Source organism: Parasteatoda tepidariorum, chromosome 11, assembly GCF_982258835.1.
Source record: "Parasteatoda tepidariorum strain Cologne lab strain chromosome 11, Ptep-v5.0, whole genome shotgun sequence".
Classification (NCBI taxonomy): Eukaryota; Metazoa; Arthropoda; class Arachnida; order Araneae; family Theridiidae; genus Parasteatoda; species Parasteatoda tepidariorum.
The window spans coordinates 29,889,887-30,124,095 of record NC_141765.1 but is presented as its reverse complement, the minus strand read 5'-3'; the positions used below and the strand labels follow the sequence as shown (position 1 = coordinate 30,124,095).

The 234,209-nt window shown below is 27.1% G+C and overlaps 1 protein-coding gene across 2 annotated transcripts; it reads right to left on the bottom strand.

Moving 5' to 3' along the window:
* Positions 1-50,240: 50,240 nt before the first annotated feature.
* On the bottom strand, positions 50,241-203,239 carry LOC107457482 (toll-like receptor 6). Of its 2 annotated transcripts, XM_016075648.4 has the most exons (4): positions 202,999-203,238; positions 110,476-110,521; positions 77,264-77,476; positions 50,241-54,519 (listed from the first exon to the last, which is right to left on the bottom strand). In XM_016075648.4, exon 4 carries the CDS (start codon positions 54,317-54,319, stop codon positions 50,711-50,713), a length of 3,609 nt encoding a protein of 1,202 aa, XP_015931134.2. In that variant the 5' UTR covers positions 54,320-54,519; positions 77,264-77,476; positions 110,476-110,521; positions 202,999-203,238; the 3' UTR covers positions 50,241-50,710. The 2 variants fall into 2 exon arrangements, with proteins under 2 accessions (XP_015931134.2, XP_015931135.2); XM_016075649.4 differs by lacking the exon at positions 77,264-77,476 and having other exon boundaries at positions 202,999-203,239.
* Between the last annotated feature and the right edge of the window lie 30,970 nt (positions 203,240-234,209).

Here is a 234,209-nt window from a genome sequence, read left to right as displayed (position 1 = left end):
GATCAGAATTATGATGGCATGTCTTCGGATCATCCTCCGGGATGTTTCCCAGACCGTCGCCAATAGCCCATTGTGCAGTTCTAGTGCGACGTATATTAACAACAACAATAAACAAAAATTTATTCGTTTCTTATGAAAATACATTTACAAAAAGTAATTTAGTTATGTTAGGAAGATAAAAATCATTGTATGTATGAGTTACAACAGTTATGAATGTATTATGAATGATAACATTCTTAACAAGCAACGTCCAGAAAATTTTTTTAAGTGGTATTAAAGAATTTTTTTCATTAAGGCCCCAAAATCGTAAAGTTTGAGTCTTCTGGCTTGTAGAATAAATGCACTATCACGATTCACATTTTTTGCACAAATAAGCTAAGAGCGGAACTAAACCCTCTTTTTTTAATTCTTTTTTTTTCTTTTGTATATAGCCAGGAGTCTTTTAAAAACCAGTGATAAAACTGGATAGATCTTAGCCGTAACAATTCCCATAGTAACCAAATTGCACTTCCGCTTACTTATTCTAATCAGTTCTATTGTTGTTTTTGTTCATTTACGTCGCACTAGAGCTGCACAATGGGCTATTGGCGACGGTCCGGGAAACATCCCTGAGGATGATCCGAGGACATGCCATCGCAATTTTGATCCTCGGCAGAGGGGATGGCACCCCGCTTCGGTAGCCCGACGACCTGCACACGATGTCGAGCACTTTACGGTAGAACAGTTTAAGGAGGACCAATACCGCACACCTTCGGTCCCTACGCAGGCTGATCCTAGTGGTCACCCACCCGCATACTGAGCGCAACCAGTGATGCTTGACTTCGGTGATCTGCTGGGAACCGTGTCTTAACGATCAGTCCACTGCAGGACTAATTAGTTCTATAGAAGGTTGTAATAGAATGTGTGGTAAATACTCACTTAGCAATCAAGGTAAAGTTTGCTGTAAATCAATTATAACTATCAATAAGTAATACATTTTATTTTTCTTCATACTAAAATAAAAATGCTACTAAAGTTTTAAATTGTTTAGTAAGCTTTTAATTATTTGAAGATATTCGATTAAGACGATTAGCGACAATCTGGATCCCTAAGAATGATCCGAAGACATGCCATCACAATTTTGTTCTTCTGTAGAAGTGATAGCTCTCCTGTTTTAGTAGCCCGACGACCTGCTCGCGAAGTCTAGCACTTCACGGTCGAAAAATTTAACGAGGGCCGATACCGCCCAATCTCGGTCCCTTTGCAGACTGATCAAAGTTGTCATCCACCGCCTAACTAACCGCAGCCAGTGAAGCTTGATTTCGGTGTTCTACTGGGAACCGTGTCTTTACGATCAGTCAGTCCACTGCGGCACATAATAAAAGGGATAACGCATGCTTTTTGAATTACCAATGTTGGTTTCACCCATGCTCTCAATATTGTGTTTGATTTTAATTAAATTTTTTTACAAAGCTTTTTGATAGCATTTGTATACGTATGCATATTTGCAGAATATCTAATGTTCTTCTTTTTTTTTTCAAATTAATCAAAATTGGTAAAGTGTACAGTGTGCAAAATAAAGTGAAACACTTAATAACTTTTGATCTAATGATTGGATCTTAAGCTCTCTGGAACTCATTCATAATGGTTCAAGTGTCTAATAAATAATGCTAATTAATTAGAGCAGATTATATTTTAAGGTACGAAATCAGGCATAAAAACGTACTTACTCAAAAAAAAAAAAAAGCCTTTTTCTCGAGAGTTTGGAATCTTGACCCTTAAAATATGAATGGGATATAGCCGCAATCTGGAATGTGCTGTTCCAATAGTTTATGCTGGAGAGGAATCAAAAGTTTGGACCCCTTATCGAGGGCATCGTTGGTTGGAGGGGGACGATGGGTATATATTTTCTCAATAATTCGAAATCTCTAAAAGTCGCCCTTCGATATTTCTGACAAATAAACAAAATTTTCATGAATCATTATTCATTTATATTCAACTAAGCTAAAAACAAGAATGAGATAAAAGTAATTTATCTTTTCCAGATATAAGAAATTGTTTCTTATGTTAGAGAACTATTGTGACTGTGTATTTTAATTTTGTCTTCCTCAAAAATTTTACCCCTACGACACTTATGTCCTTTAGTGTTAACTTCGCATTTCATTGCATCTCTAAAATTTTCCTAGCGAATCGAAATATTTTTGCACTCAATTCAAATTCTTTTATCGGAAGATAAAAGAATTTTTAATTGAACACTGGAAAAAAAATAATATATAAATTTCATTGTGAGTTGAGTCCATGTAAAAAATTTTTTTAATAACTACTTATTCTATAATTTATTCAACAATAGTAAAGAAATTTTAAATTGAAAATTGATATGTTTATTCAGAGAATGTTTCTTTATTTAAAAATATCTTCTGATCTAGTTAATTAGAATATTAAAGTTAACTTTCGATTCATAAGGATTAAGATTTAGTACTTGAAAATCCAATAATTATACAAAAGTTATTCAAGATATTCACTTCTTTATTTTGCTCGCTATTTGGCACGTGGAGAAGGTGAGAGCAACCATTGTTGTTTTTTAATGTCTCAATGTTTTGAACTGAATCAAACTTTTGACTGGTTCTGCCATCTGGTGATTATTTAAAGAAATAAAAATTATTTACAAAACGCTGTAATTTTTAAACTTTTGTTGTTTTTTTTACACCTAGCACTTTGTTAAAATCTTTTAATGTTTTCTTCCTTCTGGAAATGAAAACTATAAGGAAAAGAATTTCATATTTTTTCTAAAAATTTATAGTTTAAAAATAAATTATTTAAGTTGACAAAATGTACTTGCTGATGAGTTACTAAACCATTTCCCGAAGTATAACAGCATTAAAGAAAAAGAAAAACTTTTTAATTTAAACCAGATCTTTTACTTTTTTAAAATAAATATTTGAAATTAATGAACATAATTTGTTAGCTTCTTCTTTTGTATGTATCAATGTGCATAGTGAAAAAAAAATTACGTCTTAAAGCATTAATTATTCATTAAAATAATTTAAAATGTAAAAAAAATACTTGATTTTTAATTTAAAAAAGTGACAAGCCAATAAATAAATGATTAAAACTCCGAGTTATGAAAATCATATTTTTCCCCTTATATTGAAAATTTCCTTAATTTAAAAGTTTTTAAGTTAAACACAACTACTTCTGGCTTTTTTTTTTAAAAAAACATAAATGTTTTTTATCTTTCAAATTATATGCAATGATAGAAAATCTTAAAATGAATTTTGCTCTCATTTTATAAAAATATACCTATTTATGCAAACCACATTAAACTAATAAAATTACACGCAAAATTAAAAGTTTTCATTGGTACTAAAAATTTAAATTATAATAACACATTAAAAATATTATGTAAAAAAAAAAAAGGTTTTTATAATTTTCTTAAAATTTTAAATAAGGAATAAAATTATTAACAATATGAATTTGAAATGTAAAAAAATACTGATAAATAAATTCGTAACATATTTGATTTATAAAATTAAAATATATTTGATTTATAAAGTTAAAATATATTTGATTTAAAAATTTAAAATATATTTAATTAAAATTTGAGAAATAAATATTTGCGAAACACAGCCTGGGAACGAACTCCATAGCACTACGTCAGTAAACATGAACATTTAATAAGTTAAATTTAATTTTCTTTCTTTCTGTCTCCTTCATTTTTATTTATTTTATTGAAAAGAAACTAAGTTTTATTCTGCATTTTGAAAAATATCTCTCTCAATTGAGTGTCAGGCCACCAAAGTTTATGTTTTTGTTGCTTTTCGTTAAATTAAAAATATAAAAAATCTGTCCTATTATATAAACATTTTTAAACTTATATTAGTATTTTCGGAAAATATGGCACTCAATCTTTATTATATGAAGTCAGATTGAAATAAATAAAATTATTACAAAAATTTGGCAAAATATTTATCAGATTACAATTATACAACAGACGCCATTAACAGCAAAATTAACAGTAACTCGCAAAATTTTAGTTTTGTAATATAAAAAAGAAAGGGAACATTCACATAGCACGCAATCGCATAGACCCTTGCGCAACCGCGAATCGCATGCCGAGAGTATGCTTCATAAGTCATATACATAGATGCTTTAGAAGAGCGTTCTCCATGCTCTTCTAAAAATATTTTTCTATTTAACAATAAACTAGCACCACCTATGTGTTTGGGTTTGATAATTGTGTCAAATTACATAAAATACCGATAATGGCGTCACATATGCTATTGACTTTGTGTTTTTGTTTATTAGACAAAAGAATACGAATAAGAAATTTAGTTCTGTGAATATTTCTAATTAAGGGAGTTTTTGAAAAACTGACCCCGAATTTTTCATATAAAACCAACTTGTGATGAATTTTGCTGTGCAAAAAATCATAAATATCATGCTAAAATATGCATAGCATATTTCCTAACATTTAAAAACTAAATTATTATCTTATTTAATTCTTTTTCAATAAACAAAAGCATTAATATATATGATTTCTGAAATAAAATATCATATGGAGTCATTTTCTAAATTTATTAATTTATATGTACACAAAAATGAATCCTTTTTTTACTTCAGAGCTCCATATGATTCCATATTTCTGAAATTAAATACCATATGGAACTCCAAAGTAAAAAAATGATTCATTTTTTGTGTACGTATAAATTAATAAATGATTCCATATTTCTGCAATGAAATACCATATGCAGCTCCAAAGTAAAAGAAAAAATGATTCATTTCTGTGTATATATAAATTAATAAATTTAGAAAATGGCCTGGAGAATGTGGCTGCGGGATTAAGCCCCACAGGACACCTCCGTCGATCAAGAAAGTGAGTATTATGTGTACTTTAGCAAAGTTTTCGCCAAAGGAAGTTAAGGAATCCGTGTATTGGCCATTAGTTGCTGAAACTTAATGCAAAGGCTCTTTTTCTTAGCTTTATGCATTCAAATCAGTTGGCGGGGAAAAAAAAAGCGTGAGAAATGATAACGAATTTTAATGAATCCAAAACATTACCAACCATATAACGGTTTTCGAATTCTATGTTAATGTGTTAGGCAGATGCAGAGGAAATCTCTAAAAATCGATTTTATTCTGCACTCAATTCAAGGTTGTGATATAAAAAGATTACAGATTATATTAATGACTTTATCTGTTAAAAAGGATTAAATTGGATAATAATTTGGTTTTTAAATGTTATGAAATATGGTATGCATATTTCAGCATGACAATAAATAATCCCATAAATCACATCAAGTATTCAGATGCTGTTGACAAAAACGAACAAACTTAGCAAAGGAATGCAAATAAATAATAAAAAAGAGAGACAGAGAGAGAGATAAAAATGAAATTAAGAAAAAATTACGTATAAGCCTAAGAAAGGCTGAAACGGGTAAGTTACATAGTATTTTTAAACTATATTTTTAAATCGGAAAAGTTGGTGCTACCAATGTTATGCTTTTGATTTTGCGTTAAATGAATTAATTAAATTATTTTACGATTTTTTAACATGCATGATTATTTTTCGAAAATTCGACACCCATTCTTTATTCTAAGAATCTCTCTATGCACGAAATAATAAGCAAGTGACCACCACCAACAACAAATAAACTGGCATCATTTGGCAATTATCGAAATGAATTTCAAAATTGGAATTTTGATGAAACGCTGAAAATTGCATCGTATTTCTTACCCATTTCATCATATATTTTAATGTTCTGTGTTGTTGGAACCACTCATTTCAATTTTGGTCAAATTCACTTCAAAGCGAATAGTATATAAGCTTATTTTAGGTAAGACAACCTCAACCGACCTTTTTTCTCCTCTAGATATTTATGAGTATGATATCAACCTGTGTTAAAAGTTTTCTTACTTTTGAAATATATAAATATTTTTTATTGTGTCTTCAAAGAATGGGAAAAAAATGGAAATGTGGATGAGACAATTAATTAAAAAAAAATCTGAATTGTGAAGTAAGGTTAAACAAAAATGCTCGGAACTCATATACGAATAAGTGAATCAAACTGGTTTTAAAGATTTTAAATAATACATATTAAAGAATGTTTATGTTCTTTCTGATTGAATTCTTCATAATTACTTCAATTCGGATTAATAGAACATGTCATTGCTTGATACCTCCTATTTAAACAAGTTTATAAACAGCATTAATGCGAACTATTATATAGTAGTCAACATTAGACATCATACTATATACAATGTTTAAAAGAAATGTTTGTCGCTTTTACAGAAACTTAATTTTCGTGAAATAGACTCCAGAGTGTTGGCAGTTTTACTAAGTAGATAGAAAACACTTTAAGATTCTTCAAAGATTGTAAACGTTAAATTTAATGTTTACCTTAACTTAAATAAAAATTTAAGAGTATTTCCCTTAAGCTACGCTAATTTGTTAGACATAATTAAAAGAAATATAAAATTAAGCACGTTTTTCATTAGTCATCTATGAGCCGAATAATTAGTTAAGGCGTAAAACTGATTTAAGTTTAATTAGCTAAGGTTAAAACTTATTTACTCAAAGACACAAAAATGTCACTCAAAATCTTTGTTCATCAAATCTTCAAATATGAAAGATAACTTGCAAATATTTACATCTTTTTGATTAAAAATATAAAAGAATATACTAATTAAGAGGAATAGCTTCTTTTAGAAAATGTATTGCGTTAAAGCTTTTACCAGTAAATAATTATGCCTGAAAAGAGTAAATTCTAACAATAAATTTGGGTAATCTTAAAATCAATTCCAGGGAACTTCGAGCTTAAATGAAGGAATGGGTAACTATGAGATGAACTCCCGATCTTATCTTGGAGGATTAAAATAATTGCCTTTGTAACTTACTCATGAGATAAAATGTCTCGTTTGAAAGCTGTTATCTAAATACCACCTTCAAATCAGCTTTTGATATCCTCAAGAGTTTGCCCCGTTTTATGACTCTATTGCACTTATATGAAAACCCTTTATTTTATAAAATAGAGAAGGTTGCTTCATTTGCTGGATGAATATGTAGTTCCCATATTATTTTGATCTCTGATTTATTTTGTTAATTTTCAAGAAAGCTTCTTATAGCCTGTGAATATGTAGTTCCCATATTATTTTGATCTCTGATTTATTTTGTTAATTTTCAAGAAAGCTTCTTATATCCCGCTATGTAAATTTGACTAGACTTATACGTTGCGGAATCGATAGTAAAGCTGCTCTTTTGGACATTTACTACCTAAATCAACAAAATGTCTACAATTAAAGCACCGTGATTTCTATCCTGCAGCATAAATTTGCTGCGATAACAACAACATTACAATCTAGAAACGTTACTGTTTGTAACGTAAGAAAAAGGCTCTAACTTTTTGTGTATCAGTATTAACTGGGGAAATAGTGCGATATGTCCATTTTATATATGCATCATTTCTTTTCCCAATCTGTCTTAAAAGGATGAATTATAGAAAGTCTTAGCATTTCTATTTATTTTTGTAAATCATAATGAATCCTTTAAAAATGAAGGTACTTGTATCTACGCAAAAGTTAAGGCTTGAATTGAATTTCTCTTTCAGTAACAATTATTTCCTACGCTTTCATTTTTCAATGCAAATAAGCATATTTTTAAATAAATAATTATCGTGAACAAATTTTATTTATATTTTATTTTATCCGTCGTTGAACAGTCGACCCAATTTTGGGTTTACGACTTTTAATGTTCAACTCCGTAGCATTGTAATTTTTAAAGCCAATACAGAAGACAAGGAAACTCCTGGATCAGTACCCCCAGAGGTATTGATTTGTTATGTGAACATGAAGGACTTTGCGACTTGACAGATTTAACGTGCATCAGTCGCCATTTACTACACGGGGAGTCTTCGGCCGACAGAGATCGAACCCATGAACATGGACCCATTGCCCGGCTTATATATTTATTAGAAAATTTTAGCCTCGCCTGAAATCACTTACTATCTGTATAACCGAAGAACTCTTGCTACCATAGTGTCTAAGCTGTTTTTCGTTATGGAGACAAAAAAAACAAAAAAATGCATTTCAAAACGGGAAGTGGTTAGTAATCTTTGGTCGACTTGAGTCAAAACCTGTCTTAAATATTTCACCACTGCTTGAAATAGATTAATCTCGTAGCAATAGTCTCTGACAGTGCTCCAGATAACTGGTGAGAAGAATTTAGTTAGACAATCAGTAAGAAACCGGTGTAGTTTAGAACTTTTGCTGATTAAATTTCGGTTGCTGATTAAGTTACACTGTTTTGAGTTCTATTGTTACTTTTCCTGCTACAAAATCCTTGTCTCTGTGGAAATTTCGGATCGCATATTTTATAATGTAAATGTTTCAAAAACAAGTTCATAAACCTTTACTCATACTTAAGATAATTTTATCATAAATTTATGAGTTTCATAACTTTTATCATCTAACTCGGAATTTAATGTTGTACTCCATGTTAAGAATTTTAAACATAATTTATAACGATTGTTTCATGGTCGATTTACTTCAGTTGATTACCTCACCATTTTGATTTTTCTTAATATATTATTAACGCCATTATGTTGTTACCAGTACTGAGTAACAAAAGTCTCTAAAATTTTTTCAAAGGCAAATGTTTCAAATGTTAGTTCATAAATCTTTACTCATATTTAAGATAATTTTATAATAAATTTATACATTTCATAACTTTAATCACCTTACTGATAATTATATGCTGTACTCCTTATTACGAATTTTAAACATTATCTATAATTATTCTTTTATGGATGATTTACCTTTGTGATTATCTTTCCATTTTAATTTTTTTCTTTACTTTTAAAGTTATTATTGTTTCCTGTACTGGGTAACAAAGGTTGCTAAACTTTCTTCATTAAACTGGTTTTTGTTGCTCCCTTCCGATTTCAATATATACTAACGCTTCACTTGCTAAATCAACTGATTCCTTAAAATAGATATAAATAACAATCTAAAATAAATAAATTAATTTCTTAGAGATAATTTTTGCTTTATTATTCATTGGCACTAAAAAACTTTCATTTAGTGACATTAATACTTAAAATTAGAGAAATTTGTTTTAATTATATTTAGTTAATAGTCAATCAAATGATATGAAATAATAATTTAAAGAAACAAAATGTTAATTCAGTTAATTGCTTTGACAAGTGAGACATTAATGTACAAAGATCTAAAAAGAAACCTACAACAAAGTATATTTTTAATTATTTTCAGTAGTTTAGTACTGAAAAAAAATTAAAGTTTAAGTAATCCAAATTAACGTAATAAATAAGTCATTAATTATTTAATACAGAAGCATAAAATGAATAAATAAAATATAATTTCCTCCTCTTTACATCAATCATTTTTGCTCTTAAATATAATGTCACGTTCTTTCTTATTTTCCTGGAAAAGTCTTCTTTCTGTTACTTCCTTTTTCTAACATATGTCGAGAAAGCGATGCATAAAAGCTTGAGCTATAATTTATAGAAAGGGAGCCAGAATTGACGATCATAAAACTGACGATAAAGAAAAATGCTTAGTATCTTTCTGTGTTACTTAACAAATGATTCGGGCTCAGAGGTTTTTAATGGCTCCCTATTTGGCGGACGTGTATTTGAAATGATTTGCTGGGTATTTTAGCGGAATGTTTTCCCGACCAATGCTTTTCCCAATTCTACGGCGAATCTAGAAAAGTTCTTCTGTGAAAAATGGTTATTGGACGAAATAAGTTATTCAGTGTTATAAATACAATATAGAGTAATTTCTTGAGCGATGTTTATTTTTTGTAAAGAAGGAAAGAATGGACGATCTTTAATAGCATTTGAGGCAGGAAAACAAAATATTATCCTCATACGTTAAAATATCGAAGATTTTGCATTCATTACAAAGGTTACAATGAAACCATCTTTTATTTATTTACTTTTGCGTCAAACTGAAATGGCAGTAACACTGAGTATAGGATTTTGTTATGCAGTAATAAGTAAAATACTGCAAACAATTTATTCATTAATAAGGACATTAATGAGCATGTTGCTACTCATTTTTTATGCATATTAAGCAATAAAATTGTGTTAAGAATTGCATTAATAAGTAAAATACTGTAATAATTCAATTATAATAAGGACATTAATGAAAATGTTGCTACTCAGTTTTAATGACCCACTTTTGTACTTAGCATTTTTGCAGTGTTACTTTGATTTTTGATTATTTTTTCTCTAAATTTTTTCAAAAACTAGGTATTGAATATTTTTTGAGAAATTTTAAAAACAATTGTGTGCAGTTGATAACAAGATGGTTTATTATGTGCTAAAGCCACGTTTTTGTAAAATTTCGATGGCATAAGGTCATTATACATAAGGCGGTATCTTTGTTTCAACGAAAATATACTTTTAAAAGCATTTTCTAATCTTTATATTGCATGTTCACATTCACACTAATAAAACTCAGTACTTTTGTAAAACTCAGAATATTTTGTAATTCAGAACTCAACATTGCGATTTTAAAGAGATATCAAAAACAAATCCCAAAAAGTAGCACTAACAATTCTACTTTACGGTAACTATTTTATTTTGTAAACGGCGTTTAACAGCCGGCCCAATTTTGAGTTAACGTCTATCAATGTTGAACTCCTTGTAATTTTGAACCCAACCCAGAAGACAAGGGAACTCCTAGATTAGGAATTGGAACAAATTAGCCTTCGTGGAGGACTTTTTAGATGAAGTTAAGCCGCATTTGCGTAATACGAGAGGAAAATCACGAAAACCACCCCCGGTTTTCGTGATGATGTCTAAAACACTGGTCAGTTTCTAAACACCAAATGAAAGAATAAAAGTAACAAGAGAAACATGTGCAAAGTGGCATAAAACATGTGCATAAAATATTGATGCATCCGTAAATGACGCAATCAGTCACTCATTTCATTAGTTTTTGCCAAATTATTTATTCTTACACTAAAAACTAACTGAAATGCACAAGAAGCTGTTAAAAAGAATTAGATTAATAAAAACTTGCAAAATTTTTAATTCGGTAAATTATGTAAGAAAGAGAATTTTTAATGTAATTTGTAACTTTAAAATAGTGCTATAAATGCATTGTTCTTAAAAATTTTCACGTTCCTCTTAAAAGTATGAAAATTTAGTCATTTTTATTTAAAGTTGAGAAAATGAAACTTTTGTCGAAATTTATTTAAAGCTAGAATGAGTTCCAAAAAATAAGAAGAAAAAACATTAAATTACTCAAAAATATTCTTGCTTGCTCAAAAATTGTATCAAATTATGTAAACTGAAGAAATAAATATGTTGATATTGAGGGTGATAAACATGAATTAGCATTTTATGCATCATCGCGTGTAAAAATTTAACATCACATAGCTTTATTAATCAGCATATGAAGTGTTCTTTAAAAAATCGTCTGCCATTTTTAGTTATCTGCCATAATGTTAGAGAAAGTTTTTAATCAAAATACTTTAAATCGTCTGCCAATTATTAAATGGAATTTATTCACTAATATGCATGTAATTATCGTTTGCATAATGAAATGATGGGAAAAATTTTATTTCAAATATCGTTTGACAAACTTGAGTTAGACAGCTTACAACAAGTTTACTTTAACATATAATTGTTTAACATTCTAAACAGAGTACAATTTAACGGAGGAGTGCAAGTAGAAAGAGTTTCTTAGTTTCATTTGTTTGTAAAAATATTGATATTTGTTTTAAACTAAATTACTGCAATGCGTTTCTGAAATTCGAATTAATATCAATTAAAATTTTAAACTAGTTCAAATTATTTAAATAAAAAATTTTTGACGCTTGATTAGAAGCTAGTATTTGTTTTAGTAATTATAGTTTCTTTTACGTTTATAATGTTATTGTTTGATTTTTATCATAAAGGATTAATTGAAAGAACATTTTGAAATTTCTTATTACATCCGTTTAAAAATGACAAAACCAGTGCTACATTTAATTCGGTAGGTAGGCAAAGACTTTAAATCAGTGTCTGGTTCAAGTTTGTTAATTAAATAATATTAAGCAGTCCAGTAAAAATAACTACTTCAAGATATTGTAAACTTTACAGCTATGTTTCTTTTTAACCATGAAAGTATTTTTTAAATAATATTTCCTAGATATAACACGTATTTCTTAATAGTGTAAATACTATGAATTCTTAATTCCAAAATGAAGTTTTAATCATCTTGTATTGACTTCCTTTGTTTGCCCATCAATCATTATATTTTATTTTATAAATGGCGGTGAACAGCTGATCCATTTTTGAGTTTGCGGCTATCAGTGTTCAACTCAACAATTTTATAACTTCGAACACAACTCAGAAGACAAGAGAACTTCCGAAACAAGCATTGAGCAAACTAGTCATCGCGGAGAACATTTTGAAGAAAATGGCTATCCTTTACGTTATATGGAAATGGAAACCGTGAAAATCACTATTGATTAGGTAGACGAGAAAGGGATTCTAACCCGTACTACCGATTTAGGATATTTTGCATCAGCACTGTGATCGGTAGGAGCATGGAGTGAAATTCGTATCTATCAGCCATCATTGGGATTCGAGCCTGGGGTCAATTCACAGGAAGAAGAACACTCTGTCCCTTGAGCCACCGCGGCTTTTACTCAACAATTTTATTTTATTTTATAACCGACGTTGAACAGCCAACTGAATTTTGAATTTACAACTATCATTGCTTAATCCAATAGCTTTGTAATTTTGTACCCTACCCAGAAGACAAGGGGACTCTTGTATCGATCAACGGGATTAACTATCCTCCATGGAGGATTTTTTGATTACTCTACTCGACATAGAGAGGAAAGGATTTGCGTTACATGGAGAGGAAAACCATGCAAACCTCTCACGGTCCTCTGTAATCTGACTAAGGTGTTACGTTCATTTGACCATGTTTTCATTCAGGCTGAGTTATAATATCGTCATGTAATCAAGCTTAGGAAAAACGATTAAATGGTTAAACTGGTCATGATAAAGTCACTGCAAATTTGAAAGATGCAATGGTTCAACCAACTCAAAATTTAGAACATTCTAAGAGATTATATTATTATTTTGCCAACTGTACCTGCTTTATGAATAGTTAGGATTTTGAAATAATTTCAAAAAAAATTTGAAACATTACTTAACATCATTTAATTCCTTTTAACGAGATTCAAATTCTAATTTTGTTCTAAAATAATGGTTAATTGCAATACATGCATAAACTTTCTACCGAAGCTCTTTTTATCTCTTATTCTATACTAAACTGTTAAAAAGAATAATTTGTATGTCTTAACACTGTCTTTTTGCTGTAAGAATTTTTTCCATATTGCCTAAAAAAACTTATTCTTTCGCTCTATTGCTTTCTTGTTTGGACACGTAAGCTTATTTTAATGATTTTTCTTGAGTGGTAGTGTTTCAAGAAAGTATTTCTAAAGAATGAATTTATGCATCAGCTATTCTAAATAAGTTAGAACAGCATGATTCTCTATTGTTTCTTTTCTCTTCATTGAAGTTGATTTCCTAATGACTTCAATAGTATCTTAGTGTTCCTTACTCTGTTATTCCCTGATGCATTTGAGATAGTAAGTAACCAAATTTGATTGAAATGAAACTAAATGCGCGAGAGGGGTAAGATGAAACTTAATGGCTAGGAAAAAAGTTTATTCCCATTGAAGATTTAAATTAAAACTTATCGATTTCTTGAGCAAAATAATTTCAAGTTAGATATTCTATCAGTTGTACTGTTTAAATACTTAATGTTTAAATTTAAAAAAAACTAATTTAAATAAGTCTGTATATTTTTCTTATTATTTTTTACTCGTGCATTATGAGTCATACTATGCAGTGTACAATACTGTGAAAATATTTACACTTTTAAAGAAAAAAGCTTTTGATTGATTGTTCAAATTTTATTAACACAATTGCTTAAATTTTAAGACACTGAATTGAGAATTTTTTATTACTTTAGAAATTTTTACTTGCGCTTAAACATAGTTACTTATGCACTGTAAAAAATTTCGGATCACTTTACGATAAAAAGTACTGGTATCCTTTGTGCGTCATTTGTTAAATCCATTTTACCGTAAAATCCATTTTTATTGTAAAATTTTATACCGTAACTTTTCAGTAATTTTATTTAATTACAGTGATTTTATTGTAAATACTACTACAAAAACTACTGTATCATTTCCTGCATCGATAAGATGCTTGGTATGATTTAAACATTTTTTATTTGAAAAGTAATTGTACAAATTATGCCAAGCAAAGTCATACACTAAAATGTTTGTTCTAAAGATTATTATTTAAATTGGAATTATTATTTAAAATTATTAACCTTGGTTTTCTTACAATTGTAACCTATCACATTTCTAATTTGTTTATTATATCTGTTTTCTATATTTAGCAAATTAAAATAATTAATTTGATCATTTTAATTTTGAGGCGTTTTAATTATAATTATCAAACAAAATACCGAGTATTAGTATTTATGAAAGTTTTGAATCTATGTAACTGCCCAAATGTAACAGTGCAACCTGTCAACAAATGTAACTGTGCAACCAGCCAACAAAAGTAACTGTGCATTAAATAAACTGTAAAAATTTTCATGTATATGGTTGCCCCAATTTTTGATGTTGAGGTAAATTAAAATGTTTTACCATGAGAGCAGTCCCAATTTTTAATTTTTTTCACTGTTATAGTTTTCTTTTGTTTGTTTGCTGACAACACATATTTCATGCTCATAAGAATCAATTTAATGGCACCATCGCAATAACATTTCGTTTAAAAAAAACACATTTTAAGCAATAAATTTACACTAATTCTTTTAAATAATTGTTATTTTTCGAATTTTATATATAATTTTTTGCACAATAACTACAGTTTCCTGTTTAAAAATATATTTAGCTTACCTCAGCACCAAACCATGCTGGCAACTGTACACCGACATTCTTTACAGTATATAGCTCAAGAACTACTACCTCATAAGGTACGTAATATTATTAATCCAAACTTTTAAGTCATTACATCTTTGAAAACACTAATTTCTGATTGATTTGGCAATTTGCATGGCTTGTTACGGATTTTATCAAACTCAAGTTTTAGAAAAATTAATTTTCAAGCGTTTTATACCATTTTATAGTATAGTGGACTTAATAAAGTTTATTGTCATAATTACATCTGACTTCCCCACTTTCAAGTGAAAAAAACGCATAATAAATCTCACAGAGCTACTAACTTCATGCTAATCTGTGTAACCAATGTAATAAAAACCATGATAGTATCACTATCCAGTTGAAATACTAATGTCTAAAAAATAATTTGGAAAAGTTTTTTGATCAACATAGTCGCTTTTTGCGATATTTTTATAAATACAAATATGTTTTTTCCATTTTGTAATAATATCGTTGGGAGAAAATTTCAATCAAACTGCTATATTAAGAAACCAATAAATCCTTATTAGACTGAGGCTACACTTTGTAATAGGCGAAGTAAGTAGGAGAAATGATATGTAATCTGTGGTTTTCTTTAAGATAGATGCCTGCCATTGAGAAAGAACCCTTACACACGTCATGCCCCCTCTTCTCATAGGGTGCCGTATCTTTCGAGGCGATTAAGAAGCTTAAGGTTATTCCAAGGGGAAAATTAGATTGAACTACGCGTGATTGAGGTTTAGTATTACTATAGATTTAGAGTTGGATAAATGTAACTCCTGTCTGAGTTTCGATTTTAGACAGCTATGTAGTATTTCAAATTTGCTATCCATAAATTGATGTAATAACCTTGCTCTCACTCATAATAGGAAATATAATGGGTTATCACATGGTTCGAGGGTAAATTGAAGCAGTAAAAAGTTGGAAAGTAATTGAAAATTTATTCTTTAATTTATGTTAAAAATAAGGGATATTTGATAGTATGCATCTTAAAAAATCAATTTCTTTCTAAGAGCTTTTATTTCACTATTTTAATTTGGCTATGCTTTTCAAGTGATTTGTTGAGTAGATTTCTCGGTGTAATGCATTTATATCTGTTACAGTGTAACTGTTATTGAAATTAGACGTTCACGTATTAAGTATAGAAGTCGGAAGGGGGAAAATATATCTTCATAGCTTTTGGAGTAAAATTGATACAATTTTATAACTCATACTCTTGGAATGTCGTGGCATATAATGCTGGTTACTTGTTTAAAGAGACTGTAAACTTTACTTTAAAGCAAGATAGACATAATTACTTAATTTAGTATTTTTAATTTAAATATAGCCCTTGAGAAATCAAATTTTAAATATATGACTTTTTTTAAAATTTGATGACTCTGAAACTATTTGATCGAATGCGCTCAAATTTTGCATTTTGCCATTTAAAATTCCATTATTTAAATTAATTGCAAAAATTTGTATACTTTGCAATTTAAGATATTTTCAACCATCATTAAGTTGAAAAATAAAAAATCATAAATAATTAAGAAAAAGGAATTTTTAGGGTAAAAGAATTTTATAATTGTGTGTAGTGCAGTAGTTTTTCGATTCGTTTAAGAAGTTCTCCAGATATGGAGAAATAGGCAAGAAGTAAAATTAACATTAGGGAGTCAACGTTTTCGACAGCTCTCCTAACTAAACTATTAGGACCGAATTTTCCAGATTACGAATACCCCCCCCCCCCGTATTTTTAGGAACAAGGATTCAAATCTGTGGAAAAAAAGGTTTGCTTATTCAGAGAATATACGTTTTTGTGTCTGATTTAGTGTTCTAAAAATTTTTTTGCTTTAGTTATTTGCCAATTTATGATTAAGCCCTCGAACTATTAAGATTGAGTACTAGCACGGTAAAATGCGATCCTAAACAAAACTTATACAGGGTATTGTTGTTTTTTTCGCTCTCAATACATTTTTATGAAGAAAATACTTTACACAGTAGTATATACCTTATAAACAATACATATCTTGAAAGAAGTACATTCAGTTGAAAGTATTTACTTTCCAAGTTAACTGTCTTTTAACATCAAGAACATAACTCTCAAAACATCAAGTTTAAATTTATGTTTTGAGTGAACTTGTGAAATCGGAAAAAGATTATTCCTTTTTTTTTCCTGAAATAAAAGATATATCATATCTGCTTTTCTCTAAAGCGAGCGTGGTAAGAAAATCATTTCCTAGTTTATGAAAAGTTTTGGAAAGAAGAAATCGTTTTTCACCCCTACTTTAATTTTTCTTTCACATTTCCTTGATGATGCAATTCGATTTGTAGTTTTTTTTTCCATTCTACATTGGAATATATTTTATTTTTCCTTATAAATTCAGAAAACGTGAAGCATATTTATAATAAGCTGAAGGAAAATCTTGGAAGCATATATATTGTAAGAACCAAATATCAAATACAAAAAAATATAATTGAAAATAAAAGCCAACTTAAAAACTGATGCATGAGAAAGAAATTTAAAATTTATGAATGAGACACGTCTGATCACTTTGTATACATTTTTTGTGATATTTGTAGATTTTAAAATTTTTCATTATACATTGATGGTCTTCCCTATTTTCGCAAAAAGAAACAAACAAAAAAAATCCCACTATAACTAAAAAATATCTATTCCATTGCAACTCAAAAACTTACGATCAAATTCTTAGAATATTCGCCTCTGCAATTATAATAAATATATGAATTGAAATTTTCTACTCCATATTTTGGACTATTAAGGTTATGGAAGAAGTTATTTTTTACAATATTAGACACTTTGCAATTTTATCAAACTGTAGTTATGAATTTTTTAATATATGAAACTGCTTTTTTTTTCAAAGAAATTTTATTCAGAATCTCAAGTAACTTCTCTCAACTATAAAGAATCTTTTTAAAGTTAAGAATGTATTGTTATTGTATACTTAATTTTATAAGAATAACATGGAGTTATTGATATATAGATGAAATGAAATCACTTGAATTATGCTTTCAAAACTTTTTAATTTTATAATAATAATTTTTAGCACGTAATACGAAAAATAAATGTATACGTGTTTTATAAATATAGTTGACAAACTATATTTAAAGTAATAAAACATTAGTACTATAAGAAAATATTTATGAGAAGAAATTGTATATTCAAAGAACAAATTCAAAAATAATTCTTGCGATTCGTGAGAGCAAGCTAGAGTAAAACTTATTGTGTATTGAATTATTTATAGGTTTCAGTGCAAAAACAAAAAATTAAAGAAAAATAAATTTACAAAAATTACAAGTCATTTATTTTATTTTTGATATTTATTTATAGAGCCCTGAAATTGGTGAGCCTTTACTTTTTGTATCAATTTGAGAAAATAACTTCACGATTAATCTCTAGATGGCGCTAAGAGCATAATTTTCAAATTTTGTTCAAGTTACTCTTCGAATCAACTTGGTTTCCTTGCAACGTATCTTAGGTTCAATTTATAACTAATTCAAATCACCCAAATACTTGTTTTCATATCATAAGCTATTTATGATGAAATGCATCATTACATTGCTAATAAATTAAAACATAAACCGAATAAAAGTAAATACGAGATAGCTAAATAAAACTAACTGGTTATATTAAAATTATTAATGTTTTAAGTGGCTTTGAAGGAAAAAACTGTACATTTCTTCTGATGAAAAAAACAAACAAACCAAAAAGTATTTGTAAAGTGGGCCACAAACTCTCACTTCTAAGCATCCTTACTTCATTTTTCTCTTAAAAGTCAATGTTTTTGCTTTGGTCAGTGTAAATTATTCGAAAATTACATATCTGTGTAAAGTTGGGATATATAAAAGGATAATTTGTGCATAAATAGCTGAGATGTTGGTGAAAAGAAGTGATAAAAAACTAGGGATGGCAGCTTTTTTCTTTTAGAGGGATGAAAAATATAGAAAAAATAGATTTTTTCTAGAAATAGATTTCTTCTAACCTAACTATAAAAAAAGAGGAAAAAAAACGAAGTATTAAATATAAAATTTTTTGAACCAGATTATAATTGCAATCTTAATCTAGTTTAATAGAACATTAATTTCCAATTTGTTTATTTTATTATACTATGCTTATTTTAATATATGAAATATTTTTGACTACGTATTGTGTGTTGCTTTTTAAAAGTAGAAATTTACTAGAAATTAGTCAGAATTAAGCCTGCAGAGATCAATAACTTTGTGCAATTATTAACTATGCATTCATTTTTTTAAAAATGGAATCTACAATAAACTTAAAATAATATTCAGTGGTGTGCAAAAGTCTCAGTTCAGTTTAAATTAATAACTTCTTTCAGCTTTGGGTTGTTTCTAAATGTAGCTCAAAAAAGAAACATACAACTTTTAAAATATGCGATTATAAACTGAGTTCCATTAAAAAATAAACAATTTTCCTCTTATTTTTTATTGTAATCAAATTAAAATAACAATATATTGGCCAGAGAATTTGCACTTCGTATTGATTTCCAACTTATTTATTTAGAAAAATATTCTTAGGTTTGCTTATTTATTTATTTTGGCCTAAGTTCTTATTTATGAAAAATAAGGATAATGTAAATCCATTTTAAAAATAAATTTTTAAAATAGTGGTAACAAAAATTTAAAAAAAATTCTGTATAACATTGTAATAAATAATAGGAAAATAGTTATTTTTTAAAAAGTAAGTATGAAATTTTTTTTTAAATTTCTTGTGCCATTTAGAATTTAATTTGCTTAAACTTAAAATATGTTTATAACAATTGTATGGGTCAAATTAAATTTCTTTAAATTTCATCATGTTTCTTCCATTTCCTCAGATTTTTTTTAGTACTTTTCAATGCCTTGGAAGAAATAGGTATCTTCGCGAAGAAACCTCAAGGCTGTAATAAATTCGTGATGGGGAAAAAAGTATGGTCAAAACTACTAGAATATGGTAAAATTTTCTGTGTTTCTGGCTTTACGGGAGCACCAAAAAGCTCGGTTATTTTTCCTGAAGCATTTTGGTGAAATTAACAATGAAATATGGTTTTATAATAAGTAATAAAATTTGGTAGATGTGGTAAAATTTAGTAATTTTATCACGATACCTTACAGCATTACGAAATATGTATTGTTAGGAACTATAATTTTAGAAATCAGAATTTCCGGTAAACCATTTCCATATGAACGGAAATAATATCAAATGAATGGTTTATTTTGGTGTTAATAAACATAATTGTGTTTTTTTTTATTAGAATTTTTTTCTCCATGTGGTTTAATATCTGTTTGATTAAAATTTAAACATAACGAATTCACCATTAAGAAGGCAGAAAGTTGTTTCCCTGAAATAAGTAGGTAAGTATTATCAGTGCCGGTGCATAGAAGTAATTTTGTGTCCCAGCACTAATTCAATACCTCAAAACTAATTCTGTTTCAATTATGAAATAAGATATTTGAAAGCAGTTTATTACGATGATATATAATTAATTTTAAATATCATATTTCGTTTGCAAATGCACTTAAAATCAAAGATTCAATTATAGACTTGTCTCATAGTCAAATACACCATCCTTGCACTTATAACCAACAAAATCCACTATCAGTTTCCCAAAATGAATTTTCAAAATATCTTTGCTTTAATCAGGAGTCTCCTGGGTTTTCACAATATTCTATGGTAGACTCAAATACAATTGATGCATATTTAGAAAGCTTAGTTAGAAGCCATAGAATGGAAAGCCACGCTACGAATTTGCATTCAGCGCTGACATATTATTTATGCCAAAACAACTTGAATGTGTCAGTTACCTTCTCCTCTTTGTAATTTCAGTATTATGGAGTCTATTTAACGCTTGTTTTATACACTACATTCAGAATACTAACATCTTGAATTTGGAAATGCACTATTGGCAGCAAAGCATTTTATATAAATATTCTTAAATTTATTAAATATTTTTGATTAAGTTTGGATTATCAACAATTGGCTTTTTAGGATTATCAAAAATTTTATTTTGGGATTTAGTATAATGGAAAAATATAAATCATCGTCTTTTTGCTATTTTTAAAGTGCGAGATTTTGCCTTCATTTTAAATAAATAACGAATACCAATTCGGTTTGCAAATGTATTATATATGTTACGGTGAAACACCGAAATCTGGAGAATGTCGACATTCACCGGTGAGTGTCAACATTCACGTAGTCGCTTGGTGTATGTCCGAAATATTTGCTAAATACTCTTATTTCTGACTCTCACCGGTGAATGTCAACAATCACATAGTCACTTTGGTGAATGTCCGAAATATTTGTTATATCCAATTTTATATTAATTTATTCGTTAATATTATTATATTTATTTGATATATTTATATTTATTCTATAGTTCAATACTTACTGACGATAGTTTAGAAGAAACATCAGTGTTTGGAGTATCGGGCAAATATATACCGGGCAAAGGCACTTGACCTTAAAAAAATATCAGTGTAAGGTATACCGAGCAGTGGCACTTAACCTTAAAAAACATCAGTGTAGGGTAAAAATATCGAATAAATGTAATTATATCCGCGAATAAATTCATATCAAATCGAATGTAATAAATATTTCGGACATTCACCAAAGCATATCTGTGATTGTCGACATACACCGGTGAGGGTCCGAATGTACAAGAATATAATGAAATATTCGATCTTTCACCGACGTATTTGGTGTTTGTCGACATTCACCGGTAAAAGTCAACCACCGATTTCGGTCTTTCGCCGTGACATATATGTAAAATAAAATATATAAGAAGTAGCATTTTTATGAGAGTTAATTAGTTTTGAAAAAAATTACATTAATTTTTTTAAAATTCTGAATCCATTACTCGGATTTCTTTATAATTTTGTATTTCCTCATTTAAAATAGCATAGCTTAAAATGATGCTTGTGCATTTAACGATTTGAAAGTTTTTTTGACGATTAAAATAATTTGAAATAATAAATAATAACAAAAACACATTTATTATGTGAAATTATTTTTGGGTATCTAAATTTTGTTATTGTTTTCTGAAAGTGTTAAATTTTCCGTGGGAGATAAGGAGACACATGCAAATAAGCAAAACTTCTTATAAGAGACTCAAACTTTTGACAGTTCTTCATAATAAACTATTTGGTCCATATTTTCCAGATTTCGGCTTCCTTTTATATATTGATGGTCAAGAATTCCAATTCATCAAATAAAAGCTATGTTTAATCAAGGAAAGTATTCTTTTGTGTCTGATTCCGTAACTTAATTAATACTTAGCACAAATTAGCTTGTAAACTTAAGGTCAGTCTTCTGAACCACTGAGCTTGACATTTAATACGTAAAAAATCTGACCATCAGAATAAAAGCTATTCAGAGACATTATTTTTGGTAACTGTAGGAGGTCGTTGGCATCAAAACTAGTTTAGATTCACATTTGTTTATAAAACGTTTAACATTATTTATTAAAAGTGTAATCTTTATAATTTTAAATCATAACCTCCGTAATGACTTCCCGTAAAATAATTTCCTTGATTGATAAATAATTATATGCTTCAATGTATTAACATTTTTCCAAAATCTCTCATTTGTTTTCTGAAAGATGCAAATTATTATTAATGATAAAATAAATAAATAAAAATAGTTTAATATGAAGCTAATAAACGTTGTTTTTAGATATTTATTATTTTTTAATGTTTGATTTAATGGAAACTTTTTTTACTTTTATGGATTAAGGCCTTTGATGTTTAGAAGGTACTCTTTAAGTCACAGGGGGTGCTCTAAAGAAATTTCATCAGACTTACATTTTATTTCTTCAAAGTTAACAGGAAACTTTATTAGCCTTTTTTGGATGAATGCAACTTTTTTGAAAGCATAGTTTCTGAAAAGGGAAAAAAATAAATGATTATCTGATAGTTAAGGGAAAAGGATTAGAAAGTGTTACCACATCTCTTTTGTTATAAAATCTAAAGCTTTGAGAAAGATAATTCTAAAAGTTCGCATTATATATATATATATATATATATATATATATATATATATATATATATATATATATATATATATATATATATATATATATATATATATATATATATATATATATATATATATATATATATATATAATGACAGGTCTACATCCCTGTTATCATTGTTGTATTCCTCTTTAATAATGCAGTCTAAAGCCATAATAAATTATCAAAAGATTTATTTAAAGGTTGGCATGCGGTTATAACAGTTCACATCCCCACTCCACAAGGGCGGGGGTGTGGATAAGACTCCGGATGGTTCCGGCAGATGTTTATTGGAACACGTTATTCAGCAAGAGGCATGCGAAAACCTTCGGTCTCGCTTTAAATACTTGCAGATTTTGATGTAAACAGGTTCCAGCCGTACATACCTTTGTAACTCTACGCATTACGGAAAATGTTCCTAATATGGAAGTGAAAGAGCAACAAGATTCTAAAAATAACTCCTCCTTTGACATATAAATCTAATTATTATTCAATGGTATGTTTTCAGCCTTGAATTCCCAAAATAGAATATCTCTACGCTTAATCTTTAACAAAGACATTTTATGAAACCGAAAGAGTTTTAATTCTTTTATTAATACAAAAGTATTTATTGTTTTTGTATTGCATATATATATATATATATATATATATATAATATATATATATATATATATATATATATATATATATATATATATATATATATATATATATATATATATATATATATATATATATATATATATATATATATATATATATATATATATAATTTTACTAACCAATAAATTTATATTTACAGGCAGATAACGCGGCTGAATTCTAACGTCAGATACATATAACTCAACTGAACAAAATACATATGAGTCATTTTCACAATTCGGTGTCATAAAAATTTGCAAAAAAACAATATCTAATTTTTAATAATTTTTAAACTCGTTCAATTCTTACACGGTGAAAAAATTTCTGCAAAAATTTAATTAATGGTAATGGAATTTCTAGAATAAAAACTGAAATTAAAATTATTTCTAGTTAATTTTGGTTAATATAACCAGAATAAACGGTATTTAAACTATTCATTTGGTAATTATTCCGCCCATATGGTAACGGTCGGAAATTCTGATATCTGAAATTATAGTTCTTATCACATATTTAGTGAAGAAATACAAAACTGAACAGTAAATTTAACTGAGCAATTTTTTTTGATATACTCTTAGATATCATAAACAGAGATATCATAAACAAAAATATAAACAAGTCTATAGTACTCTAAGATAAAACTATTGTCAAAACTGCCAGAATATGGTAATATTGACCGACCGTGTTTCTGGCTCTATGGGAACACCAAAAAGCTCGGTAATTTTTACTGAAGCCCTTTGGTAATGATTTTGGTACAATTAACAGTTAAATATAGTTTTATTATGTATAATAAAATTTGGTATGTGTGGTAAAATGTGGTAATTTTAACCTGATATTTCAAGGCGTAGAAACCATTTATTCGGTTAAATTTTCAGTTTCGTATTTTTTACTAAATGTGTGGTAATACGAACTGTAATTTAGAAAACCATCATTTATTGTTACCGTATGAATGGAAAAATTACTAAATGAATGGTTTAAATAACATATATTTTGGTTTTTTTATAACCAAAATTTTTCATATTTTGTTATTTATTTACTTTTTATTTTATTTATGTATAAATTTCTTTTTTTACTGGAAATGTGATTACCAGAATTTAACCCGATTTTTTTTCTGCGCGTAACAGAGATGTCTTAAATTTTGGGACAGCAGTTTTCAGTTTTGCTATTCATCATCAATCACTTGTTTTTACAACTTTTCTAACATGCAATTTAGAGTTTTTAACGCAATTATTAAATATGGCAGCAAAAATTTACGATTCTAGGAAGTAATGTTTTGAAATATTAAATAATGCTTTAAGAATTTAAATTTTTTTGCTCCTGAAAATTGCTTATTAACACTCAAGAAGGTTCGTGTAAAGTTTCTAAGTCATTAATTTTTTCTCCAAGCGGACAACAAATGGCACCAAATTATGAAAACAACCCATATACATATGAAATTTTCAGATATAAGTGCAACAATTTTAATAATTGACAGCCTTTCAAACAACATTCGAAATAAATGATTGGCGATCATTTTTGCGGATAATAAATGATGCGTGACTCTGATATAAAGACTGAGAAGTGAAACAATTCACTCGAAGGGAAGGAAGACATTTTTACTTCTATCTAAATCTAAAGCAAGAGAGACATTCTGACAAATAGCGTGCTTGGCAAGCAATTCTAGAACTTCTTTTTTTAACGATATTAAGAGTTTCGTGTTGTTTCGTAAAACGATTTAACTAGTTCCTTTTTAAATCCAATAACGGAAAGTTATTTTCGTTAATTGTTCCTGTTCGGTTGCAGCCAAAATAAATAGACTAATAACTTAACTGGAGTACGTTTTACCAGTATGATTTAATAATAAAACTTTATATTTAGATTAAAAATAAACACTTAGAAAAATATATTAACAAGTTAATTGCTCTATTGTTTATTTTTCTTCGAAATTAAACTTCTAAATTTCGAAATTTAGTAAAAAAACTTTTTCTTCAGATTCCGGAGGAAAAATATGGTAATAAAGCAGCCTTTTTTTAATTTTGCAAATTGTGGCTATAGAAATTGCTAAGGAACTTTAAATTTTCTGATAATATAAAAACATAATGTTAAAACATTATTCTTTGATTTTTAGGAATTGTTTTCTCTTAATCATTTTTTCAGAAAACTCGCTTTTTAGTCTGTTTTTATGAGTACTTAAAATAGGGTGAGTGATAAGGCGTTATGGTGAAAAAAAGGTTCACAATAGTTGTTATTTATTAACAAAATATTTTTTTAATCAAAAATATTTAACAATGATTTGTTTCCGAAGTTTCCTTTGAAAATCAACAAGTTCACACTGTCAAAACTAATTAGGGCAATACATTTTTTAATACAATATTTCATCATTAAATATCAATTTCTAAGATTGGTTTTAACATTTATTTAATCTTAACATTAAGCCATTCAAAATTATTTAACTTAAGCCATTGATTAATTCAATATTATTTAATATTATTTAGCTTAATCTATTAAATAAATAAGTTTAACTTAAAATTAATTTTTGACTCAACAAAATACAATCTTCTTACATATGATAAACGTTATTAAAGTGTTTTAAATTTAAATGAAGTAAATGTACCCATTTTTTTAACAAATTCTTCTTTAATTCTTCCTAAAATATTTAAAAATAATTTTCTAAAAATAATTTTTTATTCTTTCTAAAATCTTTAAAAATATTCAAATGTGTTTTTTATAAAAAAAAAAAAAAAAAAATGAACACCCTGATTTTCAAGTTCTAGGACTCAATCTTAATGACTCAAGGGGATGACCTCAGATATAATGATTAATAAGTGCAGACGATATTTTAAGTTACGAAGTCAGACGCACAAACGTACTTTCTCAAAACAAACATAGAATTATTTTGACGGATTCGTATTTCTGGCAGCCAAATTATAGGGGGTAGCCGCAATCTGAGAAATATGGTCCCAATAGGTGCGTCTGGAAATCACTCCAATGTTTGAACCCTTTAATGTCAATTTTACCTCTTTTCGTATTCCGCTATATCTCAAGAACTTTTTAAGCGAATTAAAAGTCTTTTACTAACAATTATCATAATTACTCTTAATAAACATTCGTTTATCTAAAGATAATTCCACGCAAAAAGTAACTTTTAGCTATTAAATGGGAAAACCGATCATCCGTTCGAAAACCATTACGGGTGGTCCGATTTTTTCGGGCCCTGTGCGTACATGCTAAAGGAAATGGTATAATGATAAATTTCTAATAAAAATACATGAAGCCATGTTTTGTTGTTCTTAAGAAACGTTGTCCAAATTTAGTTTAAAGGCATTTGTTTATTAGATTTAAAATAGCTCAAAGGAACGTTTAAAATATAAGTACAAAATGAACTAACATATACAACATTCTGGTTAGGGAAAATTTGCTTGTCTCAAAGAAATGTGCACTTTAAAAAATTATAGTATAAAGTACCGGTAAAATTAATTTTACTGTAAAATCGTATTATCGTAACTTTTGCAGCAATATTTATTTAATTAAAGTGATACAGTGATTTTACGGTAATTATTACTGTAAAAATTACGATATATAAGATTTGTTTCTTCATTATATGTTCCAGTAAAAATGGATTTTGCTGTGAAAATTACCTCACAGTGAGTGACGGTACTTTTCAACGTAATTTTTTACAGTGTATATGAATAAAAATACTCTGTGTTAAAATAGTTGGAAAATAATGAAACTTTCTTTATGTGGAGTATTTAGCTTATAAAGACTTTCAGCTTTTAGGAGTATTTAGCTTTTTTTATTCACAAAAATGAGTTAAAACAACATAATTGAATTGATGAGCTCATACATTTTGAATGCAAAATGAAACGAAATAGTAAAAATAAATAAATAAAATATTAGTATTAAACTATCTTAATTAAAAAACCTAATTTTAATAATCAGTCAGTGAAGACGTATTTTTATCTTATGTAATGAGAGTAACTCATACATTGCTTAAATATGAGATTCATGTAATGATATAGTGTTATTCAAATTTCATACAAACATGAATTTTCACAGAAAAATTCTTATTTTCTTCATTAAAAAATCGCATACTAAAACTGATCTTTAGCGTTACTTTTTTACCATACTAGACTTAGAGTCATTGTTTTTAACGATTTTATGCGATCTTAGGTTTGATTAGCTATGTATACCCAAGGAAGTTTAAGTGACTGACCATTTTTTCTCCTTTTAGTTCAAGTAAGAAAAAACATTGAAAGCCATTCCAATAAATTTCTCTGAAGTGTAAAATTCTACGCGATAAGAATAAAAAAGGTAAAAGTCAATTTTATCCCTTTTCAATGGATAAAATAAAGATAGACTAACTTTCAAAACTTAAATAAGAAGACTTAACCATTACAATCACAGTAAGTACTTTTTTGCCAATTGAAAAAAATATTATTTTAGGAAAAAATAATTTTTGCAGTTTCTCTACTTAAAAAATGTATTTATAGCATTATGAAGCGTGATTTACCAGCAAATCTCAAGAGTTAAGATTTCGAGAATAAGACTTATGAGTTCAAAAGGAAAAATACAGAGTTTCTTTATTTGCATTAGAAAATTCCTAAAATATGCTTTTCTCAAAATCTAACGCATTAAATGCTTAGGCAATTGTTGAGCATTTATTACACATTCAGAGAAATAAAACTGTATAAAATCGTAGACTTAGCGTTGAGGATGTAACTTGTTTTGGTAGAGGTCAACAAATGGCATCCTAAAAACATGGTACTGATAGTCATAGGTGACTGAATAAGTAACGTATTTTTATTTTATTAATCAAATGTCCGCTTGTTGCTCAGAGCCGGCTTTCTAGATCTCAATTGAAATGAGATACTACGGAGCATTCGTCAATCTCAGTAGCAATTAGATTTTGTTTAGTAATTTTTTGTTGAGTTTGCTATTTTGCTAAGTAAAAACGATATAAACAAGTACGGAGGCGGTTGTGTCGTATGTAAGCAGCCATCTGAATTGGGTTTAAAGCCAAATAGTATACGAAGAAAAAATTACCGCATTGTATGGTAATGATATTTCCGATTAGAAAAAACCATAATTCTGGTTAATATAACTGAAATATGGGCATTCAAACCATTCATTTGCTAATATTTCCGTTCATATGTTAACGGTTTACCGGAAATTCTGGTTTTAGAAATTATGGTGCTTATTACCACGCATTTAGTAAAAATACAAAACTGAAAAGTTAACCGAATAAAGGGTTTTTATCCCATGCTCTAAGGTATCATGATTAAATTACAGAATTTCACCACATTTACCAAACTTTCTCACAAATTATAAAAGTATATTTTATTGTTAATTTTATTAAACTCATTACCAAAGCACTCTGATAAAAATTACTGAAATTTTTGGTGTTTCCATAGAGCTGGAAACACGATAAAATTTACTATATTTTGGTGGTGTTGACTATACTTTTTCTTCTCAGTGTAATATAATCTATATGCATTATAGCGTGAAATGTAGGCTTCATGCACGGGCAGTTCAAAATCTACTGCAGTTTCCACCAGGCTTTTAAATTTTTTAAGCAGCATATATCTAAAATGTATCAAAAATGAAATGGCGTATTTTTATTTCAATTTGCATATTATGAGATCTCTCTGGCCAACTAACTTAAATTTTCGTCAATCTTTAAACACCTTAAGAAATAGATTTAAAGGATTTTACTGCCTTAACATTTTAGAAATAAAGACATTTCATTCTGCTTAGCTTGTGCAGCATTGTATTCATCAAACTGATAAAGAAACTCATCTTACTTTACGATTACTTCCTCTTTCTTGTCATGAAAGTGGGAACTAAGCTACTTTTTAAACAACATTGTTTAGAATTATAAATATTGCAACATCTACACAGTTTAAATTTTATAAGAGCTGGGCAACATTTTCTAAAATATTGAAATACCTCACTGTTTACCATTAAGAAAGTGTTTCATTTAGGACTTGATATGATGCCCAGTTTTTCAACAACATGTAGCAAAAGGATCCATAAAAATTGTCCAGAAGTATTAGTAGAGATGCATTCACTTAAAATACTTGAAAAAGAACCTGAAAAGTTTAATCCTCTCTAATTTAAAACATCTTCTAAAATGGATTGAAACGAATCTTTAATTTCTTGACCATTTTAGATTAAATGACATTGTTTCTAACAATATCTAAGTCTGTCAATGTTTAATAACTAGACAACATTTTTCTAAAATATTGAAATATCTTAATGTTTACCATTAAGAAAGTGTTTCATTTAGGACTTGATATGATGCCCAGTTTTTCAACAACATGTAGCAAAAGGATCCATAAAAATTGTCCAGAAGTATTAGTAGAGATGCATTCACTTAAAATACTTGAAAAAGAACCTGACAAGTTTAATCCTCTCTAATTTAAAACATCTTCTAAAATGGATTGAAACGAATCTTTAATTTCTTGACCATTTTAGATTAAATGACATTGTTTCTAACAATATCTAAGTCTGTCAATGTTTAATAACTAGACAACATTTTCTAAAATATTGAAATATCTTAATGTTTACCATTAAGAAAGTGTTTCATTTAGGACTTGATATGATGCCCAGTTTTTCAACAACATGTAGCAAAAGGATCCATAAAAATTGTCCAGAAGTATTAGTAGAGATGCATTCACTTAAAATACTTGAAAAAGAACCTGACAAGTTTAATCCTCTCTAATTTAAAACATCTTCTAAAATGGATTGAAACGAATCTTTAATTTCTTGACCATTTTAGATTAAATGACATTGTTTCTAACAATATCTAAGTCTGTCAATGTTTAATAACTAGACAACATTTTCTAAAATATTGAAATATCTTAATGTTTACCATTAAGAAAGTGTTTCATTTAGGACTTGATATGATGCCCAGTTTTTCAACAACATGTAGCAAAAGGATCCATAAAAATTGTCTAGAACTATTAGTAGAGATGCATTCACTTAAAATACTTGAAAAAGAACTAAAACCTGACAAGTTTAATCCTCTCTAATTTAAAACATCTTCTAAAATGGATTGAAACGAATCTTTAATTTCTTGACCATTTTAGATTAAATGACATTGTTTCTAACGACTTCACGAGACGCTTCGATAAGAATTTCGAGCAATGTATCCTTCAAGATTTTTAACCGACTGACAATTTTCTTTTAGTTTGAGTGAAAAGAAACATTAAAAGCTATTACAGTAACTTTTCCTGTACTATAAAATTCTGTCCGATAAGAATAAACAAGATTAAAGAGAATTTTATCCCTTGTCGACGGGGAAAATGAGGAAAATAGACTAATTCCCAAAACTACTTTTGACATTTCTTCTGTCTTTTTTTTTCTTTTTTTTGTATCGTTGCTCTTTAAGTTTTTTACAATTACTTTTCTCATTAGGTAATAGGAAAAAAAAATATCTTCTTTGTTACAGAGATAAAAGAAATTACAAATAGCTATTATTCCAAGCAAAATAATGTTCATTGAAATATTTTCTTATTAACAGTGATACTTTATGTTATAAAAAATAAAATTTCTTGTAGTTTTATTCTTAAAATAAAATTATTTAAACATTTTTTTTTTTTTATAAATTTTGGCAAAAAATACAAGTCTCCGTTACAAGACAGGGAAATATAAAAAGCTCAGCTGCACACATTAAGATATCTTTTTCTTTTCAACATAATGTAATTGGGAAATTTTTTCTAGATTTTAACTGTCTGGAATTAATTTAAAAATAACTACAGCTTATCGTAATTCCTCAATACTTAAATATAATGGGGCTGGGATAGCCAGGTTGACAGGGCGCTGGACTCAAGATCAGGAGAATTGAAGTTAGTATCCAACTTGCCCGTGTACTAAAGTGACTGATGCACGTTAAATCTGTAGGGTCACAAAGTTCTCCATGATCCCATAACAAATTATACCTCTGGGGGGTACTGAATTGGAGATTAATCGTTTTCTGGCTCAAGGCAAAATTACGATCTGTGAACGAATGAATGAATGGATGTATGAATGGGTCCACCTTATAAACAACTTAAATATAATTTTTTTTTATTTGTCTGCAATGGAGAATCGATGATTAGAAAGGCTGAGATCCTGCTGATATTGATAATAGGAATCATGTTTCTCCCTATAATAATTTCTAGCTTTTTCCACCATTATTATTTAATTGCTACGTAGGTTTTTTTAAACTTTCTGGAGCTGATTAGTTTTTTTTAAAGAAATACCGAATGTTATAATGAATTGTATTAGTATCTTGAGATTTTAATCTAATTATTTCAAGAAAAAAAACGTAAATCATGACGTTAGGTAAAGTAAAAGGTAATAAAAAATTTATTTTTAATTGATATTTAATCTTTTCTACTTGTACTTTCTTATATCTTTTCTACTTTTAGCTTCAGAGCAGGGCTCGAAAAACCACCCGTCCGCCCGTCCTTGGCGGTCAAAAATTCCCCGCGGACAACGAATTTCTCGAATCCGACCTCCGCGTGGACGGCCATTTTCCCGTTAATGTTCGTGATACATTTTCAATTTTTGTTATCTTACAAGAGTCTAGATCCTCACTTCTAAAATGATCCTGAAATGGAATTGATGTTTTCTCTGTTTGGGAGTACTGCAGCGGTTGAAAGGGGCTTTTCAACAATGAACTTACAAAAAAACACCTTACGTACTGGTCTTAAACAAGACGCGTTAAACACAATTATGAACATCTACCTAGATGGAAAACCCTTTTCAGATTTCTGTGCAGAAACCTCTGCAAATCACTGGCTTGATTGTGGAACTGGCAAACGTCATATTTAATTCATTTAAAAGACGCAGTACCCTCGAATAAATTGACATTCCAGATAACTTGACCTTTGTCATTTAAATTATTTCATAAAAGAAATACTAGGTTACTATCAGTAACCTAGTATTTCGTTTTTTACTGTATAATGCAATCCTAGTAACTACTAATTCATTGTGCAATTTATATAAATGTTTGTAATAAATAAGAGAAAATTATATTTTTTATTTATTTCGAAGCTACGGGTTAGTTTCAATGGAGGACGAGTACATTGTTGGACAAGCCGTCCACGGGGACGAGTAAAATTTCTGAGTTTTTTCAAGTCCTGCTACTGAGTTATCCAATTTCTAAATATCATATTTTAAAAATTTGTTTTTTATAGGACTCTTTAACTGATTTCGTTTACATTTTGGGTTTTGTCTTCTAAAATTACACACTTTAAAATGGGGAAATATTTGTATACCTTTCATTAAAATTTTTTCCACTATTATTTAATAGAGTAAGGAAAATAATAATTAATTATTAAAAATTATTTTGACGAATTTCATAGTTATATGCAAAACATTTTTGATTCGTTTAAAAAGTTCTTGAGATTTGGTGAAATATTCAAAAAGTAAAATTACCGTTAGACCGCTACCCTGCCACAACTATTGGGATCATGTTTTCCAGATTGCAATTACTCGCCATATTTTGAGGGTCAGGAATCCAAGTTAATCGAAAAAAACATGTTTATTCAGAGAAAGTACGATTTTGTTTCTAATTTCGAGACTTAAAATATCGTCTATACTCTAATTAATCGGCATATTTTAAGATATGTCATCATAACAAGGTCTCAATCATATCATTATGATTGAGGCATATGTAGTACTGGAAAATTCAATCACTAGATGAAAAGTTATTCAAGGTGTTTTTGCTCTCTGTGCAGGTATTAGAATATCAGAATCGCTGTCATATTGAGCCACGTTTGCAAATAAAAATAAAAACAGATTCTTATTAATAAAAAAAGCCATTTAGTATTTCAGAGTAAGCAAACATGTATTTATTTTACATATTGAAGCACAGAAATTTCTCTATATAGACAACTTTTAATACTTCATTTTAAAAAGTGAAACCACATAGTTTTTGGTTAATTTATCGAACAAATTATCATGAAATGTTACTACACAAAATATTATTAAAAAATCAGGACTTTGGCATTAATGGGTTAAAATCTCATTCATTAAACAGACCGAAGATATGAATTTTTGTCAAATTCTGCATTTAAAAAGGGGTGATAATTTTGTTATAAGAGTCATTATAAATAATAATAATATTCCAGAGCATTGAATTTTAGAATCCTTTCGAAAGAAAGAAAAAAGAAGCATGCATATTAGACGGCGCTAATTAATATTCAAATGACGAAATATAACAAATCTTTTTTTTTAGCACTTGAATATTTCTACAACCACTAATATATACATTGTTTTCACATAATACATTGTTTTAGCGATGATATATATTAATGACGGTATTTATAATTATCTAAGAATCAAAATAATATTTTCGTTAACTTTAAAAAGAACAATTATCTTAAAACGAGAAAACTAACATTTGCCACTTTATTTTAGGTATCACTTTCTTTAGCACTTTTTAAGCATTACCTTAACTTTAAATTATTACTTACTTCGCTTATGCTATAATTTACAGCAAAATATAGCATATCTATGACGCATCGATTCTGCTTAAATTTTAAATAGAAAGTTCGGATATTTTTTTTACCAATCCAATTATAAACAGTAGAGTAAAAATAGAACGAGTGCAAACATTACTGTATTAAGAGGAACATAGAAATTCGGTATGTTTTAAAATCCTCTTATCTTCTAGGCGAAGCTTAAAATTACAAGAAAACAATGGTGGACATATGGTGGTGCAATCTATTTACGGGGATCGGCTGCTTAACGATAAATTAACACAAAAATGGTGCATAATTCAATAATTCGAAATATGGAGTTTTACTAATGAAAGTTTTAGAAAAAAGTTCAAATGATGAGGATGTAGCATAGGGTAAAGATAAAAAAAAAAACTTGTTCTTCTCGCTCCAGGTGCATAGATTAATTAAAAAGTTCCCTACTTTTCGTATTTAGCTTTTAAAATTTATTTTTGTTGCTCAGTCATTGAGAAAGTCGGTAGAATTTTAAATTTACTCCAAGAATATTTTTTTTAATTGTAAGTTAAATTATAATATGCAATCTGATCGCCTAATGAGCTAACCTAAAAAAATATAAACAAAACTTTTCTTTAATGTTAATTATCATCTCGTAACTTTTAAGTAGTTGATTTTGCTAATGACGTTAACTTATTTGTGCAATTTGTTTTTTTCCTGTAGCTTTCGAGACGAGAAAAAATAATTGAATTGGAATAATAATTGGTAAACTTTTAATCATTCTTAAGCAGGAATTTGCAATAAGGAGAGTTTTAAGAAATAATTTCAATTTCAAGAAATTAATTGCACTTTGGAGCTTTAATTGAGAGTGAAATTCAAAAAGGAATTAATATTATTTTATTAAATAGTTTTACATTTAGAGTGCACTGAGAAAAAAAGTGTGATCAAGAACTACCATAATATAGTTAAATTTATCATGTTTCTGGCTCTATGGGAACACCAAAATGGTTACCGAAGCTCATTGATGAAGGTTATGGTAATTGTTTAATTAACAATTCTTGTTTAAAATCTACCTTGATTTTTAACATGCAATTAAAATTTCCTTCTTGGAAGAGAAGGAATTTCTTTTTTTAAGAGTTTCCTCTTGGAACTCTTAAAAAAAGATATTTTACGTAGATGGTAGCTAACCTAGCAATTAAAGCTTATTAGATGAATAACAGTTTTTATTGAAGGAAATTACCAAGGAAATGTGACGAAATTTATCATAGCCATATGCATTGATTGATCAATGATATATCATTTGATTTATCGAAATCTATAACTCCAAGCCAATTTTTTAAAAGGAATGCTGTTGCGAAGCGGTTATACTTTCAGATGATGTCTATTCTTGCTGCTCTTCTTTTCAACAAAACTAGTTTCTTTGACAGGGTAGCGACTCAGAAGACCAGAGTAAAAATGTCGTTGCTTAAAAGTAAAAAAGCTAACAAAAATATTTTTATGTTCCCTGATTTTTCAGGTGACATGAACAATATTCTTTAAATGGCCTCGCAGAAGAGGGTTTTTTTTTCAGATACTCTGCCTACTAAGTTTTGTATCACATTGTGATCCAAAAAGATAAAAAAAATATCTAACATATATGGTAATTGAATATCTTGAATGACTTGAATAGTTAGTTCTTTCACATAAGGAAATTTCAGAATGATGAGGCATTATTTATATTTAAGTGAAAGTAAAAACGCTAACAAAAATATTTTTATATTCCCTGATTTTTCAGGTGATTTGAACAATATTCTTTAAATGGCCTTGCAGAAGAGGGTTTTTTTTTCAGATACTCTCCCTACTAAGTTTTGTATCACATTGTGATCCAAAGAGATAAAAAAAATATCTAACATATATGGTAATTGAATATCTTGAATGACTTGAATAGTTAGTTCTTACACATAAAGAAAGTTTAGAATGATGAGGCATTATTTATATTTAAGTGAAAGTAAAAACGCTAACAAAAATATTTTTATGTTCCCTGATTTTTCAGGTGACATGAACAATATTCCTTAAATGGCCTCGCAGAAGAGGGTTTTTTTTCAGATACTCTGCCTACTAAGTTTTGTATCACATTGTGATCCAAAAAGATAAAAAAAAAATATCTAACATATGTGGTAACTGAATACCTTGAATGACTTGAATAGTTAGTTCTCACACATAAAGAAATTTTAGAATGATGAGGCATTATTTATATTTTTATCTTGAAAATAATTTTAAACGTATCAATAAAAACTTGCTAGAATTGGGGAATAAATCGATATATCATAAAACATACATATTTTTTAAGCATCGCTGTAATCAAATTTTAATAATATTTCTCCCACGTATTTCATGAATATCATGTCTTTGTGATTAATTATCATTCAAAGGTAAATATTAAAACGATAATATCGAGAGTATTACGGAATGAGGTAATATCACGAGTATAATCGAACTTGATATTAATCGTTAATCTTGATGAATTTCATTTTGGTAGCAAAAATATTTATCAATGTAATAATAATGTAATTAGTTAAATTGGAAAAATATATTTCAATATATCGTGAATCCGTAACATTAAAAAGACGCATAAATTCCCCCCTTTAAAGTTTTATATTTAATTTTAGTTAGTGAATGTTCGTAAAACTATGTATTGTAAAACTTGTATGATTGTTTGTCATCAGGAAATTTTTGGAACGTAGAATTATTTCATAAATATTTTTAGCGAAATTTGATTTTCAAGTATAAAATTTAAATTTCACGCTACTTTGGGGAGTTTTAACTGTAACATTTAATTTTAACTTCAAGCTGTAAGCTTAATTTAAAATTTTTTAAGGTTTTGAATGCTACTTTTTTCTATATAATTATATAAAATATTCCCGCTAACACTTTTTTACTTTCGATTCCTTTATTGCAAATATATATGTTCAAACATATCATACATTATTTTTTTTCAGCTTTCTTAGCTTTTTCGCATATTTTTAAATTAATTCTTAAGTGCTCTTGCTAAAATTTCATTATTTTTTCTTCTACAAATTTATAATTTTTTACTTACGTATTCTAGAATGCTTAGAATTAATTTTCTCCAAAAATATAAGCTTTTAATGTCATTCTTAAGTGTCCTAAAAAAGAAAAATTCTCTTTAAAAGATGTGAGAGTACATTTACTTTACATTCTTAATGTGAAGTAAGAGAGTTCCCCTTCAATTTAATAATTGTGTTCATTATTTCGCAAAAATAGGAGTAAAGGGCAATTTTAAAAGAAGGTTACTTTTTCGAACAAAAAATTGAGTTCTATATCTTAACTTTCCTTTTTTACTTTCCTATATAGTTTATGTCATTTCAATATGCAGTTTTTTTGGCGATGAAAAACTTCAACAAACAGTTTTCAAAATCCCTTGAGATGCGTCTTTTTCCCTATTAAAACTCTACTTGTAATTCATTGTTCTACATTGTGGAAGCCATTGTGCTTTCGTAGATCTTAGCCAAAAAGTCACGCAATTATATTATCTTTAAAGAAAGACAAGGAAATAGCTTCTTTTCTTCTTGCCTTATGTCACCTTTCTTACTTAATGCGATAAAAGTGACAAAAACCCTAAGCTCATGATGTCTGATAAACACTAGTAATAAGATTTTTTGGTCTCTATTTCATATGATATATTCCAATTATTTGCTGCTTTTATTCATTTTCTATACACATAAGTCACAAAAATCTTCTCATGAAGTAAAGTAATTGCTTTTTACAGTAACTTAAAGAATTTTTATTAAAAAAAAGGCCATTAATTGAGTCTTCTCAACACAAAACTGTAAAACTAACTGTAGTTTATATAATACGCCATTAGTAATATAAGTAATGAATGCATATTTCATTGATAAATAGTGTATGATTCTTACTGATTATGCTTTCTATACAATTATTGCAAATATATATTTTCGAATGTATTACACATTATTTTTAAAGCTACTTTTAGTTTTTTTTATATATTTGAAAATTAATTCTTAAGTGCCCTAGCTAAAATTTCCATAATTTTTCAACTACAAGTTTATAATTTTGTACTTACGAATTCTAGAATGCTTAGAATTATTTTTCTCTAAAAAGTAAATGCTTTTAATGTCATTCTTAAGTATTCTAAAAAAGAAAAATTCTCTTAAAGAGACGTGAAAGTACATTTACTTTGCATTCTTAATATGAAGTAAGAGAGTTCCACTTCAATTTAATAATTGTGTTCATTATTTCTCAAAAATCGGAGTAAGGAGACAGTGTTTTAAAAGAAGGTTACCTTTTCAAACAAAAAATCGAGCACTTAATCTTAACTTTTTGTTTCTTCCTTCCTATATGGTTTATGTCATTTGAATATGCAGTTTTTTTTCAGCGATAAAAACTTCAACAAACAGTTTTTAAAATCCTTAGAGATGTATAATTTTCTCTATTAAAACTTTGCTCATAATTCATTGTTCTACATTGTGAAGACCGTTGTGCTCTCGTAGATCTTTGACAAGAAGTCACGCAATTACATTATCTTTAAAGAAAGACAAGGAAACAGCTTCTTTTCTTCGTGTCTTATGTCACTTTTCTTACTTAATGCGATAAAAGTGGCAAAACTGTTAGCTCATGATGTCTGATAAACACTAGTAATAAGAATTTTTGGTCTCTATTTCATATAATAACTTTCAATTATTTGTTTCTTTTATTCATTTTCTTATACACATAATTTCTATATAGTACAGTAATTTTACAAGAATTTCTTTGTTCGCGTAACTTTCAAATTTTAACAAATTTAAAATGCTGTTATAAAATAGTTTATTTTTCAAACATTATCTAGATGAATTTTCTTTGATTCAGTATCAGCAAATTCTGAGTGATATATGTATGTATATATATATATATATATATATATATATATATATATATATATATATATGTTCAAAATGAAGAAAAAAACAAAGAAAAATAATAGACAAATGAAAAAAAAAGGGGGGGGGAAATAATTATAATTAAAAAAAAAAAAGCTTAAATTTTATTTAAAAAACCGGAAAAAAAAGTTTCTTCGTGTTTTCTTGTATTTATTTATTTATTATATATATATATATATATATGGTTGCAACTCAACAAGAAGTAAGCAACTAGCAAGAGGAAATTTCAGAACAAAACATTCTGTAATTACTTTTTTACTTTTTTTAATTTTTCTGAGTGAAGAAAAAAATAATAAAATAAATAATATACCTACTTGCATACCAAAACTACAACAATAACACACATTCTATTCAATTATTAGGTAAATGGGATAAAAACCGTTAATAGTTATTGGGCGTGTCATTCGCATTTGAAACTGGAGTGTGGATATTAAGAAGAAATAAAAATTTATTCTAAAATTAATATAACTTTTTTCCCCTCATAAATTTGGCTCATCTTTAATGCTACAAAAAGAGATATATGCTCTTTCTCTCACTGCTAGCTATGTCACTAAATACTAGTAAAGGGTATATTAGGTAATATTGTCTGCTTTGAAACATCAAATATAATATATTGTAAGAACTGTACAAAAGGATTATTTAATTTTATGCAGGCAATAAATAAAGCTATTATTCTTCCAGTGCTATCTTTTTTTAACCAGAAAAAATTGTTATAGGCTAATAATACAGTTAAAAAATTTTTTTCTCTCCTTATAATGTACAGTGAGATTTTTTTCAACAAATTTTTTTATTGTATATAAAAATAATGCTACTTTTTGGCATTTTTTTCATATTTCTTTATTTAAAAAAAAAAAAAATTCAGTCACCGTTTTTTTATTTCAGAATTTTTTAAATTATTAAATTTAAGGAAATATTGCTTAAATATGAGTTTTAATTACATTGTTGTTAATATACGTTGCAAATTAAAATTAAAATTAGTGATTTTTCTACTAGCTTTCACAAGATGGAAAATGTTAAAAAACACGTTGATCCATCCATTCCAACAGGATTCCAACAGGAAAGCAATTTAATATTTTTAGGGGGGAGGGGATCACTGTATTTGCTACTTGGTACATTTTGTTTACAAAAACTACAAAACTTACACTTTGAAACATTTTTTATTCATTAAAAGTAATATATTCTACAAGCTAAGCATATTATTTTCTTCACATCTATTCAAGAAGATACATTAAAAGAATAACGTTTTAAATAAAATACTTTATGATATTGACACATTTCTTATACCCACCTGTATTTTATGAGAAAATAAAACACTCTAACCTGGACATTTTAAGATTGCTACTGGAAAACCTGAAAAAATCAGGGAAATTTGAAACCAGATTTGAGAGGCTACCCTGATTAAGTGTGTGCAAAATGTATCACTTGTATCCAAATCTTTAAATATTTATTCCCTTATTAAAGATTTTTTTTGTTATGAGACTTGTATTTCAGTAAGTAAAAGTTCGAATACCTTATTTTTTATGAAATCATACTCTGGTTCTTGGTCTATATTTTTCATTAATATAACTTGTCTGAAATATCAAGAGTAAATTTATAATTCCGTCAAGTAACGAGAATGGATATAATGTATTGCAAAAGTTTTTTAGAAATATCTTGACAAACTAATTTTTTCTAGCCAAAAGTGCCAATTTTGGAGATTAGTGATATTAATTGAGCCAATTAATTGAGCAATTTTTCTTACAATCGTGTCTAGATATTTATGAATAAAAAGTAAAAGGATAAAGTTTTTGTTGGAAAATTACTTGATGCTATCCTTAACAAATGCCAGCAATAGATTAAATTTATTTTACAGTGAAAAAAAAATATTTTATTTTATTTTATTTATTTTTTATTTATTTATTTATTTTATTTTATATATTCATCTTATTTTATTTATTTACTTATTTTTTTTTGAAAAAGATTTTTTTTTATGCATTTCCAAACGTAATGATCGAAATAACGCATTTTTTTTAACTAAAAATTAACTAAAGCAATAACTTTAAACTTATTTTTCCATCCTAAAATAATATTAAAATTATTTTGAAGTGTTTTTTTAATGTTTTTATTAAATATTTTTGCAATAAAATGCCCTCTTCTTTCCCATGAAAAATAGGGTAGTCCAAATCACGTAACTATGGCAACGCCGATATAAGACATAATTTACCGATATAATTCATTTTTTAAGTTAATTTGATGTCTTAGGTATGATCAGTGAATATTTAATGCATGCCGCATAAGTATCAACAGAATTCAAAATTATTCGCAGTAAATATTGAGTTTTCACATTTTTGAAAAGTGCCTTTTTACTAGTTGTCCTTACTGCCTTTTTTTCTAAATATTATTCGATTTTTAAGATCATTTTACTAATTTATCATCAATGATCTTTTTAAAAGCTTTTTTTTAAAAAAGAAACATAATGAATTTAGCAACCCTATACAAGTTTAGCAGAATATTATTTTTCAACATTTTGTCATGTCAGTTCCTATCACTACTGTTCCCTTAAAGTATGTTTCAAATATTTTGTTCTGATTTACATAATAATTAATTTATTCATCACACTTATTTCAGAATGCAGCGAAATCATGTTTCTTGATACCGAATAGATTAATTTTAATAAAAAAATTATTTTCTGAAAATGTATTTTATAAATCATGTTTTGCACTCTGAATGTCACATTTTCTGAATAATTACATCATCTCAAAATTAAGATTTTTTGTTCGGTTCTTAAAGTGATATCATAATGTGATATTTCAATCATGTATTTTTTTATTTATTCATTTTTTATCAACAAGTAGAAATCGCTTATTGCAATAAGTAAACAAATTGTCTTCAGAATAATGTTGAACAGTTAATCTTTTTACTCCTTCTTCTTCTACACTACAGCATGTCACAAGCCAAAGCTGCCTCCATGAGCCCGACTCCATATGACTCTGTTTAGAGAAATAGATTGCCATCGATTGACTTAAGATCTTTCTGAACAGAATTAACCCTCCTGGTGAGAACCCTCTTTTTTGTGTACCTTTTATTTTTGAAAAACTCACAAATTAAGTTGTGTTTGAGTCATTTTGTCTAAAAAGGTGTCCTCACCAAATCTTTTCTCTATTGAATAATATTTAGTTACGTTACCATAGAAGTCTGAAGTTCAGTAATTATCGAATTCCTTCTGTGAATGTCCAAATAGTCATTTAGGTGAATGTCCGAAATTAGTTACATCGAAAAAAGTGGATGCTTAAAAAAGTTAGTTAACGTTATTCACCCCTTACAATGTAGGCTAAATATCACCTCAGTGTAGGCTAAATATCACTATTTGCCAGTGTAAGTAATAAATAATGATAATTAACAGAAATATTTTGTTCAATATTTGCCCTCCGTGCATGCTGAATTTCAACGTTTGCTGTTGTAAGAGAGCATCAATGACGATTTATCAATATTATTCGAACTTCAAAGTGGTTACGTGAACATCATTATTAAAATAAAGGTATTGATTTTCACTAATTTTGGTCTAAACGTATTGTTGTATTGTTAAAAATATTGAAGCACGCTTAACTTTAATATAGTACACATTTTCTTTAGCCTCTATTAGTTGCCAAATATAACAGTATCACTATGTAAATTAGTAAAAAAATTTGATTACACGCTAACATAGTTCATTCTGAATGGAAAAATGTTTTAACTTTAAGCATTCAGGTTGCATCAAATAAGTATAATATTGTGGTTCAATATTGAACTGATTTTTCTGATCGTGTAGCACAATCTTTAAGCCTTTACAAAAGAACTACGATATCTGATATATCAAGATAAATTTTACATTGCTGTCGAGTAAATTCTTATAATTAGGGTTGTAAGTTTGTGGTGCGAAAAAAGGACCAAAATTCACGGAAGATTCATGAGAAAGTTTAAAAATTCTGCAGAAGGACAAATGCAAATAATAAAATATTCAATATCTGCTCTGAAAGCCGTGGCCATCATATAAACAATAAAATTAAAGCATATAAAAGAGCTGAAAAATTGTTTCTTATAGCTTTATGCAATATTAATATTTTTATTAAGAAATAGAAATATTAAATTATTTTCGGTATCGTAAGTCGTTCATCAAACAGTTATTTGACAGCAATGTTACGTGTTTTTAAATGCAAAGGATTTAGAAATTTTATTGTCCAATGCCATAGCATGTGTTACCTGCCTGCGGCATTTCAGTAAATTGTTTCAGTATTTCAGTTTAAGAAAGCGACTAACGTAACTTTTTTTTTACTTTTGTATTCTTAATGCTCTTTATAGAGGCATGGTGTTCCTTTTAATTTGTCATTTAATGGACAAAAGCACCACCTTACTCGACAGAAGTTGGATTATCTCTGAGCTATTTTCGTATCATTTTGTTATTTATCTTTTCTCTTAAATGTATCAATAAATATATCAGTTATACGCTTTCAATTTTGAAATTTCTAAAAAAAAAACTATTTTTTGCTGTTAGTAGTATATAATATTGTGCAATAAGTAAAAAATTTAAAAAAATAAATCATCCTTTTTGAAAATCATAAAAATTAAGATTTTGAACACAAGTTCTGACTTATAACAAGCATTGTTCATCAGAAATAACAAATTTAAGATACAATTTAAAAAAATTGATGAGTAATTATTAGTAGTTAAGTAATTTTTTGTAATTTTTGACTAGTAGTTTGTAAATCATGATTAGTAATTTTAAAATTTCAACTTCTCCAAAAGATCCACTATTTAATTTTCAAATTAACTTCCACAATAGATTCATTATTAAATCGTTCCCAAATTCTATATTTTGTTTTATTCAGTTAATATAGAAAATAAATTAAACAACAGATTGTTTTAAGCGTTTAATAAATATATAACTACATACATTTCAAAACGTCATGGACAGGTAAAATCTAGTATACCATTAAAAAAATACAATTTTTGTGAATATTTTACTGTTTTGTGTTTTTTCTAACTATATTGAAAGAAAAATCACATACATAGGTGGTAACTATTATTTTAAAACCGAACTTACATAAAGTATTGATTTGTGCACATTAGGAAAAGATATTGATTTCTGGAAAAAATCACATACAGTAAAATCATATTAAGATAATTTATAAATGCAATATACATTTATCATACATGCTATTAAGTTACCATCATATTTTGGAAGCACCATTAGATAAGAGGTTCATTAAAGAAAGGAAGACATAACGTAGCCGTATTTAAATAAAAAAATATAGTATTTTTTTACAGAGCAAAGTTATTAAAATATATTAAACAAATAGGTACTCCTTAAGGCTCATTACAAAAATTATTTAGTCAAAAATAACTACTAATATTTTGTTTAAAGCAAATCACATGTATGGTTTAAAAACAATAATCATGAGAAAAATATTATTTTAATATAACACCAGCTGAAATCTATTAAAAATTTATATTTTCTCAAAAAATCTTTAATCTATAATTGAGTACGCAAAAAATATCAAATTATATTTTTGTAAAGAGGTACCTTCACTTAAAAGTTAATCAGTATGTTAGATAGTGTTAGTTAATCAACATTTAAATTGAAAAATTAAAATAATTTGCGTTTAAATATTTTTAAATAAACTGCTTAGGTATTTAGTGAATTTATTACTGTGGCGATTTTTTAAAGCGATTGGAAGAATTAATTAACAAAACATGCTTCAAGCAACATTAAAAATTTTCTCCTCTAGAATTTAAAAGTTCTGATGGATAGATAAAATATTAAATGGCATACGATTTGAATTGAAATAATTATAATCATAAAAAAAGTGCATGCGTATCGAGTCTTAACACTTTTCAGTATCGATCATGGGATATAAAAAAAGACAGAAAACCTAAACCGAGGAGAGTTCATCTTCTAAATATATTGCTAAACACTTGAAAATATTTTTAGAATTGAGATAATTACCAATGATAATTTTATTCCTAAATACTTGTGTCTTTTCGAGCGTGTAGTAAGTAAAGTACAAAAAGTTTCTTTTTTTAATGAAAGGAAAAAAAACGAATATAACATTGAAGCATATATTTGCTTGTAAGCTTCTTTTAAGACAACTTGACTACTCTATTACAAGAAAGAAAATAGAAGATTGATGATCTTCAAAAAAATCTTTTTTTTTTCTACTTCTAAGTTTATTTTTACATAAAAAAAAAAAAAAACGTTTTTCAATTGAGTTTTTGCATTTTAGTTAATAGCTTTACCACACTGGCGCTTCTTTCTGAAAAGGTTTTAAATAAAATCATTTTTTAATGAGAAAGAAAAGGTTAATGCTTGAGTTGTCATACTACTCGAGAAATTTTTAACGGGGTGGTCGTCAAATTTAAAAACAAAAAATTTAAATTTCCGAAGATTTATAAAACTAAATTGTTTTTATGAATAGTTATGAATGTGCACTGAGAGAAAAAATATGGTCAAACAACCAGAATATGGTAAAATTTAGCATTTTTTTCTCAATTGAACGGAATCTTTTATCAAAGCTCTTTGGTAATGATTTTGGTAAAATAACGAAAAAGTAATGTTTTATACTATGCGTTAAAATTTTGTTTGGTAATTTTATCATGATATCTTTGAGAATGGCGTAAAAATCATTTATTTGTTTAAATTTTATTTCAGTTTTGTATTTTTGATAAATGTGGGGTAATAAGAAATATAAATTTGAAAAACTGAATTTCTCGTGAACCGTTATCATATGAACGGAAACTGTTAATATATGAATGGTTTAAATATCATATGTTTTGACTTTATCACCAAACTTGGGTTTTTACTTTCCTTTTAGTTTACCAGAAATGTCTTTACGATACAATGCGTTATTTTTATTCGAATCCTTTTCTCTGTGTAGAATTAAAACCTAATACCAGGGAAATAATAGTTTTAAAAGGAAAAAAATTTAAATTATTTTATAAATTTGGTTTCATTCACAACAATTAGGATCAAACAACAATTAAATACATGAATTTACACAAACTTGACAATACTTGACAACAAAGTTTTACACAACTTGATGTATTTCAAGCAACGAATAATGATTGCATGTAAAAGTTTTTATTTGTTTCACATGTTACAAGTTGGATAAAAAAAATGGCATAATATAGGTTGCATTTTGACAGATTAACAGAAAAAATATACACAATAGGAAAATTTGTGCAGATGGTTTTGTGACTAGTCTTTGAAAATGTAATTTCATAATAATAGTAAAAAAGTAAATTTTTAAGACAATGCCTAACATTTATAAATGATATATTTTTTTCAGATACGTTTTGTTTTTTAACTCATATAAACTTTCTATTCATTTTTCTATAGCAAAACTTTATAAATAATAAAGAAATTGAAAGAAAATATCAAAAACTGGGAGCAAGTTAAAATTATAGATAAATATATTCTCCTAAATTATGTATAACGATTTAAAACATTATAATAGTGTTTTATAATTATTTTAATAGTATTAAAACTGAAGTATTGTAACAGTCCTTATTATGTCATAATGCAATTCTTAGTAAAAGGGATTTCAGATACTTTCAAAATCCATTTAGAGTTTTGTTGAAGTTTCGATAAGCGAGTGCATAGAATTTAAAAATTTTAGTAGCATAAGAAACTTTAATGGTGTAATATTAAAATGGAATACCCACGCTTTTCCCTTGAATGATTTTGCAATAAATAAAATTTAATCCATTGAATTTTTAACATTAATGTATTTATAACTGGAGTCATTTGCTGTCCATATAACCAGGGATTCCAATAATGAAATTTGTTACAAAAGTGTCTTGCCTGACATACAAAACTAAGCTATGCAATGTTTCATATCGAAAAATTAAAAATTTTAGCAGTTAGAAAACCCAAATAGCTTAAAAGAATGCCACACTTTATATAGAATGCCACACTTTTTTTCTCATTATTTTGACCTCCTCAACTTTGTCACAAAATTTAACACTTTCCTATACACTAGCCCCTTGCTCACATATCACAATGTATAACATAAAAATATACATGCAATTCAGATAAAAAAAATACAAGTAGTAGATACTTAATTCTTTTTAAACTTTTAAAAAATGATTTATGGAATTTTTTTTTAACTAAAATGTGTACTGTCACACCCTTCCTCTCCCTTGTCCCTAACTGTGCCAATTTCATAATGCCCCATCTCCCCCTCTAGCATGACATCATTTATTGACGGCCTCATAGTGCGTAAGAAATTTATATGCATATATATTTCCTGTTAACTTAGCCCAAGTAAGAAATCTCCCTTAATTACAGTTCTACTCTTTAATGCAATTTCTTTAAAAAGAAACATGGAAGGCTTCTAGCAAGTGTTAACAGTAACTATCTGCACATGAACTTAACAGCAATCACTCAAAAAAATGTAATTATGCTCTTGTTCCCAAGTCACTCAATCTCATAATAATTTTCACCGTTTTGCTGATTTATATTAAGACGGTACTTAATATAAATTACAAAATAATATATTGCATTAAAATTGTTATTATCTTTACTAAAATTCATAAAAAATGAAAATAGCGAGATTAAAATAACTGGTTAAGTTGACGTGAAATGACTCCCTTTATAAATTAAGCTAAAATCTCTAATGATTTTTTGAAACTTCACCTTAAATTTTCTTTCTTAAATATGCTTTAATAAGAAAACAGCATAAATAATAGTGATTTGATGATAAGCAAAAAAAATTTCAATAGTCGTTATTGTTAAATATCTTATCGAACTTTAAGTTGACAAAGCATACACTTAAAATTTATTAAACGAAAAAATTGTAATATTATATGAAAAGGTTTTTGAAATTTAAAGTATCATTTTGCATTCATTATATATCTCTGTTATAATTAAATAATTTTAACAAAATTATTTATTTAAGGCTTTTTAATGGGAAAAAATTGCAACTAAATGAAAATGGAAAGCGATAGTGCAAATAAATACGCAATACATGTCATTAAACATTATTAGGAATATTTCAAAGATCTATATTTAAAATAAATTTGTGTCCATTTGCAACTACATAAATAATTACATTATTTTAACATCATGACACACTGAAGATATTAGAATTTTACAAGCTGAATTTAAGTTTTCTCTAAGAAAGAAAACTATTTGCAGAAACTCATGACCATTTTAAAATTATCACTTATCATTTAATGTGATGAAAATCATTTTAAAATTTAGGATTTATAGGAATAAAAGTTAGAATTCAGTTTTGAATTTAGCCAGAAATAGGAGGAGATGCATAGGTATACATTTAAATTGAAATAAAATAATTTTTTTAACTCATTGGTGAAATTGACGTATTGATAATTTTTTATGTAAATATTTGTAATTAACATCTTAAATACATGATAAACAGATATTACAAAGCTACGCGTAAGTAAGAAAAAGTAATATTTAATGAACTCCGGCAAGAGCCAGATATCGGTGGAAGGGTCATGGAAGTAAAGCTCCACAAATTTAGGACCAATAGCAATATCATAAGAATTGCGCATCGGCTGCCTTTACATTTTATGACTGACTGGCATTCATTATATTAAAACTGGAAGAACTTCAAGCTGTTAACAGGGTTACATCACAATGAAACACCAGTCACTTAAGAGAGCACTATACCACGGGCAAAACTTTGAATGGCGAATTCTCTTTTAAACACATAAATAGTTTGACACTGAGACTTCATGTCAATTCAGCTAAAATGTGAGACACTAGGTTCACATGAATTCACTTTTTCTATACTTTCAAACTCTGAAAAATGCTTTTAAATATAAAGCGCCAGTAAATTATTGTAAGATTATTTCCCGACTGAGTAATCATGCTTAAACTTGATTTCATTTTGATATTTTGATATTAGAACTTGAGACATCATGATTTACTTAACTAAGTTTACTTAAACTCAATTTTTCCGTAGATTTAATTGTAAATTACTTATGTAGATAAAATAATAATGCAATAATATAAAAGAGACTTTACCATTCATGGTTTCGCTCACGGTATAGCGTTTCCCTAACCTCTGTGCTATAGCAGTAGTGGGCGTTTTGGGACTTGAAAGAAAGAGGAAAAATAAATACAGAAACAAAATAAGGAAGTATCATAAAAGATGAAGTAATAGAGAAATAGATCAAAATTAGAAAGAAAGAGAAGAGAAAAATATTATTTTAAAATCGTTTAAGAAGCTATTCTGAGCAGTTGATAAAAATACTTCATACTTTTTAATTTACTGCTTGATAATCAAAGGCATGTTCCATCTGAAACGTGTAGCTCTGTAATATTTAGTTACAGTGCATTTAAGAAATTGACAAAAATATTTATATATGTACCATATGCCTATTTCTTCCAGAATGAACTGTGTATCTAATATTAGTTAAATAGTTTATTAGTTATTTATAGAATAGTTATTATTAATGAAAGTGTGAATATACAGAATAATAATTCAGCTTGGTGTGAAATAAAATAAACAGATATAGATACACCGAATTTAGATGACAAATACATGTAATCATAGGACACCATGTATTTCTTATCTGAAATACAAACATACTGGCATATGCACAAGTATATATATGGCGAATTTATTGATACACAACACCAAATAAAAAAGAAATCAAGATATTTTCTTGTTTATTTTTTACAAAATTAGTTCAAAAATATTAGTTTTTTAAATAAAATATCAATTTAGTCAAAAGTTCCGTTTGGTATTTCAGTAACTGCAATAGTTTAAAAAAGCTTTTTAAACTATGCATATTTAAAACTGTAGCTAAAATAATGTCAAATGTTTTATTTTTTATAAAAATTTAGTATAAAATATTAATTATAAAATTAATTATGAAACAATTAAAAAAATAGTTATAGAAAATGATTATAAAAATTAATTATAAAAAATTATAAAAATTAAAATGAAATTATTAGAAAGATTTTTATAAATAAATATGTTATTGAATCCTTAGTTACGATGTAGGAGGAAATTTTAATGTAAAAAAAAAACATTTACGTAATTCTAGGTGCTGAGTCTTTTTACTCAATGAAATTTGCCTTGTAATTTACAATTGCATTCAATTAGAAATATGTTTTTTCTAGTGTTTTCCTTACGTTGTAAAGTAAACTTTACTTTTTCACTAATTTACATTTTCTTTGGCATTTTCAACATACTTTATTTATGGAAGAAACTTTTGTCTCAGCTTAATACTTTAATTATTAATTAAACATTAATCTATATTTTATATTAAGCAATCACCGCTTATATATCATTGATAATAATTATTATTTTTATTCTTTGATCAGTCTTCTGCCAAAGATGCATTGAGTGGATACATTTTACAACTGTCGCATGCATTGAAAGAAATATATCAGGAACTTTATAACGTTTGCTTAATTAAAACCAAACCAACACTTAATAATAACAATAACAAAAATACAAACAAAATGACCTCAACCCTCGTGCACAGAAAAATCACATTAATGTATAAAAATTGCAATTAATATCACATATCTTTTCAAATAAAATTGAAGATAAGATCACAAAGCATAATATATACACACCAAGAGCAATTTATGAATGGAAAGTTTCTCCTTCAAAGCACATATTACAAAACACACAAATAAAAATAAACACTTTATATACAATTTATTTGGAACTTTTGCACCAATTCTGCATTGGCTTAACTTTCGCTAATGTGCAAGTATAAAACTTGAAAGATTTTGATCACAATGAAAAGTGTATTTACATGCAAAATACACTTTTATATATGCACTGAAATAGAATTTTCTATAGAGTGGCATCTATCATATTTCCTGTTCCGAATATCCGGCAAAGCGAATCGAAGCTTTTCCCAAAACTTTTTGTCATCCCAGTGTAAAAATGTGCTTGACTTTAACCATAATCTCAAATCTGGGTCTAAATCTTCTTGAGATAAACAACCAACAAAAATCACAATAAGCTTTTGTTTGCAGGTTCTGACCATTTCGTAATGTGCAGACTTAAATTCATAACGAAACCATTCACTTCGAACAAAGTTCTCTGATAGTATTAAAATTGTTCGACGAGAGCTTTCTATAGCTTCAATTATGGCCTCCGATAGATATCCGCCAATGGGAAGATCTCTGTAATGAAGGCACAATCGAAAATGGGGACTGCCATATTCTAGCTCATTGGCAAGTACTTGAACTACAAAAGCTTCATCTTTTTTGCAATAGGAAATAAAGGCATCGTAGATTTTGTCATCATCTGGAACTCTACGCTCAGAGTCGAAGATACGTACTCCAAATTTCGAAAAAAGCCAAACTTTTACAGGTTTACGAAATACAACAAAGAGTACTATTGCTATAATCACTAGAACGAAAATAGATGAGACCAATATTAACAATGGTAAAATGTCATTTACTTCAAGAGATTTTCTATAACTAGGTGCACCATCAGTAATATTTGTACAAGTTGTAACATTATATTCGATTAACGATAAAGAATGTGTGTCGTTAAAAATACAATTAACATTGTATACATCGTGTACCAGATCTGTTCTTAATTGCAACCAATTCGTGAAGTCCCCAACAAATTGGCATTCACATGCCCAAGGGTTATGAGAGAGCTGGATATCAGCTAGCTTGAGATTTTGATTCAGGTTCCATACTTGAAACTGTGTAATAAAGTTGTGGTCTAAATGTAATACTTCAAGATCTTTTAAATGCATAAAAGTTGCATTTGCTACAAAGGAAATACGATTATAAGACAAGTAAAGGTGTCGTAAGTTTACTAGGCGTTCAAACTCGTAGCCATGAAGGGTAGAAATGAGGTTATTTTGTAAGTATAGTGATTGAAGTGACTTCAGACCATTGAATGTTCGATTATTTATCACATGCACGTTGCTATTATTCATGTATAAAACTCGCATATTTTTCCTTCCTATAAATGTATGACTTGATAATGATGGGATAACATTACCATCTAAAAATAATTCAGTTACGTCCATTGGTATACGTCGGGGAACAGTTAGATGGTTTTGGGAGTTACAATCCACAATGTTTGTATTCCAGCTTTGATCATAAAAACATGTGCAGTTTTCAGGACACACCATTTCACAATCACAGGCATCAAATTCACAACAGTGACAAAGTGCGAAACAATGATTTTTGTATTGACAAAGAAACTGGGAAGATTGTGCTTTAACTAGAAGTACTGGTGATTTTTGACGATTAAATGTTAAGTGACAAGAGACATAATCAATATCCACAATGCGAGGGTAATGTCGAGATTCGTCTTGATAAGTAACACGTTGAATCCATTCCATATTACAATCACAGATAAAAGAATTTTCTGATATAAAAAATTTAGGTAACGGCTTACGATTTCTAACTTCGGTCAATCTAAAAATATTGACCTCTATGTTTCCTAGAAGATTTCTTCTCAAATCTACTCTTGTGAGATTAGGTTTACCCATAAAAGTAAAGGGTTGAATTAACTTTATGTGATTATGGTTTAAGTATACAATTTCAATTCCATTAGGTAACGAAGAGGCATCTATTTCAGTTATATGGTTGAAAGATGCATCCAATGTTCTCAGTTTTAGAACTGCTTCTAACTCAAAGTAATTTCCCAGCAATTCTATTTGATTGTCATGCAAATCAAGCCATTGCAATCCAATTGGAACTAGAGCATAATCAAACCATTCTATTTGATTTGCTGATATGTTTAACATCATAAGATCATGTAAATTTGTAAATAAACCATTGACCTCAGGAAGAAAATTGGAGTCTAAACGCAAAGCATGTAAAAAAGGAACATCCTCAAAAGTGTTTTGCTCTATTGATGCAATTTTGTTATGGTCTAAATTTAAAACTCTTAAATTTGGTAAGTGTCCAAATACACCTCGAGTTAAATTTCCGATCCTATTTCCACTCAGAACTAAACTATATAAATTCTCGAGACCTCGATGACTTGCACTGTGAATGTAAGAAATTTCATTATTAGATAAATCTAAGCTACGAAGAAGCATAAGTGATTGGACGGCAGATGGTACTGTTGATAGCTTATTATCAGATAAATTGATCTCTATAATAGCACTGTTGTTACTAAAGGCATCAATATGTATGTTTTCGATAAAGTTGTTATTGAGGGATAACATATCAATGACGAATAAACCGCTAAATGTGGAAGCAGTAATAAAAGTTAATCTGTTATTATGCAAATGCAGAGTGTGTAGTTTATATAGTACAGAAAAGGCATCATCTGAAATAGCTTCAATTTCATTATTATCTATGAAAAGTTTCTGTAAACTATATTGGGTTCGAAATATTTTGCTATCAATTTGCGTTAGACGATTATGACTTAAATTCATTAACTCAAGACGAATTAAATCCGAAAAAGTATCTGAACCTAACCAATGATTTGTTATCTCATTATGAGATAAATCAAGTATTCGTAGTCTCTGAAGCCCTGTCAGTAATCCTGGTGGTAAAACACTGATAGAATTATTTTGAAGGTATAGCTCAATTAGATCTTCACAATGTCTTAAAACTAAAGGTGGCAAGGCTACGATTTGATTGCTGGAGAGGTCAAGGATTTCTAATTCATTCAGGCCAAAAAGTGCCAACTCTTCAGCTCTTGAAATGGAATTATGATCTAAAAAGAGTTCTTTAAGTTGACTTGCAGCAGCAAATCCTTTATTTGTTAGCACCTTGATACGATTATACGATAACCATACTTTTTGAACATCAACCAAGCACAAAACGTTCTCTCGAGTTCCAGTTGATAAACCCACATTAGATATATCAGCAAAGTCATTATCAGTAATGTTCAAAGACTGAAGATTTCGAAGTGGGCATAAGAGAGTTTGAGGTAAAATATTCATATTATTTTCACTTAAATCAATATTCTCTAACAACTGAAGCTGAGAAAATGTCTCAGCAGATAATTTGAAAGAGGACAAAGGATTTTGAATATTTCTTGATCTTAAAGCTAAGTTCTTTAATTGAGATACTCCGTTAAATGCCATCGGTGTGATGGTAAGGAGCTTACAGTTTTCAATAACAAGATCATGTAAATTCTTTAGAAAGCCAAAAGTATTGTTAACTAAGTTGTCAAAGTCACTTTTTAAACGATGGTTATTGCTGGTATGATCATTTCGGGTATCACAGTTGATATTCAATTTACCAATCAAGTCTGGGTCAATTGAAGAAAAATTGTAGAATACATCGTTTAAGGTTTGCACGGAGCATTTCACAGACATTAGAGAAGAACCTTTGATTTCATCATTCTTGCAGTAATCCTCACTTATACAGGGCTCAAAAGCGCATAAAAGAAAGGAAACAAGAAACAGGATAAGATGTTGTGATGAATTGAGACAATTGCCCATATTTTCTTGTGCACTGAAGCTGAAACTATTGAAGAAAACAGACTTCAAACAATATTTTTTTACATGCTGTCTATAACTACTGCCATCACTCGTCCTGTTTTCAATTTGAAGATCCACTATCTCTCCTTTTATCAAAGCTACTCAACCAATGATTTAAAATTTCTGACTTGAAAACTTCCAGCATACAGACAATTGTCCACCTAAAAAATAAAAAGACATAAAATTAGATTTTAAATATAGCGCTAGCTCATGTTGTTGAGATAATAATTAAATATTACTTTCAGTAAAAATATTTCCATGTTTTAAAGACAATATTCTTTAAGGACAAAATTTGCATTCATTTTTCATTGACCCGATATCCTAAATTTTTGCTATTTACACATTTTTGTACAATTTGAATATTCCTTTAATCTGTAATAAGTAGAATATGTAGATGTAGATATTTATATGCTTACACTGTAAACAATATGTTAGAAATTAAAGAATAGTTCCAAGAAACTGAAGATCCAAGAATTGAATACTCCAATAAACTGTTGTTGTTGTTGATTTACGCCGCACTGGAGCTGCACAATGGGCTATTGGCGACGGTCTGGGAAACATCCCGGAGGATGATCCGAAGACATGCCATCACAATTTTGATCCTCTGCGGAGGGGATGGCACCCCCGCTTCGGTAGCCCGACGACCTGCGCGCGAAGTCGAGCACTTTACGGTAGCACAGTTTAACGAGGACCAATACCGCACACCCTCGGTCCCTACGCAAACTGATCCAAGTGGTCACCCACCCGCACACTGACCGTCCAATAAACTGAAAAAAATCTAAGAAAGGAAAGATATACGTAATTATTTCGTAAAATGTAATGAAGCACAAAAACAATTCAAAAACTATATATATTCTATTTCTTTTGTTTTTCACCTTTACTTATTTTTTATTTTTTGAAAGAAACTTTTAGTTCACTGTTTAAAATCTCTTTTGCTTTCCTCATTCACATCTAATGGAGTTTAACAAATGAGAGCCTATTTTTCAGAGTTCAAAACATTCGACTTTTTCAACCTTTATAATTTCTGAAGCAATACAAGTTTTTGCATTATCAAGTATCTCAGGAATGTTTCCAAAGTACAAAAGCAATATGCTCAAATGACGCAATTATCAGATTGTTAACAAAATGACTCGGGCGTTGAACAGTTGATCCATGCAAAAAATGCACAGCTACTAATATTGAACTTCGTAATCTTGTAAATATCAGAAAACAATTGAACATACGAATAAAGGATCAGGACGTATATAATAATGTCAAAAGCAGCTTATTAGACATCTTCTGGGAAAAATTAAGACCTAAAAATATAAATGACCTCAAGAAATTTTCTGAATAACAATAGTAAGAATTCAGCTTGACAGCCTATATTAATTCAACTCACAACTAGAATATCTTAAGAAACTGGCTAGTTTTCAAGAACTTATATTTATAGTAACCGTATCCCATTAGCTCGCACAAAGTACTTGGATTTCTTCTAATATGCATAAATGCATAGATAACTGCTTAGCGTTATTTGAAAATAGTTCTACAGATGTATTTTTAAACTAAGCCCACTTTTAGCTAAATCAATGCTACATTAAAATCTGCTGTAAAAATTAGAAAATAATGCCAAAAGAAAAAGTTGTAACTGTAACATTATCTAATTTGTGAACAATCAGATAAGAGAAACTAAAAAGAAAAAAAATTGAAGAAACTCTTTTAGTATCAAACTTAGTAACACTTTGTTGACTTAATGAAGAGAAGGAAATTTGTAACATTTTGTGAAAAAACTCAAAACCTAGAGTGTAGTTACTAAAATGAGAAAAAAATGAATGTCGAAATGTAACATGAAACATTCTTCAGCAGAAGTACCGAGGGGGGATAAAAAAATAATAAAATAAAATATTGATCGCATCTTTTCAGACTCCTAACACAGTTGGAATAGATTTTTTTTCGCTTTAGCTCTCACACTATTTTACAACGGAGCCATTTGTCAGAAGAAGCAACTAAAAACACGGAAAATGCTGCGCATGAATACATGCATGAGGTGTCTGACACTTCACTCCGATCCGGCCAATATCAATCATTCCATCGCTCGTTTCTTCGCGGAAAGAAAAAGGGCAAAAAAAAAAGAAGAAAAAAAATTTTGAACAGAGAAGGAACCGGAAACCAGACAACTTGGATTAGGAAACAAAACAGTTTCTAAGTATTTGAAGTTCTGTTGATTTTTAAAACTGAGATTTTTTTACGCGTCGAATGAAACTGGGTGACATTTTTCTTTGTTTCTTTTCGTAGACTTTTTTTTTTATTTCTTAAAACCATTCATTCTAAATTTTGCATGTGTCATGGTGTTCACTTTTTCACTTAGATACTGAAATGTTTTCTAAAGAACTGAAAAATGTTACGGAAAGCAAAGTAGTTCCGACGAAACAAAAAATAAATAAATAAAAAAGTTCCCTAACAACTAACTTTTTTAAAATGAATGATTCAATAAAACTTGACATATATCTTAATTTTAGTGAGAAGGGTGAAGTCATGGTATCTTTGTTAGAACGAGTAATTGAAATTTCGTCTAGTATTTCCTACCATGAAAAGTAATATCACATAGCTTGAAAGTTCTTAATTTTATTGTAGAAATAAAAAATTCTTAAATTTTTTTCGCATTTTTACTATTTTTTTAAAAAAAGTAAGCAAAAATAAACAGTTTTTATATTTTTTGACCCTTAATTCGATTCTTTGAGTCTCTAGCCTGAAAATCCAATTAATTGGTTTTTTTTTTTTGTTTTTTTGTATATCGGGAATATTAGACACTGTTATAAATTTCTCAGAAAAATGGTTAAATAACAATTTATTTAAATGTTATTTTACCACATTCCAACAAAACAGTCAAATAACCATAAATAAAATAGAAATCAAACTGTTAACTGTGAGAAAAACCGCTTATGAACTACCTTCAGTATTATGATCGACTGAACTAGGGTTCGAGCCCCAGCGTTGACAACACAATATTTCCTACATTCCCTTCAACGCTTGAAGAGTTTCCAATGTCCTGCACTCTCCAATGCCCATTACTTTAAGAAAAATCTAGCTCCTATGTCCAGTTAATTTTCCTTTTTGGGATTTGAAAAACATGATAATTCTAAATGGTTGAAAAACCGTACAGTTTCGCATTCATGGTTTTATAACCATACCAGTTGTAAACGTTTTCAAATCCGTAAAGGTAAAAAGTGTTCTTTACCTTAAACTTTACGGTTAATTAGTTGAACACACTACTGACTGTTATTTTACCATTATTTTAGTATTATTCTTTTTCATTTATTTTTATTAATTTTTTATTTTATTTTGGCTTTATTAGATGTATTTTTATTAATATCATAAATATGTTTTGTAACACTCGTTAACATTGCCACCATTTATTTCTATGACTTTTTTTCAAAACAGCAAATTTCAACACAAAAAGAACAGAATAAAATTACTGCTCAAATAAACCTGGATTTTGGTATACATAATCGTTAGATACTTTTACATGGATACATGGTATGTTTACTTCGTATATACTTATTTGCATAAAATTTTTCTCAAATATTTTTGTGAATGTAATTATGTTTTTTTTATCTTCAGAGTCTTCGTGCACTGTGAAACAAATATTATAATAAAGAAAAATTTTAAAATATATCCGAGTCAAACTTTTTGTAAAGATTATTATATGAATCGAAAGGTTATTACTTGTTTCTAGAAACGAAGTATTGATCTTGTATGTTTTGTTACTTTTTGGAAAATGTCCCTTAAAAATGAAGTTTTATTAGCGGTACGGTTATTGATAAATTCAGTTGCAATATGGTTATTGATAGAGTCAGTCAGTTCACATCGCAAAAGAGCGAGAAAAAAATTTATTAACTACTTAAAAAAATTAAAATATTTAAATGTTTTTATTTTAAAAAATTCCAATTTTTTTAATCTAAATATTTTTAAGCAACTTTCTTCATTATACTAAGAAAATATTTTTGTATGATGTAAAGATGTCATGCTTTTAACTTAGTTTGCCACTTGAGAATAAATTCTTCAAACATTTATGTACAGTGGGATTGAATAGCCACGAACAATTTCTGATGTATACATAATGAGCTTGCATAGATAGTAACCAATAACATCTCTTTAGAAAACATAAAAAATTTTAAAATAAAAAATATTATATTTATTGTAATATTTAATATAAATTTACAATAATTTCTAGGTTACTGTGAATTAAATAATAAATAATTATTGCATTGATAAATGCATTGTTCATGCAAAACAGAAATAATTTTTAAGACTTAACTTAATTTTTTAAAATTGTTTTAGGTTATTAGTGGTTGCAGAAGATTCACGTGAACCAGAATTGAAAATTTTACATGTAGACAAATTATAATGCTCGAGAAAACCAATTTAAAATTTATAAAACGCAACGAAATATACAAATAGCTGAATTAGATGTAACCATAGATAAATAACCTATCATCGGTGCACTTTCAATCTTATTTAATGGCATTGACTTTCAAATTGATCTATATTTAAATTTCTTTTTTATTCCAGTCTATCATTCGTATAGAGATCTTGTTAATTCGGACATGATGTTAAAATATAAAAGAAGTTTTGGATCTAAATTGGCTTAAACTGAAACCTAACGTAGAAATCCTATGCTGTAAATTTGGGTACCATAAGTCCTTGACTACTGTCAACACGAAGCACAAAATGGAGTTGAGTTTCCGTGACGATGCTTGTTTATAGTGCCGGAGCATTTGTCGGTCTCTTAATTTTCATTTTTATTCCTGCTTTTAACTTCGTTCTTTATGTATTCAGGTTGGAATCTCTAAGTAAACACATGTTTAAATTTTTGCAAGCATTGTTGATGATGAAAAGATTAGTAAAAGAAGAAGTGAAAGGATTAAAAAGGAAAAATATAGAAAAGAATATGAAAAGAATATAATGAAAGGAATAGTAAAAGAAGGTATCTGAAGTAATCTGAAAGTTTGGATGATCCGAAGTTATGAAATCTAATTAATGCTTAATAAAGTATTATTTCTTTATTATAAATGAAAAATCTAATTAAATTGAAGATTAATAGCTCGGATAAAAAATAGTGCCAATGGCATTTTAAAACAATCTTTGTATTTACAAAGAAACCCATATATGTACGCAAATAAATAAATAAGTCCCACTGCCTCATAAAAAATGGATAAAGCACTCACCATAGTATGATATATCTGAGTGTAGTATCTTTAAAACAGTTTAATTAAGTATTTAAAGCCATCATTCTTGTCCCTTTAATCCTTGTTATAATTGGTAAATTATAATAGAATAGGAAATAATTAAGAGTCATCTCACTACTGTCAAAGATTTAAATAAACTACCATTTTAAATAAACTGCAGAAGTGCGAACAGATTATTACCCTTCTATTTGGTAAGAAGCAAAAGCTCAAAATTACCAAATTTATGGTAAAATGATTCATAGTTCTGGAGATCATTTTGGTTATTTCATCGTAATACTTTACAGCATGGCATAAAAGCCAATTATTTCCTTACATTTACTTTTGAGATTTGTATTTGTTACACAATATATCATAATAAAAACTATAATTTTGAAAATCAGAATTTCCGCTTTTTCGTAGCAACAGTGAACGGTAAAATTACTAGATGAATGGTTTAAATACCATATATTTTGGTTTAGTTTTTAGAATTGGGGTTTCTTTCACTGGAAATGTTTTCATCATACAAGTATAGTGATTTTGTCAAAAAAATTTTCTCCTTGTAAGGTTTTCTGTATGATGTTTGTAATATGAAAGAAAAATTATACATGTAAAGCACAAATAATTAAGTTCGAAAGATAGGCACTATAAACATGCATCCATCATAATCAGTAAAACACGAGGGCACTTATTTAAAATGTAATAGAGCAACAAAGTTCTAGTCTAAAATTAATTTTATGAAATAATACAAATAGATAGAATGACTTCTTTTTTTTTAATTCTTTATTAAAAAATGGAGATGAAATGTTGTAACATAAATTAGGTTATTATTCATAAAAAATGAATGAGCAGTTTCAGCTCCAAGCACAGTCTAACATGTTTCTAATTTATCTTACCAAAATAATAAAATCTTAAATCTCTTAATGGCATTTTTGGTATGGTATGACGCGCGCATTTAATTTACTACAAAAAGGGGAAAACAAGTTGCGGGGATTTTAGAGTGAACCAGAATGGGCGTAACAGGAAGCTTCCTATTGATGAGGTATTTTCCCCTACACAGTCACAAAAAAGTTCCCTAAAGAACAGGGAAAAAAGAGAAAGGGGCTGATGTATCTCGCCATACTATTATTGAAATTACAACCCCTCTTAACAAAAAAATTCTTTCAAAGTCACAAAATTAGAAATTCTTCCTCTTATACAGCTTCAATTCAAAGGCAAAAGCAAAATGAGGTTCGTTGTAAGATAGCTGCTTATAATTAAATGACTTTTTTAAAAATATATAATACATCTTCGTTAATATTCACAAGTATTTGTTATTTATTTTAAAAACTGGACGTATAAAATTAAAATGAGGAATTACTTTGCTTATTATAAGAATGTAAATTTATTTTATGACGAAAAATTGAATAAATAAAAGTAGCACAAAAATGATATTAGGTTATACTAAGAGGTGTTATTATTTGCCAGTTCCTATCAAAACCCTTTATAAAAGCTGTTTTGCTAATTACTGTTATGATGAAGTTTCAAGTGCACCATAATAAAAAAAAATTATTTTATGGAAATAAAAAGTTTTGTGTGAAAAGTTTTCACTAATTATTGGAAGTTTTACGGTTTAAGTGTTTTTTTTTATTTTTATTTTATTTATTTAAGAGTTCATATTTGCTTAAAAAAATAAGCTAGCAAATAAATTAAGTGCCTTGTTGCGTATTGAAATTTTTTAATATAAATAGTTATAGTGGACAATTTAATTATTACTTAGTAAGTTCACTCTTTTCGAATCCAATTTTTTTTTCTTTCACCAAATACTTTAGCTGTAACTTGCTTGTTTACTGTTCTGGGAACTAAATTGTTCTAGGAACTAAAGTGTGAAAAGTAATTTAGAAGTAATGTTAGAATTTATGTTATTATAATTTTTGCACAAATTCGTAAAAATTACAATATACAGTTGCATATTGTAAGTTTTATGAATTTGTGCAAAATACACAATATACTTTTGCTACTGAAGATGGGATTTTTACGTACTGGGACTGAATCTTAATGGTAAGAGAGGATGACCACTGATCAGTTAGTGCAATTAGTGATTAGTCCAGTGCAGTTAGTGATTAGTATGCTGATTAGTTAGAGCATTAGTTAGTTAAAATTAATGATTTCAGATTGAACTTTATTGATGCTATATTAGTCCAGTGCAGTTAGTGATTAGTATGATGATTAGTTAGCGCATTAGTTAGTTAAAATTAATGATTTCAGATTAAACTTTATTGATGCTATATTTAAATGTTCTTATTTTGCGTATTCAAGTTCCTGTTGGTAGTTTACGGTCCAGCCAATAACAACATGGTCTACAGCTCTTGCTGTTTCCTACGTTGTTATAACGAAATCCAGCACTTCCTCCAAAATGTATATGGTGTTAGTTGCTGACGAGTTACGATACTTTTTTATATAACTTTTATATTAACGTTACTATACTAACGACACTTTTATATTAGCGTTATAAATTAGTAGTGTGGCCAGTGCTTATTGAAAATAAATGTAGGAACAAGGAGAAATAATAGAATTTAGGCCCAAAAATGAGAACATTACATGCTGGTGGATAGATAAAGAAGAGACAGCTTGCCTTGGAAAGAGGGTTTGCATATCTTTCTGGACAATATATTTAAATATTAATAGGTCTTAGTACGAGTAACGTGGGACTAATCAATTTCTCAAGCTACTAAACACACATCATCACATTTACTCAGATAATTAGATCAAAATTATTACTTTCTCTATGTGGGAAAGATTTTAATTGATTGCGCGTTAGATACTAGTTATATATAAATATATATATATATATATATATATATATATATATATATATATATATATATATATGTATATATATATATATATATATATATATATATATATATATATATAAGAGAGATCTCAAAAAAATAAAAAAATGGTTAATTAAAAATAAAAATAACGAGCTAATCATGAAAAGATATGTCTTTTCCAACCCCCATAGTTATATCAGAGAAAATGTTCTCTTTCGGATGTTGTATATATTTTATATTTGAATTAATTAATAATTTCTTTCCAAATTTTCTTACTATCTTTTTTGTTTTTAGTATCTTTTGTTGTTTTGTTTAGAGATTCTTACACATATATTATTATGAAATGGCAAAAAATGTTATTTACATAACAATGTAGCAGAATAAAATTATTGACATACATAGTAAGATTCACTGAAAATTAACTGAGTACTACATAGAATGTTTTCTCGCAGTGGAACGATAATTGTCTCTCAAAGGATGTAATGGCCACTAGAGATTTAAATGACAAATAATGAATACAACTCCTTAGTAAAGTTGAAAGGTTTAATGACTGTTTCAGAAATGTTCATGCGGAATTTCTATGTTAAAAGCTATCTTGAGTCTATTCTAATAAACAGATTTAAGTAAAACATGGCATAATGTTAAAGTACTTTAAGAACCACTATTTACCACAATTAATTTATATAAAATATCGGCATACATATTTATATTAGTAATTACGTATAAGAGTTCTTGATGTGCGTTAGTAAAATAGAGAATTAATACTTTTACCTAAAAGTTAAGAGATGTGACTGTTATTTACGTTAACTATGAAATGCGTAGTTTTTGTTTGGTTGTAGTAATTGGAATAAAAATGTTTTCATGTTCGAGGTAATTAAAAGATTGCGGGCTTAAAAGAATACTTATGTAATGCACATTTAATAATCTTATGAAACACAAAGATTTTTAAAGAAAAATTTTAGCTTTCCTTTAATTATGCTACAAAAATCTATCTGAAATTTAATTAAAAAAAAAACAAATTTATTCATTTAAAATTGAAATACACTGTAAAAATGGATTCTCAAATATCACGAAGCTTTCTTCGTTTTTGATGAAACCATTTCCTGGTATATGCTCCGAGCAAACGCTTCTTCGAGGAAACGAGTTTCGTCAAAAGTAAAGAAATACTTCACCATTCCGTTTTTTTTCTTGTGTCTAAAGAAAACCCTTGTGCCTAATGGATCTAGCTTTCCTAATAATAACTTTATTGCAGGCACCATATAGGTGGCATAACGTAACAAGTCAGATAGAACAGAGACATAAATTATATACATATACTATATGTTTCATACTATACAAACTATAAATGAACTATATGTTAAGATATGTTAGACATGACTAAATATGTTAGACATAAACTATTTGTTTCATATTTTTTTTTGCAAAGAAAATTATGCTTACTATTTTTCATGCCGATTAAAGTTTTAAAGGAAATCAATGTTTTGCACGGTTAAGGTACAAAAACGTTCTCTAAAACCATCTGCTTTTTTTTATATAATTAAAAAAATTGCAAATAACATTTCCGAAGTATATTTCAAATGCATTTAGTAAAAATAATCCTTTTATGTTTAATAAAAACCTTAAGAGAGTGTCAATTTTAAAAGTGTTTTTTTCAGCAGTTTTTTTTTTTAATAACGAAAAATTTTTGAACAAAAATATCAGAAAGCTAATTTGTTGTAGAAAAGGTAAATTTTATGAGAAAATTATATCTTACTTAATTTATCTTTTTATTTATTATCAGAAATGTAGTATACAATAACAAATAGACCTTATGAAATAAAAAATACCACTAAAGCGCTTATGTTAAGCACGGTCAGAAAACCAGAAGCTTGAAAACTGGCCAAATGTTTTGGCAAAGACGTAAGCATTGTTTTTTGAAAGAAATGGAATTAATTAAATGGAAAAAATACTCGAATTTAAAGGAGGAAACGATGTCATTTCAATAAAATTATTGCCATTTGAGAAATCAACAATAAGTCAAAATTCATATTCAAACATAGGTAGTTAAACAAACTAGAGTATAAGTCAATGTAGGTCTGGGACTTTCTATATTAAAATTTACACCACTTACTCGTTATAATACCATAAAACAAATTATTTTTGATTTATGGTCTCTTGCGTAAAACCTAGTTTGTTTGTTATTTATTTTCTTTCTTTCCATTTTATTTATTTATTTACTTAAAGTATTTTGTTGCTGCAAATATCGTGTATTTAAAAAAAAGACATTTTTTGGAATAATAGCACGATTTATCTTAATTTTCTCTCCTCATATAGGTACGTCGTAAGTGACTAGAGCAGTGATTCTCAACCTTTTTTTTATTGCGGCACACTTTTAACGATTTCGAAATTTGACGTCACACAATGAAAAAAATTAGATTAAAAGTTGTTTAATTACCCATTTTACACTGTGTTAAATAGTTTGTGATAATAATTTCGAATGTGAAATAAAATAACATGTACTGCAAAAGCACGTTTATTAAGGGATTAATTATTTCTTTCGACCCATTTTTTATTAGTTAGTAACAGTTATTTATTTTTTTGCTAGTTATTAATTGTTAGCTTTCTTTCTGTAATTATTAACTGTTATTTTTTTGTGATTTCTTGTTAACTAGTTTTTTTGCTAATTATTAATTGATAGCTTAATTTTTGTTAGTTATCCTCTGTTAATTTGTTTATTTATATATATTCGTTTTTTTTAGTTATCCTTTGTTAATTTGTTTATTAATTGCACAGCTCACTTTAATGATTAGCTCTTACAACATTTTTTAAAATTGTGTGTCATATACAATTTAAACACTTCCATCTTATTTTAGGATTGTCAGAGACAATACAATCGCCAACAAAGATGTTCACGCGGTTAAAGCAGGGAAAAATTATAAAAAGTATATATATTACATGGGCGAATCTCAGAAATCATTAATCGAATTTAACATAATAAGGGCATCAGAATTTTCGATGTTCACGATTATTTTCTGATGTTTTATACATTTTCAAACAATTCTGGAGGTGTAAAAGTAGTGTGGCTATTATTTTTATTATCAAAAGTATATATATATATATATATATATATATATATATATATATATATATATATATATATATATATATATATATATATATATATATATATATATATATATATATATATATATATATATATATATAATATATATATATATATATATATATATATATATATATATATATATATATATATATATATATATATATATATATATATATATATATATATATACTTTTCTTTAATTTAAACTATGCTCATAATAAAAAAATGTCTTATAATTTTTATTGTATCATTTCTAATATTTGAAGCACATTTTGAGAATTTGGCGGCGCACAAAAGTGCCGCGGCACAGTGGTTGAGGATCACTGGACTAGATCATAAAATACGTGATCATAAAATTTGGGGAATCGAAAGACCTGTGGTCAGTCGCGGAGCAGTACCATAAGTACAGGGATCTGGAGAAAATTTCCCTCCCCTTCAGATCTATGTCTAAATTGAGGAAGTTAGGAACTTTCACCCTTGCAGTGCTCTCGTCAAACGAAAGGCACTCGTTTCTAACTTAATTCTCAAAAGTACTAATGACTGGCGAGTTTGGCATGTCCAGGTAAATGAGAAGTTATTAGAAACAACAACTCCTTATCTATATTGTTGTGACGTCTAAGGTAATAACTTTTTTTAATGAAGCGTTCACATTATTGGATTGCAGTGTGAAAAATGAGTTTTTGCGATGATATATATATATATATATATATATATATATATATATATATACATATATAAACAAAACAGCATCAAAACTATTTCCTTCCTGTATGGTCATGAAATAATAATTTTTGCGAATGTTTAAAATTAAAAAAAAATCTTAAGATTAAAATACAAAATTTTCAAAGAGTTGCACCATACATGAATATAATAAAAATAATTTACAATTAGAATACAAACATAATTACAGAAATAATTACAACGGAATAGATTTTATGAAATGGCTCATATTATATGGAGTGTTACAAAATACGGTGCGACGAAAAGCGATTTTCGCGGTAAAAAATTTGAACTTTCAATTCAATTTTTCAAGAATTACTTTTAAAACGTTTTCAAGGAATATGATAATGAATTTTATTTTGATCTTAAATAAATAATACGCGCATTAAAATTTAATGAAAGTTAACCGAAAAAAATATTGGATTAATTTTTATTTGATGGATTTGATTTAAATATTTTATTAATTGATAATTTAGAGCAAAATTGACTAATATTAACAGCTATTTTTTTTTTGCTCTTCAATTATATGTGTCAAAGATATGTAAAGTACTTTCAGTTGACCTTGACGGGGGAAATGCAGGACTTTTTTTGTAACCCTTCCAAAAAAATATATGGTTTAACTCTATAATTTAAGCATGCAAATGACTACATAATTAATAAAATTTATTAAAAACCCTTTTTCATTTTTATATTTAAAGATTCTTATTATAAAATATATATTTAATTTTCATATAAATAATCATTGTTAAGGTTTATTTTTTTGAATAAATATTGCTCAATTTCCAATTTTTTTGGGGATAACTTTATTAGAATTTCATTACACTTATTATTTATTATATATTAAATTTCACGGTCACATTTCTTGGACATTTTGCTACAAAAAAAATTAAAATTAATTCCTTAAAATTCTTTATTTCTTTCATTTTCGACAGAGAAAGTCGTCCCACGTATACAAATTCAGTTAATAGCCATATTAGGTAAATAAGCTTTATTGCATTCGTACTTGAAATACATATCTACAGGAAAACATTGAAAGCTACAAGTGCGATTCTCAAAATACTTTCATATTTTAATTAATACTAAGAGAATAGTGTGAAAATAGAATACATGCAATCGAAAAAATAATTAGAATAATATTCTGAGTAGGGTTATGTATTTCTGTAAGGTTTATGTTACAAGCAGCGTTACCCTGTACATTATACGCTAAAATTCATTAAAATTAAGTTCTTTGTGAATGTCAGTATTATTTTGTATATTTTTTCGGATCCTGATACTTCTTCCTCATTTTAGTGTACACATCCTCTTAACTTTCATGAAAAATTAAAAATTAAGGTTAATTATTTTTGAAATATTTTCCTTTTTATTTTGCGAATAAAAACTCCATTTTTAATTTAAATAAAATTTGATTAAAATAACTTTATATGGTGCAAACTAAAACACTCGATTATTTGTTTTTGCCTGATTATTTTATAGTAATGGAGTTTAAATTAAAATAATGGTTAACACTGTGCCCTATGCAGTGAAGTAAAAATACGTATTCTGAATAAAAGTTAACAGATAATATACACAGTTAACAAATTATATTGTAGTAAAAGTACTAGCACTCAGGGTGTCAGTACTTTAAACTGTAAAATACATTGTTTCTGGAGTATGTTACGAAAAAAAATGTGATATGCTGTATTTTTATTGTGAAAATTATCGCGAGATCATTGAATCACTCTAAATAGATCACTTTAAATAGATAATCTTAAATAGATATTACTGTAAAAATTACTTTATAATATTTTACAGTGAAAACATATTTTATGGTAAAATGGATTTTACGAATGATGCATTTAAATGCATCATATTTATATATAAAGTATCGATATTTTATACTGTAATTTGATCCGGAATTTTTTACAATGTAATCTAAATAAAATTACCGATTAAATTTTTGTAAAAATTAGTCGGTGGTATTTTAGAAAATATGATGTTTCTTTTCAAGTGTGCCTTTATAAGACATAGGTTATAAAAACAAATAAAAATATTTTTTTTTTATTTCTGAAAGAATGCGTTTTTAAACTTTCGAAGGAATGTTTTATTGATTTTGAATTTTTCCTTCAACTTAAAATTGGATGTCACTATGCCTTTTTGAATAAAAGTACACGTGGTCCTACATTATTCTTGTAGATTTAATAATGTATAATTGATTGCCTCTTTCGAATTTCCGTTCATAATGACAAAATATTAATGTCAAAAATGACATTTCCGTTTTATCATTATAAATTGCGTGATCGATATTGCTGCTATTCTTAAATGTCATATTAATATTTTGGGGATAAATACCAATTCATCTATCCAGATCTTACAATATACAGATATGCTTCGGGAAATATTAAGGACGTAAAAAGCAGCGTAAAATAGAGGCTTGCTAATACTATAACTATTCTTATTTTTAAATATTTCAGAGAATATGCGTGGCTATTTGATAGATTAAAAGAATATTTAATGTGTAAGAGTTTAGGAATCAATATATATTATTCTTAACTTTTAGCCAATTATGTGGTACATAAAAGGAACACTTAAGATATGCCAAAAAAGTGGTAGTAAGAATAATTTTACGAATTCGCAATTATTCAGGAGAATCAAAACATTCCTTAATAAGATATATAATTCATAATTTAAAAAAAAAATCTATGAAACATTTTACTCATCGAGTTTAGCACACACACACATATATATATATATATATATATATATATATATATATATATATATATATATATATATATATATATATATATATATATATATATATATATATATATATATATATATATATTATATATATATATATATATATATATATATATATATATATATATATATATATATATATATATATAGAAAGTATGAAGATAATTAAATAATTAACAAGTAATTTTAAACCTTAAAATTAATTATTAAGAGTTTAACGTTTCCTTTTAATTTAAATTTTTTATTCCTAAATTTATAATAAAACAATAATGTGCTTTGAGTTTATTTAGGCAGTAGATAAAGAGGTGTAATGCTAATAAAGTTTTGCTTAAACTCGGGTATACAGCCTAAGATTTTACTTATGTAATTTAAATTGTTTAAGTTAGTAAATATTTTTAAAAATATTGTTCCCATCTATTTATAACAAAACGTGCTTTCATAATAGTGTTTATTTCAGTCATGTTTTTATTTACTTTATTATAATTATATTTAGAATAAGAAAATAATTAAAACTTAAAAATAGTACAGTTGCGAAAATAGATACAAATATTAAATTATTTAGTTAATCAAAAAATTATTCAAATAATAAAATTGTCAAAAGAGTTTAAAAATTTAAGCCATGATCGATAGATGGCGCTACAGATATTTTCTTTTAAATCTAGACTCGTATGATGAAAAGAAACTAATTCCGGTTGGCCAGAGTCCACGTCTAAAAAACCTTCCCTACGTTACCCTCCCATGATTATTAATTTTCGTCGTAATAACACCGTGAGAACGAAATATGTTTTTAAATGCAAATAATTTTATAACCAGTTATTTGAGAAATATTTTTCTCACATCCAAAACTCAAAAGCGCATTTTTTTTCCTATTTCAAGAGTTTCCAATCTTAATGTCAGATCTTTAATACGCATTGCGTAGAAAGCATATCTACCTAATTTAATTTTATTTTAAGTATAAAATTACATAAAATCAAGTATGAATTATCAGCTATTTTCGTTTTCTACACTTGAGTGATTTTGATGTTTGAATATTTCTTCTCTACTAAAAGATTTTTTTTTTATATAATTAAATTGGTTTTTAAAAGTGGGTTTAAAGAGATTTATATTTGACAAGTTGTAGGGTGCAAAGATGTTTAAATGACTTGGGCTAGCCTCCTTAAGTAGATGTTCCTGAAAAGAGTGGTATAATCATAGGAAAGAGCAAATAAAAATGTGTTTAAAAAATCCCACACACGTTGGAAGGAACTAAATTTATAAAAAATTTAATCCCAATCTTAATTCATTTTTCAGTGTAAACTCAAGCGGAAAATAATCTATGGTATGAGAAAAAGTATTTCACTTTCTGATCCTCCTCTTCGGCTTTTTAATACCCTTAATTTATTTGAATATCATCATAAAAAAATTTTCATGAGTGAAATATTTATAAAATGCTTGATTGCAATGGAGAAGGAATATTTTTAAATTAATAATTTTAGTGGAAAATTAATAGCTTAGGAGCGGCGAGCATCCTGATATGTATGTAAGACAACATTTATTTCTGTAAGAAAAGTTTTTTTTTATTTCGTAAATCACTACCTATCCATTACTACTGGAAATTAAAGGGGACGGTTGCACCCACTAAGCGTTGAACCCCTGAGAAATATTGTACAGAAATGTCCTTGATATCTAAAAGATGTAAGATGGAAAAACTGGTATTTTGATTCAACAAAGCTTGCACGAGAGTTAAGGGGGCGTTATAACGCTGGTGTAAGTTTAAAAAGCAAATTTTTTTTCACAAAAATTAATAATTTAAGACTTAAAGTTCAAAGAAACTTGAATTCAGAAGCATTCCCAGAGTAAATTATGAGGTTATATATGCTGAAGAAAAGTTTGCGAAAAATGCAAAAATAATTATGGCGAGATTGCGTGCCCATTGAGTAATCTGACTTATTTTCTTTGCATTCTGATATATTGAAAAAACATATTTTCAATATTCGAAACTTCATGGTTTACCTGCACTCCTTTTTTTCTCTATTTAAGATTTTAACTTACCAGTGTTAGTGAAGCATGATTTGTCATGAAAATTTTTTCTGCAATATATCATTCTCGTATAAATCAATCTCAATTCATTCATTGCTTAACAATTGTTTTAAAATTTTCAATGAATCATAAGATGACCACTTTACATTTCTTACATTTAATTTGAAGTATTTGCTTAAGTATTTATTTAATTATTTTTTTTACAGCTTTGTTATTTGAAGAAAATAAAGAAAATATTACAAGTTTATATAAAGATAAAATATAATAGTTTTTGAAATGTAATTTTACCTTCGTCTCCCCCTTTTGCCGGGTGCCTGGAACCGTTGCCCCTTTCCCCCTTATCTCTACTGAATGCTAAACTAGATCGAAGGGAACATTTTAACTGAAATGTAATTATTTCAGATTTCATAATGGACAATATGATGATAAATACATTTCGTAAGTAATAGTGATAAAATAGAATTTTTAATGAAAATTAAAAAAAAATTAATATATATATATATATATATATATATATATATACATGAAAATAAATTGTACATTAAAAATTTTACAATATAAATTTTAACCTTTCGTTTTGGTATAAAATGCTCTCTCTTGCACTAAGTAGAAAACATTTAATAAGCGCAAATAGCTGAATTTATTTAAGCATGTAATATAAAAAATTATATTTAATTTAGAAAAGATGTGTTAAAATCAGCTAACAAATTTTGCACATTTCATAAAAACAATTATTTTAAAACAAAATATGTTACTAACAATGCATTTTTCGTGTAATATTTCTAGAACCAAATATATCACATAGTGGGATTCATCTTCTAATTTTAAACTCTAAGCTCCTGTTGCTAAATAAATACAACATATCAAGACACAATTTCAGTAAAACTTTTACATATTTGAAACTGATTTTTTACATAATCTTTAAGAAAACAGTAAAATTATGGCTTTTCTTTACTTTAAAATGAAAAAAAACGGTTGCGTAAGTCACAAATTGCTGTTATTGTTATAATTAAACTCCAATAGCAGAGTACTCGCATTATTTTCCCATCCCTTGACTACATTTTACGATAAACAAACGAGAAACGTGGGAGAAAATTTTAGTTATTGCTGTAAATAAAAAATCATCGTCGATCGCTTTTTTTATGCAGTCATAGGAAAAAATTTGTTGCGTCTATCCATAGAAAAAAATTGTAATGAACTGTTTTGAGAAGTAATATTTCTGAAAACTGAAATAGAGTATCTCATGATTTTGTCCTCCCCTTACATACAGTTAATAATTAAGAAATGCGAAAAATGCGAATAGGTAATTTTAGATATTGCTGCACGGAGAAAAAAAATTCTTTTAAAATTAACTATTTGTATAACATTTCTTGTTAAAAAAAATGGTAATTCTGGTTAATAACAAAGAAAAATATAAGGTATTTAAAACATTCATTTGGCAATTTTTCCAGTCATATGGTAAAGGTTGACCATAAATTCTGGCTTCCAAAACTATAGTTTTTATTCACATTTAATAAACAAATACAAACTGAAAGGTAAATTTCACCGAACAAATGTTTTGAGGCCATACTCTAAATTATAGTGATAAAATTACCAAATTTTTCCACATTTACCAAATTGGATCACATGTTATAAAACTATATTTTATAGTTAATTATTCAAAAATCATAACCAAACCGTTTCGGTAAAAACTACCGACCTATTTAGCGTTCCAATAGAGCCAGAAGCAAGGTAAATTTTACCAAAATCTGCTAATTTTGACCATATTTTATTTTTCTTAGAGTGCAAATAAAAAAAAATCATTTTCCATTGCTTTTTTTAGACTGTCAATGAAAAAAATTCTAATTATGATGAACTAATTTTTTATTAGAATGCATACAAAGCGATTTTTAATCTGTTTCTAAAACGATTATTTAATAGTTTTTCCATAATTAATAATAAACAATCATAATAAACGATTATTAAAATGGATGTTGCTTTTAAAACTACTGTTAAAAGATTTAAAATTAAAAGTTTATTTAATTATTGTTGTAAATAAAAAACCATCTTCCCCCGCTTTTTTTTCGTATAATTACAGAAAATTATTCCAATTGTGATGAACTGATCCATTCAAATTCTCACAATAATTATTTACGTAGAAGTGTAATTTTTTATTAGAATTTAAGAAAACGATTATTTAATCGGTTTTTAAAACGATTATTAAATTGTTTTTCCCATAATTAATGATAAATTATCATAATAAACAATTATTAAAATGGATGTTTAAAAACTATTGTTAAATGATTATTTTAAAAATAAAAGTTAATTTTAATTATTGCTGTAAATTAAAAAAACATCTTCCACCGCTTTTTTTAGATGATTACAGAAAAATATTCCAATTGTGATGAAAATTTCCGTTCAAACTCTCTCAATAATTATTTACGTAGAAGTGTAGTTCTATTAGAATTGTAAAAAAAAAAACGATTATTTAATTGTTTTTCGCATAATTAATGATAAATTATCATAATAAACAATTATTAAAATGGATGCTTAAAAACTATTGTTAAATGATTATTTTAAAAGTGAAAGTTTATTTTAATTATTGCTGTAAATAAAAAATGATCTTCCGTCGCTTTTTTTATACAATCACAGAAAAAAATTCCAATTGTGATGAACTGATCCATTCAGATTCTTTCAAGCGGTAAAAACTTTAAAGTAAAATTCTTTTATTAGAATGCGAAAAATAAAACGATTATTTAAACTTAACAGGTGGAGTATGAGGAACGTGCATCGATTTCGAACCAACCCTTGACAAACGAAAAGAAAGAAAGTGTATAATGGAAAACTCTTTTCAACAGAAGGAACAGAATAAGTTTATCCACAGATGTGTGTCTATTCAGACAAAAATGTTGAGAGCAACAGTGAAAACTATCATTTAAATGGCTTTTGAGAAAAACCATTTTGATGTTTTAGAGGAAGAAACGATACAAAGGGAAAAAAGAAGAAGACGTCAGCAAAAAAATAAACATAATGTATTTATTCCCAGTTGTATTGTAAGAAGACACTATTTCATTATGTTTTTTATGTTTGAATACAAAGTTTTTACGCATATAATACCCGAAAATAACGTAGCATACTTAAGGTTTAATATTTACTGCTCTAGTAGAGAAATATATGAGTTTTTTTTTTTAAATATTCTTATTGGAAATAGTATTTCTAGAAGCATAGCCTTAGATACATGATAGATTTAGAAAGTAATAAATGTGATGTTCTGAATAATGCCGCACAATTTTGGAAAATAATGATTCATTAAACCTTTAATGATGATTAGAGAACTAAACATTTCTTACAAGGAGAAAATAATTCTAGTAATATTACCATACTATGTGATAATGACATTTCTAGCAAATAAAAGCAGTAATTCTGGCTAATAAACCGTTTAAACCCTTCATTTGGTAATTTTTATGTTCTTATGGTAACTATTTACCGCAAATTCTGGTTTTCAAAATTACTACTCTTATTACCCCATATTTAGTAAAAATACAAAACTGAAAAGTAACTTTAACCGAATAAATATAGATTTTATACCATGCTCTAAGATATCCTGGTGAAACTACCAAATTTAACCACTTTTACCAAATTTTATCGCATATTATAAAATTATGTTTTATTATTAATTTCACCGAAATTATTACCAAATCGCTTCGGTAAAAATTACCGAACTGTTTGGTCTTCACAGAGAACCAGAAACACGGGGTAATTTTGACCATTATTTCTTTCTCAGAGTAGACTAGCTACGCTGAATTTGGATGAACTTATTTAATTTTAAATTCTGATTTTTTCAAAAAAAAATTATATTTTATTGGCAAAAGTACACAGAATTTACCTAAGGTTATCTCTGTTATTTTGGAAATAGATTAAAATGTCTTTTAAACTTAAATACCTCGTTCTATTAGTGCAATGGTTAGAAAAAATAACGGTCATGACCACAGGGGCCAGAACCTCATGTTTGAGGTCCAAACATGAGTTTGGGGTCTTCTGACGCACCATAGAAACGTTATCTGCAACATAAACGATTAAAACTGTTTTTTTAATCATGTGATAATTTTTAAAAAATCAATGACTATTGGAAATCAATGACTATATCGCAGCAAATCTAATTTTTAGGAATAGTATTTAGTACTATGCAATATTCCGACACAGCGGGAATCGTTTGCATTAATATTGTTTACATCCTTGTTAAAAGAAAAGGCAACAAATAGACATGCATTTTGATGAGAATAGGAATTATACAAACAAATTATCATGAAAAGCATGAAAGACCTTTAAATTTATATCATGACAAAAACTAAAAATGACCGTTCTTGAAAAAGAAGAAAGAAACACTCCCCCCCCCGCACAAATAGGTTCACTTTTTGGCATATGTAGAATTTATGTTTTAGCCATTTTGATATAAACTTTCATAATTCAGATTTTTTTAATTTTCCCAATCCACATTTTTTTATCCGTTTAAGATACAAAAAAATTATTTATATCTTTGAAAACAACGGAAAATTTCATCAAAGTTTCATCTCACTTATAAATATGCGACAATAATTTTTACGAATTGAAATATTTTATTATGCTATTTCCAAAAAGCAGACAATAAACAAGTACTGAGTTTTATTAATATTTTTGTTTCATACATTGTGTATGTTGGAGCGGTATTAAAGTGGTTGAGTTTATAAGTTATTCAGAAACATTTTCTTACTTGCAATTTAAAACTTAGCTTACTTTTTCCATTTCAGATTTAGTAATTTCCAGAAAAACTACTGAATCATAATGCTATATTTTTATTCTTTTATAATGGATGGTTATTATACGAATTGATATGGATATAATAGATGGTTATAATACAAACAGTATTTGTAGTTTAGGATCTTAATATTTATAAATCCTTAAAAATATAATATTTATTTGTAAAATGTGTTCTAGCCATTTTGTTATAAACCTTCCTAATTCAGACTTTTTTTATTCGTCCAATCCACATTTTTTTCCATCCGTTTAGGCTACAGAACAATTATTTATATCCTTCAAAACAACAATGGAAAGGCTTCAGAGCTCACTTTTAAATATGCGACAATAATTTTTACAAATTTAGATATTTTGGTTTTTTTTTCCGCAAATGTCTTGTAGCAGACAATAAACAAATATAATTTTTTTAATATTCTTATTTAGTACATTGAACTTGTTGGATTAGTTTTAGAGTGGTTGAATTCATAAGTTATTCAGAAAAATTTGCGCTCTTTCGATTCAAAACATAGCAAATTTTTCCCATTTCCGATTTAATAATTTCTAGAAAAAACTACGAGTCATATTGCTACATTTTTATTATTTTATAATGGATGGTTATAATACGAAAAGTATTTGCAATTTAGGGTTTTAATCTACTTGTAAACACAATCTTTATTTGCAAAATCTATGAAAAATGTAGCTTTTAGTCAATAGGAATGGATGTAAGCAGTGAATATGGATTTATATTTAACAATAATTTAATAAGAGTTTTATATTCTAATCAAGTATGTTTAATATAATTTAACGATATTTTAAGTTACGAAATCAGACACAAAAACATACATCATGATTTATGACCCCAAAAATATAAATGTAGTTGCAGTCTGTGAAATAAGGTCCTAATAGTTTGGTCAGGAAGGAGGTCGTTGGTTCGAACCCCATAGTGTAAATTTTACTTTTCGCGTGTTTTGCCATATCTCAAGAATTTGTTTAGTAACTTCAAAAAGATTTTGGCACACGATTATAAAATTCGTTTATCCAAAGATAATTCCTCACGAAAATAATTTTCATTAATCTTTTATAATTTTTTATTAATTAACTTAACAATAAGTGTAAGATAAAAGAAAACTTTTTAGATGATTTCAAATAATGTAATTTTATATGGCAAAATACAAAATTTGGATGAAATCGGTCGTATAGTTCTTGAGAAATTGGATTTTAAATATCTAATTTTTTTTAATTAAAAGAGATAAAACTCATTTTTTGTTCGTTTTTTTGAAATTTTCATTTACTTGGTGGTTTAAATTAATAATACTTTGTACTGACTACTAATGAAGCTTTATAAAATCTGAAAATAGAAGCTTAATTACTCAAAATCTAAATTTTACTTAGAAGAGTTACAAAATGGATCACTATTATGATTATTTAGATAAGTTTAACTATGTATAAACCCTCTTTGCAAATAAAGATGTTAGAGCATTTAATTTAATCGCATTTAATTAAATGTGCTCATACTATTAACACAGGATTATTTAAAAGGAAGGATAAATACCATGAATTCTCTAACTTCCACTGAAAATTGTACCCAATTTATTATAATATATCCTCTTATATGCAATATCACCATTTATTCCAGTAAAACTGAAATATATCGTAAAATTATACACAGTTTTCATCATTTTCAAACTCAATTCTTCAAATTCATAGAAAAGGAAATATCCAAATGACTTCATATAAAATTGCCTTTCCGTAAGGTTTTTTGAACCTAAAAAGAAAAAAAATATACTTAAGTATGACTTGAACATAGTTATAACAAGATCTAAGTCTTAATAACAATAAATAAACTACTTGAATTTACACCTAAGATATAAGTATAAGTATAGATTCCTTAAGCCTTTGAGTAAATAAATTTTTTATGCATGCTATTAAAAAACAGGAAATGCTATTACACTAAAAAAACAATGGATAATTAAAATTATGGGGACAGATTTGGGTAGGACGTTTTATTTTAAAATTAAAAATTTAATGGATTCACATAAAATCGCCCTGACCTCAATTAGATTTCTCGATGTAGCAAATTTTATCCAACCTAGAAATTTTCTATCTCTGTTTTATGGAAATTCCTTATTAATCACGGATACTTATATTAACGCCGTGGGGCATACAGAATTAATTTTTTGAATTTCTTTACAGTGTTTTAAACTTTCTAATATCTACTAAGCAGCTATCTAGTGTTACCCCATCCGTAGAGGCATGGAAAGCAACAAAACAATTTCCTTGAAAAAATTGTATATTTACAAAAAAAAAAAATGTTTTTAGATGATTTGAATGTAACATTGACACAAAAATGTTATTTATAACTTGTTAACTATGTATAATATATCCTCATAAAAGTGTGACTAATGACAGTTGAATTAAATTTGCTCCATATTACCTCCCTTTGAACTATATATGAAGTTTTTTAATGGGATTTTTCAAGTTATATGCAGAGCAGGCACATTTTATTTTCTATGTGAAGGAATCTGCCTCTATTATATACGTCTATTAGATGAATGTCTGTTATATGTGACATATTTTTTAAATCTGGTATATTTTTGATCATTAGTATATTCATTTTCGTTTGTTGGCATTTATCGTCTTCTCTCATTTACTAGCTTAGTTTACCTCTTGTAATACATTATAATGACTTAGAATCTCACTAACTCATTCCAGAATTTTTTTAAAGAAAGAAATACTATCTTCAATTTAATAATTTTAAAATAGTATGTTAAAATATTTAACTAATATAATGCTCTTAGCCAATAAAAAAATTTTAAATTTTCATTGATTTTAATAATTTCCTTCAAAAAGAAGAAAAAAAATATTGATTTTTAATAAAAAATTCTAAGTTTTTTTTAAAAAAAATACTTAAGATATCTGTCTGTTGTATTAGAAAAAACTATTTTCAAAAAGGTAGTATTTAAAACCAGCGCTTTGTTTAGAGTTAAAGGCCCTTAAACTGTAGCTTTCATATTTTCCTTGGTGAAATAGCTTCTAAGATCTCCTTATACAACCACACCTCAAATTACGTAAAGAAAATTAGTGGCATCAAATATAAGTTAAATAGAACGTAGAAACTCTACAAAAGCAAGTACTTGAAGCAATCTTTAAACAGCGATCATTCAAACTCATGTGCTACAGGCATCATTCATAAATATTCCGCAGTCATTAATGCGGAATTCTTTGTTCCCCATCTGAAAAGATGGGACATCTGTTACTTTCAGTTAAATGTCCATAAGGCCGTTCTTCGTTGTCGTCGTATGAAATAACGCTTTTTACCGGATAATGTTCTATTTTCATATCTGTTGAGTGTATGTAATAGTTATTCAATAGTTAGTCAAATATGAATAACTATTCATAACTCATGAATAATTCGTCTATTCAAAATAAAAGACTAATTCTTGAGTTTGCTGGATCAGTTTAAAATAGTTAAAATAAAACTTTCGTCAGTAATGAACGTAAAAAAATTAAACTAGAGATTTTATGTGGATTCTAATAAAAGAGCTATACTTTCTACGAAAACTTTTGTTTTTAGGGATATGTCTGTATCCTTTGAATTTGTTTGAAAGCAATATCATTAAGCTATTAAGAATGTTTAAGTAATTTTAAGAATTTATGTACCATACAAATAGTTCAGGGAAAAGAGGATTTTTTTATTAATTCTGTCTTTTTTAATAATGTCCTTATTTTCGAATTATTAATTATCTTATTTTTGAATAAATTATTAACTCAAATGTTACAAAATATTACCATACAAATAAGAAAAAAATCAACTACGACCGACTTCTCAATATTTTACCGATTCGTAAATTATTATTCTACAAACTGCATGGAGAAAGAAAATTTGAAATTTAGAAAAAAAAGAAAAAACAATTCTGATAAATAAAATCAAAATGTATGGTATTTAAACTATTCATTTGGTAATTTTTCCGTTCATATGGTAACTGTTTGCCGGAAATCCTAATTTTCAAAATTATAGTTTTTACTACCGCTCTTATTTAAAAAAAATACAAAACTGAAAACTAAATTTAACCAAATAAAGCATTTTTATGCTACGTTCTACATTATTATGAAAAAAGTTCCCACTTCTCCCACATTTACTAAGCTATATTACATATTATAAAAAAACATATTTTACTGTTAATTTTACCAAAACTATTACCAAAGCACTTTGATTAAAAATATTCAGGCTTTTGCTTCCCATAGAGTCTGAAACAAGGTAAATTTTACCATATTCTTGAAGTTTTGAAAATACTTTTTTTCTCCGTGTATTCCTACTATATTTTGTAAACCATAACGATTTTCAGCATAAAAAGCTATTATTAGTAGCTTAAAGGCTAACTATCTTAAAAGGACCTAGATACCAAGCCTAATAGGAATATTTTTCTTTAAAAGTTTCTTTTGTTATCCCCCAAATTCATAAAACTACTCCCTCATAAAATTCAAAGCATGAAAAATGTAAATATTTTCAAAACTATCTTAAAAACTTAACTTTTTTGAGTACTTAAGATCAAAAATATTCTTTGTCATTTGTAAAACATTCGTTAACATTATTCGTTGTATGTAATGTGGCAGTTATTATGTCCGCATTAATTGGCTGAGAATTTTACATTGTTCGAGATCTGACCCTCCTGAATGCTGTCTGTAAATTTTGTACGCATGCATTTTGTTTAATTTTTATTTGTATATTTTTTCTGTACCTGGTTTTAGAATAACATACATACAATTCTAAAATTACTCACACCTACCTAGAGATCCAAAAGGCAGTCATTTACTTTATTTCTACTGTATTTGTTTTTCTATATTAATTTGCTTTTTTTTTCTTTATAAATAGTATTATTATCAGAAAATATTTATTAAGTGATTAGTATTATAATTTGAAGGATTTAAAATAATTATAGTCATCCTTCTGATTCTTGTTTCTAAAACAAAGGAAAAGTAAAAATTTTAAGCTACGGGATAGACGCATTGCACACTGTGCTGATTTTTTTTAGCAGCAAAGAGGGTAGGGAAATTTTGTCACTTACTTTATTCGCACGTATGCAGTGAAATATGTAAACGAATGCTTTTAAATGTCTTTCTAAATAAATCACCCAAACAAAATTTTTTGTAACGCGAAAAAGTGAAGGAATTACGGGGCACAAATAAGCATATAAATATTTTTAATTTAAAGTTGATGGAAGTCATTACAACTATACTAACTCATACAACTAAAATTAAGCTATATTTAAACAAAAATGCATAAAAAATAATTAAAACCATCAAAAATATTCATATTGAATACTTAATTATGAATTTACCTAACTAAAAATGCATTATTATATAAAAAATAATTATATATATTTTTAAGAATAAAATAATTATTAATTTACATAATTATATAATAATAGTTATACAATAATAATTATATAATAATGATTATATAATAATAATTATATAATAATAATTATATAATAATAATTCATTGTATAATTTCTTAACTTAAAATATATAATTATACATTAAATAATTGTTGAAGGAAATTACACATACCTTTTATGCTGCCTTTCTCAAGATTGAAGATGTTGACGATTCTTGTTTCTAAAACAAAAGAATTTAACTTACCTAGACTAAAATCTTTCTCCAATAAATTTTGACGACAGACTTACTTACGATTGGAAAGATGACGCTTAGGAAAACGTTGATAATTGGCAAAGAATATAAAATTGAGATAAATCCTTGTAAAATAATAAATAAAAGCAATTTTATTTGAGGAAAAATACGCAAAAAACAACCAAAATAGTTTTGTTGTTTATTATACACTGATTATTCAGAACAAATAATTGATTTCAATACACTTTATTCTCGATTTTTTGTTTCTGGTTTTGGAACAGTTGTAAAAAATAGAACAGTATCTTTAATAGTATAATTTTTATAAATTTCAATATTTTGGCCCCGTTTCTAATTAAAATTTTATGCGAATTAAATCAAGAAATTAAGACAAAATTAAACAGACTTCCTTTCATTGAGAGAAGACATAAATTATTGAAAATGAAAGTTGCTGATGCTTTGCAAAAGGAAACTGAATATATGAAACTGAAAGAAATTTCGGTAACTAAATTTATTTTATCTTAACTTATTTCCGCTGCAATTACACACCGGTATGCTTTTAAAAAAGTTTTCTCATTTTGAATAGTGTATATTCTATACGTGAAACATTTAAAACACACTTTATTGCTCTGTGTCTTTCGGATAGACAAAAAAATTAATTTGTTGACAAAAAATTTATTTTACTACAGAATTTAAATCATTTTTCAGAAAATATTTCGAAAAATAAGCCACATCTAGTGTATGATTTTATATTTTTAAACGAGATATCTTTAAAAAAACTAGATCATAGAACTTCATATAATATAAACTACGTCATTTTCAAAATTCATTTTATTGCTATTTTTTACTTTTTTAATAATGAATCCAAAATTGCATGACATATTTAAGTTGTGCTAAGTTAAAGAAAAGCTATCGAAATAAAATGTCCTATTTATGCTTTTTACAATAAAGCAAAGTGTCAGTGGACTTAGCTAATTTTTCTGAAATGAAGGAAAAATTTCAAATCCAGACACGACGGAGAGTTCTATTTATTTAAACAATACTTGAATGCAATATTCAATGCTTGATTGACATTAATTTTCTAACAGGGTGATTTTGATAACTAAAATCTTGTCAAAGATGTCTAACATTTAACCTTTTTTATTGTAAGGATAACAGTCAAATTTTAATCTAAATATATGTCAGCAGTTTATTCAGAATTGCTTTATAACGCTTTTTTTCCTTTGAAATATTTAATCCTATCAATGTTTTCCGGGCAAATCAATTCCATAAAAATTATAGATTGTGTTGTAAAATATTACTTCAGCGATATACAGAATGTATAATAATGTTGGATTGGTAGAAATGTGTCAGGCTATATAAGAATAGTTGGGTAATGCAAAGTATTTTATGACCACTTAGTTGTAAGCCTCAGGTGTCTCGTGCTGTCGCGTGACGATTATATGTCACTTTATATTGCAATAATAATAATGGTCCGACATCAAACCTTATAATAACTTATTTGTATTTGACGTCAGGCAGTTAAATACTATTTAATGTTCCCTAAAAAAACCTTGCACACACGTCTCAAATATTTATGCAGAATAAGGTGTACAACATTTTTTCTGATAGGGGCAGCAGAAAAAATGGCTTCTGAATCCAACAATGAATTCATTTTTTTATATTAATTAATAATAACTCAATTTTCGCTTAATGCATTGCTGCCGAAACTACAGATTGTCCGTATTATTTCATTTTTATTTTTAAAGTGATAAATATAAGAATGAAATAATATAATTATAAATTTCTCTCTAATTCGTGAATTTATAAACTCAATATTTAATACTCTTTTATCCACCACTAAATGCTAATAAATAAATCTAATAAATAAATCTAATATAATAGAAGTTATAGAAACGCAGTGTAAGTCATAGCAATTGCAAAAAGTTAATTTTATGTGAAATTGCATTCCAGTTAGTCTTTTATTACCACTTAGGGAATACTTTCTCAGAAAGCAGGAAAGTTGGCTGATCTGCTTGAGGTAAAAAGAATAATCTAAGTTTTTCTTAAATATTAAATATTTTTCTAATTAAAAAATACCTAAAGGTTTAAAATTTTTCTGTGAAAAAGATTTTATCTTCTTTCTATATATCTACACTTATATCTTTAGTTTTTCGATAAATTGAACTCATTTGTATTAGACAAACGGACCACCCTGAAATATTTTTGATCTAATGATTCTATTTGATCTTCACGTTCTAGGACTCAAACTTAATGGTTCGAGAGGGTGCCTTCTAATTATATTATTAGTTATCTGTAATTATAATTTTTTCATCAATGACAAACAGATTTGAAGTGAAATGATGTATGCTCAATGATTGCAAGAAAGATTACAGATTTGATAACAATGTGGTGTCAGAACCATTATTGCGGTTCTTAATGTTGTTACCATTGCAACAAGCAGAACCATTATTGCAGTTCTTCTTATTACCGTTGCAAAAAGCAAAACCAATATTGCGGTTCTCCTTATTGTTACCGTTGTAACAAGTAGAAGCATTATTGGAGTTCTCCTTGCTATTACCGTTGTAACAGGCAGAACAATTATTGCGATTCTCCTTGTTGTTACCGTTCCAGCAAGCAGAACCTTATTGCGGTTCTCCTTGTTGTTACCGTTGTAACAACATTGTAGACTTAAAAGATAGCATTTCATTGCTAAAGTTGGAAGCATTTGGCTTATTGCACGACACTTCTTTTTATATTCACTATTGAAAAGAACTATCGTTTTCATTTACCGGCTTCTTTTAAAAAAAGTTTAAGAAGGTTAATAGTTTGTTTTTGCAACTAATGATTTTTACTAGCCAAAAAGAAGAATTTCAAATAATTGACGTACCCTTAAGCTTTCCTTTTCCTTTTTAATATATTCTGAAAATTGTTTTTATCCCTTAAATTCAATTAAATAAATTATTTTCGTTAATTTTAACAGTTTTTAACATTTAAACTTTTTTCCACTCAAGAAAATTCTTTAGATTATGATTATAATTATCCCAGAAAACTAGAAAACCCCGTATTTTAAAGTTAAAAAAAATATCAGACTGAACTAATAATCTTTAATGAATGGCCTATACGCAATAATTTATTATTTCTCAGCGTGGAGATGATAAACTAAAAAATACAATTCCACAGTGTAACACATTTTTATCCCAAGCAGATTACTTATTACAAGTTATTAATTTTAGATTGCCTAGCGAGATGAAGCGTAACAACACTTCCTAATAAACGTGGCAAATTTGAGACCTTTGGGAGGGCATTTATTGTTTGACTCTCAATATGATTAGTGGAGTCATAGTGGAAAATAAAAATCATGTATAGTGTTTACAATTCACATTAGTCATAAAACTGCGACACTCTACTGTTATTAGTTTTTAAAAGTGTGACTTGTAATGTTTTAAATCTGACAGTCGGTAAAGACTAAAACAATCATTTAGCTATCTAAACAGTCATTTGTGCTTATAAGTATGCAACAAATGTGTATTTCTGGACCATAAATAGATGCGATTTCGTTTTTTTGTCGGTAGAAAAAGATACTATCTCTCCTAAATGCGTCAGAAAACACAAAAACACAATTCCATAGTGTGACACATTTTCATTTCAAAATGATCACTTATTTCAAGTTCACTTTTCTTTTAGATTGCTAACCGATATGAATCAAAATAACACTTCTCAATAAATCTATGCAATTTTGAACCCTTCTTGAGTGTATTGTTTGACACTTTTTATGATTGCTTTCTTATGGAAGGAAAAAATCATGCACAGTGTTCAGAATTCACATCAGTTTAAAGATTGCGACTGGCAACGTTTTAAATCAGACAATCTGTAAATATTGAAGCCATCGTTTAGTCACATAATCAGTCATTTATACCTATGCTCAAAATGTATCTTTCTGCCCCATAAATAGATGCAATTTCGTCAAGGGAAGAAAAAGATACTATCTTCCCTAAATACATCAAAAATACAAAAACACAATTCCACAGTGTAACACATTTTCATTCCAAGCAGATCACTTATTTCAAGTTCACTTTTTTTTAGATTGCCTTCCGATATGAATCGTAATAACATTTCGTAATTAGATAAAAGTAATATCACACTCGTAATAAATACTCGCCTTTGAAAATAGACAGGAAAAGTGACAACGTGAATGAAAGATTCTTTATGCGACACGATGGCTTGCCACTTAGGGGGAGACAGGTGTTGAATGTTCGAGAAAGTCATAAATAAAATCTTCATTTACTCCATCAGAGTCTTATTATTTTGTAAGTATCTGTTGAGGTAATGACAGGTTGTGAGCACGACTTGTCAAACAAGCAGAAAAGAGCCATTCTTGTTTTATTTTTTTCCCCTCTAACAAGACCGCCGTAAGCCGCGTTCTTGTTACAAAACAAGAACGCAGCTTACGGCATTCTTCTCACAAACCAACTGAATTTTTTAAATGATAGAAACGATTTTGTTACGATATAGAACATGTGATGAAACTTTATTAAACAAGAAATAAATCAATGACATTTTAAACAGCCTTGAACCACTTAAAAGAAATTTATTAATTGTGTTACTGTTAAAGCAGTAATTAATTTTCAGGTAATAGACAAATATGACCTAAAAAAAGTTTTAAAAATTTTTTTTCTTTTTTTATAAGATTAAGTATAAAACTTAAAAAAAAAAAGGGATTATTGATATACTGGATACATGATTTGAATATTTCCTATTCAAAGTTTTCTTTAAAAAAAATTAAATAATTTAATATGACTTTTATAAAAATGCTAAAATTTATTGCATTGCCAATTTTTGAAGGAAAAAAAATCACGTAAAAATATTAAGCATAAAATATTTTCAAAAGTGGCTAATTTTGAAGTAAATCATAAAATGCTAACAGAAGAATTAATACATGTAAAACACATTTCTCTGAGAATAACCTCACAATTAATTATTACACAAATTTGGATTTTGGTCTATTGAGTTCTGTAACTCTGAAAAATATCAAATCAACTCTGTAAAAAGTACCGTTGCCTAAAGTGCCGGCCTTTTTTCCATTTCTAATGTTAAATTTTACGGAACAAAGAATCTGAAATACCATAATTTTTACTGTAGTACTTTCTATAAAATCGCTGAGTCACTGTAATTACATAAATATTACTGTAAAAATCATAGTATGCAATTTTACGATAAAATTTTATTTTGTGAATGATACACCTAAAGTGCCGGTACTTTTTACCATAAATTGTACCTGAAATTTCTTACTGCGTGTGCAAAATAAATGATTTAATTCGTAAGCAATAAATGTAAATATGGCACTAATACAACTTGCTAAACTAATTAATATTCTGTTTTTTATAATATTAATGTAATTTTATAATATTAATTTAATTTTAAATAATATTAATGTTTAAAAAAACATATATAATTTTCACGGAATTCGCTAAGTCAGCACGTCTTATTTTAGAAAATATAAAGTAAAGTAAAGAAACAGCAAAGTAAAGTAAAGAAAAATATTATGGGTTAGCAAATCCTTTAATTCTTTATTTGAAATTTTTTTAAGCCTAGCAGCGACAATTTACAAATTACATTTACTTAATAAATCCCAAAGTAACTTTTAAGAAACAATGAATTAAAACAAATTTATTCTCACTGTCGAAAATCATGAAAAAGGATTAAAGATTATTTTTAAAAGGAAGAAAATAACAACAGTAACAAAATTAAAATGCATAATTAGGACTTTTATTAAGATAATTTAAAACTAAGCTAGATAATTGTTCTTGATTTATACCATATAAATTTTTCAGATGATTTATGAGTTTCATTTTTTATTTTTAAATTTTCTTACACAAATAAATGGCTTTTCTAAATTAGATAATTTAAAACTAAATACATTATCATTTTTGTTATTTAAAGAATAATGTAGTTGTAGTTTTAAAAAAATATTTCGATTTGATTACTCTTATATCATTACTTTAAAGTATTTAATATATGTAAATAAAAGAAATACAAATACTTGTTTATGCATTTGTTTGATTTTAGTGAATAAACATTTCCGGTGATTTTAACCCTTCAAATTTTTAAGGTTAAATTCTAGAGTTCAAAAAACTTATTACGTATAGTTTGGGAAATTCGGAGAACTATTTATTGTAGTATCTGCAAAGTATTAAAATAATAACGAATAAATGTTTAATACAGTTATGCAGCTTTGCTTAAATTCTCCACTTCAAATTCACGTTTAAAAATACGCTTAATAGTTTTATTTCTATATATGTATTAATCTTGTGTACTTCAAAACTTGGTTTTAAACTAGCAACAACATTCACTTATTTGTATCACATAAAACAGATGATCATGCAATTTTCGAATATTTTAATAGAATTGAACTTTCTGTTTTATCCCGTTATGATATTTTGTAAATGCAATATTATTCTCTAGGCAAAATAAATATTTTAAAAAACTAAACTTTACTTTTAATACTTTAAAATAAATGAATTTAACCACTAAATTTCATTTAGTATTTTTTGTTCAGGAATTACAAAATATCTGTTTCTGTTAAACCGCGAAGAAAAACATATAGTTTAAAAGAAAACTATCTTTAAACTTTTAAAATTAATTCTTAGGAACGAAAACCAGTTTAAAACTTAACAACATATTTTTGAAGTAAAGAACTCCCCATTTCTTTTTAGAATTATTACCATATTATTAACCATACAATTATTAACCATAGGTTCTATATTTTTATGTCGTTTATGAAATTTTTCTGAAAATTAATTTCTTATCTATTATGCACTAAAAAATCGAAATTGTCTTAAATATCTTCATGAGATTACAATCATATAATTACATATTTAGTTAAATTGATATTAATATACATACTGTATATTAATATCAATTTAACTGAATAGTATTCAAGAAAATATTATTGTTCTTCGGAGTAGAAATTTATTTGTGTGAAATTTATTGTGTCTTTTATCAGCATTCCTTTCATTTGGACAAAAATATTTTGTATCTAATTTTTATTAAAACATTTTTCAATTAGAATTTTAAATAGCTTGAATAAATAGAAAAATTAAAAAATATGAAATATTGTAATGTTTTCACGTTTTATCATAGTAAATTTTATCATAACCGCAATATTTGTTGTCCAAATTTCGAAATGATTTTTAAATAAATATTTTTTTAAATAATTTAAAATAAGAAGCTGAAACATAAAATAAACTCCATAAAGTATTTCTGAATTTTATGATGACTAATTAATTATAAATAAATCTATAAATTCTCTTTAAAGCAATTTTTTTAAATTCAAGAGCAATTAGCAATAGTGCGCAATATGTATGAAATATATTATACTATGCATATAAGTGAAAATACTAAGATAATTGCATTTAATGCAGAGGTAATTCAATTTTAAAAAAATTGTGAATAAAAAAGTAGAAAAAGGAAATTTATTAGTGTATAGCTGAAAAGCGCTTAATTCAATATTTCAATTTTAAATTTGAATTCAGCTATTTTTTATTGCCACGATTTATGTTTCGTAAAAGCTTATATTTTGTTTCATTATTTAGTTTTTTTCTTTACATAACTTTTACTACCAAATATACAAGAAGCCTAAAATTTTTAGTTCCTTTTTTAGCATCTAAAAAAAGTTTGTTAATGGGTCTTATTAACAGAAACTATATCAATAAATGATCCCAGGTAGGAAAAGGGCATGACTTATGATTAGCACTTATTTTTACAACGTCCGCTTTAATTCATTTGCACATTTTTTATTTCATTTCTGTAGAGCTCATTTTTCAAAAAACATGTTTTCTGAAAACTGCGTGACAACGCAGCCTTTTGAAATAAATGAGATAATAGAATAGTTGAAAAATCATAAAAGAGCTAATAAATAGAAATATATTAACCATATATAGTAATGATGTTGTCAAAAGAAATTAAAAAGTTTAAATTGCTTGTCAAAGGATTACGTTTAAGAGCGTTATAAATTACTTCTTGTTAAAAGAAATCATCAGTTATAGTTGATTTTAAAATATCCGTTTAAATTCAATTGCAATTTTTTCAGTGCTCAATTTCTTTAAAAAGCATGTATGAATATCAGTGAGATAAATCCTTTGAAAATATATCAAATTATACAATAGTTTAGAAATCATATCAAAAGGATAATAAATATAAAAGAACGGAAAATACTTAGTTATGATATATTCAAAAAATAAAATAATAAAGTCTGAATTGTAATTCCTACTTCAAAAGGTAAAATGCAAAGAAAAGTAGCCCCTGAATGATTTTAGAATCGCCAAAAAGGAATTTTTCTTCACGATGCCATTAAAATTCCATCTATTTCCCATGAATTTCGCGATAACACGTATCTCAACTACCTTTTACTACAGCCATAAACTATATTCCATTTGGTGAAAAAGCTTACAAATGACAAAGTTTAAAAGTTTTCTTTTTATACTTCAATTTAGAAAGCAATAGTCTATTTAAGGATTTTGAATTGAAGTTTGTCGTGGACTTTAACAAAAGTCAGGTGCTATTTAAAATATTCTGTCTTATTTTATAACTGGAGGAAAGAAAAAATGCTGTCAGATATCAAGAGATAACTAAACGTTTTCTTTCTATTTTATCAAAGGGAATAGATATTTTCACTTGCTAAGTTGCAGGGTGTGTTTCCTAAAACGGTTAAGGTTTTTTTTTTACTCTTATGGAAGTCATCTTTTTAGAATATATGAAGAATTTCTCGTTTTTTCCCTTTCAGATCTTTTTATTTTTTGGTGTGTTAAACAGATAAAAATGATATAATGTGAAATTATTTAGACGTGTATCATTGTTAGAATAGAGGCTTAGGATGTATTTTAAATTTATTTGACTTTTCATATTTATTTATTAACTTATTTTTTTTCAGCGTTTAGTTGGTTTAGAAATCGAAAATTCTTGATTCACTGTTAGAAATAGGAATGCATGTTAAACCATACAAAATAAACCAAATGAAACTTTAATATGATACTAATTTGAACCATATTGTACGCCGAGAAAAATAATTCTTATAAAACGTTCGCACTGTGTGGTAATAACATTTCAGGTAAAAAAAACAACAACATGATTTTGGTAGATGAAACCAAAATATACGATATTTAAATCATTAATATGGTAACTTTTACACTCATATGGTAAAAACTTACCAGAAATTCTGATTTTCTAACTTATAATCCTTATTACCACATATTCAGTGAATTTAAAAAAAAAATAATAAGTCTAAAAGTAAATTTAACTGTATAAATGGTTTTTATGTCATACTTCAAGTTATCATGATAAAATTACCAAATTTTTCGACATTTGCCAAATTTTATCACATATTATAAAACCATTTTGTATTTTTAATTTACATGAATCATTTCCGAATCGCTTCAGTAAAAATAACCAAACTTTTTGGTGGTCTTATAAATGCGCAAACTTTATTTACTAATTTAAAAGGAAATCTGGTGTTTAGACGGTTAATTTCTGAATGAAATTAATATCTATACAATATCAACACAATCTTTTATTGTAAAAGATTTTATGATAACAGCAGTAATAATTTTTGTATCTCTATAAATAGTACTATCTGGAAGTTTTTTTAATAATCTTTTAAAATATGGTAACTGTATTGTGAGAAATTATTATTACTAACCTTCACTAAGCTAACCTGAGTTGCTATGAAGTTGGTGATGACTTATGTTTAGAAATCATATTGAGGCAAATTTAGCTTTTTCAAATTGCATAACAAAGCGCCGTTATGACTGATTTCTTAAATAGATCAAAAGTAATTTAATCTATAATATAATAATGATCTATTTAACTCCTTTCAGACAGTGTGCAGTGACAAAAAAATAAATAAATGAACGAAATAACCTGAATAATTGGGATAGTGGATTGTGATCCCTAGTAATCGGATCTTCACATACTAGAATTCAATTTTAATAGTTCAAAAGGGTGACCTCAATTATAATAAATAATTATAGTTCGAAGGACATTTTAGGCTTTTAAAATTGTTAAGCTTTTCTGAAACTATTTCGACAAATTTCTTTCAAATTTCGTATTTTGCCGTCTAAATTTACATTCTTTAAAATGATGTACAATAATTCAAAATTTTCCGTCTATCATTACATAAAATAACAAATAATTATTAAAAATTATCTTTTGTGTAGAATTATCTTTGGATAAACAAATTTTATAATTGTGTGCAAAATTTTTTCATTCGCTTATAAATTTCTTGAGGTAAAGCGAAATACGCAAAAAGTAAAATTAACATTAAGGATTTCAAATTTTGGAGAGCTCTCTAGACCAAATTATTGGGTTCATATTTCCCAGATTGCGTCTACCCCCTATATTTTGGGGATCAGAAATCCGAATCAGTCGAAAAAATTTTATGTTTATTTAGAGATATTGCATTTTTGTGTCTGATTTCGTAACTTCAAATATTGTTTGTTATAATTAGCTTATCTGAGGTCATCCCCTTAAGCTATTATGATTGAGTCCTAGAACATTAAAATCAGATCAATAAATCAAAAGTTATTCAAGTTGGCCCATTTTTTCTGCGTACTGCACAGTGCGCAAAAAAGGAACGGAGAAGAATTTTGATCTAATAATCGGATCTTCACGTTCTAGGACTCAATCTTAAAGGTTTGAGGGGGAGTCCTCAAATATGCTAATTAATTAGTGCAGACGATACTTTATCTAAATACTACTTTCGCTAAATTAATATACCTTTCATCAGACCCCAAAATATAGAGGGTAGCCGCAATCTAAGAAATATGGTCCCAATAGTTTGGTCAGGAGAGTGTTCCAAAATTTGGACCCCTTAATGTTAATTTTACTTTTTGCGTATTTTACTATATCTTTAGAACTGTTTAAGAAAATTGAAAAAAATTTGCACACAATTACTAAATTCGTTTATCCAAAGGTGAAAAAAATTAATAAAATTAAAAATAAAAATACAAATATGCAAAAAATTATTTTTAGTAAATACTTATTATTTTCGATTATTTTATTTAAAAATGGTCGAAAAAAGTTTGAATTGTAAGGTATAAAATTTCTTGCATCATCTTAAAGAATATAATTTTACATGGCAAAATACAAGATTTGAGCAAAATCGCTTGAATAGTTCCTGAGAAATTAAATTTCAAAAAAGTCAGATATTTCAAATTCGATATCGTAGTTACTGTATTTTTGGTGTATTTCCGGTGTAATTTATTGTATTTTCGGTAATCTGTTTCTTTCAAATCAGTGCTTTACATTTACATATCAGACTCATAAAAATTTATTGCTAAAACTACTAAAATATGTTAAAATTTACTGCGTTTTTGAGAACACCAGGAAACTCGGTAATTCTTACTTAAGTGATTTGGTAATGATTTTGGTAAAATTAAAAATAAAATAGGTTTTTATAATGTGTGATTAGTAAGTGTGGTAAAGTTTTATAATGATACCAAATAGCATGGCACAAAAACAAATAATTTTCAGTTTTCAAATTTTCAAAACATGTGTGATAATAAGAGCTATAATTTTGAAAACTAAAATTTCCAGTAAACCCTTACTATATGAACTTAAAATTTATCAAATTAATACACTGTAAAGAATTTGGTGTAAAGTTTCCACCATTTTTGGTGTTGAGGTAAATTAAAACTTTTTGCAGTGCATATAGTTGCATTTTTATTCACTTTTCTTGTTACAGTTCTATTTATTTATTTATTTGTTCATTTAATGACAGCACATATTTTCATGCACACTAGAATCAATTAATGGCTACATTTTAAAATTAAAATTATAAGAGTGATAAGATAAATAAATACAAAATGTGACTACATGCAAATTTTGCATACTATTTATTAAAGTTTCGGATATGCCCAAATTTCCATCTAAAGTGCTCCTTAATTTAATGATTTAATACATTATAATTTTTAAAAAGACAATCATCTACCTTTAAGGCAATGGTTTCGTTTAAAATTAAAAATGAAATATTTTCGAACCAACCTTAGGAATGAAGTAGGTTAGTAGACTAACGTTTTTTTAAAAAATTAATTAATACTATACACATCTTGAAATATGCTTCGATATGTTTTTAAAATTAATTATATAATTTCACATTCTTAGTGTAAAATTAAATTGTTTGAGCAAATTAATTTTCAAAATTTATTTTATTACTCTATCTTTATTCTATTTTTTTTGTTTGAATAACAAGCACGAAGAACTGCATTGGTTAAGATCTCGCTGAAAAAGAAAAAGAGTTTTAAATGGTATTCAACAGATCCTTTCAACACATCACGCATGAGTTACTTGCGGAAACATGCGAATTTCATATTATTTGTTTCAAGTGCGTAAATTCGATAAGTGCCCAAGCGTATCGCCTGGTAATAAAACATGTCTTGATGAAATATGTGATATGCTCCTTTCGAAGGAATGAGCTATAGAACAAAGATTCTTGACCGACTGAAATATATTGTCAATCCGGGAATCTTTTGATATTCGATTTTAATGTTTTCGTTAACGAAGTTTACGTGATCAAGTGTCTTTTAATTCAGATTTTGTTAGATTAATGAGCACTATAAAAATGGCACAAGCTATCTTGATCACTAAAAACATTTTAAATTTTGTGGCGGAGGCATTTACGCAGCTGAATGTTCGAAAACTTGTTTTTGAAACTTTCATTATTCCGAGAAAAGGTTTTTCTAAATGTATAAGGTTTTTCTCATATTTTAATATGCAACATTTAGTAAAACTCTTTCATTTATAATAATGAAAATTTTAAAGTATTTCCTAAAATATCACAAAAACGTTTCAAATATAAAAACATAAAATATTGTGCCGCCATCTATTTATTGAAAAGCAAATTAATACATTAGAAAGTAAAAGCACATTCACAATTACACGAGGTAGTTAATCAAATCTGTTGATTGAAAACTTCTATATATACTTTGCTTCGAGATAAATAGGTTTTTTTGGATTATTTATCTTAAGCTATTTCCTTTTTCTACCGGAAATGAAAATAAATAATAAGTAATGCTCCAACCATAAAAAGTGTGCTACCATTCATAATTTTTTTTAATGGAGTTTTAAAAAATATATCAGTGAAACAAAAATTAAAATCACAATAATAGCTAGTTTTATCAACAAAAAATATATTTAAATATAATCCCAAGATGAAAAAAATAGTGATGCATCTCACAGACTTAGCAACTTAGCAAATAATTAAACAACAAAAAAAAATAGAAAGGAAATAAACAGGTGTACGATAAGCTTTTACTTAAAGTCTAATAAAACGATTAATAAATCAAAGTTTGACTCGAAATTTGCGATTATGTTAGCTGTTACATGAAACAGGTATAATTATAACCCGTATACGGGTTAAATATTTTGTTTTTAATCTATGTTGTCACTACAAGCAAAAAGTTATCAAGGTGTTAAAATATTATAACGCAACCATCTAACGGTTAGATTCAAATCTAAAAATGTCATTTGAAATGGTGGTTCAATGTCAATGTTGTTTAATGATTAAACTAAATTGTTGAAGTCCTCAATTGTTTGTTAAAACGGCTTAACACATTTTGCATTTCTCAGGAAAATATAATTGACTGTTTTGATGTTTTCAGACCATCAACATGATTAAAAATATCTGCATATGTAAAATTAACTTATTTGAAATCGAAAACAAATGTGTAATGCAAGGTTTCTTTAGGTGAACATAATTCAATTAATCCACTTAAGATGACATAAATAACATGGGAGAATTTTTTTAAATTTCCTATTGCATAAATAAGTTGTTTCTCTCTCCAAGCTACAGTTTTTTTAAAATGGCACTTTCAGTCTATTTTAGTCAAAAACTACAAGTTTAAACTTGTTATATAAAATGGGGGATTAGGGTTAATCATCAGCATTAAAACTGACTAAGAACCCAAGTCTCTATATGTCGTCATACGTCACAAGGGGCGCTCCCCTAATATGAACTGTTTCTTCATGTACTTTTGAACATCTCATAGTAGTGAAACGCACCTTGTCACGTACAATGGCACTTTCGGGCATGAGTTCCTATGCAGTTTTAATTCTGATTATGTGCCTTAACTTCCCTAGAAGTTTGCTGCAGCATTTATGCAGTACCCTGTTATATATAACGTTTTTAAACTTGTTCATTTCGACAAGAAATTGACTAAAATGTCATTTAAAGAGACATCTAATGCTTTAGAACCAAAAATAATTGCAGATTTTAAATCCCTATACCCGAATTAGGCAACATCAATTATTTGTATAAATGCAACAAAAAGTTTTTTTTCCCGGTGTACTATTTCTGTTTGTAATATACGGTTTACACAACCCCTTTGTAACCAAGTGTCATTTTTATTTTACTTTTCCTCCCTTTTCTTATACCAGATACAATATGCAACACCGATTGATTTCTTTTTTTTTATTTTAAATGCAGAAGCTGGTAAGTTTTTTTTACCGTGAGTTTGAAATAGAATTCATAACTTCTTTCATTAAAATAAATAACAACTTTAATCAAATTTAAGATTTGATACAGAAATATAGAAACAGTAAATGAAAACAAATGGTATTGAATTATCAACATTTGCAGTACTATAAAAAATAGTCAATTGTATTTATTTGAAACCTAAGTATAGTTTTGCATCAATATATATGTCAAACTAAAAACAATATTTAATTTTTTAGTAAGAAGAAATTTATATTTTCTCCAATGATCCAATTCAATTTAAACGGATGTTCATATACTTGTTTTTTTCTAAATAAAATTAAACAGGACAAAAACATTTGGAAAAAAAACAGTTTGTATTTATTTCAGTTAGAATGTCATATAATATCACATTTCTTATTTACGAATTACATTATAAACATAATTAAAATTTACAAGCCTTAGAATAAATTTCCTGAATAAATTTTCTAAACTTTATAAAAATTTATCTTATTACCTATCTTTTTATTATTTTATCCATTTAAATATTTCTGCGCCCAGTTCTAACTTAATTATAAGTGGTGTAACAATGCATCAAAATTAAATTATTTGCGCAGAACAAGCTGGAAAATAACTAAAAGTATAATATAATTTCATAATATAATTTCAAATTCTTTTATAAACAAGTTTAAAATATTTACTCTATATAACAATTCAATTCAAAGAGGAATATATTCGAGATGCGTATCATAAAAATCCTCCTTGTTTAGTTTCAAAAGTTTTCTTTTGTCAAAAATTTAAGAAGAAGTAATAAGTACCACCTATGCATTTGAAAGCTTACTTTGCTTATAATTATAACCAGAGGGAAAAGTAAAAGAATCAGAAATGATAAAAAATTCAATTAGACTTCCAAGAGAAAATTCTTAATTTTTTTTTACATATCTGCTTATTTGTGGCAGTGTTCTCCTGAGGCGATTTTCGAATGATCTTAGAGAAGGGGAGAAGTCTCTTTCTTTAATTAGTGTTTTTCAGTTTTCAAAAACACCTGAAAAGAGCTTGGAAAAAAAAAAGTGAAATTAAGCACTGCATAATGTAAAAAGAGATTATTTTCCGCCATTAGTGTAAGGCATTAGTACTTTTAAGTTAAAGCAGCATTTCTCATAAATAATAAAAAAGACTTCTTGGTGCATGCTTTACAACAATTTTCTTTTAAATTTTCAGAGATGTTTAAATTTGCATCTAAATATAGTTTCAAACTGCTTTTTTTGAAAATAAAAATATATATAATTGAATAGTGTCCTTTGCATCAGATATGACAAAAGATATTGTTCTTAAGATATTTCCGTTTATAAAGATATAATATTTGCTCTTTTAAAATTTATTTGAATACAACTAAATAAGGTGATCACATTTTAAAATTGAATATTTCTCATAAATAATAAAAAGGACTTCTTGGTTCATGCTTTATCACAATTCTTCACAACAATTTTCTTTTAAATTTTCAGTAATGTTTAAATTTGCATCTAAATATAGTTTCAACCTGTTTTTTTAAAGAATAAAAAAATATATATGAAATTGTAATTGAATAGTAATGTGCTTTGCATCAGGTATGACAAAAAATATTCTTCTGCAGATATTTCCATTTATAAAGATATTATAATACTTATTCTTTTAAAATTTATTTGAGTACAAATAAATTAGATGATCACATTTTAAAATTGAATATTTCTCATAAATAATGAAAAGGACTTCTTTGTGCACGTTTTGCAAAAATTTTCTTTAAAATGTTCAGTGATGTTTAAATTTGCATCTAAATATAGTTTCAACCTGTTTTTTAAAAAATAAAATTTTTTTTATCTAATTGAATAGTAAACCTGCTTTTTTTTAAAAAAATTAAGCAAGTATATGTAATTGAATAGTAGTGTGCTTTGCATGAGGTATGACAAAAGAATATGCTTATCAGAATATTTAATTTTGATAACGATATCATAACAGTTGTTCTTTTCAAATTTATTTGAATGCAAATAAATGAGATAGTCACATTCTGAAATTGGAAATAAGATAGAAAGAAGATGAAAGACAAAATAAAAGTAGATAAAAGAAAATTTTTGCAATCATTAAATTTAATAAATGGTGTATTACGTATGAAACAATGTCAAGTCAAAACGCTACAAAGTTGGAAAATTTATTTCTACATCAATATAATAATTTGCATTTTTAAGTTGCGATTAAAGAGTTTTTTCTATGGAAATAGTTTTTACTTCACGACTCAGCTAAATATAACCACAACTCACTATATTAATAATAATATTTATCAAATATGAAATGTAAAGAGTGACTTAAATATTTTAGAGTAATTTTTTATTGATACCATTGACGCTGATAAGAAATCCAGCAAAATTTACGGTTTTAAACCGGGAGTTGTACAAAACTGTAGTATTTGTGAAATAAATCTGTAGCCTCAATGGTTTTTACCATAAAAGAACAAGTTCTTTTTTAAAAAATTACCAAGAAAACCAGTAGTCAGACTTGTTTTTGACTATTAAAGCAAGTTTTAATGACAAATGAAAATAAAACTATTGTCTCAACAGACTTAAGCTATATGGAGACAAGCTTTTGCTGTGAAAGTTACGAAGTAAATCTGCACCCGCACCATATGTGAGCAGCACTTGCTGGCATTCGAACCTGGGTCACTTCAACGGAAGGCGCAAGTTCTGTCCTCTGAGCCCTTGCTGCTCAAGTGTTTTATTATGAAGAAATATTATTAGTGAGGATATTGGTATAATATTGTATCAATTTGTCAATAAATTCGAATCGCAGTTTGGTTATTACGATGTTCAAAACTGCTAAAATTATAAACAAAATTGCTAAAATTGCTGAAATTAAGAACAAGTATAGAAAACCAAAGTAAAATGATTAAGGAATAGGTTATTTTATAAATAAAAAGGAGAAAAGCCATTATGTTAACGATATAGCTATAAACGGTTAAATATACGGCGAAATTCCAAAAAAAAAAAAAAAAAACAAGTATTTCTTACAGTACATTTATAGATGGGAAGGAAATATTACTATTCATTTCCCCATTTATTAAATTTTAATGAACTCACTAAAACGTATATATTAACAAGTCCTAATATTATTTTTTACCTAAAAATTTTTTAACGCATGATGTCTGTACTTTTTAAATTGGCTTTTAATTATCTCCTAAAAAAATTTGCCTGGGTAGAGGGGAATAAGGTATTATTACTGATCTTATTCATTAAATATCAATTAATTTTTAAAAACTAATTAAATCATTAATTCGAATATAAAAAAAAATATCATTGATGAAATGCTTATGATAAAGAAACTTATAATAAAAACGATAATGAATCGTTAATAAATGATGTAAAAGATAATGGAAAATAATAACAATTCGAAGAAAGCAGTTGTTATGAAACTATTTAGTAATATTATTTTTTCTTTAAACACGTCTATTGTAGTCATTATTCATTTCAAAATTTGACGTTTCAATTATGACTATCTATTTACAATCAGAAAATCACGATTTTTTTTGTTGTATACAGTTCTAGTAAAGAATATCGGATGAAAATAAAAACTTTATATGCGGATTTGAAATAAAAATACATCAAAGAAACATAATTCATATTTTGATGTAAGTGACTTTTCAGATGTTAATATAATTTGTTTCGAAGTTTATATAAAAAATAAAACTCTTTGAATCCATGGAAATAGGAATTTCAGTAAAATCATATTAAAATTTTGTAGGACGCGAAACAAAATCAACTTCGTTTGAAATATTTTTAACCAATGAGGGGTATTTTGTACGAGCTGCATAAAATTGTATGTCAGAGAAAAATAAAATGGAATGAAATGTATGGAAATGTTTGTTTCAGTAATTTATGATGATTATGATATCGATTGTTGAAACCCAAAAGTACTTAAAAATGTTACCTATATTAAACCAAATAAGTAAATTAACAGTGAGCAATATTTAAAAAAAATTAGGACACTATGAATTACTTTTGATGCAATGATCAAATTTTAACAAGCTATAACTCAATCTTAATAGTTCGATGGTCTGCAAATTAAGTAGTACAAACGATATTTAAGTTATGAATTCCGACATAAAAACGTATTTTCCTTGAATAAACATACATTTTTTAGACTGATTCATGTCGAAATATAGCCACAATCAGAAATATGGTCCCATTAGTTCGGTAAGGACAGCGGTTGAATGTTTGGACCCCTAACTGTTAATTTTACTTTTGCGTATATGGCCCTATCTCGAAACTTTTTAAAGGGAATACTTTTCAAAAATTTTTTTTTTGTTTTTGGGAAGTTACTTTTCAAAATCCAATTTTTACTTGATAAAGTAAAAATTTGATTTCTCGATAACTATTCGACCAATTTTGCTCAAATTTCCATTTTGTCCCTTAAAAGAGCATTCTTTAAAGTAATTTATAAAATTGTGTACCTCACTATTCAAACTTTTTCAATCATTATTAAGGAAATTTATTAAAAAATAATAGATACTTATTAAAAATTTACTTTATGCTTAGAACTAACTTAGGATACAGAAAATTCATAATTGTTTGCAAAAAGTTTTTGATTTGCTTGAAAAGTTTTCCAGTCATTTTTTGCTTTGCGAACAAAAGTCTCATGATTTTGAAGAAGTAATTAAAATTAACATATTTATTAATATAACGTATTTTTAAAATTATCCTATATATCCTGCATTTGTTTAGGAAAAGATGCAATTTGCAAATGTCATACTGAAAAGTTTGCAAATGTCATACTCATAACACTTTATAGTAAATACAAAATATAGTACTTTCAAAACTTTCAATAATTACAAGAAATTTTTCATGCTTATTTTAGAGTGTAACCTTTTCTTAGAACTTTTTTGTTTTTTAATTTCAGCGTTAATAGAACGTAAATATCATAGAGTTCATAAAACAGTTACTGGTATTTAAATTTAGATAACCAGCACTTAACACAAGAAAGTTAATCAATATTTCAGTTTAAAAAATATTTTATAAAAATATTTTTGAGCCCGAAATATCTTTGTGACATATGTAAAGAAACTTTATTCTAATATTTGTAAAAAAAAATTACGTTTTAATATAAATTTTAGGAAGAATTATTCGGTCTGATTGTATTGCACATGATATTTATAGATGATTTTTTACTTCTTTTATTATTCAACTTTTTAATTAATAACTGCGATTTCATATTACAAATTTTTTTGATGATTAAGCGAAATGATGCATTTCACTTTGATTCCTTTTGCATAATTCACGAAAAAATAATGATATCCTTTTCATTTAATATCATGCTTATTTTACAATTTAATTTTAAATTAATAAACTACAATACTGTATTCATCCAGTAAAATTATGTATTTCAGTTAAGTTTCTTTACATATATTTTGCATAACTCACGTAGAAGAAATACCTTCAATTTGTTATCATGCTCAATTTTTTACAATATATAGTCAATGAGCTGCTTAAACTATTCAGAAACAAAAAGAGGTGGAATCACTAAATTTCAAATAAGCAGCTACAAATGAAAGCAGCAAAATGGGAATATCGTGTCACAAGTTATACGAGAAAAATCGGTTAATATTCGGAGTATGATAGTGTTGACGAATGAGATAAGTTGAAACACGAAGAAATCCACACGAAAAACACTATTATTATCTTCTCAAATATATAAAAAACTTTTTTTCACTGGACGTCCTAGTGGTTACCCCGAATCGGTTCCGGCACGTTTTACAAACATCTGCCGCCTATTTAGTTTTTTTCTTAATGATCTTCATAGATATGGGTAGAGATTTGACTTCCTTTTTTTTTTATTTTTATATATCACCAATTTTGTAAGGATATTTGTTAAGATTTTTTATTTCATATTGTTTGAATTGCTTTTATCTAGAAGTTTTATTAGTGCTTTATTTATTTTCGCAAAATTGAACTTTTTTGCTTTGATATATTTAGTCATTATAAATGAATTATAACTTTATTCGTAAAATTTTTCGTATTTTCTTTGCTTTGTTTTATTGAGTCTATTACTGAGAGTAAAAAATTAAAAAAAATTTGCGTCTATATCTTTTCGCTTTAAAATTTCCTCAAGTTTCTTATTACCAACAATTTATCGATTAACTTAAATCTATTACTTATTTTAAAATAAATTATTGCGGAAAATATCACTAAGTATACTACTATAAATCTGAATTTTATTAACTTGTTACTTAAAATTAAGTTTCACTTCAGTTCCATTTTTCTCCTATATATATATATATATATATATATATATATATATATATATATATATATATATATATATATATATAAAGGGATAAAAATATAGTTCAATAACTATTCAACATTTGTAATAATTTATTTAATGAAAAGATTAGTTTAAACTGATTCTAAACATTACGCTCAAACTGATAGGGCGTCGTCAGGTGTGAACTCAACTCAGTGTACATAAAAGTATCGATATAAACTGAAGATAAGACGATGAAAGAAGTTCGATGGCTTATTTTTAATTTGAGTGAAACGTTTTTAATCAGATAAAGCTATTCTGTTTGAAAAATTAATAATTACAAATAATAAATAGTTATTTAACTATGTTTTTTTAGCCAATATCCAGACAAATACTTGAAAATTTAAGATTACCGATTTACATCTTTTATTGAAAATTTTTTAATTGTATTATGCTGCAATTTTAATTAGTTGCAATTAAATATGTATTTTAATAAATATCTCCTTTCTTTGTCAAGAATATTTTTAAGTTTTACAAATAAAAAATAATATTTCTAAAACCAAAAAAAATTTTTTTTTCAGTTCACTGCCCTTTAATGCATAAAAAATGTCATCAAATTAGGGGATGAATAGGTTATAAAGTACATAAAAAAGGAATAAACACAACGGAGATAAAATAACTGTAAGCATTAAAATACTGAGGCACATTATTAACCGTTTATTTAAATAGTATATGTAAAAAAAATAATTTCTGAATGATTCAGTATATTTTATTTAATATTTCTGAAATTAAGCTGTTTACTTTATAATGTACTTGATATCATTATTAGTTTAATTTAAATCAATAAATAGTCATTTACGAGTCGGGTGTATGTAGGATTTAATTAGCTACAAAATCTTTAATAATAAAAGCTCAAGTTAATGCTCTGTACCTATAGTTCATTACACACAGAAGCTTCAACACATTGAAAAGGAAGATGAAAAAAATAGGCGGATCCCCAAAATTGAAAGTTCCTGTAAGAGCCTCGTGGGCACACCTGGCTTCCTAAAATGCCTCCCGCCTATTTTCACACTTGGTTAAGCACAATCATCACGCCTCCTTCCCAAAGCTTAAGAATTATTAGCATTATCCCATAAAAAGGTAAGTTTAAATCATAAAAATGCTAATGATATTAGGCTCGCAATATCATTTTTTATAATTTAAAAAGGTTTTAGACATTAGCCATTTTTATACTATCATTTTTTCATGAAAATACTATAGTTTTTGCAATTCGAATGTGACATTTCCGGTGACATGTGCTGAATTTTGATACTGAGAAAAATATAAAGAGAGTAATTTGTAAAAATTAAATATCTTTCACAAAAGTAAAATGTAAAACGTTTAAAAAAAAAAGCAAAAAGAGTTCATTTGGATACTATATTCATTTGTAGATGACATTTTTTTAGTCGTTATTATTCTTATAATTCAATTTGTAATGAATAAAAACAAAATATAAGTTTTAAAATTCAGTTTTTCAGTTAAAAGAATTTAGACACTCGCTGTTTTTATACTTTTAATTTTCTTATAAAAAATGCAATTCGAATGAGATATTTCCGATGTACTGAATTTTCATACTGAGAAACATCCATAGAGAGTATTTTCTAACATTGCAATCTGTTTCAAAGTATTAGAAATAAGAGCCCATTTGGATAGTGCATCCACTTTTGGTGACATTTTGCAATTCGTTATTTTTTTTTACAAAAAAATTAAAATGAATTAAAAATATAAAATTGAAAACTTTTTTATAACCGTCGTTGAACAGCAGACCCAATTTCGGGTCTACGACTACTTGTGTTCAACTTCGTAGCCTTGTAATTTTGAACCCAATGTAAAAGACAACTCTTGGATCAAGTATTGGGAGAAATTTGCTTTCGTGGAGGACTTCTTGAGAGAATTAACCCGCATTTGCGTTACATGGAGAGGGAAACCACTAAAACCTCCCTAGTTTATCCTGTGTACACAAAGAACTCTAACCCATGATCCATCTATCCCTGAGTATATTTTACGTCAGCAATGTGGTCGGTGCGTTCAAGCTATAATAAGCGGAAGTTTTCCTTCTAACGCCTTTGACTCTTCTACAGAATCTCTTTTTTTCTATCATTAGATATAAACCGTGATGGCTCAGGGGATAGAGCGTTCGCCTTTCAATGATGCGACCGGGTTCAAATCCCAGCGATAGCTTTTCGATACGAATTCCGCATCAGGTTAGCATCGATCACAGTGCTGCGGGAAAATATCCTCAGTTGTTGACGAATCATGGATTAGAGTCCTCTTAACGTTAGGCTAATTGTAGGAGATTTTTGTTGTATTCCTCTCCATGTAATGCAAATACTGGTTAGTTCCATCAAAAAAAGTCTTTCCCGAAGGCAAATTTCCCTCAATACTTAATCCAGGAGTCTCCTAGATTGGGTTAAAAATTAAAAGGCTATGGGGTTGTACACTAGTATTCGTAAACCATCCAACAATTAAGTCGGCTGCTCATTAGACATGTGGCGTGGTGAATCAAGGAATAGAGAGTTCGTCTCCCAATGAGGTGGCTAAAGTTCGAGTCCCAGCGGTGGTTGTTTGATACAAATTCCACTCCTAGCTCGCACAAAACACAATGCTGACGTAAAATATCCTCAGTAGTAGACAGATAATGGGTTAGAGTCCCCTTGCCGTCAGATTAACGGTGGAAGATTTTTGTAGTTTTCCTTTCCATGTAACGCGAATGCTGGTTAGTTCCATTAAATAGTTTTCCACAAACGCAAATTTATCCCAATACTAGATCCAGAAGATCTCTTTTTTTCCGGTTTGGGTTTAATATTAGAAGACTACGGAGTAGAACATTAGTAGTTGTAAACTCAAAATTGAATCGGTTGTTCAAATACGGTTGTAATATCATTAGACATGCAGATCTCGGCAGAAATAAATTATTAAAAAATTTTACTTTAGATAGAGTAGTTTAAAGTATAAATGAACTTACTAATTTGATTTATATAGACTTATTATATTTTTTTCAAGTCTTAATTTCGTGAAATGCGAGTAAGAGCATTCTTATGCAAGTTTATTTTGCATTTCAGGCACCACAAGTGGCCATTGAAAAAAAAACTCTTTTCTTCTAACTGTTTCTAATCATTTCATATAATTGATATATATATATATATATATATATATATATATATATATATATATATATATATATATATATATATATATATATATATATATATATATATATATATATATATATATATATATATATATATATATATATATATATATATATATCTGCATATACCTATAAAAAGTGATTTAGCATATTGTGCAAAAGATATGCTCTCTCTGCATCTAATCTGCTTCCGAGGTATGATAAATATGTCTTGAAAGTAATAATAAATAAAAAAATAAATAAAAAAACATAGTTAACTATATCAAAGAAAATTTCAAAGCAACTGAACGAAGACCACTTACTCTGCATTTCCACAATTTTTAATACATAAGAGAAAAGGAATCTATTCCATTTGATTGTCAAGGGGTGGAAGGACTGGATGAGTATTTGACTATACCTTAAGACACTGCCCTCTTTACGGGAACATTCATTAAAAAACTTCTTAAGTTCTCGCAATAGATATTTTGCATTAGCTATTGACTGGTATTGAAAATGACTTTCTAAGATTTTCCGCAGTTATTGTGACAATTATTTTTACATATCAAAAAAAAAAACTCACACATTTGTCAAATTATGCTTATTTTCATCTTGATATTTGAAACTTTTGAAGACAGTTTTCATTCTCATAAATATTATAATAAGGTTATAATTATAAATCTATCACAGTCAATATTTTATAATGCATATATATTCTGCAAAATTCAAGCAGAAAAAAATAAATAACCATTGTTCCAGTAACTGGAGCTTTAACGCCTTATAGATCAAAAAGTTGGAAATCATCAGTAGTTGAGAACTGATTTTTAAACGACTAATAAATTCAAATTCGGCTTCATAAAGACCTCTTTTTTTTCTTCAGAACTCTTAACTTTTTTGACAATATTCTTTTTAAAAAGAATTCTGTCGTCATCTAAAAAGGAAAAACTGATTAGCGATGTGAATTACTTTGCCACTATAATTTTGATCTAAATAAAGAAGTTGTACGAATAAGAATTAAAATATAAATCTAAAATTTGGTTGATAAGTTCAAAATCCTCAGCAGTGAATTTCAATAAAAATAAATAAAATGATCCAGATCATGCCATCTTTGAAACTGTTTATTGAAATGCGTCCTTAGCTTTATTTAGTTTTTAATGTTTATCGTAAAAACAATTTTCTTAATAATACTACCTCATTAAGGGTAAGTCCTCTTAACATAAACCGTACTTCTTTTACAAAATCACAAATCCGTTTCACGGAAAAAATTAATAAATCACGTATCATGTTTTGAAACTTGCTTTCGTAAACCAAGAAGATGCTGAAAATTATTTATCTAAACTTTACAAGAGTAATGCACAAACATACAATAATGCAAATAAAATAATAATATAGTATTAAGTATTAACAAATAAATAGTAGGGGGACAACACTTGGGAGACTTTCTTAATAGTTCGCTTGGAAATAATTAATAATTTTAAAACATCATATTTTCGTATAATATTCTTTAAAATTTTCATTGTTTTCTCTCTCGTTATTTTCATAACAAAAATATGATTGTATTAGTTATGAAAATATCTACAAAAATATAAGAGAAACACTTAAAATTTTAAATCCTCTTACTATTAAAACTGCTTTAAGCAATTTCTTTGTTTTACACAAATGTCCCATTCAATACAATAACAAATATTATTTAATAATATTTTATGATAGGATTTTTTATAAAATCATTTTATATCAGATTTGAATAATTTTAATACACAATATAAAATCTTTTGTACTCACAGAAAATATATAACAGCATTTCTTCAGCGATATATCTAAAAACTATAAGAATGTTTTGATATCTTACCTTTTGCGAATAATATTTTAGGACACAATATTAGTAGCTACAAAACTTTGACAACTTTTCCGATTGAGGATCACATTCAAAATGATATAACTTAAGATATACAAAAAATTTTGTCAAAATCATTTAAATCTGGTTACTGACTCATTTTTGCGAAATGTTTGCTCTATAGAAGGATTTATAGTTCCGTTTAAAGAATCACTTCCTTTACAGAAAAGAGCCGGCAGACTAATTGCAAAAATATGGAAATAAAGGGAATGTTTTCTTTTAAGGCGAATACTTCAGGAAATATGAAATAATGCAGAAAAACTACCCATCCCAAAATGAATGTTTGCTAAACCAACAGACATTGTGAGTCCTTTCCTCAGTCTGGGAATATAATATTCTTAGGCAACAAGTTTTTTTTTACTTATCTGTGTACAGAAAGTGCGTGAACGTCTGTGTGTGCCTTTTATTTTTAACCGAAAAGTGCAATAAATAAGATAGTATAACAAGACTAGCCCTAAAGAAATGCAAGTGTAGAAATTAAGCTGTTTGTGAAACTCATGTGTGCAGAACTTTATTACCTGATTATTTAAATGTTTATTGCGCATAAAAATCTAAAATCGCGTTCATATTTAATAATGTTATGTTGTTTTTACTTCTTTATAAAGTGTTTGAAGCTGTGTAGAGGCCAGGTATATGAGGTCATACACACTTACCTACAATAATGGAAGAGACACTTTCAGTTTTTGATAATTTATTTTTATCATTTATCAAGAAATACTTAGAAGATTATTTTGTAACTTTAAAGATGTTTAGATCATACGTTTTTTCTTACTAAGCAATAAAATTTAAAGCTTTCAAATTTGAAGGACCAACAATAAATTCCGAAGGAAAAAGTATATTTGAACACCGTCTGCAGAAAAACAAGCGATTCACTTGTAACTTGTAGCGATTACTTTGGTTGTTGTTCGCAATAGCTGCATAAAATTTCGCAAATTTAGCTTAAATATTTATGGAGATTTGGACATTTTAATAAACAACGAATTTTCTTTATCTTGCATTTTTTTGCTTGAACTTTAAAAATATTTTAAAAAAATTTTACCGAATTTTTGGAGAATTTTAAAATTTGTGACAAAATTATTGTTTTAAAATTTGAAAAAAATTGGTTAAAAACTACAAATACAAGATATAAGTATTTTAAGTAGTTCTTTTATACTGCACTGCACGGAAAAAAAAACATTTTTTTCTTAATAATTTTGTAAGGAATTGCGTTTGACAACTAATGAAAAAAGTCTGACATTTTTCCTAAGTAGTTTATGTACTTTTTAAAAGAAAGCTCAAAGTGATAAGCGGTTTTAAACGATTTTCATTTTGTGTCATAAAGCAAAATTTAATAACAAATGATAGTACCTAACAATGATCGTCCGGACACAGAAATGTGATGGTATAAAGGAAGAAAACATGCAAAAAAAACATTCCCCATGATCTCCACAATGCCGGTGTCATTTTAAAAAAAAAGTTGGTTAATAGCGAAAATATAATTTGTGTTAGACCCCTTATCCTTTTGAGCTTTCTCTGTAAGAAAAGTACAAAATTATTTTGAAAATTGCTTAAATCTTTAAGATTTTCAAATCAGCTTTTCTTTCAGTAGTCGCCCAATACGATTCACTTCAAAATTATTTCAAAAAAAAAAAAAAAAAAAAAAAAATTATTTTTCCGCGCATGCTCAGTATAAAATAACTACTTTAAATATATTATATCTTACGCTTTCTTAGGAGACTTTTGCGACCGACCCTTTGCTTGTCCTGGATTTCTTGAGAGTGTATGGATTCATTGATAATGTCTAGCTGCCGCTAGACAGTTAGGGGATTAGTCACACATATCTTACGCAGTTTTAAACGATTTTTTTTTTCAAATTTTAAAGCAATAATTTTGTAATTAATTTTAAATTGCTCCGAAAAATTCGTTTAGTTTTATTGTATATTTTTTATGTTATAGCATAAAAACGTAAGACAAAAAAAATCATTTTTTAAAAAAAATGTCCATATTTCCATATTGTCCATATTGTTGTATTTAAGCTAGATTCATAAAATTATATGCAGTTATTGCAAATAACTACTAAAGTAATTGCTAAAAGTAAGCAGTTTACTGCTTATTTCTCTGACAGAAGTTGTTCAAAAACACTTGCTTTTTTTCGTAATCTATTGCCATCCCCTCAAACCTCTGATTTGATGAAATTTGTATGAACTAAACGCATCTAAAGTTACAAGACAATTCTTTAAGTATTTCTTGAGAAGTTTAAAAAAATGTCAAAAATTTAACGTCTCTCTTCCGTTATTGTAGGGTACATGAGGTTATCAAGGAAGAGAAATTAACGTAAATATTTTTTTATTTTGAAAAATAATAGATAAGTTTTAACTTTTGTGTAAGAAATGTTCTAGAATAAATTTCGAGAGAATAGTAACTGCAAGACTAAAAGAAATGCATTCATCATTTAGAAAAGTAATTTCAATGCAGTATACATGTTTTCTAATACCCGACTAAATTGGAAAGAGTTTACCTCTTGAATTGGTATCATCTTTATGTGAATAAAACGTGATCGTTTTGAATTTGATATGGTTTACAAATTGGAAACGTGATAATTTTTAACGTGATGAATTTTCGCACGTTAATTATATCTTATAATAAGTTTATGTTGATTATTCTGTTTAATGAAGCATGGCTCAAAATTGTAAGTATTAAAATCAAGAAAAATATGAATATGATTTCAAATGATAATTTAATTCCTGATTATTCTGTAAAAATATTACGGTTGAATTGATCTTCTTTTCAATTTTTGATCAATTCTTGATCAATTTTTGAAATTAGATTAAGTATCTTATTTGAACTTGCGTTTAAATGTACTTAATGTAGTGTGATAAAATTTAAGAAAGAAAAGACCTTTTGTGGTTATGGTTCTGTGATTTGAAAACTTTTAAATTTTTAAAAAGTGTTTTTCTTACTCAATCAAACTATAACTGTCCGGAATTCAATAGATATGGAGAAATATTAAATGTGGTTAAATATTAAATAAAAGAAAGAATGAAGAACGATGAAATATAGTGTCTTTTTTATATAATTTAATGTTCAGATCCTTACTTATTCGAGCGTTTAATTAAAAGTTTTCTTTTTTTCTGCAAAACAAGCAATTTCAATTATAATTAAATAAAAAATATTCATAAAATATTTATTCTAGTTTTTCTTATTCATTTGGTTAAAGAAAGTTTACTCTTTTCTTATGGAAAACACAAACAACACCGCAAAAAGAATCCAAACATTTACTAGAAATGAATTACAAATATATGTATATTGATTAAAGTGTATTTAAGTAAGTACCAATAGTTTTTATAGATGTATTTAATATAAAAAATTCTGCAAAATGATTACCTGTCTATATGGCTTTAGACGCCTTCCACTTTCTTTGGTATAAAAACTGAAAAATAAAAAGGATGAGGTTACATTTTATAAAAAAAATATCCTAAGCCTAAAGACAAAAAAAGTAGAAAAAATATATCGTTTTTTTCCCTCTGACGCCAAAGTATTTTTAATTCATTTGCATTTGTGATACGTCAGGTTATTTTTTTAAGAGATTAACTTTCCCATTTCTGTCCCTCCAGTATTCTTCACTAACTGTCCTACCTCGTTTTACATTTTATTCTTGTTTTTCAGTTTTTTAATTTTCAGTCATCCAAAAAATATATTCGCTCCGATCGCAAGGTAGTTTTTAATAAATTAAAATAATTTAGCGAAATATATCATGAAGACATAGTTTGAAGAATTAACAAAACACAAAAAGTATAGTTATAATTTCTTTTTTTAAAACATTTTTTTTTCTGATTGATATTAAATGCGCTGAAAACATTTACAATTAAAAAACTACGAAATTTAAATAACAATTGCTTGATTTCAAATGCCTAAAAATGCCATTGCTATTCTAATATAATAATGAAAAGCTTTAACGTTAAAACTTGATTATTCTGTTATAGAGTGAGACTTATAGACGTTTCATAGAGATAGTTTCATAAAAGATGCTTCACAGGCATAATAGACACGTTTCATATAGAGGCGTAATAGATGTTTCATAGGGAGACATAATACTCGTTTCATATAGACATAATAGATGTTTCATAGGGAGATATAACAGACGTTTCATAGGGAGACATAATAGACGTTTCATAGGGAGACATAATAGATGTTTTATGGTGAGGCAATATTGGCACGTTTCATAGTGAGACATAATAGACGTCTCATAGGGAGGCATGATATAAACCATTTCATTATATTAAATTTTTTAAGGGAAGTTAAAGAATACTAAGGAGAAAATATTACTTAATTTGCTTCACTTATTCAACCCTTTTATCAACAATAAGACTTTCTACATTATGAGTAATAATTAATAGATTTATGAGTAGTAATTAAAAAGAAAGATACGGTGTGAATAAAAACAGAACAAAATTAAACATAGTTTCGCATTATTTTAAACTAATTTCTAAATTAAAAAACTCGGACTTAAATTTTGACGAATTCGGTTAAATTGTTCTCGTAAAATATAAATTTGAAAATGAGATTTTTTTCTGAACCATTGCAGTTCAAAAATTTTTAAATTGATTTTTTTTTCAAATTTCAGGAAAATTATGTTAGGAGACAAGTCAACAGAGCATTGAAAAACATACTTTCTCTAGATAAGAATTTCTTTTATTGGCTTCATGACGAGTCTAGGTTATGTCCCTCACGTGACGTAGGAAATTAATAATTATATTTATCAAAACATATTTTGTAAACATGTATTTATGCCTTAAACGACTTAGAAAAATGTGAATTTATAAAAATGATTTTATTATTCTTTATTAAAAACTGGTGAAAATTTTAAATTGTAACTGTCTTTTAATTATTGAATTGTTCTATAACTTTGATACGAATTACGTTGATCTAAAACAATTTACTCAAAATTTTAAAATATTTCTCCCCCAATAAGGGATCTTTACTAAAATGTTGGCAATTAATTTTTATTATTTAAATTAATAACAACTGAACTATTTTGAGTTTCGAACTATATTAGTTTTAGGTAACGTTAAGTTCTGAAGTTTTTATTTTAAAATAAATTTTTTTTAATAAATTTGATTGAATATATCTCAAAAAATAACATTTTCATATTATTGCTATTTTCAAAAAAGAAGAAAAAAACGATTTCTTGAGAAAACAAGAGTATTTATTTCAGAGCATAGAGCAATAAATTACTTGCATGAAAGAACAACGGTAACATCAATACCTTTTATACAATAAATATCTATTTTGTTTAAATATGATTTTTGTTATGGCGCAATAACTAATCCTGACTTGATTTTGCCCCACAGCGAATAATCAATAGATTTTTAATTCTAAACATCCATTATTCTAATATAGGCTCGTAAGTATGCGTATACGTATATGCATCTGTATTAAAAATAAATTCATGCTTAAAAATTTTGAATTTTTAGTAGAGAAAAATATTGATAAGAAATAATATATTGTTTAAATGACCAATAATTTACAAATGAGCAAAAACTTCCGTTTAAAATTTTCAATAATGATAATCATTATTTAGATATGATGATTATCAATATATATGATTTTTAATAATGATGCAAACAGAACATAAGAAACAAGCTGGTGCCTTAAAATTTTTTTTAACAATTTTTAATATTGGATAATGATATAAATAATAATTTAGCAAAAGTGTATAAAAATAAAATTATTTTCTTATACATACATAAAGTATAAATGTTTGTTAATATAAATAATTATCATTTTCAACGAAAGAACTGCATTAAATTTTCTTTCACTGACTGGGAAAATTAATATTCCAAATTGAAATAAAAAACAGCCACATAAATTGGTTTAAAATGCATTGTGCAAAGAACTTTCTTCTCAGTAGTCGGGTTTAATCTTCGTTTCGGCATCCTTTAACAATCGGAAATTTCCAGCAATTTTTTCTATGTTAGTCTTTCCTCTTTTAAACGTTATTAGAAACCAAACTTACGGGGAAATTTTTTTTTCTCGCGAAACATCATTGCGATTTTAGAGCTACCTTTAAGCAAATTAAAGATACGAGAGCTTTGGGTTCTGAAAAAGACACAAAAGCTAGGAGAGCCAAACACCATTTAAATTTGAGTTCTTGGGAAGCTTTACTGTTGTATTGCCCAGAAAGAAAAGAGGAAAAAAAAATTGGAAAAGTGAAAATCTCCCCATTGAGTCACCCGTTTCGTTAACGATGGAGACCTCATTTATCGCAGCGCTTATCGACAGTGGATAATTTAATCGCTAATGACACCTCCAATGTCATTAGCCACATTAGAAAAGACGCGGGAAACTTTTGCCTCACTTCTATGGAACCTTTCACTGCAGAATTCTTTTAGAATCCTAATCAGGAGACAATTAATGCTGCTCGGAGGACTTTCTGCTAATGGTGCCCTCCTTTTATTTTAATGTTACCCTTTTAACCGACTTCTACAGTAGAATTTGTTTAATGGGAAAGTCTACATTAGGTTAGTTCAGCAACTATCCTCCATCTATATCAAATAAGAATGATTAGTTAATATCATTTGAACGCAACCATAAGGAAGACTATCTTGAAGACAAAGGTACCTTGAATTTGAGAACCTCGTGTTACAAATAGTAAAAACAATTGATTTCGTTTACACTAAGCTTATAAAAGGTAAAACCAAAAGAAGCATTGACAAATTGACTATATGTAAGAAAATATACGTATTGAAGGACTAAATTTATGACAAATTGATAACAAATAATGAGCTATTTTAATCACCAAAAGTGATTAGTTAATATCATACCGTGAGAAGGACTCTCTTAAAGATGAAGGTACCTTGAATATGAGAACCTCCTGTTACTAATAGTAAAAAAAAAAAAAAGATTTTTTTACACTATTCATAATAAAGCTTATGAGATAAAACCAAAAGCTGCATTGACAATTTGACTACGTATAGACAAATTTGAATATTGACAAACTATACGTTAAAATATTGACTACAAGTAATGAAATATTTGAATCCTCAATTTTGATATTGCAAATTTATTTTGATAGAAATGATACTTCACATGGTAAAAAATTTTGAATCAAATTGAATCCTAGTATCGTTCAAATTTATAAGACCGTAATACGGTCCTAATTTAAACCATATTATAGTTTTTATAAAACTTGATTGCTAGATAAAATTATTCAACTTGAATGGAAAGCATGACTCAATAAAATATTATAATGATTAGAGCAAATATACAATGGGCAAAAAATATTTGGATCTTTACATTCTAGAAATCAATCTTAATGGTTCGAGAGAATGATCTCAAGTTGGTCAATTAATTAGTGCAGACGATAGTTTAAGTTACAAAATCTGACACAAATACGTATTTTTTTTTAATAAACATCATTCTTTTTCAACAGATTCGGATTTCTGACCTCCAAGGTATTAGAGGTAGCCGCAATCTGGAAAATATAGTTCCCATTGCTGAGTCGGGATAGAGATTCGAGATTTGGACAACTTAATGTGATAACATTTTAAGCAAATTGAAAAATTTTTTGCAATCAATTATGAAATTCCTTTTTCTAAAGATTATTCCATGCACTAAATTACGTTAATAAGTAGCTATTCTTTTATTATTTTATTTAATAATAGTCGAAAAATTTTGAATTGTAAGGTAGACAAATTGCTACATAATTTTAAAAAATGTAATTTTGCATACCAAAAAGCAAAATGTCAGCAAGATCGGACAATTAGTTCCTGATTCAAAAAATTTTGAATTGTAAGGTAGACAATTTGCTACATAATTTTAAAAAATGTAATTTTGCATACCAAAAAGCAAAATGTCAGCAAGATCGGATAATTAGTTCCTGATTCGAAAAATTTTGAATTGTAAGGTAGACAATTTGCTACATAATTTTAAAAAATGTAATTTTGCATACCAAAAAGCAAAATGTCAGCAAGATCGGACAATTAGTTCCTGATTCAAAAAATTTTGAATTGTTAGGTAGACAATTTGCTACATAATTTTAAAAAATGTAATTTTGCATACCAAAAAGCAAAATGTCAGCAAGATCGGACAATTAGTTCCTGATTCGAAAAATTTTGAATTGTGAGGTAGGCAATTTGCTACATAATTTTAAAAAATGTAATTTTGCATACCAAAAAGCAAAATGTCAGCAAGATCGGACAATTAGTTCCTGATTTGAAAAATTTTGAATTGTAAGGTAGATAATTTGCTTCATAATTTCAAAAAATGTAATTTTGCATACCAAAAAGCAAAATGTCAGCAAGATCGGACAATTAGTTCCTGAAAAAACCGAATTTTCAAAAGGTCGTATTTTTAAATTTCGATTTCTCAAGATTTTTCGGACCGATTTAATTCAAGTTTTGTATTTTGCTATAGAAAATTACATTCTATAAAATGATGTAAAAAAGTATATACCTTTCAGTTCGAAATTTTTTCGACCATTATTAAAGAAAATAAAAAATATTATAAATATTTTTTTACATAATTAATTTGTGCTTAAATTTTGTGCTTTCTCCTTTAACATTATATTCTTCAAACTAATTTAAAAACGTTTATGCTTTACAATTAAAAAATTTTCGAATGTTAATTAATAAAATAATAAAAATAAAAATTCTATATTTAAAATTATATTTTTGCATGGGATTAACTTTGAATAAACGAATTTTATAATTTCGTTCAAAAATTCGTCGGTTCGTTTAAAAAGTTCTTGAGCTATGACGGAATAAGCAAAAATTAAAATTAACCTTAAGGGGTTCAAACTTTGGACTGCTCTCTTGACCAAAGTATTGAGACCATATTTCCCGATTGCAGCTACTCCCTCCATTTGGGGGTGTAAAATCCGAATCTGTCAAAAGAGAATGTTTATTCAGAGAAGATACGTTTTTGTGTCTGATTTCGTAACTTGAACAATCGTCTGTACTAATTAGTAAGTATATTTAAGGTTACCCTCTCAAACCATTAAGATTGAGTCATAAAGCCTGAAGATGCGATCATAAGATCAAAAGTTATTCATGGTGTTTCGTTTTTGTTTTTGTTTTTAGTATTGTGCAAATTTTTTTCAATCTGCCGTTACCATGGTTCTAAGTCCTTCCGATTATTCAGAAAATATAACTTAGTAACTGATTGCTGATATTATTTCATACTTTGGTTATCTTAAATCCAGTAAAATCAAATTCAACCGTCTAAACGTGAATACTATTTATAACTAATCTACGTGCACAGTGAAAGCTCTTGCTTTGGACCAAATCGAGGAATCTAAGTTCCACTATCAGTTTTAGCACTGGTTGTAGCTTGACGATGCTTATATGTGTTAAAAATATGTAGTCAAGTTTATGAACAAACAAAGTTTTTTTTTAAAAAAAAATTAACATTCAAGATACATGTGAGAAACAAAACCCATAAAAACCTGCCCAATTATCTCGGTAACAAGCACATTATTTTTAATTTGTAAGGAATTAACTCTTAAGGAAATTCATTGCAAATAAAAAATTTTGGAATTTAGAAATAAGGTTTTTTTGAATATGTTATCAGTCATATATTTTTTTCAATTAAAAATCATGCAATACATTGAAAAAATTAACTTTTGATAATTTTAAATTTTGAGCAAACAGTTATAAAAGTTCAAGTTCCCACAGAATAAGTTTTACTTATAGTTTTTACACTACTTTCAGAAAGTGTATGAACATGTTTTAAGAATAATATAATTGAAAATTATACTATAGGAAAAATAAATATAAGAAATTGAAAAATGAAATAATCAAAAGCCCAAAATAATTTCACAAAAAAAGAAGAAAAAGCTGAGAATGTCGAATCTAATGTCAAAATCAAAAACTATTGAGATATGACTTATAATGGGTTATATGGTGAGGATAATTAATAATGATCCAAACATTTATGATGATTACATTTGTAATGGTGTTATAATATTCTTAATTCTTAACAAAATAATTTAACAGTGTTTGCTGCTATTTTGCTAACATCAACATATGAATAGATTTTTCCTTTTTCAGGATCCTTCAAATAATTTCAAACAAGACAGGAATAAATTACACTTTCTAAGTTTATTCTAAAAACAATCGATCTTAAGGAAAAGGATGAAAGTTATTTATATTTGAATGAATTATCTCATCAATGAATTATCTTTTGCAGGAGTTCTGTTTAACATTTAATAAGAAAAGTTTTAAACATAGATTACATGGAACATTTTATCCTTTCACTCCAATTTACGTCTTTTTGAACTTAATATTTTAGTAAAAAAGCAGAGAACACCACACTAAATATCTAATATAGTGTGTTTTATTAGTTATTTGCTGTTTTTGTTATCAAATATCTTTGCCATTAAAATTAAACGAAAATTAATTTTACATAATGCATATTCAAAATAATATTACAGTGAGTCTTAAATAAAAATAATGTCATTTTTATAATATTTTTAGAACACTTTTACGTGCTTTCGTTTAGTACATCATCAAAAATGGCAAAAAGAAAAAAAAAATTTGCTTGAATCAATAATATTTTTTAATTTCTGCGTAATAAACGGTCTCTATACAATGTAAAAATTTTCGGATCAAATTGCGGTAAAAAGTACTGGTGCATCATCCGTAAAATCCATTTTTTACCGTAAAATTTTATGGAGTAATATTTACTTAATTACAGTGATTCAATGATTTTACAGTAAATATTACCGTATAGGAATTATGATAAATATTTTTTTTCCTTCAAATTTTACGGTAAAAATTGATTTTACGGTTTAATGCACCGGCACACTGAGTGCCAGTACTTTTTACGGTAATTTGTTCCAGATTTTTTTGCAGTGTATATCCAATAACTAAGCGACCCCTAATTCAAATATCAATTATATATATTGTTTTTATAAAATTATGTATTCTTTGAAGGATATTTTTATAACAAATATGCAGAAGAGAAACAATCTATTGAAAATACATATAAACCCAAAATCCAATTTATTGTGGTTTGCAAGTTATATTTCAAAAACATTTCTCAATCTCTCAAGAAATAACAAAATATGCTTTAAAAAATTTTTCTGTAACGTTTCCTATAAATATAACTTTTTTTGATTGAATATAATACATTTTTGGGAAAACTTTTGATTGTAAATGAAACTTTTATGAAACTTAAACATATGTATTAAAAATTTCAGTGATATTACTTATACCAAGTGTGCGCGACAGAGGGATACGAGGAGAACCACAAAATCTCCATGACTGAATAGTAATCTGTCTCTAAAATTTATAGACGTTTGTATATAATATTAAATATAAATTTTTGTCCTAAGTGAAAAACCTATGAGGCTGCAACTGAACGCATCTTCAGTATTTATGGACGAAAACATACTCCAAATAGAAATCGGTTATCTAAAGAAAGAAAAGAAAAAGTGACACTTGTTGGCAATAATATTAGTCATAAAATCAGATAGTCAAAGCAACCTGGCTGAGTTTTAAGGTGATATCGATATCGAGTCGGATAAAGATGACAAACACTGTGCTGAAGAAAATAAAAGCTCATTTTCAGAGCATTAAATTTATATTTTGTGATTTCTAACTTTTAAAAAGCTTTGTTTTTTGTTAAAAAATTTATGTTAAAATTTACGGTAATTTTTTGTTAAAATTTTTAATCAACATAGCTTGAATTTCATTCCCATTATTTAATGATGTTTTTTTTTCTATAAAAACAAATATAATATATTAAAGTGTGGATATATACGTTTTTTTGTTTCATGTATAAGAGAAAATAATATTCCCGATTATTCTCTAAATTTCAGCAGTCTTATATTATTCTAAGAATATATTTGTTCTTTAAGAATAATATATTTTATTTTATATTTTATTAGCGTCGTTGAAGAACCGACCCAATTTTTGGGTTTGTGACTACTATTGTTCAACTTCATAACCTTGTAATTTTGAACTCAATCCAGAAGATAAGGGAACTCCTGGATCAAGTATTGGGAAAAATTCGCCTTCGTGGAGGACTTTTCGATGGAACTATCCCACATTTGCGTTTCATGGAGCGGAAAACCACGAGAACCTCCCACGGTTAGCCTCGGTGTCATAGCTCTGATATATTCTGTATAGCGGATAGAATAAAACATCATTAATTTTCGAAAACAGGATTTAATTTTAAGCGAAACTATATAATTTGAAACATTATTAATTTTCTAATATAAATTTGTTGTGCTTTCCTATATGTTTGTTTGATATCCAATAAATAGTTCTCTATTTGTTTTGTGCCAGAGCACTTAAAAACATTTGAAATGGTTTTACATTAATCATAAGTAATTTATGTAATTTAAATGATTAGATTTAATCGAAGTTTGAAAATACTGGATATTTTTATAATTTTAAGGAATATGTAAAAATATTTTTGTCACCCTTTGAAAAATATTTAAACCAAGTACATATATTATATGAATGTATATTTTGACATTTCTTCATGATCAATTGTATTGTATGAAGAATTTGAACAAAACTTAATAGAGTGAAATAAAACAATTTGTGTTTAGTTCATTTAGAATACTGTTTATACTTTTAGTGATTACTGTTATTGATTTGCAGAAATTACCCCTTACTTCAGAAAAACGATATAAAAGATAAATTCTTCCGAATAAATGGCCCTATTTCAAAAAGTTCCTTTCTTTGATACAAAATAAATTACAAATCTAAGAAATGAAATGAGAAATTCTTTATTTTAAACAATAAGTTAAGGATGAAATAAGAGCAATTCTAAGAGTTCGGCCGTTTTTTGAAACATTTTAGATGGTATCTAAGATGTCTTGTATTCTACTATTACTTTTCCTATATTTCCGGAGTCACCGTTAATCTCGTAATGTTTCTGAAAAAATAAATCCTTCTAACTTTAGTAAAGTAAGTTCTGTTGTCAAAGATATGGATGTAGCAGAAATAACAGAACAACAAATTCGAGAACTTTTTTTTTCTTTCCTGAAAGATACAGAAAAAGCTTAAAAAAGAAAAAGCTTACATATCAACAACTATTAGCTTTGCTTCTGTATTCTTTTACCATGGATAAAGAATGTTTATAATATACAAACTTTGCTTATTTATTGAGTAATTTGATTTTAGATATATTTTTAATTCAAACTATATAAATGCAAATTTGCTTAGATCTGAAATATAATATGTTTTTAATATATTGGCAATATATATAAATGTAAATAAACTGTTAGAAGTTTCACTCTAAAATTAAGGTAAAATAATCGGCAGAAGTCTGTCCCTTCAATTAACCGTATAACCGTAAATTTTGTGGTTAGAAATATTTCCTCACCCTTACTGCGTTGTAACCATTTACAACTAGTGTAATTTCAAAACCGAATAAATTATATTGAAATGGTAATTGAAATTAGGTTGTGGTTGGGTTGTGTTTTGTCTAATGAATCGTAGAATGAGGATAAATTAAATTATCTCTATCGTAAGAGATAGGAAATACTGGACATTTTTCGTGTTAAGCAGCTTTGTGGTGCTAGCAACTAACAATTAAGCGTGAATGAGAGTGTCATCATCTAATTATCTAGAGTCACCCATAATGGAGTACAGGACACTAGGATTATCTTCATGAGTTGAAGGAGTGGAATAAATATTGTCGGGTTAACACTGGGAGTCAAACTCCCGTTTAGCCGGTCATAAATCGACATATTAGCCAGTTCGACTATAGTATGAACCCAAATGCAGAATATAAGTGACTTCATAGTGTGGGCCTTGCTTTCTGGAATATGGTAAAATACTTAGATGAATGGTTATTTAACCCTCTTTTCAGAGTAATTTCTAACAGTGTTTAGTTACACACGTTAGAAAATCGTAGCTTTTTGTTAAAATTTGTCATGGTTGTTAGAAAGATTAATAGCCATTTAATAAAGTAATAATAACAACTACCATTTTTGGGTTAAAAATATTTTTTTCACTTTTAAATTTTATCTTAATCTAATTCAGTAATGTAAAGTTTATTAACATGGGCAGTTATGCTTTTACATCATAACAAAAATATAAAAATAATAAAGTATTAGTACTTTAATTGTCTCGAAAATTTCTAAACAAAATTAAATTACAAATACTATAAATATATACAAGTACTGTGCGTTATAATATACAAACGGCAGCATTTAAAAAAAAATCATTTCAAAGTCTTATCATATAGTTAAAAAGTGGATGCTATAAAGAAAAAAGCAAAAATTTTGTTTGTGTATTTATTTATTTTTCTGAAATTTTTTTAGTGGCAGATGTGATAGTACACATATTTTATAATATGCATTTATCTAAATGAAGCAAAACATTTGTATAAATCAAAGTGCATTAATTATATTAATTATATAAATATCTATACATGGATCTGAAATCATATTATTGTTATTTTTTACGAAGCCAAAGTGGCAGCTAACGCATATCAAGTTGATTTAAATGAAAAAATATAATGATTATTGCATTGTTTCAAAATATATAGCTAAGCAATCCTGGGTCATTTGAATACTTAAACATGGTACACTGTTAGAAATGTCTCGGAAAAATGGTTAAATAAGTATTTATTTTAGAGTTATTTTACCATATTCAATCAAAGCAGTCAAATAACCGTAAAAGAAGATAGTATTTAAGCAGTTAACTGAGAGAAAAATCATTTATTGACCGTTCTCATCTATTACGGCTGAGCAACCAAAATCTTATTCGCGCCGATTAAGCCCATCTTATGAAGTTATTTAGATCATTGCAGCTGGGTACGTAGTGTTGTCGAGAGGTATTATCTTCCTATCTCATAACCAGCTTAACGGTGGCTCTTATTCCATCATCGTCACCACAATATTTCTTTCTTTCTTTTAACACTTGAAGAGCTTCCAGTATCTTGCATTCCCTTATTGGTGACCATGGACTATCCACCACACAGTGATGGCGCCACCACAGAGCTGCTTATCGGAAAGAAGTCTATTATTTTCCATCTTTCATGATAGTCACCACCATGTAAACTATTTAAGTCATATTCCAAGGAAGATTTGACAAAACTAACTCCTATTACCTAACATAAAGTTTCACTCTAATGTCTGGTTACTTTTCATTTTAACTGTTTTGAAACCCTGATAGTTGTAAATGGCTGCAAAACCATAAAAGTTTTAAAAAAATTTTCCCAACCATAAACTTTATGGTTAGTTGGATGAGCGAACCTGCTGCTGGTTATTATGCCGCAATTTTAGAATGAAAATTCTTACAGTATACACATTTCCCTGAGATTAATTAAAACTGAACATTAAATCAGAAAATTTGAAAATAGTAAAATTATTCCGTTCAAGAGACTTTCTTAAATTAACAGCCATTCTTTGATAATCAAGAATAAAACAATTGATACATAAGACTTTAGAGAATTTTAATTACTTTATTGACCTTTATTATAGGAAAATAAGTGATGCAAATCTGATTAAAATGAATAATTCATTTATAACTCAAACGCCAAAGATATTATTTATTACTTTCTTCAGTTTTACATCTTACTTCATTAATGCACATTTTTTCTCATGGTTTAGTTTTTTTTAAAAAAGAAATTTATAATTGGAACTTTTTTACAGACATCAGTATTTCATAAATTTACTAAGCTTCGTACATAAACCCAAAATAATTCTAATAATTTTGAAATACGGGATAAAACAAAACAATTTAGAACGAAATATTTCACAACCTTCACTTTCAATACGCTTTTGAATGCATAATTAATCAAAATATGTCTACTTATTTTTCTAAAATTTGTTGAAGAGGAAAATAAAATTTAATTTAAATTTTGCCATAGCATTAAAAAATCAATATTAACGCATTATAACTGTAGTTATTTTTTAGGTAAAGAAAAAAAATATTATGCAAGGGCACTAGAGAAAGAAAAAATAGACTCATCCTCGTTAAAAGGGTTTCGATGTTCGGAAAAACAACAAGGGAGAAATATAAGCAGGCACAAAATTTCAGAAAGCCTTTTTGTTTATACGCTATATCCGTTACGCTTAATTCACTCAATAGAAAGTCTAGCTCATTAGTATTATGTTGAAATATTCAGAATATTGTCTGCAATAATCCTTGGAATTTCTCGCATTCTTAAAAGTATCTATTTTTGTCTAACGGTGAAACATCTTCCGGTATTTAAGCATAAATATTTATAAAAAACTTTTTTTTGTTTAATCATAAAATATAGATTCTTTTATCTATTATTTTGAAAATCATTTAAATTCAGAGTGTGGTCTTGAATGTTTCTTTTTTGGCAATTCTACTATTATTTGTTTTGTTAAACTGAATCTTATATAATTTGTAATTTGAATTAAAAAGAAAAAGATTTGAAGATGGATTTTTGCTGTTTACTACAAAGTAAAAAAAGAAAATGGTGTATAGTTGCCACCATTTTTGGTACTAAGGTTTAACTGTGATTTTATTTTATTTTTCACTGTTTTAGTTTATTTTATTTATTAATTAATTTTTTGTTTGTTTGTTTATTGTCTGTACATATTTTCATACGCATTTGAATCAATTTATGGCTTCATTAAGTAAACATTTATATGCCACATAATATATTACATTATATATTGCATAATACATTACATAATATATTTACACTAATTCTTTTAAAGAATTGTTATTGTTCTAATTTTGTATATTTTTTTGCACGGTAACCAAAGTTCTCGAATTAAAAATATATTTAGTTTACCTCAAGATCAAAAATATTAATGACTATACACCAAAATATTTTACAGTATTGATGGACGCTAAAGACTTCATTGTAAAAATTTCTGGATCAAGTGCCGACACTCAGATTGTATCATCCGTAAAATACATTTTATCGTGAAATACATTTTTGTCGTGAAATTTATTTTTACTGTAAAATCCATTTTCACTGCAAAACCCATTGTAAAATCCATTTTTACTGTGAAATCTGTTTTCACTGTAAAATTCATTTTTTTCCGTAACACATTATACAACAATTTTTCTGGTGTTACATGTTTAAAAACAGTGATTCAGTTATTTTTCGGCAATTATTACTGTAAAAATTATGATATGTCAGATTTCTTTGCTCCTTGACACGTTCCAGTAAAAATGAATTATACGGTGAAAAGTACCGGCACCTTCCTCTAACTAGCTAATTCATTAGAATCTCGTAGTAATCCAACAAGCAACAACGTGGACACGAGTAAGGTGTCCACGTTTTTCTGTTCCATATAGCGTGTATGCAGCATGGGTTTCAAATTACCACTTATTTAAAAACATTTCTAAGAATAAATCTGTGAAACATGAATAAAGCCCAAATAATAGCATAATATTTGCTCAGTTACTTGATTTATTCACGTTTTATAGCTCAATTCCCAAAGTATACTTTATCTTCATTTGGTTTATGTTTCTACTTTAAAATAATCTTACAAATTTTAAAATAATTTTCTCAGAGTAGGAAAATTATCAGTAGAGAAGAAAGCATGACTAAAAGAACTTGAATATCTACACAAAGACGTAATTTAAAAGATCTTTAAGTTAAAAAATAACTTAAAATTTATCATCTGTTTGTTGTACAGTACGTTAAAGTATTAATTGATGATGAAGAATATTCTGCTGAAGGTTTAACTATTTTTATCGATATTTGATACATCAGCAAAGGATAATTTGATTGTCTTTTATATAGGTAAACATAATCCCGCGAACATAATGTATATCTGTATTCAGTACCCACTGTCAAATGTAGTTTCAAAAATTTGCATGTACACTAGTGTGGAAAAGTCTATAGTTAAACTCAATATTACAGATGGTTGACTGCAAATGTAATAAATAATGTATAATTTTATTCCTAAACACTCTTAATACGTTTATCAACCAGAAAGCAAAGTTATCTCGTTGAAAGTCACTTTAAATCAAATGCAATTTTATATTTTATTTTGTATTTGTTTTTCGTGAAGAGATTTTCCTATATCTAAGAATTAGATGAAGATACAATTAAAAGATACAATTTTAACAAATAAGCATAAGTTTTGCATATTTATTTACGGAAATCATGATTTTAACTATAATTAATTATTGACATTTATTTTTGAAGAATTAGTTCTTACGAGACTCGAATTGTATAAAAATATAAATATTCAACTGAAGGGAGTGCAAAGATTTAAATTTAATCCAATGAAGATTACAATTTCCATTAAATTGCAAGACAAGTAAAAGTGTAATGTACACGATGGCTTGACTAAATAAAACGCAAATCATCTCTGCAAAAAAAAACCCGCACGGAAGGATTAAGATGCCTTTCACGCGTTGACCAAAAACTTTTGCACGCTAGTTTATAGATAAAATTTATGACAGGCGTATGGATTAACTATTTTTACCGATATTTGATACCGCAGCACTGGATAATTTCGATTGTCTTTTATATTTTCTATAAATCCTATAAACATAATGCATATCTGCATTCCGTACGCACTGTCAAAAGGTTTTTCAAAAACCAGCATGAATATATACTTTTTATGACTTCTAGAATGATATTGATGTACAAATTTTATATATCATGAATATATAAATTTTATGTTTTTAATACTTCTAGAATGTTAATATTTTCCTATAAAAATTAAATACCCAGTTAACTAATGAATTTTCGAACGTCATAATTTGCAGTATTTTATATTCACAATTAAAAGCTTTTAACAGGCAAAAATATGTTGATTTTAAACAATTATAGCTAGAAATTTTAATTGACTATTCATGAGCAAATTTTTAACAAGATCGAATATTTCAAAGGATAAAAACGTCAGCGGCCAGTAGGATAAAATCTAAATCGCTACAAAACTTTTTTTTTTATCTACAATATATATTCGAAAAAATATGAGGCCGTCACGAATTGTTCGCGGTCAGGGAAAAAAAATTCTCAAAGTGTATCATCAGCTGCTAGCCGATGTTTGAAAAATGATGCATTGCCGACATCATTAATCTAACTCGTAAAACTGGTTACAGTAGAGAGAAGCGAACTACAAAATAATGCAGATTGCGTCAAAATTGCCTATCAATGTAAGTGTGAAACTCATCTTCGTGACAAATAATCAGTATATCATTTCGTTATTATTTTAAAAGTTAAGATAAGATATGTTTGACTTAGGTTTATCAGTGGAAATCTATCATAAAAAGACAAATAAATCATTATCTTTTAGATAAATGTTTAGAAAACTCCTTGAATATAATATATGGATGGGAAGAGGGTAATTTTATATTTTAGTTCATTAAATAAAAAAATTAATCATTTTGTTTTTATGCATAAATGTTTTGATCAAGCTTATCTTTCTTGTTGAAATCAACCAGGGCTGAAAGACCATATATATCGAGACGGAAAAGAGCAAAAACTGGTAACAAATAAATTTCATTTTTTAGTTTTTTCCACAGAATAATAGAAATCCATAACTACCAATAGTTTTTACGGATGCAATTTTTTATTGAATTGCTTCTTCGCCGTGAAAAATTTCCTTACAGTGAACTGTTATTGTTGAGAATAGATTAACTCCTCCCGAATATTATCTAATATGGAAATTGTTCTTCTACCAGTATTTTCTCTTTTCCGTCCCACTTTCAGGCCTGAAATCAACGTTGCTTTTTCAATTTTCGATGAGAAAAAAGTTAAAATTTTTTTAACACTTTTTATGTGATAGAAAGTATTAATACGTGTAGTAGTTTAAGAAATAAGAGTTAGTAAACTTTTTTATGAGATAGTAATTAGTGAATGAGTGAGAACTTTCATGAGTTTTATGCGAAGTATCTTCATAATTTTTTTCCCATTTCTTTTAGTCGCTCTCTTAAAAATTTCTTACTTTTGCAGATATTTATAAAGTGTTGCTTTTTCTTTCATTTTCATAAGAAATATTTCTGAAAAACTTTTAAATTAGTCTTCACATTGTAGTTTCGATGAAGTTTAAAAGCATCTTTAATCTTAAAAAATAATACCAAGGAACTGAAGGGTTAGATATTACTTGATTAAAAAACTTCATTCGTTTTAAAAATGTGCTAATTGGAAATAACAGTCGACTTGTTTTAAGCGCTCAAAAATAAGCGCTCGCTTTTAAGACGTGCCAGACATGAATGACCAGAAGCAAAAGTGATTTGAAATATAAAATGTAAAATTATCAACGAAACGTGGTAAAATAATGGTGAGAAACAAAACTGGGAGCTAGTAGCTGAAAAACTAGAAGATGAAAAACATAAAAGGAAGAATCACAGGAGCCGATGGAGGCAAATCAAGGTAAAATGCTTTTCCACGTGCTATGTAGAGTTGGTGAGGAACTAACATCGTTAACATGGAAAACGACATTCATATGAATGAAACAATATTCCAGGGTCACAAGATGGGCTGAGGTGGCTTTGGTGAAAATTATTTCGGCATAGTCAAAATTGCATTTATGCCCAATATTTCAGCAAAGTGCAGAAATTGAGGATTTCTCGTATTCTCTCTAGGCTACAGGGGTTTTTCTAGTTTTCTTCCTCAACATTATTTTTCAATTTTTCGTTAGAAACTTTGCCTTATACATTTCAAATCACTTTATTTCTTCTCACTCACGTCAAATTGGGTACCTATTTTTGAGCACTTGAAACATGTCGACTGCTATTTCCAATTTCTATATTTTTAAAGATAATGAAAATTTTATCAAGAGATATCTTTAATCTTATCTTCAATACATTTGCATAAAGTAGCTTCTTTTTTTTTTAGAAATGTGTCAAAAGTATTTTTATTTTTTGCTTTTTACAAGTTACAAAAAAATAAATGAATAAAATAATGCTGCGCAACAATTTCCCACATTAAACTAAAACATAACTTCATAACTTTATGATTTCGTTCTGAAGTTTAAAGTATACCCCAAGTTAAAAATAAAAGTCTTGTTTGTTGTCCAAAACGTTTCCTCAAAATCTATTAAACAACATTTTATTGACGTTTCTGATAAGTCTTTAACTTTTAAAACTTTAGAATAATGCTTCGTTTAAAATGCCATATTTCCTAAATTACAACTCAGAAGCTGAAAGCCTACTTAAACCATGATGTAGTTCTGAAACGTAAGTAAGAAATTTTGCGCTTTTTATCAGCATTCCTTTAATTTATTTAACTGAAAAATAAAATCTGTTTTTGCATAAAACAATAGTTTTAACTATTTGTTTGCTTTGTTCTGCCAGTTTTATGAAATTTTTTTTCAGGCGCGCAATAAGATAACAGAAGACGTTTAAGCTTCAAAAATGTTTCTTTTACTTTTTAAATGGTGGATTTAACTATATGCAAGTGAATGACTTAGTATTGATTCAAATAGAAAAAATAGTTTGAAACAAAGATTTTTAAACAAAGCCAGTATTAGAAAGAGCTCGTCTTGAAAAACCTATAAACCAAAATAAATTCCCTACCTTTTAAAGGAAATTTATGATGTATTTTGCATTTATAATATATAAAATCAAATAAGTCACATTTCACTTAATATTTTTTTTAAAAAAAATATACCAAGTTTGAGCATTTTTTACTTAGAAAATGTGTTTAGTGAATTAAAGTATGAAACGTTTAATTCAAACACTTTTATTCAAAATTAGAAATAGTGAGGTATTTCTTAAAATAAATCAACTGTTATAAAAGTAATAAATCAATAGGTAATAAAGTCAAGGGGTGCGATTGTTCTCGTTTTCCAGTGGCCACATCTATGACCGAGAATTTGACTTCTGCCACATCCACACGTCAAACCAGTTTATAAGGCGAACCTATTCATATATTAAATAATTCATCCACAGATCGTAATTTTGACCTGAACCAGAGAACAATCACTCTCCGAATCAGTACCTTGAGAGGTATAATTTGTTATGGGTACATGGAGAAATTTGTGACCCAACAGATTTATCGCGCACCAGTAACCACTTACTACTACACGGGGAGTCTTCGGTCAGCAGGATTCGAACTCCTGTTCTCATGAAGGCGAGTGCAGCACCTTGTCAACCACTCTATGCCGGGCAATCAATTGTTTGCTGAGTTTAATAGGTTATACTGCGTTAATAGCTTGTAATTAAAATGTGTTTTAAATCAAAGATCCTCCAATTCCAATGGAAAAAAGAACATTAGCACAAAAAATCAATTTACATATGATGCTAAAATTTCATTATTTCACCGGGTTTAATTAGCAAACTGTCCAAAAATATAAAATTTGGTTTTATTTTTTACTTTTGTTTTATTTTAAAACGAATGTTAAATTTCATATTTTAATGAATGTTCACAATTGTTCAACTCATTTAAGAACAAGAAAGAAAGACGTAGATACTAAGTTTTCATTCTTTACGACAAAAATATTTATTATAATTTAAAAAAATCTGCAGAATTTTTTTTTTTTTTTGGGGGGGGCTGAAAAAACACAATCTTCACCCAACGCTTGTGCTCTATGTTTTACTGCTCAAAAAGTTTCATATATTTTACAGTTACTTTCTTTACTTTATTTGAGCTACTCGTATTGATATTGAAAACATTTATTAACAATATTTAAGCAAAAAAATGATTAATATATAAGTTGAACAAATATTTCAAGTATTGGAATGCATCAATGCATATTTAATATAAATTTACAGGTAAATATTTAATACTCAAGGGAGGTATTTTAAAGCAAATATAATCATAGTTGGAATCATTTTTATGTTTATGCTTAATAAATGCTATTGTACAAGTTTTTTAAAAAGAATTTTCGTAACTAATTCAAGAAAAGCTTAATAAAAAATTTGAAATGATAAAACCATATAAAACTTACGATACAAAATATTACTCACTAGATAGCTGGTAAAAGAGAATAACAATCAAGTTTTAAGCATTTGATTGAGCCACATTAATAATACGTACCTGAAAACAAAAATATAAAATTAGTAAAACATAAGACTAAATTTCAAAGCTTCAACTTAAGGGAAAATTTTACTTTTAGGAAAGAAATACGATCAATATTTTGAAAAGAAAAGCAAATAATTTTAAACGTTTATTTTGGTGAGGATTATAATTTTGTCTATACAATAAAATACTAGAAATATCTAGAAAAATATTAATTCATTTCTTACACTATCATAGATTTCTCTTTATAACAACAAAACTTAAAATGCAATTTTTTAAGGTGTAAACTAGCAATGAGCAAAATTTAAATAGGTTTCTGAAGACAGTTTTTTGAATTAAAAAATTTTCGATCTTTGCAACTTTTTTTATTTTCATTTCGTTTGCAGTAACTCATATATATATATATATATATATATATATATATATATATATATATATATATATATATATATATATATATATATATATATATATATATATATATATATATATATATATATATATATGAGTTACTGCAAACGCAATGTAGTTAAATCTATTTTGTATTTTTTATTAATCACCTATATTTTAATTGTATTATCACTGTTTTTGTTGCAACATTTAATGCAATATTTCTGTTTTTAACAGTTAAAATGGAAATTAAATAACTATTCAAAATTATTTGTAGAATAGGACAACCTTTAGTAAGTTTCATAACCTTTTCATATACTGTTTTATTCACTTAAATAGCTTTAAATATGTTTCATCCTCTTTAAAAGCATGAAACGTAAATGATTGTTAAAATATATGGACTATTTTTAATAAAGTTTTTTTAAAAATATATTATTCTGCTTGTTTTTTTCCTAGCAATGCATTTCTTTATTACTGTTTAGTGAACTTAAGCTTTTTATTCCAAGTGTATTATTTAATACTTTCCATTCTGTTTAAAAATATGAACAATAATTTTTTAAAGATTTATACGCTTGAAATCATGGATTTTGCTATTTTCACAATATTACTTAAAAAAAAAATTTTTTCTAATGTAAATTTTATTTATTATTTCTTTACGTTTCTTAGTGAGCTGTTTTCTGAACCTAAACATATTTATTTTTATCAGAAATTTCTATACATTTTCGTCTTTTTAAAAGCATGAACAGGGAAATGCCGGTAATTTTAATGGATTTAAATTAAAATTTTCACTAACTTCCATAGATTTTTTTAAAGCAACAAATATAGTATTTTGTGCATTTTTAATTAAAGTTTCATTCATTATAATTATTTCAATACTTTTCTGAAATACTGTTTTCGGAAAGTCAACGCTTTTACTTCTGAAAGAATCATTTAATGCAATCATTTTCTTTAAAAGAATGGACAGGCAATAATTTCCAAATTTCTTTTTAATTGATTGACGTATCATTAAAAATGAACATACCATTTATTTGCTTTCCAATTCAGATTTTATTTCTTTTTCTTCATTACCTTACTCAGTTACTGTTTTCTGAGCTTGAACGTATTTACTTCAGAGAAAAACTCGTTCACAGCGTTCCATCCTTTTTTAATGAATAAACAAGCAAATGGCAGTAATTTTTTAAATATATCTTTAAGATAACGTTTTCACAGCGTCAAGTTTTTTTAAAATGTAATACTTTATTTTTACTCCACTTACAATTTCCTGATTAAAGTTTTATTTGTTATAGTTATTTCAATGCTTTTTTCGAATACTGTTTTTTGAAAACTAACGCTTTTACATCTGACGGAATCATTCAATACGTTGCCTATTTTTCAAGAGAATAAACAGGCAAAGGTTCAATTTTATATTTTATTTATAGACGTATCATTATTATAAATAATTTATTTTAAAAATAATACAATATTTTGCTTATTTTCTATTTAAGATTTTATTTCTTTTTTATAACCTTACTTAAATACTGCTTTCGGAACTTAACTGATTTATTTCTGAACGAGGTGAATTTTATTCACCCCGTTCCATCCTCTTTGAATAAATGAACAGACAAATGCCCGCAATTTTTTAAATATATGCTTACTTTAAATAACGCATTCCCATTTTTTAATTGTATTTTTTTCTTAAATTTGCGTTTTTTTTTATTAATCTTCCAATTAAAAACAATATTCATTCAACTGAAATTTCTCAAAAATGTTTTGGAGAATAATTTTCTGGCCAAATATTTTCCTATCGACTTATAGAACATATATATTATATTTAAGTCCCATCGTTATATTTAAAATACATTTTACATTAAGCCCTGCGTTATATTTAAAAAAAAAAACTATTTGAGTATTCGAATTTAAAATGATTTTAGCATATTAGTCTCGATTGAATCGTAAAAAGTAAAAATATTTGATAAAAAAAAAATGTCTAAAATCTGGTTGTTTGAAAATGCACAAAACGTGTAAACAAAGAATTTCATTTATCAAAAAAAGGACTATTGTAGTACGGAAAATAATTCCAAAAGAAAAGAAAGTGAATATTTCTTCACCCACTTTTTAGAATTTCAACTCACGTTTTCTTGAAGTAAAAGTGTGTGGGAAATAAATAAATAAAAATGAATGACGAAGGGCGTTATGTTTGACAGCCATAAATTGCCCACGATGCTCTTATGGGTAAGGGAATTCATAGCGAGAAAACATCTCAAGAATTCTTTTTAGTTACTACTAACATTTCTTAAAATTAAATAAAATTTTAAAACGGTATATTTGAATTTAGTTTTTTTTGTTTAAACTCCTTTTATGTAAAAAACTACATTGAACTATGATTTCAATTGCGTATCACAATGTTTCATTTATTGAATGTATACAGGATGCTAATTAAAATTCATTTTATATCCGTGTTGAACAACCGACCCTGTTATGAGTTTACAACTATCAATGTTTAACTCTATAGCTTTGTAATTCTGAACCCAACCCAGGAGACAAAAGAACTTCTGGATTAAGAATTGAAACAAACTAGCCTTTGTGGAGGACGCTTTGATGGAAAATATTTGCATTTGAGTTACATGGAGAGAAAAACCACGAAAACTCCCCACGGTTGGGGCTTCTAACCCATGATCCGTCTACCACTGAGGATATTTTTAAATCAGCACTGTGGTCAGTATGAGCTGGGAGCAGAACTCGAATCGACTTACCGACGCTGTGGTCGAACTTGGGTAGGGTCAACTCTCTGATCTAATAAAAAAGTTTTTTTTAAAATCCTAATTAAAAGTTAGGTAAAAGGAAAAAAAATATTGATTGTCATAAATAAATTTTAAATTAATCTAAATACACGAGCCTAGTGTCATGTCTTTGAGTGTACTAGTTTAGTATACTCATCTACTGTCGCGTCCATAGGCAAGTTTGTGCGGAATTTTTGTCTCAATATAATACGTTTTCATTAAAAATCCTGGTTGTAAGCCTGAAAAGAAGTGGGTTTTACCCTACAAATTTCGTGAAATAAAAACATATAAGTATTATCAATATCTAACGAATTATTATCAGCATCATTCTTAGTGGAGGTGGTATTAAGGATGTGAGTATTAAGGCGTAAAATGAGATTATTTTTAACGACTGTTCAATTTTCATCTGAAAATTGAATTGATTTTGATGTTTAACACCGTGCTTTCACGCAAATTGTTTAAAGTTATTTTTAAAATATTTGTGTTTATATAATTTTCTTTGGTTGAAATAGATTGATATGTGTAAAAAAGCAATGCATTAATACGTTTTAAAATTTCATTTGTAATTTCACCAGCAATTTTTTTTTATTAGAATTTAATTTATCTGAGAGTAAAAAGATTCCTTAAAAGATTATAAGTTTCTTCAATCAAACTGTTCGGAAAAATGTGAAGCCCATAACTTTTTTATTTTTCAAAGCAAGAGAAAAGGAAATAAATCATTTAAACTAGTCTTTTTTTTTTAAGTTTTAAATTAGATTTTGAATAATGTTTTACATAAATGTTCTTAATAACATTCTGTCATTTTTTCAAGTAAGTTTCCTTAAATTTATAGTATTTCCTTTCCTGCTATCTATCATGCCTATTATTAGATTCTAAGCAAGAAAATACAGATTTCTTATTATAAAAAAAAACAATTATAATTTAAAAATGTTATTAAAATAAATCAAATTTTACTTGAAAAATATGAGAAAAAGGAAAAATACGCACTATTTATTAAAAATCAAGTGGCTAATTTATATGACTTGCAAATATTCAAAGCAATTATGCTTTTATCTTAAATATAATTTATATATTAATTAATTGATTTCACATAATTGATTTCACATAATTTATTTTGATCAAAATCAAAAATAATAATCGAGTATTAATCAATACTTTTGTACTATGAATGTATCAAGATTACTAACATAGTTAAAACTCAGTACTTTTGATGAAAATTTCTGAACTTTTCTGTGAAAATTGAATTTTTTTTCAACATCTATAAGGGAAATATTTTTCATTAACTTTCTAAATCTTTTTGAATTGAGAATGAGTGTTATAATTTCTAATTATTTATTTCAAATAAAATTATTTCTTTTAACTGAAACCTAAGACCTAAGTTAAAATTTAATGCAATTTAATTATTAGAATTTAATAATGTTTTGAAATTTTCTTTAAAAATAATATTGAACTATATATTTATTTCTATTTCATTGTATACTTTAAACTATTTGAAGATTTAATTTTAAAACACAGGTAATCATATTCATTGAAATAAAATTATTTTGAGATTTGTGTCTAACAATTTGTTATAAATCTGTTAACGTGGCATAAAAAAATGTAGTTTTTATGCTCTTATTTGAGCTTGTATTTTGAAAAAAAAAATGTTTCATAAATTTTTAATGTTTACTTCTTATTTATCATTTTACGACTCCTAATTACCAAAAATGAAATTAAAATTTTAATTAAGGCTGTTTAAAAAATTTATCAAACCCAGGTGGATACCTTAATGCATGAAGTCTGATTAATTGTTCTTATGATCTTACAATGACTTTCAAATTTGTAATACCAATCGATATAGATTACGATACAGCTTTTTCAATTGTATAACATGATACTACATGATATATGCGAATTAAGTTCTATGGGCAAATGTAATTCCCTTAGATTATATTTAACATGTGATATTCCATCTGGTATTATTTATTCTGGTATTCTGTCGAGAATATTTCATATTATAAAATCTAGTAATCTATAATTTCAATATACATTATTCATAAAGAAGCTCGATGCTTCTAATATTGCGAATAAGAACATAAAGTAAATTGAATAATGCCGATTGTTTTATTTAAATAGGCCGGCAGATTTCCTACAACATGAAATATGCTTTATACGCAATCATATATAATCTCATATTTCGTACAAGGTATTTAATTGAATTAATACCCCTTCCAATCTGATAATGTCTGGAACAAATAATTAGTTTCTGTATAATATTGTACTGGAAAGTGAACAATAATGGAGAACATTGCCTACTACATCCAATCAATACATTGTTAACCCTATTTATTACTCAAAGACAACCACATTATTCAGTGTATCGCAATACGCGTTTGTGAACAGGAGTCAATCTCACAGGAATCTCTTGCAAACATGGGCATCATGGAATGTTGATTAGCTGTATTATAATATACATGAATGGTGAAGAAATTAACTATTTGTTTGCTGCGGTAAATATTAGTCTATACAAAAACAGACTAATATTTCCTAGAATAAATTATAACAAATCGGTGAAACATGTTTTCAGAGTACATATCTCAGTGCCATTAAAATTGAGTTTATTATCGAATTCGAGTTGTTGTTACTAATTTTCCCAACATACAGCAGCGTGCAAAAGTGACCGGCCAATATATTTTTTTAACTTCATTCAGTTTTTGACTGCATATACATATAACTTTAAAATATACGTAAATCATTTATAAGATGCATGTAAAAACTGTACTGTATTGAAAACATAAGTTTGTTTTAAAAAACAGATAATTTTTGGTCAATTTTTTATTTCTATCAAATATTAAATAATAATAAACCGGCGGGAGATTTTTGCATGCAACTATATGTACTTTGACCACATGTTTCAATTCAGCAATATAAAATTTTTTTAATTAAACAAAGTGAAATTTCTCATTAATTTAATACTCTGTACTGTACTTACATTTTAAAGGGTACATTTTGAAAGAATGTTTACATATGATTCAAAAGTATAAGTCATCGAGTAAAGCAAAGAGTTTGACGTTCTTTTCAATTCCGTCTTAAAATGGACTATTTGAAATCACTTTTTTCATAAATTACTGAATCACTTTTCTTTTTTTTCATCTTCTCATGTTGTTGTTGTACATATTTCAACATGTATTCTTTAATAATATCTGTTGATTTATTCACTTTTAACGTCGATTATTCGACAATGCAAATTTCTTTAATGTGAATTTCAATTTCAAAAGAAAAACAAATCACTATAACAAAAGGAGTAATTTCACATGGGTAGAGCCATTGAAGTTGATTATTTTAATATCAGTTGAGGTAGAATAGCTAAATTTCCTTATGTTTCAAATGTCAGCTGCTTATAAAAGAATTTAAAATTAACTGGTCCGAATGACATTAGCAAATACCTTAAAAACATAGAAATTATATCTAAATATCAGATATTATTCATTCTTTTTCAGTATAAGATGAGTTTTGTTACAAGTTTGCCCTTTTTTGTCTTCGATTCATTATTGTTACTTTTCGGCTTAAGATAGTTTGTAGTCATTCTTTTTGACTAGGAAGACTTTTGAATTTTTAGATATATTAAGACGCGTCTATATACCTGTATAACACCATAAGGCATAAATGTTTAGTAAAACTTTAATACTTATTGACAACTCTGGGAGTTTAAAAGTAAGATATAATAAATAAGAAATCTGTTACAAAGTATTAAGACATTGTATTATATTAACGGTAGTGTTCTTATATTTACGGGCTGTTCTCTAAATAAATAGCAAATGAATAGCTCTCTTAATAAATAGCTCACTTTAAAATGGATTTATATTGTTAACAATAGACTGAGAAATAAAGTATGGAATAGGGTAACATTTACAGTGTTACTGGCTCTATGGGAACACCAAAAATTTCAGTAATTTTTACCTAAGCACTTTGGTATTTTGGTATGTCATTCGGTGAAATTAGCAATAAAATAGGGTTTTAAAATAGGTTGCAAAATTTGGTAAATGTGAAATTCGTTAATTTTATCATGATACTTTAGAGCATGGCAAAAAAAAAAATTATGAATTAAAGTTACTTTCTAGTTTTGAATTTTTTACTAAATGCGTGGCAATAAGAACTATAATTTTGAATACCAGAATTTATTTAGGCAGTAGCATATAAATGCAAAATCAAATACTAATTGAATGGTTTAAAAACTGTATATTTTGGACTTTTTTTTTCAAGAACTTTCATTATTATACCAGAATTTTAACAACATTTTTTTTTCTCCATGATTTAGTTCCAATCTAAGTTTTATTCTTACTTATTCAAGAAGCATATTATAATTGCATTTTATTTATTTATCTAGTTATAATTTTTTTGTAGAAAGGTAATACTTTGTACTTGGTTCATTTACCAGAAAGTCATTTTTTATTAATTTATTTGAAAACTAATCATAATTGCAATTCGCTTCTTCTTAAAAACATAACGTCTCGTTGATAATTGGCTCATTAAAAATTAAACAAAAAACTTAAATTAATTTTTCCGTGTTGAATAAGGATAATTCAGCATTTTAAATTTGAAAGTAAGCTAAATAACAAGCTATAATCTCCGTTATTACACAAAACAATAGACTTCAGTGAATGTCTACTGAGTAGACATTTAGAACCAAGAGTTGATTTCAAGCAATAGAGTCATTCGGTTATTTACCGAGGAAGGAATTGAGGTCATGAGAGATATACCACTTTGAAGCTTTATTATGGCAATATATTGATAACTCCAAGTGTTAATCTCATAATAATATTTGTAGTGTAGATAAATGTGAATTAAGATTTTGGCAGCCAATTCTCATAATGATACTATCACTAGAAAATTGCTTTAAAAGTTTTGATTTTAATTTAAAGCACAACATATGGATCTACATGCCCGCAATGTTACACAAATAAATAATAACTATTTCTCATCTCTTATATCAAAATACTCTCTCTTAGAGGGAAGAGGATTACTACCGATCAAAAATTTCGTTTTAAACAGTTTTCCGTATTAGGCAACTCATATTTTTAAGAAATGTAAAGAACAAGATTCCATCATATTAAAATAGTTCAATTTCCTTATTAGGAAAATCCATTCTTAACATAATAGCTTATTTCTAATCAATACCATTTGAAATGCATTTTATTATTGTATTACACTGAGAATTTATGAGAATTATTATTTTCTGAGAATTATAATTTAATTAGGGAGAAATATTCCTTTATCGATGTTTGCCTTTGTTCTTCATTTTAATCATGTTTTAGTATGATTCCGTAACTTAAAATATCATCAACATTAATTAATTAGTATATTATAATTAGTATATTATAATTAGTATATAATAATTATTTATTAGGTCACTAATTAATTTGGTGATCCTTTCAAACCATTAAGATTGAGTCTTATTGCGTGAAAATTCAAACATTAGATAAAAAATTATTCAGGGTATTTCGTTTATTTTTTCTCTCTAAAAATATTTCTATAATTTAATCATCGAAAATTAAATTTTTGACAGTTTTTGCTATGATTTTTGGAAATATTTTAATTTGGTTGGAAATGAACTATTTTTGAGATTTGCTAATAAGTTGCATAAAAAATACAGTGAAAGTAATCTTTAAATTAAATATTGAATTATATCATTTTGTTTACAGATGATAATATTTCATTTTTGTTCAAACTCTTGTTCAAATATTAATCTTAAAGTGTTTAATTAAGAAAAAGATTAAAAAGGTAATTTTTTTTAATATGTCATTAAAAATACTATCAGCAAAATTTTACTTATGCATAACGTTTCTTTATATATAAATGAAGACCTGTTCGACAGTGATAAGCCACAAAATAAGAATAAAAAAATCAAACAAAATATTGCAAATTTCTGTTGGAGTGATTTAGATAGTTTCTTGTTCTAGCTATCACTTCATTTTTTATTATTCATATAAAAAATATCAAACCTTAGTAATATACTTATTCATTTTTAATACTCGTATTTTTATTATAATGCGTCCCCAGAATCACCCCACATCACCAGAATCTAAATTCTAACAAAAAAAATTTGACATCAGTTTTTTTTTTATTTTTCCTGCTGCATAAAACTCCGAAAATACGGATTTTTACTATCTCGCAATAAGCACTTCATATAAATATTTAATAATTCTACTATGTTAATTCTCTTCCTAATTTATTCAAAAAAATACATAATATTTTCTCTCATGTCATATTTTAGATGTTTAAAACATATATCTTATGGAAATAATATTTTTTTTGCCGGCGGAAAAATGGCGTTAGGAATGAAGAGGTTAAGTAAACAACTTTCTTTCTTTTTCTGGATTTTCAAAAGAAAAAACTCAAACATGGATTTAAGTAATAAAAGAAACGCATATATCTTATAAATATTTATTGCTTTGCGAGATGCTTTTTCAGGGTCACGAACACTTTCACTTTTTTCTTCGTTTTATAACTATATATGTGTGTGTGTATGAATTTTGTCTGAAAGAAATCGTCTTCTTTTTGATACATAGGGCTTTTGTGACAGTATCAACGACAACCGATACTCTAAATGATAAGTTTTATCCTAATATCGAGAAATATTCAGTTTAAGTCGAAACTATATTTTTCAGAACTCCCGCAATGGTTCTAAAAATCTAAATTTGATAATATGAACTATCAAAAAGTATAGCGTATGAAATCTTCAAAAGGTTACTTCTTAAATAACCATTGACCTATGAATTAGATAATTTATAATTTTGATGTCCGGTGGATAGGGGGGGGGCGATGATTGTTTATATTTCTGATTGTTTTGATTTAATAATTTTAATTTAACTGTTATTTAAGGATACCTTCAATACAAAATACAGTTACATGGGTGGGTATTAGTAAGGTTAAAGGTGACCTCTCTCAGTTCCCGGTTAACCTCTCATCCGTTGAAAGCCCCACAAACCCGAGTAAAATACATCACAGTAAATAAAAGGGAAAATTATTTAATGTTTCTGGAGCGAATTTATCTGGTATCATAAGAACGTTTCTGGTATCATTTGATCCACTGACCGATACTGGTCCGGGTATTTCAGACCATTTAATTGAGATGATTGAAGAACTGCGTAGAAAAGAGTGTTAATTGACTATGTGACGAATTTAAAAACATGAGTTTTAGAAATTGACCTAAAGCAGAAAGCTGTTTACAAAAGTTTCCTATTACTTAAATCCCATACAATAATTCGCCGATGAAAAATTACGCTCTTTAGATACATCTGACTATTATGCTTTTAAGATTGAAATTTAGCACTTTTTACTGACCTGATAGAAATTTATGGAAAACTTTATTCAAAAAATATTTAAAGACATAATATTTCTTCAATATAACTTAAGTAGCACTCTTCGTTCAGAAATAAAATTTGGAAATGAAAAATTGCTTTGTAAAAATTGCAAGAAAAAAAACATTGACAAAGAGCGAATGTTTGAATGAAATTGCAAAAGAAAAGAACGTAAATATCTTGTGAAATATATTTTGACCTCCAAAAATTTTTAAATTAGTACATATTTTTTCAGAAGCCCCTAATCTTACGTAATTTTAAAAAATAATTAAAACAAAAACACCATTTTAATTATATAAAGATTAGCAAGAAAATTATGATTGTTATGCTTTCACAAGCATATCATAGATAAATGCTTCCTTAATTATATATTTAAAAATGAAAACAAAAATTAGCATATAAACGATAACAAGAACTCTTAAATATAAGCGGATAAAAACACTTTCGCATTCGAATGCCTTGAAGAAAAGAAAAAAAATACAAAATTTTACATTATTAAAATAGTTTTAGAACAAAATAGCGAAGAAATGAAACTAGAATTCGAAAGAAAAATTATAGAAAATTGCTTGGGGGTAGTTTTGCTTGAATGTTTTAAGAATTAAAGCTTTTTCCAACCACAACAAATATCAAAAATGGCGAAGAGTTGAAAACAGTTTAAGACCTTTTTTTAAAGTGCAGAAATTGTTTCACCCTTATTAAAGGCTATTAAATGTGCATTTTCTACACTTGCCTCAAAGTGCTTATTAAATTGAAAATATTAAATGTAGCAAATAAGTATTAAATTCCTATCCTCCAGAAGTTGTAAAAGTTTTGTATTACAAATAAGCTCACTATTATCAAACTTATATTTATTTTGTGTTTAACATTTAATAGATTTAATTTGAATTATTGACACGATGTAAATAACTGTAAGTTAAAAGAGAGTTGTTTTGGAAATGTTTATTTTAAAAATAAATTTCTAGTTTCAAGTCTTAATGCTTAATATATTATACACGCTGACATTTCTATGAGATTTCAAACCTTACATGCAATTATTTCTTTATTTTTTATTAAAATTTATTTCTTCTACAGTTTTAATGTTTCTGATATGTTTTAATAACAATTATGTTAAATAGTTTTAAAGAAAAAAATTAGTTATTTGTACAAGCCTTAACAACAAGTGAATATTTTTGACAAAAAAATTTTTGACAAAAGTATTTTTTAACACAAAACAATCGTTTCTCTTTTATGCTTTTCACTTTTTAGCACGGTTGTATTACGGTTTTCACTACGCATGTACCTACTTTTTAATTTTCGCAATTCAATTTATACAAATTACGCATATCTGAGCTTGCAGCGCTAATTGTATGTTGTCTGTATTGCTAAAACTTTTGATTTGAGTGAATTCACTCATAATATTTTTTTTTCGTTCTTAGAAATCGACAAAATTGCTGATATCAATGAGTTTTACCAACTAGGGTCTACAAAAGTTCAAAATGCACAGGAGTTAGGAACAGTGTTACGGAGCAAGTATGTAATGAAATTGAAAGTTAGAGTTCATTCTTTTTGCTTTAATGAAATTATAAAAATACGATTATCATTTTTTAATTTAAAATTATCTGGAAATAAATGAAGTGAGCAAAAGTATGGTATTCCAATTTAATACACAGACAATTATATAAGCTAGAATCACATTGCATATCAGCAAAATTATAAATTAAAACTATCATATGGAAAGAGGAAACTTATTATAAGCGATGAGGTCATTAATGTTTATAGTAAAGGCAGATTTTAAGAATGTTTTGGCCAAATGTTAGGTTTTGAGAAATCTTTTTTTTTTTAAATATATTTAAATCTTCAGGTTTAAAAAAAAAACAGGTTGAATTTTACTAAAATATCGGACGGGACGGGATTGGTAAGGCACTGCGTTCCTGTCCAAGAGGTTGTGGGTTCTATCTCCGCAGGCCGAAGTAAATGGTGACTGATGCGCGTTATATCTGTCGAGTCACAAAGTCCTCCATGTTCCCCTAACAAATTATACCTCTGGGGGAACTGATCCAGGAGTTTCCTTTTCTTCTGGATTGGTTCAAAATTACAAGGCTACGGAGCTGAACATTAGTAGTCGTAAACCCAAAATTGGGTCAGCTGTTCAACGACGGTTATTGAATGAAAATAAAATATAGGACGCCAGAGATGAATTTTAGACACCATGGTGACCCAGAGACTGGATTTGTTGACACCTTTATCTGCCTATTTTGTGCTTAAATTTCTCGTAATGGCTTTGCTGTTTTAGGCACAAAGGGTGCCAACAAACATTATTTTCTCCGAGGCATGTACAGGAAGCAGAGCTTGGCCATTAAATTTTGAGCTGTTTCATATCAAAGTAATAAAAATAAACTTTAAATAAAATACTAAAAGTTTGAAATTTTTAATTACATTTTGATTTTTAATTAAAAATAATCTTGATTTTTTTAATATCATATAAACATTTAAAGATTCAAATATTAATGAATTTCAATTAAAGATAATTTCCAAACAGCTGATAAAATCTAAACTTCATTCTTGATGTTAAAATATTCAAGAATGTTGTATCTTAAATATCGTTTCCTCACTATCGTACGGACTCAAACCATTTTAGCTATGTTTCGAAAAATAAACGATCAACTTAATTACCACGCTAATAAATTCTTAATTAGTTGTGTTTATAGCCGAAAAAACTATAATATTTTTTGTTGGTTCATCAAAACATATATAACAGACAGTTGAGTATTAAATATAGTGATTAAGCTATTGAGCTGTGGCTTAAGACAAACACGTTTTTTTTTTCAATTTTTCTCGATCTACAAAAATTTTCTGTCATATTTATCTTTCTCAGCGGTTTTAGAAAGGAAAAGAAAAATTATAGAATGTATTGAGCGACGTAAAACACATGTTCACCTTCTAATCGCTCCCTCACTATCGTCTAGGGTATAAGCTGACGTGTCATCAGTATGAGATGAAAAATACCTTGCCTTGGTGAAGCTTACTTTATGAGCGCTGTCTTCTTTTATTTATTCAAGATGCCCGGAGGCCAGCGATGTCAAAACGAAGATTATCCACACACACCTTTACAGATCGTCAGGGAATCTTTACAAGTTGCATTTTGTTCTAACAAACCAGAATCTTGACTACCTCAATTTACACCATGTTTTACAACTTTGTATCTTATTCTGTTTTTAAAGTACCCGACTGGGTGATAATCGGCAATTTCGACAAAAATTTCTATTTTTTACGGTCAATATTTTAACTTTTTTCTTTAGGTTTCTAATTCTTTTTAATTTTCTGGTCATCGATCTTTAGAAATAAATTTATAGCTGTTTTTGACAAGCGTGTTTGGGCAATTACGTACATATAATGAATTTTTGTACATAATCGCCGAATTGTACGCAATTTAATGTAGATTTTGAGAAAATCTCCCTGTGCCAAAATAAATTTTGAAAAAATATATATTATGGATTTCTTTGATTCTTTGTATGTAAATTTAGTTTAATGCTATCTGTGTTTTGAATTGAAGTTAAGGTTTAAGTGTGAATTTATTATATTTATCATGCTTTAAGTAAGGATGTTTTTCTTTAAAAAACCAATATCTAACAATATTTTTAATTCTATTTCTTTGTATATTTGAAATTTGTTAAATATTTTAGTTCAGAAAGCAGGCATCCTTATTAAGGAAAAAAATATTTTTATATTTATTCAATACAATTTGTCGTAGACCTGTAGGGGTGCTTAAAAAATTTGTTGCTTTTATGCTCAAATTCGCCCTTAGTTTGAAAAATTACTTTTAAATATTTAAAGTTTACTTTAGATTTACAATTTTAGTACCCCTGTTTTCTAAAATAAAATAAAATTTTAATAAAGGCTGTTTCCCAAAATTGCAGCAAACTTAATAAGGTTTTAAAATTAACCTATCAAGCTAAACCATACTATCGTATAATTAATATAAAAAAGTATGACAATATAACACACTATTCCTTGTTCCTTAGTATTATGGTATTACTTCATAATATTACTTCAAAGAACACTTCAAAAAAAAATTTTAAATTATATTCTGCATCGCTTAAGATTTAATTCAAACGCTATATTTCGTTATTTAGAGTAATTTCAAATAATACTTTTATGATTTACTGTAGTCAAAATACCAATACATTTGAGAAGCATCATCGAGAACACATTGCAAACTTGCTACCCACTACTATCGAATTCTTTTTACTTACTTCTCGCTCGTTAATTACTTTCAAAATTCAGAAAAAATTATCTCATTTTTGAATAAAATCGAATGAATGCTTCTAAAATAGCTACAGTTTTAACTTTGTTTTAAAATTGCTATATTTGCATTAATTTACAAATTTTGACTCATTTTTATTATAGAGAAATTTGCATACTTGCTTCTCACTACACGGTTAAAAATTCCGGTTCAAATTACTGTGTTAAGTACCAGCATAGAAGGTGTATCATTCTTGAAATATAATTTTGCCGTAAAATATTATACTGTTATTTTTGCAGTTGATTGGAGTAGTTCAATGATTTTACGGCAATTATTACAGTAAAAATCACGGTATATTGGATTTTTGTTGTTCCTTAGCACGTTCCGGTAAAAATGGATTTTGCGGTAAAAAGAATGAGTACTTTTTACTGAAACTTGTTCCTGAATTTCTTACAGCGTACTAAAAAAGTACTTTAGAGCTTCCTTAAGAAAAGGCAAACTCACAATTATTTGTAAAATAAATTGCAAAGATCATTCAGAAAAATAGAATTTTGCAAAACTGCTATTTCAAATAAATAATTAAGTTTACAAATTATATTTAACATCAGCGTGACAACAAATCTGACTCTATAAAAAACATCTTAAATCGTATGCTTTTGTCGTTTAATTTTTAAAGTTCTATAAAGAAGCATCAAATTAAAATAAGCGATATTTTTAAAATAAATTTTAACTTTCTCCGATTTACTTAACATTTCGTTGCATGCACCATTCCATTTGAGTTATATTCATAATTCGATCGTAAAAAGGCATTTTAATTCAATCAATACAATTTTAATAATGGAAAGTCATCAATGAAATCTAGCCAAATAAATTTAAACTTGTTCGTATGTTTCGAAGAAAACGATAAGACGTTCCGAAACATTTTGAGTTAATCTTCGTCAATGAATCATTAAAATCACTTTGCGAATGAATTTTCTCTTAAAAGCTAATCGGCTTTTGTCCAAGAATTAGTTTCGAACATTTTGAAACATTTGTAAGCTTTGTTAATGTTATTGAAAGAAACAAATAACTGAAATTCAATTCCTGTTGCGGAAGAATTTGTATTGATGGTGTTTGGAATAAACACGTTGTTTAGAAAAATTTGAATTAAATATGATATTTATTTAACTTACATATTAAAGTAGCAATGTCATGTCCTCTTTTATAATCAGCTTAAATAAGTTAAATAAAATCCATAATTTTAATCAAACAAAGAGAATTTTAACGTGCGAGATATTAATAGAATTTACTTTTTTAAAAATAATTAGCAAAACAGAGCCTAAATTTTCTGATAAATTTGCAAATAAAAATAAATGTATAAGCATATGATAAGTATGTATAAGAACATTTTAGTTGCTTACGATTGATTGAAAATCAAATACATTCAAAATTTAAGCTTATCTGTACTACTAACAATTCAAGGTTTAATTATAAAAAATAAAAAAATCGTATTTATACTCGTTATTCTATACCTATGCGATTGGTTTCCTCTCAAAAAAATCCTCCACAAAGGAGAGTTTAAATCATCGTAGAGCCTTGTCTTCTGAATAATAGTCAAATATAGTTTATAGTTAAAATACGAATTTAGAAATACATATTGAATTCAAAAAATTTATGAATTCATAAAAGTTACTTGAAAGTTATTCAAAATAGTTACTTGGACAGAAAAAATTAAAAATAATTTCTAATTCAGACTTATTTATAAATTAGGCTTCATTCTTCACGTAATTGTTTAAACTTTAAATGCGAGAGATTCATGAAATGTTTAGTCTAATTTATGCTTTAATTTTTAAGCAATTTTTTTAAATTTCAAAAAAGAAAAAATATAATAATGCTGAAGTATCTAGAAGAACAGAAGATGAAAAATTGATTCAGTAATTCGTTTGAGAGGCATCAAGGAAATTAGCACTCAATTCCCCGCAAGGTGTTGCACTGTTAGAAGTTTATTGGAAAAAAATGGTTAAAAAACAATTTATTTAATTGCTACTTTACCATATTCAAACAAAACTGCTAAATCACCATAAAAGAAATGGTAATCGAAGTGTTTTTTTTCTCCTTTTTTTTAATGACTGGCACTTGGGACATTGATCCATTGGCCTCAGGAATGCCAGAACTGCTACTCTCTTCTCGTTACCCGGTGGGCACCTGTTGCGAAGCCACAGCTGTGGAGCAGCGTCGCCCACGTCGCACAACCACAAACCCGTTTATAGGGCGGGTCACATTCACACACAATCACACACACACAAAGGAGAAAGGACAAAGAACACAGAGAGAGAAAGAAACATCCATGCTCTGAGCGGGATTCGAACCCGTAACCATCGGCTCCGCAGTCAGGCACGCTAACCACTCGGCCACCTGGTTGGCGTATTCGAAGTGTAAACTGTGAGAAAAATCATTTTTTGACTGTTTTCGCTTAAGATAAAATGACCAGAATTTTATCCACACCAACTAAACCACACCTTATGAAGCCAATTAGTCTCTTGCGGTTGGGTATATACAGCGAATGAGTATAATCTGACAAGCTCATGCCGGCTGAACGTGGATTAGAATCCAAGCGTTGACATCGCAATATTTCTTCCATTCCCTCAATACAGTGTCATTCATTCCGCAATTGGTGACCCTAGACTATTATTTTACCTTTTTATTTTACATTCGTCATTGAACAGGCGACCAAATTTTGGGTTTACGAATACCAATGTTCAACTCCGTAGCCTTGTAATTTTGAACCAATCCAGAAGACAAGAAAACTCCTGGATCAGTTCCCCAGAGGTTGGGATTGATTAAAACGTTGGTTTTAATCAATTATCAAGATCAAATCGGAGAGAAAAACTGAACAATCAAGAACTAGGAAAATTATTGCGGAACTTAAGCAAACAAAAGTCAAATGAATCCGAGGCATAGAACTCGAAAAATTTTAGTAACTAACATTATACCGCATCACTTCATCAATTTCCATTAAAGCACATTGAAATTTCGTCAAAATATCCTTTAACAATTTTTCCTTCAAATACTACAATAAAAATCCTTTTTTTTTCTCAAATTTTACAGTACTTAAAAACTACTGTTACTTTGAAGTTCAATAATTTAAACCAAAGTCGAGTACTTTTAAATTTGCATTTTTATTTTGTAGCAGTTCCCTCTTATTAGTTACTTATCTTATCAATACCGTTTTTGACTAGCGATACATAGTTTCGAAGATTTTTATGTTGACCCCCAACCCTAAGTTTTATAGCTCATCGTAAATCTATAAGGCTTAAGCCTGAAACCAAATCGGATCAAGTGTAGTAGAGACGGGCTATTTTTATTTTGTTTTCTTTATCGAAAGTCTTTTAATCAATTAAAATGAAATTTATCGTTTGTTTCTTGTACATTAGTTCGAAAAACACACTATAAATGATAGGTACCAACATCGTTACTTCGTTTTATGTTTTAGATTATATTCTTATATTTTAAGGAGCGGGCATCTAGAGTTTGCTATACAATGTCTTATTTCACAAATATATTTACCCACTAAGCAAGACGAATGAAATATATTTTATCACTATTTTGATTCAGAATAATATATTTCGTACAAAAATATATATTACGTGATAATAATAATGATAACAAATAAAAATTATGAATAAATTGAAATTTAATTGTAAAATATACAAATAAAACTGAGGGACTATGTTCCAATGTCTACTATGACAAATGCCTTTAGAATCCGGGATTAGACTTTTAGTGTTTTATATTTTGAAGGTAATCAAAAGGCAAGAAAAATGTACATGAAAAACCTAACCTATACATTTAACGTATTGATAACAAATAAAATGCATTCCAGTGTATCATATATATATATGTATATATATATATATATATATATATATATATATATATATATATATATATATATATATATATATATATATATATATATATATATATATATATAAACAATGTTTCACTTGTCTAGACTTGTCAGTGTCAGGCGCGTAAATAGAAAAATAATTATAATAGAAAAGTAAAAAAAATATATAAAAAAATTTATTTTTAATGCTCTGAGGTCTGGTGACTAAATTACCAAATTTCATCTCATTTACCAAATTTTATCACATGTTATAAAACCATACTTCATTGTTTATTTTACCAATATCATTAAAAAAACGCTTCGATTAAAACTATTGAGCTTTTTGGTGTTCCCATAGAACCAGAAAAGAGGTAAATGTTACCATATTTTGGTTGTTTTTACCATACTTTTTTTCTCAGAGTGGAGAGCCCAAATTCTTTCACACACATTTTATGTGAAATAATTAATATTTTATGTAACTAAGAACAACCTTTGTTGAGAAGAAAGCAATGCTTCTATATGCTTCATAAATTTTTATTTTCTAATAATTGATAAAGACGAAAGGTCGATTAATATTACTGAGCTTCATTAAAACTTTTCTTTCACATATATTAAATACTTGTACTTCAAAAATTCCTTATCTGAATTAAACTACAGACGATCAATCAAAATGCTTCTTTAATGTTAAATATCCCTTTGGTACAGCATGGTATTAAATTTAAAATATTCTATTAATCTTAATATAATCCAAACTGTCTGACTACTTGATTGCATTTAATTAATTAATTAATATAATTCTATAACTTATCATAACTACGTTGTCATTTTATTATGGTAAATTTAAATTAAAATAAGTTAATGAAATACGATAAACAGAAATCTCTGATGGTGAAAAATTAACAATCAAAATAAAAATTTTAAAAACGTTAATTTTTTTTCAAATAGTTTTGAAGTATACTCAGTATTGTAATTTTTTTGTAGCTAAATACCTCATTTATAACTTTTTTGAATCAGTTGGTCTCATTTATCATCGTCTAGCATAAATATTGGAAATGCTTCCGAATAAAAATGCTTCCGAAATAAAAAGTCGTTATAAGTTAAAACTTTATAGTTTTCAAAAATAAAAAAATAATTCTCATGAAGTTTGTGTTTTCTTATCGTTTCAACTAATTAAGATCACATTTTCAATAAAATATATAAGAAAAAGATAAATTGGAAAAATCATTTTTAAAAAATATTTGTCAAAAATTTCTTCCTACTTTTCATTAATTTTGTTTTAAAGCAGTTTCCTTCATTGTTTGTGTTATGGTGTTCATTAAAATGTAGAACAACAATGAAATATGATACACATACGAGTCAGTAAAGTTATTTTGACGTTACAATTTAAAGTAAGAATGGTTATTTTAGGACGCATAAACATACTGGCGTATATGCGTACATGCGAGTATATGCAATATTCCTCTTATCGAGTACATGCTATATACGCGCACGTAAAATCTGTGGAATAGAAAATCTGATAGTCGCTGAGTAGTACCATGGGTATAACGGTCTTGTTAGAATTGTCTTCCCCTTCAGATGAGAAACTAAATTAAAGAAGTGGCCTCACTAAAGAGTGGTGCTGCCATCTATCCACGAGAGTCTGAGCTAAGATGTACGTTCACCATTGCGGTGCTCTCTTATCAAAATGAAAAGCCCGCATTCCTGACTTCATTCGCAAAAGGCCAATAGCTGCCAAACTTGGCTTGTCTGAGTGTCATAGAAAGATTAGGCCTTGTTCCTATTTAAGTTAAACTATATTATCATGTTATCAAGCTTAATATGAACGACAGTGTAGTTCAACCTTTGTTGTGAAATATTAGTATTGTAGCAAATTTAAACGATACTTTAGTTCAACGTGCTCTAAAACGGTAACAAAAAAATAAATTTTCATTATAAAAAACTATTATAAAGTGACAACGCTGAACAATATCGAAGGTTTGACAAAGAAATATGATTTTGGTGTTAATTACAATGTTAACTAAGCTAATTTAAATAACAGAGTAGCTTTATATTTTTATATATGACAACCCACATAAAGCTTAAGTCAACATAATACTGTTAACAAGCTGCTTTTTTATGCGAAAAAATATGGAAATTACAATTTATTCGTTTGCGTTTCAAAAAAGATTTCTTCCGGAATCATATACTTATCATTCCAAGAATTGAATATTCTAATTTTATTTCTATATTAGTTTTTTAAGAAATCAAAAAGATAATAAATTCAAACATAAATATATCTTGCTTTTTAATCAAGAAAAGTTTTCCCCATCTTTTATAGTTTTCGTTAAATATTCAGGCGATTTTAGGTTTCTACTTTTGGAATGACTAGTTTTATAGTTTTTCCTTTCGATAGCTTTTTCACTGGTATTTTAAAAGAAAACTAATTTGCATATTGCTTTAATGTTTAAAGAAATTTGGGGGTTTGGAACAAGAGAGCCACAATTTTACTACACATGCATTTGTGATCAATGAAAGTGTTTCAAACTAAATTTTTATACTTTATATTTTATTAGAAAACGTCGGCATTTTTTTGATGTCTTATGTCATTTATATTTCTAAATTTTAAATAGTTTAAGGCATACGAGAAAAAGTATGAAGATAACATTGACTATTAAAAAAAATAAGACCTGAATCATTTTTATAAAAAGTATTTTTTATAAAAGTTAAAAAAAACTTTAGTTATCGTTGAATAGTAAGGATATTTTTCGTTTGAAAATCATATTTCACATTATTTTGTAATCTTAAAAGTAAAGGAATATATACTAACGTTAAGGCATTTTTTATATTGAAATCTTAAATTTCAATTTATAAGATGTATTTTTATCTTTAGGTGCAGTTCTACTATATATAATTTGTGTTCAGTAAAAGTATTTCAAACTGAATTTTTATACTGTATGTTTTATTCAAAACGTCGTCATTTTTTGATGTCTTATGTCATTTACATTTTCAAATTTTAAAAATTTAAAGCATTTCTAAAATAGTAGAAAGATAATATTAACCGTTAAAAAAGAAGCAGGGAATGAATTATTTTTAAAAACAGTGGAAGCAAGTTATATAGTTACAGTTGAGCAGTAAGAATATTTCTCGCTTTAAAAATCATAATTCATATTATTTTGTAATTGTACAAGTAAGGGAATAGTTAGTAACTTTTATGCATTTCTTATATTGAAATTCAAAATGCAAATTTTGAGATATAATTTTGTTTCTTAGCTGCAGTTTTACTGCAAATCATCCGTAATCAATAAAATTATTTCAAACTAAATTTTTTATTAGATCATGTTGTATTCATGCTTTTTTTATGTCTTATGTCATTTATGTCTAAAAATTTAGAAAATATCTCATAGTATTCTGAAAAAAATTATGAAGATAACTTTCACAGTTAAAAATGAAATAAGCAATGAATTATTTTGATTAGAAGAGTAAGCCAATAAAACAAATGTCTAGTCTCTTTCTGTGTAGTTATTTTAATAAATGTATGAAAATCCTAATATATATTATTTTGTATATGTCTAACCAAAATACTAAAAAAAATTGCTATTACAAATTTTTTATGATATCCAAAATTTGAAACTGCATAATGTATTCTTGAAAACATAAGCTATATTATTTTAACCATTAAAAAAGGAAAAAGTAACGGACTATTTGAATGAAAATTTTAAGTTAATTGAAAAAATATGCAGTATAAATTACACAACGTAAAAAAAAATATATAATCTAAAATTCTCTATCTTATGCATCGTACTTTTAAAAAAAGTAAAATTTCAAGTTTCAGATTGTAAAATATATGAGGATGAGTAAAATATTTATTTTTATTTCCAAAATGGGAATGAATGTAATATAGTGTCATTTTATACGTTATTTATATGCAATTTTATACGTAATTTAAACGTCATTTTATACTTTATACTGTCATTAATCGTTATACGAAAATGCATATAATATCAATAATGAATATAATAAACTATGTTTATTAAAATTCGTAATATTGAGATTTAGTGATAAATATATTTTTCTTAAAGAAAAAAAATACATTTTTATAGTTATCAATTATTTCTTGCTGCGTCGTATTTAATTTATCTAAATTAAAGCATTTACCTCGTTGCACTCTTAAATTAACATTCTAAGAGCCAGATTATTAATTGTTTGCTTTTACTTTCCATTTTAATGCTTTTTTAATTTTTTTTTCTTCTAAAATGGCATTTGAGAAAAGTTTGACCCATTATAGTGTTTCCCAAACTTATGACTTTTGTGTACCCTTTCTAAATTTTTCGTAACGCTGTGTACCACTAATTAAAAAATGAATGTATTTTTTACTGTAAAAAATTACTCAAAAGTTAAAAATCCTAACTGACTGACTGTTGACACCACTAATTATTTACTGTTAACTCAGCAAAAAATAGCCAATAGAAAAATACGTAATCATAAATTTTCATGGCTAGCTTTGCTCTTAAAAAGAATTTTCGTTTGTTGTAACATACGTAATTGCATAAGCAACGTACCCCCGCTAAACTGTTCCCGTACCCCTGGGGGTACGCGTACCACACTTTGGGAAGCACTGCATTATACCAATTGAAAAATTCTTAAACATGCCCCTTTCAGACAGAAAACCGAGATGATAGTACATGAAAAAATAAAATAAACATTACGAAATAATAAGAATAAAAAAGAAAGAAAAACAAAAATAAATAAACTGATTAATTTGTCTTTATATAGTTCAGTTTACTAAATAAGCTCGACTCATTAAAAAATTTAGACCAGATTTGTTATTAATTATCAACAAATAATTACTTGCTGCTTCCTTAGACACAACTATCATTTTAATTCCCGGCGGTCGAAACTCATTTATAGTGAGTCAGACAGTCCCACTATACGGGTTCCAAATTTCACACGGAGAAAAACATTCTGGTAAAATTACTGTAAGGCAATGACATTACTGGAGAAAAAATTGAATTTTGGTCAATAAAACCGAAATTAAGCCATTCCCTCTTCCTTAAATACCATTAAAGACAAGGTATTTCATTATTTAAGTTTAGAACAGTGTTTGTATTAGATGACAAATATTATAAACTATCAAATTATGCCATCGTGGATATATTATTATGCTTTAAAAATAGTAATTTAGTTTTGTAGAAAAGGATCAAACATCTAATTTTCCCGTTTTGAACAGGTTGGCTGTGAGTCATTATACACTATATTGAAACATTCGTTTTAAAATTACACAAGTTATAAATGTTATAAATTAAAGGAATTTGACTTCGACACTTTTTTAGTAACAATCTAGAATTATTCTTCAAAAGCGTGACTACAAAAAGAAGTTCTGTAAGATTTTATAGAAGTGCGAAAATCTATCTGGCGAGAATTATTCTGGTCACGCATTTTACAAATCAAATCTCTTAGCAAATGCTTTTTATTTAAAAAAACTCGAAATTCCATAGATTCTTTTCATAGATCCACACGCATTACTCTGCAAAGTTAGTGAAAGGGACGAAACATTTTTAGAAAGTTCCTATGCACTGCCGAAATTTCATTCGAACAGAAAAAAAAATATTTTATATCAAACGGCATGCAATACCCCTTGGTTATGAAATTGAAGTACATAACGTTTTTTTCTTCTCCATCTCAAAACCAAATAGATTTGTTTGAGCATTCTGTTTGAAATTGAAAAGTTTATTACATTTTATAAACTCAAATTTGTTTGCAAATAATTTACTATTTTTTGAAGAATTTCCAACTCAACAATTTATTTTCATAAAACAACTATTAGACAATCGCTGGTTTTGAAAAATATTTAAACATCAAAAACAATAGTAAGAAGAGAAAAAAATTCTTGAAAAATTACTACACTGTATGGTAATGACATTTATGGTTAAAAAAAGCATAATTCTGTACGTAAAAACCAAAATACACGGTATTTTAAACCATTCATTTGGTAAAATTTTCGTTCAAATGGTGATGGTTTACCGGAAATTCTTGTTTTTAAAATTATAGTTCTTATCTCCAATTTAGCAAAAAAACACAAAACTGAAAATTTAATTTAACCGAATAAATAATTTTTATGCCATGCTCTAAGGTATCACGATGAATGACCAAATATCACCACATTTACCAAATCTTATCACATGTTATAAAACCATATTATATTGTTAATTTTATCAAAATTATTACCAAAGCGCTTTTGGGGTACCCATGGAACCAGAAACATGGTAAATTTTATCATATTCCGGTAGTTTTGGCAAGAATTTTTTTCAGGGTATTGCTAAGTAGGAACAAGAAGAAGATTGATACTTTAAGAACCTTTGACTTTGAACCTTAGAACCCCCAGATATTGCGGAACCTTAAGATAAATGTAGAATTTCATAAGCAACTCAAAAGTTCTAGGTTTGATCTCCAAATTCGTCAAATTTATCGCTTGCTGATGTTGTTGAGATGATTATTCTTCGATTTAATCTTACATCAATGATAAAGAATGACAATTTTTCATTTAATTTTTCCAATTTCCTGAAAGAAAAAAATTCCAACACTGAATTTTCTAGATTACTCTATTTACAGTATGTCATTTGCCTGTGTTTTCTACACCTTTAACTTTTTTTTTGGTTAATATCTGATTCTTTTTCTATCAGATTATATTTAATTAATCATTGTTAATACCGTATTTCTATATTTAGCTTTTTATAGATAAAAAGCTCATATACCGTCACCGCTCAAGCGAAAGTGACTAGCTCCATAATATTTAAGGACAGCGTAAGTGATCTCGCAAAATCACTTTAAACACCAACAATGTGCATTTAAAACACATTATATTCATATGTGTAAGTTTAATAAAATTTGAAAGCATTTTGCAATGCAATTGTTAATTTTGTTAAGTTATTTTTTAATTTTCTATAATGTGTTAGTTTATTTTTCTGAATTTTAAAATGATTTCTGTTGAAACACATACGAAATGTATTAAGCATGCGTATTTTGCTATATTGCCTTACTTAAGACGACACTTCTATTGGTGAATTGCGTTGGTAGGTCATTCTTTACAATGGAAGCCACACAATTATTAACTGAAATGAGAACCTGATAGCATGCTTCTCTAGGAACTTCATAGAAATACATCTAAAATCATTTCATTTGAATAAACTAAACAATGTCAAATTGGTCACTTGCATCTGAAAGTACATTTTTTAGCATTATAAAATACTTAAATTGAGTTACATTATTGTTATTATTTATAACACAAATGCAATAATACTTAAATACCTGATGATTACCAATATTTAAGTCAGGTATTTAAGCCAGAAATATGTTTGTTTCTTTTTTGTCAGAAATGTCATTATCATACAGAAAGATAATTTAAGCAGAATTTCGTTCTCCGTGTAATCCTCTAAACTTTTTCTATAATTTTTGCGTACAATTAACTATAATTATAAAAAAATCACTCCTCACTAAATACAAAACGGTTCACGACTTTCAAATAAATTATTGAGCTTATTTGGAAGTTATAATAAGTATATTTTGCATAAAACTTCATCAAAAGCAATAAAACAGTAGCAATAAAATAATTAAAAACTTTCAAGCATATAGCAAATATAATATTGCATACATTTCGCCACCTTGCAGGCTATACACTTTTCAAACGTTACAGGTACTATGTTTCAGATAAGGATATTTATTCAGATATATTTGGAGTCAAAATATAGAACTAGAAACTGTCTCGCCACAGAATTAATATGGACATGATATTTCACTTCCAGTAGCCAACGTATTTGCCAACCAAACGGTATAATCAGCCCATTTTCTCCTCCCGAAAAGGGTATTTCCATCCCTTAAACGAGATTAAATAATGAAAACATAACAACCTTACGTCATGAATATTTATCGGATGAAGCACAGTCGCATTTTGTTCCTTCTGTTTAAGCTCAACTTTCAATTAAAGAGACATCGGAGCGAAATAGCCATTTTCTGGGCATTTATCGGTTTTTATTCGTTATACAAAATACTCAATATAAGTATTTTTTCAACTGCCTTATCGTTTATATGTGATAGTCTAACCTTACGAATAAAGTTAAGAATGAAGTTAAGTTCAGTTATATTACGTTAGTTATGTAACATTAATATTGCCACCTAATTGCCGGGGTGATGAAAAACCGTGATATTTCCAAAATTTTCAAAAGTATAAAAATTTTTGTTGGCACCGTAGTAAGAATTTAATAAGTTCGTAAAACAATAATAATAAATTATCAAAGTTTTGGTCACATGAATACTATATATATATATATATATATATATATATATAATTTTGGGGCACCCTTATGTAATTTCGTATTTTACTCATTTTACAGTATCGATCGCTTTTTATGCGCATCTGAAAACTCTTTTGACTTAACTAATCTTAACCAACAAAATGTGGGAACACACATTTTAAATTTATGTGCAAAACAATATTAAATTTTAACATATATTTCAAACGTAACGTACTTTTAAAATTAAATTAGACTTTAAATCAAACATAACCTTTAAAATGAAAGAATGAAGTCTTTTGCTCAAAACCAATAAAGTTTTTCTAATAAAAATAATTAGTCTGAACTTTTCTATAATTCATGAATGAAATTTAATTCTATGTTATTTAACTTACAGATAATTAATAGTCTCTTCACAGGTACACAAATATTAAAATAAAGTTTGTTCTCACTACAGTAAAAGCGAAAAGAAGTAAAGACTTATTTATTAACTTTTACTCTTCCCTATTTGCTATGAAGGCTTATTGCCGAAAGTTTCATCTGACTGGAACGGTACGTTTTAATAATACTAGTTTGGATGAAAAATTGAAAGGAAACTTTTCTACCTGTATTTGTGTTTGAAAGTTTGTCAAAAGAGATTAAAATAGAGAGAGTGAATAGAGATAGAGTAACATATTTAGTTGCTAAGTCTCCATGGATTCCCATACTGATCTTAGTATCACTTTCATCTTTAATTAATCTACTGCAAAAATGTTAGTTTAGTAGCGATAAATTTCGAAAAGGGCGAACTTTTCAAAAAAATCCTGATCAAATGCTTACTGCTTGCAAAACGATAGAGGTTGTGACAAGTTCAAAGTTTATTTATTGAAGCTCAAATTCTATTGCAATATGTTTTCGAGGATAATTTATTTAAAGAATATTCTTAGAAGTACTTTCGATAAGGGAAATAACTGTTTTATGTGAATACTATGTTATTTTCATAACTGTTATGAGTTTGTCTGTTAGGGTGAAATTTCCTTATCTCTTGCCCCGTGGTGAAAAAGTAAGTATTAATGTAAAGAAAAATAAAACAGTTTCCAGACAGAGAAAAAACATGGCCTAGCTACCAGAATATAGTAAAAGTTAGCATGTTTTTGGCCTTAAAGGAATATCAAAGAACTCGGTAATTTTTGGCAACGCACTTTGGTAATGAGTTTAGTAAAATTAATAATAAAACATTATTTTGTACTATGTGATGAAATTTGGTTAATGGGGTAAAATTTGATAATTTTATCATGATACCGAAAAACATGGCATAAAAAACATTTATTCGGTTAAATTTACTTTTCAGTTTCGTATTTTTTAATAAATATGTGGTAATAAGAACGACCAAAAAAAACAGAACTTACTATATGAACGAACGAATTTATAAATGAATGGCTTAAATGCAGCATATTTTAGTTTTTATTACCAAAAATGAATATATATAAATTAATAAATACAAGAGTAATTAATGACTATGCATAAAAGTAAGTATAAATCAAATTAAGGACAATTAAGAGCTCAGGATCGCATGCATTAGAATAATATTTAGCAATTGTTTCCCCCATGCTTGATCTGTAATATCCTATCAGCTCTGGAGCACATAGTGAAGTGCCTCAACATTACTGCTGAGAATCTATTCCTAAAAACATCAATGGTTGTCTCAAAGATAAAGGATTCTTTGCCCAATTTCAAGGACCTGTTTTAGAGCTAGTCTAAACAGTGCGGAACCCTCCCAATACCACCACATATTTAATTGTTTAAAGTCAATGTTCCTAAAACTCATTCTCGGGCACAACAGAAAATTATCCAACTAATGTTTTGGGGCCGGGATAGCCTGGTCGGTAGGGCGCTGGGCCCATATCCAAGAGGTCGTGGGTTCGATCCTCGCCGGCCGAAGACTCCCCGTGTAGTAAATGGTGACTGATGCACGTTAAATCTGTCGAGTCTCTAAGTCCTCCATGTTCCCACAACAAATCAATACCTCTGGGGGTACTGATCCAGGAGCTTCCTTGTCTTCTGGATTGGTTCAAAATTACAAGGCTACGGAGTTGAACGTAAGTAGTCGTAAACCCATGAAATTGGGTCGGCTGTTCAACGACGGTTATAAAATTATAAAATAAAAAAAATAAAATAAAAACTAATGTCTTGTAAGTAATCTTAAAAATAAAATTTAGCTTCTTTTTTTTTATTTGTTTCTTTAGTTTTACCTATTTCTTGTTACACTTCAGAAATACCTTTTTTGTTTACAATTTAATTTTATTTCCTGCTCACCAGAGAAAATACATGAGTTGCTCTCTGAGAAACGCGCAAAATAACTCAACTCGAAGGGTAAAATGTATTTCAAAATGCATATTTGGAGCTTAATATCGTTTAATTCCGCTACAACCTTAATACGGTAACAATCAAAACTGTATTATTTTACTTCTTAAAATTATTCACAGGATATTAAGGTTTAACTTGAACGGAAACGTGGTTCAATTCAGCACCATATTAAGGTATAAATACACTGCTGGACAATTGCTAAGGACGGATAACACTATCATCCATAGCAACCACAAAATGAAGGGAAGCAAAATGTGGAAAATTAGAATAAGTGCGGGATATAGTAAGAAGGGGTATGCGTATGTAAATTTTTTTGTCCACGTTTGTTCATCACGTGATAGCGCTGATAAGAGCTTTAAAGGTTTTGACGCGTTGTGGAGAGTTTTTGTTACAAGTCAAATTTTTACAGGAAAGATTTAGTTGACGAACTTGAAATTTTCGGCATGTCTTCCCGATATTACTTAGATGATTTTAAGCGTGGCCGAATTATTGGAAAGATCGAAGAAGGGCGAAAAATAAGAGACGTTGCCAGGGAGTTCGACATCGCTGACGGTGTTGTCTAACGGCTGTGGAAATCTTTTAAAACTACTGGAATGTGTAGTACGCGGCAAGGGGGAGGTCGTGTTAGAAGTAAGACGCCTGCTGAAGACAGATACATCGTCCTATCAGTAAAAAGGAACAGGCGCACCACAGCTCAGCAGGTGGCAAATCAGTTTCTTGCTACCACAGGAAAGCAGATCTCCCGAAAAACTGTTGCCAGACGTTCGAGGGGAGGAGGACTATACACCCGCAGACCTGTTGTGTGCGTCCCATTGACCAGACAGCACCGTACTGCACGTTTGCAATGGTGTCGTGAGCATCACAATTGGACTGAACAGGACTGGGCATGCGTACTCTTCTCAGATGAGAGTAGGTTCAGTCTGTCATCGGATTGTAGACGCCAACTGATCTGGCGCGAGAGTGGTACTGGTTATCGTCCAGAAAATATTCAGGAAAGGGACCGATATCCGACATGCAGGGTCATGGTGTGGGCCAGCATCATGATCAATGGCCGCACGCGCCTACATGTGGTTGCGAATGGGACTATGACGGGCCAACGATACTTTGAGGAAGTTCTACTTCCTCATGTTCGTCTTTTCCGTGGTGCTGTCGGTGATAAATTTGTTTTTATGAGCGACAACGCAACATGTCATCGAACACTCGCTGTTCAGAATTGTTTAGACAGTGAGGGTATTCAACGCCTCGTATGACCATCACGTTCTCTAGATCTAAACCACATTGAAAATGTTTGAGATGCTTTGGGGAGGCAATTTGCTGGTTGAAACTATCCTCCGACAAACAAGAACACCCTCATCCGTGCACTGACAGAGGAATGGGATAAATTGCCTCAACAGCTGCTGGATAATGTTGTGCGAAGTATGGTACGACCTGTAGAATGTTGCATCACACTCCACGGTGGACATATTCCGTACTGACACCTTTCTTCAAGTTGCCTGCTGACATTTAAATGCATTGTTCCATTATTCCGTACGCAGCATCAAATGAACATTTTTTTTCTTTCAGATGTTTCATAGCTTTTGTACTTTCCAGAACAATGAATGTTCTTTATTCTAATGTCTGAACAGTGTGGCAACTATACTTTATCCTACTAGGTCCCATGTCTCGCTTAATGTTATGCTACATTGCAATTTGTGATCCGTCCTTAGCAATTGTCCAGCAGTGTACTATAACAATCAAAGCTGTATTGTCTTACTTTTTAAACTTATTTACATGATGTTAATGTTCAATTTGAACCGAAATATCGGTCAATTTGGTACCATATTAAGGTATTTATACTGTAACAATCAAAACTGTAATGCCATATTTTTTCAACTTAGTTACACGATGTTAAAGTTCAGCTAGAATAGAAACATGGTTCAATTTGACACCATGTTAAGATTGTATAAAATTTACAGATTATTATGGTATAAGTAATAAAGTTTAATATTAACCGAATTTTCCGAAAAATTTTATTATAAAAAATTATTATTATGCACTTTTTTAATATTATACACTTTTTTAATATTATGCACTTAAAAATATTATATATTTGTATGACAGTCATTTTAATGGAAAACAAAAGTAATATTAATAAGTGTTCCAATATTATAAAAGGTTTTTATACAACGTAAAATGAATAGATATTTGTTACAATATTAAATACATGAGATTAATTATGGTATTGTCAACTGAGACTTCTTTTACATAGTTTAAAAACATTTGTCAAGTTACATAACTTCGAGCAAAAATGAAACAAAATTTAATTATAAGATTTTGTTTCACATTTACTTTTATTCACTCCAAGCTACATTATTTCATAAAATCAAACCAAATTTTTCAGAATATTCTTTCATATTGTAATCCTAAAGATATATCACGCAGATTCTTTACATATTCATAAAAAGTCACAAACATTTAATTTTTTAAAAAAAAAACAAATATATAGGAATATTTTTAAAGAAGAAAATAAAAAATAGGTTTTGAGCGTTACACTAAGCGAAAGTAAAATTGAATTTTTGACAATAAAAATGTTCAACTCCCAACCAATTCGTCATCAAAACTGAGTTTTCTTTTATTCCTCAAGTTTCTCTTGGGATCAAATATCAAAAATATCATTGAAAATGCCTTCTATTCTTAAAAGAAGATGCTTGCATGGATTCGAAACAAATTGCTTCGCTGACGTAATAAACGGAGGCTTTTAACAATGCAACAAGATTCTTTCAAAAGTAAAAAGCATGATAAAAGTATAAATTCTATGACTTTTTCTATCATTATGCTTGAAATGTTGAATGTTAGATAGAAAGCTAAATGTTATAGATTCGATTTTAGAGAATGTTTACATTTTAAAGGTATCTAAATCTTAATGTTTCATTTGAGTATTTTGCAATATTTTTTTTATTATTAAATGGGACTTTTTTTAAAAATATTTTCCAATTGATTTAAATAATTTATATTTGCTTAAATACACATTGACACAATTAAGATGCCTTAAGCCTAGTTGAAGTCATTGATAAATTAATTAGTGAAATTAATTATATTATCATTGAGTTGTCATTGTCATTTACTCATTGTCATAAAAGGTTCTTCATCTGAAGTTATTTCTTAATAAAAAATAATAATTGTGTAATAACTTCTTTTTCTGATATATTAGCTGACGAAGTGTAAAATGTCATTGTGCAAAAACTTTATTTTAGACTTAAGACAGAATATTTCCTAACAACCGCTATTTTTACTTAATAATACATAATTGTCAATTATGACGCACATTTTAGGGGCAAAAATCATGATCTTTGATTAAAAAGAGGCAATCTGACGAATTATTTTAATGTGTATCACTGTAAAAGTAAATTTTAAAGTAAAGAAACAGAGCAAAAATACGGATCAAATTACAGTAAAAAGTATTGTCAGCCAGATTACTAAGTCCGTAAAATTCATTTTTGTTGTAAAATTCATATCCTAATTTTTACAGTAATATTTATTTAATTACAGTGATTCAAAGATTTTAAAGTAAATATAACTGTAAAAATTAAAGTATATAATATTTTTTGTTCCATAAAATTTCACGGTAAATAGTACTGGCACCGTGAGTTTCGGTGCCTTTTACCGTAATTTGTTTTTGAATTTCTTACATTGATTTCCCTCATTTTGTCTGATCAATCGCTTGCAATCAAATCACTGTGCATTCATTGTAATCAAGGTGTACAGCAATCAAAAGTATGAAAAGTATAAGTATCAAAACTGTTATAAAACTGATAGGAAAACTAAAGTGTAATTACTAAGTATAAGCATGAAAAATGTATGATAATCGTTCATATGCCTAAATTTTTAAGACAAGTCTTATCGACTTTGACATAACATTAGTTATTTCTAATTCTAGATTTTTCTTAAAACTATTACTTTGTAAACCTTGTTTGATTATAAATTGAGTTAAACTAAGTATTCATTAAATGAAGTCAAATATGTCGTTCGTTAAATCTCGTTTTCCCAAAAACTTTTCGTGTATTTTTGAAACTATTTTATGTTTAGAAAACACGCAATAAACAACATACTACTTTTTTCTAAAAGCCACAGCAAAATGTATGATTCAAAATAGCTATCTGTTAGAGATATAAATATCGATGCAAGCGTCTGTTTCCTTAAAAGTTTTAAAAAGGAAAAAAATCCGTATTTGTGTCTCAAAAACGGAAAACCCTTGACAACTTCCAGGATACCTTGTCGGAAATGATCCAGGATTTGAAGAATGTAAAATTTCTTTTTTTAAGATAAGTGTAAATTCACTTCTATAGACTCCTAAATCTGAAATTCACAGGATTTCGATACAATTTGGACGCGATGTCTAGATCAAAAATATTTTTATCGCTCAAAAATCATGGAAATATTTATTTTAAATTTATTTATAAGAGTTTGCCAACTCCCATCTTTATTGTATGTAAGTTCAAGCATCAAACGGTTTGGGAAATTGTTCTGCAACTTAAAGACAGTATATTTTTATTTCACTTTCTCTGTATATCAGCGAAAAAATTTTGAAAACTTAAAAAGAATATATTGTGTTAGTTTAAAGTCTGTTACAAGAGTTATTGATAAAAATTTCAAAAATTAGATACTTGAATTTAAAGAGCCAGATTTAGATATTAGTGAACGTGACAGTCATCGTTAAATTTATTGCTATGCAGAGGTTCAAATTGGATGGACACCTAATAAGACTAGAACACGGTCGAGTCACTAAGTTATTTTTGGTTCTTCTTGGCCAAATAATCTCGTATACGTAAAAGAGGAAAACCTAAACCTGGGGGAATTGTCTTTCTGAAAAATGAATGGCTTTAAAATTGTAAGAATAAAAAAACTGAAAAAGCAATACCAAAGATAGAACAGCATGGAATGAAATTCTGTGGAATGCCAAGGCCCACATAGAGCTGTCGTGCTAGTGAAAAAGAAGAAGCAATATAATGTCTGTAACTTTCTGTCAAAAAACTATTTATGTGAAACTAAGATTCTTTTAAGCAACCAAAACAAATGACTGCCGGCTACATTAATTTTAAGATAAAGTCACACATACAGATAACACGCAACGCTTTTAAACGAAATGATTTTAAAATAAATGCTAAAGCGAATTTAATGCTTCATAAACAGTGAATATATATAGTTTTTACTTAATATTTTCCATTATTATAGACTAAATAACTGCAGTGATTTAAAAAATTTTTTTTACTGCAATGAATATAAAATATCGAAGACTGTAACAGATGTGTAACTTTATTTTGTTAAAAAAGAGTTTTACTGTAAGGAATTACAAAGTTTGCTCCTAAAATTAAAGAAAAGTATCAGATTTCAAATACTGATTTCTATAAAAAAATTGAGAAATAGTTCAAGCGCGTTTGATTTTAATACTAAAAGGGTTCTTTTTATCATGAATAAGATTAAAAAAGTCTTATGAAGCACATCAATCATAACCAGCATATCATATTTCTGCTCTGTTTCACAATGAATAGCCATTAAATAAAAATTCTCTATTACTTTGGCGAACATATTTTATTCGATAGTTTGAAGGATGAGCTCGAAATTGCTTCATAATTTTTTGGTACTGCTACAAGAAAAATTATATTGTGCAAGAGCAATTCTGGCAATTTACTTTTAGTTAGCTGTTTATAGTGAAAATATTTATGATGCAAATAAATCAATACTATAAAAATACATTTATTCATCAAAAACCTTTAGAATAATGCGCAAGAGTATTTCTTGCGCATTATTTGAGTTTAAATTTTGTTGTTTTTAGAGAAAATATTCATGGTGTAAATAAATAAATTCATACTATTAAAATGCATTTATTCATCAATCGCTTTCAAATAATGTTCAAGTGTAATTTGTGTTTAAACTTATAATTAGTTGTTTATACAGAATTTATGATGTAAATAAAATCAATACAATCAAAACACATATATTCATCAAAAGCTTTAAAGCAAATATTTGCTTCCAATTTAAAATTGAAGTAAAGTTGTCTCATAAACAATATGTTAATTCATACTTAATATTTACCACTATTGTACATTGTTATTTATAATATAACTGCCCGTCACTATTATATATTTCACGATCTTTTATAGTTAATTTTTTGAGTTATTAATTATCTTTTTATATTCTATAGTTTCTAACCTTTAAAAGTTATTTTTATATTATTTACCTTGATTAAAGGGTAAATTTCATTGAAAAATTTTAGTTCAAGAATAATATCATTTTCAACAAAGGTTTCAGATTATTACACTATGATTCTTGCATTTTATGATTCACGTGAAAGTGAAACTATGCAGTCCATGATTATTTATTGAATTAATGTGTCAATTAAATGTAAATTTTATACAATAAATGAATAAGTATTAAATTTAATAAAAGTGATTATTTATACAAAACGTTTATTCCATTGTTCAAAGTTTGAATTTAAAATTACTTCAAATTCATTTGTATAACTTGAAATAAAATAATATCATGCAGAAGTGATTCTTAATAAGCAGACTTTTATTTCTGGGAATTTACTGAAAACATGAACAATTTAAATTTGCTAATACTTGCAAGGTATATTTATTTGATGAAAACATGAAAATTTTAATTTGCTAATATTTGCAAGGCATATTTATTTACTGAAAACTTTTAAATATTATTTTTAAATGAAATACTTCCTTTAATTTAATATACTCCCATAGAATTTTACTTTTCGGTTGATCCTCTAAGGATTTAAACTCTATTAAATGTGCAATAAAGCATTTAAACTAATGTTGTAATTATTTAATGGAATGCTTTAATGAACCAAATAAATCCTTTAAGGTACTTTATATAAGTGCTCACAAATAATGAAAACAATTTAAATCTTAAGAAGTGTATTAAGAAAAGCTTGTGATTATTAATAGCAAAATTTATCGATATTTGAAGGCTAAACGAAAAACTATCACATGCAAACGTCAATTATTTTACATTATTTTGAAGTTTTTAACTTAATTTAAACTATTTGGTTTATTTAATATTTTGCTTGAAGAAAACTAGCGATTCGCAATATTACATATAATTATCTATTTATATAAACTGAAACATTTAAATTAAAAGATGACATAATTTTCCTTTTGAAAATATGCTAACATTAGCTAAATATTGTTCAAATTGGGCTGATGGTATATTTTATAACAAGTTAGATATGAAAAATATTGTTCCCTTATATTCTAGTTAAAATCTTCATAAATTCCTACTGCAGGCCAGAGAAAAAACGCGTTAAACTTGTTCATGGAATTTTTTGTAAGTTATTTCTTTTGTTTTTAAGCAAAATAGAAAATTATTGTTGTAAAAATGTTTCTATAAAGGATCACTATTAAACACTAAAAAAAACTCTAATTTTTGAAGAATTAGACGCTATTGAGAAGCTGTATTTCGTGAGTAATTTCAAAATGATTTGTACACACGTGAATTAACAAATAAAACAGCAAAATTTGACAAATTATTCCTTTGATGTAAGTCATGTCAGAGTTCTCAAGAATATATTTTCAAGAACAGAGCATTTCTCTCCAGTCATTTTTAATCTAATTTTGAAACCTTTTATCTCGTAAGACAGGTGAATATGGAGGATAGAGCGATCACTTGTTGAGTAAGCCACCTTGTTCCCATAACAAATAATACCTCTGGGGGAACTGATCTAGGAGTTTCCTTGTCTTCTGGATTGGTTCAAAATTACAAGGCTACGGAGTGAAACATTAATAGTCGTAAACCCAAAACTGGGCCGTCTGTTCACCAACGGATATAACAATATTTACTGTAAAAATTATTAAATCAGTGTAATTAAATAAATATTACAGTACAAATTAAGGTAAAATGGATTTTATAGATATATTGACAGTCATGGTGCCAGTACTTTTTTAATGCAATTTGATCCAGATTATTTTACAGTGTTTGGTTGAGTATCATTTATTATTTTAGGTTTTAGTTTCTAATGAATGATACACTGAGGAAAAAATTCTAATAAAATTACCCTACCGTATGATAATGTCACTTCTGGTAGGAAAAAAAACTGAATTCTGGTCAATAAAACCAAGATATATGGTATTTAAACCATTCATATGGAAATTTTTCTGTTCACAGGATAAAAACTAACCGGAAGATCTGGTTCCCAAATTTACAATTTTTATTACTATACATTTAGCAAAATCACAAAGAAAACTAAAAGTTAATTTACCGATAAAATATTTTTTTTATGCCATGTTCTAAGGTATCACAATACAATCACCAAATTTCGCCATATTATATTACGTATTATAACACAATATTTTATTGTTACTTTTGCCGAAATTAATGCCAAAGCTCTTCAGTAAAAAATACCAATCGTTTGGTGTTCCCGTAGAGCGAAACACGGTAAATTTAACCATATTTTGGGAGTTTTGACCCTATTTTCTCTCTCAATGTGGTAATCAAAATGTAACTTTAAACCTAATCATTTACATGAAATTCGTGTTCTCTAGATATTAATTTCCTGACGTTTGAGAAACAAATTGTTTACCAGGCAAAAGTTTCATCAAAATACAAGAAAGTAAGTCAAGTATAAAGCGTAAGAAGTCAGGCACATGTATTTAATTGTGCAAGGAATGTAAAGTGCATTGACTTATTAACAAAAAATAACCTCTTTTTGAACAATTTCAATACTTTTTAAAGTAAAATATGTAAATATAACAGTCTTTAAAAAAAGTGCATACATAGGGAAACATAATAAAATTTCTTGAAAATTTTGTGGTTGCTTTCTCTTACATCATCTTATTTTAACACAAAATCATATATATTCTAATAACAAAAGTTCAACAAATGAAAAATCTTATCAGATCTATGAAAAAACTAACTTCCTTAACAGCTAACTCTTATTACATTTCTCTCCAAAGAGCGTAACAAAGATCTTGATTAGTTTAGCGTAATAAAAAGAAGGCAGAATCCCCTAAACGGCTTTTAAAAATATTTAAAAAAACCTTTTTTGTTAAATATTTACTGCTTCTTTTCCTAAAATAAATCAAATATTGATATTCATTGTGTTAGAACATTCCCAACACTACCAGACTTAATAAAAATTGGTTTCTCCAAAGAGTTAGCTAGTAATTAGTTTACTTTCACTAGGTGTGCAAAAAATTTGCTCCCTAACAATCATTAAGTCCCGGTGCAAACAGCTTACTTTTTTTCCTCCAGAAGCTTCATTCTATTAAAGGATACTATCGTTTAGTCATTGTAATCAATTCAAGCGAATACACTAAGAGGGAAAGTTGCTTTTGTTTTTTAAGAAACAAATTTGTTTTTTTAAAAAAAATAAACGAGCTTGGTTTCGCGGGAAAGAACCAAAAAGATGAAGAATAATGCGCAAGAAATTAGCTACTTGATAAAAACATAGAGTAATAAAGAATTTTTAAGAGCTTTTAAAGATTGTTTATCTTTAAAAAACCATTCCCTGACATTTGTTGATTACTCTTAAAATACCTTTTTAAGACCTTGAAATCATGAGCAGTTTATTTTTAAATTCTGTTTGAAAATCTATTTACTGAAGAGGTAGTAATGTATTAGCTGTTTGTCTATTTTTATTCTATGTGTAGTTACAAATTATATGTTTTAGTATTCCTGGACTACTTATGCAAATTTCAAAAAAAAGTTCACTTTTTGACCTTTTCGTTAACAAATGTTATTTCATTATTTATGGTTACATGAGCTGTGAGCATTTGTAGATTTAAATGTAACAACCCTATTTATGTCTATGGGACATTACTCGAATTTTTTTGCGTATTTAAGTCTACCGTACAGTTTTATCTACCGCAATTATTACACTTAAATTATAAAAGCTAGAAGTACAAAAAAAAACGCGGCTAGTGATTTAAAGAAGTTCTATTAATTAAAAATGTATTATATTTATGCACAATTTATTATCTATTGGAGAAGAAAAAACTCACCGCATAGATATCAAATGATACCAAATGGTAAAACTCGGAAAAAAGTGGTAACTGTATCCATGTCGTGAAATAACCGAATAATCCGGCACTTTGCTAAGAGCTACCATTATTTCACAATGCACTAAATGGAAAAGTTTCCAATATTTTTGAATCAGTCTGACACATTTTAGGCTTACTTAAGTAAGACCACATACGTTACGGCTAATTCGAAAATATGTAATTCATTGCTCACATAGCCTGACATATTCCATGAAGTTTGCAATAAGCCCAGAAGTTTGCTTGCAGCCTAAATCACATAGAAACAATAAGCCTAATAAATAATGGCATTTTAAAAGAATACTACCTTGGCACATAGAAAAGTACTGACGAACTTTGATTAGCTCATTTCATGTGTATAAAAATAGCTAACTTCATAGCATAAACTGCTGGATAAAAATAAGACTAGGGTATGTTTTTACTACATATAAATTAAGTATAACAACATGAAAAGCATAAATAATGAAACAGAAATGGGCATACTATAGCTCCGGTTTAATAGATAGTTAATAATAGATTGTTTACAGAATCGAAACAATAGTATGTCAATTTCTATCCCTTTATTTGTGTTGTATTAATTTTTTTCAATTTAAAATTGCTAAATCTCCTTTGATTTATTATAAAAATACTATCAAATCGCACTTAGCCAAAACAATCTCTTAGACATAATTTTACCAATCAAAGCACTTGTTTTTAAACCAATTATCAATTTAGCTAATCAATTTATTATCTAATTTATTTATTATCAATTTATTTTGCATTTTTCAGTTTAAGGGTAAAGATGTACAAATATCCATGACCTAAATATTGAAATATCATTCTTATAAACCTTAATAATTTATTTTACGCACGAAGATCTAGAAGAGAACGATTAAATATAAGAACGGCAATTTTTGCATGACCCACAAATCCGAAACCACAACCCATTCATTATTAATAACAGTGACGCTCTTCGACTACCATTCATTTGCAGGACTAGTGCCTATCATTGTTAGTTTTTAACACCGCTTGCTTAAAGGTATAAAATCTTCCCTCATGAATTGACACGTCCTCATTAGGAAATACGTAGTGTCGCTTTATTTCTTTTATACAAATAAAGACAAGGTCACATAAAACAAATTCCCTGCTTATAATAAAGAAACTGGTTGGACAGTATATATAAAAAAAAATTATTGACTGTCGGCACGAGGTCTTCAATATTAACAAGCATCTCTTTTTTTCTTTTTCTTATATATAAATCTCGAAGCAATTATCATCATCAATTCAATGGATATATGAAAATTTGAAATTGTGATTCTAGATAAATAAACAACTTGACAGGCGTAAAAATTAGTTTAAGGATTTTAATGGTGTTTTTTCCTTATTACATACACGGGCTTTGAGCGTAAATAGAAATGAATTAAAATAGTAGATTTAACATAGAGAAAGTGATAAATGAAGGCCATTCATTCTAGAAAATAGTGCAATAAATTGTGCGTTTTAGCCTTAAATTTGCATAATAGTTGTAAATATTCGAGCTGATTTGTAACAATAGTTGTATTCTTTCATTACGGATTAAGTGTAAACGAAGAAATTGCCATTGTTTTCCTCTACCATTTATAAAGTTTTATAATCATGTGCATTTGATTTACATTTAAAATATTTATCATCCTCACAGCAGTTTGAAGAATACTTTGTTAAAAGTGAAATTTTTCAACAATATATGTAAAGTCAATTTTGAATATTTTATTCTAGGAGGCATGAACATAGACGACTGAGTCTATACATGCTTGTTTGAAATGACATGAAAATAGTTTTAATTAGCTTGCTTGAAATGACATGGCATGTTCATCATTTCAGCGTTCATTGAGTGTCATATGGAGGAAAATTTCATTTGAATTTAATCACCTCCATTACGCATGTAGTAAAAAGTTAAGTAATCAAATAATAAAGCACTCAGAAACACAGCGATTATTATGAAGTAAGGAAAATGCAGTAACATTACTGTAAAGAAAATATATTATAACTGAATGACAATTCTATCTAAGAAAGGAACATTTTCTTTATCTAAAACTTTGGAACACTTAATTTGGTATAAAATTGGGATAAATAGCGGCATGTATTTTGCTAAGTTTTGGATTTTTTTTTGCCAACTAAATTAATTTTATTAAATAAATTGTTTATTTTATTGCCATAAATAGCAATTTATGATTAAAAGAACATTAAATTTAAACTCAATAAATTTAACTTACTTGTTTTTTAAACTCAATAATACTTTACTTTCATATATAATAATATCTTATTAATATTATACTTATTTTGTAACAGCTACTTTAATATGTTATTGGGAAAATACAAAACAAGTATTTGCAGTCATTAAAAAAAATATAAATAACTTTCTCTAAATTCGTTTATTTACTCAACAAAAAACAGTTTCTTGTAATTTTATCTATTTTTGTGCTTTGAATAAAATCGTATTTTAACAGTTTTTCTTTATATAATTTTCTGCTTTAAAATCTTTTCTCATATATTATTTTTTATTGTTTTCTTGATAGTTTTTATCTATATTTAAATCAAATAGTGTTACACTCTCCAAACTATTTACTTCCTTGATAATTAAAAACGAAACGCATAAAAATTAATAATATTAAATTTACGAATCAGAATAATATGGAAAGTATTTGAGATATCCTTTGCCAATCACCATGGTTTTTAATACCTGACTAAAAAGGCTAGTAAGTTTGTCTATTTTGTCCTAGAAAACGGTAATATATGTTTGAAAATTCAGAATTTTATTCAAAATAATTTTAATATGTCAGTAAATTTACGGCAATTAAGTACAAAATTAATTGGCATTTAGTTAGATTTATCGTAAGTATACAATTCTATGAAAAGAGTAACATTAGTTTATGAACTTTAGTGATAGAATATATACAAATATTCAACAAGATTGAGAACTAATGCTCTTTAGTGATCCTGAAATCTGAGGTAATAAAATTGAGATTCTTAACAATTTTATCCCCTTAGATAAAAATGCTCAGAATCTCAATTTTTTCCCCTAATTAAGCAATCTTTTTTCATCTAAGCAATAAATCAATTGGTGCTCAGTCAAATTTAGTGTAAGTATACTATTGTTTGAAAAACAACATTAGCTTACGAACTTTAATAGTAACATACAAAAACTCAATACGATTGACGATTGCGTTGTAGTGATCCTGGAATCCGAAGTAAAAAATTTGAAGTTCTAGACATTTTGATCCCTTTAACTCAAAATGTTTAAAATCTTAATTGCTTATCCCTAATTAAACAATCTGTTTCTTAATCAAGCAATAAATTAATTTGCATTTATTCAAATTTAGTGTAAGAATAAAATTCTACGAAACAAACAACATCAGTTGTTGAATTTTAAGGTAACAATCAAAACCTCAATACTATTGACGACTACTTTTTAGCGATCCTGGAATCAGAGATAAAAAATTGATATTTTAAAAATTTGATCCCTTTCTCTCAAAATGTTTAGAACCTCAATTGTTTGTCCCTAATTAAGCAAGAAATTAATTGGTTTTTATACAGATTTCATGCAAGTATACAACTTTTTGATGTAAGTGTCATCAGCGTACGAACTTTAGCGTCAACAAATATACAAAAATTTAATAAGATTGACGACTTATGCTTTTTTGTGATCCTGGAATCTAAGGTAAAAAATTGAGATTCTAAACATTTTGATCCGTTTAGTTCACGAAAGCGTAACATGGCTTCCATAGTCTTAAGAAAAAAATGAGGAAAATACTTCCATTACAATATTTCAGAACAATATGTAGATGTGTCAAAATCGAGAGCTTTAGAATTGTTTGAATGGAAGTTATAGATTCCTTTTATTATGTATCAGAGAGGAGGGAACATTTACCACAAATGATTTATTTTCTCCTTTCGCGATGATGCGGAAATTCGGGGATGCATACGCCCTCATATCTTTCTTAAATTTAGAGAACTGAAAGATTGGAATGGATTTTTCAAAAAAAGAAAAATCATCTATTATATTCTGAACTCTTTTTATTATCCACCATCTCATTCTTTTGCAGCTTTCTAACTCTTCTTATTAAATGATCCATAAGATTAAATTAAACTTGAAGTTTCACTGATTTCTTTTTGACTTTTAAATGAGCCAAGCTATGTTTAAATTTTCTGTATATGGCTCTCATATTTACAGAAATTGTAATGCATTTTGTAATATTTCATGAGGAAAGTTTGGAACAGTTCAGAAGCTGATATTCAAAAGAATTTATTATTCATTATTCATTCCACTTTCTATAATACTTTTAAGATACTTTAGTGCATTTAAATATTGGCTTATTTGCATGTTTTTAGGTAAAATATCTTAGTAAATGATGTTAAAGAAGCTTTTATATTTATTAAAAATATATTTTAGGGTAATTGCAAGAGACGTTTCGAATTACATCCTTCATATTTCAAAAAAGTTTCTATTAAAATCTATACTTACTCATCCATGTTTCAATCAAGCTAAGGTCATCATTTTTTCAATAAATTTAACTAGTTTCGTCATATACATTAAATTATGTCTTTTTTTATAAGCAATAAATATTTAAGAAAGCAGCCATCTATGTTAAGATGGGGTTAGAAAGAAAATAAATTTTTATGTTACTAACCGAAGTCTTTTAATGTCCATTATCATGCTAGGTTTCTGAAAATGTATATATTTCATTAAAAAAAAAAATTTTTTTTTGGTGAGATATTTACTTTACTGAAAACGTACGTAATAATGCGCTCTTTTTGGTAGACTTCGTTGGGTCAATTTTAAATTATTAGCTACTACTGTTAGTTTAAAAAATTTTGATCTAAAATCTTAATTATATTATTAATCTTAATTATTTATAGTATTACCTTTTCTAAATTTTATGAAAACCATCAAAACTAATATGGCAACTATATCAACATGGGGGTTATGAATTGATAAAAGAAGAAAATGACGATTGAATGAAATAAGGCTTTGAAGAGTGTCATATGAAAAATTTATCGGCAAAACATATTAAAAATCAATCAATACTTGCTTAAATATTTCATAGTACGAGAAAACATTTGAGGCTAAAATTCATTTTAGCCACAAACTTTTAGCCTCATGACTTTTAAATTAGTAGTTACTATTATTAGTTTAAAAATTTTTGAACTAAAATCTTAATTATATTATTAATCTCAATTATTTATAGTACTACCTTAATTTTGTGAAAACCATCGAAACTAATATGGCAACTACAAAAACATGGGATTATGAATTGATAAAAGAAGATAATGGCTATTGAATAAAATAGTGTTTCAAAGCGTGAGATGTAAAAATTTTATCGACGAAACATATTAAAAAACAATTAATACTTGCTAGTACGAGAAGACATTTGAGGCTAAAATTCATGGATTTGGTCATAAACAAGCATCAATCAAGACGCTTGGAATTTTATGACGAATTTCAGTTTAAATATTGATAAACATAAGCAAAAGAAAACAAAAAAATATTATTTTTTACTTTCAAAAGCCTTGTAATGATGAAATAAAAAGTTAAAAAGCTATTAAGAAATTTTCGTTGAGTAAAAATTCTCATTATGTAATTATATGTGCACATATATATTTAATCTTATAAATATATGAAGCGTACATTTTAGATGAATTTCAAATTCTCAGTATTAAATAAATTAGTAAAACTGAAAAACAATCTTCCACGCTTTAATTATTTACATCTTAAATATTCATTTAAAAATTTAGAACTTTTCTTTAAATAAATAGTGGCCTTATTTAAACAAAAGCGAAACAGTATGCATATCTCCGATAATTCCTTTCAAGAAGCGCACATAACAAGATCAAAAGAAAACAAAATAGAAATGAAAAAAAAAATGAAAATCTGTCATTCTTTTTTTTCCTAACCAAAACAACAATTTACAGTCACGATTCTGGCAACAAAAGTCAGCGTCTCCCCTACTGGGCAAACGAGGCCACTTTTCTGGGCCGGCAAAGCAAATGAACTGCAAATAACAGGGCTTGCAATGTTTGCTTCCAAACTGCCTTCAACACTCTTCTATCACGTTTAAGACTTGCAGAAATAAGTTTGTGGAGCATTTGGTAATGCCAAAATGGTAGGCTTTGGTCTCTCCTGCTTTGAGATCTTCTTTCTTTTTTCATTTTTATAGGACCACTTAAAAGATGGGAAGATTCGAAAGATTTTCTTCAACTCCTGAGCACCCATGTCTTGATATGTCCATTATATCTTTTCTTCGGGCAATTGTTTTTAAGTGAAGTTTTATATTTCAAATACTTTTTGAAAAAGAAAATACTGAAATCTGAAATCATACTTTTAAAAGGTTCTCGTTTGCTTTTCTTTCTTTTTTCTTTTTTTTTTGGACATCTTCAAGTTTCTTTTTCTTTGTCTTCAAGTATGAGGATAAAAAGTAAGTTCTAAATAATAGTGGATGATGAGTTTTAAAGTGAAAATCGTATTGCCATTTTGTACTGTACTTTGAAAATAATTCTAGACATAAATCAGTTTAAATTGTTAATGCTGCAATTTTTCTCGAATTGTTAGCAATTTGAGAAATAATGAAAAATAAGTACAGAGCTATTAAAAAAATTGGCATTTAAATGCTTTAGAAACATAATATAACAACAATAGATCTAGCAAAATATTTAATGAAAATAAAATAACCTAAATAAACATCAAGTAAAATATAAAACAGAACTCGAAAAAAAATTAATAGAGCGATTTTACTTTAAAAGCCTACTTGCTAAAAATTAAGCATACATGATCTGTTATTTAATAAATTTAGTAATGATATATATCAGATAATATATCATATAAATATATTAATATTTTTAGTAATAATATTTATTAGATAATATATCAAAAATAAAGTAATATATGTTTTACGACAAAATATTTACCAAAAAACTTGATACGCTGATGTAGTTATTTTTGATGAGATATAATTTCGATTTAAAAAGTAAAAATATCGTGCAATAAATATCATGTATAATAATAAAAATATGAATAGTTTTTTTTTGTATTTTAATCCCAGAATCATTTGCGCTAGGTTTCTTAAATTTGGCCAATGTGTTAAAGGGGCTATTGTAACCCCCAATACTAATATTTGTTCAAAAATTTCTATTTGATTATTAAAAAGAGGCAGATAAAAATAGAATTTTCTGATTGGTGCAGAGCAAGCGCTGGTATAAATAAAACTGCAGTGAAGATAGTGTCCGTGATGTTTACTTTCTTACAGCTGTCATTAAAGAAAAAACGAAGTTTAACGCACGTTCTTAGATATTTAATTATTTTTATTCGTCATGTTAGATAAACTCAATGAGAAAAAATTAACGTGATAGCATAAGCGCACTACGTCAACAAATTTTGGGCAATTTTAATGATTACCAAATGTACTATTGTAGGTAAAGTTAGTGTATCTGGAAACTGCATCAACACTGTGCTGTTTTAATATAAATACGATGGAAAGAAATGTTTTACCGGTCATCGAAAGGGATAAGAACCAAAAAACCTTAATTATGGTGCCTTTTAATCATCATGATTTTGCCTCGAGTAATAGCATCATTCCAGAAGGTGCTGAATACAGTTAATCGTTATTTTTATGGGATGAATTACTTATAACGTCTTTTTCTTAATCTAATACTATAAAGCCATCTCCAAGGACAAACAATAATAAATAAAAAAATTTTATTATTAATTCGTTATTAATTGTGCTGGTATACCTCTTTAAATTTTGTGCATGATTTCGAAGTGTTGTTCATTACTGATTTATTGATAGTACTGATATTCACCCTTTACGGAGAACGTTTATTCAGCTAGTATAATAAAAACGAACAAATATATTAAATTGCTGTATTTTTGTGTTGTATATAAAAATATTGCGGATTTTCCTTTTTGTTCCAAAAATAATATTTTTTTTTTCCTTTTTCATATTTTTATGTCTCTTATTGAAGTTTTATCATATAAAAAAGTGGCTTTTAATTTTCATGCCACAAATAGTTTTTTTTAATCCTTATTCATGTTTTTTATACGCTTTATTAAAATTTTATCACATAAAAATGGGGAAGTTTTTCATTTATGTCCTTGGAAATTTTTTTATAATTATTTTTTTTATGCCTTTTAAAGTTTTAAATACTTTCTATATTATATCTAAATTCCTAAACAGTTTTAAATATTTTATTTCTAAAATATTGAACAAGAGATTACAAATAGGAAAATAAATCGCTATCAGAAATAAAAGTGCTCCATGATATATAACTAATTTGGACAAAACAATAATTATTAAAATTCTGTTTAACGCACGTGGCTCATGCATCTAAAGAAACAAAACAATACACCTTTATTGTTTTTGAGTAATCAGAATTCAAAAGAAATCAGAAAACAAGTTTTGAAAAACGTATTCCGAATTAATCACCAAAATTCCACTCTTAAAATAATTCTTTTGATTGTATTATATGCACATTTGTAGTATATTCTAGTGCATATATTTTAAACTTATAAATCTATAATTTTAAAAAAACTCTTTATTAAACATCTGAATAATGATGCGTTCGAAAGTATAAATCTAAAATGTTTTTTGTAACATATGAGAGCATCTGGAAAATATTTCACGTTTCGTCTGCTCAAACAGCTCCTTACAATCTTGTATTTACATAAGCGGCTTATTAGGTGGTATTACTTTATCATATTCATGCAGTAAGGAAAGAAAAAATACCAAAATGTATAATTCATTATTTTTCTATAATATGAAACAACTTCATTATAACTTGATATATTAAAACAGGATCAAGGATAGTTTACTAATTAGCGTGAATTAATTTTGGATATTTATCTTATTGTTTTATATCTTTTTATATGCATGTTAATCACTCTATATTGTCAAAGTTTTTTCCTTATCTTTATATATTATGCTATATCTTTAAAGTGTGATAATATTTCAGGCGAAATGATATTTTCATTTTGATAATATGAAAACTAACTGTTTGAAACCATTTGTTTTGAGACGCGAAATAAATTGTAAATAATTTAATCACCCAGAACACATTTTCAGAAACGTCATTTAAATTGAAATTTAATTCAATTGAAATTCGCTACGGAGTTTAAAAAAAACAGAGAATATTGAAATTTCAGTGCAAAATCGCATTGTACAGTCAAAAAAAATTTTTTGGGGATGAAAAATTGAAAAATTGCTTTAATGTAACCAATGCATTTTTCAGGTTTTGAAAATTACTCTAAAACAAATATTAAAATTGTATTTTAATCATTTAATAATTATTTAAATCCAAGGTTTCGATAAATATTTGCAAAGAGTGTATTTTTTGGAGTGAACATAAGAATATTAAGTTCTAATAAAACTTTGAAATTTGCTATAATTGTAAAGGTTATCAAATTTAAATGCATTTGGAAAAATTAAATGGATACAATAAGTCATTTAATTAATTCCAAATCCTCTTATATTCTTTTTAACCAAGTTAAATCGAATTTATAATAAGAAATTTACGCTACTATATATTGCAAATAACTGAAATGATTTAAAACTTTTAAAATATATATATATATATGTATAAAATATATATAAAATATAAAAAAATTGTATTATTTTTCTTAACGTTTACAGCGAAATATTATTCAGCAAGTTATTACTAATTCATTATCTCCTAAATATATGAATTATGTGTGACTATATAAATTTAAAAGCAGGTACATATATGTGTTTTCAATTAAAAACGTAGAATTTTTTTAGTTTTACAAGTAAATCGTATAGGATATCACACATAGTGAAAGTGTTATATCCTATATGATTTAATTTTAACTAGAAAAATTTAAAACTTGGGAATATTTAGCTATACTTATGATATTTATTATACTAATTATATCTGGGTTTGGATGTTCTTTTTTACTCTTTAAGACATAAATTTGTTAGTCTTTCGAAAGAAATTCACGTGTAAACCATAGAATTCACGTAAAAAATGCTTCTATTTCAGAATTATTATTTTTGAGTATAATATGAAATTTTTCCGATTTAACTTGAACAATCGAAATTCACCTGTTTTTGAACAACTACAATATATGGTGCATGAAAGTAAAAAAAATCTGCACTTTTTAATAACTTTTGATCTAATGAAAGCTTTTGCTTGCACTCCTGACTAAACTATTGGAACTATATTTTCCTGACTCCAGTTACCTACATATTTTAAGGATCGAGCAACTAAGTTCGTCAAATCACATATATATTTTTTTATTTCATAACCTAAAACATTATCTGAAACAAATTAATTAAAATATTTAAGGTTACACTTTTCAATCATTAATATTGAATCTTAATATGTGAAAATACTACCATTAGAGTAAAAGTTATTAATATATTCCACTTTTATTTTCCGCTCAGTACACATGCATAAATTTAGAATAAAATTAACTTATTAAAATGAGTAATTGCAAACATGTTGAAGAATTTATTTAACGAAAGAAAAAAATACAAAGATTTCAAATGAACCTTTTTTAATATAATTTGGATTTTAATGGAATATAATTTACCAGTTTTATAAAACATATTGACAAAGAAAAAACTTTTATCTTAATAAAAAATGTAAATGTAATTAGTTGTAAATCGTTACCAATTAGAATTACCAATTACAAATTACTATTGCTGAATGATGAATAAAAATTAATTATGAATGAATTCTTGGAGATGTTCTTTCACTAATCTAATTTAGAGAACTTCAAGAGATGTTTTATTTATTCAGTTAAATCTTTCTGAATTAGTTCCTCCCTATTTCATAAAATATATTTACTCATCGAAATATTCTTACAAAAAACGTGTAGCATGAAATATCACATCACATAAATGGTATTGATTTAATAATTCATTTAGTATCATGAGCTTTAGCAGTGTAATTTTTCTGTTTTTCCATGCAGAGTTTAATAAACTAATTATGTAAATTGAAATTTTTTTACGATTTCAAATAAATACTTATAAAGCTCTAAACTTATAAAAATCAGTAACCAATACTATTAAAAGGCTAGGAATTATTAGACAAATTATTTATATATGCATATATAAATAATTACTATATATTTATATATATATATATATATACAAGCCCTGACCAAATTATTAGACGTACTACAAAATTCTATGTAAAATCTTAATTATCAGGTGATAATATACAGCTTTAATGTTTTTATGTGACTGAAACCGGTTTGCACTTGTTTACGTTAGTGTATCAATTGGTTAAATTAAACTGTATGTAATATAAATTTGACGATAGAATAAATTAGACGATATATTACATAAATATAGAATATTTGTTAGATAAAGCATTATATTAGATAGATCAAATTATTAGGCGCTCTTCAGTTTTTTAATAATTACATGATTTGCACGAGTTTATATGCAATACCTTTATATTTAAACATACATGTAATGGTGTTTTATTCAGGCGATTTTTTATATACTATTTGCATTTATTTTTAACGTATTGCATTACAATGTTAATCAATTGATACAGGAGTGTAAACAAATGCAAACCAGTCTCATCCGAGTGAAAACAATATAGCTGTATAGTATGATCTGATAATTATAATTTTATATATATATATATATATATATATATATATATATATATATATATATATATATATATATATATATATATGGGTCATTCTCACGAAAACTGTCATTTTTCAGTTCATAAAATCCCAAAAAAGTAAAGTGAATAAAAAGCTCTGAAACTTTTTATATTAATAGAAATATGTAATGGCATTATTAAGAAAGTATATATCCTATAAATTATACTTAATATTTAAATTAATTAATTTTTTAAATAATTAATTTATAATTAATTAATTTATAATAATTAATAATTCATTAATTAATTTAATAAATAAATTAATTAATTTAATAAATTTATTTATTAATTTTTTAATTTATTTTTCAAATGAATTAATACGTAAATTAATTATTTTCACTATTTAAAAAGTGAGGGAATGACACTAATAGTGAGGGAATGATATTTTATTTAAATACATGTTTTTATCTAAGTTACATCTACCTAAAGTTTGAAAATGATAACATACTAAGTATATCTAATATTTATTATAATTTAGTCTTATATATTTAATAGTTTTTACAGGTTTGGGAAATAAAATTGGCTGGCACGATTGAACAAAAAAAAATTTGATAATATACTCATCTTGAATCATTCCCTCACTTCAGCGTCATTCCCTCACTTTATACACTAGTGAGGGAATGACGAATTCAATGAAATTTAAAAATAACAGTTAGGCCTAATTAATTTTGGAAGTCAATCACATACAATTATAGTCATACAAGAAAGCAACATATAATTATCCACTTTCTCGATGAAGTTGTATTTTATTTTACTCTAAAAAATGACATGAGGGAATGACAAATGTAAAAATTTTTACCTGATTTGATTCATTCAAATTTATTCCACAGCAAAGCTTCTTTAAGTTGAAAATAGAAACATACTGCAATTTTGTTCTATGATGCCAGTTGTTAACTTCTGAAGTTTTTATTAAAATATTTTTATTCTAAGAAGATTGCAGGTGATAAGAACATTGTTGTGAGGGAATGACGCGAAACACTGGGGACAAAGTTTAAAATAGTGCTGTGTTAATATTTTTATCAGAAATTAAATATAAAATTGATTTTCTGAATTCTATATTTCAGTATTCTGAAATAAAAAACACAAATTTGTAAAAATTTTTTTTTTATTTCAGAAACAATTTTTTTCTTTTTTTAAATCAGCAGTGGGGACAAGTGAGGGAATGACATATTGGTATATTTTAATTACCTAAAATAAATAAGAAATAAAAATCGATAATTTTATTTTTATTCTTTTGTTAGCTTGCATTCCGAAAGACACTTTCCCTGAATTTTTTTTTTTCGTAAGCTTTAAAACAAGCATAAAATATACTGGGGACATGAAAATGACTGTTTTTGTGAGAATGACCCATATATATATATATATATATATATATATATATATATATATATATATATATATATATATATATATATATATATATATATATATATATATATATATATATATATATATATATATATATAATATATAAATAAATACAAGAAAACACGAAGAAAGTTAAGAAAAACAATAAGTTTCATTTATTCCGCTTAAGCTGCAACTAAACAGAACTCATTAGATAAGTTCAAAATGAAGATAAAACAAAGAAAAATTATAGACATATGAAGAAAAAAAAGGTTGGGGGAATAATAAGTAAAAAAATAACAAACAACATTTTTAAAAAAAGGATGAAATGTCATTTAAAAAAAACCGGGAAAAAAAATTTAAAAAAATAAATAAATAAAATAAATAAATAAATGAAATAAAATTTCACCCTTTTTTTTTTTTAAACTGTTGTTTGCTATTTTTTTACTTATTATTTCCCCCCCCCCCTTTTTCATATGTCTATGATTTTTCTCTGCTTTACCTTCATAACATTTGAACAATACCTAATAACTTTTGAACAATATATATATATATATATATATATATATATATATATATATATATATATATATATATATATATATATATATTAGAGCGGTGTATACCAGCCTGTTACCGCTCACTAGCCCCATAATAGTCAGTTTAGTCATAAAATACTTTTTTTTTCGTCCAAAATTCAAATTATTCTATTAAAAGCAAATCTTTTCGCTCATACTAATGGTTATAACTTCCAAATATTTATTTTCAATTTTTAATAGCTATTTGTGAATATAAATTGCTTTTTTTTCATAATCACCTTAAAAAAATAGTATTTAAAGATTTATTGCCACAATATATTTCCTCAGTCAGCATTGGAAGTTCGTCTATAGTTTTGCTTATCAAATTTCTATTTAATGTTTGGTTGCTATAAAAACTCGTTAACTGTTTCTTATTTGGTAATAATGTTTTACAATTTTATATTTAGTATTCTTAAGACATAAATACTGGATGTCTGTATGAAAATATTTACTTGCCACTATTTTTCATTAACATTATAATAAAAGTAAATGTTATTTACATACTTTTAAACGGTCATTAAGTTTAACCTTAAGTTGTAAGCCTACATTTGGAACAATAATGAACATCTTTAAATTAGGGATAAAAAATATTTTTCAGGGAAATAATACTTTTTTAACTCGATTAATTGTATGCTGATCCCATACAAAGAAGCTAATCCTTCATGGGGTAAAATTAGATGAACATTCTTATTATATTTTCACTGATAGAAATCTTCCTGATAAGAAATCTCATACATTATAACTAAAATCACTTAGTATTGTCAACTGTTCAAAATATATTATCATTAACTAATAGAAAAAATAGTCACCGCAAATATTTAATTACTATAAAATAAAATAATAGAACAATAACCATAGTTTAGGCCTAGCTTCGTACTCAGAAGCTGAAATGTAATTTTTTTTTTCTGTATTTAAATTTGCAGATGGTCCCTAGCTTCAATGCTTAGTTGACTCGAGATAATCAGCACGTTTTCTCACCGCACCGGTTATAAAAATAAAATGATTAGCTGATTATGAAGATCTACTCATTTCTCCCCGCTATTCAGTTGATGCTGTCTCTCACACATATTTTTTACTTTATTTGTATTTATTTGAACACGAGTTTCATGAACACTATAACAAGCATCAAACTATCTGCGCTAAAGTACAGCCATGGATTGCATTTAAAATAAATTTTTATTCAGGCAGGTTCAATGGAATATGTTAGAAAAGTGGATGGAAATTATTCAAGTGGTTCGTTAAATTGCAATAGCGATTAAAAAATAAATCTTCAAATTGTTGTGTTTCATTCCTTTAAGCTGAAATGTCTGAGTAACTGAAATAAAATAATTATATATTATTTTGTTTAGTTTGTTGCGTATTTGTCTTCCATATTGGGTATAATTTAATTCATTGTAGATACTTTTCAAAGATCGAAGATGAATTTTTATTCTTTATGAATGATACTTTTTTTTAAAACTTTTGGTTTTCTTTATATTATACTGCACTTGTTCGTAACAATTAAAATTTAATCTTCATAATTTTAAATTAGATTCATTTTAAAAGGATTTATAAGAACATAGGCATGAGAACAAATTCATTCTTAAAGTTATTGCAGTGTAAAAATTCTGGACAAAATTGCGGTACAAAGTATTGGCACTCAATTCGTAGAATAGATTTTAGCTTGTAATCCATTTTCACCGGAAAATTGTATACGGTACTTTTTGCACTCATATTTATTTGATTACAGTGATTCAGTGTTTTTATACTAGATATTACTGTAAAAATTACGGTATATCAGATTATTTGTTCCTTAAAAATTTACGTAGACTTCACTGGAAAAAATACTGGATCTCTGAGTGCCGGTATTTTTACCGTAATTTTATCCAGAATATTTTACAGTGTACTCGAAATTAGACATAAAAAAACTAGATCATCTTATGAAATCCCAGGTGAACAAAGAAGTATGCGATTTTTTGCGTAAGAAAATAGAGTATTATTATAATTAAACAATTTGTTAAATCTATCTGAGATTGCAAAGCCCAAAAAAATACTAAGATAAAAGTTCATTTCAAAAATTCTTTTATTCTACTCAGATTTAATTTCAGATTTAATTAGAAATTTAAGTAATTTATATTTGCAATTGGAAACAAAAAACTTTACATCTTATGTTTTGAATGTTCAAAAACGTATTTTACGGAAATAAAATATATTAATATTTAATAATGTGAATATTTATAAAAAAATATTAAAATTTGTAACTTTCCATACAAAATTGTTGATGGAAGATATTAGTATTAAACACGATGTATTATTACATGAATTATTCTTTTAAATACATAATTTTTAGCAATAGTAAATATAAACAATTTTCCTAGGTGTGAAGATCTTCATGTTACTACGATAAATTTTTGTCAAATAATAGTAATTGAAGATTTCGTCATATCTTTTTTTAAAATTAAATTTTAAAATTTAATTTAAAATTAAAATAAATAGGAGAAACTATCGTTAAAGGTTGTGATTGAAAGGAAGAACTTTAAGCACAGAAGAAATCATAGAAATTAAATATTAATAAATCAAGCAACTAGAAGAAACTATGAAAAATGCAACTATAATCAAAAACTGCAGGCACGAAAACTGTAGAAATTTAATATGATATAAATTCAAAATCGCTAAAAATGAGATATTATCACTTGCAAATATAAGGACGAAACAAAAAAAAATATGACAAAAATAAATTAATTAAATAAATATTTCAAAAGTTCTTGTTTAAAAAAAAATATTGCAGATAAAATTTATTATATTAAAGTTCTGTAACGTATTTTTCGTAAAATACTAATATTTTCCATCTACTTTTTAAAAATAAAAATTCTAACCTGTTTAAAGATTAACTTTCTCTAAAGGAATTTGACAATTCTGCCTGCAAAACTTTTTCTCCGCTTATCGAAGAAAACTGTCCATGATTAAGACAAACTTGTAAGCGCCATCTGGTGACACACACCGTAATAAATACAAGATGACAAATTTTGTTGACTTACAAGATCTTCTACGCCTGTTTAAATGATTACCTTTATTAATGTTTGGACTTGGTTTCTGAGAACCGATTTTGTATCCCCCTTTTTTTCTCTTACGGTCATTAATCTCAAGTACTCGATAAAAATCGAAAAACTCGTCCGACGTAATCATCATATAAATTAATTTTGTTTGTATTTTATTTAACTAGTCTATTTAAACCGTTAGGAACACTTTTGCAATTGACAACAAACACTGAAAAAAGGTAATTATATAAGTTAAGAGAAATTTTATCTGACAAAACAGAAAAAAAATAGCTAATTTTCATCATGTATATGAATAGTTTTCGTTTCTGGTTTTTATTAAAATCAATAATTATATAAATATTTTATTTTTTTATGGAAAATTTGTCCAATCATTTATTTAGTTTTCTGTTAATTTTAAAGAACTCTAATTTACATTTTTCAATTAACAGCAATGAAAAGTAAATATTTTTTAATGATGTGACAAAATATTTATTTTTTAGTGATATGACTAAATACTAGTCTCAACTCAATCGCGATAAAAAAGTGAGAAATATTAGAAATCAAGTTATAAAAGTTTTATATATGTAATAATTCATAACAGAACAATATTAAAAGAAGATTTTGAGTGTGTTGAACTATAATCCCGTTCAAAATTTCCTTTAATCATAATATTGTGCCAAATTCAGCCACATTAGTGGCTCAGTGGTTAAGGCACTGAACTGTCCTCGTGAAGACCTGGGGTTCAATCCCCAGCGGCAACGTGAAGTCCACCCAACTTCAAATCGAAGGGTACCAGCTTATGTGGGAAGTAACGGTTGTCTGAGAGCAGGACAAAGTAATGTCGTTAGCGCAAAAGTGGGGAACCTTTAAATCCACGATCTTTACAACAAGCTGTTACCGGAATGCTTTATTTTAACCCCCTTATCGCATTAATAAAATTTGAGTGCATGGCATGGCACTATGGTTTAATTTTAACGGAAATATGGCTGAATTTAAAACCCCACAAATGTTGTAGAAATTTGCACAGTGTTATGGTAAAAAAGAAAGATTTCATGGTTTAACGTTGAATTAATTTTCCCGACTGTCTTGATCGACTCGTTTAAAATTCTTTGCCGTAAAACCTAATAAAGATTACATCAAATTTACATAGTGCTATAATAAAAGGGCCGTTATTGTGATTTAACGCTGAGCAGATTTTTTTTTTTTTTGATGATCTGAGAGTGTAATTAGAAATTTCGTTGCCCAAATATATTGTTTAACACTATTGTATATTAAATTACGATGAAGCATAGGTAATATGTTAACACATAGGGCGCCAAACAAGATTTAAAAATATCTTTCGGTTAATAATCAATTTTAGTAAAAATAATGCTTTGCTTAAATGTATTTTAAAGAAATTCCTTGAGATTTATCTCATGTCAATACTTCATGTTATCCATTTAAAACATTTCATGAAAATGCATACAGCTGTAAAAGGTAATAAATTGTTTAAAAAAATCCATTGTTTTGAAATTGCCTGTTAATGCCTTCTTTTATTTTAACTTGCTCTATCACGTTAACCAACATACAATTTATGTTCTAGCATAGAATTTTCTACAAAAAAGGAACCGCTTCTGTATTAAGCAAAATATCAATGAATTTTCCTTATCCACCAACACTCCTCAATCTATTTGGCGGTTGATGTGCTCAAAGCGGACATCCCTAAACCAAGCTCAGTCGACCATGTGGAATATTATTCATCGCGTTTGACCGGCTAACTTTGGCAAAAAAATGTTTCCGAAGTCTGATAAGAAATACGTGTCAGATTTGACGAGTTACTTTTTTTTAGTTAAGAAATACATAAAAACCTTTAAATAACTTTATGTATATTTGCTCTTTTATAATAGACGTTATAAAGCGAAATAAAACTTCATGTCATACTTCATGTGGTACATCTAAATAGAATATAACAATATATAAGTATATATTTGATTATTTTTATACATTTGATTATTTTTATATATCAGTTACTCATGATCAACCATTAATGATATTAGTTATGTGTGATAATATAAATGTATAGCAATGTGCATCATATTGAAAACAAATACTGTATTTATTTGCAAAAATAAAATAAGTTTTTTATGTTGAAGACTGGGTTATAGTTTTTTTCAAAAATATCTAACAAGTTAAAAATAATTTAATTTAAATGATATTTCAACCGGTTAACTTTGGCAAAAAAAATGTTTCCGAAGTCTGATAAGAAATACGTGTCAGATTTGAAGAGTTAATTTTTTTAGTTTAGAAATACATAACAACTTTGAGGTAACTTTATGTATATTTGCTCTTTTATAATAGACGTTATAAAACGAAATAAAAGTTTATGTCATGCTTCACGCGGTACATCGAAATAGCATACAACAATATATAAGTATATATTTGATTATTTTTATATATTTGAATATTTTTATATATCAGTTATTCATGATCAACCATTAATGATATTAGTTATGTGTGATAATATAAATGTATAGCAATGTGCGTCATATTGAAAACAAATATTATATTTATTTACTAACATAAAATAAGTTTTTTATGCTGAAGAATGGGTTATAGTTTTTTTAAAAAACATTTAACAAGTTAAAAATAATTTAATTTAAATAATATTTCAACCGGTTAACTTTGGCAAAAAAAAAATTTCCGAAGTCTGATAAGAAATACGTGTCAGATTTGACGAGTTCCTTTTTTTAGTTTAGAAATACATAAAAACTTTGAGGTAACTTTATGTATATTTGCTCTTTTATAATAGACGTTATAAAACGAAATAAAACTTTATGTCATGCTTCATGCGGTGCATCGAAATATCATACAACAATATATAAGTATATATTTGATTATTTTTATATATTTGAATATTTTTATATATCAGTTATTCATGATCAACCATTAATGATATTAGTTATGAGTGATAATATAAATGTATAGCAATGTGCGTCATATTGAAAACAAATATTATATTTATTTACTAAAATAAAATAAGTTTTTTATGCTGAAGAATGGGTTATAGTTTTTTTAAAAGCATCTAACAAGTTAAAAATAATTTAATTTAAATGATATTTCAATTTAAAGTTTAACTTAGAATCGAAAATTTTAACCTCATTTATAAAGTGCCTTTTAACATTTCTTGCTTAATCATTGTGTTATTCTTTTAAGTTACCTTTCTTTTTATAGAGGCAAAGTTGAAAAAATAAAATAAATGAATTAGTATAATTAAATGATGTAAATAGAGTAACAATTAAACAGTTGTTTATGAAGGTTGAAGTAAACATTCTACTCTTTTTGTTAAGAAATGACTAGAGATTTCTTTCAACAAAAATGAATGGCATCGTTGCTATGTAAATTAAAAGACGATATTAAACAATTTATGGCAAAAAAAGTAAAAAAAAATTTATAAAAAGTTAATTACACATAAACAGCATTTTTATTTTTATTAATTTTTTTGCGACAGCACGAAGTAACACAATAGATTTTTCCTGTACTATTGCGGGCAAATTTTAACTGAACTTTCAGATATACAAAATACATTGTATTATAGCATGTTATGATCAACAAAAAACAAATAAATAAAAATAATAACAAATATTAAAAATTTAAAAGTTAAAAAAAAGTTTAAAATATCACAGTACACTATTAAATACTCATACTGAATACATTTTGAAAAAGTGAGTTGTTGTTTTTATAGATGTGCAAGACAACAAAAAGTTCCATCCATTTCTTACTCGATTGTAAACTATTTATTGACGATATTAAAATTACGTCAAAAGTGGCGGTATTTGGATGGGAAAATAATTCAAGTATTCTGTGAATGCGCGTGAGCCTGGTGCAAACATTTTCAATTATGGGTGTTAAAGTTTTCCTTCACACAATGTTTTACGTTATTCAAAACCAAATTCGAAAATACGTGAGATCATAGTTTTTACAGTGTAAAAAGAAGAGCTAGAAGATGGCAACACTAAATGGTGAAGGTGGTGATTCTAATTTCTTCATACATTCATTTTTATAATTTGATAACTACAACCCAATCATTCTAAAATGTTTATTAAGTAAGTCTTATTTATTGGCATCACAAATATATTTACTTTATATGCATTAGCAAATTGTGAAAAAAGGGGAAACATTAAAAATAATATTAAACATTTAAAAAAAGTTTTAAAAATCTCTACTTTATATTTTAAATATTATCTACGTCATACAAGCTTTTCTATTGTTGTTTAACTTTTTGTGTAATAGCAATTAAATGTTTAAACACGTTTTGAATTATTAAATGCTGTAGTTAGGACTTTAAAAAACTTAAGGTTTTCAGTACACTTGCACTGTTTCTGCTATTTAAATTCCTTTATCTGATTACTATTATTAAACGAATTAAAGGTAATAAAAATTAAACGTCAAAAATAAAATGTCAGAGATGAACAATTTTTATCTCTTCCATTTCTATAATTATTAAGCAAACAATTCAAAGAAAAAAGATAACTCTGATAGAAAGAAGTTTAACTTAAGTGCCTTTCAGAATCCAGCAGAAAAGCATTCTATCTCTAAAATAAGGATAACATCTAAAGAGAAAGAATTTATTTAAGTGACTTTCGAAACAAAAAAAAAATTGGCTCAAAATAGTCAAAAATGATTAATTTTGTTTACTAAATGAATGTAATAATTATTCAAATTCAAGCTGGATTAAAAGTAGTGACTACAAAGAATTGTTTAATAAATTAGAGCTGTTTGAACAGGCGAGATTTTATTTTTGAAACTTCTTGATGAGTAATGATTGGTTTTTAAAGTAGTTTTCTCATTGTTAGTATCTAACTTTCGATTTGTTGCAATTCAATTTTTAACCAATATTTTTACTCTACTATTCCTCCATCTTCCATTATTTTTTTCTTATTTTTTCAATTTAAAAAAATATATAAATAATTCATGGGAAAAACTATAATTCTTGAAAACGGTAAATCGTACACTGCTAACCAGAAGGGCATATAAAGATGCAGTCACTCACACGGAGAAAAAAAATTCTGGTAAAATTACCGAACTATATGGTAATCCCATCTCTGATAATGAAAAATAAATAAAAAAAGTCTGTTTTTTTTTTAAAGTTAATTACACATATTAATTACACAAAAGTCTGTTTTTTTTTTAAATTTATTTGGTAATTTTTTCGCTCATATGGTAAAATGATTTACTGGATGCTCTAGTTTTCTGATTTATTTCTTATTATCAACATTTGGTAAACAATACAAAACTGAAAAGTAAATTTAACAAAACAAATGATTTTTATACCATGTTCTAAAGTATCATGATAAAATTGCCAAATTTTATCACATATTATAAAATCATATTTTATTGTTAATTTTAGTAAAATCGTTACGAAAGTGCTTCGATAAATATTAGCGAGCTTTTTGGTATTCACATAGAAACAGAAACATGGTAAATTTTACGAAATTTTGGCAGTTCAGATCATACTGTTTTTCAGAGTACACTGCTAGCCAGAAAGGTACAAGATGTAGTACTCAACGAATAGTGAAATAGATTAATCATCTACTCAGCTATCCATACATTAAGAATTTTTTTATATTAAAAGTTTATTAGACCATTACCATATGAACGAAAAATTACCAAATGAATGGTTTAAGTACCGTATGTTTCGCTTTTTTTTACCCAGAATTGTGTTGTTTGTTTTTTTTTTTACCAGAATTTTCACTGCAACACGGCACATATAATTTAATATAATTTTTTTTTCTCCATATACAGTTTAAAAAGTAAGTATTTTTATATATGTATATAAAAAGAAAAGTTTAATGGTTTCGAATACTAATTCAACTAGTGAACAGTTTGTTTCAAATTTTGAAATAAATAACCTAATTAACTTACGAAATAGTGAACTCAATTCAAAATCATAAACTCAAAACTCTGCCACTCTTAAGATATTATTATTGCATTTGAGGAAAAGAATAACGCGTTTTGATTATAAGTAGTTAAGTAACACATTTACTTTAAATTAAAATTTCATTCTTTAATAAAATATAAATCTCAGGAATACAGTATCTGTTATTTTATTTAATTTCTCAAATATATATTTTAACAAACTACTCAAGCCTCTGATAAAAATACCACCTAAATAGAATTCCGCAGATCCAAGAATTTATCACCTAAACTATAACAAAAAAGACCTGAATACAATTTAAATATATTTGCTTTTTGTCAATTTAGTTGTTTATATTGATACAAAACAAACAATATGCTTAAAAATTCTTTTTGTAATATGAAGTATTGTCATAGTGCCAACAAAGCAATCGAAAAACGGACAAATAACTGTCAAGGGGGAGAATTCTCAATTGTAACGAATGTTTGCTACAATTTAACTGAGCACTTTTAATCTATTGTATTCTTTTGTATGAAGCACGATTCAAGTTTAGTTAGATAGTTGTTCGTAATATACAAACAGTTACATGCAATTTTTATAGATATATTCTCTTTCCATTTAAAGGATTTTAGTAATTCTGTGCTGATGATAGCAATTTTAAAACTGCATTGCATAAACGTATTTTTTATTATATCCTAAGAATTCAGAAAACACAATTACTTTTTGACATTATTCTTTAACTTATATAATTGCCTTTTTAGACAAACACCATTACTTTTTGAGATAATTGTTGGATATAAAAATGTCAATGTAGGATGCAAAAATGTCAATGTAGGATGTAAAATTATCCATTAAATGCCCATAATTATTCAATGCTTTTTCATATATATTTTCATATATATTATGGAAGATGAAAAATCTTCCATAACAATTTTAATCGCAGCAATGCATTGTTATCAAAGATAAAATGTGCCATGTTACATATTATTTTACATGATAAACTCATTCTTAATGATAGTATTTTAGCACTAATAATAAAACCACATTTTTAAAGATGAACCTTAGCTTTTTGTTCAAACTTGGCATTTCCTCAGACAGTAGTATTCAATAGCTACAACTTTCTTGCAAAAACAATCTCCAAAAGTCTTGCATTTATTTGGTATAAATCACGTTATAACTTTTATTTAGTTCAGTTTCTTACGATAATTATTTATAAAATCGCATTTCTTCATTAAGTATTTTGCCCTTCACATAAAAGTTCTTTGACTACTATATCTTCATTGAAATAAATTGCAAATAAACTGAATATTTTTGGCACTAAGCCACTAGCAATATACGAGAAAAGAAAGAATCTTAATATCAGCACAAGCTTTTATATATTGGAAATTAAAAAAAAAGAATACGTAGAACTTTATACTGTAATGCTCGAGGAATACCATAACATGTCATAAATTTATTTTATTACAGTTAAGATTCGTGATGTAAGTAAAAAAATTAAAAAATATATATATTACATCCACATACTGAGATTCAGATATTTTTTTCAATGGAAACCCCACAATAGTAATATTAAAATCTTTTATCAGGATAATTTAAGTATTTTTTTTTCTTAATGGGCACTTTCTTTACATTGTTTATTGTAAGTTTTTATATTCGCTGCGAAATTCTCTTCATGAAATCATTTATAAAATTTAAAAAAAAATTTGTTCATTTCATTTGTAAATGGAAAAAATTTACTTGCAAATTCAAGGAAATATTAAAAAAATTCAAAATCCCTTTTCTTACTGAGTATAATTTACTGCAAATGTCAAAAACTTTCCAAAACTCTTTTGTTTCAACATAATAACAATGGATGTTTACATTTTTCTATAAATAAAGAAAACAATATCAATATAAAACAATTTAATTTTATATTATTTTTTTCGGTATTTTTCCTGCCTTATTCAACAATTGTTAAAAAAAATATTTGATCTTAATATATTTGAAACTTAATTCAAAATGCTAATCTCTTAAGAACTGAAAATGAGTTCGCCTCTTATTAAGTGAGGAATGGGCTGAATTGTATTTAAAAATGTATACACTTGCAAATAATTTGAAATTGAAATTATCTATTCTTAATTAAAATTTGCGACTGTTTTAAATAATTACAGAAAAGTAAATAAATTAATCCCTAGTAATAAAATTTAATACCTCATTCCAACTATCAATATTAATTAATGAAACAACTTTTCAGAAAGTTTTCTGAACTGAAGTAAAATGGTAGAATAGATGGAATATTTAATTCATATTATATATATATATATATATATATATATATATATATATATATATATATATATATATATATATATCATAAATGTTACAGTAAGTCATGCATATACATAATATTTAGGTGTTTTTTCCTCTTCTTTGTGTCATTATTTCATCTGACATTATTCCGTAAAAGAATTTATAAAAACAAACTAAACTAAATAAGATAAGAAGCTATTTAGCAAGGAAATAATTTAAACAGCAAAGTTTTACCACAATTTAAAGAATGTTAGAATGAAGAGGTGTTAGAATGTGACTAAATGAAAAAGGTTAATATAATAACCGAATTACTTTACATGACCTTATATATTTAATGTTTTTGTTCATTAAATTTCAACTAGAAAAAAACATAAAGACAAAGAATAATTATTACAACGGAAATCATCAAAATGAAATTATTACGATTAATGAAAATTAGTTTGTTAATATTTATAAATTTTCAATTAAACACGGAGAACTGTTTTTTTTTTGTTTGGTAAAATTACCGCCATGGTTATGTATGGTCATGACACTTCTAGTAAAAAAAAAATAAGTAAGTAAATAAATCTGGTATTAAAAACCAAAATATACGGTATTTAAGCCATTCATTTAGTAATTTTTCCGCTCATATGGAAACGTTTTACAACAAATTCTGGTTTTCAAAATTATAGTTCTTATTACCACGCATTTAGTAAAACATAAACAAAAGGAAAATTAAGTTCAACTAAAAACTAAAAAGCCAAACCAAATAAATTTATTTTATGCCGCGCTTTAAGGTATTATGATATAATTACCAAATTTTATTATATATTATCAAACCATATTTTACTGTAAGTTTAACCAAATTTATTACTAAAGTGCTTTAGTAAAAATATGTATAAATATAAATAAAAATATAAATTCCTGTAGCGCCAGAAACAAGATTAAATTTGCCATATTCTAGTAGTTTTGAGCATAATTTTTTTCTCAGTATAGTCAGTCACAAATCATTTTTATGCTTTTTTTGAAATATTTTAATTTTATAGAATATATTGTATAATCTTTTAAAAGCAAAAACAAATATTTTTTATTCTTTCTTAACATGGAATTGTGAAAAAATTGAAAAAGAGCGAAGGTAACAATGAAAGAGTTCAATTGAATTTGAACTAATTTTTGTCGAGATACAAAGGTGTATTAGAACAATTTGTGTTTAAACTATTAAATATGATTTTCTTATTAATAATCAATTAGTGTTAATCAAATGCATTCTATAGAAGTTACGAAATTCATGATAAATATAAATAATTTTAAAAAATAGCATGAAAAGTTCTACAGTTTAAATATTATATTATGCTCAATATCGAGAATTAAAGATAATGAATATTTCAATTTTCCAAGGTCAAACTCTAATAAAAACGAATTAGATCTCCTTCATTTTTAATAAGCCAAAAATTCCCTAAATCAGTATTACAGTCAACAGTCAGTAAATAATTATTTTTAACACTAGTTTCAAATTAAATATGTATTCACGACTTTAATTGTACTTAGGTTTGTCTACTGCAAAAAGGACTAACGCTGAAAGGAATATTTTTCATTTTTCACATACATTAAACTTTAATCCCTTTAGTAAACTATCTAAAATGCAAAAGCATACAAAATAATGACAATAATCTTAATCATATCTCAAACATAAATATAAACATCAATGGCAAATTTTAGCTACGTGCATTCAATAAAAATTTGTTTTGATGTACTACGTATTGCGCATTTAAAGTCCTATTGAAAAACATGTGCGCGGATTAATAAGATTACATATCCAGTTGAAATCCTTAATTCCAAGCAAATTATCAAATCACACAATGAACGTCATTGGGTCTTCAAAAGATATAATTTTATTGGCCAGTTTCTACTAATGAATGCACTTGGAGTGCACTCGTCCATAGAACCGGCGATTATCTTTGGACAGGGAAAGTTATCTCTTTTGCTCTTCTGTGGTTTTTAACGCTTTTGACATAAATGTTACATTTGATTATGCAGTGACGATGAAATGTTTACAAAGGTGTTAAGTATACGAAATGTCTAGTACTCTATAGAACTTAAACAATGAGCAGGTTTTAAAAAAATGAAGAACTTAAAATGTAACAAGTCTTATAAATTGCATAAAAAAATATTAGAAATTTTATGTGCGTAATTTTTCGGTAAATGATAGTTACTAGTCAATCATAGATAAGAGCAACATTGCATAAATATTTGAATACTTTTAAGATGTTTGATTGAAAGCTGTAATTCATTCGTCTAAATTTCACGCAAATTTTAAAATTTTCAATTTTATATTTATCTGTATGAATGTGATAAATAAATGTTTTGTACTGTACACTGAGAAAAAAAATGTATGGTTAAAACTAACAGAATGTGGCAAATTCCCCTGTAATTGTTACCAAAGATCGGTAATTGTTACCAAAGCTTTTTAGCAATTACTTTGGTAAAATTAACAACAAAATATGGTTTTATATAATGTGAAAAATTTGGTAAATGCGGTAATATTTGGTAATTTTATCATGATATTTTAGTATAGCATAAAAGCATTTATTCTATTAAATTTGCATTTTAGTTTGTATTTTTTGCTAAATGAGTGGTGATAGGAACCATAATTTTGAAATCAAAAATTTCCGATAAACCATTGCCATATAAACATAAATTTACCAAATGAATGGTTTAAATGCCATATATTTTGCTTTTATTAATGCGTTTTATTATTAAGAATTATGTGTTTTTTTACTAGAAATATCACTATACAGTATGGTAATATTGACTGAATTTTTCATTTGTGCAAGAACGAAATTATAGCCTGTGATACATTTTATGCCTTCAACTGCAGTGATAAGCGCATTTAAATGCATGGTTCATTGTAGAAAAACTGTATTTTTTTAAATTTATTTGAAGCACATTAATAAATTAAATATTAACCCATTTTACTTGTGCTCGTGAAAAAGTTTTAAAAAATTCTGCAGTTTGAAATTAAACTACGTATGTTTCAAAAATAAAATCAATGTGCACAGCATTTAGTTGTCAAAATATGGTAAAATTTTTCGTATTTTGAATTTTTAGACACATTTTACACAGCACACTCAAACGCCGAGATTATACCTCAGTTTTTTAAAAATTAGTAAAGAATACTAAAGAACTCTTAAAAATGTTCCAGTGCTATGTACTCTAATCTTTTAACAGATCGACCACCTCATACATAATAATTTCAAAAATGTATTGTAAAATTTTCTATTTAAGATAATTTTTACGCCATTCATTAGCAGATCTGTAACTAAACTGGTTTCTGCAGCATAAATGAAAACGTTTGGCTTGTGTGGCATATTTCGTATAAATTAGTCAACGTTAGCCAGTGTAATGGTAAGTTTGAAAGGTTACAGGTTGTTTGAGTGCCTATAAATGTTTTATACATTTTTGAGAAATTAAAAACGTCTCTGCCGCATAGTTTGTGGCTTGTTAGATAAGAATCGAACTAAGCAGACCTGAGAAAAAACAAGTATGATACTTAAATAAATTAAACTTGTATAAATTAAACTTTTATAAATTAAACTTTCATAAATTATTATTTCTGACCAAATTAAAGTAGTTAATGTGTAATACGTGATAACGTTTTATATTTTTAAATAAATTTCAAGATTATATTAAAAACAAATTTTTTGTTAATTGTTTGGTGTTCGCCATTTTTTTTTTATTTTAGTAAACTTACTTTTCATCAAAAGCTAATTTTTAGAACTTAGTCAAATATTTGAAATTGAGGTAAAAAAAAAAACTTGCCAGAATACACTTTCAAAAACGTGTAGAAAGGTAATGTCCTTAAAATTAAAAAAGAAAATGATTATGCAATTACTGAACAATTTGGTATTTTATAGGTGATCTTAGCGAATTAACAAAAAAGTTTAATAAAAACTGTGTAAATTTAGAAATAAATAATTTTTTTACCAAACAAATTAGCAGGTTTGTTATTGCTTCATTGCTTTTGGAAATATACTTTATACGACGCAAACAAAATCTTTGCAATTCTTGTTTACAAGTACTTTACAAAAACAATACCTTTGACACAAAATCTTAATCAAACAATCTTACAAAATGAATGCCAAATATTATTACACGCAATTGTATGCAATTTTTAATACAACAAAAGTAATAAAATTACTTATTGTTAACTATGTATAATAGTTTTAAAAACTAAAGTTTAACTAAGGTTTTTAAATTGAGATTAAAAATAATAATTTAACTGTCAAAAACTGATGCTTTTTTGATCAAAAGTTTTGGTTTCATTAAAATTTTCTTTTAACTTTGTTTCACACATCTCTTATTTATAACACAACTCAGATTAAATTTGTAAAAAGTGTTTCAGATTTTTAACATTCTAATTAAAATGCTTCGACATTAATTCTTTATTTTATCCAAAAAATATATATATGTTTCTTAAAAAAAACGTACTTTTTTCATTTTGTTGAAATACAAAGAGAAAAACAAGTGAGAAATAAAATGAAATTAAATTGAATAAAATGAAAACTTCAACATTCGCTGATCACTGTTAGTTGGACGACACCATGGGTCGAACTTTAGGCATGATTGCCCAAAAACCGCTTAAAAAAGAAAATAAAAAAGTTTTCATTGCAAAAAATTATTACCAAGAAAAAAAAATCACATTTATATTCTTTTATAGCCAAGTTAGACAAAATTTGTTTTCCTATAATCAAATTGGAAGCTAATTTAAAATATGCTGTCTCATTTTTCTTGTTTGTTGTTTGCATGCTATAAATAAAGAATTTTTAAAATATAAAACAAGCTATTGCTCGCGATAATTATGAGCATTTGAACAGAAAACATGAATTTGCATGTTAAATCACATTTAAATTATTTTAAGAAAATCATATTTTTAAATGTAATGTATATAATCATTAGGAAGCATTGCACAATGCATACTATTTTAAATAAAACATATTTATTTAAATAGGTGTAATAATAAACTAATGATCTTTAGTTGAATTAAAAAATAACGCGTTCTTAAGTACAAAAATTCTGAATGCTTTCAATATGTTAGTTAAGATTTTTTCCCTTATAAACTGTTGAGTTATAAAATGATTTCTGATAATAAACAATGTTTCTAATATCCTTATGTAGCTGTTAACATTATGTTTATAAAGTACTATGCTGATTTAATTAGGGTCGAAGAAAAAGAATTTTTTTCGTACTAGGTAAATTTTTACCCAAAAAAAAGAAAAAAAACTTCTTTAGAAGCTACCAAAGACTGTCCTCTTCGGATAAATGATTTGATGAAATGCCGAAAGAAGAGGAAATATTTTTTATGAAGAATGACCAGCATTTGGCACTTATCCACAAATGCCGATTTCTTATAAATGATTAATTCTTCAATTCCCACTGTAATAATATGAGAAAAAAATATGAAGTGTAATTGAACAATACGCACTGAAGTTTTTGTTTATAATTCGATACAAATAGTTCAAAATAAATTATTTTACACTCAAAAAAGGCAATGCATGCTTTATTTTTTAAATATGATATATTTTAACGGGTTGTTGAGTTTGGCGTTCATAAAATTACTGCTTTCCCACAATGGGACTTTAATATCAACATAAAATAAATTCTTTCTTGAATCTACGTTTGCGATATATGCGTACTTGTTCGAATAAATGTTAATACTGTTTAAAAATAGAGAGTATTTTACGAAGAAAATCAAAAGAACTATAAAATTTTATCTTTTGGTGAACTTAAGAGCAAAGTTTGGACATTTTAAATTGCTTTTAAAATATAAGGAAAAAATTAAATTTTAAACAAATACGCATAAAATCATTAGCTTTTAAATGTACATTTATGCATGCATTATTAACTATATAGTTGTTTGAAACATATGAATAGCCTTATAATGTTTAAATTAGTGAGGTAATAAATAACTATATGGTCGTACTAAAAATTTCATAAATCAATGCAATATCATATTACATAAAATAACATAAAAGAGAAAACTTTCATCTGATTATGATGCTAAGATGATTTACATTTTCCTAAATTATTTAATTACATAAAGTTATTTAAGAAGATGAAGAGAGATTTTGAACCATCAAAATAAAAGTCAAAATAAGCATGAGCTAGTTATGAGCGAAATGTTTTCAGTTTCTCTATTAATTATCGATAGTCAGTATATATTATTATACTTTATCCAAAAATTGCCAGATAACATAGAAGTCCAAATAATTTGCTAAGAGATATCGATAGTCAGTATATATTATTATACTTTATCCAAAAATTGCCGGATAACATAGAAGTCCAAATAATTTGCTAAGAGATATGAATAATTTTATTAATTTAAATTAGACTCATCACCAATGATGAACAGTGGGTCAAGTATTGAATATCTTTTTCTTTGTATAAAATTTTAAAATTTTATAAGCAAATTCAAAAGCAAAATTTTTGAGTGAAATATTAGGCCAGTCGATTTTTATAAGAAAATATTTTTTACGAAACTAACCAAAATTGGTTTTACATAGAGATGGAAAACATAAAAACCTTTAATAGTCATCCCTTCGTCTTCGAATAAATATGATCAGTCATAGACCACTGAAGAAATTTTATCTATTTTATATACGTGATGTTTTCAGTTAACCATTAAAATATGAATCAATAATCATTGTAAAGAAAATTTCGCAATTTTAAGCGTTTATGTTACTCAACTAAAATAAGCATAGCTTCAAAAATTTGATATTGCGAGTGTGTATTAACAAATGCTAACATGAGTTAATGACAACAATAAATATATATCTATACAGAAAATAATTAATATTAACACTGGCAATGCTCAAATAATAGTTTTTGAATGTATTTTTATGTTACACAAAATAATCCAAACAATCATTGAAATCCATTTATTACATTTTGAGCAGTCTAGGTTTGTTTTTATATTTAACGCAGTTTCTACTAATTCATCTCTAGTTATAAACGGTTATAAGTCACACTATTTCAATGACATTGATTTTTTTAATCGAATATTTACTGAAAAAAGATGTTTGCAGATCTAGCAGTTTAAAAATACAATAAATAAATATATTACAAACAAACAATAAAAGAAAGATGTTTTAAGATGAGCATAGCAATGAAACAGTAAAAGAAAATAAATTTTAAAAAAAAACAATAAAATCACTAGTTTCTGACTAGTTACTAAAATATCTAGATATGAATTAAAATTAAATTACGGTAGTGTTTTCTTACGATATTTAACGAATTTTCAATGCTAAAAAAAAGTTGCGATTTCTTATTCTTACTGAGGAGAGAGGAATGAAAAAGTATCATTCGTTTAAAATAACTTAAAACTTCGTTTGAAACATCCTTTCATTCATTAATTTGGAAACAATAACATGATTAAACTTGATTCAATTTCGACATTTAATTTGATTATATAATTTCTGGTAATAATTTAGATAATTACAAAAAAAGCAATAAAATCACTAGCTTCAAAAAACTTGATATCTAAAATATCTAGATATGAATTAAAATTAAATTACGGCAGTTTTTTCTTTCGATATTTAACGAATTTTCAATGTTAGAAATATTAGTTACGCTTTCCTATTCCTACTGAGGAGAGATGAATGAAAAAGTATCATTCGTTTAAAATAACTTAAAATTTTGTTTGAAACATCCTTTCATTCATTAATTTGGAAACAATAATATGATTTATCTTGATTCAATTTCGACGCTTAACTTGAATACATAATTTCTGGTAAAGATTTGGATATTTACAGCAATTTAGAGAGTGAATTATATTCTACAGATGAAAATAACAGCTTCATATGCTCCCGTTATATATATATTCAAAAAAAAATTGCTCTCAAGTAATCTTCACTGAAGATATAATCCTTTTCTAAAAGTAAAGTGACAAAACACATGTATTTTGGAAGGTATGCTTAAAAGTAATTAAAGAAATGCTTGAGAAATCATTAAAAAATAACATCATTTGTTTCTTGAATCATGCACAAAGTATATGCGAGCATAGTTCTAGAAAGTAATAAGTAATACCCCTGCATGTATTCAATAATTAATACCAAGAAATAACAAGTTTTTGATTTTAAAAAAAATTATTCACATTAAAATAACTGTAAAAAGTTAGGAAAATAAAAATATTCTGAAAAAAAAGCTAAACCTCTTAATCGCGATGAACCTACTTTTTCTGGCATTTTTACTATGATAACAAATAGCTTAAAATCAAGAGCTTAAAAATTTTAGGTTCTTTTTTAAAAATTTAATATAAGCGGACGGCAACTTTTAAAATCTTCAGAGTTTTTTTATTTCGGGTAACAGATGAAACATCAAAATTAGCAAAATAAGGAACATCTAACAATGACATGCGTTTGTTTTAAGTTTTCTCAATTTCAATATAGTAGATAACTATTATTTAAAAAATTTCTATGTTGTTGCATTGGTAAATGCAGTTGAACCATCACAAATAAAAAAATTCGCCTAAAAATACTAACTAATTAGTGTTAATGTCAATAAATGCTTGTCCTTTATTAGGTATCTAAATTGCTCTGTAAAGAAAATATATTTTTGATGAAAATAAAAACTTTAGCATTTTTAATTTTATACGCTACTGCATTTGTTGTTGAAAAAGATCCTAACAAAGAAAAGTTGACTTCTCAAAAAGAAATAATAATGAAATAAAATAAAGAAAATTTAAAAAATTAAACGGAATAAATATAATTTTTAACATAAAAAAAATTATGGATGAATGAAAATAAAAAAATAGCATAAAAGTTTTATTTCATTGCTTGAGAGACGTTGGTAAGTATGAAGACTATAAAAAACAACAAATAATTTTAAAACTTTTTTTTAAAACTAAATCAAAAAGTAGTATTATAGTTACGGTTGATTAAAAATTTATTTATTTATTCATTTTTTAATTTAAAGTTTTTCTTATTTTAATTAACGCTTCCATAATTCGGTGAACATTTTCTGAAAGAAAAATGAAAAAAGATAAAATTGTATGTAAAAAAAAATAAATACCTGATACAAAGTTAGCAGTCAACTGATGAAAAATATTGCCTCATTCAAAAGCATAACATGCTTAATGTCCCTTCTGATTTATGACATCCCTGTTAAAAGTTTCTCCTAAGACGAACGGCACGATTTCACATCCAACTTTTACTATTCGCGTACAAATTACGACCAATTCCTGTTGCTGCCGAGGGGAGCAATACTTATCGGCGAACTAACACACTTCAGCAGGCATACCATGACTTTGACTACTGCCATCTATCGGTTTGAATGAAAATGCTCGAAAGAGATGGGGAAATAATAGCGATTCGCGCTGCTTCTTGGGGGGGAGGGTAACAACGATTCCAACAAGAATGCGTGTACTTGGGGATTCCGGTTAAGCTGTCTGGAATGAGGCTGCACTCTCCCCTATTTGTAGGCACTTAATCTTCTTTTGTGGGGGAGTTTACAAGTTCTTTCAACGGGTAGAATTAAAGAATAATATTAGGCTCTAATCTGGAACATAGAATCATGTTGACTTGAGGATTTTCAGTCTTATTTTAATTTCGAATAACCAGGGATTATTATTTGCGGAGAGTTTCACGAATTAATTTGAATTTAATTTCGTGATATGAAAGCGGGGTAGTAAAACCAGAAAATAAATTATTTTCATTTGTGGAAATGTGTAGCAAAATGCGTAAATCCAGCTTGGAGTTTATCTAACGCTTTTATTAGAAAATTAACAATTCGGAAATATTAGAAAATGCTGAATAATAAAAGCGGTTGATTTAGAATTGTTTTATTGCTTAATTATCAACTAATAGTTGAGTAGTTTTAAATCCATATTATAATTGTTTGTAATTTGTTTTATTATGAATCGTCAGAAATTATAATCGTTATTTCAATTTGTTCTTCAAATTGCTAATAAAAGTTTATTTTCCGATACAAAAAAAATTAATAAAAAATAGAAAATAGAAAAATTTTGTTTGAAGAAATTTTGTTAAAATAATTATTATTGGACTTATTTAAGTAGAGTTCAAAAAGTGTTATAAGTATTTATAAGTATTATTAACAACGAAATATTAAGCCCACTGACAAAAAGTCTGATTAGGTTTTTGTGCTGTTAAGTAATGATATTTCAGACTTAAAAAAGCAAATAAATAAAATAGAATAAAAAATAAAGAAAAATATTCTGGTTAAAAAAAATATAGTATTAAATATTCATTTGGTATTTTATTTAATCATTCATTTGGTAATTTTTCAGCTTATATTTTAAAGTATTACCGAAAATTCTTTCTTTTATGACCGTTGTTGAGCAGCCGACCCAATATTTACGACTACCAACGTTCAATTCCGTAACTTTGTAATTTTTAACCCAAACCAGAAAACTAGGGGACTCCTGGATCAAGTATTATGAGACTTTTTTAATGGAACTATCCCCCATTTGCGTTACATAGAGAGGAAAACCATGAAAACCTGCCACAAATAGCCTCACGGCAAGGAGACTCTAACCCATAGCCCGTCCACCACTGAGGATATTTTACGTCAGCATCGTGGTCAGTGCGAGCTGGGGATGAAATTTGTACAAATCAGCTATCGCTGGGATTCGAACACATCACCTCATTGGAAGGCAAGAGCTCTATTCTCTGAGCCACTGCGGCTCTAAACTCACATTTCATTTCAGAATTTAACCTCTTCAAAACTGTGATCAAATATACTGATTCACCCTTCATGGCCCAAGGCATCATGTATTAAATGCGACTCCAGAGGTCCAAGATCACATGGGCGTCACCTCAATTCGGTATACCTCGTATTACCTCTGTGACTATTACGAAAGCGAATTCCTTAGTGTGCACAAACTTGGAGAGAGTGGGTCTGAGAAAGCACTTCTTTCTCCGTCTGCTGGTCCTGAAGGGGTTAAACATTTCTCAACGAAATAAATTTTAAAAAAAATATATTCCACTGTGATGATCAATCGCTGTAGATAAAGGAATCATCTCTATGGGAGGTAAGAATCACACCGAAATCAACAGACCATGCCAGATCTCTCAATTACTGGGAATATTAGGTTAGAAATCAAGAATATTTCTCTAGGAATGCTGTGCATTAGAAAAAATCTTTCTTATAGTTTTTAAAAATCTCTTCTAAGAAATTCTATAAATTTTCACTTAAACTATTCTGTTATGTTGAACACAGATCAATCATTCACGCATCTTTATTATGGGTTTATTTTCGAACAATAGGTGGGAATAAGAGCCACATTTGGTTGACTGTAAATGTACAATTAAGAAAAGAAAAAAAAATTTGAAATGTTTTGGTAAAGAAACTTGTGCATCGTTGATGTGTGATGTCTTACTTAAATGATGAGAAATCGGTGAGTCAACTTTAGACTTGGAAATAAAAACAAAATGAAAGTCATGGTAAAAATCTAAATTTTTTTTAAAGAAAAGGTAAAATTCAGACAATAAAATTATTAGCAAGAGCAGAAATATTTTTAAAAGAATATGTATTTAATGTCACGCATGAGTAAGAAAATAAATAAAAACTCCACGGGGTAAATTTTTATCGCACACTTTATGAGATATTAAAGCATTGCAGTGAAGAAAACAATATGTGAGATTGAAAGAAAATAATTTTAAAATCAAAATACAGAAAAAAAGAAGAACAAATTCAAATTAAAAATTATAATTGAAATTGAAATTATTACAATGAAAAGTAAGAGTTTTTATTTTAGGAAAAATAAATATTTTGGAAAGATATATTATTAAATTAGGAAAATGTTAAAATATGAAAAAAAATTTCAAAAATCATTAAAGCTTATTTCAGAAATTTAATTTCAATAAAAACAAAAATGAAATGTAATAATAATTAAAAAAACTTCGTAGTTTGTTTTAAATATTCCTTGAAGAAACTATAAGCTTTGCATTTAAAAAGTAATAGTTTCAAATTTATCTAACATCTAATGCTCAAAATATAAGACTATTCATTTTACTATTTCATCATAGTTTCAGGACATATTATGTTAACCAATTAAGCCACTGATGGAAAACATTGTGCACTAGTTGTGATTAAACTTAAAGAGTTAACATACATTTTAAAATACGAAAAATTGTTCTTTACATTGTATATTATAAGTATTTATATATTGTAGGTCTTATTAAACACAATTCTTCAGCAAAACACAATTCTTCAAAAATTATGGTAAAGTTACCATACTGTATAGTAATGACATTTCTGGTTAAAATAAAACCATAATTCTATTTAATAAAACCAAAATATGCGGTATTTGAACCATTCGTTTGGAAATTTTTCCGTTCATACGGTAACAGTTTTACGGAAATTATAGTTTTCAAAATTATAGTTCTTTTTCCACACATCTCATGCCATGATCTAAAGTATCACGATAACCACACATGCCATGATCTAAAGTATCATGCTAAAGTTACCAAATTTTAGCACATTTAACAAAATATATGACATATTAATAAATCATATTTTGTTGTTAATTTTACCAAAATCATTACCAAAGCTATTTGGTAAAAAACCGAACTTTTTGGAGTTCCCATAGTTCCAAAAACTGTAAAATTTACCTCATCCTGCTAGTTTTGATCTCATTTATTTTTTCTTAGTGTAAGAAGGCATTTCTTTGAAAAAATTGAGATGCCTATGGATTATGATTATCTATAGATATTAAGGAAAGCACTGTGAATAACTTTAAGTTTATTAATAACTAAATTTGAATGCTGTTAAGTTTGAAATAAAAATAACGCTTAAAATAAAATAATTTGGAGCTTTAGAAAAACAAAGACATGCACTTAACACTTCGTGCCACTATAGATAAAATTTAACCATGTATTATGCATCACTTTTTAGTTTTTTAGTGAAGATTATTTAAGTGCATTTTTTTTCAATGTTCATACAACGGGAGAATTTATGAAGCTGTTATTTTGTTATTTTCATTTATAGTGTCTTTTTAGAAATTAATTCACTCTCTAAATTGTTGTAAATATCCAAATTATTAACAAAAATTATATATTCTAGAAAAGTGTCGAAACCGATTCAAGTTTAATCATGTTATTGTTTCCACATTAATGAGTAAAATTAAAATTTAACACATTCACACATCCTTTCATTTATAATTTTCTTTTATTTACATCCTTTTACAATTTATGTATTTTAAATAAGAATCCGTGGACTTCTTTCAGTGTATAAATACCATACTGAATACTACTAGTAATCTGATAAAAAGATTTAGATTCAAAAACACGACATAGTTTAATTCTGGGAAAATTACAGCACTGTATGATAATAACATTTCTGGTAATAAAAGATATAATTCTGGTTAATAAAACCAAAATATACGATACTCAAACCATTCATTTGGTTCTTTTTCCGTTCATATGATAAAGATTTACCGGGAATTCCGTATTTTAAAATTATAGTTATCACATACATAATAAAAGATACAAAACTGAAAACTAAATTTGACCAATTAAATAATTTTTATTCCCGGATCAACGAATAGCATGAAAAAATTACGAATTTTTACCAAATTTACAAAATTTTATTAAGTATTCCGCATTTAAAAATCTTATTAAATATTAAACCATATTTTATAGTTAAATTTACCAAAATCATTACCAAAGCACTTTGGTAAAAATTACTGTGATTTTTGGATTCCTCATGAAGCCAGAAGCACGATAAATTTTACCATTTTTCTGATAGTTTTGACCATAACTTTTTTTTTCTCAATGTAGCTAAATGAGAGCATTTAAAGAAAATATCTGGAGTTATTTTCATGATCATAATAGTATGTCAGATAACAAACATTGGTTTTCTATATTGTACAGTTACAGCTTCGCCTCAGATTTGAGATCAATATAGAGGCTAAGATCCAGATCCTATATAAAGGAGCCTTAGGCAATGTTATCAATATCACAAAGTATTTTATCTAAATATCTAAATTTAATTTAAATTTAATCCTGAGCCAAATGGCACGACCAGAATTTTTAACTTTGGTCAAAAAGTCACTCAGAAACTGATTTTTTCAAAACGTAATTCAAAAAGTTTTGCACATTTTTTTCTGTTTTTACAAATTTATTGAATGACATATAAATTTACTTATTTTTCCTGAAATTTAGCTCGAATGTTAGGTCATCAATGCTCAACTCGGCCCTCGTAGAAAATAAAATTTGAAAAGATCTTATTTGAAATGACCTTTAGACTTTCAAAATGCATTCTGGGTAGTTTAATTATGAAACTAATGGTTGAAAATAGCAGGGGGATTAAAAAAAATTAATGAGTTTTAATAATTTTATTAAGTTTAAGAACTACTAGTAGAAAGACTACTACTACTTGTTTACTAAAAGTAGCTCTTGAAACATATCCAAATAAGATCTATTACACTGAAGTCATAAAATTTAAATAATTGTTTCATACAAAACTTTAGAATTTCTAAAAGTTTTTTTGTCATTTTTATACTTTTTATTGGTGTTAAGATTATTAGAAGTTAAACTCCATCCATGACAGATAACTCTGAGGCTTAAACTAAAAATTAAATTGAGTTTATTTCAGAAAAAAAATTTCTGAAACAATTATAAAAAAAACTCTCGAATAAAAATAAAATCATAAGTAACAGTTTGTTATTTTTAATCTTAAAATGTAAACATAAATTTCTTGTAAAATTATGTATGCAATCGTAATGAATATGCGTACAAAAGCGTTTTAAAATATCTACACATTTAAAAGAATAAAAATAGTCAGTTTATAAAAGCTTAGATGCGAAAATTTTGATTTTAGAATAAATGAGCCTAATAGAATCATTCGCCATGAAAAGGAACAAATAGAAAGCATAAAAGGTATTATAATTAAGTAAATATTTGTCGTAAAGCTTTACGACATCACAAAGAGTGTAAAAAAATATTAAAAAGATGTATACTTTTAGAACTTTTGTTCCATTCTGTAGAAATAAACGTTTTTTAAATTTTTTTTAACTGAAGTTAAAAATCTAAAATGTCTCTTTTTCTTTTTGTTTTCTTAATTTTTAATTTAAAGGAAAAACAAAGTTTTTCAATCAAAAAATGTTTACTTAGCTTGTTATCTTCCTTTTAATAAAGGAAATATTAAAGATAAATTTAGTTTTATGATTAAAATAAGTAACTATAATTAATTAAAGGAATTGAATTGCGTTTTTTTAGTGACATAAGACAGAACTAAATAAATCTTATGTCAATTTAAATTAACTTATTTACCAACTGAAAGCTTCAGCAATAATCAATCAAATAACACCTATCAGATTTGTGTCTGACAGGCAAACCATATTAAAACTTCCAACATAAATGTTTGTTTCATATATTTCATAAATCTTTCATTACGATCATAATATAGTGAAGCTGAAAATGGCTGGGACATTTTTGAATGGTGTCGAACATATTATGTCGAAAATATTATGTTAAAAATATTATGTCGAAAAACTTCTTTAAAAATATTATGTCGCATTTTTAGTTACTCATAATCAAATTAAACTATATAAAGAGGAGTAAATTGTACTACGGTAAATATACTGTAAAAACTAAAGATTTAACTAATGAAAAACAACTTTGTGTATGTGAATCATATTATTTACCCTAACAGTTTTACGAAAAACGTATTTAAAAAGATCACCACACAATCTTAGTTACATATATTTTATTTTTTTTAATTTTTTTTTATTTTATAACCGTCGTTAAACAGCCGACTCAAATTTAGGTTTACTACTACTAAAATTCAATTCCGTAACCTTGTAATTTTGAACTCTATCCAAAGCACAAGAGAACTCCTAGATCAAGTATTGGGAGAAATTTGTCTTTGGAGAGGACTAATTGATGGGATTAACCCGCATGTGCGTTACATGGAGAGGAAAACCACGAAAGCCTCTCGCGGTTAGCCTGACGGCAAGGGGATTAGTTACATATTACATTATACATTGAGAATAGGCAATACAGTAATTAAACTACAGATTTTATAAATAAAACATTTAGGTACTTCGCTATGTATTTCAAATTATTTATGCGCATTAATTTTTCATTCAGAATTATGAAATTCACTTTAACAGGTACCGCGCATCACTATTAAATTACACACTGAAGAGACAAAAGACTTAGGATACCTCTTAATATCGTGTCGATTCTCTACTAGCTCTACGAAGAACAGTAACTCAATTTGTCAGGGACTCAACAAGTAGTTGGAAGTCTCTTTCGGAAATATTGAGCCATGCAGCTTCAGAAAATCACCAGAATTGTGTTGCGGGTGTAGGATTCACGAACTGACCTCTTAATTGTATCCCATAAATGTTTGATGTAATTCATACAGGGCGATCTAGATGGACAAATTATTTGCTGGAAGTGCCCAGAATGTTTTTCAAACCTGTCGCGAACAATTAAGGCCCGGTGACATGGCTCATTTCCACCCATAAAAATTCCATCATTGTTTGACTTTATAAACCCATATATGGGTTTATAAAGCCCATATGGCTGTAAGTCGTCTCTATGTAGCTAAACACAACCATCTCCAGTCAATGATAGGTGAAGTCAGACCATAAGACGCAGTCCATGCCACGAAAAAGCAGCCCACACCATTATTGAGCCATCACCAGATTGCACAGTACCTTGTTAAAAACTTGGGTCCATGACTTCGTGGGGTCTGCGTTACACTTGAACTCTCCCATTAGCTTTGACCAGCTGAAATCCTGACTCATAAGCTACAGTTTTCCAATCGTTAGCTGCTGAGTGTAATGTCGTGCTGTTAGTCAAGGCACTGGATCGGTTTTCTGCTGACATATCCCATTAAAGCAAAATTTTGCAGCATTGTCCAAACGAACACGTTTCATGTTCGGCATCGATGCTTGCTGTTATTTTACGCAATGCTTACTTGTCTGTTTGCACTGACAATTTTGCACACATGCCGATGGTTTCGGTCATTTAGTGGAGGTGGTCGGTCACTGCGTTGTTTATGGTGGGAAGTTATGTCTGAAATTAGGTATTCTCAGCACATCCGTAACTCAGTAACATCCTTAGATGAATAACGTGATGACAAATAAATGTCCGGCCAGTGCACTACTCATATATACGTTTTGTTCGTGATACCACCGCCATCTGTATACTTGCATATTGCTATCCCATGACTTCTGTCACCTAAGTGCATATAGGAGACAGAACTCTCATTCACTGATTCATCACTAATTCTCAATTTGGTCATGTATTCCCATGAAGCTAGAGTTAACACTCAAGATAATAAAAAAAGTTTCAAAATGTCATTGTGATTATCGGGATTCTATAATTATCGGGATAATTTTTTTAATTGAGAATAATGCTAAATAAAACATTTTTACTACTCTAGAAGTCTCAAATTCGGACAAAGCAATCATCAGTAGATATTAAGACACCGAAAAATTTTCATTTCAACACTGGTAATTATCGATGTAAATACTGGGTTAAGAGGCAGTTTGCCTAATTAACAGTAATGATACATAAAACGTTTTCACCAAGATTGAAGTCTCAAATTCAGAAAATATATTCTTATGAGATATATAAACATACTAGAATAATTATTTTTAGTATTTAGTAATTATCTGGATATTTTGTTAAGTATTGGAGAAATTTACTTTAATTGGTAGTAATGGTAAATAACTAGTTTTTAGAAAGATAGAACTCCCAAAGATTAATGATGTCTTCCTTTTCAACTCAAAAATATTTAAAAAAATCTTTTTATAAATTTATAAGTGTTTTGGTTATGCGATTTCTCTCACTTTTTTATGAAGTTTAAAGCTTTTAGAGGGTAGAGGGACCGATTATAAATTACAAACGGAAAATACTGTTTTTGTACACCCTATGACAAAAAATTTTGACAAAATTTGCAACTTGTAACAATTATTTTGATTATTATGTGCAATAATTTCACAAAATTTCGCAAACCCTGCTTAAATATTTATTTAAATATGGACATTTTTACCACTTTTATTTGTCTTAAGTTTTTTTTGCGATAAATTTAAAAATATTAAACAAATTAACAAAATTTTTAAACTGATCAAGATAGGAGTAATTAAAGTAGTTTTTTTTATACAGTGCATGTGCGGGAAAAATTTAAAAAAAATTCTCTTAATTTCGTAGTGAATTGTATTTGGCAACTAATAAAAAAAATCTAATTTTAATATTCTAAAAATATAAAAAAATTTAAAGCTATTGTTCAAGTAGTTTTCGTAGTTTTTAAAAGAAAGCTGAAAATTATAAAGGATTTTCCATAAATTTTATTTTCTGCTATTAAACAAGATTTATTAAACATGACGTTAGCATTGTTAAGGATTTTCCCCATCAAAGTATTTTTCCGTTCGCATGTTTTTTTTCCCTTATATAATCATATTTCGGGGTATGAACGTTTATTGCAAGGTATTATCGTTTGCTATTTAATTTTATCTTGAGATACAAAATATTGTTTATGAAAAACCCCATATCATATTGAGTTTTTTTTTTAAGTTCAAAAACTACTTAGAAAATTACTTAAAACTTTTTAAATTTTTGATATTTTCAAATATGGCTCTTTTCACTAATTGCCAAATACAATTCATTACAAAAATACGAAGGAAAAAAAGTTTACATTTTTCCGCGCATGTGCAGTATAAAAGAACTGCTTTGATTACTTATATACTGCAAAGTTTTCAACGAATTTTTACAAATTTAAAGCAAAAATTTTTAATAAATTTAAAATTGCTCTGAAAATTTTGCCGTTATTATATTGAATATTTTTAATTTTTTACCCAAAAAACTTAAGACAAAAAAATTATGTTTTACAAAAATGTTGATATCTCCATAAATATTTAAGGTAGGTTTAAGAAATTATGTGCATTCATTGCAATTAATAACCAAAATATTATTTCCAAGTTACAATTTCCGTTTATAATTTATTGTCAGTCCCTCAAACCTCTAAAAGCTTAAACTTCATTGATAAATATGAGAAATCGCATGATGTAAACACTTCTGAAGTTATAAAATTATTCTTTTAGTATTTCTAAAGAAATATGAAAAAAATTATTAGTATAGAAATATTTCCATTATTTTGTCTATTCGTATATTGAGTAAATAATTGAAGCTAACCTCTTAATAGAAAAGTGCAATTAGACTTCTCTATTCAGCAATCTATACTTATTCAGAATTCCTTCATTAAAAATTACTCCGCATTCTGAATTTTTGATACGAATTTCAAATATATTAGAATTTAAATTAAAACTTATAAGTTCTTTAAACAAAAGCCGTTTTTCTATTAAAAGCTAAATCTGCTTTTTTCTCTACAAAGAAAGCTTAAACGCTTGATCTTCGTTTAAAAATGCAGCTTTATTAATTTATTCAGTTTTTAATAAAGGTTTTTTTATATAAAATTCTATTCCCGTTTTAATCAGGTTTAAATCTTTCCAATTTTTTTTCCCGTAGTTTTCTCCTACTCCGATTCCGTGACTTATTTTAATCTGCAATTTTGAAGGTTTTTTTTAATTTTGGAAAATAGACATAATCTCGCTGGATTGTTAAAGAGAGCGAAGAGAATACTCCAAAGAATTGAAATTTGCTTTACTTTACAAAATTTTAATGGATCTGGAAAATTTGATTCTATTATTTCGTTAATTCCATAAGTTTTCCTTTATTTTAATTTGCAACAAATGTACCATTTTTTTTAAATTTCATTTCTTTGAAATCTTTCCTATCTTCCTTACATGATCCACTACAGCCTTTATTAAATTGAAAACTGAATCAAGTTTTATATGATTCATACGCCAGAGGATATGATTTTTTTAAATTTTTTTTCATATTAGAGATATTCTGTAACTATTTTTAGAATGAATTTAACTACACGTTGATTTAAAGTTAATTTAAAGCAAAATTAAAGTTTTATATATAAAGTTGAACTTTATTTTATTAAAAAAATGAAAAAATGAATTTGAGTTTAGTAAGAAAAATGAAGCTCAGTTTTAAATTTGGTTTTTGCATTTTAAAACTTTTTTCACTTTCACAAATAAAATATATTTGGTTCTTAAAACCATTCAAATTCACTAGACAGCTTATAATATATCATTTGTAAGTTCAAAACATCTGCATTTTTGTTATTTCTCTTAATTACACGAAGTTCTTATTAAACAAGGACGAAAAGATATTTAATTTAAAACCAAACTAATTTAAAAGATTTTATCGATAAATAAAATATTACAAGCTGCTGAGTATTTCGCACCATAAAATCATTAAAAATTAAACGGAAAGTTTGAAATGTATCATGCCTTACAAAAAAAGGGCTTATTTCTATAACTCCATCTTGTTACTCGAAATTTTTATGACACATGAGCAAAAAGATATTCGATTTTACACAAATATAATTAAAAAGATTTTATGGATAAGAACACTATAAGAAAATGTAACTGTATCATTTCCTGCAACAAAACAAACGCATTTCTGTAACTCAATCTTGTTTTCCGAAATTTTTATGACGCATGATCGAAACGAAAATACATTTTCGATTTAACACTTACTAATTTAAAAGAAAATACATTTAATATTTTATAAGTAAGTTGTACCATAATATAGATTCAATTTGCTGGAATCTTCATAAAGTGCTAAGTTGATCTATATTTTAGCACTGAAACATGGTTCACTAAGCAAAACAATGCGGTCAAATCTAACAGAATAGAGTTAATTTTACCATGCTTTTGACTTCATAGGAGCACTAAAACGCACGATAATTTTTACAAAAGCACTTTAGTAATAACTTTTGGTAAAATTAATAATAGAATACAGTTTTATTGTCATGCTGTTTAGGGCTAAATGTGGTAAAATTCGGTAATTTTATCATGATACCTAGCATGAAAGCCCTTAATTTGGTTAAATTTACTTTTCAATTTTGTTTTCATTATATGCAAAATTCACTATATGTATAGGCTTCCGGTAAACCGTCATCATACGAACAGAAAAAATTACCAAGTGAATGGTTTAAATACCGCAGAATTTGGTTTTATTACCAGAATTATTTCTTTGTTGCCAAAAACGTCATTACTGTTGTAATTAATTGTTAAATTACTGATTTAGTTTAGCCTTGTCCTAACTATACAAAATGTGTATTTGCATATCTACGAATGCGCATTTTTTATAGTTTTAAAGATTACTCCTAGCTTACATAGAAATGGAAACAATACGCAAAGTTAACAAGCACTTACTATCTTAAAATAGAGGTTATCAAACTAAAAATTTTAGTGTTATTTCAAATTACGCTAGTGCTAAAAAAATAATCGACTACATTGGTAAAATTGTCGTATTTTGCCATATTTACAACCAAACAGTATAGCAATAAAACCACATTTTATTGTTAGTTTGGGGGTTCCCATAGAGCCAGAAAATTTGGCAACTTTTATGATATTCTGCTAGTTTTGACTATACTCTTTATTTCAGTGATTCTTAATAATATTTTTCAAACGAAAATTAGTTGTCCAAGTTGTTTGTTTTTCTACAAAAAATTGGGTTTTTTAAAAATTCTTCAAGCAAGATAATGAAAAAGCAAGCAATATGTTGTATTTGTACGATGTTTTCTGATTCATAGAGAGCTTTTACTCTCTCTCACTCTCCCTATCTCCCTCTCCCTATCTCCCTCTCCCTTTATCTCCCTCTCTCTCTCTCTCTTTTCTTTCTTTTCTTAGAGCCAGCTGAGAGAATTCCTCCCGGAAGGTTTTGAATGAGCAAACAAGATTTACAAAACTGGAATGAATAAAAATGCTAGCAATATTTGTTTAAAAATTCCTAAATGATTCAAAAATAATAAATTTTAAAGCATTTTGTTAGTGCTAATTGCGCATCTTACACGCCATTTTCTATTAGGTAGTATTTTTAGTTCCGCCTTAAATACGTATTGAAGATTGTAGAAAAATTTCGTCAACGTTAGTTTTCGTTAGAAATATTCTCGGAAGAGTTTGGATGAACAAAAGGTTATATAAAACTAAAATAAATTAAGAATGATAAAAAAATTGAACAAAAATCTATAATGGTTTAAGAGAAAAGGATTTAATTTGCTTAAGTACTTATTTCTTAATACTTTTATTATTAGAACTTATTTAATAACGCTAATTATTCAATACAGCAGTTACATGCATTAATTTAATTCAGAAATATTAGTGAACTATATACTTAGTCTTGTTTGAATATTCTTTAAATGTATCGTATTCAGTTAAATATAGAAGAAGAAATGTATCATTATCCATTGATTCAGTATTCGCTTCAAAAAATAAATTAAGTTGTCCTAACACATCAATAATCACAGTAATTAATAATCAATGATTTTTCATTCTATCAATGATATTAACTCTATTAATTTTTTAAACGGTAATTTTTCATGACAGTTTCCCACACAAAATTTTAATCACGCGATATTTATCCTTACAAACTGTTTTCTGTTAAGATTTTTAAGAATTATCATATCTCCCTCGAAATTTCAAATGACCAAAAAAGATTTAAAACAACATACATGTCTCTTTCATACATTTTTTTTCTCACTCTCTAATTATTAAAAAAAACTGTTTTGATATTCTTAATTTTAAAAAAGTCCAATAATCTGTTATATTATTTGAATTATATTTGAACTAATATATAAAATCCAAAAAAATAGTTTGATTTCTTTTTTAAATTCATTTATCAATAATTGGTTCTGTAAATTAAAGACATTTCGATGATGAATAACTGCTTCTCTTAGATCTAAATGACTGTAAATAAGTGGAAATTTAAAACATTATTGTTGGAAAATGAGCTGTGTTAACTACGTTTTACCTTTAGAGCAGAAAAAGGCACTGTTGTTTCATATTGTATTTCATAACCATAAATTATTAAAATGCTAAATATAATAATTGTCACTTATTTTGACCATTTACGCTTGTAAACTTATATTAAAACTTTAAGTATGCATTAACGTTCTCCTAAAATATTAGTAAAATATACGTATTTTCTCATCTGAATACTTTTTATGTCTACCTAGCTTATATATCGAAGGAAGATACATCTCAATATCCGTTGATTCAATATTCTTTCCTCGAAATCCAATATGTAAGTGTCTTGACATATTTCATGTTATAAGAGAACTTCGAAACTACAAGAAGTTTCAGCGAATAAAAAAGATTAGGAATTGTTAAGGATTGACTTATTATTTACTATTGTGAAACGATTTTCAGAGGGAAGGAATTTCGTAACATTTAATTTTGACACTTAAATTCTTAAAGGATTTCATATTGTTAAGAAACTTCTTGAATATTTAAAATGAAATATATTCATAACAGATTAAAAAAAAGGTAAATATAAGTTTATTGTTATGATTTTAAATTCTAACTTTTTTGTTTTTTTTTTCTTTCTTGTTTTTCGTCTAATTTATAACCTCCCCAATATGATAAGTCTTGAAAACCACGATAATAACGCAGAGCGTTATCTTGATCCCTATTTCCATGGATGCATAATATTTTTCCAAAGAAATAAATTTTTTAAAATTTTAAAATTTTTAGGCATAAATGTTTTATTTTTTGTACTTTCTTAACAATTTCCCAGTAATTTCAAAATAAGTACATAATATTCAAAAAAAGCAAAAAAGTAAATAATTACTTGAAAATGATGAATAACTGTTTCTCTTAGATCTAAATGACTGTAAATAAGTGGAAATTTCTAAGTATTATAGAGGACTGTAAATAAGTGGAAATCACGAAAAGTAATTATATTTTAGTTACCTATTAAACATCTAAGTAGAATTTTTGTTTGAGCTGATGCATAATTATAAATTTTCAGAAGTGCATTTATCAAGAAATTTAAGACAAAATTATGTCAATTAAATTAATCCAAACAAAATTAAGTCTAAATAAATAACTAAATACAGAATTGCAATGCTACTTATACATGGTATTTGAGAAAGGGAAACCTTGCTATCTGTTTAATGAATCTTCATCGAATATAAAAACATAAATCGAACAGCGTTTTTCTACGCTACTTTTCAAGTAAAGTAGTTGCTACTATTTTTGGTGGTCAGTAACACTAAGATTTATTATAACAATAAGATTTAATGAATATAAGAGTCAGTAAAGTTATTTTTATGATACCATTTAAAGTAAGAGCAATTAGTTTAGTTTGCATACAAGGATGAATACACACACTAATTTTTAAAATAAAATTACTTTGTAAATTAAACATTCGTATAACACAGAGGAAATATTAAAACTAATTTGTGTTAGGCTCCCATGTGCAATACATTCATTACAATTGACAGATATTTAAAAATTAAAATATAAAAATACTTATTACACTACTTAAAACTAATATGCAGTGCGCATAGTAAAAAAGCAAACACAGAAAAAATTACGATCTCATGATCGAATTTTCACGTTCTAGGAAAAAATACAAACCTTGAAAAAAAGCGGCTGAATAGTTTCTAAATTAACAAGATTTAAAAAGTCGTAGATTTAAAAATTTGATTCCTCGAGAAACAACTGTCCAGCTTCGTTCAAAGTTCGTACTTTTTATTTCTTATGTAAAACTGTAAATTTTAAAATGAGGAGATGTTTCGTATACCTTACGATTCAGAATATTTTCAAGTATTATAAAATAAAATAATAAAAAATTAATGGTAATTAACTAATAAATTATTATTATTATTTCTAAATTGAAATACCTTTGGATACAGGAATTAAATAGTTTTAGGCAAATATTTTTTGACTCACCTGAAAAGTTCTTGAGATATAGCGAAATGCGCAAATGAAATTAAGGATCCAAACTTTCAACTGCTCTCCTACCAAAACAAACTAGATTTTCTGACACCTAACTTATAGTTAGAGAGTTAAGACAGTGGCTTTTAAATTGTCCAAAACAGTTGGATCGTGAAAGATAATGGAATGGTAACCACACTTGGCGACATTTTTCCACTATCTTTTTTCTTCTTCCATGTTGAGAACTTATAGCTTTCACAGTGATTTTTATTTGTATTTTAATTTCTTTTTCTTTTAGTATCATGGTTTAAGATATGCTAAAAATGAAACTGAAATGAATAGCATTTTATTAAAAGAGTAAATGTTTAATATTTTTACAAAAATTAAATTGGTATAAGTTTTTTTAAATTATTTTATTAACATATTTTTATTACTTAAATAAATATTTTTATCTCAATATAAGTAACCATTTTATTTTTTGTTAACTTAATGGAATCTCTACGATTGAATATCGATAGACGATTGTTTGCGTCAATGGAACCTTGCAGTCAAAATTTAGGTCACTTTCCAACTCGCTAGAGCACTCAAATAATAAAGCTCCTTTCCCGATGTCAGTACAAGATTCAATAATTCTTTGGCCGCTTCTAGCAGACGCTATTAAGATATTACTGTCAAAGAGAATTTTCTGTTAATCAAAATTTGCCGAATTCTTTAAGATTGGTTAGAGCACTCAAATTTAAGCTAAAGCTCTATGCTGAATTACAATACTATTTGCATTTTTTCAAGACCGCTTCCAGCAGAATTTATCATGAAATTATTGCCAAAGGAAATTTTTCGCCTGTTAAATTTCCGACCATTTTCTGATTAACTGTAGTGCTCACGTTATAAGTAACCCTCCATGCCTGATCACAATGATAATTTCTATTCCTTCCAAAACAATCAGAATTATTCACCATATTATCATATATTTAACTGATTGACGGTAAAAATTTTGTCCACTGACCAAAAAAATGGAGTGTTTAAACCTGATCTAGATACCTGAGCAAGTTGACAAATTAAATAATAATTATTTCCTGGCAAATTTGTCACAAGAAAAACTTATAACCATATTATTTCTACAATAAATTTATAGTCAATTGAAATTTCAAGTACTGTATGATTAGCTAGAGAGAGTACATTTTAAATGTAGGCTCTGTACTAGATGACATTTCAAGTTTTTATCGTTTCCTGGTGATTTTACCTGCAGATTTTAGAATCCTATTATCAAAAGGAATTTGTCTTCAACCTGAATTTTGACAACTCCTTCAACTACTAATTAAAGTGTTCTTAAATCAACTAATCACTGCTAGATGGAAATGGTTAAGAAATGGTTAAATTATTTTTTGGACCTACCTATGCATAATTTAGATAGTCATGTTAAATTTATCAGTAATCTCAATTTCAACGCCTTACAGACTAGCTAGAGTGCTTAAATTTCTATCGAAGCTCTGTGTCTAATGATATGAGGCAATCATTTTTTTTAATAGTTTAAGCTACATTTATTAACAAACGGAAAAAAAATTATGCATTCCGACTTTATATAAAAGGCACAAAACTAAAAAGTAGAAAATAATAAAATTAAGTGAAAGCTTTGAAAACTACGTTTTTCAAGTGGATAAAAAAATAAGAAAATAATCCAATTTTATTCATACGAAAACGCAAGTTTTGGTAATGAACTTCTATCACCCACCACCAAAAATCTCCTCTCCGTCTTTTGAAGGTGATACGTCTTACTTGTTTCCCTTCAGGTTTGTTAAAAATAAAATTATTTTTATATTTTTTCATCAACTAGAAACGCGTCATTTTATTTTCGTATAACTGGTCATTACATACTATTTTCCATTTTAAATTGCAGTCAAGTTTTATAGAAATTCACATATTTTTGCACTCATGGAATCTTTTAATTAAAAGAATTTTGACCTTTAATCAACTTTTTAATCTACTTTTTTGATCAAATATAAATAGGCATTAAAAACAGATATTGTATATAATTATTAGAAAAACTTACATTTCTAAAAATATATATAATAACCAATAAAAGTCAGAAATCCAAACTTAAAGAGTATAACAAAATATTGATAAATAAAAAACGTAAAAAATAATAATGACAAATCCCCATTTTTAATTATAAATGGAAAATGAATAAACAACAACCATTTCAGAATTGTTGCTATGGTATCAATATTTAATTACGTTACGGTTCAGTTTTCTTTTCCCAGCCAAGAGACAACAAATTGTTGATGTACTATAATTAAGCTCTTTAAATATAAAAAATATAATTTAATTTCAGTTTGTTTACAAAATTTTCTCCTAGAAATATTTTATTAGGGAGAAAACTATAATTTTCTCAAAAAATAACGATTTATTCGGCATATAATAAATAAATAACTTGATAAAAGGGACAAGTAGAGCTATCATAACTTTGAAGATCTAATATTTAATTTCACGAAATAAATTATTTTTAACCATTGACTTATGTATAGAAGATACTTTGAACAGTTTAGAATAATTTTAATAGCAAAGAAAAAGAATATGTATCCGAAATTATTAGATTCTACTGGATAAAAATACCTTGCCGAGTCTGCGAGAAAAAGTTTCTTTCGTTATGTTTTCATAATTTTCGGCTCTCAACCAATCAGAGAACGTTACACATGTGTCGTAGCTCTCTAACGAAATTAGATACAATTTTCCAATGTCATCTGTGTTAACATTTTGTTAATTCAGGCATTTACAGAGCCGATTTGTGGCTATTCTTTCAGGGGCACCACGTTAGGTTGGTCAACGTTGTTCTCACAGCAAGTACAGATAGCACAGAAAGTGAAGAACTTACATGCCTTGTCCGGGATTCGAACCCAGAACGTTTCTAATGCAAGGTCAGTTCTCTGACCCCTACACAGCCTGATCAGCAGTTAGATGGAAGTAACTCTAGCCTAAACTGTTGAGACCATATTTTCTAGATTGTGGCTACACCTCTCTCGAAAGAAAGGCATGTTTATTCATACTTTGTACGTTTAACATACTATAAACCAATAAAGTTTATTATACTGTGCTAAGTATATTTTCGCGCTCATAACTTAAAATATCATAAGAATGAACTTAAAAGTTCCAATTATACTTTTTATCACTTTTTTTTTTTTGCATTTTCATCATTAAATAAGTAATGAGATTATTAAAATATTAAATTTGCCATTTCTAATAAAAAAGCTAATTAAGTAACTAATAACAAATAAAAAAAATACTAATTAGCATACCTAAAGTATGCATACTTTTAGCATACTAATTAGCAAACTTTCGAGTCATTAAGGTTAGTTCAGCTCTGAAAATGAAAAAAAACAACGTGAGTGCCTCACAGTAGATATAGAGAAAAGTGGCTGGACAACTATTTTCTTTCTATTGCTATTACTATGATAGCTAGAATAGAACTTCAAAAAATTGATAAAACAAAACTTAATCCTAAAAAAAAAATTTCAATAAGTAGCTTATCACACAAAAATGTCAAAAATATAAAAATCTCATTTCTGAATTTTTTTTATCGCATTGATCTTTCTTTTGCACGGCAGTGTATTGTGTGCTGCGTACATTTTGAAACGGTGTTTTGTTTCTGTATATGTATAGTAGAGTACAAGCAAACAACAAAATCACCTTCCAATTCAGTGATGTGTTCGAATCACAGTGATAGCTGGTTCGTACGAATTCCACCCCAGTTCGCACCGACCACAGTGCTGACGTTAAATATCCTCAGTTGTTTACGGATCATGGGTTAGAGTTCCCTTGTCGTCAGACTAGTCGTGGGAGGTTTTTGTGGTTTTCCTCACCACTTAACTCAAATATGGGTTAGTTCCATCAAAAAGTCCTCCACGAAGGTAAATTTCTTTTAATACTTTATCCAGGAATTCCCTTGCCTTCTGGATTTGGTTCGAAATTACAAGGCTACGCAGTTAAACATTGGTAATTGTAATGCCTAATATGGGTCAATTGTTTAGCGATGGTTATAAAATAAAATAAATTATTTCGTCACTTTGACGATAGTTTTGCTCAGAATATAAAACAGGAAGCAGTTTCGTCAAAAACGACGAAAGTGTCGGGAAATTTTAGCATTTATTTTTACAGAGCATCTTCTACTAGTCGTAACCCTAATCGCAACATTTTTCAGCAAGTAAAAAAATTATGGGTTTATTGCAATGATTAGAAACTCTATGAGCAAGATTGAAAAGTACGTTTTGGAGAACAACAAGTTTTAGGAAAAATAAAATGTAGCGTTGGAATTATATATGGTGCGCTTTGTTTACTAAGTACCTTTTTTAAAGAGAGTTTTATTCCAGAAAATTGAAAACGCTTTCTTCAAATTATTAAAAAAAGATTATATTTTTTTAAGTGTGTATAAAAAAAATAAAGAAAAGATTAAAACAACTTCTGAAAAACATCTCATATACAACGAGAAAGAATACAAGACTTTATTTAATCTTTTTCTGTTGTTGAGGGATTAAGCTTATATTTTGGAACATATTTAAGTTTAATATGCAATATTTGATAATGCTGTATCTTTCCGGTTTTTCTAAATTATTTTGAAAAATACACTACTTCATAAGTAAGTTTGAACTATTGTTTATGGCTCACACCAAATTTAAAAGGAAAATTGATAAGTTTTGCCATAATCATGTGTTTTTTCACCGTTAAAAATTATTTTTACGTATTTAAGAAGATACAATTAGGAGTTTTTTGAGCTTAAGTCTTTTTATATAACGTTTCGACAAAAGAATATCTTTATATTCTTATGGTTTGCAGCAAAACCTTTCGTTAAAACACTTCTATGGTTAATTAGATAGTTTCTACAAAAAAAAAATTATCTTCAAAATCCTGCGTTTATGAAAAATTAATAGATATTTTTAAAAAGCATAACTTCATGCCACGAAAAGTAAAATTTAGTGCCATAATGTGCATAATTAAGTCTAATTTTGTTTTACAAAAAAGTCTAAATTCGTCCTTTTTTTATTTCTTTATTCATTTATGCTTTAGTATTAATGATATGAAACTTTCACTGATTAAAATTCAAGCTTATTTTAGTTCATCTCAAATTCTTTTTGTTTAGTGTTATAATTAAGTATTTCGTAAAATGATAAAATAACATTCTTTATAAAAAAAGAATGTAAGACCTTCGATTATTTTCCACACAATTGAACAGCTCAGTAAAAGAACATGATAGTAATTAAGTTTATTTTGTCATTTTCATAAAAATTCAGAAAGCTGTTTACAGAAAACATTTTTGATTAAAAATAGTCCTATTAAATATCAATATAAAATCCAATTAAATATCAATAGACAACGGGCATCAAAATATTCATCAATATCCATTTGAAAAATTCCAGTGTGGCACAGTAAAAAATAACAATAATAATCACAAAGTAAACCGTGAGTTGCTTACTTTGTGATTATTGTAGGTGGTTCCTTGTGTAGAATATGTGGGGAGTTCCACCTATAGTAAGTGACATAGGGGTAGAAAAAGACATATTACCGATGTTATCATAAAACTGTCTACATAAAACTGTCTGGTTTTAGCATTAAACTTCTATTATAATTTTTTTCTCCTATTTGCTTAATTTTATAATTTGCAACTGATTATTTTGTTAAATTTGAAAAAGACACTTTTATAACTTCTCTAGTTTTTATACTCCGGAATAAGGGGCTATAATTATTTTAATAAAATTTTTTTTTATTTAAACTGGCATATTTTTTATAGATATGCTGCTTCCAAATTTTTCTCGTACCTAAAAGACTCAAGAAGGTCTGAAACAAGAACCTCACGGTCACTGAATCGGTCGCTGATGTAACTTTAACAATTTTAAGAATAGTCACTTTGCCCATCATTACTTCAACTAAGTGATTAAATTAGTAATATACTCTAAGTGAATATCCGAAGCCCTAGGATATCTGAATCAGTTCTTTGTAAAACTTTAACAAACTTTGGAAAAGTCAATTTGCCTATCCTTTCATTAATTATGTAATTTAATTCAGTGATTAACTTTAAGTAAGGATAATATAGTTAGTAAATCTTATAACCTTAGAAGTAAAATGTCCTATGGGTATTTACAGGAATTCTTAACCCAATGTGTCATCTATAGTATTCTGATTGCAATAAACACTTTTATTTATTGAAGATATATTTTACCATCTTGCTTCTTCAGAGACTCCCTTTAAATATTAGTTAAGGCTGTCTAAATCATTTTTCGTCATTAAAGGTACATTTCAATATCTTATTTCTGATAAGATCTGCACTTCGATATGAATTAAGATTGAATAAATCTCTTTTACTTATCAAAGGTACATTTTAATATCTTCTTTCTTATAAGATCAAACTTTAAATTTGAGCATTACACGTAAAAATATTTGGCAATATTTTACCCAAAAAGTTAGTTTGTAAGAAGCTCTATACTTAATTTGTTTCTTTAAATTGCAATTCATAGAAGTGCATGTTTGGCATATAATTAAGCACTGTATTATAACCTCAATTAAGAATGCAAAAACCTCTTTTTTTCACTAAAGGTTTATTTCACCATAGGAATTTTCATTTTAACATCCTTAAAATATAAATTAGGGTTGAATAAATCTCTTTTCTTTATTAAAGGCTTATTTTAACATATTCTTTCTTATGAGATCAAACTTAAAATATGAGCAACACATGTAAAGATATTATAATTGGGAAATATTTCACCCTACAAGTTATTAGATGCTTTATACTTGATTTGTTATTTTAGATTGCAGTTCATAGGAGTGCATGGCTGGCATAAAATTAAGCGTACTCTTGTCGGCTAAAGTAGAGAGTAGCTCACGCTTAGATTAATTAACCGAGACTCTCTTGAATATTCCATCAATCGCAGGTGCTTGCAATTGGTCGGTAGCTCGATCAATTCAACCGATAGAGGTCATCTCGAAATATGAGAATATGGACCTATTTTGGATACAACATGCGTGAACTGAAGTTACAAATTCTATCGCAGTTTAGTACCTTGAGTTAAATTTCAGAAATTATGTAAACGTATCCGGAAAGCAAGAGTACGAATTTAAATGGATAATTTGTGTTAATTTTTGGTATGTTTAACTTACAAAGCAATGAATTGATTATGAATATGTGTATTCAAATAAATTATATACTAAATTTCTTTAACGAAATTGTGCATTAAATATATTTTTGCATTTTAAATTATGCATAATATTTTTTATTTTTTTAAGAAAAAAATAATTAAAATATTATGATGATAACCTAAGCACTCGTCAAGCATTTGAAATAAAAAGGGAGAAAACTTTTAAAATTAGGTTTATTTAATTTACAAGCAGCAATTACATACATTATATTTAAACTATTTTCGAGTTTCTAGACATTATTGAAAAATATAAGTTTAATTTTCAAATGTAAATATGTGCTTTTAGCCAACCTACTCAAATTAATAACAAAAAATACTTATTTGACAATTTGAAAGCTGTAATAAATAAAAAAATTTAATTGAAATATATGATTTTATTTGATTTTAATAAAATGCTACAGTTTTGTTTTCAATAGCATTCATCAAATTCTATAATCAACTTAATCGCTTTATATTCAAATTTTATAATTTTTTTCCAAAGTTTTAGTATATATATATATATATATATATATATATATATATATATATATATATATATATATATATACTGTAAGAATATATATATATATATATATATATATATATATATATATATATATATATATATATATATATATATATATATATATAATATATATATATATGTAATATATATAATATATGTAATATATATATATATATATATACTGTAAGAAATAAACTAAATATATGTTTTTCAAAATGTTTAATAGAATTCCTCCCAACTTTGAATACTTTAGAAAAATAATGAATGCATGCATAATTTTGTTTCTCTGGCATTAAATATTGATACAATGAATTTTTCATAGTCTTAATGTAAGCTGTATCAATTTCTTTCTGGAATACAAATTGCCTAACATGAATATTTTCTATCTATAGAAAAAAATTAAAGCTATATAAAATTTCTTTTCGAGGAAAAAAATATTTCGACCATATTGTGATCATAATTAGAAAACTGCTTTGATAAAAAATCTACTCTCCTTTCAAATATAATTGCATTTCATTGAACCAATGTTCTCATCAATAGATAAACATTTTTTTATGATTTTTCATAAGTTACGCTTCACTGAGTGGGAGAAGAACGATATTTGTTTCTTTTTTAACATCTAGCACTGGCTTTTAAAAAAAGCCTGAACCTGTATTTTGCATAACAAAAACCTGAATAAAACTTAAACTATTTTCTTTATTTAGAATTTTTTCAATAGATATTTAAATTATTTTAGGAAAAATTGAAAGATTTTTAATTCGTTAAAAGTAAAGCAATTTTTTTTCTTTCTGAAACCACCCAATTATTTCTTCTTGAGATATAATTTTCAAATTTGAATCATGCTTTCGGCACTTTAAGCAATATTTCCATGCTACTTTGCTGCAACCATGACTTATAACATGACCACGACTACTTGAAATAAGTTGAACCATGTTTCAGTTTAGGATGAATCGTATTATATAATTTTTAAGTATAAAAATAGGATGATTGAGCTGTAATTAAGTTAAACTCTACTCTGTTAGAAATGTCTCGTAAAAAAAGGTTAAATAACAATTTATTTAATTGTTATTTTAGCATATTCAAACAAAACAGTCAAATAACCATAAACAAGTTTTTATTAAATCTGTTAACTGTGCGAGAAACCGTTTATTAACTGTTTTCACCTAATACGGTTAAATAATCAGAATTTTATCGCAGCAACTAAGTTCACATAATGAAGCCATTTAGTTCCTCACAACTGCGTACATATTGTAGCAGAGAGGGCTAATCTCTCAGTCTCATGACAGATAAAACCGGGGTTCGAGTCCCAGCGTTGACACCACAGGATTTATTCTATTCCCTTCACTACAAGTAGAGTTTCCATTGTCCTACAATTCCATTGTCCTACAATTCCAGTGTCCCCAATTTGTGTCCTGCACTGTCCGAAGTTCATTACCTAACGAAAAGCCTATCTCTTTTGCTTAGTAAATTTTTTGTGATATTAAAACCCTGCTCTTTGTAAATGGTTTAAAAAACATTATTTTGTATTCATGGTTTTATAACCGCACTAGTTGTAAACGGTTTCAAAATCATAAAGGTATATAATGTTCTTCACTGTAAACTTTACTGTTAATTGGATGGACAGACTGGTGCCTGTTATTTTACTATAATTTTAAAATGAAACTTCTAACAGTAAAAACCATGGTAAACACATCTTCCTAAACAGTTCTAAAACACCTTTCTAAAGCTGCAGTGAATTTTTCATCACATCAATTTTACATTATACCGTGTAAATTGTGGTGTAATATCTCTTCAAATATGATGCTGAACAACCCAAACAATTTCCTTGAAGGTGCACTTTATTCTGGGTTAACATCAAATCTAGGGTTCATATACGATTTGAAAGGTGAAATTTAAATCTACGCACATAAAATTCAATAATCTTTCTACAAATTTCACATTTTCGCCACAGATGAAAATTATTTTCTGTTCCGAATAAGCCAATATTGGCAAGTTTTGATTATCAAAAATTAAAGAATCGCCTCATAGAATATCGCTGGTAGTTTGCTTGCAATCTAGAATGAACTGACGGGAGACTATGCCTATCTCTTTCCTTCTATTATCTATGCCTATGCCTAGTCTTCCATGTTAATATTCATCAACAGAAGCAAGTTTTTTCCATTAAAATATAAATGCATGTATTTAGTTGTATAATAAGGGTAATTATATTTTAATTTTTAATTATCTGAAAACTGCTGTAAAAGATTTTATAATGTTTATTTTCTGGCAACTTCTGTTCTGTTAAGAGATCGAATTCATCCGAATGTTCTCCTTATGTTACGAAAAAGTTTGATTTACGAACTAATTTCATCTTAAGACTTATTTTATATATGCATTCTAAAAGCGGAAACCTCGAGCGGAACCATTCGATTAAGACCTCGAAAGCTTCCCATGGTTAGCCAGGCGGCAAGAGGACTTGAAACCATGTGAATACCACTGAGGATATTTTATGTCAGTACTGTGGTGGGTTTTAATATTGTATTTCAAAAATAACATTACTGACGCTTATGCGTATCTTATCTTACTGCACATTATAAATTTTAATTTTACTAACTGACAAAACTGATGGCGGTGGAAATGTAAAAGAACATTGGTATAGTGAAACACTAGATCCAAGATCTATGTATAGTCATGTATGGTTAACTACTTAACATCACTTTGATGTAAAGTAGTTATCCTCATTTTTGGTGTTGAGATAAATTTTTTTTACTATGTACTGAAAATAAACAATAATTTTTTTTTGTATATAACAAAAATGACTTAAATTTTTACGTAACTATTATTTAATTTTTATGGGATCCAATAAATCACATAAGAATTAAAGGAGCTATAGGAACTGCGGCTTTTTGATGTTCGACCATGCTCTTGTTTTATGTGATATCCAAAGATATCCACAATATTATCTTTAGATATCGAAAATATGAACGGAGAAAACCATTCTGGTAAAATTACTAAACTTGTTTGGGAAGGACATTTCTGGGGAAAGAACTGGAATTCTGGTAATCAAATCATGTCTCTCTCTCTTTCTTTCTCTTTTTTTTTTAAATAAATGTTAATTTACTAAAATCATTAAAATTGTATAATTAAATATCAACCTTATTAAACATAAACTTTTTCAAATTATCCAGTATAATTGATTAAAAGCATTGATGGAAATGTAAACCAGATATTTAAGTTACAAATTCTGTATAAAAGCATTTTTTAAAGTGATATGATTTAAAAATTATCAAAATCTGGATAATTCTTAGCATTGATATAATCCCGAATAGAGGAAGCAAGCTTTCAAAATTAATTAACATTAAACAACCACAAACTTAACCCCGGACTTCTCGGGAACCAGTGTTTTTTTAACTGACTGGTAAAATATTTCAACTGTAAGTTTTGTAATTTAGACTATTGGTGTAATTTAAACATTTACAAGATTGTGGCACTTTAACAATTTTTTTTCCCAATTTGCTTCTTATCATTCACATATTCTCTACAACAAAAAATATTTTGAGCCTAAAGCTATTTAAATATAAATAAAATTTCCATTAATTCTAATACAAATATTTATTCACGGACCAGCAGCTGAGAAACAATACTATATACCACGCAAACTAACAGTTAACTATAAAAAACCAAACATCCTTGAACATGTAAGGAAAAGGACAAAATAAAGTGAATTACTTTTTTAACAGCTTAGACTTTCAAAAAAATCCGGCTGGGTTTAAAGAATGAAAATGCATAATGATTTCTTTGTGAGAATAAAAAAAAACGAGTCAAGGAATACTTTCTCCACCTGTGGCGTCTTCAAATCGATCTGTGGATATAACAATTCAGTACCACGTTTTGACTCTCTTCTTAGAATTCTAGATCAGGGATGTGATAGTAGCAGATGGTAGCTTAAACAATCTACTAGCGGTCCAACATCTAAAGAATATGATATTCATTTTTTTTTTATTCCACAACATTTTTATTCGTAACATTTACCAACATATGTTAGTCTCGTTACGTATGCTCGTCACGAAACGGATATCTAATACTAGAAGATATTTACCACAGCCTTCTCAAGTAACTCAAACTCTTGGAATTCAGGATAGTTTGAATTTGCTTTTATAGAAGTTTAAATTATGGAAAATAGTCACCAAGGGATGCAAAAAGCACACATATGTAATCTGAAAACTTAATAGAATGAGCACTATATATTGAATTAAAAATTTTACCATGAATCTACAATTTAGAATGGTTAAGAATATTTTGATTAAAGTGGATAAGGCTTGAGAATTTTATTATTTTTTTAAAAAAATTATCTTATACTAAGAAATATTTACCACAGGCTTCTTGTGTAACTAAAACTCTTAGAATTCAGAACAATTTTAATTTGCTTTTATGGAAGTTTAAATTATGCAAAATAGTCACCAAGGGATGTAAAAAGCACAAATATATAATCTGAACGCTTAAACAATTGAACACTATTTGTTGAACTAACAGTTTTACCATGATTCTTCAACATGGATTAACTAAAAATATTTTGATTAAAGCTCGTAAGACTAAAGAATTTCACTTTTTTAAGAAAAAAAAATTCGTGTACTAAGAAATATTTGTCACAGCTTCATGTGTAACTCAAACTCTTAGAATTCAGGATAGTTTTAATTCAGTTTAGTTTTTATAGTAGTTTAAATTATGGAAAATAGTCACCAGGGGATGTAGAACGCGCAAATATGTAATCTGAACATTTAATAGATTGAACATTATCTGTTGAATGATTCTACAATTACCATGATGATTCCACAATTACCAAGTTTACCATGATTTTACAATTTGGATTGGCTTTGATTGAAGTGGGTAAGGCTGAAGATTTTTTTAAAATTAAATTTATCTTATGCTAAGAAATATTCTTAGAATTCAGGGTAGTTCGAATTTGCTTTCATAGAAGTTTAAATAGCGGAATACAGCCACCAAGGAGTGTGAAAAATGCAAAATTTACCCTTCATGAAAACCTTAACACTTAAAAGCACTATTTCTTGAGTTAAAGCTTCAAAATGATTTTACAATTTATATTGAAAAAAGAAACAAAAAAAATATTTTAATTTAATTTAGAAACGTTGGGGGATTTTCTTTTAAGAAAACGGATACCTTATGCTAGGAAATATTTAACACAGACCTTTCGTATGCGTTAAATATTTTCTAGCATTAGGTATCCAAGGCATTATGACCAAAAGATGTAAAAACCATAAAAAAAATTAGACGGGATAAATAAACGCTTCACTTGCCAAATCAATTAACTCCATGAAACAAGAAGTTGACAAAAATGATAAAATTGTATATTTTGTCTTTTAAAATTCTTCTTAAATTAAAAATTCAAAAATACGATGGGAACTGTGTCACTGCATATGCGCCTTTTATCTAACAACATTTGAAAAGCATAAAATAGAATATCCTTAGGGTAATTGTTAATAATTACTACAATTTTTTTGTGATTAAGGGGCTTAATCAATTTGGCAAGTGAAAGAAAATTATTAATTCAAATTCAGTCTTTGAATATTTTTTTTATTCCGAAAAACTTTATTTTATAAAATATATGTTTTATCAAAGATTTTAGCAAAAATGAATAATAACTGTCTTGTTACTGATACATAATATTTTGAGAATTACTTTGCTTAAGTTACCATCACATTATAAATTACCATCATTATAAATAATGTCTCCTTCATTAGCTGTATTTTAGATCTAGTTATGTCAATTTGTGCATGAAGGTTCATAATACTCGTATTTAATAGGAGAATTGAATTTCAAGAAGTCCATCATATCTCTCCTTTTGACCGTAATTGTGTACAAACTGCACTTTCTTACATTAAAGTCATTAAATTCTGCATCTTCGTCAAAGTCATACTCGAATTATATAAGGTGAGGTTTCGACTTTTCTAATTTCATCCAATCCATTTTCAGCCAATTTACAGGTATCCCTGTAACTGTTATCTTTCTGTTGGTGATAGTCCTTTTAAAAGTGCTTAATAAAAAGTACTTAATAAAAAGACCATCACCTGGGTTAAAATAAAGTCCCATTATATGCAATTTGAACTATATGAAGCAGTCTTTTTTAACTGGATCTATTTTATATTATAACAATTATCTGACGAAAAAAATATTCTGATATTTTTTCACTAGAGATTCGTTAATAGAAAATTGTGAATCATTTTATAAGTAAATGTGCATGCTTATTAGAAATTTCATTTCAATTAATTCAGCTTGCATTTCTGTACTCAATGAAGTAAAAATGGTTTTAATGTTTCTGTTTTACCCGGAACATGAGTCTTAATGGGTTATTATTATAAATTTTATTTGAAATTACTTTTTCTTATTAAATAATGCACACTAAAATTGAAATTTCTAAGCACTCGTTTCCGTGGCGTTTCGAGAACAACTGATTTATATAATTCATGCTTCTTGTACTTGGTTCGTGTTAGCGTTAAGAGCTATCGCCTAACGGTGGAAATTAACAGAAAAGCTTTCATATACGTAGGTGGATCAAATATAAAAGAAATTTATAAAATATGATTATTTTAATAGCAGCACACGATTTTTATTCTCGTTGTCATGGCAACAATAGAACTTTACCCCCGTAAGTGCGGAAAAAGAGTGCAGTTGCTAACTTCATCTTTATTATGATTTAAATACATTATAAGATGGAGTTAATCAAATTGGCTTCTGAAATTATTCATTATTCAATGGCTAAAAAATATTGTCATTTAGTGGAGTTAACACTTATTATTAAAGAAATTTGTTTTGATTATATACAGTTAGGAAATAATTGAGTGCTTTAATATTAAAATTTAATAAAATTTATAAAATGGAGTTAATTGATTTGGCAAGTGAAGCATTCAAATATCATGTCCCTCAAAGTTTTATATTTAATTAATTAGAATTAATTAGAATTTTTATATTTAATTAATTAATTTTTTATTAATAAGAATAATATAAAGTACATTGACACATATTTTCTAACTAGTTAGGTCACCATATCAAACTCACGAAATTTTGAAATTTTTGTTTCGATTAGTTGCAATTAAATAGTTACATTTCATTACATTTATAAGTTATTGTATGTCTACCGATAATTATTGCGTTATTGTGAAAGATTAAGCACCTTTTACCATTCAATTTTAAAATATAATCAAATAAAAATGTAGTCGGCAGATTCCACTGATTGGTTTCTCGTTGCCTGCTGGGGGAAACGATTAGTGAGATAACGCCACTGTCTAATTATAGACGGGAAAAATAGGTTTCACGGAGAAAATCTAATACGGAGGTAAGTCTGTTAATTTTCCGTACTGTATGGTAATGACATTTTTAGTATAAAAAACCTTTGTATAAAAAAAAAACAAAATAAACAGTATTTAAACAATTCGTTTATTAATTTTTGCTTTTATATGATAACGGTTTACCGGAAATATTGGTTTTTAAAATTATAGTTCGAATACCCACACATTTTGTAAAAAATACAAAACTGAAAAGTTAATTTAACTTAATGAATTGTTTATGGTCCGTAATCTAAGGTATCATAATAAAAATGCCATTTTACCATATTTATCAAATTTTATCGAAAATTATAAAACCATATTTAATTATAAATTTTACCAAAATCGCGACCAAAGCTCTTCATTAATAATTACCCAATTATTTGCGTTTCCATAGAGTCAGAAACACTGCAAATATAACCATATTCTGGTAGTTTTGAAATAATTTTTTTCTCAGTGAACGAAGTTAACAACCATGTTAAGTCAGCAGAGAAAAACATATATTA

What these genes read in the sequence shown, in the direction of transcription:
- LOC107457482 (XM_016075649.4), bottom strand. Translation starts at nt 54,319, where the DNA reads ATGGGCAATTGTCTCAATTCATCACAACATCTTATCCTGTTTCTTGTT.